The 223,356-nt window shown below is 35.8% G+C and overlaps 2 protein-coding genes and 1 long non-coding RNA gene across 6 annotated transcripts; 1 reads left to right on the top strand and 2 right to left on the bottom strand.

The window, feature by feature from the left end:
* The first annotated feature begins 73,720 nt into the window (after positions 1-73,720).
* IL7 (interleukin 7) lies at positions 73,721-133,012 on the top strand. 2 transcript variants are annotated; one of them, XM_045454817.1, is made up of 5 exons: positions 73,721-74,014; positions 79,988-80,121; positions 119,090-119,170; positions 120,260-120,391; positions 131,051-133,012. In XM_045454817.1, exons 1-5 carry the CDS (start codon positions 74,005-74,007, stop codon positions 131,168-131,170), a joined length of 477 nt encoding a protein of 158 aa, XP_045310773.1. In that variant the 5' UTR covers positions 73,721-74,004; the 3' UTR covers positions 131,171-133,012. The 2 variants fall into 2 exon arrangements, with proteins under 2 accessions (XP_045310773.1, XP_045310775.1); XM_045454819.1 differs by lacking the exon at positions 119,090-119,170.
* On the bottom strand, positions 113,707-136,303 carry LOC123586015. 2 transcript variants are annotated; one of them, XR_006706538.1, is made up of 3 exons: positions 134,399-136,303; positions 130,199-130,244; positions 113,707-114,022 (listed from the first exon to the last, which is right to left on the bottom strand). It is a non-coding gene; the product is annotated as an uncharacterized LOC123586015 (long non-coding RNA). The 2 variants fall into 2 exon arrangements; XR_006706539.1 differs by lacking the exon at positions 134,399-136,303 and adding an exon at positions 132,715-132,884.
* Positions 136,304-138,691: 2,388 nt separating this feature from the next.
* Positions 138,692-189,306, bottom strand: ZC2HC1A (zinc finger C2HC-type containing 1A). 2 transcript variants are annotated; one of them, XM_045454822.1, is made up of 10 exons: positions 189,052-189,306; positions 178,633-178,706; positions 176,393-176,509; positions 168,911-169,052; positions 166,949-167,097; positions 159,772-159,871; positions 159,035-159,134; positions 149,582-149,698; positions 145,579-145,686; positions 138,692-140,680 (listed from the first exon to the last, which is right to left on the bottom strand). In XM_045454822.1, exons 1-10 carry the CDS (start codon positions 189,194-189,196, stop codon positions 140,515-140,517), a joined length of 1,218 nt encoding a protein of 405 aa, XP_045310778.1. In that variant the 5' UTR covers positions 189,197-189,306; the 3' UTR covers positions 138,692-140,514. The 2 variants fall into 2 exon arrangements, with proteins under 2 accessions (XP_045310778.1, XP_045310776.1); XM_045454820.1 differs by lacking the exon at positions 149,582-149,698.
* Between the last annotated feature and the right edge of the window lie 34,050 nt (positions 189,307-223,356).

Genomic DNA, 223,356 nt, shown 5'->3' on the forward strand with positions numbered 1-223,356 from the left:
CTGGGACGGGCTGGCAGCTGGCTGCAGTCTTGGGGCACCGGCAGCAGCAGGGTCCAGCAAGTGTTCCTTGGTACAGCTGGCATTCAGTCATTGCTCGGTGAGACCCTCCCGCAGAGAGTCAGAACAGGTCAAAGCTGCAGTCCTTCAGAAGTAAGGGGCCAGGGAAAATAGCCGCGTCTGAGACAAAACTCGGGAGAGAGGTACTGCCTGGGGCTTGGTCACGGACAGTGAAAAATCAGGGAGTGGACGAAAGCGGAAGACGGAGGAGGGGTGCCTAATTGCTGATCGGGGAGAACAGAATTCTGATACTAGAGACTGGATAGCTGAGTGGCGCCATTTTCACCACTCCTGCGTATGCACATACGCACCTACAAGCAACAATGTTCCACCCCATTAGGCTAGCAGCGCCATCTAGTGGAGAGCAGAGCCATTATACAGAGTCCCATCCAACAGGGCCAACCTCGCTCTTCAAGAGCACAAGTCTCACTGCCTGCTTAGTTTATGGACTATAAAGTGCTTCATAGTCTGACTTCTAGGAAAAACAAAGTTTTTCTAGGGAAAATTTTTATTAAAGATATATTTCTTTAATTTTTTTACTATATTTTTTATTTTTGTGTAAATATTTTCAAATTCTATTTTACTTTCATCATTTTATTTTAGTCTACTACAGTGTATTCACTTTTTCAATTTTCAAACAATTTCCTTTTTTCTCTTTTTTTTTCTTTTCTTTTTCTTGAGTACAGAAAGAAAAAAATCATTTTTATTTTCAATTTTTACTAAAAATATTTTTATTTTTTTCTACCATATTATTTACTTTTGTATAAATTTTTTCAAATTATATTTTATTCCCATCATCTCATTTTAGTCTACTACAGTGTATCCGTTTTTTCAAATTCTCAAACGATTTCCTTTTCTCCCCCACTTTTTTCTCTAATCTGCCAAACCACTTTCACCACCTAGACCAAAACACACCTAGGATCTAGCATCATTTATGCAATTTTGTGTGTGTGTGTGTAAGTTTTTATTTTTAATATTTTTTAATTTAATTTGTTTTACTTTTAATTCTTCTACCTCATTAATTCCTTTTCTCCCTTTGACAAAATGAAAGAATTCACCCCAAAAGACCACAAAGAAATGACAGCCAGGGATTTAACCAACACAGATACAAGCAAGATATCCGAACCAGAATTTAGAATCACGATAATAAGAATACTTGCTGGAGTTGAAAATAGATTAGAATCCCTTTCTGCAGAGATAAAAGAAGTAAAAAGTAGAATGAAATTAAAAATGCTATAACTGAGCTGCAATCGCAGATGGATGCAGCGGCGACAAGGATGGATGAGGCAGAACAGAGAATCAGCAATACAGAGGACAAACTTATAGAGAATAATGAAGCAGAAAAAAAGAGGGATATGAAGGCAAAAGGGCACGATTTAAGAATTAGAGAAATCAGTGACTCATTAAAAAAGAACAACATCAGATCATAGGGGTCCCAGAAGAGGAAGAGAGAGAAATGGCGGTAGAAAGGTTATGGGAGCCAATCATAGCGGAAAACTTTCCTAACCTGGGGAAAGACACACACATCAAAATCCAGGAAGCACAGAGGACCCCCATTAGATTCAACAAAACTGACCATCAACAAGGCATATCATAGTCAAATTCACAAAATACTCAGGCAAGGAGAGAATCATAAAGCAGCAAGGGGAAAAAAAAAAAGTCCCTAACCTATAAGGGAAGACAGATCCGGTTTTCAACAGACCTATCCACAGAAACTTGGCAGGCCAGAAAGGAGTGGCAGGATATATTCAATGTGCTGAATCAGATAAATATGCAGCTAAGAATTCTTTATCCAGCAAGGCTGTCATTGAAAATAAAAGGAGAGATAAAAAGTTTCCCAGACAAACAAAAATTAAAGGAGTTTGTGACCACTAAACCAGCCCTGCAAGAAATTTTAAGGGGGACTCTTTGAGGGGAGAAAAGATGAAAAAATACATACATACATACATACACAGCAAAAGCAACAAAGATTAGAAAGGACTGGAGAACACCACCAGAAACTCCAACGCTACAAGCATCATAATGGCAATAAATTCATATCTTTCAGTACTCACTCTAAATGTCAATGGACTACATGCTCCCATCAAAAGACATAGGGTAACAGAATGGATAAGAAACAAGACCCATCTATATGCTGTTTACAAGAGACCCACTTTAGACCTAAAGACACTTTCAGATTGAAAATTAAGGGGATGGAGAACCATCTTTCATGCTAATAGTCAACAAAAGAAAGCTGGAGTAGCCATACTTATATCAGACAATCTAGACTTTAAAATAAAGACTGTATCAAGAGATACAGAAGGGCATTATATCATAATGAAAGGGTCTATCTACCAAGAAGACCTAACAATTGTAAATACTTATGCTCCAAATGTGAGAACACCCAAATATATAAATCAGTTAATCACAAACATAAAGAAACTCATCAATAGTAATACCATAATAGTGGGAGCCTTCAACACCCCACTCACAGCAATGGACAGATCATCTAATCAAAAAATCAAGAAGGAAACAATGGCTTTGAAAGACATACTGGACCAGATGGACTTAACAGATATATTCACAACATTTCATCCTAAAGCAGCAGAATATATATTCTTCTCCAGTGCACATGGAATGTTCTCCAGAATAGACCATATACTGGGACACAAATGAGCCCTAAGTACGTACAAAACAATCGAGATCATAGTGTGCATATTTTCAGACCACAATGCTATGAAACTCAAAATCAACCACATGAAAAAATTTGGGAAGGTAACAAATACTTGGAAACTGAAGAACATCCTACTAAAGAATGAATGGGCCAACCAAGAAGTTAAAGAGGATAATAAAAAGTATATGGAAGTCAATGAAAATGATAACACCACAACCCAAAACCTCTGGGACACAGCAAAGGCGGTCATAAGAGGAAAGTCTATAGCAATCCAGGCCTTCCTAAAGAAGGAAAAAAGATCTCAGATACACAACCTAACCTTATGCCTTAAGGACCTGGAAAAAGAATAGCAAATAAAACCCAAAACCAGCAGGAAACAGGAAATAATAAAGATTAGAGCAGAAATTAATGCTATCGAAACCAAAACAAAACAAAACAAAACAAACAAAACAAAAAAAACCACAGTAGAACAGATCAATGAAACCAGAAGCTGGTTCTCTGAAAGAATTAACAAAACTGCTAAACCACTAGCCAGTCTGATCAAAAAGAAAAAGGAAAGGACCCAAATAAATAAAATCAAGAATGAAAGTGGAGAGATCACAACCAACACGGCAGAAATAAAAACAATCAGAAGAGAATATTATGAACAATTATATGCCAATAAAATGGGATATCTGGAAGAAATGGACAATTCCTAGAAACATACACACTACCAAAACTGAAACAGGAAGATATACGAAATTTGAACAGACCCATAACCAGTAAGGAAATCGAATTAGTAATCAAAAATCTGCCAAAGAACAAGAGCCCAGGGCCAGATGGCTTTCCAGGGGAATTCTACCAAACATTTAAGGAAGAGTTAACACCTATTCTCTTGAAGGTGTTCCAAAAAATAGATATGGAAGGAAAACTTTCAAACTGTTTCTATGAAGCCAGCATTACCTTGATTCCAAAACCAGAGACCCCACTAAAAAGGAGAACTATAGTTCTCAGTCAGTTAAGCGGCCGACTTCGGCTCAGGTCATGATCTCGCAGTCCGTGAGTTTGAGCCCCGCATCGGGCTCTGTGCTGACAGCTCAGAGCCTAGAGCCTGTTTTGGATTCTGTGTCTCCCTCTCTCTGACCCTCCCCTGTTCGTGCTCTGTCTCTCCCTGTCTCAAAAATAAATAAAAAACGTTAAAAAAATTTTTTTAAATAAAAAGGAGAACTATAGACCAATTTCCCTGATGAACATGGATGCAAAAATCCTCAACAAGATATTAGCCAACCGGATCCAACAACACATTAAAAAAATTATTCACCACGACCAAGTAGGATTTATACCTGTGATGCAGGGCTGGTTCAATATCCGCAAAACAATTACCATGATTCATCACATCAATAAAAGAAAGGACAAGAACCATATGATACTCTTAATAGATGCAGTGAAACATTTGATAAAATACAGCACCTTTTCTTGATAAAACCCTCAAGAAAGTAGGCATAGAAGGATCATACCTTGAAATCATAAAAGCCATATATGAAAGACCCAACGCTAATATCATCCTCAATGGGGAAAAACTGAGATCTTTCCCCCTAAGGTCAGGAACAAGACAGGCATGTCCACTCTTGCCACTGTTATTCAACAGAATATTGGAAGTCTTAGCCTCTGCAATCAGACAACACAAAGAAATAAAAGGCATCCAAATCAGCCAGGAGGAGGTCAAACTTTCACTCTTCACAGATGACATGATACTTTATATGGAAAACCCAAAAGATTCCACCAAAAAACTGCTAGAATTGATTCATGAATTCAGCAAAGTTGTAGGATATAAAATCAACGCACAGAAATGGGTTGCGTTCCTATACACCAACAATGAAGCGACAAAAAGAGAAATCAAGGAATCAATCCCATTTACAGTTGCACAAAAAAACCGTAAAATACCTAGGAATAAATCTAACCACAAAGGTGAAAAATCTATACACTGAAAACTATAGAAAGCTTATGAAAGAAATTGAAGAAACAAAAAAAATGGAAAAAAGATTCCAAGCTCCTGAATAGGAAGAACAAATATTGTTAAAATGTTGATACTACCCAAGGCAATCTACATATTCAATGCAATCCCTATCAAAATAACACCAGCATTCTTCACAGAGCTGGAACAAATAATCCTAAAATTTGTATGGAAGCAGAAAAGACCCCGAATTGCCAAAGCAATTTTGAATAAGAAAACCAAAGCAGGAGGCATCACAATCCCAGACTTCAAGCTATACTACAAAGCTGTAATCATCAAGACAGTATGGTACTGGCACAAGAACAGGCACTAGATCAATGGAACAGAATAGAGAACCTAGAAATGGACCCACAAACGTTTGGCCAACTAATCTTTGACAAAGCAGGAAAGAATATCCAATGGAATAAAGACAGTCTCTTCAGCAAGTGGTGCTGGGAAAACTGGACAGCGACATGCAGAAGAATGAACCTGGACCACTACATAAAAATAAACTCAAAATGGATGAAAGACCTCAATGTAAGACAGGAAGCCATCAAAATCCTCGAGGAGAAAGCAGGCAAAATCCTCTTTGATCTTGGCTGCAGCAACTGCTTACGCCACACGTCTCTGGAGGCAAGGGAAACAAAAACAAAAATGAACTACTGGGACCTCATCAAAATAAAAAGCTTCTGCACAGTGAAGGAAACAATCAGCCAAACCAAAAGGCAACCGACAGAATGGGAGAAGATATTTGCAAATGACATATCAGATAAAGGGTTAGTATCCAAAATCCATAAAGAACTTATCAAACTCAACACCCAAAAAACAAATAACCCAGTGAAGAAATGGGCAGAAAACATGAATAGACACTTCTCTAAAGAAGACATCTGGATGGCCAACAACACATGAAAAGATGCTCAACGTCGCTCCTCATCAGGGAAATACAAATCAAAACCACACTCAGATATCACCTCATACCAGTCAGAGTGGCCAAAATGAACAAATCAGGAGACTATAGATGCTGGAGAGGATGTGGAGAAACGGGAACCCTCTTGCACTGTTGGTGGGAATGCAAATTGGTGCAGCCACTCTGGAAAACAGTGTGGAGGTTCCTCAAAAAATTAAAAATAGACCTACCCTATGACCCAGCAGTAGCACTGCTAGGAATTTACCCAAGGGATACAGGAGTACTGATGCATAGGGGCACTTGTACCCCAATATTTATAGCAGCACTCTCAACAATAGCCAAATTATGGAAAGAGCCTAAATGTCCATCAACTGATGAATGGATAAAGAAATTGTGGTTTATATACACAATGGAGTACTACGTGGCAATAAGAAAGAATGAAATATGGCCCTTTGTAGCAACATGGATGGAACTGAAGAGTGTGATGCTAAGTGAAATAAGCCATACAGAGAAAGACAGATACCATATGTTTTCACTCTTAGGTGGATCCTGAGAAACTTAACAGAAACCCATGGGGGAGGGGAAGGAAAAAAAAAAAAAAGAGGTTAGAGTGGGAGAGAGCCAAAGCATAAGAGACTCTTAAAAACTGAGAACAAACTGAGGGTTGATGGGGGTGGGAGGGAGGAGAGGGTGGGTGATGGGTATTGAGGAGGGCACCTTTTGGGATGAGTACTGGGTGTTGTATGAAAACCAATTTGACAATAAACTTCATATATTGAAAAAAAAAGAATGTGCCTGTCTATGTGTTTGTATACTAAAGGTAATTGTATAAAGTAAATAAAATTTCATTCCAAAATTATAGACTTAATCATCCTCAATTAATTCCTTTCCTGTTATATGATGTCCTGGGTTAAGAAAAGTACCTAGATTGCATTGATATCTACTGAAAATTTATTAAAATAAGTAACTTTTTTTTTTAGAAAAAACTCATTGCAAGCTGCATTTATGCCTCTGTATGCCATGTCCTATATTTGCAGATGGCTTCAATTTGACATCATGGATTTTCTTTCTTCCCTTCTTATTCAATATAATTTATTATGCCCCTGCTATTTAGTCAATCCTCTAGGAATACAGCAGAAAAGAATGATGACAATCATAATATGATTATTGTCATTACATTATATAATATTGATAGTATTTGTTTATCATAACAAGAGTCAACACTTATACAGTGCCTATTATGAACCAGATACTGTTCTAAGAGTTTTAGATACAATACTTCATTTAATTATTACAACAACCTTAAAAAGAAATAGAATAGATTCACATAAAAAAGTACTGGAAGGTTAAGCATCTTGCCCAAGATCACTTAGGATCAACTTCAAGGGCAAGCAACTAGTATAGTTGCCTTGAAGGACCCTGTATTTAGAAAGGCTCACACTTGTTTTAATGCTCTACTGTGGCTGTCTCAAAATTCTTAACACATTTTTAGTAAGGTGCCCTGCATTTTAATTTTGTGTTAGGTTCCACAAGTTATGTAGCTGATTCTGCTTGGATATGAAAATGGGTTGTTGATTTATGGCAACCTTGCAATTAATCACCATGCTGTACTACTTTTTTCTTCATGCAGAAAGGGAACTGTTCACACTTATTTACTCAACAAATATCACGTGCACGTCTTCTATGTTCCAGACACTATTCTAAACATTGGGAATACAGTGAGGAGCAAGATAGGCGATGTCCTCCTAATAATGAAGCTTATTTTAGTGGACATACAGATAATAAACAAATGAATAACAAAAAATCCCACATAGGATTGTGGTAAATTCTATGAGGTGAATTAAATTAGAATCATAAGATCAAAAATAACTGGGGGCTGCTATAGATTGATCAAGAAAGGATGACATGCAAAACAAGAAATAACTAACAAGACACCACCCAGGAGAAGGTCTGAAGAATGTTTCACTTAGTTTCATGTTTGCTCTTTATTTGTTCACCTTCAGAAATAGACTTGACCAAACCTAAGAGCAATTTATTTTCCTCATTTCACATGCTTTTATTTGTTTTATTTATAATTCTTAGCGAATTCATTTTTCAAAATGGAAATTACATCAAAAGATCTGTTGAGAAAGCTTAGTATCTCTTATATTGAAATGCCAAAGGACTTTGTCAGTGATTTATGTGTCTATAAATTAAAGTCGGTATGCTTAGGAAAATCTGGCCATGATGCTAATTAATTGCAATGAGAACAAGATGGAACTGATTAAAATATTGACTCATCAAATCCAGGCTGCTGTGTGCTCTCCATGGGGAGTGCCACCTGAAGTTGTGTGGTGTCACATCACTGATGAGGAGTTGGCTTATAGCATGCACTTTCCAAAACCAGTAGAATATAAAACATTATATTTTACACCTTTTATTTCACGGATGGGGAATCTAAGGCACAGTAAGTTCATTTAGGTGGTCAGAGGAAGTTCAGGCCTCCCGATTCATGCCCTCCTGATTCCTGTTATTTATCTTTAATTAAGGATGGAACATCATGGCATATTTGTATTGCAAATAAGGGCCCTAAAGCAAGTCAGGATGATCTGCAGATGATTACTTCTTCTGAAACGCTTATTATGCCCCACTTAATATACCTTCCCCTGTACTACATTCAGACCCCAAGTCCACTTCCACACACAACCCCACATGCACATTTCATTCAGGAAGAAAAGGATCCTTATTCAACATAGATATTTGATACTTTAGAATTAAAACAAGACCCTGTTAATGAGATTATGTCATTCTTCATTCTTCTTTATATGCTTGCATGTCTTAAGTATTTCAGTATAGCCTACACTAAATTGCTCTTCACAAAAATAAGGTAAAGATATTAATAATTACATACCTTGCCCAATTAATATGTTTCTTCCACATATTAAAAAAAATGTTCCCCTCCTAACAGTGATCAATTATTTGTAATTAGAATCTACTCTCCTTCATTTATCAAATTCTGCATTGCTGAAAATGACAAATAGCCCCTGGACATTTGAGAAAACAAGGAGTACAGTCAGAAATATGAAAATATTGTCTCTTAAGGAGTGTGGAGGAAATTACGCTCTTGGATTTCTAAGTACAGCTCACCTCAAGGCATGTTCTCATCTATTTGGAAACTCATTGGCTTTCTCTGACTTCTTTTTAGGGAGACAGAGCATGCGTGCAACCAGGGGGTAGGGACAGAGGGAGGAGAGAGAGAATCTTAAGTAGATTGCATGCCCAGCACAGAGCCCATTCCGGGCTTGATCCTATGATCCATGATGTCTCAGCCACATATAATTTGCTTGTGAGGTTTTGAGAATGAATTAAGACACTGCATTAGAGAGTTCTCTATAGAATGTGAAGCAATCTGACTAGAATTCTTTTTTCTTCCGTGAAAAAGTAGACAATGTTGCATCTGCTTCTAGCAATCTAATACGACTATATTCATCAGAATATGGAGTCATTTTAAGCATTATTGCTTTCACAATTATACGTTAAAAAGGTGGAAGATAATAGGATATCTTCAATCATCGTCGCAAGACAACCTGAGTTCATATTACCATTTGTTTTAAAGTTTTGTCATTTTCTTCAGCTCTATTATTATTTCACAGCCTTTCCACCTTACCTGGTGAGAGCTGAATAATCCAGTGGTTTATAAGAATCTTTTTAACATTTTGGAGCGCCTGGGTGGCTCAGTCAGTTAAGCATCTGACTTTGGCTCAGGTCATGATCTTGCGGTTCATGGGTCAGAGCCCTGTGTTGGGCTCTGTGCTGACAGCCCAGAGCCTGGAGCCTGCTTCAGATTCTGTGTCTCCCTCTTTCTCTCCCCTCCCCTGCTAATGCTCGCTCGCTCTCTCTCTTTCTCTCTCAAAAATAAATAATTTTTTTTAAAAAAAGAATCTTTTTAACGTTAAAAAAACCCGAGTGTATATATCCTGTTACCTTACCTTGTATCAAAATACATTATAATACCTTCGAGACAGAAACATCACTCCACATTTATTGCAGCTTGGAGCTATTTGTGATAACACTGTGAACACTACGTTTGGGTTTCAGCTTCATAAAGCTGGTGTATGTATACATGCTTGTGCTCTTGCAGGTCATGTACTTGATCTCATTTAACTGCCCTTACTAACCAGTGACATGTTTTTATTGGTGTAATACTGGATCAGAAGCCATCTCATTTCTGTGTTAAATAGACTCCATTACAGAGTCTGTTGCATTTGACATTATGGAACTAGCCTGAGAGATTTTTGTGGGCAACTGTTTTGTGGCAACTCCCTTGAAATCCATGGTGAAGCTTGATCTTGGAAGGTTGGCTTTCTACTATTACATCTTTGCAGAGCCTCAGACAAATAAAATGCAGGAAGTTAACTTGAATTTAGATTGAGCTGTTTAGTAAATTGAACTCAACAAGTTTCCAAGTAGTGTAAAAATCATAAGTGGTCACTGTGCTCTGTTAATTAATTAAAGAGATAAACTGAATTTAATTTTTTATTTAATTTAAAAACAAGCTACATATCTAACACATATCCTTAGAATGATCAAATTAGGGGTACCTACGTGGCTCAGTCAGTTAAGCGGCCGACCTTGATTTTGGCTCAGGTCATCATCTCACAGTTTGTGAGTTTGAGCCCCCACATCGGGCTCTGTGTTCAGAGTGTGGAGCCTGCTTCAGATCCTCTGTCTCCCTCTCTCTCTCTGCCTCTCTCCCTCTCTCTCTCTCTAAAAAAAAAAAAAAAAAAAAAAAACCTTAAAAGAAAAGAATGATCAAACTACGTCAAGTTCTTTGTAAATCTAAATCCATTCAGTATAGATGAAGTTCACTATATTTAAAATATATCCAGCACTATAAAAATAGTTCTTTTGTATTTTCTCCGTATTCTTCTTCTCTGTTACAGAATCTGATGGACTTGACAAAGCAGTTGTTCTGTCATACCTTTCTTCCTACTGTTAGGTCCTCTCCACAGCCATGACACTGGACAATGTGTTATAAAGTCAACCCTTTGTGTTTGCTTACATTAATAGGTAATTTGACTTCCTATATACACTTCATATTCTTAAGTTTCCCAATATTTTATATAAAATTTAAAACATAGATTCACTTGTAGTTTATACATTGCATAGAGTGCAAAATTCATGCATTCCCTGTGTATCGTTTCTAATAGTCATTTAACCAATCTTGGCATATGAGAACTTCATACTTGGATTCAACTATTTCTGAAATTATGACATTTTGCTCTTCATTCCACATATAAGGAAGCTCAGAGTCATGTTAATTTCTCCCCCCTTTTTTTCATCTCCTTTCTATTCGAATCAATTTATAATTCCTTTTTGCTTTACTTTTGAAAAGTGTTGGTTCTTCCTGTTCTCGGTGCCTTTCCATAGTAAGATCACCAGGGTTAGTACAATACTGCCTAATGGGTACATGGTACCTCTAGACTCATCTTGTCATCTACCTCTCCGATGAGTTTCAATTTTATCTCTATGCAACTCTACTGAAGTTGTTTTCCTGGAATGAAAATACGATTGATTATCCCATTCCCCTGCTGGTGAACATTTCAGTTATTCTAATTTTCAATGTCACAAACTATATTGCAAATAACAATAGCATATATACCTATATATGCATGTATGAGTAATTTTGAAAACTAACAACCTAAAAGTGAAATTAATAGGTATGGGGATACATACTCTGTTAATTTTGATACATACTGCAAAAAAAATCATTTTAAAGATGATATTCATTTATGTACCAACCCATAATATCTTTTTCTCCTCATACTTACTTTCAGAGGATATTATCAATCTTTGTAATTTTTTCAATCTTAGGGAGAAAAGTCCTAACTTCTTGTTTTTTTCCAAATTATTAGTGAGTCTAAGCATCTTTTCATATGTCTTTATTATTCTATTGTGTTTCTTTTTCTGTAGTTTGCCTATTTATATGTTTTGCTTAGCTTAAATGTCAAAAACATGTTTCACAGTCAAACAAAATGTCCAGATGTAATTATTCTTTTTTAACAGCCACATAATGTTTTATTTTTTATTTTTTAAGTTTATTTCTTTATTTTGAGAGAGAGAGAGAGAGAGAGAGAGAGAGAGAGAAAATCCCAAGCAGGCTCTTCCCTGTCAGCGATCATGACCTGAGCCAAAACCAAGAGTCAGACACTTAACTGACTGATTGAGCCACACAGGCACCCCCTTCCTACATAATATTTTAAAACAAGTATATTTCATAATTTATTCAGTAGTTGCCATGTTAATAGATATTCAGAATGGTTCTAGTGTTTTGCTATTACTACTAATCCTATATTATACATTTTTACCAAGAGATGTTTATAGTGCATTATAGAAATTTCTAAATGTGGTATTGCTGGGTTAAAACACTGACATATTTGCATACTTTTTTTTATTTTAATAAATACTGATAGCTAACTTTTCTTTTGAAAATATTTGTATTTATATGTACAATCAGATTGAGAACATGCTTGTGTATTTGTATGACTACTGTATTTGGTAGTCTTTCCCACTAGATTGTAAGAACATTGAGAACAAGGAATGTTGTCTTTTGTTCACTCTGTATCCTCTTTGTGTAGTGCACTGCATGGCACATTATAGACACTTAAAAACATGTTTTATGAGTAAACAATAATTGAATGCATATACAAGTTCCTAAATTCTAAATGTGATACCAAACATTAAAATCGTGATACCACTGACATTTCATTCCTTCAGATGGAAAAGATAATTGGCAAAATAGTTTTATGGAGTTATTTGATTGTCATACATTTTAGTGTGTGTTTACTGATACTGATACCGTATGTATCACATGACTGTGCATGTGCATATGACTGATGAAAATGACAGCAACTTTATAATCAATACAGAAACTATAATTCTGTGTCCAGAAAATTCTTCTCCCCCAAAGATTCAAGATTTAGAGCTTCTAAAATCCCTTCCTTTAGTTCCCAAACATTCTCTATTTTCTACAGATTCTTTTTTTAAAAAGTTTTTATTAATATATCTTGAGAGAGAGCACATGCATGCATGAGTTGGGGTGGGGCAGAGAGAGAATCTCAATCAAGCTCTGCACTGCCAGTGGGGATCCCAACACAGGGCTCAAACTCACAAACCGTGAGATCATGACCTGAGCCAAAATCAAGACTGGGACGCTTGACTGACTGAGCAACCCAGGCACCCCTGTCTACAGATTCTATGACAAACCTTTCCTTGTAAAAAGAGAGATTAGCTGTTTTTAGACCATCAACACCCAACTGCTTTTTCTCTTTGATAATTGGAAGAACTCTAACTGTATTGAAAAAACAGAGGACTCTGGACAGAAAGTAGTTACATATAGGAAGCATTTTCCTTGGGGATAGATGCTAACACCATTTGTCTAGTCTAAAGTTTTCTGGGGGTCCCACTTTCTAGGAAGGACAAACGTTATCCGTGTATTTTTCTAATCATATATCTTTGGTCTTTAAAAAAAAAACCCTATAACCATTTTATTATGTTAAGGGATTCTGTGCACCAAAAATTGGGAAAGAGATCAGTGGGAATGCCTTGTCTCTGTTCCATATGGGGAGCCTCAGCTAGGAAGTCTTGTAGCCTGGAGGTAAGTTGATGACTAAAGGTTGGCATCACTTGAGGTCTTGTTCACTCATGTCTAGTGGTTGATCTGGCTTTCAGCTGAAACCTTAGCTGGGACTCTATGGTACATGAAGTCTCTCCAAATAATGATTGGGCTTCTTTACAGCAGTGTGACAGCATGGATAGAAAGAGCAAGTATCCCCAGTCCACAAGGCAGAAATGCCTGCACTTTTACAATCTAGCTTCGGAAGACATATAAAGTCACTTCTACTGTACTCTGTTGGTTGAGACAGTCACAAAGTTCCACCCAGGTTCATGGTGAAGGGGCACAGACCCAACACTAAATGAAAGAAATGATAAGGGCACATTATAAGAATATGTGGGATGAGAGATATTATCGTAGCCATTCCTGGAATATACAATCTGCAGTATTACTACTCAGAATTTGGTATTTGATATTTCTATGTATTTTTTTAAGTTTAGTATATATGCATGTAAAAATGAAAATACATTTTTATGCTTTAAAACTTTATACATATTTTTCACAAGCTATCTGTGTTTTTTTTTTCCTCAATGTTTCTTTTTTTGTTCTGTTTTCTTTTGTTTTGAGAGAGAGAGAGAGAGAGAGTGTGTGCACAAGCAGGGGACAGGGGCAGAGGGAAAGAGAGAATCCCAAGCAGGCTCCACGCTCAACACAGAGCCAATGTGGGCCCAATCCCATGACCCTGGGATCAAGACCTAAGACAAAATCAAGAGTCCAATGCTCAACTGACTGAGCCACCCAGATGCCCTTCCTCAATGTTGTTTTAGGACTGATGTAGATTGTGGGGCACCCGGGTGGCTCAGTTGGTTAAGCATCCAGTTCTTGATCTCAGCTCAGGTCATGATCTCGCAGGTCCTGAGCTTGAGCCCCAAGTCCACCTCTGTGCTGACCACTTGGAGCCTGCTTGGGATTCTCTCTCTCTGCTCCTCCCCTGCACTCTCTCTCTTTCTCTCAAAATAAATAAATAAACTTTAAAAAAAGGATTGATGAAGACTGATACATATATCTAGTTCTTTCCTTTTAACTTCAGTAGAATATCCTTTTGTGTAAGAATACCATAACTTATTTGTTCCTACTCCTGCTCCTCTGGTCTTAAAGTCCCAGCAAAAGTGAATTGTCAGCACTCTTTAACACTCTACCTGCAATGACAGCATGGTCCTCAATGTGTTCATTATAAGTTGCCACATTATGTTAACAGGAAAATAAAATTGAAATAGCTTGAGCCTCAAAATCTAGGTGAATGTTTAACTTATATACTCATTCCAAAAGTGTTTTTTTTTCTAAAATTTTAATAGGTAATACTTGTAATATCATTATCAAATAACAATATGTTAAATGAATGAATCAATCAACCAGTCTCCTGATGATTAGCCAAGCAGTAAATGAATTCATGGCCCTCCATTTTCTGGAGACATACTTTCCAACTTGGCTTATCATACTTCTTCCTCTGCTGACATTGGTGCCTCCCCTTGGAATGCCTTCCATTCGAATTTCTGTCAGTTACAAACCTTTCCATCCTTCGAGCTGCCTCTGAAAGTCAGTCTGGCAGGCACAAAAGCTCAGGCTCAAGATTCAGACAAATCTAGATTTAAATACCTGTTCAGCCACTTTCAAACTCTATGAATTTGAGAATATTTTCTAGACTTTTTTGTTATCAATAAACTACAGATAATAATAACATCAACCTGGCAGACTTATTTTAAAAATTAAAATATTTGTATCTTTTATATGAAAAATGCTTATCATGTGGTACATTTTCAATAGATATTAATTGGATGGCATTTTCTTCATGACACCTCTGACCACCAATCCCAGTAACATAGTGACGTAGTTCCATCAATTTTTTTTGTTTATTAGAATCATATGGAGGATCTTTAAAATTCCAAATCCCAGGTTACACCTCAGAACAATTAACCAAGTCAAAATCTCTGGGGGTTGAACAGAAGAATTTGTAATTTTTTTTTGAAATTCACTAGGTGATTCCAATGGGAAAACAAACTTGAGAACTATGGCAATAGTATCCCTCCAATCTTCCTGATCACAAAAGAAGCATCTGGAATATTTACTAAATAATTAAAAGAGCCTCCTCAAACCTAAGAATCTGATTCTCCAAGGCAGAGACATAGTAATCTGTATTGTTAAAAAGTGCCCTAGGTGGGGCACCTGGATGGCTCAGTTGGTTAAGCGTCAGACTTCGGCTCAGGTCATGATCTCAAAGTTGGTGAGTTTGGGTCCCAAGTCAGGCTCTATGCTGACAGCTCAGAGCCTGGAGCCTACTTCAGATTCTCTCTCTCTCTCTCTCTCTCTCTCTCTCTCTCTCTGCCCCTCTCCCGCTTGTGCTCTCTCTCTCAAAAAATAAACATTAAAAATAAATATTAAAAAAAACATAAAAAGTGCCCTAGGTAAATCTCACCAACAGGAAGGTATGGAAACAAGCTATTGGTATATTGGATGTACTTCTATATTAGAGTCTCTGAATAATTTCTAAGCTCATTTTCAATGTGGGAGAGTTCCTCTTTCAATTTTGTGTTTCCTAAATAGTGCTTACATATGTTGGGTATTCAATAAATGTCTTTAGTTGAACTGAATTAAGAAACACAAAAGTAGAGTAATTATTATAAGTCCATTTGCTAATTAAAACGTTTCCAATTTGTATTAAAAAATGAAGGTGAAACACTAGTATCCAAAGTACAAACACTTGTACATAATCTGTCATCTGAAAAATGCTGGCATTAGCCTCAGCTTTGCCACCATCAAGCTTCAGGATCTTGGAAAGCCACTTAGCTTCTCTGAGCCTCAGTTTCCTCATACGCATAATGCTGTAAATACACACACAGATTAGGCAGACTGTCTACAGTTTATTCACTGTAAATGCCAAACAAGTCCAAATTGTATTAGGTATGCATGAGGAGAAACTGAAGCAAATTTCTCTATTTTAGGTTGCCTCTCTTAATTTTTCTTCCTGGAAACAATTGCATCACTTTTCTACAGCCAAACATTCTTTCCCATTTTATGCGGCTCTTTAGTATCTGCAGATGAAATGTGCTCAAAGCCTCAACGCCACTGCCCTTCCCACAGGGGCGACAGCCTCCAGGACTGCACTCTGCCACTGCTACATATGTCTGTGCTTATTTTTATTCTGAGACTTCTCTCTCGCTGTCTGGTTTGTGAATTATGTGTCTGCTTTCTGTTTCCTGCCAGAATGTTCTCTCCTCAGCAGTCGGTCATTTTTCATCAGCAGACATACACAATCATCACCCTCATTGGTAATCCTCTCACTGTACCAAATGAAAAACATATTTATTTTTGTTGCTGTATTTTAACCCCATCTTTTCTCACTTTTCAATGAGTTTGGTTTTAAGATTAAGATGATCAGAATAAAAGAACAGATATAAGATGGTTTGTCTCTGGTCTTCCTACTCAAAGATTATAACAGAATCACCCTCAGAAAGGAGAGAATAGTCAGTAATTAACTGCCAGTTTATTTTTCACTAATTATGTGGAAGAAAAGACAGTGATATTGAAAAACTATTGATCTCAACTGACTTGAATGACTGCAATACAAACAAACAAGGAGTGATATCTGCGCTAATAGGTACAATTTTTATAGTCAATTTCTATAACTGAAATTATAACTCTTTCTTTCCATCATTTTCTGTAAGAATTCATACACTTAAAGATGATTGAATGTTTTTAAATTTAGGACAAAATAGATATTAGAGGAAGTAAAATGAAAAAATATAAATAACATCTGATATCAAAATACTTTTAAAAGAAAATAATATTGGATTAGAACCATGGTGCATGTCTCTTGAATAAGAATATGCTTTTTTTCAGTGCTGCCTTTTGCAAAATGTGATTGAAAATGTTATCCAAAAAAGGAGGTAAAATGTTATAACTAAATCTAACCTGGCCTTGGGACCAACACCTGTTTCATTTCTTCAATTGATGGTTTAAGTGTTAGGTAAAGGCCAAATGTCCATGATCATTCTGTAGGTCATTCAACTACCTGCAGTCACAATGAGTCATATAGCATAACAGAACAGACGAGAATATTTTATGGTGGTTCTGTTTCTGTATCTGGATGAAACTAGCAGAGAGATTTTTCAGCAAGACATCTACACTAATTGTCCCAAACTTGAATGAATCAACAAATCTCTGTTCAGTGCCAGTAAACACCTTAGGAGATAAAGTAAAAGAGGAAGAAGAAAGAACAACTGCCACTTCAGGTTTTAAGCTGCATATCGAGGACTGATCATACAGGGGTGGCTGTTGAAGACGTAGAGATAACTGGCACATGATTCTGAGACAGATGGTTTTAATAAACCCAGGAGCTATAATCTGATGGAGTTCCATTCTTACATCCATTGAGCGTTGTTCCTCAAGATAATCACTCTGAGCAGATATACAATATTCTCCGTAATTGTCAGTGCTCAAAACAATTTTGAAATACCTCTTTTGGTAGAAATAATGCATTTTTCAAATGACAATGTGACTTGTTTGTAATTGGTCCTAATTTTTTAATTGTCTTTGGAAATATATTTTTATACATGTGCATGCATAGAAAAGTGTTTAAGAACATGGAATCTGGATCAAAAATACCTGGGCTTAAATTCCACCTCTACCAATTCCTACCTGTAAGAACTTGAACAAGTTACTTAACCCATCTGTGCGTAGATTTCTTTCTCTATATCTCTGTACCTAATTCACAGAAAGGTTGTAAGGATCAAATGATTATACATATATGTGCAGATACATGTGTATACTATAAACGTACATATATAAAACGCTAAATGAGAATTTACTGTTATTGTTATTATTGAATAATTAGAGATCATCTTTCTTTTCATATTTTTCTTGGTGACGAGTTTCCTCTGAAGTTATTTTATTTTTCCCTTTGTAAATTAATATCTTTAACCATGCTAAGTATATTTTCAAAATGTTATAAATTTTACTAGAAGTAAAATTAATATAATAATCTTTATAGGGGCCCCAGGGTAGCTCAGTTGTTTAAGTATTTGACTCTTGATTTTGGCTCAGGTCATGATCTCATGGTTGTGAAATTGAGTCCCACGTTGGGCTCCACGCTTGGTGTGGAGCCTGCTTAAGATTCTCTTCCTGTCTCTCCCTCTGCCCCTCTCCCCTTAGCTCACCCTCTCTCTCTCTCAAAAAAAAAAAAATTAAAAATAGTAATTTTAATATAAATTGACATGATGATCTCAAAATGGTGAATAGTAATTATTACATGTTAATTATTCTATATGGTTGTAGAATAACTTTAAATTTTTACATTTAGGAAATATACGAAAATAATATTTATATGATATTTAATATTTCCACAAAAGCACGTAGCCTATCTCTCCCTTTTCATGTTTTAATGTTGCTCACCAACAGTTTATAATTTAATTCATATTGTTATTTATATGTATTTTGCATTTTTAAATAGCTTTTCTTTTTTTTAATGTTTACTTATTTATTTATTTATGAGAGAGAGAGAACACAAGTTGGGGAGGGACAGAGAGAGAGGGAGACACAGAATCCGAAGCAGGCTCCAGGCTCTGAGCTATCAGCCCAGAGTTGGATGCTCAACTGACTGAGCCGCCCACGTGCCCAATATGTACTTTAAATTTTTCTGTGATTTATTATGAATGGAATTTTTTCCCATTGTATTTTGTAACAGGTCATTGCTGATATCTTAGGTTGGTTTCCCAAAAGCAGATGTGGAGACAAATATTCATATGCAAGTAATTTATTAAGAAAGTATTCCCATGGAAATGTATTCCCAAGAGAGTGGGGTTAAGGAGGACAGAGAAGAGGTAAAATCTCAGCAAAGATACAGTCTCAGACCAAGTCTTGCCTAAAGTACCTTCAACTTGATCCTATGGGGAACTATGACACATAAGCTAAGACTCATGTCAAGGAACTCGAGCTTTCATATGCCCATGAATGTCAGTCAATGGTTAATGGACAGACCCAGGAAATATAAATTCCCAGAGACTTCTAGATATTCATTGAGACAATGTAAACACTAGTAACCTGAATGCAGTTATGCAACAAACAAGTGCCACAAATCCACCTACTGGAAATCAAAGATACTAAAGCCATGGCACATAAAAACAGTAAAAAGAGGACCTGATGCTCATCATCACTAATCATCAATGAAATAAAAGAAAAGCAAATCAAACCACAATGAGATATCACCATATATCTGTCAGAATAGCTAAAATAAAAAAGACAAGAAATAACAAGTGTTGGTGAGGATGCGGATACAAAGGAATCCGTATACGCTGCTGATGGGAATGTAAGTTGGTACAGTCATTGTGGAAACAGTATGATAGTTCCTTAAAAATTAAAAAAATAGAAATACCATATGGCCCAATAATTCCGCTACTGGATATTTACCCAAAGGAAACAAAAACACTAATTTGAAAAGATCTAGCACCCTGATATTTATTGCAGCACTATTTACAATACCCAAGTTATGGAAGTAACCTAAGAGTCTATTGGTAGATGAAAAGACAAAGAAGATTGGTATATATCTACAAAGGAATATTACACAGCCATAAAAAGGATGAGATCACGCCATTTGCAACAATATGGGTGGACCTAGAAAGTATTATGTTAAGTGTAATAAGTCAGACTGAGAGAGACTAATACTTTATGATGTCACTCATATGTGGAATCTACGAAATAAATAAATAAACAAACAAGAAGCAGAATCATACCTGTAAATACAGAGAACAACTGATGGTTGCCAAAAGGGAGGAGAGTTGGTGGTGGGCCAAATGAGTGAAGGGAAATGGGAGATAAGTGATTCCAGTTATGTAATGAATAAGTCACAAGAATAAAAGTCACAATGTAGGGAATAGCATCAATATCATAATAGTGTTGTATGGTGACAGGTGCAAACTTCATCTGGAGTGAACATAGCATAATGTATGAACTTGTCCAATCACTCTATGTACACCTGAAAGTAATGTAACATTGTGTGTCAGCTATACTCAAAAAATAAATAAATAAAAAGAGAAAGAGGGAGAGAGAGACAGACAAACAGAGATTGAGAAGGAGTAAAGGTAACAGGAGACTTTTGCATAAGATTCCTGCACAGAATCTGTCAGCTTCACTTACAAAAATCATAGAAAATACAATTTTCTATAGAGGTGCTATTCACTTAATAAAATAGATGTTTTCCTGAAAAAAATAAATAAAAGAGGATCTGAGAAGATCATGACAGGGCATCTATATTGTCCCCTTTGGGACAAGCCTTGCTTGTCTCACACCCATTCCCATCTTATATTGAGTTCACTCCATCCTGTAACAGATTCTTCAAAATGATGGTTGGTCACAGTTTCTTAGAAAAAAATAGTTCGTATCTGGAACAGTAGCTGGAATTGGAGTTGCTACCTGATAAAGTTTAAAATAATGCAATCATTTTCAAAGACGCACCACATTCTGCACAGGCTAATAAGAAGAGATAAATGGGAATGTGAACAGCATCACTACCCTTCACCTTCTGAGCCTTTCATAGTGGCACACACTTCAGCAATTCCCAGCATAAGTAAAGTGTACTTTCAATTCAACATCCTGAAGACAGGAGAAGTTCAAAGGCTTCCATGCACCCTTCCTACCATAATGACCATCACTTCCTGGATCATAGGGCCACGGGAGGGATTCTTCCAGATGCCAAGTATGCTCATTCCAAGTATACATTCAGGGGCTGAAGAAATAAACACAGGATGGATCCACTGGGCACTTGATGATTCAAACTTGGGACATAGCTCCATTTATTACTTGATTATTATAAACCTCACATTGATATTTTGAGTCCCTAAGAATTGGTGCTAATCTCCAAGAGTTTAGATTTCTCATTTTCTCCAATGTACAATTACTGTAGCAATTTACCTCAGATTTCTTTTAACAGGGCTGGAGGAAGAAAAATTGTTGATGCCCATGGCAGTGTTGAATGCGGGCCCAAACTCTTCCTTCAATAAAGAGGCTCTTGGTCTGTGAACTGACTTAGGTTTGGAATTAGGGGAGATGACATGATTCTCCATTGTGTTGACTCAAATAATTAATTTAGGCCACTACCTGGAATTTTTCTTGTTCTAGATCAGGTAATGTTTTTGCTATACTGTACATTTACTTTGTTTTAAGGACGTGAGATTGATTAGCTATTTCTAAAGATTTCTGTGGGTCAAAACTTCTAATGTACTTACACTAATATTCTCACTTAGTCCCAGGCCATTAAATGTTGCATTATCTTCATGAGTAGCCCAGCTCAATGATGGCATATCCTAACATTAAACCTATTGAAGACATTCCCATATTTTAAAGATATGTATGTTCCTCTCACCTATGTAATTTCCCAATGACTGAGTGAAGGGAGTGTCCTTTAGGCTTTCACAGAAAAAGCAATGTGGGGAGGACTGGTTGCACATGATAAATCCATTCCAATTTGCCTATTTCCCTAAGTCCTTGAATTCTTTCCTCTATATTATACCAAGGAAGTTCTGGTATCTCAAACTTATTATTGAGTTACTGGAAACAAATTTTTACTCAACAAACCAGGTAAAATGTTAGAGGCTCTTCCACCTGTCACAATGAATACATTACATTCAGACCCTTTGATAGGTACACCCATATCAATAAATTTGGCCTTATCTATTCGTACACATTTTGCAATTGATTTTGGAGTATAAGCTATTTCCTCCAGGTCACTTTGAGCATATCCCTTGGAGCATGCTGAGAATTGACACCAGTTATAAGATGGTTGGGATGAATCTTGAGAAGAAGGGGCATTACTTGTATGACAACTAAATCAGGAAAGGTTATTACAGTATCTTTAGTAAGAGAAAGCTAACCTCACAACAGGAGGGAGGGCTATTTCCATTAGCAAAGAAAGTTCAGAGTGTTCAAATGTTCAACATTCTTAACATATCTAAGTCTTCCCAATTATCCTATTCCAAGTCTCAGGGTCCACACATTCTCCATCAATGTCCTGACCTTCACATTAAGAGATTTGATGAGGCTGTGAATTCACCTTTTGTAATCCATACAATGAAATTTTGTTTCTGATTTTTCAGGGAGATTATCATAGAACTTCAGGAAATAAAGATGATGGTTAGGTTCACCGTTGAAGTTCTCTGGCTCCCTGATTGTGACTTGACTGAGATTCACATCACTTGAAAGTTTAAAGATTTGAAGTACCATTTTCTTTCTCCAGCACTTCAATGCACTGGGGAGCAGCCATCGCCCTCCACAGTGTTTTTGATCATCATTGGAGCCACGACAGTGAAACACATCAGTCACTTCAATTCTCCAACCATTTGTTTCACTGGATACTTTACCACACAATCAACTGGAGATGATAAATGTGTTTATCATGACATCACTGAATGCCATGACTTATCTGGATCCCATTTCATTTTCGCAAGAATGGTAGCACTGCATTCAAGTTTAGTTCAGAGAGAAATTGAACCAATCCCTAAAGACAACCCAAATATTTGCAAAGACAAACACACCTTGGGACAAAATACTTGCAATGCATTTAGCTACAAATGATTAATATCCAAAACATAAAAAAGAATTTCTACAGCTAGTAAGAGAAAAACTAATACCACAAGAAAAAATAGACAAAGACATATGAACTACCAACTGCACAAAGGACATGACCAATAAAAAGCATGGTATAATCTGATTAATTGAGTACTTAATCTGTAGGTAGTGGTCCTTTTTATTTCTAATTCTTTTGTCTTAAGAAATAATTTTTTGATATTAATAAATAATAAGAGTTTCTTCTGTTAATATCTTCTGGGTAACTTTTCTTTTTGCTATCTTTCTGCATCTTCAGTTGTCGGCTGTAAACTGCATAGAGCTGATTTTTAAAAATATATCCTATTTATTCTCGCGGCTAAAAATGATCTTTTTACATTTATTGCAGTTATTGCTATATTTGGAGCTGTTTCCACTCTGATCATTTCCATCTCATCTTTGGTGCTATCGTTGTGCCATATTTTATATGTCTGTTGATTTATTCTAATGTGTAGACACTATTGTTATATATATTCAATGATTGTTTATATTTACTCAGTGTTTAACATGTTAATTTTGGGGGCACCTGGGTAGCTCAGTCATTTAAGGGTCTGACTCTTGATTTCAGCTCAGGTCACGATCTCACAGTTCTTGAGTTCGAGCCCCACATTAGGCTCTGTGCTGACAGTGTAGAGCCTGCTTGGGATTCTGTGTCCCTCTCTCTCTTTTCCCCTCCCTCTCTCTCAAAAATAAATAAACACTTTTTTAATGTTAATTTTTTTGCTCATTTAATGTATCTCACACTCTTTCTAGGATAATTTTCCTTTTATCCAAAGTACATCCTTTTCAAGTTCTTTTAGTGAGTATAAGAATAAACTCAGTATTTATTTGTCCTAATTTGAAAAAAATTAATGAATGAAAAACTCTTATTCTTGAAAAAGAGTAAATATTCTAGATTATTTTTTTCCCATAACTTTGAAAAAACCCTTCCGTTCTTTTCTGGCTTTCACTGTCATGAAATCTGCTGTCAATTTTATTCACATTAAGTTCATTTTTCTATGGCTTTTTAAAGATCTCTTTACCTTTGGAGGTCAGTTAGGAAACTGTAATGCATTTAGGAATTGATCTTATCTTCCTTTTATCTGCTTAAGATTCATTTAAGCTTCTGTAATTCAGTAATTCATGTCTTTAATCAATTATGAAAAGTCTTAGACTTTATCTATTAAATAGATTCTTTCCTTCATTGATTCCATACTCTTCTAAAAGTCCTATCGGTTTGATTAAAACTTTCATGGTAAATATGTTTGAATATATTTTTTATTACAGATTCTTTTTGTGTCCTTGTATACTTGTTCTTCTTAATATATGTGCATCTTTCTCATATTTTCTATGTTGCAGTTGTTCCCAGTGTTTTAGTTTTAACTGTGATTTCTATTCAGTGGACTTTTTCTGGGGAATTTTCACCTGTCCTGGGATGCATCCTTCTTCAGAGGATATATATTTTTCTGACCACATATGTGAAGCATCTTTTTTCACGCTGTTTATTTTGTTCTTTCTTTCTGTTCCATTTTGCTTTTCTTTTATTACGTGTTATATTTTATTTGCTTTCGGATCAACTTAAATTCATGTTTCTGCGTGTGGTTCCCAAAACCACAAGAGACCAAGGCGATTACACATTCTCAATGTAAACTTTTTGCTCATTGTTTGACCACTGAAAGTAGTAGCCAAACCAGATAATTTTCTTTGTCTTCTTTCTTTACAATAAAAATTTTTTGGTTGTTATTTTTGGTTTGTTTTATTTTTTTCATCTATTCTTTTACTAATATTTAACTCTTTTGATTCTCAACTCTGTTCAAGAACTTCACATCCAACCTCCTTCCCTTTGCCTAAAGACAGCCAAGGCCTGGTCTCCTGGGAAAGCTTCCTGGTTTTCTGGAATTCTTCTGCAGAAGAATTATAAATTTCAGTTTTATTTCCCAATCAGTTTTCTAACTCTTTGGTTTTTATCTCTGGAGATTCCCTTACCTTTTGATGAATGCATTAAAAATTGTTTGTTATATTTTATCCTCATAGAAATGTATGCAGTAGTGAAGTTTTTCTGAGTATGGATTCTGCATCATTGCCAGAAATACAAGTCCTGAAATTTTCACTTAAATTTCATCTTTTATTCAAGAGTTCCTTGAAGATAATATTTGATTTTCAAATAGTTGTTGAGTATTGCTGTTTGATTTTTGAGATTTATTGAAGGGTTATTCTAAAATATGACCTGTGTGTTTCCCCAATTGGGTAACTTATTGGGATTTCTTATGTGGCCTAGAATATCATCAATTTGGTCAACGTTTTAAGAAAAATGAAAAGGATTATGTATATATAGATATATAGATATATATGTATAGATACAGATATATACAAATATCTATATTTATATATATAGATATTTATATATATATAAGTTTATATATATATAAATACACACACACACATATATATGCATTTTTTTTTGAGAGAGAGAGAGAGAACAGGGGAGAGGAGCAGAGGGGCAGAAAGTGATGGGGGGAGAGAAAGAGAGCAAAAGAGAGAATCTCAAGCAGGCTCCATGCTCAGTGGGGAGCCAGATGTGGGGCTTGATCCCACAACCCTGAGATCAGGACTGAAATCAAGAGTTAGATGCTCAACCTACTGAGTCACCCAGGTGCCCCAAGGATGAGATATTTTTAAGGGAAGAAATGTCAATTATCAATCTACTAGAATTTACTATTAAATCTATTAGGATGTTCTATGTTCTTATTTATTTTATAATTTATCATTTGCCAAAAATTGAAAGTGGTAAGAACAACACGTTTCAAATTGTACTATTTTACTTACTTTTCTTTTCTCTAGTAGTTTCTGCTCTGTATACGTCAATGCCACGTTATTTGCTGCTTAGATTTTGGTTCTATTATATGCTCAGTGCAGACAGTAATGTTCATCTTTCTTCCATTTACTGGTTTTGTTTGTGAATTATATTTCAGGGGACATTTGTAGTCACACTCCTAATAAATAATAGTTATTGTTTGCTGAATATACCTTTGTTCATCCTTTTGTTGTTTACTTTTTTCTGCTATACTGTTTTGTGTATGGTACATATTTACATATTTGGGGTGACCAAATGCTAATCTTTTTTTAAATTCCAATATAGTTAACATACAATGTCAAATTAGTTTTGGGTGTACAATAGAGTAATTCAACAATTCCATACATCATTCACTGCTCATTTTGAGACCTTCAGCTATTTCTCCCATCCCCTCCCCCATGGTAACCATCAGTTTGTTCTCTATTAATCTTTATGCTTTATAAGAGAGTTAAACTTCTTTTTCCTTTGCATTTATGGTTGTGTATGAGATATTCAGTCATATGAACATCCCTGTGTTTCAGGCTCTGTTTATTTTGTGCCTCCTTTCTGGTTCCTTTTACTTGTCCTTCTCTATCTAGATATTTTGTTTAATTTCTGTAGTGATTTAAAAGTCACGTTGTTTTTATGTTTCTACTGATCACTTACAAATTAACATTTAAAAAATGCAGTGGAAAATATCTATATTTAAATTTTTCTACATCAGTGCAGAAGTGCTATCCGTTGACTTCCTCCTATGAGAGACGAGAAACGTAGTGTGCTCTACTTCCTCTCCTCCTGCCACCAACCCCACCCACTGCTTAGTTTTAATAAAAAATAATCTGGATTCTTAGGTCCATTTTGGTATTAATACATGGTATGTATCTGAAAGAATTGTCCTTGTATGCTAACATTAATTGTTACAGCTGTTTTTATAGCTCCTAGGTATCAAATAAAACAATCTTCAAATAGTTTCAATGCTTACTGACTGTCATTTTATACCATAACTTCCCCATTTTTGTGATCTCTATTTTAATTAATCTCTTTTTCAACTGCTAAATTTTTTTTCAGAAGTGAATGTGGGCAGTGTATTTTCTTAGAGTTTGCATGCAAGAAAAGAACTTTCTGTTGCCAAAACACATGACCAATAATCTGTCTGTGTTACAGGATGTTTCACTGGAAGCATTTTCCCTCGAAAAAGAAAAAAAAAAGGAAAGAAAAAAAAAACTATGCCCCAATTTTTCCCCCTAAGGCACTTAATAATGCAGGGATAATTTTATTGCCTGATTTTTTTTCCTTTGGATCATTTAAAAAATATCTCAGGTCAGAGATCGAGTTGTCATCAGGGAAATAGGTTAGCATATCCCCACATAATTCAAGTAGGGCCTTTGCCTCTCTACCAATTCTTCCCTGTTGTCCTTGTCTACAAGAGAAGCAAGTGTCTACAGGACATGGTTTACCATTTGCCTAGCTGCCTAGACCAGAGAGGAGACATGGAAGCACTGGGGACCACCACGTCAGGAGTCACTCTCCATGCTGTCAACTCTCTGCTTGGTGGAGCCTGAAACATAGTTACATGTTTCAAAAAGAGAGAAGCAATCCAAGTGCAGCACCCGTCATAGGCTACAAGTCTCATTTGCCTCCTTCATTCACCTCTTGATGTAGATATAAATATTATTTTTCACCCCCATCTTTCAATATTCATGTAAACTCATGAATCTGACTTTAGCTCTTTCATAAGAAGAAATGTATGGCTCAGCCTTTTAAGTCTTGGTACCACCAGCACAAAACAAAAACTTCTTGGCATGAAGACAGATCACATGTATCTGTGGAATATACACTGAATGACTCTGTTTTGACTTTTCTTTTATGAAACTGAACTTGGTTTTCTATGCCATCTGCCTTTGTGAAGGATATTAAATGAAATCATCCTATGAAATTCATAAACATACTCACTGTCAGATATTGATGAGATAGTGTTAATTACTTTGCTCAGTAAGGCTGTCACCTGTAGATTCAGCCTTAACCTAGGTTTGAAAACATATCTTGTCCCAAAGTAGAGAAAACTTTAATTTTGTTCTGTCGATATATCCTAATCTCTAAAATTAGGTTATTCTCTTGTGACTTAGTTTCAGTAAGTGAATTCTGTTCTAGTAAGGCTATTTCTTCCCAGAAGGTCTTTGTTCTGCCTTGTCCTCATCAGTCTTCCTAAGTATTAGGAAGCTGTCTCTAAATTCCTGTTCTTATGATAGAATGATGGCTATCTGGATGAGACGGATTGGCCTCACATAGCTCTTCACACTTACTGGTTCTCAGCCTACTGTTCTCCATGCATCTCTTGGCCATTGACTGTATCTCTCTTCAGAGCCTTCTCATTTCTTTCCCACTTCAGAGGCTTTCCAAAATACTCCGCCATACCTCAGTGGGCCTATGCAACACTATGAACCTGCATTCCTAAATCCAATCTATCCTACCATCCACCAAGCCCTTAGTTCTAACACAATATAGTTATTTTTCACCAGAACTAAGGCAATTCTCAAGACTTTATCTGAAATTGCTTCTGAGTGACTAAAGTCTTTGGTGAAGGCAATAATATTTGCAGTGACTTAAGGAATGTGCCATAATGTATGAGGGGAGCTTTTGAGGGCATATTTCCAGTCATCTGAAACTGAAATTTAGTTCATTCAAATTAAGATGATACCTCCTTCACACCACATAATTTTACCTCTTTTTTGCATGTAAATAATTCAAGTGTTTCTAGGCATGTTTTGCATTTTTTCTCTAATCATCTTCACAAAGGAAACCATGAATGGTTATTCCTCCACCACTGAGTAGTACAAAGAAAGAAATATACAAGTATCTTCATTTGTTTTGCATGCTTCTAAGTAAACTTTAACAGTATTTCTACATATATTTTCCAACAAGTAGAAATTCATTATTAAAATACTGGCAACTTAGGGGTGCCTGGGTGGCCCAGTCAGGTAAGCATCCGACTTTGGCTTAGGTCATGATCTTATGGTTTGTCAGTTTGAGCCCCATGTCAGGCTGTGTGCTGGCAGCTCAGAGTCTGGAGCCTGCTTCAGATTCTCTCTCTCTCTCTCTCTCTCTCTCTCTCTCTCTCTCTGCCCCTCCCCTGCTTGCACTCTGTGTGTCTCTCTCTCAAAAAGAAATAACAATTAAAAATTTTTTAATATAAATAAATAAATAAATAAATAATAAAATACTGGCAACTTTTATTCTGCTTAAATCAAGAAATGGCTATTTTATCCCAAAAGGGATGAAAATTTTCAGAAATTCTGTTGGGATAATCCCTGTTGAAGTACGGATTGAAAATTTCTAATTTGAATCCAATTAATAAAAGAACAAAACAATCTAAACCTCTTAACAATTGTTTTTTTTTTCTGAGATAACCATTTTATCTTCTTGAATCTCTGCATGACTTGAGTTTCTATGATGACTTTGCACATAGTTATTTCTATTTATCAGTGAGCATTTATTGAGTGCCCATTATCAATCAGACCCTTTTCTAAGCATTTCATGTGTGCTACCTTGCTCCATTTCACATCAGACCTCTAATGCAAGGCCATCACCTTTCCATTGATGAGAAAACTGAGACCCAGACAGCTCCCCATTGCATCCCAGTATCAAAGAACTTCTATCCAAACATTCTGGAGGGATAGGAGAAAAGAGAGCTAATTGTTAATATAAAAATGTTACCTAGAGCATAGTGATTCTATAAAAAAAATGTTTATTATATTTAAACAAATACCACTGTCAGGCACCATCTTTTTTTAAAATAAATACCCACAATTTACAAATATCAGCAACATGATGACATAAGTACTATTCTTTTTTTTTTTTTAATGATTATTTATTTTTGAGAGAGAAAGACAGAGAGACAGAGTGAGAGTAGGGGCAGGGCAGAGAGAGAGAGAGAGAGAGACAACAATCTAAAGGAGGCTCCAGGTCTGGGAGCTGGTCTGACAGACAGCTCCAGGTCTGAGCTGTCAGCACAGAGCCCAATGTGGGGCCTGAACCCACAAACTGGAAGATCATGACCTGAGCCAAAGTCCAAGATCAGTACTATTCTTATCTCTGTTTTGCAAATGAGAAAACTGAGGCACGGAGAAATTATAATTGAGATACCTCAGTAAGTGGTGAATCAAAATTTTAGATCCTGGCAGGCAGGTTTCAGTGTCCATGTTCATAGTCATGACCATCATGCTAAAAAGCAAAATTAAAGGGTGCCTGGGTGGCTCAGTTGGTTGAGCATCTGACTTCAGCTCAGGTCATGTTCTTGCAGTTGGTGAGTTCAAGGTACCCCCAACCCATCACCTCTTACCTTTCCCACCTTCACCCCCTGCTGAGCCCCACATTGTCCGGCTCTGTGCTGACAACTCAGAGCCTGGAGCCTACTTTGGTTTCTCTGTGTCCCTCTCGCTGCCCCTCTCCCACTCATACTCTGTTTCTCTCTCCTTCTCAAAAATAAATAAACATTAAAAAAAATTGAGAAAAAAAAAGTTAAAACAGCATAGGCAATCTGTACAGAGCAATAACCGGTAGTGATATTTCCTTATAATGTTTTCCTTTCCACAGATTTGAGATTTTTGAATTTTGCATGCAACTCATCTCATTGAGAATAACAATGCTTTATGTGCCTTTGCTCTGGGTTTTAGACAGTATAGTAAAGAATGAAAATCAGTGACTGACAAGGAAAGTCAAAATGAATGTTCAAGGTCTTTCTCCTTTGGGAAGGATCATTCCTAGGAATTTGTTATTTATTTGGGGGATTATAATATTTGAGTGAAATATATTCATAGAATTATTAAATGTGAAATGCAAACAAAAAAGAACTTTGAAATGTAAAAAAATTTAAAAAGGCACTATCCAGAAGTATTTTTCCGCAGAATAATTTTAAATCACCTTAGCTTTAAACCTTCAGTTTATACAACTCAAGCGTTAAGGAAGAGCTGTTTATTTTTCAGTAAGTGAAATAAACTCCATCTCAAGTGATGTGCTACTAAAGGTGGCACGAGAAAACACATTTTAAAAAGTATTCTTTTCTTTTTACATTTTTGCAGCTCTCTGCTTGTCCTTGGGAATTTGTTTCTTCAAACACTTTACCAGTCGGCGTCTGCCCCCTGTGGTAAGCTGAGGAGGCAGCAATAGCATGTACATGTTAGTGTATATTACAGAGTGTGTGTGACGAGGGCCCTGCACTTTGTACAAATTCAGCCCTATGGCCTTTTAAGGAGGTGTGACAGGGTCACTGGAGGACTAAGAGAAGGGAAAATAGCACTCTGGATGCCCTGCGCTTCTAGGGGAGCTAGAATGTTGCAGGATCTGTTTTATTTCCTTGGTGCCTATGACGGCAGCTGTGAAATCCTGGCCCAGGGAATAATCCCAGTGGAGTACCCGGCTCCTTGTTTCCCCAGGCATCTGGGAGACAGGATGATGGCTCAGGCCTCTTGGATTCAAAGAGAAGTGATCTCGGTTAGCCTGAAGACCCCAATCAATCAATTTGCTAAATACCAATTTGTTAAAGAAAGGCTGTGCTCTGTGGAAAAATGTAAATCAAATTGGAGACTTTATGTATTTAATGTTCTACTTTATTTACAAATAGTTTTAAAATTATCCACAGAGAGGTGCCTGGGTGGCTCAGTCCATTAAGCATTTCATTCCTAAGTTTGTCCAGGTCATGATCTTGGGGTTTGTGAGTTGGAGCCCTACATTGGGCTCTGTGCTGACAGCTCAGAGCCTAGAGCCTGCTTCTGATTCTGTGTCTCCCTCTCTCTGCCCCTCCCCCACTTGCACTCTCTCAAAAATAAATAAACATTAAAAAATTAATAAAAGATAAAATAAAATAAAATAAAATAAAATAAAATAATCCACAGAGAGATATATACCTAGGTAAGGAGCAAAATTACGCTAACATCAACTAGAATTTTTCTGTCCAAAATGGTAATATTCAGGCAGGGGAGGGGCAGAGAGAGGCAGAGAGAATCCCATCCTGTCAGCACAGAGCCAGATGCAGGGCTTGAACTCATGAACTGTGAAATCATGACCTGAGCCAAAAACAAGAGTCAGATGCTTTACCAACTGAGCCATCCAGGTGCCCCACACGCTGAATACATTTGTAAGCAGCCTGGAGAGAATGAGGGGAAAAGAGGTGAAGAAGGAAGACTATATCAATGTGGACTCTCAGTGAATGGATGACACTACTATTCAGATGTTTATAATTTATTTTTTTATTGAGACAACATTCTAGGTATGGTGCTGCAATACCATTGACTTGAACTCAGAAATGAGAATACCTGATTCTAGGGGAGACTGGGTGGCTAGTCGGTTAAGCATCAGACTCTTGATTTCGGCTCAGGTCATGATCTCACAGTTTCTTGAGTTCAAAACCTGTGCCAGGCTCTGCACTGATAGTACAGAGTGTGCTTGGGATTCTCTCTCTCTCTCTCTCCCTTCCTTTCTATCTGCCCCTCCCCTGCTCACACTGTCTCTGTCTGTCCCAAAATAAATAAATAAACTTAAAAAATTTTTTTTAAGTTAAAATACCTCATTCTAATTAAGTGTAGTGGAAAGAAACAGGCCAGCTTGCAGCTTTGTGAAGCAATGGAAGGTAGTATACCAGCCAATGCAGTTAAGAGTCCTGGAAGCACTCCCAGGTCTCCCACTCATCTGCTCCATGGCTTTGGTAATTTGCTTAACCTCTGTGAACAACAATTTCCATACCCACAAAATAGGGTTGATTGAGTTACTATGTTAGAAAACTTTGAGAATCTTTAGCATCAGGTAGAGAGGCAATAAACACCAGAATGCTCCCAGGCACTGCCCTTCCCAAGAATTGTCCTACTGAAAGATACCTGGCAAGCAACAGGGAAATGTGACTTGGAGTCTTGTTTATAAGATGCCTGACATTTGAAATAAAAATTGACATTTCTGGGAGATCCAGGACCCTTCATTACTGGAGAGAACCAGCCTGGTAGGGGCCTCTGCTCTGCCTGTGAGGAACAGTTGGATAATTTCCTTTCCCATTCTACACCCACAGAATACTGATGGGGAGAAAAAAAAAACTAGAACACTTGATTCTTCTAGGGAAAAAAAAAACCATAGACTATTATTTAAAGGCCATTAAAATCTTAAGAGCTATTCATATTTTAAGAGCAAAGTGGAGTTTGAGAACCATCCCTGAGATGGCAAATTTTAAGAAAGCAGCCACGAGTAGCAAGGTCCTACCCTACAAATGCTAATTTCATCCTTTCTCTCAGCCTATACCTAGAGTGTTAAATAGGTTGTCATAGGGCACTTGCAGAGCAATGTTCCTAGGGAGAAAAAAATATAAGATCAGCTGTGTTTGGGGAATGTTTCAATATTATATTATTGGGGATGACAAAGATGAAAAAGACAAAAAAAACATGTGTATGTATATATTTACTGAATCTAAAAAAAGGGGAGAGAGGTGCGTGAGTGGCTCAGTGGGTTAAGGATGGAACTTTTGGTATCAGCTTAGGTCATGATCTTGGCTTAGTGGATTCAAGCCCCTCATCAGGATCTCTGTTATCAGTGCAGAGCCTGCTTAAGATCCTCTGTCTTCCTCTCTCTCTCTGCCCCTCCTACCCCCTCTCAAAAATAAATAAATAAACATTTTTTAAAAAAAGGGAATAGAGAACATGAAAAGAGAGAAAAAGAGACTTGGGGCTGAGAGAATTCCTGAACATTCCATTTCCAATGTATGAATGTGGGTGAAGTGTTCTCCACCCTACTCTGCTGAATCCTGCAACCCATTACCATGACCACAGTGGGAAAACAAGGTGTTCCCCCACTGTCAACAGCAGCCTATAAATGTTCCATGAATTAGCAATCCACAGAGCATAATTTGGAAAAGCTTCACAGTGTAAGTCATATAAATATAGCAACTAAGTGAACAATGAATAAGAAGATATAGGTATATAAACAAGTACTACTATCCAAGTTCTTCTGACAAATTTTCTTTTTTTTAAATTTTTTTTTTTTTTCAACGTTTATTTATTTTTGGGACAGAGAGAGACAGAGCATGAACGGGGGAGGGGCAGAGAGAGAGGGAGACACAGAATCGGAAACAGGCTCCAGGCTCTGAGCCATCAGCCCAGAGCCTGACGCGGGGCTCGAACTCACGGACCGCGAGATCGTGACCTGGCTGAAGTCGGACGCTTAACCGACTGCGCCACCCAGGCGCTCCCTTCTGACAAATTTTCAATTCTTACATACCTTTATATTGGCCTATTGATAGAAGTCACCAGATCTTAATCCTGGCTGTACATAAAATAACCCAAGGAGCTTTAAGAAAACAAAAACAATATCTGGATCTCACACCCAGTGGCTGATAATAATGTTCTAGGATGAGGCCCAAATGCTTATATAGTTAGAAGTACCCAGATAGTCAAGTGGAAAACTCAAGATGAGTAGTCAAAAAATACCTCCTTCCCTCTTGGTTATAGCTCTTTGGTGTTCTTTCCATCCTCTTTCCTCTTCTTGCCCGATATTGCTGTTGACAAAATGTCACCATTTTCCTCCTTCACTAAGAACTGAATCAAATGAGCAAGAGTAATGGTGGCAACAGAAGCAGAAATAAGGAGAGATAGGAGGGACCTAACTGCTCTTATGAACTAATCTCCACCTGAGGGTGGAGGGTTCCAAGCCCTCAGGCAACTCCTCCCATGATTCCCACATGCAACTTCAGAGTCTTGGTCAGTCCTGAGATTATTCAGGTGATGTATTTCTTAACCCTGAAATCTCCTGGAGAGAGTCTAACGTACACTTGTAGGGCCAGTGTCCATCAACTTGACCAACACTTGTCTCCTACACTCTCTTGTATAGGGTCCTACCATGACTGCTGGACTCAGGGATTGCAAACTCGAACAAGGATGCCAGAAAGAATTTACCAGAGCCTAGCCCTGGTAGTTGATCCCCCTAAGCATAAGACCAATTATCTCCCAAAATGCTGATTCCCACTCCCAGTCTTTCCTGTTCCTCTGCTTAATATTCTTGGTTTCCCTTTAGGACTTGAAGCATTTTCTGGACTCTAGGTAATGTGTCTAAATCCTGGGACTGTAGGTAATTTTTGTCAGGCCCTTCCTTTGTGTGTACCTTGTGATGTTGGACCTGAGTCAAGGCTTGGCTTTCTAGGGAAGACACATGCCAACCACCTGGGCTTCAACTTTCCAAATACAACATGAATCACACCTATCATGCCCCACCCATAGGACTGTTAGCTTGGTATGCACACCTCCAGAGTTAGGAATGAGATAGATTCATCACCATCTGATTGCCCTCCACTGAGCCAGCCTCAATAGCAAGATCAGTGTCCTCCAACCTGGTTCTGGCTCAGATTGCAGTTTCCAACAAGACCTTAGGAGGCTTAATGACTATTAGGACACCTGCATCAAAGCGTATAACTCTAAACTCTATCACAAAAACATCCAGAGCAGGTGTGAGAAAAGCATTCTATAAACTGTAATACTAAGCATATTATATATTAACAGCAATTAGCATAGAAGTTTATTTAATGTTTAATTTTTAAATGTTTATTTATTTTGAGAGAGAGAGAGAGAGATTGAGAGCGAGTGAGCCATGTTCACAGGAAGGGCAGAGAGAGAGGAAAACAAAGAATTCCAAGCAGGCTCCCTGCTGTCAGCATAGAGCCTGACAAGGGACTTGAACTCACCCAACTGTGAGATCATGACCTGAGCAGAAATCAAGAGTCGATGCTTAATCAACCGAGCCACCCAGGCGCCCCAACAGCAATTAGCTTTGAATTTCCCTTAATAGAGTAGTCATGTCAGGTATATTATATATATTAAATAGGATCTATTGGTCTTCCTGAGATACTGATTACCATGACTGAGATTAGTTCTATGAATAAAATGCATTGAATTCTAAAGCATCTATTGGCATGCTTGACTCCCCAAATAGCTCATTAAACTATAAAACCAGTGACACTTGGTAGACGTAGGTAAAAGGTGCTTTTTTTGGCAACACGTTTTCCAAAAGATAGCTTAAAAAACAAGATTTGTCATCTTTTTTGTATTTTTTACTGTATCTAAAAGAATATATGCCAATCGAGATGAAAAGGGATAATTCAGTGTGGAGAATTGACTCAAAAAAGCCTTTATGGCTTTGTGTTTCTGGTGCTGTTTGCAAGAGACACAGCCCTAATGAAATCTGCCCAGAAGGGGCTCTGCCATGTCACAGTTGTATATATTAGAGCACCAATACACAGTGAGGTTAGAAAAGCAGAGCAAGTCTGTCCTTAGTTATAAAATCTGCTGCACTGCAACTAAGTAGAAAATCAGTGTGTCCTTTTCCCTTTAAATGCTGGGGTTGACTTCTCCTTACTGGATATATGTGTTCCATATATTTTCCAGTAAGTTCTAATTTCCTCTGCACTGACCATTAGTTCCAATCAGCTTATAACTCTTCCCTTATATGAAATTCTTTAGCCCAAAAGGAAAACTCTAGGGTGCCAAAGTGATTGATGGTTTCTGTTAACATCATCTTAGGCAAATAAAAATTCTCTTTAAATGTTCACATTTCACTTGTAGTGGCCAAACTTGTGCCTTCATCCCATATTGTTCACAAGAATATTTGCATAAGCTTTGGACTTTCTCCCAAATCATATTTCTGTTTTTTTTTTTTAATTTTTTTTTTTTCTCAACATTTATTTATTTTTGGGACAGAGAGAGACAGAGCATGAACGGGGGAGGGGCAGAGAGAGAGGGAGATACAGAATCGGAAGCAGGCTCCAGGCTCTGAGCCATCAGCCCAGAGTCTGACGCGGGGCTCGAACTCACGGACTGCGAGATCGTGACCTGGCTGAAGTCGGACGCTTAACCGACTGCGCCACCCAGGCGCCCCTATTTCTGGTTTTTAAAGCTAAAAGTGATGGGGATCAGTCTTCCATGTGAGCTCATGGGTGCAAGGGTCTGTTTCTCTGCCCTGTCTGCCCTCACAGCTCCCTGCCTCCTGCAGGCAGCCTCCCTCCACTTTTCAGACCCTCCTAACCTCTCAGCTCCAGCTTCTACTCCATGTTCAGTTTTGTGGACTTTGTTCTGGCAGTCATGGGCACGCTCTCTCCGAGCTCTCTCTGATTTGGATGTGGACACTATCTAGTTGAAAACACCAGACGGGTTGAAGGCTGGGTCCTCCTACCAAACTTGCTGCTTCCAATTGTGTTTCTGCCAAACTCCACCATCTTCCCAAACTCCCTGCTACCAATTGTGTTTCTGCCAAGGGACACTAAACTCAGTCACTACCAAGTGACTCATTCCCAACTACCCAGCCTCTCAGCACATGTGATTAAATTCCTATCTCAGCAATATTTCAAATCATTGCACTTTGGGGCCAGTGTTAATTCACCAAAATGATGAATGTTCACTATTCCAAGGTGCAGGGTCTCCTTCAGTTCAAAACATTTATGGGCTACACTCACATACCACATGCAATGACAGAGACAGTCCAACCCCAGAGCTATCCCCAATATCCAAAAGATGACCTAGAGTTTTTTCTCTTTCTTTTCCACTTAAGAAATCACATTACTTGGAATGCCCAGGTGGCTCAGTTGGTTGAACATCTGACTCTTGACTTTGGCTCAGGTCATGATCTTAGGACCATTAGGATTGAGCCCCACATTGGGCTCTGCACTGAATGTAGAACCTGATTTGGATTCTCTTTCTCTCTCCCTCTGTCCCTCTCCCCAGCTTGTTCTCTCTCTCTCTCTCTCTCTCTCTCTCTCTCTCTCTCTCCCTCCCTCAAATAAAAAAAAAGAATAATAAAAATTTTAAAAAAAGAAACTGTTATAAATCAAATTAGTGACTATGCTATTATAAGTCTAACATGGAACACAGTATGTTTTGTCTTTAAAAAGGAAACTATATGATATCACTGACTTGGAAATATTAAGGAACTTGCAACATACTTCACAATGAATCTCAACACATCAATGTGTTACAAGAGCACATTTGAAAAGTATTGGCCCATAGGTTTCATTGCAGGGCAACAGGATTATTATGGCACTTCATATACATTGCTTCATTCAGTTCTCACAATATTCCTGTAAAGTGGGAAATGCACAGATAACTTCCTTCATACTAAAAGCCCAGTAAGCAGTTCTGTGTTGCACAAGGGGACATTTAAGCATTTGCTGCATTGAATGGAGGGAAGGAAGGAGTAGAAAGGTGGGGTTGGAGGGATGCCTTTATGATTAACTTTGCAAGGCTCACATTCAAAAGAGTTTATTCTTAACTTCTTCACCTGCAATTAGGAAATCATGTTGTTATACCAGTATTTTAGAGTCTGTTCTACAAATTCATTTTTCCCTCGTAATGCTTTATAGAAAATAAAAAAGGTACTGAATTCAAATAAGTTCTAGGAAACACTGCATATTATGTCTGTTTTGTGGACTCACAATGCCCTTTTGTATAGTAAAGGTGCTGAAAATTCCTTCAGGAAAGAATCATGTTTAGTTTTGCTTCGCATGTATTATTATTATTTTTTTATTTTTTAACAGTTATTTATTTTTTGAGAGACAGAGTATGAGCGGTAGAGGGGCAGAGAGAGAGAGGGAGTCTCAGATTTGGAAGCAAGCTCCAGGCTCTAAGCTGTCAGCACCAAGCCCCATGCAGGGCTGGAACTCAGGAATGCGAGATCATGACCTGAGCCGAAGTTGGACGCTTAACCAACTGAGCTACCCAAGCACCCTGCTTCATATGTATTATTAACATTTATCTGACCATGACAAACTTTTCTCTTATACTTCCTTTTAACATGACATGTAATTCAGTTTTGAGAAACACATTTTGAGAATTGCTTTGTGAAGTGTTAACTGTCTCATGGTTCAAATAATAAAGTGCCTTCTGGATGCTTTTTACTCATTTTTATTTGATAGAAAAAAAATGGGCAATAATCTTATGAAAATCCCTTATAAAGGCCTCTTCTTGAAACTGACAGAACCAAAAGAAACAAAAATGAGAAAAAAATGTTTATCAGTTCTGAAACTAGTAAATACTGCCAAGGATGTATCACAAATCTTTGGCAGGAATGACTACCAAATACAGTAAATTTGAATCAGTGTGAAGAAAAACATCGAAGGTTGATGTGCAACTTCCCTTCCTGAAAATGTGCAGTTTTCAGAGAAGTAACTAAGGCAAATTCTGCCAATTCCCACTAATGGTGAATAAACGTAGAACAGGACTAGAAGCACAAGAGGCTTTGGGAGAAAGACTTCTGCCCTAATCTGTCCCTGCCCCCAGGCTAATGCGGGGGTGGTGGGTGGTGGAGGAAAGAATGAGCAGCTATTCTGGTATGGTTATTTGTTTAATGGTGCCATTTACTTAAAAGTAACATTATTTTCTCCAACCTGGCTGCTAGTAAGGGATCCTCGTAATCTGAAGACTCTAGAAGTAAGGGTGAGCAATTTTTACAGATACAAAGGTGCTTATGAAAGAAACAGGAAGTAAAAAAAACCAAAAAACCAAAAAACAAAAAACAAAAAACACTTGGTCTTACCAAACTACAGGGTCTTAGGCCCTATAGTTTTTCTCTAACCTGACTTCCCATCTTCTGTCTTAGCCTGCTTGGGCTACTTAAGAAATAGCATAGACTGAGTGGCTTAAACAAGACATTTATTTTTTTTCTCACACTCTTGAAAACAGAAGACCAAGTTCAGGGTGCCAGCATAGCAACATCTTGAAGGCTCTCTTGTTGGCTTGTAGAGGGCTTCCTTCTCACTGTGAGCTCACATGGCCTTACCTAAATGAATATACCTTCTCATCCTCTTCTTAAAAGGGCACTAATTCTATCATGAAAGTCCTACTCTTATGACCATATCTAAACTTAATCACCTCCCAAAGGCCCTACCTCAAAAACCATCACATTAGGGGATCAATATATGAATTTGGGGGACATAACTATTCAGTCTATAATACCTGCCTAGCTAAAGTAGGTAAATAATACAGAATCAAAGGGGTCCTCCTTTACACCCTCAATTCAGGACACATATACAACTCCCTACTTACCTCCTCAAATGTCTCATCTCCCCCACCCTGCCCACCTCTTCCACCGCACCCCTGCCTGTCCATACACACTGGAATTCACCCCACGCAGTAGAAGAGAAATCCCAGTGCATTTTCCCCAACACATACAGAGTAATGCATACAGAAATAAAGTTTCCCATGGTCACAGCTCTTTTACTACCTGTCTCAGGTGTAGCATAACTGAATTTGTCTTTAAATTTTAAAGATGAATTGAAATGGGAGTCAGTTGACCAGAGGGTGGGTGATGGGTATTGAGGAGGGCACCTTTTGGGATGAGCACTGGGTGTTTTATGGAAACCAATTCGGACAATAAATTTCATATATTATAAAAAATAAAAAAAAATAAAAAAAAATTCAAAAAAAAAAAAAAAAAAGAAATGGGAGTCAGATAAGCAGAAAGGGAAACCATGAAAAATCTACCTAAGCTCTTTTGGGAACAATAGCAGTCTTGCCTTTGTTACTTTACACGAAGATAAGTAAAAGCAAAAAATGTGTTTAAAAATATGATAGAATCATACGGCATTTTTTGTGACTGGCTTATTCTAGAGATCTGCTGTTCAACACTGTGCCTATGGATAACAATTCTGTACTGCACACTTAATGGGGGAGGGGAAGGAAAAAAAAGAGAGGGAGAGAGCCAAACTATAAGAGACTCTTTTTTTTTTTAATTTTTTTTTCAACATTTATTTATTTTTGGGACAGAGAGAGACAGAGCATGAACGGGGGAGGGGCAGAGAGAGAGGGAGACACAGAATCGGAAACAGGCTCCAGGCTCTGAGCCATCAGCCCAGAGCGTGACGCGGGGCTCGAACTCACAGACCGCGAGATCGTGACCTGGCTGAAGTCGGCCGCTTAACCGACTGCGCCACCCAGGCGCCTCTATAAGAGACTCTTAAAATCTGAGAACAAACTGAGGGTTTGATGGGGGGTGGGAGGGAAGGGAGGGTGGGTGAGAGGTATTGAGGAGCACTGGGTGTTGTATGGAAACCAATTTGACAATAAATTTCATATTTTAAAAAAAAGTCTATTAAGAGGGTAGATCTCGTGTTGTGCTCTTGACAAAATAATTTTTTAATTGGTTAAATAAAAGAAATGAATCAAGCATTTATCCTTACTTTCCTGTTATTTATACCACTGAGCAATCAAGTAGCTTAGGAAAAATATCTTGTAAAATTGTTCCAGTTATTGAATGAAAACAAAATGAGAGAATTTGAGTGTTAACATTTTAGAACTCCCGATGTTTTAATGGATGTAGGTGTTGAGCATCAGTGGATGCTAACATTAAAAAAGAAAAAAAAAAGTGAAAAGCCGACATTATGTACTTCCTAATGAAAGAATACATCCCAGCTACAATCAAAGCAGAATCTAATCAAGCATCTGGATCCAGTTACCAATTAATAGGAAATGCAGAAGAAAAAAAAAAAAAACTTACTAAACTGTAAAAAACTCTGTCACTACAATTCCCCTGGTTCTTCAAGATATTTATTAGAATGGAAAGAAAGAAAGGAGAAAGAGTGCATAGATTAAAAGACAATAGTAAAATAAAGTTTTTGAAAGTGGGCATGTACTCTTGGGTGATAAAATCATAAGGAAAAACAAAGAAGTAATTATGCTAAAAGTCAGGAGAGTGGGTACTCTTGGAGGGAGATGAGCCATGATTAAGATGAGAAAATAAGATAAGTAAATCCTAGGTATACAAAGCACAGCATGGTAACCATAGTTAATAATACTCCATTACATATTTGAAAGTTGCTAAAAGAGTAGATCTTAAAAGTTCTCATCACAAGAGAAAAAAAAAAATTGCAAGTATGTGTGGTGATGGATGTTAATTAAACTTATTATGATAATCATTTTGCAATTGCACATGTATCAGATCATTAAGTTGTACATACAAAACTGATGCAATATTATACGTCAGTTATATATCAATAAAAAAATAAATAAATAAATAAGTAAAATTCAACAAAAACTACAAAAAAGAGATGGAAAATGGAGGGGCTTATGGGATGACTGCTAAAGTTCTATTCTTGAGCTAAATGATGGTAATAAGATTATTCACTTTATTTCAGTTACATAAGATAAATAAGTTCTTGAGATATATATAGCAAGGTACCTACAATTAACAGGGCTGTATTGTATGCTCAAAACTTGCTAAGATGATAGATCTTATGTTAAGTATTCTAATCACAATAATAAATAAATTAATCACAATAATAAATAAATTAAATAAATAAGCTAATAACAATAATAAAGTGGTAAGAAGGGAACTTTGAGAGGCAATCGATGTGCTTACAGCCTTGGTGGCGATGGTCTCGTGGGCATATACTTATTCACAAACTGATTCAGTTGTACACATTAATTGTATACAGCTTTTTTACATGTCAATAATACATCAATAGCGTGGTTTTTAAAAAATTATTCACTTTATAGTAATTTAGTAATCTCAAACTCTTTTATTGTTTTAAAATAAAAAGTTAAAAAATACGGCAGAAAGCAAAGTATGCAAAATGTAGATTAAGCATATTGGTTGCAAAAAAAGGTATTTCAAGAAAGAAAATTTTAGATGATTTAAATGCCAAGATAATTATAACTATATAAAATAATATAAACTATTATCTACAGGTGATTCCCCTTCTTTTCAAGTTCCCAAGGAAGTTATTAAGTTTATGTAGCCAACTTTATGATTAGAAGTGTGAAAATATGTTTGAAAGACCTTTTTTCCTGGAAAAGCATAAATGAACTACAGCCCCTCAAAACATATCAATGGTAAAATAAAGCACTGACAAAGCTACTATGCAACAACAAAGTATGTATTACAGGATAATTCTTTCAATTTCAAGGAAGAATATTTCTATGCGCATGGACATGGAAGGAAAGCTTCAGTTTACACAAAGTTAATGTAATCCTGAAACAAAACCTAACCAAAACATCATACAAAAAAATGAAATCACAGACTCTTCCTTTATAAATTTAACAGCTAAAATTGCTGATACAATGTTAACATTTGTAATCTATTGACATACTGAAATTCTATTATATGACCAACTGATACTCATTTCCAGAATGTAAGAATAGTTTAATAATAGAAGTTTTGTTAGTATCATTTCTCTCAAAATTGGATGAAGGGAAAAATACTCTGTAATCATCATAGGTGCCAAAAGTCATCAAACATCTATTCTACATCTTATTTAACTTCTTAATAAATGACAACATGGCTAAAAAAAAAAAAAAGCCCTCAGTAATAGCCAGAAATTTTTACTCTCAGCCTACTATTCATACTGTTCTAGAAATGATATATTTTCCTAGACATATTGTTTCAGAAAATAACTAAGGAATTGTTTTAAAATAATTTCAAAAAATATGAAGTATTGGTAATTACAAAGATTCCTTATTTGATAGGCCTTAAAATTTTTATTTATTTATTTATTTAGAGAGCATGAGCAGGGGAGGGGCAGAGAGAGAGAGAGAGAGAGAGAGAGAGAGAGAGAATCTCAAGGAGGCTCCACACTGTCAGTGCACAGCCTTATGCAGAGCTCTAACTCATGAACCGTGAGATCATGACCTGAGCCCAATCAAGAGCCACCCAGGCACCCCAGGCTCAAAATTTATCAATTGCAGAAAAAATAGTTTTGTACATGAAGAAAACAAGAACATTGATTCAAAATAACTGAAAATAAGACAATTCCACAAAGGCATTCATTTTCAAAATTGATATTTTATCTTTCAGCAAATTACTTAAACATATTCCATTGACAATAGCAATTGTTAGGCAATAGTCTTACAGACATCAAAATATAAATAGTAAGAAATGGGAATACATGGACTTTTTCCAACTTTTTTTTTTTTTTTAGTTTTCTATACATCTCTATTTTTTTGTTTATTTATTTATTTGAGAGAGAAAAAGTGTGTGCATGCATGCACACAAAAAAGAGGGGCAGTGAGGGAGAGCACAGGGGAGGGGCAGAGAGAGAAGGAGAGAGGGCAGGGGAGGGGCAGAGAAAGAGAGAGAGAGAGAGGGAGAATCCCAGGTAGGCTCCACACTGTCAGCACAGAGCCTGCTGTGGGCTCCATTCCCGGAACCATGAGATCATGACCTGAGCCAAGATCAACAGTCAGAGGCTTAACTGACTTAGCCACCTAAGTGCTTCATCCTTTAAAAAGAACTGTCAATTTTATTGTCAACATCTAAAGACCTATTTCTTTAAAAATTGAAAAATAAAATCCATCAATAAATTTTATGATTATGTTTTAATAGATGATAGAATTTAAGACTCACCTCATGGAAATATTGCTTTAGTTATTTTCATTTTATTTATTATTACTATTTTATTTTTTTAGTACTAGGAGTCTTTAGAATATGTCTACCTCAAGCCCTCATTTTCAAATGGGAAATTAGAGCCTCCCTATAAAGGGTTTTTTTAAGATTTCTAGTCAATGACAAACCCAGGACTTCTGATTTTGAGTCCATATTACCTTTACTTTTACCTTGATTCCTCTTATCTACCTCACTCTCCATTATACCAAATGCCTAAGTTTTAGCCTTTCATGGTCTTTGTTTCATCTGACTTAGATTTAGAGTGTTAATAAAACACTTTTTTTGACTCTCTGTTCAACTCTGTCACTCATACTGAGAGCTTGGAGTAAAAATTTGTCAGTGGAGATTTGGGGATTCAGTCAAGCCTGACACTGAAAATTCCTGTGTGTATCTTCTCTCATCTGATACTGACTGTTCTGCCACAGCCACAACAATGCATATTTTCTGCTAAGATGATAAAACTAAAAATGGGCAAATATTCCTCTTTCCAGGGACTCCTTTGGCCCCTTCTTATCCATCTAAGAACAGAACGGATAAAGGGGACATATCCATTTACAAAAATACACGTCCTTCTTGCCCATTCCAGAAACTCTTTAAACAGAAGTAAAGGTTTTGTGGCCAGCTGTTAGATATTCCTTTATTCATCAAATGGTTATACTAGTTTATAATCATGTTTCCATGATCCCATTCCACCAACTTGACTCAAAAACAGTTCCTTCTTTTAAATCTAGTCATAAATCCTCGTTTAGCCAAACATAACCACCATGGTCAACTTTAATTATTGATACAACAGTGGAATAAATTAAAAGTACAAATAATTAGCCCCAGGACAGTAGGTAAAGCACAGAAGTGCAAGCAGTGAGTTTAGACAAGGAAAGGGAGAGTAGTTGGAGGTTTACTCTTCAAGAAGCAGAGGCAGAAGAGGAGGGAGGCTGAGGGTAGAACTCTAGCAATTTTGACTGACCTTAGAGCACTGAACTGCCCTGAGCTACCATGGTTAGGGTGCCCCCCACACATCCCCACATGCTTGTGCACTGTGATTATCTAAAAAAAGAAAAAAGAAGGGGTGCCTGGATGGCTCAGTTGGTTAAACGTCCATCTTCAGCTCAAGTCATAATCTCTCAGTTCATGAGTTCGAGTCCTGCTTTAGGCTCTGTGCTGACAGCTCAGAGCCTGGAGCCTGCTTTGGATTCTCTCTCTCTCTCTCTCTCTCTCTCTCTCTGCCTTGCCCCTCCATTGAACCACACTCAGACCAACATCTCCAATGACCTCCAGATTACTAAATCCAATTCTACCTAGTCTCAATTTTCATTTTATTTGATCCACTACAAAGAATCCTTTAAAATGGTTCTTTACATGGCCCTCAAGACATGTTCCAGATTTTCTTCCTCTGCACCCCTCCGGCCCCACTGGTTATTCCTCCTCCATTTTCTTTTCATCCCTTCCTCTCCTCCCAGACCCTTTAATGCCCAAACATCTGACACTGAGTCTTTTAGCCCCACTTCTAAGTACCTTAACTGCTTTGGTGGTTTTATCCTGATTCATGGTTTTCGATATCACCCTGTCATGGAGAACACTTTAATTTATATCTGCAGCTCACAATCTTCCTGAACTACATATTCATACATCAAGGGTCCTTATGTGACATTTACAATTTAGATTAACATATCCAAAACAGAGCTTTCTTCTTTCCCAAATGCTGCACCTTTTCCCCATCCCTGGTAATGCAATTACCATCCATTCAGGTGCTCTGATCAAAACCCTTGGACTTGCCTTGATTCCTCTTTTTCCGCATACCTTACATCTGTTCTCTTAACAAATTCTGATGACTCATTCTAAAAATTATATATAGGATCTAAACTCTCCCTAACACCCTCAATATCATCACCCTGAACTATGTTATTAGCTCCTCTCACCTGGATTATTACAACACCCTCCGAACTGGTTTTCTTGCTTTCACCCTTAACCCACTCCACCCTGTCAATAAGGCAGCCAGAGTGATCATTTAAAAATGTCACTCATAGCCAATTACTCTTCTGCTTAAAACCTGCCTGTAAAATAAATATGCATTTGAAACCCTGCATGTAGGGGCACCTGGGTGGCTCAGTTCGTTAAGCGTCCGACTTCAGCTCAGGTCATGATCTCACAGTTCATGGGTTCGAGCCCCACATCAGGCTCTGTGCTGACAGCTCAGAGCCTGGAGCCTGTTTCAGATTCTGTGTCTCCCTCTCTCTCTGCCCCTCCCCCACTTGTGCTCTGTCTCCCTCTGTCTCAAAAATAAATAAACATTAAAAAAATTAAAAAAAAAAAAGAAACCCTGCATGTAAAATAAGTAACTCCCACTTTAGAGCAAAAGCCAAATTCTTAAAATTGCCTACAAAATCCTACACATCTGGCCCCACCATTGCCTCTCTGACCTCCTGGTGTCCTGCTCTCCCCCCTTGATCCTTCTGCTTTTGCTACAATGGATCCACTAGTATTCCTAGAAGAAATGAGAAACTCTTTTGTCTCAGGGCCCTTGCACTGGCTATTCTCACAGCCTACATCCAACCTGTTAACAAATCCTGGTGGCTCTACCTTCAAATTAATTCTAGAATCTATCTCTTCTTAACAACAACAAAAAAATGTTCTCACATTTCCACCCCAAATATCTATAGGGCTCACTCTGCTCAGACATCACCTTGCCAATGAGGCCTACCCTCACTGCAACCCCTAACCCTCTGGGTATTTCCAAACTCCCTTATGTTGCTTTATTTTTTCTTGATTATACTTACAATCTTCTTACATACCTTGCAACTTAATTGTTTATTATGTTTTATTGTTTCTCTCTCTCTCTCTCTCTCTCTCTTTCCTTACCAGAATAGAAGTTCTGTAAGAGCAGGAATATTTTCTGTCTTGTTCACTGTTTTATTCCCACTATCTAAAAGTACATTAAAACATAATAAATCAATAAATCATTACATGAGTGAATGAATAAATGAATCTAATTGAGTAACTCATTACCACAATGGGATTTACAACAAGAATATTTTGCTTCCAGAGTAAGCTTGGTGTTACTATCAAAAACAATGACATCTTACATTTGCTTAGCACCTTACTCACTGTTACTCACCTTAACTCAGAGTTGCAAAATGATTTTCTAGAGAAACAGGTTTCCAATTTAAAGCTTAGATAATCAACAAGATATTTCCAAATAGTTGAATCTTTGTTAAAACTCAGCCTTGGTTTGTGATATCCCAGTATTTAAGCATGTGAATTTTCCACCTGCTTGCCTCATATCCTTAGATTATTAACTGACCCACTCTTTCCTTTTGCTTGTTACAGTATATTTTAAATTTATCTAATAAAACATGTAGCTCAAGATATAATTTAGTCTGTAAACCCATCTGTTCTGTGACCTCTTTCTTGTACAGATAACTTGTCTGGTAGTGCACTTGAAGCTCTAAGTATAAATAACACCAAGGTCATTTCCCACACAACATTGGAAGTATTTAGATCATCTTCTGACTGTATGTGGACATGTTGCAATTACATTTCAGTATTAATAACATATCAATTTGTGATAAAGGATGATAATGCTTTCTAATCTGTAGAGTATACAAATCTGCTTTTGAAGATATCAAATTGGAGAAATGAGACCAGATTATATAAAGAACGGGTCTGTGCTTTGAGAAATTTAGAAATGTGATCCTGTCAATTTTTAGATCACCTGTCTTTAACCACAAAACATCACTGATGCATGGGTGGGTTTTTCCCCTACCTCTTCTAGATGTTAAAATACAATGGATTTCAAAAAACAATAACTGATGAAATATTACCAATATTTTTTAAATTCTATCTAATATCAAACCAACAGATCAATTCTATGTAGATTTCCAACTGCAACTTCCTGGGAAACCATGATGGAAGCAGTATTTTAAGCTGACACAGTAGGACTTGATATTTCTACAAATGCAGAAAACTGGTAATGTGACTATTACCAGTACTCTGCATTGGTGGTACTAAGACTCGTCTTCCTTTTTTCCTAGAACCATTGTAGCCCAGGATCACCTAAAATTCTTTGCAAAGTGAGTCAGGCTAAGACAGGGTGAGAATGTGGTCCACTTCATGAAAGAAAAAGACCCACTGCTAACGCAGAAGACTGTAGACCATGTAAATAAACCTGCCTCTGGCCAGGCTGCATCTGGTTAGGCTCTCTCACTCTCTCTCTGTCCCTCTCAATCTCTCTCTCTCACTCTCAGTCTTTCTCATTGCCTTTATACCACCACCATCACTCAGACACATTTCTGATTGCGATTTGTAGAATTTCAGTTTTGTGGATTCTTATAGATCTTGTGTTTACCAGACCTTTGTGTTAAGGGAGCATCCACATGTACTTGGTTAGAGAACTGAGGATTATTACATCCTAATATAAATCTTAGAACATATGACATGTAACTGAAAAAAATAACAAGATAATTTTTCACTATCTATACCGTCTTTATCTCCAAGCATAGTGAAAGTCTCCATTACTGTAAATTACTACACTGTTTCACTTACAAAACTGAAAAAAAATTTTAAAAAAGCAAGAGTGTTTCCCATGAGCCTAGCAAAATGCTTCTCAGTCCTCTATCTATATTTTACTACCACATAAAAGACTGAAATATCACTAAGTGAAGAAATCAAGTGCTAACCAAAAAGCGACTGAGGAAGAGAGCTGTTTCCCGCTCTAGTTCCAAACTGCTTGCATCACAGAATCAGGCCATTTCCCCTTGCTGCTGGAAACGTCTCTGCTTCCTGCATGCCCTCCTGTGGTGGGCTCTGTGCCCCTGTAGTAGATAGACAGATCTTTAGCATAGTGCTAACTGGCCAAGGTGTCCCAAAGGCACTGAATGGATAATTAATGTCATGAGGATGTTGTTTAGGGAGGAATAATTCAAAAGCACACCACCAGCATGGTCTTTTTAATTTGGAAAGAGCCAAGTTTTAAGACAATGTTTTCACTACAAAGCTATATCCCTATCTGGCACACACATCAACATAAATCACAGCACAGATTACAGAATTTTATGTTTTGAAAAATAAGAAATAACAAAGAGAATTTACTAGAGAAATGGGTCAAAGTGTTCAGAATTTTACAAACTTTCAGTTATAAAATAAGTAAATCCTGGGGATACAACCACAGCATGGTGACTATAGTTAACACTATTGTATTGCATGTTTGAAAGTCACTAGAAGGGAGTAGTAGACTTTAAAAGTCCTCAATGAAGAAAAAGATTCTGTAACTATGTGTGCTGAGGGATGTTAACTACCTTATCGTGATAATCATTTAGCAATATTCACACATATCAAATCATTATATCACACACCTAAAACTTATACAATGATATGTCAATGACATTTCAATATTTAAAAAAGCTAGAGAAAAAAATCAAAATATCAAATTTCAAAAGACCTTTCTTATCCTAAAACAAGAATAATTTTAAATTTTTGTAGATTACTGTATATATTATTTTAAAATTTCTGAACATGAAAATACATTATAAAATCAAAAGGCAATTAATAAATTGGAAAAATTATGTCAGCATAGATGAGTAAAAGGGTTAATGTTACCTAATGTATAAAGATGTTTTATAAATCAATATGAATAACATGGTAGAAAAATAGGTAAAGGACATGAACAGGAATTTTACCAAAGAAGTACTAAAGACCATGAATAACACTTAAGTGTTCAATAAGCATATGAAAGCTCAAACTCATTAGTATTGTGAAGAATGAAAATTAAAACCAATGGTGCAATGGTTTTTTTTGATAGCCTAGGTTATGGTGTGGCACTATATTAATCCCCAAATCTCCATAATTTAGCAAAAGAAAGCTGGTTTCTCATTCATGCAACAAATTTGTCACAGATTAGAGGGGAGCTCTGTTTCATATAGTTACTTAGAGATCTACACTGAAGAAGGTCCCACTAACTCTTCAATCTGAAACCCGTGCCCTTCTTAGCCAATGAAGTATGAGAAGAGATATGAGAATCACACATAATCTTTTCTCTGGCTTAGCCTAGAAGTAACACATGCCGCTTCTGTTCACAATTTCCTTGGCTGATACTTATCACATGCCTTTCCAATTTTAGCATTGTTCTCTGCCAATCTTTCAAACTGGCAAAGATTTAAAAAAAAAAAAAAAAAGGATAGATGGATGGATGGACAGAAGGAAGGAAGGAAGGAAGGAAGGAAGGAAGGAAGGAAGGACCTGTGTTGATCAAGATATTTATAAAAAAAAAAAAAGCCATGCAAGTAAAGGAAAGAGACATGAAACTGTATGACACATTTGGAATTCTGCAAGGTATTTGCCTGGGAGAGAAATGAAGATAAGAAATAGATTGGGAGGCAAAGAACAGCCACCTGATAAAGGTCCTTAAAGGCTCCACTCTGGAGATAATGGGTATTACTGATAATTTTTAAGCAGAAGAATGGTATGATCAAATGTGCATTTTTTAAAATTGCTTTGGCTTCTATAAAAAAACGGAAGCAGAAAAACTGGGAACTGAGAGATCAAGGAAGGCACTGTTGCAGGTAGTAATAAAAGTATAAATTAAAAATTAAGAATATCTACCACCTAACAAATTTGGGTATGTCTATTATGTTAAATCAGGAGGGGGGATCATATTTCCATGTCAATTTCATACAAAAACTGAGCATTAAAAACCAACTTCATCAACCAAACTATAAGATTTAAAGTTAATATTGCAGCTGGTACAAGAAGTTGCAAAAACCCTTTTCCCGACTGTTCACAGCACTGGGATCTTATCCTTGTGTGTGACATTTTTTGGATACTGTGCCCTCCTTCCAGTTACTGTAATGAGATGGGTTCTAATAAGCTGCAGCCCCCAGTAAGCCATCTATCTTCAACAGCATGCCTCTCCCTTTCCAAAATCCATAGAGTACATGCAAACCTTTATTTGATTTCAGAAGGAAAGGAGGGTTCTTAGTGTCACCTTACTGTAATCCTCATTTTTTTTCTATATGGCTTGTTCTTTCTTTCTCTCTATAGAGTTATTGCAAAGCCTCTTTAATACCCTTTGACTTTCCTCCTCTATCATTCCACCAACTGATTTAATATCTCACTTGGAAGAGAGTAGATTGTAGCAGTTAAGAGCACAGACTGAACCAGACTGCTTGAATTCAAACACTAGTGCCACCATCTAATTACTCCATGACCTTCATCCACTTACTTAGCCTCTCCATATCTCAGCTTCTTCTAAAATGAGCATAATAATACCTATCTGTGGAAAAAGTTGCAAAAATGGCTCCAGTTCTTTACTGGATCCATACACTTGGCATTTGACTTCGCAACTGTTCTTATAAAGAAGCAGATTCTATTCCCCATCTCTTGAACTTGGACTAATATCTCGACCTACCTTGTCCATTTGAATATATAGGAAGTGATAGTGTGCAGTCTGAGCTTGGATTTCAAAAGTTCCACTTTTCTTTCTTGGAATCTTGCTGTAGCTGTGAGAATAAATCCTAGGCTGACCTTTTGAAAAATTGGGGACCACACAGAAAAGGACCAAGTTGTCATTTCTGAGACCTTCCTAGACCCCACAACTCAACCCAAGTAGGCAGCTGAGTGTAAACAAGTGAATGATCCAGGTCAAGGTCTTTTGGGCTTAGTCCAGATCACCAAACCAGTGACTTCTGAAAAATAATAAACAGCTATTGTTGTAAATTGTTTAACATTTTTAAGTTTTAGAGTGGTTTGTTATGCAGCTATTATGGCAATGGATAACTGATACACTATCTCATAGGGTTGAGGCTGAAATGAGTTAATATGTGTCAAGTACTTAAAAATGATTAGCATTTAGTGTTATTTAAATTGGTAGCTAGATTTATGGCAACCACCCAATTCTAAGAGATAGGAAGAACCTTCTCTGCTTTTAGCAAGAGACGCAGATAACAAAACAAAGAAAGGGGGTGGGAAAGACTCAAATAAGTGCAGATAATGTAGGTAAAAAATGGGATAATTAAATGTCTTTTTCTCTCTCTCAACATAAAAGAAAATATTGCAGCCACAAATCAATAAAAGCTTCTCTACAAAAAAGGGGGGGGGGGCGGGAATCAGAAAATAAGAGCTCAAAAGTTGGGGTTTAATTAATCACTCATTACTTTAAACTGAGACATCAAAAAGTTGTGCCCTCACAGTAGGAGCACTATGAGCAACACAAGCCTCATATACACCGATAGTCTGTTTTTTCATTATCTGGATGGTCCAAGAAACTTCAAACCTGGAACTCAGATTGACGGTCCCAAACTGGAAGTACATCTAGTCACCTGTCACAAGAACACAAAAGTTCTGTCTGGAGAAAGATGTCTATCATTTTAGACCTCCAGTCATTCCTACAAATAAGGTTTCTACAACAATGTCTAGCGCAAAATGATAGGACCATAACCAGCCACACAAAGAAACAAGACTTTACGAGAGAAAGCAAGCAAAAATAACAGATAAAAACATACCCACAAATACTTAGCATACTATCCTTACCATAAATAAGTGGAAGTATAAGAAAACTATAAAACACACGTGCTTACTTTATTCAATAAAAAATAAAATTTTTTAATGTTTTTTATTTATTTTTGAGAGAAAGAGAGACAGAGTGCCAGCGGGGGAGGGGCAGATAGAGGAGGAAGACACAGAATCCAAAGGAGGCTCCAGGCTCTGAGCTGTCAGCGCAGAGCCCGATGCAGGACTCCAACGCATAAACCATGAGATCATAACCTGAGCCAAAGTTGGACCCCCAACTGACTGAGCCACCCAGGCACCCCTATTCAATAAAAAATAAAAGACCAAGCTTAAATATTTCATCAGGGCACTATAAACTACCTGAGTAAGTTTTACAATGTATCATATCAAAAAGTAAATCTCTAAAGTAGAGTTAACACTTCCTGTGAGTTAGGCCATTCTTCTGTGTGACGGCCCTAAATGTTTAAAAACTACTTTCTTCTGCTAAGCCAATATCTCACAACTCTTGCGTATAATGGTGTGCTGGTAAATGACACATCTGTATCATTTTCTAGTTTCTGTGGCAGAAATACCGTGGCTGGCTTCAAGCAACCAATAGGATGTCACTAAATGCACAGCTGAGAAGAGATGCATACAATCAGCTCTCCTAGTCCAGTATGAACCAACACACTGTTGGATGTATTCCTGATCATGTCTTTTCTTGCCAACGTTAAATATCCCTAATTTTTTGTTATTTCCCCCATGCAGTTGATTATATGTGGAATATTTATTCATTCAATGGGTATTTATTAAAGGCCTACTATTTCCCAGTAACTGTTCCAGGAACTTAATATACATCAATGAACAAAAAATATCTTCATGGAGCTTATGTTAAAATGGAGAGGAAAAGATAATGAATAAACAAAAACAAGTAAACATACAATCTGTCAAATGTCAATAAATGATATGGAGAAAAATATATAGGGACAAGGTAGGGGGGATTTCTATTTTATATGGGGAGAAGGCCTCACTGATAAAAAACCATATGATATATTTAATCTTCACAGTTTGCCATAAAGCTTTTGATAAATTAGAGAGAAAAGCAGTTGGTGTGTAGAGAGTTGAACTTATAAAAACTTTAAGAAGCTTTCATACAATATAAGTACTATGAAGAGGTATTACTCCTAAGCAGAGATTGCAAATGAAGTGTTGAAAAGAACTGAACCACCATTTAAAAATTGGGAAGATCCAGTGAATATGCAAATTTTCAGTTTTGCCTATAAGACTGGAAAACCAGGCAATGCTGATCCTACATTCTGATTTCCTTTACAAAGGCCTGATCTCCCCAGGCAGTCACTGCAGTCCCTAAAAGGCTGTCTAGCTTTCAAATGGCCCCTGCAGCCATTTGAATTCCTGACCTTGCCAAAATTAATTAAAAATTATTTTTTTAAGGATTCCACTGGAGTGCCTGGGTGGCTCAGTCAGTTGAGTGTCCCACTTCAGCTCAGGTCGGGTTCTCAGGGTTTGTGAGTTCAAACCCCACACCGGGCTCTCTGCTGTCAGCCCAGAGACTGGCCCCCTCTCTTTCTCTGCCCCCTCTCTTTCTCTGTCCCCCCTCTGCCCCCTCTCTTTCTCTGCCCCTCCCCTGCTCATGCTCTCTCTCTAAAAATGAATAAACATTTAAGAAAAAGAATTCCATAATTCTTTTCGTTTCCAAATCAGTTTTTTCATTGTCTTTGAAAATCAAACCACATACTTTTAAAAAGTAATAAACTAATGAGGCTCTGTAACCTATTCTATAAGGTGTTTCTAAAATACATTTTGAAAAATGATGGCATGAACATAAAATTGATTTATAAATTCACAAGATAGCCACTTTAAAGGGAAAAAAATTAAGAAGTAAAAATTCCAGAATGTTAAAATAGTCATAGTACTTTTTATTAGTAATCAAGATATATAATATTATATAGATATTCATATTTTTCAATATGTGTCCATTTCAACATAAATTGTTAGTTTTGGAGCATAGTTTTTTCTTGTGATTGCCCTTACCCTATCAGCATTACTAAAATATAGTGACATACAAGTGGCATTTCATACTTTGAAAGTATTTAATATATATTAGACAATATGCAGGAGGTCTGACAAAATTAATTACAAATTAATGAAAATAACTTCATCAATGAATGAAGTGTAAAGGATATCAAATTACTGCCCATCCAATTCAGATAGAATATTTCTTTAATTCATAATTCCAGAATATAAATAAAATTCAAAACAAACAGCAAAACCAATACCTACACTAGTTTATAAAACAGATTTTCTGGACTCACTTTATGCAACATCACCTTCTATCTGCCAAGACACATACTTAAAAAATTTTATTTACAATGCTGCCTAGAAACCACTATTAGTCATCATAAATATTGCTATAACCAAATAATTCCCATAAACCAAATGTTGCGAATAAAAACAAGTGATTCTGGAATAATTTCTGGAACCAGTCTCCTTGATTTCAAATTGTTTGTTTGTGGGAAGGAATAGGAAGAGGATAAAATAACTAAAGTAGATCTTACAACTAAACCTATAATATTTTCAACTTAATAGTATATATGAATGGAAATGTTTGACAAAAGAAGCTATTTCATAATGAACTCAATTCTCTTCCCCATCACTTTACGATTTCCTTTTATGTATTTCTTAGTTACAGAACACATACAACACACACAAAGTTGTTTAATCTTTATAGTGTTATTTTATGTAGATTATGTGAGGTTTAAAGATATTGAATTTTCAGGACAGTAATTGTCTCTTATAGCACAATTTTTTTTTTTTGTTTGAAAGAGAGAAAGAGAGAGTGGAGGAGAAGGGCCAATGGGAGGGGGGAGAGAGGGAGAAAGAGACTGAGAAGCAGAGAGAGAGAGAGAGAGAGAGAGAGAGAGAAAATCTTAAGCAGGCTCCACACTGAGTGTGGAGCCCAACATGGGGCTTGATCCCACGAACCTGGGATCATGACCTGAGCTAAAATCAAGAGTCAGACACTCAACCAACTGAGTCACTGAGGCACCCCTCTTATACTACATTTTTAACATAGCCAAATATGTTAGTATGTTGATATCAGATATGCATGATGAAATCATAATACATTTGTTGTGCAAATATATAACTAAATTGAATGTGTCTAAAAGGTAGAGTCTGTCTGTATTTAGAATTTCTGAGTGAGACATTCCAATTAATCTAAACCCTAGTTATGAACTGATGTGTAAATAAACCAGCATGAATACATGCACCTACCTCTAAGATGATATTGGCTACATGCGTACTGAGTGCCTGTGATGTCCAGGGATTATGCTAAATATTGAGAATAGAAACAAAAATAAGATAGGTGCCTATCCTCAGGAAACTGTGAAAGTCTAATAGTGTAACATACAACAGTGGAAGTAGCCATCCATTCATTCAACACACATCAAATGCCTAAGGCAAGATAGCTTTGTGCTGGGCTCAAAAGATAGCATAAACAAAAAAGAAATCTGTAGCCTCAAAATTATCAAAACAATTGCAATATAGCTGCTAAGTGTTTGATAAAATAAAGACCTAGTTCATACAAGTGACACTAGATAGAACATCCCGTAGGAAATAAAAACTGAGCTTAACCTGAAGAATGTCAAGAGCACTCTAGACTGCAAGGACAGCAGGCGCAGAGCGAGGGAAGCCTGGGAATCTGAATGACTTGAGGATTCAGGATGCTGGTGGGATGTCTGTCTAAATGATCGGATGGCAGGAAGGTGGAGCTAAATCATGAAGAATCTTGTATTCCATGCAGAGTGTCTATTGACACAGCCCTTAAGAAACAGGAAGTCACTGAAAAACTTTAAGCAAGGAGTGACATAGCTAATCAATTTTTTTTCAAAAACATCTTTTAAGGAGGTTTTGTAGTGGAGGAAAGAGAGAGTGATTCCTATTGCTTAAACAAAGGCAATGGATGAGAAGATAGTAATAAGCAAATGGTATCACAAAGGGTTTAGTGGTTAATTTTATCATTCCTAGGTTTCTAGCCTAGTGGATAAAACGTACAATTAACTTATATATTCTGGAAGGATATAGAGTGGGAATAATGAGGTAGAAAATAAGTATATGATGGTATATGTTGAGTTTGAGATATGTTTAAGAAACTCAGGTAGATGCACCATAGCCTGTTGGATAACGGGATTGGAATTTAAGGTCAGGTAGGATTATCCCAGAAACAAAAAATGTAGGCAATGAGCAGAAAGTAATGGTTAAAACTGTCTGAATGAATGAAGTAACTCAGGAAGTGAGTGTAGCATGAGAAGAGATAGGTGAAAACAGAACCCTGAAAAATAGAAATGTTACAGGGGTGCCCAGGCGGCTCAGTTGGTTAAGTATCTGACTCTTGATTTCAGCTCAGGTCATGAGCTCACAGTTAAGGAATTGAGCCCTGTGTCCCGCTCAGTGCAGAGCACAGAGTTTCCTTGGGATTCTCTCTCTCTCCCTCTCTCTGCCCCTCCTTTGCTCATATACATGCATGCTCTCTCTCTCTCTCTCTCTCTCTCACTAAATAAATAAACTTGAAAAAAAAGAATAGAAATGTTACAACAAATAGGCAGAGGAAGAGAATCAAAGGAATGAGAAGGAAAGATTTTCAGTTTACAAAATGAGAATTAAGGATGGCCATGAAAACATAGGAAGGAAAAAATATTCCAAGAAGGAGTGATTAAGTGTCAATGTTTCCGAGACATCAAGTAAGCTAAGTAGTAAAATGGACACGAAGTGCTTTTACAAGACTGCATCCAAACCAAGTGGCCAGCAATAGATAATGTTTAAAAAATTATGAGCCATTTATATATAATGCAGCTACCACACACACACACACACACACAAAGTCTCTATGCTCTGGTTTAGAGAACATATTTACCTACTGAGGGAAGCAAAGAAGGGATAGAAGAGGAAAGAGGAGTAGAAGTTCTGCCACACAGAACTTCTGTAGTAGGCTTTTCTATGTATCTCAATTTAGAAAATACCATTGGAAACAACTGAACCTATCGTATATTAAATAAGCAAAATAGCCATAAATAAAAAAGATTGATTTTAAATTACCCTGTAATGCAACATTTTGATGTTATATATGTCCTTAGAGGGATGTGTTCAGGAACAGAAAGAAGTATGTAAACGGTTTAAAATTCCATTAGAAGGTATGTTGTTTAATATAATATTAGTATTAATATTTTGCAACTACTTTATGTCTGTTTTCAAAAAACAAGGAGTTAAATTAGGGATATCAAGAGTCAATATCCTTCAGTGAAAGAGAAAAGTGATAACATTCTAAATAAAGAAATTAAGTGAAAAAAAGCTGAACTATTAAAATGTAATTAGGAAGATCAACACTAACTCATAATTTTTCCCCGCTGTGGCTACTGAAAGGTCTAGAAGAAATGGGCACTTCTAGTGCCCAGAATGTGATCTCTAATACAATAACCTACTAAAATAACCCAAAGCTCTAGTGTAATAGAGGTTTGGGGTCAATTTTGGAAATTTGAATATCTAGATATTAGATATGAATTACTGAAATATAAAGGTAGAGACAGATAAATGAAAACAAAGCATGTTGCAGATCAATATGTATAGTATGATCTCACTTTGATTAAAAATATATATTAACAGCATGACCATCATAAATATGATGGCTAGATGGAGTGTTAATTTTTTAAAATCTGCTTGTCTCCATTTATTCAATGTTTACACTTTACATGTTCTGCTTTTATAATTTTAAGAAGTCAATTTAAGAAGTAACATCATCAAGAATTTACCAACTAGTTCCCTGAAGATCTGGAACATGGTAGACAGAAGCCAGAGTGCAGTGATGAATGAATAGGAGTGGAAACTGTAAGTGAAAACTATTCGGGAGCCCCATGCCGAAGAAGGGGAGGAAGAAGGAGAGCAATTAGAAGCAGGCAGCTCAAAGGCTCAAATGCCTGTGGGATGGCTGCAGGCTAAAGGCATTCTTTGCCCTAGAGTTTTGGTGCTGGATTTCCTCTCTCCAGAAGATGCTTCTTTGACATATCCATGTGACTCACTCAATTACCTCCTTTCAATCTTTGTTCAAGTGTCAGCTTCCTACTGAAGTCTGTTCAAAATCACAGCTCTCTCCCCGACCCTCTCTTCCACTTGCACAAAGCCCCTGCCCTGATGCTACTTTTTTTCCATCGATCTTGATAATTTTCTAAATTTTATATAATTTTTACCTTTTTCTTGCTTATCTCCTCCCCTGGAATGTAAAGTCAATTTAACAAAAATTATTTTGTCTTTTTTATACACTGATATATTCTAAGTACCTAGAACAGTGTATGCCACATAGTTTACTTGATAACTATGTTTTGAATTAAAAGAAGGGTTATTTAGGACTGGGAAAGACTTAAGCACATTTATGTGCTAATCTTAACTATTCCCAGGAAGAAAGGAAGAAAGGTAACCCCTGATCAATGAAGTTCACGACGGCAAAGCAATCTTTATGACATTTCCTTTGTATCTTCCTAGAGCATATATATCACATGTATAGCAGTAAACAGATAAAAACAGTTCAGGATGTCTTATATGCCATTGAAAGAGTGGAACTGATTACCATTTTGTGTACTTGCTATTTGGCTTTTATTTCTAATAACATAAAATGCACTGCCAGAACAGCTATACCAAATTTTGTTGGTGCTTTTTCAGTGGAAGATATTCATTGCTTTGGCAACCATGCATTTCAGAAACACTGGCTGTTTGAGTTGGTACTAACTACCATGGAAAAGCAAAGGCCCGGTTAATTCCATTTAACGGTATGATATATTGAATTAACTGCATGTACACAGAAGGAAAAGTACCAAAAGAGAACTGTCAAAAAGATCTGCTTACAAGAACAGGGGTGTCATAAGGTTTACTTCCTTTTACAGTTTAATATTCAATAAAGATTAAAAGGAGGGAAAAAAAGTAATTGTATTAAGTCAAAGTCAACAATACAAATATTTATTAAGAGAATCAAAAGACATAGAGGAAATTAAAGTCAGAAAGATAGTAGTCTCAATCAATATTAACACAAAGTAACTATAATAATATGTTGGAGGATGTGACTGCTGGTTGACCTTGAACTGGACCACCAAATCAGAGATTCCTCACCGCCCTCCTCCTCCCCCCATTCCTTGTAATGTAGGTTCCACTTGCATTCTCCCTTCCCAGTGGCTTCTTCAAAGATACAGCCTTGAAACAGTGATGTGGTGTTGAGACCATCTGGATGGTATACGTGATTGAACTCAGTTAAAACCTCTGTATAAACTTTTAAGATTTGGTGGGCAGGTGCAGAGATCTACTCATCTTACTTCTGCCCAGGACAAGCCCCTTGCCAATCTGGAGTGGCCTGCCTCTTTCTTCTGTCTCTCCCTGACCCCTGAGAACATGGACCAGTTTTAGGTTACACCTGGGAGGTTCCTAGGAGCTTGCTTGCAAACTGAAACAAGAACAGAAGTATGAATTTGCTCTACTCCGTATCTCCTGGCACTTTTCTGGATCACATCCTGAAATTTCCTTGGGCCTTTAATTTTTTTTTGCCTTTTGATAGTGTCTTGTGGCTCTTGAAAGTCTTCAGTTTTGTATTGTTCTGATTGTTTGGGGATCTTACTTTAAAGTCACTGATTTATATGTGGCTATGGAACGATGCTTGAAAAAACTTCTAGTCTCAAAGGATCATTCTTAAATGATCAATGCACCAGCACGTGCAGTATTTGTTTTTGTCGTCTTTTGGTTAGATCTCATTGGAAGCCACTTAGATCATGTATATAAAATGAAAATATATATTCTTAAAAGTTTAAAAGTAAATTTAAATCATTTAATACCTGAGGACATATTTGTACTTGGTAAACAGCTCTAATTTCATAAAGTTTAAGATAAAAAAAAAAAGTTCTGAGGGCTCCTGGGTGGCTCAGTCAGTTAAGCCTACGACTCTTGATTTTGGCCCAGGTCAGGATCTCATGTTTTGTGAGTTTGAGCCCTAAGTCGGGCTCTGCACTGACAGTGTGGAGCCTGCTTGGGATTCTCTGTCTCTCTCTCTGTCTCTTTCCCTCCCCCTCTTGTGTGTGTGCATGTGCTCTCTCTCTCTCTTTCAAAAAAAAAAAAGAAGTTCTAATACGGGTTAGTTTGGAATTAGAACCAAAAGATCCTCACTTTTCTAATATAAATAAAAGTTTAAAAGTCTCAGAGAATGAAAGTAACACAGAACATCATTTTGAAAGGAAAGAAATAATAAGAAATAGAATTATTGGTCACTGGGGGGAGAAGCCAAGATGGTGGGACAGCATGGAAGTTTTTTTTGCATCTTGCCTCTATGAAATACAGCCAGATCAACACTAAACCATCCTGCACACCTAGAAAACTGATTTGAGGATTAACACAACAATCTGCACAACCTGAACCACAGAACTCAGCAGGTACGTGGTGCAGACAGGTGAACAAGGGGAGGGAGAAACCCACAGAGGGCAGGGAACTGTTTTTGCTTGCAGGAAGATGACAGAGACAGGGTGAGGGGTGGGGGAGCTTGGGAAAAGCACCCTCCCCCCCAAAGCAGGTGGAGAGAAAGTGGAAAAGTGGAAATAGCCACAGGGACTGAACTGAAAAGGGAGAAAGGAGAAAAGAGCGGGTTTAAATGCCACTAAGACTCTATAAACAAGGGGAGCGGAGAGTCTGAAAACTCCGCAGCTCTATACCTGGTGGTGCTCTGATGAGAAGGGCGAATCCCCAGGAGCAGAGTGAAGTCCGGGCAGTTCTCGGGCGACATGGGGAAAAGCGGCTCCTTTGCTGGGAGGACATTTGGTAGAAGCTGTGCAGCTGACAAAGGTGCCAGCAGACCCCAGGGAACAAACACATTCTCTGGTGCTGGAACAAAGTCGCTAGGAGTGAAGCCTGGTGCCAGATGTGTGTTGTGATTTTCCATAATCCCCGAAATGCTGCTGCTACACAAGTGCATGAACATTTTCTGGGGTGGGCTGGCATCCAGCAGCAGTCTCTGGACACCAGCAGCAGCACAGTCCTGCAAACGTTCCAGGTTGTGGCCGGCACCCGGCCATTGCTCCGTGAGAACCTCCCCCAGAAAGTCAGAGCGGGATAAAGCCACAGTCCCCGGGAAGGGAGGGGTTGGGAAACACAGCCACATCTGAGATACAACTCAGGAGGGAGGTGCCGCCAGGCAATCTGACGGCTTGGTCACGGGCAGTGCAAACGCGGGGAGTGGACAGAAAACAGAAACAAAGGACAGGTGCGCGATTGCTGATCTGGAGAACAAAGGTCTGTAACTACAGACTCGGTAACTGGCTGACGCCATTTTCACCCCTCCCGCGCATGTGCATACACACCTACAAGCGCCACAACAATCCACTCCAGTAAGCTAAGCAGCACCATCTAGTGGAGAACAGAGCTGTTACACTAAGCCCCGCCCACCTGGGCCAACCTCCCTCTTCAGGAACACCACAAGTCTCTCCGCCTGCTTAGTATACGGACTATAAATTGCTTCATAGTTTGACTTCTAGGGGAAAATGATGTAATTTCAATAGTACTTTGGTCTCTTTGCTGGTCCATCTATTCAATTTTCTTTTCTTTCTCTCCTTTTCATTTGTTTTCTTTTTCTTGAATACAGAAAGAAAAAAAATATTTTTATTTTCAATTTTTATTAAAAATACTTTTCTTTATTTTTTACTATATTTTTTACTTTTTTGTAAATTTCTCAAATTCTATTTTACTTCCATAATTTCATATTATTCTATTTCATTGTATTCATTTTTTCAAATTTTCAAATGTTCTCCTATTTTTTTTCCTTCCTCTTTTTCTCTAATCTATCAAGCTCTATTCAACAACCAGACCAAAACACACCTAGGATCTAGCATCATTTATTTGATGTGTGTGTATATGTGTGTGTGTGTGTTGTTTTTAATTCTTTACTTTTAATTCTTTTTACCTTATTAATTCCTTTTCTCCTGTCAAAATGATGAAATGAAGGAATTCACCCCGAAAGAAAGAGCAGGAAGAAACAACTGCCAGGGACTTAATCAACAAAGATATAAGCAAGTTGTCTGAACCAGAATGTAGAATCACGATAATAAGAATATAGCTGGGGTTGAAAATAGATTAGAATCCCTCTCTGTGGAGATAAAAAAGTAAAAGCTAGTCAGGATGAAATAAAAAATGCTATAACTGAGCTGCAATCTCGAATGGATGCCAAGGTGGCAAGGATGGATGAGGTGGAGCAGGGAATCAGTGATATAGAGGACAAACTTATGGAGAATAATGAAGCAGAAAAAAAGAGAGAGACTAAGGTGAAAATACATAATTTAAGAATTAGAGACAAGAGTGACTCATTTAAAAGGAACAATATCAGATCATAGGGGTCCCAGAAGAGGAAGAGAGAAATGGGGGTAGAAAGGTTATGGGAGCAAATCATAGCAGAAAACTTTCCTAACCTGGGGAAAGACACACACATCAAAATCCAGGAAGCACAGAGGACTCCCATTAGATTCAACAAAAACTGACCATCAGCAAGGCATATCATAGTCAAATTCACAAAATACTCAGGCAAGGAAAGAATCATGAAAGCAGCAAGGGAAAAATGGTCCTTAACCTACAAGGGAAGACAGATCAGGTTTGCACCAGATCTATCCACAGAAACTTGGCAGGCCAGAAAGGAGTGGCAGGATATATTCAATGTGCTGAATCAGAAAAATATGCAGCCAATAATTCTTTATCCAGCATGGCTGTCATTCAAAATAGAAGGAGAAGTTAAAAGTTTCCCAGACAAACAAATATTAAAGGAGTTCATGACCATTAAACCAGCCCTCTTCTGCAAGAAAATTTAAGGGGGACTCTCTGAGAGGAGAAAAGAAGGAAAAAAAAAAAAAGACCAAAAGCAACGAAGACTAGAAAGAACCAGAGAACACGACCAGAAACTCCAACTCTACAAGAAGCATAATGGCAATAAATTCACATCTTTCAGTACTCACTCTAAATGTCAATGGACTGAATCCTCCAATCAAAAGACAGAGGGCAACAGAATGGATAAGAAAACAAGATCCATCTATATGCTGTGTACAAGAGACCACTTTGGACCTAAAGACACCTTCAGATTGAAAATAAGGGGATGGAGAACCATCTTTTGTTGAATGGTCGACAAAAGAAACCTGGAGTAGACATACTTATATCAGACAATCTAGACTTTAAAATAAAGACTCCAACAAGAGATGAAGAAGGGCATTATATCGTAATTAACGGGTCTATCCACCAAGAAGACCTAACAATTGTAAACATTTATCCTCCAAATGTGAGAGCACCCAAATATATAAACAATTAATCACAAATATAAAGAAACTCATCAATAGTAATACCATAATAGTACTGGACTTCAACACCTCACAGCAATGTACAGATCATCTGAACAGAAAAGCAACAAGGAAACAATGGCTTTGAATGACACATTGGACCAGAGGACTTAACAGGTATATTCAGAACATCTCATCCTAAAGCAGCAGAATATACATTCTTCTCCAGTGCACATGGAACATTCTCCAGAATAGACCATATACTAGGACACAAATGAGCCCTAAGTAAGTACAAAACAATCGAGATCATAGTGTGCATATTTTCAGACCACAATGCTATGAAACTCAAAATCAACCAAATACTTGGAGACTGAAGAACATCCTACTAAAGAATGAATGGACCAACCAAGAAGTTAAAGAGGATAATAAAAAGTATATGGAAGTCAATGAAAATGATAACACCACAACCCAAAACCTCTGGGACACAGCAAAAGCGGTCATAAGAGGAAAGTCTATAGCAATCCAGGCCTTCCTAAAGAAGGAAAAAAGATCTCAGATACACAACCTAACCTTATGCCTTAAGGACCTGGAAAAAGAACAGCAAATAAAACCCAAAACCAGCAGGAAACAGGAAATAATAAAGATTAGAGCAGAAATTAATGCTATCAAAACCAAAACAAAACAAAACAAAACAAACAAAACAAAAAAAACACAGTAGAACAGATCAATGAAACCAGAAGCTGGTTCTCTGAAAGAATTAACAAAACTGCTAAACCACTAGCCAGTCTGATCAAAAAGAAAAAGGAAAGGACCCAAATAAATAAAATCAAGAATGAAAGAGGAGAGATCACAACCAACACAGCAGAAATAAAAACAATAAGAAGAGAATAGTATGAGCAATTATATGCCAATAAAATGGGATATCTGGAAGAAATGGACAAATTCCTAGAAACATACACACTACCAAAACTGAAACAGGAAGAAATACGAAATTTGAACAGACCCATAACCAGTAAGGAAATCGAATTAGTAATCAAAAATCTGCCAAAGAACAAAAGCCCAGGGCCAGATGGCTTTCCAGGGGAATTCTACCAAACATTTAAGGAAGAGTTAACACCTATTCTCTTGAAGGTGTTCCAAAAAATAGAAATGGAAGGAAAACTTTCAAACTCTTTCTATGAAGCCAGCATTACCTTGATTCCAAAACCATACAGAGACCCCACTAAAAAGGAGAACTATAGACCAATTTCCCTGATGAACATGGATGCAAAAATCCTCAACATGATATTAGCCAACCGGATCCAACAACACATTAAAAAAATTATTCACCAGGACCAAGTAGGATTTATACCTGTGATGCAGGGCTGGTTCAATATCCGCAAAACAATTAACATGATTCATCACATCAATAAAAGAAAGGACAAGAACCATATGATCCTCTCAAAAGATGCAGAGAAAGTATTTGACAAAATATAGCACCCTTTCTTGATAAAAACCCTCAAGAAAGTAGGGATAGAAGGATCATACCTCAAGATCACAAAAGCCATATATGAAAGACCCAACACTAATATCATCCTCAATGGGGAAAAACTGAGATCTTTCCCCCTAAGGTCAGGAACAAGACAGGCATGTCCACTCTTGCCACTGTTATTCAACATAATATTGGAAGTCTTAGCCTCTGCAATCAGACAACACAAAGAAATAAAAGGCATCCAAATCAGCCAGGAGGAGGTCAAACTTTTACTCTTCGCAGGTGACATGATATGGAAAACCCTAAAGATTCCACCAAAAAACTGCTAGAACTGATCCATGAATTCAGGAAAGTGGCAGTATATAAAATCAATGCACAGAAATCGGTTGCATTCCTATACACCAGTAATGAAGCAACAGAAAGAGAAATCAAGGAAGCGATCCCATTTACAATTGCACCAAAACCATAAAATACCTAGGAATAAATCTAACCAAAGAGGTGAAAAATCTATACACTGAAAACTATAGCAAGCTTATGAAAGAAATTGAAGAAGGCACAAAAAAGTGGAAAAAGATTCCATGGTCCTGGATAGGAAGAACAAATATTGTTAAAATGTCGATATTACCCAAAACAATCTACATATTCAATGTAATCCCTATCAAAATAACACCAGCATTCTTCACAGAGCTAGAACAAACGATCCTAAAATTTGAATGGAGCTAGAAAAGACCCCCAAAGAACTCTTGAAAACGAAAACCAAAGCAGGAAGCATCATAATCCTGGATTTCAAGCTGTATTACAAAGCTGTAATCATCAAGATAGTATGGTACTCACACAAAAACAGACACTCAGATCAATGGAACAGAATAGAGAACCTGGAAATGGACCCACAAATGTATGGCCAACTAATCTTTGACAAAGCAGGAAATAATATCCAATGGAATAGAGTCTCTTCAGCAAGTGGTGCTGGGAAAACCGGACAGCGACATGCAGAAGAATGAACCTGGACCACTTTCTTACACTGTACATAAAAATAAACTCAAAATGGATGAAAGACCTCAATGTAAGATAGGAAGCCATCAAAATCCTCGAGGAGAAAGCAGGCAAAAACCTCTTTGACCTTGGCCGCAGCAACTTCTTATTCAACACGTCTCCAGAGGGAAGGGAAAAAGCAAAAATGAACTACTGGGACCTCATCAAAATAAAAAGTTTCTGCACAGTGAAGGAAACAATCAGCAAAACTAAAAGGCAACTGATGGAATGGGAGAAGATATTTGCAAATGACATATCAGATAAAGGGTTAGTATCCAAAATCCATAAAGAACTTATCAAACTCAACACCCAAAAAGCAAATAATCCAGTGAAGAAATGGGCAAAAGACATGAATAGACACTTCTCCAAAGAAGACATCCAGATGGCCAACCGACACATGAAAAAAAGCTCAACATCACTCATCATCAGGGAAATACAAATCAAAACCACAATGAGCTATCACCTTACACCTGTCAGAATGGCTCACATTAACAACTCAGGCAACAACAGATGTTGGCGAGGATGCAGAGAGAGAGGATCTCTTTTGCATTGCTGGTGGGAATATAAGGTGGTGCAGCCACTCTGGAAAACAGTATGGAAGTTCCTCAAAAAACTAAAAATAGAACTACCCTACGACCCACCAATTGCACTACTAGGCATTTATCCACGGCATACAGGTGTGCTGTTTTGAAGGGACACATGCACCCCCATGTTTATAGCAGCACTATCAACAATAGCCAAAGTATTAAAAGAGCCCAAATGTCCATTGATGGATGAATGGATAAAGAAGCTGTGGTATATATATACAATGGAGTATTACTCGGCAATCCAAAAGAATGAAATCTTGCCATCCACTACGTGGATGGAAGTAGAGGGTATTATGCTAAGTGAAATTAGTCAGAGAAACACAAATATCTTATGACTTCACTCATATAAGGACTTTAAGATACAAAACAGATGAACATAAGGGAAGAGAAGCAAAAATAGTATAATAATACAAAATAAATATAATATAAAAATAAAAAAGTAATATAAAAACAGGGAGGGGAACAAAACATAAGACAAAACTCTTAAATATAGAGAACAAACAGGGTTACTGGAGGGGTTTTAGGAGGGGGGATGGGCTAAATGGGTAAGGGGCATTAAGGAATCTACTCGTGAAATCACTGTTGCACTATATGATAACCAATTTGAATGTAAATTTAAAACAATAAATTAATTAAATTAAAAAAAAGAAATAGAAAATATTACATTTCACTGGTAAAAACAATGTCTTACCCAGGACAGACCAGGAACAAAAGTATTTGTCAGAGAAATAATGTAATGAGGAAGACATGATTAGAAAACTTGTTAGTTAAACATTAGGGAGAATTGCTAACATAGTAAAAGAAACAAGGAAATCAAAGCATATAACCGCCATTTCATAGGCCATATTACTCAAGAAACCAATGACACTCTGCTCCATTGTTTGAAGAAATCATTTCCTGAAACACCAAACTCAACAGTTCAGTGTTTTGATCTCTCAAAAACTTCCATTCTTGTGCTTTTCACATTGAAGTGTATATGTCACTACCAGCTAATATATTGAATTTTTAGGCAAGCATGTCAGTGGTAGTTCCAGGCTTTTGGGTTGCTAATTAATCGACACACTATTGGCATAGAGGAACAACTGATACCCTGGGAACTCAGGGACATATAAGATCTTTTTTAATTATTACTATTTATGGACTTAATTAGTGCTGCAATACACTTAATCATTCTATGTCATGTACAAGTTAATGGATATTCTAAGAGTCCAATCAGAATCCGACACAGTGACAATGTGCTGGAGCAACTTGGCTTGCCTGAAGGAGAAGCAGATTGAACTAACTTTGTAATTTAATAACAATAAAAGGATTTAAATAAGACACACAGTCCTCCATACTAGAAAAAGAAGTCTAAATTTAAATTAAATATAAGAATTTTGACATGCCTACCAGATCCCTAGACATATCGATGTCAATCAGTAGTTGTTACTATAACATTCTTGGATATTATCACAGGTTTGCCGAGAGCATTGGTTCTCTGTAAGAATAGCAAGTCAAGACCCGTGCAATTGGATATCTCCCTTTTCTACAAGTCATACTTGGAAAGAATCTGTAACTTGAATTCTATTGATTTCAGAGAATTCCAGGTTGAATAAGATACTGTCGCTATTGTCCATGGAGCTCACAAGAACAACTCAACATCTTCACATAGCAACTGGCTGATATTAAGGGACTCTGTCCAGGGATTTTAAAGCAATAAGGGGAAAATATTTTTCCACTTTCTTCAAATAATTTCCACGAGGAAAATTGTCATAAGTGTAATCTTCTTTAATTAGTCATCTATAAAGGCAATAGTTAAAAGCACAGTCCCTCCAAAATTTAGTACCTAAAAGAAACCCCTAATTGCCAACAACATATCCATTAGTGTAAAAAAGGACGGGATGATGCAAACTACATAAGCTACTGCTCCTCCCTCTGAAAGACAATTTGGGCAATATTTCATCCTTACCCTAGCCAATACTCAATCCAGAGTACACAGGTGAGGTCATAGAAGACATTGCAGTAAGAAACATGAAATTAGACACCAGATTTATAATGGATTCTGATTGTTTAGAATTACACAATTTAAGGACTAAAATGAAAGAGGAGAGAGAAATGAAGGGATCACATGAAGAAATCGTGTATCTTGGGTTTCTCAGTTCCATCCTTTCCTGCTTCTTCCAGAGAACCTAATTTCACTAATTATTATATAAATTTGCTTTAGTACCACTCATGCATGAAAACAGAAACTTCTATTATGCTTTACATGCCTTTCAAACCATAGCCTGATTTCTTTTATCTTACCAGAGATCTTTTAAAAGCTGTCTCTTCTCCTTGCATCTTCCCTGGCACCCCACAAATTGGAATATAGCTTTTCTCTTTACTGCTCTTCTCAAATCGTTGTCACAAGAACCACGGACAAACTCTGCTCTGCCAAATTAGTGGGCACACTTTACAATCTTCATTTTTCTCGATCTTTTTGTGACATTTGGAAATACTGACTACTTAACCTATTTTGAAATCATATCCTGGGACACTGACTTCTGCCTCTCCCACTCTGCTGTCCACTAGTTGTTAGTTTGTTGGTGGGCACCCATTTCTCCATCTACCCTAATGTTTTGTGTCTCACGGTCCCTCCTGGCATTAGTCCCCTCTCTTTCTTATCTCTTCTAAGTTGGATGATTTCATTAATTTTCAATGGCTCAAGCAATCATCGATATGCTGACATACACATTTCCAGTAGGGTTCTTGATATTCTGATTCAGCCTCAGAAGAATCTTTTTATTTTGACTCTTCTAATGCTTGAAATTGACAACCTCATCTGATCCCTGGGCTGTATCCCATGAAATTCAGTATGTTTTATTGTTGAACTCTAGTCAATCACCCAGAAACAAATAGTTCATATCATGATTAAACGTTTACAGATTTAGAAAACAATAGAATTCCCAAATTCCTTTGTGAAGCCAAGAAAATCTGATGAAATATCCCAAGTCTGGTTAAATATAATATGAAGAACAAACACATACCAATTATAAATATAACTGCAAAAGTCTAAGTTAAATATTAGCAACTTGAATTTAGCATTATGGTAAATTTGATTCAGGAATACAACAAGAAAAAAATATGACCATGTAAATAGACGCTCAGCAGTCATTTGATAAAATTCAAAATCCATCCTCAAGCTCAGGCTTGAAAATAAAATAGATATGATTTAGAATTATAGGTTGTCCACTTACACCTATTTTTCCATCAGACAGGTAGATTAACATTTTTTAGATTTTAGTTTCACTAATTTTTAAAATGGGTCTAGATTGCCTTAACCCTTATTTGAAATACATCTCATCCTTTCCTTTTCATAGCATTCTTTATCTTTGAAGTCATACATTTAACATACATTCCCCCCCTCCCCAGATTGAAACCACCTTGAAGACATGCATATATGTGTGTGCGTGACCAGTTACAGAATTTGCAGGGCCCAGCGCAAAGTGAAAATGAAAGTCCCCTTATCCAAAAATAATTAAGAATTTCAAGACAGTGACTGCAGAGTATTAAATTAAGCAGGGAGCCCTTCCATGCATAGGCCCCTGTGCAACTGCACAGTACATATAAGGCTTTATGTGTGTGTGGTGAGTCTGTGTGTGTGTCTGTGATTGACATATGTTGAGTATTATGCCTGGAAAATTAAGTCATAGATACCTCAAAAAATATCCATAGACAGGGGTGCCTGGGAAGCTCAATTGGTTAAGCATCTTAATTCAGCTGAGGTCATGATCTTGCAGTTCACGAGTTTGAGCTCCATGTCTGACTCTGTGCTGACAGCTCAGAGCCTGAAGCCTGCTTTGGATTCTGTATCTCCCTCTCCTCTCTGCCCCTCCCCCCCCCAAACTAAAATAAAAACATTAAAACAAATTTTTGAATCCATAGACAGAAAGATAGCTAGCATTCAGATCTCAGACTATAAACAATAGTCATATTAAGTTGGGTAAAAAGTAGTTCATATAATTAATAAAGAAAATGTTTTCAACTTTACCACAAACTAACTAACTTGACTGAAGATTGTAGAACAACTAAAAAGACATTGATTAACCTTTAACGATTCTCTCTTTAAGTAGACATTCATATCGTTTTATTTCAGTTCTTTCTATTATATTGTTTAAATCATTCTGAGATGATGTCTTCCCTCTTAATATTTATTGATTGTAATTTATAAACTGTGTACTATTTTGTTTCCATGGTGATTTTTCTGCGCGATTCATAGATTCTATGAGTGAACATTATAGTAACCACTCCATTTCTCTAGTTATAAAACGTGAGCATATAAAAAAACATAAAATGTTTAATCCTTGTCCATCTGTTTGATAAAAAATAATGTTCAGCTTATCAAAATATCAACCACTGATTTAAGACTTCATTTTGGAATTTTTTCCAAACAGTATTTATTCTCTTATACACAGAAAAATAATAACTTGATGTAGTCACAATGTATCCCTTTTCATATATCAATAGCAATTTCAAATTCTTTATGAATATTTTCTTCAGAGGGATTCTTTATATTTGGGGCCAAAATTTAGTGAGGAATTTACATGTCCTCTCCTGGAGCTCTACATAATTTCCCTTCATGATTCCCCAAAGTTCATTTATGCACAAGCCTTTATTCTGCCATGTTTTATGGTGACTGCATGAAAAAGGAAGACGGATTTCCTCTTGAGCAAGTTATTGATGAATGCTCTTTTATTTGTCCCTGAAAAGTTTTTTTTTTTTTTTTTTTTTAAAGGTGTAGGCTATGTGCAATTGCATACCTCAGTGGTGCTATCAGGGATTTTAAATTTATAAATGACCAATCTAGGCGTGTTCAGTTACAGAATTCATTTTTAAAAGTCACTCCAGCCTCCTGTTTCTCCACTCCCCACTTGCCACTCTAGGTTCCACTCAAATGGAAATACTTGGCTTTTTCCACCCCATTCTGTCTCCTGATCTCTATTGCTTCCCTCCGCTCTTCCTCTTTTCTTCTATTTCCCTCTGCCTTTATGTACGTCCTCTTCATGTGTGTTCTCATTCATGCATTTTCATACAATTGTTCTCTCTCATTCTGTCACTCACTTCCTGAATGCCTGTGTACTGGGTACTGTTCTTCTAAGTGGATGTAGGCTTGGCTGGGCACAGGAAAGAAAAAGCTTGGGGAGCGTTGTGAGATGTGCAGCAGGGAAGATCAGAGAAGGCAACAGTATCCAGATCACCCTGAACCTGGAGGGCTCGGTACACAGTGGGAAGTGGCCAGAGGGTGACCACAGAAGGTGGCATTGTGGAAATCAAATATCCTGCTGCTGTGAGGAGAGTGAAGGAGTCTTCAGCAAGGGTGAAAGCTGGATGATCCCCTAGACAGCAGGGTTTTAATGATCGGCCCATAGGCAATTCACATAATGGATAGATTGGTTCAGGGTTCATTTTAGAGGTAAAGTTGACAAGACATGCTTATGGATTGGATGTGAGAAGTGAGACTAAAAGAGGAATCAGAGATCCAACTGTCAGGCTTGAGCAACTCTGTCTCACTCTCTATTTCACAGTTATTCTCTATTTCTTTCTCCCTTCTTTCTTTTCCTCTTTGTTCACACTGTAATAGACTCTGGAAGGTTCACATCCCTACTTTAGTTCCTGCTTAAGTCTCCATTTAGAACTCAGAAACTCCAGAAAGCTTTCCTGAGGTCCCTACAGTGGGGAATAGACACACCCACATGATACCTGACCCTGCCTCCCTCTTGGCACCAATCTCTACACTATTCACAAGGATCACTAACACAGAGTTTGCAAGCATGAACTCTGAGTCAAAATACAGCAGGTTTGTGCCCAAGCTCTATTACTAACTAGCTAAGTGAACTCTAGCAAGTTACTTAAGGAAGTCTCTGTTCCCACATCTGTGAAGTGTAGATAAGAAAATTGTCTACTCAGAGAAAAGTTTGCATGAGAGGATATATATAAAATGCTTAGTACAATACTAGTACAAAGCAAATGCTAGATAGATGATAGCCATTATCATCATCATTATTGTCACTTTACAGTACCCATCTTCTTTTACGCAGGGTTCCTGCCGAATATCAGAAAACAAATTCAAACAGGAAATAGTAAAATAATTCAGGCTTAGAAAAACACACTAACTCTTCAGTAAAACACGGTAAAAATGGATAGTATGATTTATTGGCCAATTCTGACAAATGTATACGTGGAAGTCATAGTCGGGTTCAAACATACCACTTACCAGATTAGATGCACCCACAGGATTATTTTTCTTTGAGGTCTCACCTGGGCAGGTGCATCTACAAACCACAGGGCAGAAAGAGACTGATTACAGAGGTTGAGGGGCTGAGGGCGTGACCCTTTTAAACATTCTTTACTTCCTTCCCCCCCACCACCACCACACCCGCCCCCTCGCCCCAAGACGTTTTGGCATCACTACATCCGTGGCGACGCCTCCCTTGTGGCGTAGGCTTGCAATAGCCCAGCTTTCGCCCTACACATTTGCGGCTTCCGTGGACACATTAGCAACCAACGCTTTTAGATCCCAGTCGCCTATCTTTGCCAAGGCGGTCAGAGGTCATTTGGAGAGTGTTTTGCCTCGAATGGTTCTCATTCAGAAGGCCATCTCATTCCTTCTGTGGTGCTTTGGAAATTCGCGCCCTCCTCTGGTCCCGGTTCAGGTGCACAGAAACGTCTGGGGGAGGACGCAGGTGCTCAAGAGAGGTGGGGCGGTGAAGGCGCCCGAGTGGTGAACCCAAAGATCGAACCTGCAGACCCAGCGCAAAGTAGAAACTGAAAGTACATTGCCGGCTGATCCTACGGAAGTTATGGGAAAGGCAAAGCGCAGAGCCTGGCCGTGGTGTGTGCCGCCCCCCTTGGGATGGATGAAGCAGCAGGCGCGGCGTGGGTGAAAGGAACCAGCCGCAGAGACCGCCCTACCCCGCACGCGCTCCCAGCAACTCCGCGGAAGACCAGGGGCCTGGCAGCGACTATGGGCGGTGAGAGCTTGCTCCTGCTGCAGTTGCGGTCATCATGACCACGCCCGCCTCCCGCAGACCATGTTCCATGGTAAGGACTCCTATTCCAGGCGCACCGGTTCGCGCGCCCTGCACGCCCGGGGACTCCAGGACGCTTTGCCGGGCCCGGCGCCCAGGCGCGTCCGGGAACAGTCCAGCCTTGCACTTTGGACCTGCCGAGAGCACTGGCTCTCTCACAGGCAGGCGTCAGCCGCGCCTCAGTACCCTGGCCCACAGCCACTTGCACTTGGGACTGCTGCTCCTGGCCGGCTGCGAGAAGCCGTCCCAGACGCCGGCTTTCCGTCCCGAGCCCTAGAGCTGCAGCCTCGGCGCCGCTCAGCGGTGGCAACCAGGTCTCAGAGGTAGCCAGTGGCTCGCCGTCAGTCTTCCCGAGCCAGCGCTGTCCTCGGTCAACCCGGCTCCCAGCCCGCCCTTCCCGTGCTCCTGGCGGCGCCCAGTTACTCACAAGCGCCTGGAGAGGGGCGAGTACCTGGGCTCCTGTAGCTCCGTACTCTCTAGAGAAGTGAAAGCGAAGCTCCCACGGGACGCGCTTTTAAACCCTAAAGGGACAGGTCTCTGGAAAACCCCGTTTCGCCCCCTCAGTGAGGCTGGGAGTTTCCGACTGGGGCTGTACCTCGTGCCCTTTGCTGGGAAACCGAGTCCTTGAGCTGGCACCGAGAAAGGCGAGTTTCGGGTTTTTGCTTTTTCCTATATGGGTACTCCTTGGAGGAGGCAGGATTAAATAGGCAAAAGTTCAAATTCTAGACTTTTGCTAGGATCCGATATATTTTATTTGTGCGGACTACGGACAGAGAGTAAAAAGGACAAGAGCAGAGCTGAGTCGAGGGACCGGGATTCCGGTGGCAGCCATATGGCCAAAGAAAAGAGCCAGAAAGTTTACTGGAAGGGGAAAAAGGAGAAGACGAGATGTGAGGGGCGAAGATCTGTTGAGGGAAATTAGAATGCTTTATAGTGAATACTTCCTCAAGCAAAAAAAGACGGGTGGGGGAGGGTGCGGGAAGTAGGGAGCAGTTTGCTCTTCCGTTTGATGCCTGGTCTGTGCGCTTTCCAGGCTACACCGTTAGATCAAAGGAGCCTTTCCTTCCTCTCTCGTAGGTGTTAAAGAATCAAGAACTGGCATAGCGAAGAAGTACCAGATCAGTACCAAAATAAAGGGGGTTGTGGGGATAGAGTGTGGAGGACAATTATGGAAAAAGATTTGTAATGGGTGCCGTCCAGAAGTTCAGCATAGAATTAGAAATTAGGTATATCCCTGCCTTCCTTACAATGCCATGGATCGCCTGCAATTCTTTCTTTCTTATTGCTCTTGGTTCTAATCCCTGCATCACCTCTGATTTTAAGTGGAGAGGTTACAAAGAGAAAAGAAAAGAAATGGAAGCTAGGGTATGCATTATTAACAGGGAGATTTATTTCCTGAAGTGTATCTATATTGTTCATTTACCATAAGGTATTATTAGCAAACAATAGAATAGAAAACTGAACTTCTCATAATAATGTGTGGCTTTTGCATTTTGTTCCAAGAGATTTCACTAGAAGCTTAAGGACAGAGTTACTGTAAAGAGGGTTTTTGTTTTGTTTTGTTTTGTTTTGTTTGTTTTTTGTTTTTTTGCTATTTGTTTTGGGGGTTGAAGTCGTTGAGACCCTACTATGTGGTCCTCAACTGTGCTGTCTAGTTTAGGTAATGTAATCATATTTGAGGGGCAAAAGTGGAATAGTAATAAAGACAGGGAACCGAGAAAGATGAGAAAGCCTGAACAGGTACACGGGACAATCACACATGGTACCGCATTGATATTTCCATATCTGAAACAAAAATGAAAAGGCTATTTTATAGGACCAAGTTACATGTCATATTCACACTCATGCACTTGAGATTATTTTCTAGGATCTCACCTCTGACACATAACCTAGTGTAACAAGAACAAATATTTAGTGTCTGTTTTCTGAAATAAGAGTGTATTATGGTACGGTATTTCAGAGCTTGGCCAGGAAGCACCTTAGTGAGGTTCATGTGGGAAAAGATGGGTTTTTGTACATTCCCCCTAACTACACACACACACATTTTTTTTTTGTAGGAAGCAGTGTAGCTCGGTGGCTAAAAGCTGAGTTTCTAAATTCTTCACTCTTCACAAAGTTTCTTTGTTCCTCAGATTCTCTGTCTGCAAAACTGAGTAACTGGTAGTACTTACCTACAGAAGTGGTTATGAGATTAAATGAAATATTGTATGCAGTATCATAGGACAGCTGCAGAAATGTCTTTAAGGGTTTATTATGGGATTTGTGGATAGAGTTTACAGTGCAATCTTAATATTGGCTGTGGCAGATATTAGATTTCTTTAGCTGAAGCTAGTCAAACTTATGTTTGTAATCTTAATGAGATGATTTCCATACAGCAGATGGTTTTCTGTTTATTAATTTTTTGTTTGCTTTATTGCACCAATTTGCTTGCGCCAGTTGTTCATATTAAAGGCAAGTCTTATATATTCAGAGAATGTTTTCTGTTTCATCCTGAATGTCTTTTGAGTACTTTTTTTTAATTCCCAGTGAAAATGGGTCTATGAAATGTTATAATGGATATTAAATAAGCACTTATTGGTCTTAAAGACTGATGAAAGATTGGATTTGATACACAGTAGAAACTAATTTTTTCTAAGTTTATTTATTTATTTTGAGAGAGAGGGCCACAGAGAGAGAATCCCAAGCAAACTCCATGCTGTCTGCACAGAGCCCGACTCAGGGTTCAATCTCATGAACTCTGAGATCATGACCTAAGCAGAGATCCTGACCTGAGCCAAGATCAAGAGTCAGACGCTGAAACTACTGAGCCACCCAGGCTCCTCTGTAGAAACTAGTTTTTTTATGTTCACTTTGACCCCATAACTTATACAGCTGAGGATTGAATGTATTATTTGGCTTAAATTAAAAACCAACAAGAATTTTTTAGACAGTCATCATTCTGGTTTGACCAAATTCCCTACTGAAAACAAATTCTACAGTTTCAATCCCTTAGGAAATCTAAAGACAATTCCACAGGCCCAAGCTTGCCTTGCATTATTCCTTATGGTTTGTCTTTTCTGTAACCTGAAGAAAAGTTCAGGGTTGGGAAAAGGGTGCATATCTATGTATAACCTGAAACAAAACAGAATAAAAGCAGAGATTGTTTCCTGTTGTGACAGCGATGTCAAAAGCATGCTCACACGAGGCAATATTAATATGTTTACTCTCTATATGGTGTGGAGAAAAGACTTCAATTGCAGACCAAACTGCAAATTGTTAATTCGAGAGGTGGGAACCTGAGAGATGTGAGTCTGAAGCCCTGGGTGTATTTGCAGTATTGTCCAGAGGTGATGTCAAGTCTAAAGAAATGCCTTATTTGGATGGCCAGGGGGATTCTTAGAATTACGGTCCTTGAAAGTTGAATGAGACATTGAGAGATGATTTAGTCTAAAGATTTCCTTTTACAAGTCAGTTAAACGAGACTTAAAAGATGCTGTCATTCAATCAGTCTCACAACACGTTGTCATACAACCCCTTGTCAGAGCAAGACAAAACCCCCAAGTCTCCATACTCCAAACCCTCTGTGTTTTGTATTGCTCTAGTCCCTCTGGAGCTAAGCTGTTTAACAACAGCAACAAAAGACACTCTTTACAGACAAGGCAAATTATGTTTCAGAACTGAGAAGTTAGTTGTAGTACATAAAAAAGACTGAGGTTTCTACCAAGCCATCATTGAAAGCCCTGATAAAATGTCATTCAATGAATAACTGAATTGATACGAATTTGGGGAGCACTAATTACTGAAAGTTAGGGTGAAGAGGACACAACACATACTGCTCATAGAAGGTAAAACGGCCTCCTTTATTAAAACATGAAAGGTGGACGTTTGAAATAACATTCATGTTAAATAGTAAAAATGTCTCTTTTTTCACTAGTATTTAATTATTTTATTATATTCCCCCTAAATTGTATGCTGTATAGCTTCTCCTTATCATCTACTCTTTCCAAATACCTTTGGGACACCTGTAAAACGACAGAAAAAATGAAATTTGGCTGTATGCAATCTATACAAATCCAGTATATTTAGTGAATAAATAGCAATTGATTATTGTTTGAGAATCTTCAGGATGCAGGAACATTAGTACAAGAGAGAGGCAAAGCTGTGTAATATTACACAGAGATGGGTTTCATTCAGAGGACTAATGTAATTACATGTTATTAAAAGATTATGGCCATTTCTGATAAAATGCTGGTGAGGCAGTAAACTCAGATTAGAATCTGGACCTGGGACCTACAATCTGATTTTTACAAAAAAAAATTTGCAGGACTCTTTTGATCTTTACAGATAATGTATGTAAGGTAACAAAGTGCTTGGCACATGATAGGTACTCAAAAATAACTATCGTCATCATCATTATTCATCTCCTATGTGAATTTTGCCTGAACGCATATAGACACTTAGCGGCAGAGCTATGAATACATTACGTGTCTCATTTTCCTTCTCTTACCTTGTCAAGTGTCCATGATATATGAAGATGAGATATAGGATTCATATTTGTTGTTACACCTGCTATTTAGCCCAGTTCCACTATTTGTAAAAATCTGGGTCACTAATAGCATATAATTTATTGGGGAGTGCTATTGATTTTTATATGACAGATAATGATATAATAGATGATAATGTTATTGGGAACTTTATGATGTATTTAACAGTGTTTAGATTGTCATAATATTAGGTCCTTGGGTTCCAAGGAGTATTGTTTGTAGTACTACTCAGAAAAGGCACAGATGTGAAATGTCTTGCAGTCAACAAGTACAATTAAACTTCATTTGGAAATTCACAGGAAATATATTGTCAACTTAGGTCAAAAGTTTGCAGAAAGATGCAAACAAGACATTTTCACAGGCTTACGAAGAATAAGTCTGTATATGACCAGATTTTAATGTCTCTGGGAATAACTGGCTTTCCATCAGTGCATTATTACTGTCTGAAATGATAACCATTTTTAATTTCATTCCTTTTGTTTAGACGATTGTCTCTAACTGGGAAGGCTTACCCAAAACAGATATAAATCATTAGCTAACAGGGTGTGAATTTATTTATTGGGTTTTTTTTAACATGTCAAGAAGCTAGATAGAACTGTGTTTGAAGAAAATAGGAGTCTCTGGGCACTTAGAAACCGAAAAGGTAAAATGTCAAAATATAAATGCCAACTTTGTCACAGTTCTGGGAAGGGTAAACCCTTTAAGGTCCAGTATTAAAAAGAAAGAATGTAATTACAGTGCAGAACCTTCTGCACTGCTGCCTCCAGAAGCAGCTGGATACCTGGGCAACCATCAAGGTTTACATAAATATACATGCCACAAATCATAAAATTTCAAAAATTTTTAATTTTTTTTTTACCTATAGTTTACTTGTTTACCTGTAGATGCTTTTTTTTTTTTGTAGAAATGTTCAACATAAACTGAAATTGAATAAACTGATTTATACCCTAGAGTGTTTTTCAGAGGCAAAGAGGCTGCTTTCATCATGCCTGTTCGGCACTTTTCCAAAGAGAAATTTTTAAATAAAAAAGTAAAAGAAATCTGAACTCTAAAATGTAATCTTACTTTGGCTGTTACATAATATTGAATTTTAGGGTTCTTCCCACACTATCCAAAAGCCAAGATGCATTTTAAAAACTTACTAGAAATAAATGGTCAGTCTGGGGTGCCTGGGGGGTGCTGAGTTGGTTAAGCATCTGACCCTTAATTTTGGCTCAGGTCATGATCTCACAGTTCGTGGGATACGCCCCATGCGGAGTTCTAGCTGAGAGCTTGGAGTCTGCTTGGGATTTTCTCTCTCTCTCTCTCTCTCTCTCTGCCCCTCCCCGGCTTGTGCTTGCGCTCTCTCTCAAAATAAATTTAAAAAGAAAGATAGAAATGGTCAGGCCAATTGAAACAACACAATCAAACTATATAATATGACATATAACATTTAGCTTATTCTTACTCACTGTTCAATTTAGTTTCTTTTAGGTATATCTTTGGAATTCCTCCCCTGATCCTTGTTCTGTTGCCAGTAGCATCATCTGATTGTGATATTGAAGGTAAAGACGGAAGAGAATATCAGCACATTCTAATGATCAGCATCAATTACTTGGTATGTGCTTGTTTGTTTTTCTCACATTTTAACAGTTTTATATTCAAGTATCCATCTGTATTCCTTGGAAGAAAGTGGAATAACTAAAGAGCAAAATTTAATGAGCTACTAAGTACATATTTTTATAGTTGGCATCATTATATCCTTTTAAAATAATTCCTTAGCAGACCTTCAGATTCCCACCACTATCCATTTCAGCCCAGTTCCATTCACTACTAAATTTCTTATAAGCATAATTTAGCATAACTATCTGCATTTCCTCACTTCCTGATGACAGTTAGTCACTGTAGAACACTATAATAGAAAAGGGAAAATAACAGAATACAACATTAAAACATTATCATGAAAAGAGATATATAGTTATTTTATCTGACTGTGTGTACATGCATATGTATTATACAGATATTTTTATACCCATGTATATAAGTAACTTGCTGTGAATTAATTTTTTAATTTACTGTGGACTTTTTTTTACAATATATTTTATATTTTAGAGAAGTTTTAGGCTTGCAGAAAAGTTAAACAGAAAGTAGAGAATTCCCACGTACTCATTCTTCATCTGTACAATTTCCCTTATTATTAACATCTTACATTTGCGTGGTACATTTGTTAAATTGATGAACCAATATTGATACATTATTATTAATTAAGGTCCATAGTTGACATGAGGGTTTACCTTTTCTGTTGTCCGGTGCTTTGGGTTTTAACAAATGCAGTATCACGTATCCACCATTACAGTATCAGAAAATAGTTTCAGTGCCCTTAAAAATCCTTTGTGCTCCACTGATTCATCCCTCTCTCCTTCCCTCCACTTGAATCCATGGCAATCATCAATCTGCTTATGGTCTCTATAATTTTGCCTTTCTAGGATGTCATATAGTTGGAATCATGCAGAATGTAGCTTTTTTAGACTGGATTTTTTCACTTGGCAATGTATGTTTAAGGTTACTCCATGATTTTTTTGTGTGTAAGTGTTTGGCTTAATAGCTCGTTTCTTCTTTTGCTGAATAAAATTCCATTGAATGGATATACCACATTTGTTTCTCCATTCACTGATTGAAACACATGTCTTGGTTGCTTCCCATTTGGGGCAATTATGAATAAAGCTTCTATAAGCATTCATGTACAGGGTTCTGTGTGGACATATGTTTTCAATTCATTTGGATAAATATCTAGGAGAGTTATTGCTAGATCATATTGTAAGACTGTCTTTAGTTTTATATAAAACTGTCAAAGGGTCCTCCAAAATGACTATACCATTTTGCATTTTTACCAGCAATGGATGAGAGCTCCTGATGCCTCGTATTCTCACCAGCATTTGGTGTTGTCAGTGTTTTTAATTTTAGCCATTCTAATAGGTATGTGATGGCATCTCATTGTTGTTTTAATCAAGTTCCCTAATATCGTAACATGTTGAACATCTTTTCATACGTTTATTGCCATCTGTACATATTGATCGATGAAGTATCTGAACTCACATCTAAACTGACATCTTAAAAATATTAAATCCTATTGTGAAATATCTTTCCATTTATTTAGATCTTTCTTTGATTTCTTTCATCAGTTTGATATTTGTCCTCATATAGATCCTGCTTACATTTTCTCTGATCTGTATCTAAGTATTCCATATTTATGGTGTTATTGTAAATAGCGTTATGTTTTGAATTTCAAATTCCAATTGTTCATTGCAGATATGTAGGAAAGCAATTGACTTTTGTATATTATCCTTGTATCCTGAAACCTTACTGTAATCACTTTACTAGTTCCAGGAGGAAAAATCCTTTGGGATTTTTTACACAATTATGCCACCTACAAAAAATGAATTTTTTGACAATTTAAGAGCTATATCAACATAATCAGATGTGTTGATTTAACAGATAATCAGTTCTTGAAGCCCCAAATGGCAAAGGAGAACCCTCTCAAATGTTCATGAGTTGGGAGAAATTGTCTAATCTGCCCCCTCCTGCCATTCCTTATCATCCTCTCCACATGCTTATACTAAAGTAGCACGTGACACATAGAGAAAATCATTGTTCTACCTCTTAGAGGGATATGGGAAATTCAAGATAATATTGAACAGGGACCACAGAGGTCCCTGATTTTTCTCATTGACAAGGAAAAAAAAATGTACACTAAATGGTAATTATATCATTTTATATTTCATTCATTTTTGACACGACATTTTCTGCATTAATGCTACTAAATTAATGTTTTTGAGTCAAGATAATGTTTTTATTAAGTTTTATTATCTGGGCAAGGAATCAACTAGTATTGGTCCTACATTTATAAATAACTATTATGTGTGTAAAACTGCAAAAAAAGAAAAAAATGCTACTAGCAATCCAAAAGGAGAGTTTTATCTACCAGATTCATAGCACATTTTTCCTGGAAATTTAGAGGAGCTTATCTCATTAAACCACACAGCAGCAACAAGAACAACAGCAGCAGCAATGATGCTATTTAAACAAAGCAAAATATGGCTACTCTTCTTAAGAGATTAATTCACAAGACATGGAAGAATGTATGAACTAATCAATTCCAGTGAATAGTGCCATGATAATCTCGAGAAAGCTGTTTGTAAATGTGAGGTGATAAATCAGAAGGAAGGAGAAAGAATTCACAAAGAATTATTCATATCAACATGAAGACTATTCATTCACTCAGTGTGTACTAGACGCTTTGTGGACATTACTGGGTTTGAGTCTCAGGGACACCATAATAATACTAATATTTACGAAATGTTTGTTATGTTCCAGGTGCTAGCCAAATAAACAGTATGCCTATAAGAAAGGTGCTTTTATCACATTTATTTCACAGAGGAAGAACCTGAGGCTTGGGGCGCCCAGTTTGTGTCAGAACGCGGATATGAGCCTCTGCTGTTAACCAGCACACTCACCTGCCTCTTGATAGCAATATCTGTGTTAGTGTATTCATGAAGCAAACATCTATTTGGAGCCTGCTATTATGGAAAACCTTTCTGTAGGGTGAAGTGGTGGGGGCTTCAGGGTAGATATAATGATGGACTAGGTATGGACCCTTTTTTAAAGAAGCTTTCATTTGGTGATGGTTAAGTCTTGGTGTGAAGTATGCAACTTGCATACTTCATATGGAGCGACTGCCATACTGTCATTCAAAACAAACAGACTGGTTGCGAGCTAGATTTGGGAATCAGAAGATATAAGCTGGGTTCTCTGAGGAGGAGAATAGATTAGCGTGGCCCTAGGAGAGAGACCATGCTGTGGGATAGTGCACTGATCTCCAGACTTTAGACAGTACACTCGTTAGTAAAATTTTTGGAGCCTGCACTACAAATACACATTTAGCATTTATTTACATATTAGAGCATTTCATAGTATCTTTTTCATGCATTAAGAAAGATATATATATATATATATATGTATATATATATATATATATATGTGTATCAGAAGAAAATTTACAAAGGATGAGATAAAAACCACATGTAGATAGGATTTCTAAAATTTTCTTCCCACACAGCAGTGGAATCCCAAGCAGGCCCTGCACTGTCAGCACAAAGACTGATGTTGGGCTTGAACTCATCAACCTTGAGATCGTGATCTGAGTCGAAACCAAGTCTGACGCTTAACTGACCGAGCCACCCAAGGTGCCCTCACATACATTATCTTATTTGAGCTTCACAATACCCCTATGAGGTGATAATAATAATAATAGTAATAATAATAATAACTAATACAAATACAAGGTTTGCAATGTGCCAGTGCTGCTGTGAGCACTTTCTGTGTATCAACTTATATGATTCTTAAAACACCTCTAGTAATGGGGAAACTGAGACCTGGATCACATAGGTAGAAAGTGGCAACACTGGAAATCAAACCCCAGCAATCTGGTTCCAGAAAATATACTCATTATTGTGAGGAAAAACAGAAAATAGCTCTGCTATTGTTTTGGCTATTTCAGGTCCTTTGCAATTTCATATGAATTTTAGAGTCAGCTTTCAATTTTTAGGAAGAAGTCAGTCAAGAGTCTGATAGGGATTTTGTTGCACCTGCAGATAAATGTGAGGGCTTTGTCTTTTCAACAATGCATAACAGTGCTTCTGATTCATGAACACATGAACATGGGATGATTTTCATTTTATTTAGATCTTCAATTTCTTTTAACAAATATTTTGTATTTTTCAGACTGTAAGCTTTGAGCTTTTTTTGTTAAATGTATTCCTGGGTAATTTATGTGTCTTTGATGCACTTGATATTGTTAATGGGATTGTTTTCTTAATTTCATTTTAAAATTGTCTGTGGTTCTTAACCCAGTACTCCTTGTACACTTACCTAAGTTTATATCTTATTTCCCCATACTAGTCAGTAAGTATCTTAAGGACAGTTTATGCTTGATTTATCTTTGTATCCCATAGAATGTTTAACAGAGTGCCTTGCATATAGCAGTTTTTCATAAGTAACTATATGAATTATAATAATATATGATAATAGTAAATGAATTCAAAATCAGTACCATAAGTTAATGAGAACCCAGACCTTGTTTCAAATAGGCTAGAAGTCTCTTTACTTGAACATCTGTTTCTTTGGAAATTTTTTATGAATCAAATGTCAGGTACCTTCCTGATATTCAGTCTGAACTAGTTTGAGATGGTGAATACTGTTGTGTTTTTTCCATAAAAAAATATTTTGCCTAAACATGATTCATATGGTTGAGTTACATAACTCTTACTCACCAAAACAGAGGCTGATAAAAAATAAAAAGGCTGCTAGATATGGTCACATACTTTCTAGGAATGAGTCAGTCTGATTATAGGCACATGAAGGACTGTTCTTTATTGTAAGTTATTAAGTTATAAAATGTGAATAGGTGATAACTGGCTTTACAATTTCCAATGTCCTTAACTCCATCTCCATCTTTATTTGAGGGGCTTTCACGGATTCAACTTCCGTCTTTGCATACATAGATGGCCCTAAGGTTTACACCCCTTTCATAAGCTTTAGCACCATTTAATTTAAATATCAATTAGAAGTCTTTACTCAGATGTACTGTACTGGCACATCATGCATAATAGAAAACTAATTATCATCACTTTTCACCTGTTCCCGCTTCTACATTCTCTATCTTAGGTAACATCATTTGCATTTGCCCAGTCTATCAGTGTTGAAAGCCTGGAATTATCCCTGGCACCCTCACTCCTTCATTTCATCCATCACAGATTATTATACCTCCTTAACACCTGTTTAAGTCATTCATCTATTGACTTCCACTAGTATAATTTTAGATCAGGCAGTCCTCGAACATCATTGTGATGGCTTCCATAGCCATCAGGAGGTTCCCCGCTGTATGATCTCCCCGCCACCAGAGTGCATCTGTCCTCTTTGCTGGCACTTTGTTATCTTTCCATAATTCAAACCTGATACACTCTCTCTCCTTTTCAAAAAGCTCTTTAACATTTAAAAATCTCTCTCACCTGATACCTATTAGACTTTGATCTTGCATTTCATTTCATTGGTTTGCTGATAAAGGTAGCCAAGAAAATAAATGATCAAAGTCTTGTCAAACATTACCTTATAAACATGTCTAAATATGTTTAAAAACTGTTATTAACAGAAGAAAAAAGACTTAAAGGAGCTACAGTAAACCTTAAATTAGTTCTTTTTGTATCAGATTATGCTAGAAGATAAATTCTCTGTGTATATAATTTAGCAGTCTGACTGAATCAGTTGCAATTTAACAAGAGAAGTTAGCTTTTAAGAGGCCAGTCTTTTTGTTCTATTAATGCTTTATTTTAGTTATAAAAATAAAATCAAAATACACTAGTTCAAAGACAGATTTTCTGAGTGGATTTTAAAAAAAAAAAAAAGGAAAAAAAAAGGCCCAACTATATGTTGTGTACAAGAAACATACTTTAAGTATAAAGATATACATACACTAAGAGTAAAAAGATGGAAGATGATATGCCATGTTAACACTAAACAAAAGAAAGCTGAAGTAGCCATGTTCATTTCAGGCAAAGCATGCTGTAAGGAAGATTATCAGTAAGGCATTAAATAATAATAAAGAGGTAAATTCTTTAGGACAGCATAACAATATTTAACGTGTATGTGCCTAATAACAGCATCAACATTTGTGAAGCAAAAACTGGTAAACTGCAAGAAATAGATACATCTGTTATTATAATTGAAGACTTCAACACCCCTCTATCAGTAATTGACAGATTCAGCAGCTAGAAAATCAGTAACCATATAGTTGAACTGAAAAGCACTATAAAAAGTGGACCCAACTGACATTTATAAAATACTTCATCCAATAACAGCACAATACACATTTTGGGCAAGGTCACATGGAATATCATTGGAATATCAATATCCAGGTCTGAACATATTCTGGGTTTAAAACACATCCTAACAAACTTTTAGCATATAGAAATCATGTGAAGTATGCTCTCAAACTAAAACATAATTGTAATTAACCTGGAAATCAATAACAGAAAGATAGATGGAATATTTGGAGTTTAAACAACATTTTAGATAACATATAGGTCAAAGAAAAAGTCTCAAGAAAAATTTAAGAATATTTTGAACTAAAGAGAAAATATACATTACCAAATTTGTTGGACACAGTGAAAGCAGTACTTAGAGCATTGAATTCATATATTAGAAAAGAAGAAAGATGTAAGTCAGTCATTTAAGCTTCCATATTAGGAAAATAAAAAGAGAACAAATTAAAACTAAATTAATCAGAAGAAAAAAGATAATGAGAATGAAAAAAGTAATTCAAAACAAGAAATCAATAGAGAAAATCGGTGAAATCAGAATCTGGTTCTTTGAAAAGATCAATAAACTTGGTAAACTTTTCTCTAGCCAGGCTAACCAAGAAGATAAGAAAGACACAAATTACACATATTAGAAATAAAAGAAAGGACACCACTACTAATACCATGGATATCAAAAGGATAATAAAAGAATATTATTGTGATGGTTAATTTTATGTGTCAGTGTGGCTAGGCTATAATACACACCCATTTGGTCCAGTAGCAGCATAAATGTTGCTGTGAAGGTATTTTTTAGATGTCAACATGGAAATCCATAGACAATGAAGAAAATAGATTATCGTTCATGATGTGGGTGATACTCATTTGTTACTGACTGAATGTCTGTATTCTACAAAAATTCATATATTTAAGCCCTTAACCTCCAATGTGATGATCTTATTAGGAGGTGGGACTTTGGGAGGTAATTAGGTTCAGATGAGGTCATGAGGGTGGAGCCCCCATGATGGGATTAGGGCCCTTAGAAAAGCAGGAGAGATACCAGAGCTTTCTCTCTCCACCATATGAGGCCACAGTGAGATGATGGCTCTCTGCAAATGTGGAAGAAAGTTCTCACCAGGCACCAAATTGACTGGCACCTTTATTTTGGACTCTCCAGCCTCTAGAACTGTGAGAAATAAACATCTGTTGTTTAAGTCACCCAGTCTATGGTATTTTGCTATAGCAACCTGAGCAAACTAAGACATCATTCAATGTTCTGAAGGCTGTAAGAAAAGCACTGAATTCTCCCGAAGAAGAAAGAATTCTGCTTTCAGACTCAAGACTACAACATCAACCTCCCTGGGCTTCCAGCCTACTGGCCTATCCTGTAGATTTTGAGCTTGCCAGCCCCCAAGATCAAATCAGCCTATTCCTTAAAATACCACCCCCCATGCACACACACCTCTTTCTTCCCCTCCCTCCCTCACTCTCCCTCCCTGTCTCTCTCTCCTACTCCTTATCTATCTATCTATCTATCTGTCTGTCTATATCTCCTATTGGTGGTTCTGTTTCTTTGGAGAACCTTGACTAATACAATTATGAACAACTCTATGGACACAAGTTTGATAATTTTGATGAAGGCACCAGTTCCTTAAAAGACACACATGATAAAAACTCACACAAGAAGAAATAGATGACATGGATAAGACTGTATTTATTAAAGAAATTGAAAAATAATTGATAACTTTTCAGAATACAAAATGCCAGATCCAGATGGTTTCACTGGTGAATTCTACCAAACATTTAAGTAAGAAAGTATATCAGTATTCTACAAACTCTTTCAAAAACAGAAACAGAGGGAATACTCACCAACTTGTTCTATGAAGCCAGTATCACCCTAATACCAAAATCTGACAATGACACTGCATGACACGAAAGCTGAAGGTAAATATTTCCATGAACAGATGGGGAAAAAATACCTTAACAAAACATAAACAAATTAAGTCCAATGATGTATTAAAATAATTAAACATCATGACTATGTGGGATTATTCCAAGTATGCAAGTTTGGGTCAACATTTGAAAATCAAAGTAATTTATAATATCAACAGATTAAAAAAAATCATGATCAATAGATGCAGAAAAAGGATTTGACAAAATCCAACAGGGATTCATTACAAACGCTCTCAGAAAACCATGACTAGAAAATAATTTAAGCAAACTGATAGAATTCATTTGCAAAAATCCTACAGGTAACATCATATTTAATGGTGAGAAATCAGATACTTTCCCTTAAGATTCAGAACAAGTTAATGATGAAGGGTCTCCTGAGTGGCTCAGTCAGTTAAGCAGCTGACTCTGGTTTTGGCTCAGTGGTGAGTTTGAGACACATTAGGCTTTGCACTCACAGCACAGAGCCTGCTTTGGATCCTCTATCTCCCTCTCTCTGCCCCTCCCCCACTCGCACTCCTGCTCCCTCGCTCTCTCTCTCTCTCTCTCTCTCTCTCAAAAGTAAGATGTGGTATGTATATGCAATGGAATACTACTCGGTGATGAAAAATTAATTCTTGCCATTTTTAACAACATGGATGGAACTGGAGGGTATAATGCTAAGTAAAATAAGTCAGAAAAAGATATCGTGTTTTCACTCATATGTGGATCCTGAGAAACTTAACAGAAGTTCATAGGGAAAGGGAAGGAAAAATAAGTTACAAACAGAGAGGGAGGCAAACCATAAGAGATTCTTAAATACAGAGGGTTGATGGAGGTGCGGAGTTGGGGGGGGTGGGGAAAATGGGTGATGAATATTGAGGAGGGCACTTGGGATGAACACTGGGTGTTGTATGTAAGTGATGAATAGTGGGAATCTACTCCTGAAGCCAAGACTACACTGTATACACTGTATGTTAGCTAGCTTGACAATATATTATTTTAAAAAAGAAGAAAAAAAGGTTAAAAAATTTTAAAAGGACAAGTTAATGATATACCGTCTTATCACCCCTGTTCAGTATTATTCAAGAAGAACTAGTTAATACAATAAAATAAGAGAAAATAAAATATACTCAGGAGAATTAAAATGGTTTGTGTTTACTGGTGACATAATTATCTTCATAGAAAATTTAGAATAACCAAAAGAGCTCCCAGAATTAATAAGCAATTACAGCAAGGTTGCAGGTTACAAAAAGACAAAAGACAATTGCTTTTTTATATACCAATAAATGAACAATTGCATTTGAAATTACAACACTACTTACATAAGCATAAAAGAAATTAAATACTCATGGATATATCTAATAAAATATGTATAATATCTATATGAGAAAAGCTATAAAACCCTAATTATCAAAGAAATTGAAGAAGAACCAAATAAATGGAGATTTATTTCATGTTCATGGGTAGGAAGCCTTAATATTGTTAAGATGACAATTCTTCTAACTTGATCAAAGCATTTCAGTCAAAATATAACAAGTTATCCTGTGGATCTCTGATTCTAAATTCACATGGAATGTCAAAAGACCCAGAATTGTCAACACAATATTGAAAAGGAAAACACAGTGTCCTGACATTGTCCAAACTCAGGACTACTATAAACCTAGAGTAATAATAGCAGTGTGTTATTGGTGAAATAATAGACTAATCAGTAGAACAGAATAAACAGCCCCAAAGAAACCAACACTAATATAGAGAATTGATCTTTGACAGAGGATCAAAGCCGATTCAGTTGGAGAAAGGATAGTCTTTTCAACAAATAGACCTTGTAGCTTTGACAAAAATTGACTCAAAGTAGAAAGCAGTCCTAAATGTAAAACACAAAACTATATAACTCATAGAAAATAAAATAGGAAAAAAAATCTAGGTAAACTTGAATTTGGCGATAACTTTTTAGATACAATACTCAACAGTGCAACCCATGAAACAAACAAACAAACAAAAAACTGAGATTGGACTACATTAAAATTAAATCTCTGCTGTGAGAAAGACACTGTTAAGAGAACGAAAAAACAAGCCACAGACTGGGAGAAATATTTGCAAAACACATATCTGATAAATATCCAAAAAATCATTAAAACTCAACAATAACAACAACAACAACAACAAAAACAAAAACAACCTCATAAAAAAGAGGCAAATACTGGACTAGACACCTCACCAAAGAAGATAATACACATAGGAAATAAACATAGAAGAAGATGTTCAAGATCATGTCATTAGGGAATTGTGAACTAAAACAGTGAGATAGCACTACACACCTGGTGAATGACTAAAATCTGTCATGACTAAAATGACTAAAAACAGTCGCACATCAAATGCTGACAGAGATGCAGCGCAACGAGCGCTCTTATTCATTACCAATGGGAGTGCAAACTGATACAGCTATTTTGGAAGACAGTTTGGCAGTTTCTTACAGAGTTAAACATAGTCACACCATGTAATCATGATTCTAAGTAGTTACCCAAATAAGTTGAAAATGAATGTCCATGCTAAAACTGTCATGTTAATGTTTATAAAGGTTTTGTTTATTCATAATGGCCCAAAATGGAAGCAACTACATCATCCTTTAACAGGTGAATGGATAAACAAAGTGTGGTACGTAGATTCAGTGGCATATAATCAGTGATAAAAAGATACAAGCTATCAGGCCACAAAAGGACATGACGTTATCTTAAATGCATATTGTGTAAAAGAATTCAGTTAAAGGGCTACATACCTTATGATTCCAAGTATATGCCATTCTAGAAATGGCAAAACTATGGACAAAGTAAAAAGATCAGTGGTTGCCAGGGGCTGGGGAAGGAGGAAGGTAGAAATGAATGGGTGATGCACAGAGTAATTTTCGAGCAGTGAAACTATTCTATATGACACAGTAATGGTGGATACATGACATACATTTGTCAAAATAGACTTTATTCCATAAAGAGAGAACCCTAATGTAAACTGTGAACTTAAGTTGATAGGAATGTAACCATACTGATTCATGAACTCTAACAAAGATACCACACTAATGCAAGACATTATTAAAGGGGAAATGATGGATAGAAGGAGTGGATATATTTGAACTGTGTCCTTTTTTCCAAGTTTTTCTGCAAGCCTAAAACTGTTCTAGAAATAAAGTTTATTAAGGGGCGCCTGAGTGGCTCAGACGGTTAAGCATCCGACTTCGGCTCAGGTCGTGATCTCGCAGTCCGTGAGTTCGAGCCCCACGTCAGGCTCTGTGCTGGCAGCTCAGAGCCTGGAGCCTGCTTTGGATTCTGTGTCTCCCTCTCTCTCTGTTCCTCCCCTGCTTGTGCTCTATCTCTCTCTGGCTCTCAAAAATAAATAAATGTTTTAAAAATAAAAAATAAAGTCTATTAAAACAAAGCAAAATTCATTCATTCATTCATTCATTAAAAAATAAAAGAAGGCTAACAGTACTTATTTTATGGCTACAAACTTTCCAAATCCAACATCCTTTTGTATGTACAACTAGTTGCTGGGGAGGAAATAATTATATTTCCAAAGACAGTTTCCTGGGCAAAATGAGATTAAGAACTCAACCTCTTATATTTTGAGGCCCAATGAAAATAGGTTCTTTATGAAGGACTGAATTGTTCCTGGCTGATATCCACTGGCAGGAAGACTCATCATGAGAGAAAGGAGTCTTGACTGGTTACCTGTACTGAACACCAACAAGATACTTACTATTGTTCAAGATATTTGTTAGGAAAAGTTTACTCTGGAGAAGAGTGTAAGGATTGGCATCACTTTTAGATCTGAGTACCCCGCTATTGTAGATCTCTTTGGAGACAATGGTGGGCATACAAGAATGAATTAAATAATTGTGAACTTGGGACCTCAAGCCTGTGCACAGTTGGAGCATATACACATATATGGACCAGGAAGAACATCAGACTATGTTGCACTGATTTTCTGTGTTGATACCTTATATCCACAACAGAAATTAAAACAGAGAGAAAAAGCATAAGCAGAAAGCTATGGATGGATCACACAGTCCTGTTTTCTTTACATGGAATTTGGAAGGAAACTTAGTCTGTTTGCACTGAATAAACCCTCCACATTCTTGGCTAATTCAGAAAACTGAAAAGAGAGATTTATACAAGTCTAACAAGTGGAAATAGAGCTAGTTTAGTTGGAAAGTTTTTAAAGACGTGACATTCTGACTACTCTTAGTCTGCTGAAGCGTGTCATACCTGTTTTGAAAACTACTATGATCTCATTACATACAACAAAGAAATGACGTAACATATGTTCTAACCTTCATAGCGGGCTTTAACAGGTGATCACACAATAGAGTCTAAAAGTATATGTATCGTTGGTATTCATGATTTAAAATGTACTGCTGGGGTGAGATGACAGATAGAAGCACATTAAAATGAGCTAAAATTGGGTACCTAAAACGTTACAAAGTATAAAATAGAGAATCAAACTAAGGAAAAGACACTTTTTATGCAAAAAAGTCATTGAAAACTGTCAGCCCCCAAATGAGAAAGATCTTTCAGGAACCCTCACGACTTACAGCATGTCCTAAAACAACACCCCTCCAAAAATGGTAATATAAGTGGTGTAGTGGTTTGAATGGTGGCACCTCTATTACACCTGGGATGTATAAATGTGATCTTATTTGGAAAAAAGGTGTTTGCAGATATAATTAAGAATCTCAAGGGGCACCTGTGTGGCTCAGTCCGTTAAATGTCCAACTTCGGCTCAGGTCATGATCTCACCATTCGTGAGTTCGAGCAGCCCCACATCAGGCTCCATGCTGACAGTTCAAAGCCTGGAGCCTGCTTTGGATTCTGTGTCTCCCTCTCTCTCTCTGTCCCTCCCCCACTTGCGCTCTGTCTCTCTGTCTCTCTGTCTCAGAAATAAATAAACATTTAAAAAATTTAAAAAAAAATCTCAAAGTCAGATCAATCTGGATTAGGTGGGTTCCAAATCCAATGACAAGTGTCCTTAGAAGTAAAGAATATGAGAAGAGACAAAGAAAAAGCCAGGTAAAGAGAGACAGAGATTGGAGTTAAGAAGTTACAAGCTAAGGAATGCCAAGGATTGCTGGCTGCCTCCAAAAGCTAGGAGAGAGGCATGCAACTCTGCCAACCCTTGATTTTGGATTTAGGCCTCCAGAGAATACATTTTTGTTGTTTTAACCTACCCAGTTTGTGAACATTTGTTATGGCAGCTATAGGAAACTCATATAGATGGTGGCAAAAGCGTACATAATTCTGAAAAAGATCTCACTAATAACTCCATCTTGGAAAGAAGCAGTGGAAATATCTCCTGGGGAAAGGCAAGTGAAGCAGACAGAGGACTCCCTGAATATCAAAGTCTCTACCAAAAGCAAAACACCTCACTCTTAGTTGGAAGAGAACCTTGAAAGTGAAGTGACCACTCTCTTTCCAAGAAAGGCAGCTCACCAAACCCCCCACAATGGACTTGAAAAGATTGTTATGGAGTAGACAATACCATGACCTCATCTACAAGTACTGAGAAGAGACAGTGTTCTCTGATAGGTGAGAAGGGACATATGAGGTCAAATAAATATCAGCATAGAGTGGTTCCTTATAAACTTAAGATGAAAACCACATGGCTACCCTGCAGAAATATCACAGACAGTAATAAGTCAATTTACGAATAACTATCCCTGAAAACCCATCAAATGGGAGAGTAAAATAACCTATGATAGAGGAAAATTTCCCCCAAAATGGCTGAAAAAAATGGAATTAACAAATTAAAGGGGCATATCAGGTACTGTAAAAAATTGATATAACAGGATTGTCAGTGAGTTATATCTTGGTAACGTGATTGAACTTCAAGATAAAGGAAGAATAATTCAAGCATTTAGACAGAAATGGCAAATCAATTTTGGGAAAATCAGAGTGGCTTCAGATTTTTCACATCTAAATGCAAAAGATAATGAAATAATAGCCACAAAATTCTGAAGGAAATAAAATGTGACTCAAGAATTTTATACCTAGCCAAGTTATTGTTTATGCATAAAACGCAGAGACAGAAAACTATGCATCAATGCCAAACTGTAGGGGAACAGAGCACTCATAAGCCTTAAAGAAGAAGAGGAAAGGGGCACCTGGGTGGCTCAGTTGGTTAAGCGTCAGACTTCGGCTCAGGTCATGATCTCACAGTTCGTGGGTTCGAGCCCCGCATTGGGCTCTGTGCTGACAGCTCAGAGCCTGGAGCCTGTTTCAGATTCTGTGTCTCCCTCTCTCTCTGCCCTTCCCCTGTTCACGCTCTGTCTCTGTCTCAAGAATAAATAAACATTAAAAAAAAATTAAAAAAAAAAAAAAGAAGAAGAAAAAAACTACCAGCCACAGAATCCAGCTAGCCAAGAGAAAAAAAGGATACAGTAGCAAAAGGTTAATTGATGAGCATAAAATGTACTTTCTTTTAAAATTAGAGTGGTCTCTCCTCTCCCCAAAATATATTGTATTCTTTTATTTTTTTCATGGTTCTTACTAATATCTGAAATTTTCTTATCTGTGAGGCAGAGGCTTTCTTGTTAATCACTGTATCCCCAGAATCTACAATATTACCCAGCACAGAGTTGACCCCCTCAAAAATATTAATTGACTGACTGAGTGAACATACTTTACTATATTTACATAAAAATCTTAAATGTTAATTTCAAATTATAGTGTAAAGATGTTGATATGCATTAGTGAAACTGTAAAATTTATATGACTTACAGTTTTTACCATATTGACTGTACTCATGACTCCTCACCACTCTTAGTTTATCACTATTAGAACATGTAACCCACCTAATGTCTTGCTTACTGTTGGTGGGCCAGGCAGTGTTTACAGTTACGCTGCCAGAGTAAAGCACTCCCTTCTGATTCTGAATGATACTTTGTTCTACCATATTTGATTATATTGCTTTGCCTGACATTTTTCTTTAGTAAATCTTCATCTTTGTTCTACCTGTGACCACCCCACTTCAGCTCACTATAATCTCTAAATATAGTCAATCTAGAACTTGGTTCACTCATATTCTCTCATTAATAAAATTTGATGTGTCCTTAGGTTGAAAGAGATATATAAAGTTCAGGCAAGTAATAAGGCAGTTAGAAAATGATGATTTTCATCATTTAGCATCAGCACTGATGATTACAAATTCATATTTGGCACATTTTTAATTGCTGGTTGTTATACTTGTAAGATGTTATATAATCATTACTGCCTATTAACATTAACACTGGTGAGTGATTAAAATCTCCTAAAATGATTAATGTGCATACATTGGCAGGTTTGCAATTGGTTTTCCTGATATATGTAAAATAGCAACTTCTGTTCCTTAGTGGTTCAGTTAAACGTTCATTAAGCATCTCACAATTGCAATCTTCCAACTCAAAAATGGATCTTATTCTCTCTAAGAGCTCTAGTGACTGAATGGAAAATTACAATTTTAATAGGGTTTTGAAGAATGGTAGGTCTTAAGGAGGCAAATGAAAGAGAATAGAGGACTACTTGAATCAAGTTTGAAGTCCAAGGTTTTCAATGCAATTTTGTATGCACTTATGGAATGCCTGTTAGTGGTTGTATGCAAGCAGTTAGATATTGAACATAAGTATAAAAAAACCAGTCTGGCAGAATGGGTTCCAGTCCTGTGAAGTTCACAGTTTTGTCATTCTATGAGGCTAGCATTACCTTGATTCCAAAACCAGACAAAGACCCCACTAAAAAGGAGAATTACAGACTAACATTCCTGATGAATATGTATGCAAAAATTCTCAACAAGATACTAGCAGATTGGATCCAACAGTACATTAAAAGAATTATTCACCATGATCAAGTGGGATTTATTCCTGGGCTGCAAGGATGGTTCAATATCCTCAAATCAATCAACGTGATACATCGCATTGATAAAAGAAAGGATAAGAACCATATGATCCCCTCAATAGATGTAGAAAAACATTTGACAAAACACAGCATCCTTTCTCGATAAAAACCTTCCAGAAAGTAGGGATAGAAGGAACATAGCTCAACATCATAAAAGCCATATACGAAAGGCTCACAGCTAATATCATCCTCAATGGGGAGAAACTGAGAGCTTTTCCCCAAAGGTCAGGAACACAACAGGGATGCCCACTGTCACCACTGTTGTTCAACATTTTACTGGAAGTCCTAGCCTCAGCAATCAGAAAATAAAAACAAATAAAAGACATTGAGATCAGCAGGGAAGAAGTCAAACTTTGACACTTTGCAGGTGACATGATACTCTATGTAGAAACCCCAAAAGACTCCACCAAAAAGTTGCTAGAACTGATACACAAATGCAACAAAGTCGCAGGATAGAAAATCAATATACAGAAATCTGTTGCATTTCTGTACACCAGTAATGAAGCAGCAGAAAGACAAACCCAGGAATCGATCCCATTTACAATTACACCAAAACACAAGACACCTAGGATTAAACCTAACCAAAGAGGCAAAGATCTGTACTCTGAAAGCTATAAAATGCTTTTTAAAGCAAGATTCCAAAGGAGTAGGTGGGACTAAAATAGCCCCCAGGGGTTGGAAAAAGAAGAAGTGGGAGTGGATTAGTCCCAAAAATCATGTGACTGTTAAATAATGAAGAGGGGGAGGAATTGATAAGATATGGAAAGAAAACACAATAGGAGCATTTGGAGTTCCAACAGCCAAGAAAATGCTTGCTACACAAAAAGCTGTGATTCCTCTCCACGACTGGGTGGGAACATTGTGGTTGTCACTAGACAAACAGCTTTACCCAACAAAGTCGTGATTTCATGAATATCATCATTTCTAGAGGAAGATCTTGACAGAAAGTTGACGAGATCAAACAGAAGAATTGAGGAGTTATTACAGAGTAAACATTAGATAATACCATGAGGACTTCCAGAAATACCATGGCACTTTGAGAGGAGTTTATCTCAATCGGGTAGGAAGTTAAAGGTTTATATTATAATGATGTATGTATAAAAAAGAAGAGTGAATTTATGTTCTAATCATTAGATGGACACACATGTAAAGATCTCCTAAAAAGAAAAAGGAAAAGCAAAGACTTTATGTAACTATACACATTACTTTTCTACCCACTTATAAACACTGTCTTACAAACACTGGCACAAATAACTACCTATTCATCTGTGTATGTGTGAGTATACATATTTAAGAGAAGGCAATTGATACCAAAGACATAGTCCGGAGAGCTAATCTGTGAAAACAAGTGATTCTGAAGAAAAAAAAAAAAATGAAATAGAAGCAGAAATTCCAAAATTGAAGAAAGATCTATTTCTGTATTTGAAAATATGTATATAAAGTCTCTTGATTATGTCAACAGTAATAAGGAGAGACAAACACTAGGATATATCAAAGAGACATTTTTCAAGCAAGCATTCATCCTAGAAGAATAAAGAGGAAAGGTTTCTAATAAAAAAAATAAAATTTGGCTCCTCTCCATTTTTTCACTCATTTTTACCTCCAGTTGACCAGTCTCTACTGAGATTTATAATAACAAGAGCATGAATCCATAATCCTACACATAGGAAAATTTTAATTAATGTGCTAAGGGAAATAAAGATAAACAGAGCTCAGTTAGGATACAACTTTCTTATATTAACAACAACAACAACAACAACAAAAACCTGACTGCAGGATTGTCCAACAAAAGAAGGTATTAATATATTTCAATAGTGAAGAAATGATACTATAAAAATGACTACTATTAAAAACTGAACTGTTTGGTGATGTCTGGATGGTTATTATAAATATAGAAACAATAACATGTTTTGCCTAAAAACTAAAAATATTCAAAGCATGTGATTACACAGGGACTGAGAGGAAGTAAAAAAAATAAATAAACCCCTCTTCACATTTCAGAATAACCAAATATGTTTACCACTTATATTGAGAAAGAATATAATTTTAACAGTTTTTTGGAAAATACTTTTTTTTTTTAATTTTAAAAGAGAGACAGCATGCAAGCGGGGACGAAGGGCAGAGGGAAAGAGAGAGAGAATCCCAAGTAGGCTCCATGTTCAGCACGGAGCCTGACATGGGGCTTAATCCCGTAACCATGAGATCATGATCTGAACCAAAATCAAAAGTCCACTGCTCAACTGAATGAGCCACCCAGGCACCCCTAACTTTCTCTTTTGATTGTTTTATTGACCCATTGGTCATTTAGTATTATGTTGTTTAGTCTCCATGTGTTTGTGATTTTTCATTTTTTTCTGGTGATTTCTAGTTTCATGTCGTTGTGGCTGGAAAAGATCTTCTTAAATTTATTGAGGCTTGTTTTGTGACCTAACATGTGATACATTTTGGAGAATGTTCCATATGCACTTGAAAAGAACATGTATTCTGCTGTTTTGGGATGGAATATTCTATATATATCGGTTAAGTCCATCTGGTCCAATGTGTCATTCAAAGACACGGTTTCCATGTTAATTTTCTGGCTGGGTAATCCATTGATGTAAGTGGATTGTTAAAGTCCCCCACTATTATTGTATTACTATCAATTTCTCTCCTTATGTCCATTAATGTTTGCTTTATGTATTTATGTGTTTCTGTGTTGGGTGCATAGATATTTACAATTGTTACAGTCTATTTTAAAGTCTATTTGATTTAAGTATTGCTAACCCAGTTTTTTCTTTTTAAGATTTTAAAAAATGTTTTTTATTTATTTTGAGGGAGAGAGAGCATGAGTAGGGGAGGGACAGAGAGGGAGAGAGAGAATCCTAAGCATGCGCTGCTGTATGCTCAAACCAGCATACAGTCAGATCATGATCTGAGCCAAAATCCAGAGTCGGGCACTTAACCAACTGAGCTTCCCAGGCATCCTTAACCCAGCTTTTTTCCACCTCCATTTGCATGGTAAATGTTATTACAACCCTACACTTTTAATTTGTAAGTGTCTTTAGTTCTGAAGCAAACATCTTATAGGCAGCATACAGATGGATCTTGTTTTTTAATCCATCCTGCCACTTTATGTTTTTTGATCCAAGCATTTAGACCATTTACATTCAAAGTAATTATTTATTCGTATGTACTTATTACTATTTTGTGATTTGTTTTCTGGTAGTTTTTGTAGCTCCTCTCAATTCCTTTCCTCTTCTTTTCCTCTTTTTCATTGTGATTGATGAGTTTTTATAGTGTTATGTTTGGCTTTCTTTCTCTTTATTTTCTGTGTATTTGTCATAGGTTTTGGGTTTGTGGTTACCATGAGGTTTGTGTGTGTACACACACACACACACACACACACACACACACACACACACACATATATATAATCCTAAATAAACAGCAGTCTATATTAATTTGATGGTCATTTAAGTTCAAACACATTCTAAACAAACAAACAGAAAAAGAAAAAAACCTTTCTTTGTTTTTCTTTTTTCTTCTCCCCCATTTTTTTACTCCCTCCTCCATATTTTATGTATATGTGGTCATATTTTACTTTTTTATTCAATATTTTGTTATGTCTAATTATGACCATTTATTTTCCACTTAAAGAAATCTCTCCTCAGCATTTCTTGTAAGGCCAGTTTAGTTGTGATAAACTCCTTTCTCTTTTGTCTGGGAAACTCTATATCTCTTTCAAATCTAAATAATAATCTTGCTGGGTAGCATATTCTTGGTTATAAATTTTTTTACTTTAGGCATGAACAAATGCAATCTGAAGTTTAAAACACACCATTTACAGTAGCACCCACCAAAATGAAATACTTTGGTATAAATTTAACAAAATATGTACAAGATGTATATGAGGAAAACTATAAAACTGATGAAAGTTCAAAGGAAAACTAAGTAAATGGAGAGATATTCCATATTCATAGATAGAAAGACTCAATACTGTCAAGATGTTACTTCTCCCAATTTGATCTAAGATTTATCACAGTCTTAGTAAACCTCCAGCAAGTTATTTTGTGGATATCAACAAACTGGTTGTAAAGTTTATATGGAGAGGAAAAAAATCCAGAAAAGCTAAATCAATTTTGAAGAAGAAAATTAAGTCAGAGGAATGACACTACCCAACCCAAGACTTACGATAAAACTAGAGTAATCAAGACAGTGTGAAAGTGGCAACACACACACACACACACACACACACACACACATACACATATAGACTAATGAAACAGAATAGAGAGCCCAGAAATAAAGCCATATAAATATAGTTAGCTGATCTTTGACAAAGAAGCAAAAGTAATACGATGGGGCAAAGACAGTCCCTTCAACAAATGTGCTGGGACAACTGAACATCCATATGCAAAAAAACAAATCTATACACACACTTTACGTCTTTCACAAAGTATAACTCAAGATGTATCACAGTCCTAAATCTAAAACGCAAAACAATAAAGCTCCCGAAGGTAACAGGAGAAAACCTAGGAGACTTTGGGTATGGTGATGACTTTTTTTTAAAGTTTTTATTTAAATTCCAATTAGTTAACATACAGCGTAATATTAGTTTCATGTATACGATATAGTGATTCAACACTTCCGTACAACACACAGTGCTCATCACAATAAGTGCCTTCCTTCATCCTATCACCTACTTAACCAATCCCCCCACCCACCTCCCTTCTGGTAGCCATCAGTTCACCTGTATAGTTAAGAGTCTGTTTCTTGGTTTGTCTCTCTCTTCCTTTTTTTCCTCTTTGCTCATTTTTTTTTTTTGTTTCTTAAATTCCACATATGAGTGAAATCATATGGTATTTGTCTTTCTCTGACTTATTTTGCTTAGCATAATACTCTCTAGCCCCATCCATGTCATTGCAAATAGCAAGATTTCATTCTTTTTGATGGCTGAGTAATACTCCATTGTGCATATATATACCACATCTTCTTTATCTATTCATCAGTTGATGGACACTTGAGCTGTTTCCATAATTTGGCTATTGTAGACAATGCTGCTATAAACATTGGGATGCATGTATCCCTTTGAATTAGTATTTTTGTATCCTTTGGGTAACCTATCTAGTAATGCAATTGCTGGATTGTAGGGTAGTTCTATTTTGAGCTTTTTGAGGAAGCTGCATACTGTTTTCCAGAGTGGCTGCACCAGTTTGCATTCCTACCAACAGTGTAAGAGGGTTCCCCTTTCTCCACATCTTCACCAACACCTGTTGTTTCCTGAGTTGTTAATTTTAGCCATTCTGACAGTTGTGAGGTGATATCTCATTGTAGTTCTGATTGGTATTTCCCTGATGATCAAATGGTATTGGGAAAACTGGACAGTAACATGCAAAATAATGAAACTAGATCACTTTCTTACAACATACATAAAAATACATTCAAAATGGATTAAAGACTTAACTATAGGACATGAAACTATAAAAATCCTAGAGGAAAATACAGGCATAGCACAGCCATAGCAACTTCCTACCAGATATGTCTCCTGAGGCAAGGGAAACCAAAGGAAAAACTATTGGGACTTCATCAAAATGAAAAGCATCTGCACAATAAAGAAAACAATCAATAAAACTAAAAGACCTATGGAATGGGAGAAGATCTTTGGAAATATATACATATATATATATATATATATATGTATATATATATATATATATACATACACACACACACACACATATATTTATATATATAGGGTATGTGTGTGTGTGTATATATATATATATATATATATATATATATATATATATAAAGGGTTAGTATCCAAAATGTATAAAGAACTTATAAAACTCAATACCCAAAAAATTAATAATCCAATTAAAAAATGGGCAGAAAACATGAATAGACATTTTTCCAAAGAGGACATGCACTTGGCCACCAGACACATAAAATGATGTTCAGCATCACTGGTAATGACTTTTTTTTTTTTTTTTTTTTCAACGTTTATTTATTTTTGGGACAGAGAGAGACAGAGCATGAACGGGGGAGGGGCAGAGAGAGAGGGAGACACAGAATCAGAAACAGGCTCCAGGCTCTGAGCCATCAGCCCAGAGCCCGACGCGGGGCTCGAACTCACGGACCGCAAGATCGTGACCCGGCTGAAGTCGGACGCTTAACCGACTGCGCCACCCAGGCGCCCCGGTAATGACTTTTTAAATAAAATTCCAAAGGAATGGTTAATGAAAGTAAATGATAATCTGGAGTTTATTAAAATCAAAACTTTCAGGGGTGCCTGGGTGGCTCTGGCCCAGGGTTGGTTAAGCGACTGACTTCAGCTCAGGTCCTGATCTCACAGCTTGTGAGTTCAAGCCCCGCATAGGGCTCTGTGCTGACAGCTCAGAGCCTGGAGCCTGCTTTGGTTTCTATGCCTCCCTCTCTCTCTGCCCCTCCCCTGCTCACGCTCTGTCTTTCTCTGTCTCAAAAATAAATAAACAAAAAAAATTAAAAAAAAAAAAAAAAAAAAACTTCGGGGCGCCTGGGTGGCTCAGTCGGTTAAGCGTCCGACTTCGGCTCAGGTCATGATCTCACAGTTCGTGAGTTTGAGCCCTGTGTCGGGCTCTGTGCTGACAGCTCAGAGCCTGGAGCCTGCTTCAGATTCTGTGTCTCCCTCTCTCTCTGCCCCTTCCCTGCTCATGCTCTGTCTCTCTCTGTCTCAAAAATAAATAAACATTAAAAAAAAATTTTTAAAGAAATAAAATCAAAACCCATTCATATGTATATATACATATATATGTATATATACAAATATATGTGTATACATATTACATATATGTACATATGTACATACATATATACATATATGTATAATATATATGTATATATACATACATGTATATATACATATATATGTTTCCCCTGATTCTAGTAATTATACTAGCACTATTCATATTTATATATGTATGTAATGTAATTTATGATATATGTAACATATGACATATGTTATAGTAGCACTGTGTACATATAGTTACATATTTATTATATTCACACACACATACACCTATGTCTTTGAAAACAAAGTTTGCAAAATAAATGTTTTTAGGGACTTGTTTACGAAGGTTCTTCACATAGATAAGGAGGGAATCAACAGAAGATAAACATGCTATCATCTAAATGACTACACCTGTGATTAGCCTTGCAGCCACAGTAAATAATTTCTTAAGAATCTAAGTGTCTTTAAATGATGCCATTCCACCCAGAGGTGATTTTTCCCTAGACCAGATGAATACCAATGTAGAATTATAACATTTTTTTTACCACATAAGGTTGTACAAAGTGACTTAGCATACATTCAAACCATAGATTCCTGCATTACCTGTATCGGCCTCCTAGACATTTTTTTTTTAGTTAAGATATAATTGGCATGCAACATTAGTTTCAGGCATCCAAAAGTGATTCACTATTTGTGTATATTGCAAAATGGTCACCACAATAAGTCTAGTTAACATCCATCACCACGCAGTTACAATTTTTTTCTTGTGATGCGAAGTTAGAAGATTTACTCTATTAGCAACTTTCAAATATACTGTATAGCACTATTAATTATGGTCACCATGCTTTACATTACATTCCCCAGACTTAGTAATTTTATAATGGGAATTTTGTACCTTTTGAGTACTTTCACCCATTTCGCCCCCTGCATCCAACATTTTTAGAGCATATTTGGCTCTATGTCAGGCCCTAGCACACAAACACGCTGGAGATAGGATTGTTGTATTTGAAAGGAAACAGCTTGTAGACTGGAGGAGGTAGAAACAATTTCAGTTGGACTGAGGTAACATTAAAGTTTATGGAAAAAGTGGAGAAAACAGGAAAATAAAGAGGGGTATCTTAGTAATAATGATAATATAATTGAATTTTTAAACTTAACAGATATTTACTAAACAACTTAAAGATTCAGGTGTGGTTCTAGGGACTGAAGATCCACAGATGAAAAGGTACTCTTATGATACTTTCATTCACAGTTTTCAATGTGTGTTTCTGTAAAAGACACAAAGTTTAACTACATATCTCTCCTACTCTCACAAAGATCTTTTGAGTTCAGTACTGTTATTATTCCTTTACCACACTGGGATATAATATACTGTTTCTTTCATAGGAAAAACTGAGGCATAATGAAATAAAGTAATTTGCCCAGAGTCACAGCTAGTGGATGCTAGAATATAAAATTATGCCCAGACCATCTAAATCCAGAGCCCTTTTCATAACTGTATTGCTGTAACTGCTTTCTTTTGGAACAGTTATATGACATATTTGTTATGGAATGGGATTTTTTAGTAGAAAAGCCAGTGTTTCAAGAAAAAGAATAAACAACTAATTATATCCAAATTGAGTCTGAGCATATAAAATTTCAAGAGCATTTTCTCCAAGACAGACGGGAATGAGAAGATTGGCATATTTCTAAGAGAGGATTGTCTTATTTTGATTCACTTATTTTGAGAGACAGAGAGAGACAGAGAGAGAGAGAGACAGAGAGAGAGAGAGAGAGGCAAACCAAAAAACAGATCCTTAACTATAGAGAACAAACTGAGGCTTACTGGAGGAGAGGTGGTTGGGTGGGGGCATGTTAAACTGGTAATGAGTATTAAAGAGGGCACTTGTGATAAGCACCGGGCATTGTATGTAAGTTATGAGTCACTAAATTCTACACCTGAAACTAATATTGCTCTATCGGTTAACTAGCTGGAATTTAAATAAAAACTTGGAAAAGAAAAAAAAAGAAAATATTCTTCTTTGTTCTCTGTGATAATACTTTTGAAGTTTATTTTTTTCACGGGGTGACCACATACCCCAGTTTTCTGGGACCATTCTGGATTGTACCAGAATGGCAGCCTATTTGGTTAGTTTCCTCTTGCATTCTTAAAAGTGTTCTAGTTTGTGCAATAAATTTTTTGCTCACACTATTTGTACTATGCTACTTTAATTTTTGGTTTGCATGGTACAGAGCTTTCCTATATTTGTATTTTTTACTTACTTTGAACATAAAAATATTTTTAATGTCAAATATGTTACTTGTTTGCCATTATTCAAACAGTAAGTACTGAGATGTATGAAACCTTTTTAATTTCTCTCCACTGTCCCCACCAGAATCATGCACCTGAAATAATTAATATTAGCAGTTTGATGAAAATATCCTTCTTGCTCAAGAAAAGCTATGCATATATGTAATGTGCATATAAACATACAAAATTCGCACACATATCTGCATATATAGGACATATGAAGGTATTTTCCTTTACAATTTTTAATAGAGGGTTCATAATATATTCATGGCTCTTCTATTTGTTATGCATTATTTTCACTTTATATCATGACTATCATTCTAGGCCAAATATATCTAGAACAGTTTTTTCATAAATGCATTATGTTCCACATTTAGTGTATTCTACAGTTCTTCCAACAGTTTTCTTATTGGTGATTAGTCAATATTTAATCCTACAATGTTACAACAGACATCTTTGTATGTATATACATATATATATTTGTATGTGTATATTATCTCCTTTGAGTTAATCCTTGAATTTCTTTTTTTCAAAGTTTATTTATTTTGAGAGAGAAAGAGCACTAGCAGGGGAGAGGCAGAAAGAGGGAGGGAGAGAATCCCAAACAGGCTCAACGTTGTCAGTGCAGAGCTGGATGTGGTGCTCAAAACATGACCTGACCTGAGCTGCAACAAAGAGACAGACGCTCAGCCAACTTAACCACCCAGTTACTCCTTATCCTTAAATTTCTGTAAAATTGGTTCCCCTAATTGAGATTTGCTGAAGAAAATGGTATATTCATTTGAAAAATGATTCACACTTTGACCAGCAAATAAGGGAGCACATTTTGTCACATCCTTGCCAGTAACAGATGTCATTAGCCTTTAACATTTTTACCAATCTTGGTAAGTGAAAATCTGTGCCTAATTATAGGCTAAATTTGCATTTCTATTGCTACTATACAATGGCCATCATTTCATGTTGACAGTGTGCATTTCCTTTTATATTAATCAAGCCTATTCTTACCCATTTTTAGGTTGTTTGTCTTTTAATAATCAATTTGTACATTTTATATAAGAAATATTTTTAAAATTTGTTTTATTTCCATTGTATATCTCATATAATCCATTTTTTTGTGCAGTTAGTCTCAATTTCAGAGTTTAAAGTGATTCATACTTATTGTCAGATACTATTCTTTCTTTATGCTTCTTTTCATATGTTTTATAATTTTGGTATATGAATTTTGGTATTTAAGATAATTCTTAAAAAGAATTTTCCAGGGGTGCCTGGGTGGCTCAGTCACTTGAGCATTTGACTCTTGATTTTAGCTCAGGTCATGATCTCACAGTCAAGGGATCAAGCCCCACATCAGGGTCCACGTGTAAGCCTACTTAAGATTCTCACTCTCTTTCCCTCTGTCCCTGCTCACACGCTCTCTCTCTCTCAAATAAAAAAAGAGAGAGAGAAATTTTTTAAAATGGAGAAAAGTGAAAATGAAAACACAATGGTCCAAAATCTTCAGGACCCAGTGAAAACAGTTCTAAGAGGGAAATATATAGTGATACAGGCCTACCGCAAGAATAAAGAAAAATCTCAAATAAACAACCTAATGTTACACCTAAAAGAACTAGAAAAAGAGAACAAACAAAACACAAGGTGAGTAGAATAAAGAAAATATAAAGAAATAGGTGAGATAGAGACACACACAAAAAAGGAATAAAGGGAAAAAAATTAATGAAACCAAGAGCTAGTTCTTTGAAAAGATAAACAAAATTGATAAACCCTTAGGCAGACTTATCAAGAAAAAAAGAGACAGGACCCAAATAAATAAAATCAGAAATGAGAGGAAAATTAACAAGGGACACCACAGAAATACAAACGATTGTAAGAGAATACTATGAAAAATTATATGCCAACAAATTGGACAACCTAGAAGAAATGGATAAATTCCTAGAAACATACAATCTTCCAAAACTGAACCAAGAAGAAATGGAAAATCTAAACAGACCAATTACAAGTAACTGAACTGAATTTGCAATTTAAAATAAAAGGTAGCAAAAAATAAAAGTCTGGGACCAGATGGATTCACAGGTGAATTATGCCAAACATTTAAAGAAGAATTAATACCTATTCTCAAACTATTCCAAAAAAATAGAAGAGGAAGGAAAGCTTCCAAATTCATTCTATGAGGCCAGCATTACCCTGATATCAAAACCAGACAAAGATACCACAGACAAACAAACAAACAAACAAAAACACTACAGGCCAGTATTCTTGATGAACACAGATGCAAAAATTCTCAACAAAATATTAGAAAGCCACATACAATACATTAAAAAGATTTTTCACCATGATCAAGTGGGATTTATTCTTGGAGATACGTGGAGGGTTCAATATTTGCAAATCAACAACATGATATACCACATCAACAAAATGGAGGCTAAAAAACTTATGATCATCTCAAGAGATGCAGGAAAAACATTTGACAAAATTCAATATCTATTCATGATAAAAAAAAAAACTCTCAATAGAGTGGGGTTAGAGGAACATACCTCAACATAATAAGACTATATATGAAAAATGTCAAATCTGCCAAAATTTACCCAGAAATAGACAACCTGAATAGGCCTATCAGTATTAAAGCAATTCAGTTAAGTACCAATAACCTTTCAAAACAGAAATACCAGGCCCAGATAGATTCACTGATGAATTCTATCAAACACATAAGAAATTATATATAGCAGATTATGTCTTTCAAAAAAATGGTCCATTTTATCTATGTTATCAATTTGGAGATATAGAGTTATTAATAGAATTCTCTTAATTGTCCTTGTAATGGTCATGGAATCTGTAGCGATGTCCTCTTTTTCATTTCTGATATTAGTAATTTGTGTGGTTTTTCTTCTTAGTTAAACTGGTTAAAGGTTATTGATCTTATTAAACTCTTCAAAGAAGCCACTTTGGGTGTTACTGATTTTCTCTGTTGATTTCTTATTTTCAATTTAATTGATTTCTGCTCTTTTATCATTCTTCTCTTTTGCTTACTTTGAATTTAATTTTCTCTTCTTTTTATAGTTTCCTAAGGTGGAAGCTTAGATTACTGATTTTCTTAGATTTTTACTTAGATTTCAATATATATATATTCAAAATCAATACTTTTTCCTTTTTTTTTCCAGATACTTTTTCCTTTTTAACACAAATTTAAAGCATTCACTACTTTAAATTTTCCACTAAGGATTGCTTTCACTGCATCTCAGATTTTGATAAATTATATTTTCATTTTTATTTATTTCAAATATTTTAAAATTTCTCTTTAAATTTCTTCTTTGATCCATATATTACCTCAAAGTATGTTGTTTAATCTCCAAATATGTTGTGATTTTCTAGCTGTCTTTCTAGCTTAATTCCATTGTGATCTAACAGCAGACATTGTATGATTTCTATTCTTTTAAATTTGTTAAGGTTTACTTTATGGCCCAGAATGTGGTCTGTCTTGGATAATATTCCATGTGTGCTTGAGAAGAATATGTAATCTGCTGTTGGATTAAATGGTCTATGGATATCAATTATATACAGTTAACTGACGGTGCTCTTATGTTCAACTTGTGTTCAAATGTCCTTACTGATTTTCTGCTTGCTAGATCTGTCCATTTCTGAGAGAGGGATGTTATTGCTTCCAATTATAATAGTGGATTCATTTATTTCTCTGCATCCTATTTTGCCTCATTTATTTTGTCTCTGTTATTAGGCACATACACACTAAGAATAGAATTGACTCCTTTGCCATTATGTATTGCCCATTTTTTTCCCTGATAACTTTCCTTGCTCTGAAGTCATCTCTGTCTGAAATTAATACTGTTACCCCTCCTTTCATTAGTGTTGGCATGGTATATATGTCTCCCATCACTTTACTCTTAATCTACATGTCTCTTTATATTTAAAGTGCATTCAGGGGGATGAGGTGCCTGGGTGTCTCAGTCGGTTAAGCTCCGACTTTGGGTCGGGTCATGATCTCACGGTTCATGAGTTCAAGCTCCATGTCTCATAGTTCGTGGGTTCAAGTCCCATGTCTGACAGCTCAGAGCCTGGAGCCTGCTTCAGATTCTCTGTCTCCTTCTTTTTCTGCTTCTCTCCCACTCATGCTCTGTCTCTCAAAAAAAAAATACATTAAAATTTTTTTTTTAATAAATTTTTTAAAAAGTGCATTTCTTGTAGACAATATATACTTGAGTTATGTCCTTTTGATCCATCTGACAATGTTTTTTAATTGATGTATTTAGACTATTGACATTTAAAGTGGTTATTAATACAGTTGGATTAATGCCTACTATATATTTTTTTACTATTTTCTATTTGTTCCTATATTCTCTTTGTTCCTATTTTTGTTTTCCATCCTTTTTTTCTGCCTTTTGTGATTTGAAATTTTATATAATTCCATTTTCTCTCCTTTGTTAGTATAGAAATTATACACTTTTTACTTTTTTGTAGCTACCCTAGAGTTTTCCATATGTATTTACAACTAATCCAAGTTCTTTTCCAAATAATGCTATACCACTTCACAGGTGGTACAAGTACCTTAAAATAACAGCATATTCTCAATCCTTTTCTTCCTTCCTCCTGTCACTTGTATCATTGCTTTCATTCATTTCAGCTATAAGCAAACATTATACATACACACACACACATTTATAATCAAGTTATATATATATGTGTGTGTGTGTGTGTGTGTGTGTGTGTGTGTATTCAAATGCATCATTGCTAATATTATTTTAAACGAACTGTTAGGGAATAAGAAAATAAAAGTTGTTATTTTATCTTTACTTATTTTCTGATGCTCTTCCCTTTGTGTGTGTGTGTGTGTGTGTGTGTGTGTGTGTGTGTGTATCTGAATTTCTGACCTATATAATCTTCCTCCCCTCTGAAGTACTTTTTTTTTTTTAACATTGCTTTCAAGGCAGGTCTATTGACAACAAATTACCTTAGCTTTTATTTGTCTGAGAAAGTCTTTGTTTCTTTCCTCTTTCAAGTATAATTTCTCAGGGCACAGAATTTCAGGTTGGTGGTTTTTTCTCTCAACACTTTAAATATTTCACTTTACTCTCTTCTTGCTTCAGTGATTTCTGAGAATTTGGATGTAATTCTTATCTTTGCTTCTTTTATAGGTAAGATTTTTGCCCAACCATCTCCCCACCCATGGCTTCTTTCAAGATTTTTTTTTTATCTTTGATCTTCTAAAGTTTTAATACAATATGCCTAGATATAGGATTGGGGTGCTTATTCTGTTTAGTGTTCTCTGAGCTTCCTGAATCTGTGGTTTGGTGTCTGGCATTAATTTGGGGGGAAATTCTCAGTCATTATTGCTTTAAATATTGTTTGAGTTCCTTTTCATCTCTTCTTTTGATATTCCCACTGTATGTTTGTTACCCATTTTGTAGTTGTCCAGGATTCTTAGAGACTCTGTTCTAGATTTTTTTCTAGTATTTTTCCTTTTTGCTTGTAAGTTTTAGATGTTTCTATTGTCATATTCTCAAGCTCAGAGACTCTTTCCTCAGTCATGTCTACCCTAATAAAGATCATTATTCTATCATAAGAGTTTTGATCTCTAGAATTTATTTTTATATCCTTTCTTAGAATTTCTCTCTGTTACATTATCCATTTTTCTTGCATGTTGTCTGCTTCTCCCAATAAAGCCCTTACTGTAAAATTCCCAGTCTGATAATTCCAACATCTCTGCCCTATCTGATTCTGGTTCTGATGCTTGCTCTGTCTCTTCAAATTGTGCCTTTTGCCTTTTAGTATGCCTTGTAATTTTTTTATTGAAGGATGGACATGATGTATTGAACAGGCATCTGTGGCAAATAGGCTTTGAGTAATGAAGTGATAAGACGTGGGGAGAAAGGGAACATTTTATATCACTATGATTAGGTCTCAGTCTTTTGATGAGTCTGTGCCCCTGGACTGTAAACTTTCCCCATGCTTCTCAGTATCTCCCCATGTTAGGTGAGACAAGATGGCTAGAGGGGATGGAGTTGGATATTTCCCTTACCCCAGATAGGTTGGGCTCTGATAAAACCCATCAGGTTAGGTTCTGTTTAACTAGTTTCTCCTGAGGTAGGCCTTGTTAAGAACAACATAATGCTCTGACATATTTGAAAATCATTTTGTTTCCTTCCCTCTGCCAGAAGCACATGGGGATTTTTCTTAGATATTCACTGTGACGAACTCATAGAACTTCTATAGGAAAAACTCAGAAGAGTGTGCCTCGCCCCGCCCCACTACACACACACTGATGATAAGATACCCTTGGAGTTTTAACTCTCAAACTTGTCCACTCAGCATTCAGCAAATTATAAATTATGGATTAGGTTTTTCTGTCTAGCTGGCTCCCATGGAGATTTATGCCGCTATAAATTGTGATTATTTGTATCTATCTCTCCAATATTTGGGGCAGCAGTTTTCCCTGTAAACTCCCTTTTCTGACAGATATAAAGAGTTGTTGATTCTTCAGTTGGTTCAGCTTTTTACTTGTTATTATGACAGAGTGGCAGCATCTAAGTTCCTTACATGCCAGGCTATAACTCAGTGTTAAGGAATTGACTTAGTAAATGTGCAACTCAAGTCATAAGAGCAAAAATGTATGAGTATGTCAGGAACTAGACTACTAGTTTGGGGTGTTCAGTGTGCTGTGGCATTGGCCAATATGTTTTTACAGAAAATATAGAGATTGTACAGAAAATCTGTACAGATTGTACAGAAAATACAGAGTATTGACCAAACTAGAAAGTTAGTTTAATGTTGATCAGTTAAGAGAGCCTCTCCTATATATGTTCATATGTGTGCATATGTACATACATTTGAATATATGCTTTATGTAATATTTTTTTCTTTTGATGTTTTATTATAAGCATATTCCTTTGTTCACACACATTACCTCAAAAGAAATATAATATCTGCTTAATATTTTATGTTCCATCATTAGTATTACCATTTATTAGCAGTTTTTTTCTACTTTAGTTTGCTCCTTTTATGTGGATACATTTCATACAGAACTTAGCTAACTTGACCTTTAAAATTTTTTTTTAATGTTTATTTATTTTTGAAAGAGAGAGACACAGAGCATGCGTGTGGGAGGGGCAGAAAGAGAGGGAGACACAGAATCTGAAGCAAGCTCCAGGCTCGGAGCTGTCAGCACAGAGCCTGAGACAGGCCTCAAACCCACGAACCGCGAGATCATGACCTGAGATGAAGTCAGACGTTTAACCAACTGAGCCGCCCAGGTGCCCCACTTACTTGACTTTTTAGTTGGCATTTTAGATAATGGAACTTCACCTCTTTAAAACAATCTATTATTCTGGTTTTGTTTACAGTTCTCTGACTTTTCTATGTATGTGTCTATTTGACATCTGTTCTTAGATCTCTGAACATCAGTTCAAACTTCATCTGTTTAAAATCACACACATGACTTATTTACTCCACCTTTTCTACTATTCCCTTCCTCAGTAAATTGCAACACAGTACCAGAAAAACCATCAATCATCCTTGGTATGTCAATCTCCATTAACTTTAATTTTTAAATCATGTTAAATTGGCTTCCTAAAGATTCACCTATCTCTACATTCTCTCTCACCACCAGGTCCAATAAACCGTGATCTCAAGCACAGACAATGCAATAGCTTCCTAAAGATTCATGCATATACCTTCTTGAGTTCTTCTGTTCATCAGACTGCTATTAAAATAATCTCTGAAAAAGGTATTTAGCCATTAACTATTGCTTTTAGGATCAAGACAATGCTCTTTAACATGTTCTTAAGCCCCTGCATAATTTTGTCTCTTCCAGCCCTTCTGTTTTCATGCAGAACCAGTGATTTCTTTTGCTTTCTCAGCTATACACCTGCTTTCCCTTACTCTTTTTTTCCAGAAGCATATCTGTCATTGTCCCCCCCCCCATTTAAATGTAGCCACACATGCAGTTTCCTACATCACAAATCCTCCTCTATTTTCTCTTTCTTTAGTTCACGCATGGTTCAGATCTCAGTTAAAGTATTTCTTTCTCAGGAAAGTCTTCACTGAGGTTCTTAAGTAACATCTTGTATAGGTTCTTGTATAGGTTTTCATGGCTGCATATGCCCTTTATTCTTAACAGTTATCAAGTTTGGATTTGATTGTGATTATTACTGGATTAATGTCTGTCTTTGCTACCAGACAGTAAAATTCCTGAAGTTTGCAACCATTTATGATTTTGATCACAGTTCTGTCTCTACTACTGTAAAGTACATGGTAGATGCTCAACAAGTATTTGATTGAAGAATAAACGAATGGCATTTTATTTACACTAAGAATCAACTACCAATTCATACTACAGTCTGCTAAGCTACCTGACAAATGGTAAAATCTGTACCAATTAAAATAGGATTCCAAGAGCAATATACACCTTTTCAAATTTCAGATGTAGTACAGATTTCACCAAAAATAAGTCTCACTTTGAAAAGGCCCTCCAAATGAATCTTTATATGGGACAAGGCTTTGGACCATGGATAGGTTGTGATAGTGATGATCAGAAATTAAGACTATTTCTGTAGGCAACAAGTTCATTTTCAGAGAATGGCAAGGTATGAGTCTGAATCTTTATCTTCTGCGTCAAAACTCCAATCCTTAGAATCAGCCTTGTTCTACAAAATGAATAGGAAGATAGAAAAGAAATAGCATGTAGCTGATGACCAGAATCATTTATCAGCAATAGACATTAGTTCATTTAGACACATGTAACCATGAAGATTCCATGTAGGCCAGACTGACCTTCTCTCCTAAAGGAAAAAAAAAAAAGGAAAAAGAAAAATTAAGAAGAGAACTATCTCTTTATGATGCTAATTGAGTAAGAATGTTCTAAGACAATATATGCGAACTGAAGGTACTAGCTGCCCCAGGCCATTACCCTTGCCCCTTCCACCTTATTTTTGGCCATTAATTGATCCAAGAAGCAATAGTTTTCTGTGAGTCAGCTTTTACTTCATAACAAACAGCACTAAGACATACAACAGTATGCATTTATTTCCAAATCACAGGTATGCAACTTGGTTGGGCTCGATCACCTCTACATGCTACATTGTGGGTCACAGGACCCAGAAGGAACAGCTATGTGGTAGTTTTAAAATATGTTTACAAATTCTTTGATGCTCCTTTGAAGAGATGGAGCTTAATTCTCTGCTTCTTGAGTATGGACTGTAATTAGTGACTCACTGGCAACCGATAGAATAAGATGGAAGTGGCAGTGTGTGACTTTTGACCAGGTCATAAAAGACATTTTTGTAGCCTCCTCCTTGCTCTGTGTTGAACTGCATGCTTGTGAGGAAGCCAACCACCATCTTGGTAAGGATACTTACACCTATGGAGAGGCCCATGTGGTGAGAAATTGGGGCCTCCTACTAGTAGCTATGTGAAAAAGATCTCTTGAAAGTGGATCCTTTAGACCTAGTCAAGCCTCACTTGACTACAGATAAGGCCAACATCTTGACCGTAGCTCCATGGAAGATGCAGAGTCAGAAGCACTCAGTTAAGCTCCTCCAACATTTCTGGGCCCCAGAAACTATACGGTAATAAATGTTTCTTGTTTTAAGCTACTAAGTTTTGTGATAATTTAGTAGACAGTATTAGCTAATGAACAAGCTGCTACCAGAGGCTTATTCTCCTCATGTTGAAAGACATTGGTGTAAGTAGCCCAACTCAGTTGTGCAAATACATTTCAAGCCTCTGCTCTTGTCCCATCTGCAAATGTCCACTATCCAAAAGCACAGTATTTTGGTCAAACTCAACATCAATGGGCAGGGAAGTACTTCTCTACAGGAGGCTATGGTCACTTGATGACATCAGGTTCAAATCTTTAGAAATTTATAAGGAAGAAGAGTCTTTGCAGATGTGATTACGAATTTTGACATAATGAAACTATCTTGGATTTAGACCCAGTTGGGCCTAAATGCCATCACAGGTGGCATTCTCTTTATAAGAGAAAGGTGGGGGTGCCAATGCAAACTGGTACAGCCAATCTGGAAAACAGTATGGAGCTTCCTCAAAAAGTTGAAAATAGAACTGCCCTACAATTCAGCAATTGCACTACTAGTTATTTACCCAAAGAATACAAAAATACTAATTCAAAGGGACACATGAACCCTGACGTTTATTGCAGCACTATCAACAGTAGCCAAGAGCCAAATTATGGAAAGAGCCCAGATGTCATCGACTGATGAATGGATAAATAAGAAATAGTATATATATATATATATATATATATATATATATATATATATACACACACACACACACTAGAATATTTCTTAGCTATCAAAAAGAATGAAATCTTGCCATTTGCAATAACATGGATGGAGCTAGAGAGTAGTATGCTAAGCAAAATAAATCAGGCAGAGAAAGACAAATACCATATGATTTCACTCATATGTGGAATTTAAGAAACCAAACAAATGAACATTGTCGGGGAAAAGAGAGGCAAACCAAGAAACAGACACATAACTATAGAAAACAAATTGATGGTTACCAGAGGGGAGGTGGATGGGGAGATGGTTAAATAGGTGATGGGGATTAAGGAGTGCACTTGTTGTGATGAGCAACAGGTATTGTATTTAAGTGCTAAATCACTAAATTCTACACCTGAAACGAATATTACACTGTATGTTAACTAACTGGAATTTAAATAAAAACTTGGAAGAAAAAGAAGAGAGAGAAACACAGGGGGAGATCTAACAAACACATAGAAAAGAAGCTGATGAAGTTGCAGGCAGAGGCTAGAGCCATGTGGCCACAAGCCACGGAACGCCAAAGCATGCTGGTAGCCAACAGAAGAAAGAAGAGGCAAACAATGGATTCTCTCCTAGAATCTCTGATACCTTCCTTTTGGACTTCTGACCTCCAGAATTGTGACAGAATAAATTTCTGGTTTTTTTGAGCCACCAAGTTTTTGGTAATTTTCTACAATAGCCCTAGGAAACTAATACGTCCTCTGATAAGGTGGAGGGAAGAGTTGTATACTGGCTGAAAAATCATCTAATTTACTTTAGCATCACTTCAAAAGATAACCAGACAATAAAAAGACTATGTATTGATACTACCAAAATAAATGAACAAATAAACACATAAATAAGCAAATGAATACATAGATAAGAAAAATGAATTCATATCAAAGATGAATTATCCATGAAAGCAGTAGAAAATGTCAAAATTTTTCTTCTCAACACTTTCTAAGAAACCAAAGTAAAAAGATCTAAAAATAATACAATGTAAGAGAAGAGAAAATGGAGAAAATTAAGGTGAGCTCTTTTTATTTAGGGGGAAAATGGAGGATAGATGGAACAAGGAATAAGAGCTGTGTTAGAACAGGCATACGGAAGATATGGGGGAAAAACACAAAAAATGAGATTTTTAAAAATCAAAGATAAATATATAAAAGAAAAGATGAAATCCATTTTACATACAATTAGTGTTTCTGCAGAAGCTACTGTTACAAACATAATAGGAAAAATTCCCAAGAAGAAAATTATACTGAAAGACATGTCAGTTTATAATTGAAAGGACATTATGTATTTTTAGAACAATTTATATAACATGTTTCATACTGGAAAATATTGCAGTTCAAAGTCAATGTGATCTTGGCTTTTCTTTTTTGATTTTACCTATTCATAATAAATATGAAGAAATCTTCAAATATGTCATGATGCCTATAAGAAATTATTATTGATAAATCAAGTAAAGTAACTCAAGAGATGGATATCTAAGGTTCTCTTCAACTCCGTGATTCCATTGACCTTAGTCTGAGCCATCCTTCTCATCAAGTTTGCATAAAAACAATTTCAGAAGCCAACTGTAATTGGCACTCATGTGCACCTGTTAATGTATTCATAAAATGCACTGGAGTCAATAATTGTTACCTCTATAGAAGTCAACCTTTTAAGTGTATTGTCACTTCTTTATATACTATAACAAGCATTTGGCAAACAAATCAACTGGCATAACATTACCTTTCTGTATGTTATACATACATACATACAACATATGACTACATATCAATGAGTTGTTTTTTTCAATACTGGGAGCAATGGCTTCACCAAATGGCTTTTCAGATATTCATGTGCCATGCAATTTGTTAAAATGATCCAATAAATGTACTAATTATGTACTAATTGTGTGTATTTTGTATATTTTTGGTAAATTGGAAAACATTACAGATTAGCCGCACATTTGTCTATCTTCTTTTTTTCTTTTTTTTTTTTTTTTAATGCTTCAAGTTCTTTTTTAAATTCCAGTTAGTTAACATATAGTGTACTTTTAGTTTCAGGAGTAGAATTTAGTGATTCGTCACTTACATATAACACCCAGTGCTCATCACAAGTGCCCTCCTTAATACCCATCACCGATTTAGCCCATCCCCCCACCAACTCCCCTCTAGCAACCTGTTAGTTCTCTATAGAGTCTCTTCTATAGCTTTTTAAAAATAATGTCATGACAAAAAAAATGCTCTGTGTTTTATCAAAGAGAAATATATGTATGACTTATTGGGTTTTTTGGAATTAAATGGATATCCATAGGAAAATGATTTAATAGGCAAATGTCAATTCTTCACTACTTCTTCTAGAATGTGTATAATGGCGACATGAGTTATAGAAAATATACCCATTTTCACTTGAGACATTTTCAGTATAATGGGGGTGGTTTACACTAACAAATTTTCTGTTTACAAAAGCATACTTTTCCAAAGGTAAAAAGTGATGCAAAAGTGTCCGAGGGATGCAGCACCTGCCCTTTGTATCAAATGGCACAAGAAACTGGGACTGTGTTTTCTTAGTCTCTTTTTCTCATAGGGCTGGGCAGGGACCTTGCACTTTGGCTGATAGTAAGTGTTGAGTGGTTAAATGAATGTTCAGACACTAATTCCTGAAGGTAAAGCAGATAGTATATACTACTATTAAGGCCAAAATATACCCAGATACCATTTATGCTTTTCACGGGTAACTAGAGTAATGCACACTTTTCTGAGAGAAGACCATGACTAAAGTTTGCCATTACTCCATTTCTCCTGTTTCTTTGGTGACAACCTATAGGCTAAGATTACTTGAAGTCTTTCTAGAAGCTCTCATAGCATGGAATTGCTGGTTTGCTTGACAGAATAGTCCAATCCTGTGCATAAGAGAATCTGAATCCTTAGGAAGTTCTTCCCAATACCTCAACTAAATTCTTGATTCAAGTAGTCCCCACATTTTAATACTACATTCCTTAGAAATGAAAAATGAACATGTACTATCTGCCTCCGTACTCCTACATTACAACACACACACATTCAATCCCATTGTTTCTAGCAAAGTTCTATCTCAAGCATCCCAGACAAATTGGATTATTAAAAAAAGCTGTGTAGAATAAATACAATTTCACTGTGTCAAGAGGTTTTCTCTTATTCTAATGTAAGTTTCTTTTGTTGCTGTTTTGTAGTGGCAGGAAACCGGACTGGAAAACCTCTTAAATGCATCTCAACTTCATGATTTCAAATTTTATAGTATTTTGTCTACATAACATAACTTCTGAAATAGGTACTTACTTTTATTTCCCCAAATGAACCAGATTCTCTCAGTGACTTCTGGGATTAAATTATGGAGTCTGGGGGAAGCTCTAAAGATGTGAGGGGTTGTATATATATTTGTTTATTCTTCAACTACAGAAAACTATTCTTTATGCCTAGTCAGCTGAACCAGGCTAAAGTGATTTTCCTTAAAATGCATATATTAAGACAAAGTTTTATAACGTTGTTTTAAAAATTGCTACATATTAGAAAAGTCCCCAATTTAACCATACTGTTATATAATTACTTTCTACAGGACACCATGATAAAAAATCGTACCAATTGCCCGAATAATGAACCTAACGTTTTTAAAAAACATGCATGTGATGATAATAAGGTAATAATAATTACTTGGAATTTATGTCATTCAAATTTGACTTTATAGAAGCTTATATTATTTGTATGTCTGTTAGAGATAATTATATTGCTTATATTCATATCATATTCTTTTGTTTCTCACCAGACAGTTCCCATTGACCTATTAAGTTATACTGTGGTCTTCTTTTATAATTATTTTACAAAGATCCCTATGCTTATTTGGTAAATAATTTTTTTCTATTTTAGCATTTCTATTTTCACTTTGAAAATGTTAGAAGAGCTGCTGAATTCAAAGACATACATATCCCTTATTTCTGAAATTCTTCTGCAGCAAAATATTTGTTAGAGTGATTGCTTGCATATTCACAAACATGTCATGACGATAATTTACTTCTAGGACTTTGAAATTTTTTCTTTCAATATTTGTTTATCTTCAAACAACTACTACCCTGGTTGGTGGAATATTACAACTTACAAACCTTACAACAAAAGTCTGTGTCATTTCCTTCTACAGAAAATAGTATGTGTTATTTCCATCTACAGAAACCAGTATGATATTCAAGTCTTTTTTAATTTCACAGTAACCAAGTTAACCTCATAGTATCTCATAGTGTATTCATAAATTCTTTTAATTTTAATTTCTTTAAATATTTGAAAGACTTGTTTGAAGTGAATATGGACCTTTATTTTCTTATTGCCAGCTATTCATCCATAGCTCAAAAGGTACAAAAATAATAAGAGAAACCACATACCTTTCATTACTGTTGCCTCCAGAAGCCCTCTCCTTTGGTTATCTCATTTAAAATTGAATAATCTTATTATATGCTCACTCATAAGTGATGAGATCATAAATGTATATTATAAAGAAAGGAGACTTTAAAAAGTCAAATAATCATTAAACCAAATTCTAGGGACTTCAGACTGTCACTTAGGAGCTACACAGTTTTAGTCTAGTTATTTGTCAGTCATGTGATTAACTGGAATGGAAATCTGGGGTGGAGTTGAGGCATTATTTGGCAGCACAGCTCTGGCTTTAGGCTCCTTACGAAAGCTTATTTCTTCATATTTTATTTGAACCACAACCCTTCTGATTTTTTTTCTATAATAGGAAGCTGTGTTTTTATATCGTGCTGCTCACAAGTTGAAGCACTTTGTCAAAGTGAATAACAGTGAGGAATTCAATCTCCACTTATCAAGAGTTTCACAGGGCATGTTACAGTTGTTGAACTGTACCCCCAAGGTAAGTTGTTTACTTTGAACAGAAATACAAACTAGTCCTCTGATAGGATGCTATAATTCTCTTATGGATGTATCTATTATCTTAGAATTCTAAGTGCTTATTATTACCTGAGGTTTAAGTACATTTACTCAACTCTAGTAGAGGAAAATCTTACCAATTCTTAGCTGGGCAAATAGTTTATGAAAGAAGAGTAAAAATAAATGACTGCATACTTCATTGCTATAATAACTTTCCAAGAGGCTAATGTGATAAATTTTTACCTCTAAAACACATTAATAATTTTAATCTGTATATGTACACATTTATAAGAACTCATAGCCAATAAAAGAGATCATCTAATGTATTTAACAAATATCTTTATGTGTTAAAACTGGACATATATATATGTCCAAAAATTTTTTTTATTTTTTAAAATAATTTTGGTAAGTATATAGGGCTAATTTTCCCCTACCTGTCTGCTAGTGGTTATGAAATATAAACAGTAAAACAAAATTTGGAAGACACTATCTTGACACTAGGCAACTGTTTCTTCATGTGCAAAATGGAGAAAAAAATAGTATCTGTTATAGGAGGTTGAAAGGATTAAATGGCATAATTCATGTAAAGTGCTTAGTACTAAAAAAAGTTTCAACAAAACATATATTATTACCATTGCCCCCCCTTGAGGAATTTTACCAGCTGTGAGAGAAAGCCAAAAAGTTTCTTATGCTTTTTTAAAAAGAAATTTTTAACATTTTCATGATAGGGAAAGGGTCATGTGTGTTTCTATTTTTTAATACCAGTAGTTGCCCACAGAAGGTGAAATGGTAAAATTATCTTTGAGCCCTATTGACAGTGATGAAAATAAAAACAATGGAATTTGAACTTCATTTATCATTACATTATCTACCTGATGCAAGCCAGTCTCCTCTTGGTGTCCTGGATTTACCAAGCTTATTTCCAATTTTTTCCCCTTACTTATGTTAGTCTTTTATGTGGAATTTCTACTGTCCTTTTTTCTATAACTTTGGACTATCCTGTTCTATGCATCCATCAAGGCCAAGCTTGCATCTTGTGAAGGCATATACTCCAGGCGACTGCCTTTTAATCCTTATTTAGAGTGATTTCAAAGCACTGTCTAATGGAGGAATGGCAGATAGGCTTCTTATTGCTTATACATCCAGTTGCTTAATAGTGACTGTTGTTGGAAAAGTTATGTTGAACATAAAGTCTCAAATCAGGGCTGAACTGAGAAGTCTGCAGACAAAACTGGTGATATCAACTCTTGGCTTAGGAAGCAGTAAGGGTTAGAGGTATGCTATATATTTTCAATTCCTTCTCTCATGTGTTGAAAGTTGCATGGAATACCATGTTCCAAAATCAACTAATTGTAGAAGAAAATACACAAATAATTTCTATCTTGAAATTAAATTAAATTCTTACAAAGTTAACTAACCTGATACAGCCCACCTTTTTCTTGAAATTATAAGGCAAAATGTTAAATTTTGAATTTAGCTACAGTGAATTTCCTTCATGAGTCAAGCATGTTATAAGCTTTTATTGTTATTTAATTCATTTTGCTTCCGATGGATAAAGCTTATTAAAATTTATGGTCAGGATTTAATAAATTAATGCTAACTTTATTTTCATGTTGATTAAAATTCTACTTTTGTCCCGGTTAGTATACCCTTCTATATTAGTTTTTCATATCTCACAGGCATTAACATAGTGCTGGACATGGGAATGTCATGGGAATTCAACTTTTAAAGTGGATCCCCTGAGTGATTGCGATGGAGTTAAGAGACATTTCAAAATAGCTACCAAGGGTGGGGAGGTCTTGGAAAGGAGACACAAATAGCACTGAAATAATCAGTTCTGTGGTTCATGGTGGCAGAGCTTGATTGGGGTCAGCAAAGATGGGGCTTGGAAGTAGGATTCTTATTTGTCCTTTATTCTGACACAAATTTCCAGATATGTTATTTTTAACAACCCTTATTTAGTGCTAAGAGAGTACCAGGCACTGCTCTAGGTATTATATATATATTACCTCAGACTTTACAAAAATCCTTCAAGTATGTACCATTAAGAAACTACAACACAGAAAAAGTTAGAAACATTCCCAAGGTCACAGATTGGTATGAGGTACATCTGGGGTTCAATTTAGATGGTGTGGTTTGACGCTATGATCTCTCACGCCACCACACTGCCTCAACTGTAGCCCGATTTTACGGCCAAATTCTGTGAATGAATTGGGAAATAGACACAGAAGGCAGATATGAATTAAAAGTGGGGCTTTATTGCCAGAGAAGCTGGATTGAAGAACATGGCTTAGACCTGAAGTCAAAGTGAGGACTCTGAACACTTCCCCAGGAGTCTAGCCCTGTATGCAGCAGGAGTCCAAAAGGCTCCCCAGTTGGAGAGAGAACCTGAACTGACAAGTGCAAAGAGAAAGCTCAGCCCAGACTGTGCATTGTGGCATTATTTCCTAGAACTTACCCCTCAATAAAACACACCCCATCCTTTGCTAGGTGTGATGCCTTCAGAATTGATATTCCTAGTAAGTCAAGTAGGAGTACTATCATTTATTAAGCACTATGTATCTAGCCCTCTCTATAACCCTAGGAGAGGTGGTCGTATTGCCATTATAGAGATGAGGACACTGAGCTTCAAAATATTTAATTTCCCCAGGGATATACAGCTAGTAAAAGAACAAATTGGAATTCAAACCCCTATCTGTCTGAATGTCTTGCTCTGATCCACACCTAAAGAACCTCTTTGCCTTTTTCAGAATCCCATTTTGAGGGGCAATGTAGTGATTGAGTTCAGATTATATTCAACATTAAATTAGAAAGAGAATGCATTCTGGATAGACTGAAAAGGACATTTGTCATTCAGACTGAATATGTCCAGAAGGGGAAGGGAAGTAGGTATGGGGGAGGAAATATCTTACCCTTGAGATTGCTGCATACTCTAAACACGAGGCATGCTCTCCAGACAAACCTCTTTCAGCTGGCTCAATGGTAACCAATGCAGGAAGTGATTACTGCCTTGTCTAGCTGCTGATTCAAGTGTAGTTTCTATCTCCCTTCTATACCAGTAGTGAAGCCTCTGGAGTCAGACTCTGGATTCAAATCTCAACTGTACTATTGACTGATGGCATGAGCTTTAAAAAGTTACTTCTTTGAATCCCTGTTTCCTCAGTTCTGCATTAAGACTAATAGAAGTAGCTACCTCTGTTATATGAGAATTAAATATGATTATATAATATGCTTTAAAAAGTGTTTGCCACATAACAAGCTTCAGTGAGCAATACAGCACCACCAGTGGAGGCTGGAGCCACTTACACCAAACCCTGCCCCCCTGTATCCTGCAGGGGCATCTTTATTAGGACAGGTCTGTGAGCAAGCACAGCGGGTCTCTTCCTCAGATGACCAACACAGACACCCCGCATGTAGCAGGTCTACTGATCACAGAGTGCTCCAAAGTTTCTGCTTCGGTTCTGGTGGAAATAGGACTGGGCTTTTTTTTTTTTTAATTAGGCTTATAATTTTTGTTTGTTTGTTTGGGTTTTTTTCCTTTTCCTATTTTTGGATCAGGTCTTTCTTTCTTTCTTTCTCATTGGAATCAGGCATAAAGTTTTTTGGTTGCTTGTTTGTTTTTGTTCCTTTTCTTTTTCTCTTTTTTTGGAGTAGGATTTTTTTTTTTTTAAATCAGGCTTATTTTAACAAACAAATCAAATACACCTATTTATAAAGGCCCAAACACTCCCCATTGCAAACGAGGGGGAACTCCGCAGAGGACTGACCTGGGGAAAGAGCAGGCAAATCACAAAAGTAGAGACTACACACAGCATACACCAGAAACACTTTCTAAAGCACCAGGTCCTGGACAATGTATGATCCCTTCTTAATATAGCACTACTCTCAGGAGCCGGAAACAACAAGCTTTCATAACATGGAAAAGACAGAAACTTAGACAAATGACAAGATGGAGGAATTCTCCCCAAAAGAAAGATCAAGATGTAACCACAGCCAGGGATTTGCTCAAAACAGATATAAGCAATATATCTGAACAAGAATATTGAACAACAGTCATAAGAATACTAACTGGGCATGAAAAAAGCATAGAAGACACCAGAGAAACGCTTGCTGCCGAGATAAAAGACCTAAAAACTAGTTAGGCTGCAATAAAAAATGTTTTAACTGAAAGGCAAAACCAACTGAATGTAATCACAATGGGGATAGAAGAATCAAAGGAATGAATAGGTGATATAGAAGATAAAATTATGGAAAATAATAAAGCTGAAAAGAAGAGGAAAAACTATTAGGTCACAAATAAAGACTTAGGAAACTCAGTGATTCCATAAAGTGCAATAATATCCATATCATAGGAGTCCAAGAAGAAGAGCAGAGAAAAAGGGGCAGAAGGTTTATATGAACAAATTATAGCTGAGAACTTCCATAATCTGGGGAAGGAAACAGGCATTCAAGTTCAAGAGGCACAGAGAACTCTCATCAAAATCAACAAAAGCAGGTCAACACCATGATATATAATAGTGAAACTTGCAAAATACAAAGGTAAAGAGAAAATTCTGAAAGTAGCTAGGGACAAAAGGTCCTGAACCTACAAAGGTAGACACATAAGGTTAGCAGCAGACATATCGACAGAAACTTGGCAGGCCAGAAGGAAGTGGCATGATATATTCAACATACTAAATGGGAAAACTATGCAGCCAAGAACCTTTATCTGGCAAGACTGTCACTCAGAAAAGGAGAAATAGAGTTTCCAAGACAGGCAAAAAAACTAAAGGAGTTGGTAAACACTAAACCATCTCTGTGAGGATTTTTAAAGAGGGCCCTACGAGCAGGAAAGAGATACCAAACGCAACAAAAACTAGAAAGGAAAAGAGACAATCTACAGGAAGAGTGACTTTACAGGTAATACAATGGCACTAAATTCATATCTATCAATAATTACTCTAAATGGAAATGGACTAAACGCTCCAATCAAAAGACATAGGGTATCAGAATGGGCAAAAAAACCCAAAAAAAACTCCTTGATATGCTGCTTACAAAAGACTGATTTTAGCCCAAGACACCTCAACATGGAGAATGAGGATATGGAGAACCATTTATCATGCTAATGGGCATCAAAAGAAAGCTGGAGTAGCCATACTTATCTCAGACAAACTAGACTTTATTATTTTATTTTATTTTATTTTATTATTTTATTTTATTTTATTTTATTTATTTCATTTTATTTTTTAAATAGTTTATTTATAAATAAATAAAGACAGTGTGAGTGAGGAGGGGCAGAGGGAGGGAGACAGAGAATCCCAAGCAGGCTCCATACTGTCAGCACAGAGTCCCATGAAGGGCTTAAACTCATGAAACCACGAGATCATGACCTGAACTGAAATTAAGAGGTGGACACTTAACTGACTGAGTCACCCAGGCACCCCCAGAAAAACTAGATTTTAAACCAAAGGCTGAAATAAGAGATGAAGAAGGGCACTCTATCATAATAAAGGCATCTATCCATCAAAAAGATCTAACAATTGTAAATACTTATGCCCCCAGTGTGGAGCCACCTAAATATATAAATCAGTTAATAATAAACTTAAAGAACTTAAAGTGAATAGACACTTCTCCAAAGAAGACATCCAGATGGCCAACTGACACATGAAAAAGTGCTCAATATCATTCAATATCAGGGAAATACAAATCAAAACCACAATGAGATACCACCTCATACCTGTCAGAATGGCTAACATTAACAACTCAGGCAACAACAGATGTTGGCAAAGATGTGGAGAAAGAGGATCTCTTTTGCATTGTTGGTGGGAATGGAAGCTGGTGCAACCACTCTGGAAAACAGTATGGAGGTTCATCAAAAAAAAACCCTAAAAATAGAACTACCCTATGGCCCAGCAATTACACTACTAGGTATTTATCCAAGGGATACAGGGATGCTGTTTCAAAGGGATACATGCACCCCAATATTTATAGCAGCACTATCAACAATAGCCAAAGTATGGAAAGAGCCCAAATGTCCATCGATGGATGAATGGATAAAGAAGGTGTGGTATATACATACAATGGAGTATTACTCGGCAATCAAAAAGAATGAAATCTTGCCATTTGCAACTATGTGGATGGAACTGGAGGGTATTATGCTAAGCGAAATTAGTCAGTCAGAGAAAGACAAGTATCATATGACTTCACTCATATGAGGACTTTAAGACACAGAACAGATGACCATAAGGGAAGGGAAGCAAAAATAATATAAAAACAGGGAGGGGGACAAAACATAAGAGACTCAAATATGGAGAACAAACAGAGGGTTACTTGAGGGGTTGTGGGAGGGAGGATGGGCTAAATGGGTAAGGGGCAATAAGGAATCTACTCCTGAAATCATTGTGGCACTACATGCTAACTAATTTGGATGTAAATGAAAAAAATAAAATTAGTAATAAAAAGAAAAACAATAGTAACAAACTTACAGAACTCATTGATAATAATACAATAATAGTAGGAAACTTTAACACCCCACTTACAACAATGGACAAATCATCTAAGCAGATCAGCAAGGAAACAATGGCTTTGAATGATACACTGGACCAGATAGACTTAACAGATATATTCAGAGCATTGCATCCACAAGCAGCAGAATACACATTCTTTCTGAGTGCACATGGAAAATTCTCCAGAAGAGATCACATACTGGGTCACAAATCAGGCCTCAGGCAGTACAAAAAGATTGAGATCATACCACACATATTTTAAGACCACAACACCATGAAACTTGAAGTCAATCACAAGAAAAAATTTGGAAAGACGAGGTTACAGTACATCCTACTGAAGAATGAATGGGTTAACCAGGAAATTAAAGAAGAAATTAAAAAAAAATACATGGAAGCAAATGAAAATGAAAACACAACGGCCCAAAACCTTTGGGATGCAGCAAAGGCAGTTTAAGAATGAAGTATGTAACAATACAGGTCTCCTTAAGATGCAAGAAAAGTCTCAAATACACAACCTAACCTTACACCTAAAGGAGCTGGATAAAGAACAGCAATTAAAACCCAAACCTAGCAGAAGAAGGGAAATAAAATAAAATTAAAAAAATAAAATAAAATAAAATAATTAGTACAGAAATAAATGATACAGAAATTTAAAAAAAGAATAGATCAACGAAACCCAGAACTGGTTCTTTTAAAGAGTGAACAAAATTGATAACCCCCTAGTTGGACTTAACAAAAGAAAAGAGAAAGGACCCAAATAAACAAAATAATGAATTGAAGAGGTGAGATCACAACCAACACTGCAGAAATACAGAGAATTGTAAGAGAATAATATAAGCAATTATATGCCAACAAACTGAGCAATCTGGAAGAAATGGACAAATTCCTAGAAACATATAAACTACCAAAACTGAATCAGGACGAAATAGGAAATTTTAACAGACCCATAACCAGTGAAGAAATTCAATCAGTAATCAAAAATCTCCCAACTACAAGGATCCAGGTCCAGATGGCTTCCCAGGCGAATTCTACCAAACATTTAAAGAAGAGTTAATACTCATTCTTCTGAGAGTGTTCCAAAAAATAGGAATAGAAGGAAAACTTTCAAACTAATTCTATTAAGCCAGCATTACTTTGATTCCAAAACAAGACAAAGACCCAACTAAATAGAATTTCAGACCAATATCCTTGATGCACATGGATGCAAAAATTATCAAAAAGACACTAGAAAATCAAATCCAACAGTATCATAAAAGAATGATTCACCATAATCAAGTGGGATTTATTCCTGGGCTGCAGGGGTGGTTCAATATCCACAAATCAATCAACATGATACACTACGTTAATAAAAGAAAGGATAAAAATCATATTACCCTCTCAGTAGATGCAGAAAAAAGCATTTGACAAAATATAGCATCCTTTCTTGATAAAAACCCTCCAGAAAGTAGGGATAGAAGAAACATACCTCAGCAGGCTAAAGGCCATATATGAAAGCCCCACAGCTAATATCATCTTCAGTGGGGAAAAACTGAAAGCCTTTCGTATAAGGTGAGGAACACGGCGAAGATTTCCACCCTCACCACTGTTGTTCAGTATAGTACTGGAAGTCCTAGCCTCAGCAGTCAGACAACAAAAAGAAATAAAAGGCATTGAAATTGACAAGGAAGAAGTCAAACATTCGGTCTTCGCAGATGACATGATAACTCTATGTAGAAAGCCCAAAGGACTCCACCCCAAAATTTCTAGAACTGATACACAAATTCAACAAAGTTGCAAGATATAAGACCAACATACAGAACTGTTGCATTTCTATACACCAATAACAAAGCAGCAGATGGAGAAATCAAGAAATCGAACCCATTTACAATTGCACCAAACTGTAAGATACCTAGGAATAAGCCTAACCAAAGAGGCAAAAGATCTGTACTCTGAAAACTATAGAACACTTTTGAAAGAAATTGAAGAAGACACAAAGAAATGAAAAAAAAATATTTCATGCTCGTGGATTGGAAGAGCAAATATTGTTAAAATGTCAATACTACCCAAAGCAATCTACACATTGAATGCAATCCCTATCAAAATGCCACCAGCATTTTTCACAGAGCTAGAACAAACAATTCTAAAATTTGTATGGAACCAGAAGAGACCCTGAAGAGCCAAAGCAATCTTGAAAAAGAAAACCAAAGCAGAGACATCACAGTTCCAAACTTCAAGCTGTATTACAAAGCTGTAATCATCAAAGACAGTATGGTACTGGCACAAAAACAGACACAGAGATCAATGGAACAGAATAGAAAGCCCAGAAATGGACCCACAATTATATGGTCAACGAATCTTCAACAAAGCAGGAAAGAATTTAAGAAACAAAACAAATGTGCATCAGGGAAAAAAAGAGAGAGAGAGAGAGAGAGAGAGAGGCAAACCAAGAAACACTCTTAACTATAGAGAAGAAACATGGTTACCAGAGGGGAGACGGGTGTGAGGATGAGTTAAATAGGTGATGGAGATTAAGGAGTGCACTTGTGATGAGCACATAGTGATGTGTGGAAGTGTCGAATTACTATATCGTACATCTGAAACTAATTTAACACTGTATATTAACTATACTAGAATTTAAGTAAAAGCTTAATACAAAACTTAAAAATGATGTAAATATTAACTAGAGTGGGACATGGAAAACGAAGACAGTTGATTCATAGCAATGATGGGTAATTTCCGTTATTTCACATTTCTGTTACTATTATAATGTTATTCCACCAATAGATATATGGGAGCATGGAAATCCCTTATTTCTCTTAAAGAAGGAGGGGGAGTTGCATGCTCTGGGACTCAGGAAATCATAGGAATTCCAGCTGAACTGGAAGAGTGGAAATGAACACGAGCAATATAAATACATTGAGGGATTCTGGCTAAGAAAATTTGGAAACAAAGCTTAGAGAAGGGAGATAACATCTGTGTTCCCAGGATTACAGAGGTAAAATCATGTTTTTTTGCATTTGTCTTTTTAATGAATGCTCAATCTTGGTGTCCCAGGAAATGTCACTTAAATTTTCACATCTATGCATTTCAACACTGCTTAGTCCTATGAATTTCAGTTTGTATTTTGTGAAGATGTCCTAGACCCTCAATAAAATGAATATGAGAAATTCTCCTTCATATTTTTCTTTGAAATCTATTTAATCTTTTAAGTGTATTATTTAAAGACTATGTGTTAGTGTTACTAAATATATAACAAAGAGAGATCCCAATTTGTGGCTAAACTAATAATAGGACAGATGATCTTAAACCACAGGTATTATACTTACATGGCTATGGTAGCTTATTTATCCTCTTGCAGCTCAGTTCCCTCATCTGTGAATGGAGGCAAAATCATCAACTTCATAAAGTCATTAAGTAGATAAAATGAAATAATGTATGTAAAGCATGGAACGCAATATGTGACCTAGAAAACACTCAATAATTGGTTGTTATCCAAAAGATGAATTACGCTACCCTCCATGAATCCCCCTTCCAGGGGTTTACTGGAATGTGATCAAGTGTATACAGAGCTGCTCCCTTATGTATCTATTCCGTGTGAAGTATTTCTTTCTCCACTCTCTGTAGGTTGTACAGGTAGCCTTTTGTAAGATTTTCATCAGGGCCTGAAAACTAGTTTTGAGGCACGTGTCTTCTATACTCTAGTGAAAACCAACCAGATTGTCAGGGTGGACCTTAGGGCACAAGCTCAATCAGGTAGATCATCATCAATCAACTTTGCCAAAATACCCTGAATGTTTTCAGTGTTAATTCTTCCTTCCACAAAAAAATACACTTTTTTCTATATTAAACAAGACAATTGAGTAATCTACAAATATCTTTTCCATGTAAATTTCAGCAGAATTTCAATAGCATGTACACTGTTGCAGTGGTGAAAATGGCAGCCACCTGATGTAGCTCTTTAATCCTAAATCTTAAACCACAACAATCTTGAATTTCCTCCACATCAATTATCACAAGTATAGTTAGAAATCATAGTTCAAAAAATATCATTCAAGATCCTCCCTTTTCAATTACACCAAACTTTCAGCACAACCTAATAGGATGGAAATTAATAATTGAATATTTTAAAAGGTGTTTTTTTAATGTAAATTTGAAACTTTTTAAATTTATTTTTCTAGGAAGACAGCAAATCTTTAAAGGAACAGAGAAAACAGAAGAGCTTGTGTTTCCTAGGGATACTACTACAAAAGATAAAAACTTGTTGGAATAAAATTTTGAGGGGCTCTAAAGAACATTGAAAAATATGGAGTGGCAATATAAAGACATATGACTTTAGTTGTATCTTCCAAGAATCTATTTGCTCACACAGTTTTTGGGGGTAGAATACCCTAGAAGTGACAGAATGCCTCCTGGTAAAAGTGGATTACAGCAGCTGAGAAATTCATACAATAGAACTAGAACTAGATGGACGCAGACAGTGGAAACCAAATGCTGCAATCAACAAACTATTTTATATGTTTTTGGACATAATCAATCAGTATTAATTCTGTGATTTTTGTAAGATAATCCATGTAAACTACTAGTTGCAATAATACTTTTTAAACCTGTTTTACAATTTCAGAAGAAGAGATAAAATCTGTGAAGTATATAAAGGTTGCAAGGATTAAAAAATAACATTGCTTTATGATCAAATTAATTTTATGCATCAGCATACTACAATGAGAGTGGAAATTGGTGTCTCTGTGCTGAAAATGTTTCAGAATTAACAGTGAGATGTGGGTAACGTCCATGAGAGGAGGAGTCATATACCTTAAAGCAGCAGCAGTATGAAGGAGTACAAGAGATTTAAGAGAGAGATTAAGACATGTAATCATACATGAATGTATAACACAGTGCCTTCACTAGATGGTATAGCAAATGTTTTAAGATGACCATAAAGAATAGTTTCACAAAATAGAAACTCGCCTGTTCTAAGGATGCTAAACCATAATACTGAGTTATTTTGGTCATTTATATGTAATGAAATTTGTCTAAATGAGTTTGCAATTTGGGAAGTATATTTTTAACAGAATAATATATGTTGACCTTTTAATTAATGAAATGTGTATATTTAATTTTGACACTGTATCTGTATTATATACAAATATTTTCATACAATATTACAAACATTGCTTAGTTTGGATAACATTCCTCCTTTGATAATAAATGGCCTATGTAATAACACTGTCAGATTCACTTAATGCCTTTTAAAACAAGATTTTAATACTGTACCACTATTTGATCTCTCACTGTCATTGAATATGTGACTTTTAATACCTTATTACTCAGAATGTGCATGAAACCAGGACCCAAAACTATATAAGAACAGGAACTTTGCTTTTCTATGTTAAATTTTAGTCTTTTAAAAGAAGCTTTTGTATATACCACATCCAGTTTAGAAAAGTCTGCCAATAGTCTTTGCTTACTTATAAAGGGAAATGAAAAACCTATTCTAGCCAGGCCAGAGTCCTTCAACAGCCACCACTTTGCTTAACTCACAGCCTTACTGCTCTTTTACACTTTCATTACCACCTGGTAAAGTGCTGACCGGCTTTGAGCTTCAGATGAGGCTCTGGTGCCAGTGTGTGGTGGTAAGACTTTCCTCTCGGTTCAGGTTTGTGTCCCTGCCTCTCTTTCTCCCTCTCCCTAAATCCTATGGCGTTTCACCCTCACTGGTGCAGGTAGCTGTGTAGAATTGTACAGACAGTTGTACAGAATTCACTGACTGCTCCATTAATAGGGCTTTGAAACAAGTATGTTTTTTGTTTGGTTTTCATTATTAACTCTAGAAAAGGGAGCTCACACTCAGGAGCAAATGATTCTTCACCAAGCTCTTTCTTCAGATGGACTTTTCCAAGTAAGCTATGCTTCCTTCCACCATAAAACATGGTCAACTGTGTGGTACACCTTCACTCTGATGAACTGGTATTGTTGGTAAACCATCAGCTGTAGAAATGAGGGAATTTTAAGTTTCTAAGGCAAGCTCTTCAAACTGTCCTTGAAAATGTTCCTTGAAGCCTGTCTCAAACATCCCTAACAAGTGTTGAAAATGATTCTGAGATTATGGCAAAATAAAGAACAATATTTTTAAATGCTTGCAATAAGTTATTAAAATTTTCTTCCTTGATTTTCATTTGTTTATGATATGTTTGAATTTTAGAGAAAATTCACACTCAAAACAGTATTCAGCCTATACTGTGTACCAAATGCTTGAAAAAAAAAATACCCAGGTATTTATGGTTGTATTTACCTTCGTTGTTTCCTACCCACTAGGAAGGTAAGTGGAGACAAGGCAGGCTAGTTAATAACGAACTTGGATATTATATTTTTATATTTTTACTCTCCAATTAGAGACTTGTTTTATCCCAATGAACATTTTCTTTCCAGTATGTACATTTACAATGCTTTAAAGCAGTATTTTCTAGGGGCGCCTGGGTGGCGCAGTCGGTTAAGCGTCCGACTTCAGCCAGGTCACGATCTCGCCGTCCGTGAGTTCGAGCCCCGCGTCGGGCTCTGGGCTGATGGCTCAGAGCCTGGAGCCTGTTTCCGATTCTGTGTCTCCCTCTCTCTCTGCCCCTCCCCCGTTCATGCTCTGTCTCTCTCTGTTCCAAAAATAAATAAACGTTGAAAAAAAAAATAAAAAAAAAAATAAAGCAGTATTTTCTAAAGTTTGTCCCAAGTAATCCTAATCCTCATCAATATTACAGAAAAAGATGATGACGGCACAGAAGATGAAGAAAGATGAGGAGGAGGAGGAGGAGGAGGAGGAGGAGGGGGAGAAATATAAAAAGAAAAATAAAAAGAGGGAGGATTCTGAGTTCTGGAGTCAGATAAATTTTCTTTCAGAGATTTACAATTTATACAAGTATATTAAAGGATGTATAAACACATACGGCTTTAAAAAAAAAGCTTAACACTAAAAATCATTTCCAAAATTTGACTAGAGAGCACTACTTTTATGTAAAATCCATTACCTAAATGCACTTTGGGGAATATTGCATTATATAAAGGGTCTCAATTAAAAGTCTTTTAGAATAGGCTCCCAAGGAATCCGTTGAAGGAAATACTCCTTCCAGGATTAAGACAGTTCTCTTAAAACTACAGATCCTGCTCAAACTTCAAGGGGCATCTCAATTCCTTTCTCCTCAATTGCTATGGCTTCCATGATGATTCTAGATAATGTTAATATTTCTTCCTTTCGTTGCCCAGCACTTAATTTCCGGTATCAGGCATTATTATTTGATCAGATTCATCTTAATATTTTATCTTAAATACAACTTATTATTTACATAATTTGTTTTCTATCCACATTTGTTTAAAATGTTTTCTCCTGAAAAAGCATATGATCTTTTGCGTTCCTTTGAGCTTCTAATGGGAAAAGCTAGGTATATGGTGGTTAATACATACAGACAAATCACATTAAACCAGTGTATCAATAAAAATCTAATTATCAAAAAAATACTTTACTGCAATAAAATACAACTTACTTAAAGGTAGATATGATAGGAGCATAGAACATAATTAATTTGAACCAATAGGACTCCACAGCTTTGTGTTCTCAACATCTCCATGGAATTTTCATTTCTAAACTTTGTTGTGAAACAGCTTTCAGTCTTGATTCTGACCAAATAATAGAATCTGTGGAGATATTATAGGACAAGAAAAATACAATAGGTAGGTACATTGATAATCACCAATTCCAACAGTTTTTTATGTCTCAGTACCTAAATATATGTATGCACCTAGATTCACCAAGTATTTAGTATTTGAGAAAGATGCAAAATGGTTACTTTGGTTTGGAATAACCCGGGGTTTATTTTCACTTATTTGTTTTACATCCTCTTCATACGCAACAGTAAGAAAAAACTGCGGTTTTCTGTAGAAAACAAGTTTTCTAAGTAGGGGGTAGGTTAGATACACTTTAAGATCTTATTATCAAAGTGAATCAATTTTCTATCTGTATCTTACATGGGGAATATTGTGGAAACATTTACAATTTAGGGCTCACTGCTCCTGTTTTTCTTTCTTTAAAACACAGACTAAGGGTCCCATCCTTTCCATACTTCCCGGGTGGGATTGATGATTTTTTCATTTGTGCCACCACTAAGGTCAACAAATAACTCAATAATGTACCAGGTGCTACCATGTGAGAGATGGGCATGTGCTTGCCAATTTCTACCTTTGATGCTTATCACAAATTTTATGTTTGAAAATAATCTGAATCAAATGGGAACATTTTACCCAAGAATTTAATTGGACAGGAACTCTTATAAATTGTTCTGGAAATGGTCCAAATCCTATCAAATGAAAGGCGGTTGGTTTGAAGAACATCTCATCAGGTGAAGTAAAAGCTTTCTAGGAGAAATCAGAAAGATCTGACAGGAAAGTATAAAATCACAGATATCTACCTTATCATCTCCTTACCCAGCATTCCCAGCAGAAAGGAAAGGATTTGTCTTTAGCTGTGAAAAAGTTTAAATATGTAGACAAATACATCTTTATACTTAAGAAAGAGGAGTTACTTTCATCAAGGTTAAGTTAAATACTATGGTTGGGACTTCAATCTTCACAGCCCAGTGGGTTTAAAGAAGCCCCATCCTTTGAATACCGCTTAACAGGAAGATGCAACACAGATACAGATAATTCACTCAACAAATATTTATTAAGTATCCATCTCTAATGTGACAGTTCTGGACCTAGAGGTACAAGAAAGCCCCTGCCTTCAGGGAGCATATATTCCAAAAAAAGGCAACACTCAACAAATGAACAAAATTATTACAGAAAACAAGTTCTCTGGAAAACAAAGAAAGAAAAAACAAGATTGATCCACAGAGGAGGTATTTTAGGTAAGATGATTAAAGACCCCTTTGAAGACATTTGAAAGTATGTTATTGGTCTCAAAAATGTCAACATATATCACTGGCAATATAAATTTCATTGATTCAAGTAATTTGCAAAAAATCAAAACAATACTTCAGCTATAGTACATAGTACACTGTAATAGAAATAAATTATGAAAATATCGATTGTTTGACTCTGAAGCTGTATGTTGCCCTTAAGTATAAGCTTTATTTATATATTTTGAAATAGTTTCAGATATATAGGAGTTGCAAAGATAGTACAGTGTTCCTGTATACCTTTTACCAAGTTTCCTCTAACGCTAACATCTTACATAAGCATGGTACATTTATCCAAACCAAGAAATTAGCATTCTTTTTTGTGGGGGTGGGTGTGTGGTTCATGGTTGAATGATTGGCAGCATCCCTGGTCACTACCAGAGAAATTGAGGTTACGAGAGGGGAGGGATGGGGGAAATGGGTAAAATAGGTGATGGGGATTAAGGAGTGCACTTGTCAGGGATGAGCACTGTGTGATGTATGTATGGATGGATTGTTGAATCACTATATTGTACACCTGAAACTAATATAAAAGGGTATGTTAACTAACTGGAATTAAAAACTTAGGAGCGCTTGGGTGGCTCAGTTGGTTAAGCATCTGACTCTTGATTTCAGCTTAGGTCATGATCTTGTGGTCTGTGAGATCAAGCCCTGTGTTGGCTGCATGCTGAGGGTATAGAGCCTGCTTGGGGTTCTCTTCCTCTCTCCCTTTCTGCCCCTCTCCACTCTTTCTCTCTCTCTCCCTCTCAAAATAAACATTTAAAAAGAAAAAACAAAATAAAAAATAAAATAAGCAGATGTCACTCACCTATATTAAATATCGTTAAGTTAGGCTAGATGATTAAAAAAAATTCTTATCTTAAAAAAGATTGTAGCTCTTGTACAACTAAAATGAAATATTAAAGTAATAGCATAAAGAGTATCTGGTAATGTTTGAGTAATACGTTTGAGATGCATAAATTGTTAACAAAATGTGAGGGTTAAATATTAAACATTCCTATTAATTACTACCACAATGGTGCCTAAAATGAGCTAGATTAAGGTTCTTAAAAATCAGCATATGGGGGCGCCTGGGTGGCTCAGTGGGTTGGGTGGCCGACTACAGCTCAGGTCATGATCTCACGGTCTCTGAGTTCAAGCCCCGCATGGGGCTTTGTGCTGACAGCTCAGAGCCTGGAGCCTGCTTCCGATTCTGTGTCTCCCTCTCTCTCTGCCCCTTCCCTGCTTGCTGTCTCTCGCTCTCTCAAAAATAATAAACATTAAAAAAAAAACAGCTTACGAATTATTAAAGTCACAACAAAATGAAGAATAAAAACTATCTTTTATAAATCTCCATAATGTCATGAGATAGATATAGATATATCTATGTTGCGGAGAGGCCTTTAAAATAAAATTGGAAGCTGGTAATATTAAATTATCTAAAAGCACCCTCTAGTGGCAAAAAAAAGCAATCCACGTATAAGCCAAGCAAACTTCCATATGAGTATCCTGATAGTAGTAATTAACTAAAAAACTTCTGAACTTCTGAAAATAAGTGTGGCTATCATTAACTTGGTTTTAATGATTTTCTACTGCTCAATTCAGTAACACAGTTGGAAAAATTATCTTAGTACTAAAAATATATCCACCACATAAAGTACATATACCGACAATGCAAATATATTGCATTGAGTACAAATCAAACATGTTTAATTTAATTATATTAAAAAATTTTTTTATGTTTATTCATTTCCTGAGAGAGAGACAGAGTGCAAGCAGAGGAGGGACAGAGAGAGGGAGATAATCCAAAGCAGACTCCAGGCTCTGAGCTGTCAGCACAGAGCCCAATGCAGGGCTTAAACTCACAAACCACCAGATCATGCCTGAGTGGAAGTGGGATGCTTAATCGACTGAACCACCCGGGTGCCCCTAATTTGATTATATTTTTACTAGAGACAGCTCCTGTTTAAAATTTTAAATATGATAGTCTAAAATTACTAAGTATTGATGACAAACCAATACTTTTTGCCATTAACTGTAACATTACCTAATTCGAAATATACACGCAATGTTTTCTATCCATCTTAAGTTCACTAATGTTTTCAACTGCTATATTTTACCGGCCATGAAGAGAATTTACTATGCATTAGAAATCTTGTAATGAAACATATAGAATACTTTGAAGTCAGAAAACACTGCAATTCAGTAAAGTAATAGCAATTTTTTTAAAAGCTGATGGCACAAAAAAATGGCCAATTAAAAGCTACTTTCTGTCATTTAAAAAAAAATTTGTATTTAGACTTTGAATATTTTCTTCATATTTCAGTGTGCTCTTATCTTTCTACCTATGTCTGGGTAAAAGCTAAGACATTAATAAAGACCGACTGAATTTTTTTTGTTTTTTTTGCTTCATCTTTATTGAATAGGTTCAAAAATGAAGACAATATTTATAATAAAAAACTGTGAACAAGAGACAACAGCAACCATAATAATTTTACTTTTTCAAGCTAATGACTTTCAGAATAATATATAAGCAATTTTTACATTTTAAATTTAAGCTTATAATCATTTTTTATTCTACCACACTGGCAAATACTTGTGAAAATAAATAAAAATAAACTAAATGATCTAGGAAAATTTCTCATAAACTGAACTATTGCACAACAAATCAATGTGAGAATAATATATGTAAGTAATATAAAAATGCATTTAAACACATTGTCACAACATGTTTCATAATTCATAAGTATACTTCACCAACTTACTATTTATAATAATCTCTGGGTTCTAGAATTGGATGATTTTTTTTTTACCAACTTATTTTCCATGTAGTACATTGTAACATTTACTTGCTACTGCAAAATTCTGTGAGAAACAAACACGTGCCACTTCTGTTTAAGTTCATTTTATCTACCCTTCCCCTTGGGCAAAAATTATGTGGTCTTAAAAAAAAAATAGTGCTCAGTTCCAGGTAAAACAAAGTTTAAAGTTCTTCCTATGATTTATAACAATTAAGACAGAATAACATATTATAGAAATGAAAATCTAATACGTACATTATTCTCCTAAATTAATTACAGCTTATTCTAATAAATGGACTTTTTTTAAAGACTAATTTGACTGAATGAAGACAACCAGAAAAAAAAAGTTAATAAAAAGTCAGGAAAGAAATCATAAGGAAAATAAAATAACAATTCCCATTATCTCAAGTTTACATACCCTGCCCGAATGAAAAACAAAAACAGAAACAAAAAACAAAACCCCAAAAACTAATGAATACAATTACAAAGTATAAGCATAAATAAATTTCAGAAAAATTCTAAGCCACAAATTTCTACATTAACCCTTACAGTTGATCACAGTCATAAACGAGAAGCTATAAACTGCCTATAAAAGATTTGCTTATAACTTTATAAGATCAAAGCTCTTTCCATTCAACAGCAATTACTAATAAATTACAGAATATGGCTGCATAGGCAATCAAAGAAATCTGCTAAATACTGTTACATTGAAAGTGACAATGATTAAAAGCTACATTTTAGCCAAAATTAAAGTATAATTAAATTTTTGTGAATGTTTAATTACATAAGTCAGCTAATGCATTAAAGCAATGCATTTTCAGTGGGGTTTTTACTGTGATGTGAATGGTGTTTTGGCATTAAACACTAAAAAGAAAATATAAGTAGGAAAATTAGATATTCTCTTGACCTACTCATAACTACATCTAACTATACTTCAAGGGAAATTAAAATTTAAAAATTGCTAATGATTAACTATCCAAATTATTAGGTGAGGTGGTTTGTTTAAAATCTATTAAAAATAATTTTTTCTAATTACACAGAAATAAATGTGTGGAATTTTGTAAGGAAATTTATGCATTTTATATTATTTTCAAACTTTGCAAATAAAAAAAGTAGTAAAATAAAACTCTTTAGACATGAGGTTATGAAAAAAATGAAATATGGAGATACAATTAGAAATAGAATATACATTCAACTAACAAAGAAGTAAAAAAAAATCATTCAGTTATGACTGGAATAAGACACATTTGTATTTTTCAGTGTTGTGTTTCTAAAAAGGAAACTGCATAATTACATTTTAAAGAATGAGTAAAGACCTTTAAATTATAAAATTAGTGACATACCGAGTAAAGGACAACCTAGACCCGTGGGGCTTTTTTCCTTTCTTTTTTAATATTTATAAAATTAATTGTTGGCAAGCTCTACAGAAATGATCTCACATAACTAGTTGTAACTAAAAATATTCTCTTCATTTCCAAAATTTCAAGCATCCCATCCTATGATACTATCTGAAAATAGGCACCGATAATAAATATGTTTGTTCTGATTTTTTGCTCAAGGTAATGATCATCCCTAAAGCTTGAAGGACTGAGCACTAGTGTTTGATTTTGTGGAGGTATGCTTCATGTGCTTTAACAACAATAACAGAAAAGTAACACCTAAGTTAATGATTCCACTTGAAATTATTTTGACAGATGAGTGAATATTTCCTTGAATGGCACAGTTTGGGGCATCAGGTATTTATTATACACAGTATATGTACACAAATATATACACACACACATTACACAGCCAAAGATTATGCTTCAAAAATTGCTGAAAAAAGTATTTTGAATAATTTTAGCATAAATTCACTAGAGGAAGTGCTTAGCTGTCCAAGCAGCAACAGTCATAAAATTTTAGACTTAGCTTTTTTTTGGACTCTGTTCACAGAACCATTCTTCGAATGCCACATTCACAGCAGAACTTTGCCCATTCTACAGGGTATTTAGTCCCACACTCGTGGCAGAATTTTGGTAAGTGTCCTGTTGAATTTCCTTCCATGCCTTTAATGTTTCCGCCATTAAGTGAAGATACACAGTCTCCATCTGGCCTGAAGAAGCATAGGAAAAAAGTGGAAACACAAAGTTCTTGTCAGTAGTTTTCATAACCCTTAGAAAACACAACATAAAAATATTAAGTACAACTAAAACATTGTTTAACCTCATTTTTAATATTCTTCTAGTTTAGATTAAAAAAAAAAGAATCCCTTTTAGTTAATAATGAAATTCTAAATGTTTTCTTTGGCATTTTATTTGTCCCTGTTATGAGAATCTTTCAGGAACAAATGCCACCATACTTTGCATCTCCTCAATATACTACGTATTTACTACAATGGGAGCATGATGGAAATTTAGGTGTCCCTTCTGCAAAACCATCTCTACAGAGAAAACTGGAACTCTGCCCTGAGGAAAGGTGGAGGTCTTTCCTCCAAATATACATCGTAATAAATATGTACATATAACATATATTATAAAACTAAATACATAATTTCTCCCAATCTATTATGCTATTTTCACTGTATCCATAGTATCTTTTAAAATTCTCATCATTCTCATTAGGTTCTTTGCTCTAATTTAGTTACACTAACACACTCAAATTCTTTCATCCTTTATCCCCTGTACTGCAACCCTCATGGCTCTGGACACTCTCACTGTCACCTTGAACTCTGTGTCCCCCTTTGCTTTAACTGTTGTCCATCTGACATGCAGTATATGTTATTTATGTTATGTCTTCTCCATAAGATTGTAAGCTCCCTGAGTGCAGGGATTTTTATCTGTTTTATTATTGCTCTAGGCTAGGATCAAGAGAAGTACTGGACATAAACTCATCTCTCAGTAAATATTTTTTTAACGAGTAAGTGAATGAGTAATACATGACAAGGATAAAGAAAGCAAAATATTTGGTCTGTTTAAAATGCCAAAGAAAACTTCTCTCAAGATTGATCAACAAAAAAGGAACAAACAATATTCAGAATAAAAGGGGGATGTAACTACAGATATAACAGAGATTTAAAATTATAAGAACAATTCTATGCTAGCAATTTGAAACTCAGATGAAATGAAAAATTTGCTAGAAAAATGTACTTATGAAAACTGATTTCAAATACACTAGCACTAAACAAACATAATCATTAAATTATGAATGAAATAGTAATTAACAGACTACCCCTCCTTATCATGTAGGTACACACACACATAATGGACTCAGGACAGTTTTACATGGTAAATTCTACTAAACTTTTCCAAAAGAGGGAGGTGAAAAACAATATTCTGCAATTTCTTTTCAAAGGTTGTTTGAAACTCAAACTAATAAGATAATATAAAATTAAAATACATTTTACCTGTTAACTTGGAAATACATGTAAATATCTTCAAGAATTTCAGCAAATGCAATTTACAAACATGCAATTCAGGACACTTTAGATTTATTTCAGAACATAGGACTGATTTAACATTAGGAAATATATTAATACAATTTATCATATAAACAGACTAAAGGATTTAAAAATATTAGTTATATGTACATATATGATATTCAATAACACTCACCACTTATTCTTGATTAAAAAAAACACTTAGAAAATTAGGAATAAAAGGGAATGTCATTATATCAATAAAATGTATTTATTAAAAAAAATTTTTTTTTCAACGTTTATTTATTTTTGGGACAGAGAGAGACAGAGCATGAACAGGGGAGGGGCAGAGAGAGAGGGAGACACAGAATCGGAAACAGGCTCCAGGCTCTGAGCCATCAGCCCAGAGCCTGACGCGGGGCTCGAACTCACGGACCGCGAGATCGTGACCTGGCTGAAGTCGGATGCTTAACCGACTGCGCCACCCAGGCGCCCCTCAATAAAATGTATTTAACAGAATTCTGTATCAGTCTCCCTCTTTAATGGTAACATGTAAGAATTTTCTTTAAAAACAGAAATGCCACAAGAATGTCAGCTATAATCATTTCTATTTTAATATAACCTATAATGTAGCCTAAGGTGAACTCCTTGTTTCTGTGGACACATCTGACACTGGGATAGCTTCCCAGCTTTCTTTAATGAAAACCTTTAAAAAGGTGGAATGCCAGCTGTGCTTCCAGGCCATAGAGCTTATACGCTGTCCACTGAAACCAGACATCCCTTGGGACAAACTGAAAGCTATGTCCATGGACTGTTACATGAGAAACTCGTTCCCTTTGGGGGACACAATTTCCAATTAAACTGATCCTACACACACTTATAAGATCTTGTTCTTTCACACCCAAGCTGTCACTTGGACGGTCAAAGACCAGCTCCAGGATGGGGGCAAGGATTTCCAGGAAAGAGACACACCTGACACTTCTTGCTATCATGCCCTATTTCCTGTCAGTAATCCCAATGCCAAATGTCATATATTACCATGTGACTACATCTAGCTGTGCCTCTGGATGAGCATTTCAAGAGTCCTGGCTTAGAGAAGAGGCATGAAGAGAGGGGAAGGCAAAGTCAAGTTTCTAAAGCTCCACTTTGTACAAGTCCAACAAACCAACTCCTTTCTCCCACAATGACATTAAAACCCAAGCCTTTCAACAGGAAGATCAGTAAAGCCTCAAATGTAAGTGCAGTGTCAGGGTTAATTTACCCATTTGACCTCTAGTTTCCTTTGTTTATTTACCTGTGGAGGTTTCCTTTGTTTATTTACCTGTGGAGGTTTCCTTTACTTTTCTGAGAGCTAAGCTATACATTCAAAAGGATATTTGTTCCATTTTGTGTAGTTATTTCTAGGTATTTTGGGTGGAAGAACCATCCAGAAAATGTAGTCTCTCAAACTTGCAGGAAAAGATATCTATGAGATTTCTTCATCTATTGTGGTTGTAATTACTCCATCTGGGTAGGGTAGTAAGTCAAGTGAACAAGGTTCAGGGTTTCCTATCACATATCAACCATTTAAAAAGAAAGAAAAGAAAACCAAAAAAAGAACCCAACTCATTTTTAATGGATTTTTACCCCTGATTGTTGACACTTCTTTTGTCTACCTCTTTAGAAAGATTAAGTGATCTTTTTATTCAAGTGCATGTATTTACTAAGCTTTCTACTTTATAAGAGAATGTTAATTCTACACTCAGAATGGCCCTATACTTACACAACAACATAGTACAGCCACATGTCAGGAATCCAAGAAACATTAAGTTCACTTCTTTAATACTTAACATGCATCAAAACCTCAGCTGAGACAAACAATGCTTATTAAAGAATGTAGCTGGAAAGGTAGTAATTCACCTATTCATCTATTGCTCTCATTCCATGTTATGCCTAAACATCACTCTTAAAACTTTAAAAATCCAAACCAAAGAATTCAAACTCTCTGGGAGGGATGTGGACCTGTTCATTTTCAGAAAGTTCCACAGGTGCTTTGTTCTGAAGGGTCACAACCAAGATTGACAGCTAGGATTTAGATACTTGAAAATCTAACCCTGCATTAAATCTAAATAATGGATAACTGTGTATGTTATATACTTACAACAAAAGCGGACAACATATATACCTATACATAACAAATATATATCACAACAATTTTTGGTGAATTCATGTTATAGGCCTGCATTGAGGGCATCTTAAAACACCCTATGAAATTCGTTACCGTATTTACAGTGGAGATGTTAATTAAGAAGTTATCCATTGGATGGGGAGGATAAATTAGAGAAAGGTGGTCAAAAGGTATAAACTTCTAGTTGTAAGATAAATAGGTACTAGGGATGTAATGTACAACATGATGACTACAGCAAACAGTGTGACGGATAGGAACGTTTCTAAGCGAGTAAATCCTAAAAGTTCTCAACACAAGGTGAAATCTTTTTTTTTTTTTTTTTGCTTTTTTCCTTCTATCTGTGTTAAGAAGATGGATGTTAACCGAACATATGGTAATTGTTTCAGAATATATGTAAAACAAAACCATCATGCTGTCTGCCTTAAACTTATCCAGTGATGTATGGCAATTACTTCTCAATAAAGCTGGAAAAAAAAGTTATCCATTAAATTATTCAGTTCCTCTTTTATAAGAATTCACAGGCAGATTTCTGAGGCCTTGAGACTAGTGCTTTCAAAGAGAAATAATTTTTGATTTTTAAATATAACATCAATCATGTAACTACTCTTCTCTTCTCCTGTACTCTGGCTGCTACAAAGTTTGGACCCAATTTATGGCCAAGGGCTAGGCTGTGGACTAACTTCATTCCTTTTTTTGCTTTATCTTTTAATTCTCATTTTTCCTTTTCCTATTCTTTCATTTTTATACAATACTGTATCTCAACGTGTATCTCTGTATATTGCCTTAAAGCTTTCTGGAATAGTTGGAATACACACACACACACACACACACACACATTTTTATATAATATTGTATCTCAATATGTATCTCTGTATATTGCCTTAAAGCTTTCTGGAATAGTTGTGATTGATACACACACACACACACACACACACACATACTAGCTGTAACTGGAAGGATTTCATTATATGCTTAAACACGGAGTGAATGTCAAAGTTGTACAAATATTGTGACAGATAAGAAAGGGAAGTACATGGATATTCACAACCTCAGTAGGGGAATTTAAATGTATTAAAATGCTGCTGAAAATTACAATACCAGTGGTATAAAGGGTCTATGACTCAATTTGTTGAGGTAAAAAGAACTACGTTGCACTTAAAATTAAGATATAAAATACCAATGAATCCAGTGAAACTGAACAGATTACTTTGAGCATTTACAACATTAATAACTACAAGGTATAGGAAACTATTATTTATGCCCAAATTATTTCTTTAGTGTACAGCTTAAAAACCAAGCTAAATCATTAACAGTAAAGGAAAATTAGATTTTCTATTAACAGTCTGATACATATTTTTGTATATGGTCCTTAAAAAACTACATATATTCATTTTTATTTTAGTTCTTACAATCTCAGAGCTAAACATACCTGGCTATGTAGCTCTCAGTATATGTTTTTCTTTTGTTTGTAAGCACACCTGAAGCAGGATTTCGTGCCAAACTAGGTGGTGTGGAATTTCGAGGTTTGATGTTAGTTCTAAGAGAGAAAGAGATGACATAATGAAAACATAAAAAATAGTAAGCATTTATTTCTCATATTGCTTATTTGCATGATTAGAAAAATAATTTGAAGCTGTAGAGAGGTGAATTCAAAAGATTAAAATACAAGTAATTATTTTAAATCTGAAAACAATAGTTAAAGCTGAGGATAATCCAAAGCACTTTGCATTTACTAACAGTATCCTGATGGCATATAAAATCAACTATATATATACATGTTACGTGAAATTGAAAGTTAATAATTCTGAAAGGCTTCAGGATTTTAAAAGTTTAAATCTATAGTTCCTTCAAAATAGAGGTATTTGTTAAATGCCTATGAATACCTGTTAAATAATATGTTACACATTATGAGATGTGGTTAAAAACACAACAAGAAAGAGGGCGCCTGGGTGGCTTAGTCGGTTAAGCATCTGACTTCGGCTCAGGTCATGATCTCACGGTTTGTGAGTTCAAGCTCCGCATCAGGCTCTGTGCTGACAGCTCAGAGCCTGGAGCCTGCTTCAGATTCTGTGTCTCTCTCGCTCTCTGCCCCTCCCCTACTCATGCTCTGTCTCTGTCTCAAAAATAAATAAACATTAAAAAAAAAATATTAGCCAGTATTAGCCAAATATTAGCCAAGAAATATTTAATAATTTTCAATAAATGAAAGCCTACTCTTGGAAATAGCAACTAAAATAAATGGGTTAATATAATTTCCCCCTTTTAAGATTTAATCTAGTCAACTACACAGCCTGGACTATCTGGTACCAGTAGACGAGTTCTGGTTGGATCATCACTGAATTCCCTTTATGAAATTTCAGGAATCAAAGAAAGCTTAGAGAGTTGAATAACAATACAGTGGTAAAAGTACAAGATTTGGGATTCAGATGAACCGGGATTCAAACCCAAATTGCTACTGACTAATGTGGCAGTAGCAGGCAACGTGAGTCTAAGTTCCCCATTTCTAAAATTAACTATCATCAGTTTTCTTATAGAAGTTATGATATGCCAGCTGCAATTTATATAAACATTCAGAATAGTTGACGATGATGATAATACTATTTTATTACTACTATGGCTATTGTTACTACTACTACTAGTTAACATTTACAGAATGGTGCTTACCACATTTGGTATAGTTATATTTCTAATTGCCTTCATATATAAGCTTACTTAATCCTCATAATAATCCAATGAAGTAAACAGTATTAATAACTCTACTTTAGAAATGAGGCAACTAAGGCAAAGAGTGGTTAAGTAACTTCACCAAGGTGACACATTCAAATGTGTTGCCAAACAGATGTTAAAGAGCTAGTTCCTTCTCCCTCTTTAGAGATTTAGTCAACTCTTTTCAGAGATATCCAATGTTGTGTCACATGAACAAGCAGAATACATTTAAAAATTCCTTTAGATGGTAAGTTCTTAAACAATGGCTGAAATTCTTCCTCCTTAGCGAGCAAAGTTGGAGACAGTCTCTGAAATAGCTACCTCCAAAATAGACATAGGTAATAACAACATCTGCTGTTTTTCAAATGCCAAATATGATGCCAGGTACTACACATACTTTACTTTGTTTAATCTTCACAGAAATCTCAGAAGATATTATTATTCCCATCTTAAAGTTGAATAAACTCATACTCAGAGAAATTAAGTAAGCTGCAAAGCTATAACATGGCCACAGCATTTGAACTTGAATTTAGATGGGTTGTTACATTTCTTATATCAATATGCAATGCTGTCATTCAAAAAGAGGCTGCTTTCAGTAGTTACTTTAAGTTATTTCTAAACTTTTGGACGCCTGGGTGGTTCAGTCAGTTAAGTGTCTATCTCTCAGTTTCAGCTCAGGTCATGATCTCACAGTTCGTGAGTTAGAGCCCCGCATCAACTCTGCGCTGCCAGTGTGGAGCCTGCTTGGGATTCTCTCTCTCTGCCCCTACCCTGCTCTCACTCACTCTCTCTCAAAATAAGTAAACTATAAAAAAAATAAATAATTTCTAAACTTTGACAAGAATCACCTTGGTGTATGAATGGGTTACCCTGGACCCTTCAAATGGCGACTGATAGTCTAGCGATGAGGTATATACACTCTTATATAGCCAGCCCCTGCAGGGATGTTGCAGAACTGCTACAGTACCTTTTCGGGAATTCAATCTCTAAAAACTAATTGCCAAACAATGGCAATTCCTCCAGTGAGAGTCAAAAGAGAAATAGGAAGGACACTTTTTTTTTTTTTGGCTCTAAAACAAAGTCTTGCTAGAAATCCTATCACCTTCTTATATTATGTACATGAGATGCACAGATAATACAAACACACCTATAGATATACACATATAACCTCACCATATCAATGAAGTTATTCAAATAATTAGAAAATTGTTTTAAAATGAGAGAAAAATTGGGGCGCCTGGGTGGCGCAGTCGGTTAAGCGTCCGACTTCAGCCAGGTCACGATCTCGCGGTCCGTGAGTTCGAGCCCCGCGTCGGGCTCTGGGCTGATGGCTCAGAGCCTGGAGCCTGTTTCCGATTCTGTGTCTCCCTCTCTCTCTGCCCCTCCCCCGTTCATGCTCTGTCTCTCTCTGTCCCAAAAATAAATAAACGTTGAAAAAAAAAAATTTAAAATGAGAGAAAAATTAGATTATCAACAAGAATCATCATTATGAAATATCAATCATGTACTTTTAGTAACATCTTCTAAGAGGTGGAATCTGAGTATCAAGAACCATTCTTAGGAGATTGGGAAAAACAGTCTTGATCAGTACTTAAAACATGCTGCCCCAGTCCCACATGGTCAGCACACTTTTGCTCCTGGCCAGAGTTTGAAAAGTGCTACCCTTATTCTGTATCTGTAATCTGCTTGACCTAGGTCACACAATAATAAAGAAAGTTTAATTTTGGAATTATACTTACTCTACCTTGCCACCAGTCACTGTTTCTTTGAGATACACTTCAGAGCAAATAGAGAGCAACAGGAGTACTAAGAAAATGGCTCAGGGCACAAATTCTTCCTTCTAGGATTGATCACTAACTACTTAAAAAGAACACATGGTTGCTGCTAATATCTCAAAGACTTCTCCCGTCTTTATTTTACTTTATTTTACATTTAGTTAAATTTATTCTTACTTTTCATACATGGTAAGAGAATGCTGTAGCAGGCATCGGTTTAAAAGTTAAGTAAGTGAATTCTGATGAATAATACACATTTCAACTTTAATAAGTAATTTATCAGATTCTAATTTCATCATTTTAAAATGAGAGGGCTAGACTTGGGAGTTGGAGCCCAAACTAGAAAACCCTGAAGACTTATGTGGAAGAGTTCCAAGATGACTGCCATCAGCACTTGCCACTCTTCTCCGCTTTCTAGGCCAGTAGAGAGAGGGGAGTGTACCTGGCAGTGTCTTATCCTTTCCCAGTTTCATGTGTTATTTGTAACCACGTAACCAAAAGGATGAGAATTCCTGGACCAAATGTTTTCTAAAATCTTTTTTCTGCCTTTTTATAATAATTCATTACCTAACTAAAAAATAATACAGGAATATTACACATTATGTAGGGCATAATATCCCCTATTCTCTTCTTTTTAAAAATATTGCTCCTAAAAGAAAGCTTCATAAAAATAACAATTATTGAAGGTGGCTATTTCAATCCTCTAAAAGTTAAAATTTAATGTAAACAAATGTATGCTAAAACCAGCTTTACGTAGAACAACAGAAATGCTCATCTAACATCAGTGTTTTAAATCCTAGAAGATTATTTAGCATAGCACTTCTAGGCTTACAAATGATTAAAGAAAGATTTTTTAAGTATAGGAATGTATAAGTTTATAATATTCAATTACATAAAGCCTTTAAGGAAATATCTGAGAAAGATTAACCAAACTGAGTTACAAATACTTACTTGTAAATGGGTAATAACTCATGTCTTTTGATGGCACTGTCTGATTTTGTATCACTGTCATACAACCTTTGCACATGTCTTCCAGTTCGAAGTGGAGGGCCTAACTTGTCCATCTTACTATTAAAATATATAAAGGTGTACCCATAAGGAGATTGCTACTGTTTGTTTCTTTATATTAAGAAAATATTTTTAACATTATTCTTATTCATCAGAAATCTACCCACCAAGCTCTAAATTATCAGACTGCCAGGGGAAGGACTATCAAAAAGAATCCTCAGTTCATACAAAGTCTACTATTAGATAGGAAATTCTGATGAGGCAGACCACCCTGCCAATTTTGAGGAACATCCAAAAAATGCCACATTTTTATATAGCAGGGCAATAGAATCAATAAAGCAAGAAGGACAATGGCCATTTCAAATAAAACTTGTAGAGCTAAAAAAGTTATTATTCTGGTAAATAAGACTGATTCGATGTTTGTTCTTATGGAGTTCACAAATAATCTAATTTCCACGTTTCCTGATTTCATAGTAAATTGTTTTTTCTTCTTTATTATTTTATAATTTCCTCTGCATTTTAAAATTCCAAAATATAAAGGAATCAAATAAATTATATATATCTTTACCCCTGACTTTCTAACAAAGAATGATTATTTCTAAAATTTATACAGAGAGGGGCGCCTGGGTGGCGCAGTCGGTTAAGCGTCCGACTTCAGCCAGGTCACGATCTCGCGGTCCGTGAGTTCGAGCCCCGCGTCGGGCTCTGGGCTGATGGCTCAGAGCCTGGAGCCTGTTTCCGATTCTGTGTCTCCCTCTCTCTCTGCCCCTCCCCCGTTCATGCTCTGTCTCTCTCTGTCCCAAAAATAAATAAACGTTGAAAAAAAAAAAAAAAAAAAAGTTAAAATTTATACAGAGAAAGGTAAAGCATAATATAGTGGGGAAAAAAAATGGATGGCGATTCTGAAATATCACATGTAGAAATGTTAAGTGGCCATGTCATCTGAAGTTTCCTATTTTTGTTTAACCAAAAGTATAAAGGAGCTCCATCTGGAGGAAAATATGGAAGACTGCAGGTTTGTTGAAATGTCATTGTTTTACATCAACCAAATAATTAAATCCTACATACTATCACCAACCAATATCCATTCATGGTAGGGACCAGGAAAAATTAAAATAGGAAAGTGACTACTGAATAATACATCAATGCTCATTAACTTAAAAAGGATACTCATTTTAAGAGATGCTTGTTTACTCCACTTAATCTTCCATTTACTCACTGACTCTACAAATCCTGAGCACCTACTATGTATCAGGCACTATGCTACATTCTGGGGATATCCTGGTAAATGAAACAAAACTGATCTTGTTTGTACAGAATTTAGTGTCTAAAAGAATCTGTTCATTGCTCTTGATTATAAGGGTCTCTATAGAGGGACACATTTTATACATTTTAATGTTTTTTCAGTATCCTATACATAGCAGATATTTCGCTGTGAAAGTTGGTATTAATGCTTTGCAGGTAGTGGTGCTTATATTAGGTGTTTACATCACAATATTTAAAACACTCTAAAGTTTTTTAAAAAATGCCTTCAAAAAGATGTGGGGTACACACACACACACACACACACACACACACACACACACACGTGCACATAGGAATATTACCTAGCCATATAAAGGATAAGCCTGCACCATTTGAGACAACACAGATGTACCTAGAGTGCATTATGCTAAATGAAGTAAGTCACACTAAGAAAGACAAATACCATATGATTTTACTCATATGTGGAATCTAAAAATCAAATGAATAAACACACAAAGAGCAGAATCAAATCTATAAATACAGAGAAGAACTGATGGTTGCCAGGGGGGTTGGAGGTGGGAAAAAGGGCAAATGGGTGAAGGGGAGCGGGAGATACAGGCTTCCAGTTATGGAATGAATAAGTCACAAGAATAAAAGGCACAGCTTCAGGAATATAGTCAATATTGTGTTGAATGGTGACAGATGGTAGCTACATCTGTGGTGAGCACAGCATAACATATAGAGAAGTTGAATCGCTATGTTGTACACCTGAAACTAATGTGACACTATGTGTCAACTATACTCAAAAAACTTCTTAAAAAATACCTTCATTAAATATATATATTTTACATAATTTCTAAAATGTTTGAGATTAAAATTAGGTTTCATCTGTAAAAGACTATTAATTTTACTATTTAGTAAATGTCAGTAAAAACTTAGTAAAAATCAGATTTTTCTTTGAATTGCTTAACAATTATCAAAACTTTAGTGTTACAAATAGTGGCTATTTTACAAAAGATATCTGTGTCTTCGGAATAAAGAATGAAAGATCTTATTTTCTTTCTCAGAAATTACTGAAATTAAGATTTAGAAAATTTTAAACTACATTTTTAAAACAAATTTTTCTAATAGGGTAAGAACTATTCAAATCTGACATATGACACAACAAAGTTCAATTTGATAAAGGAGATGTATAAAATCTAATAAAATCTAAAGGTAATTATCTAATGTGAGTATTATAAATTTTTCATATATGAGAATTAACCAGTATTTTCAGATTTTGAAAATCTAATTGAATGTCAGTTTCCATTAAGGATTTGTTTCGTGGCCCATATACCTGCGTCATAAATTTTAACTCAGTTGACCTATCTACCTATGTATATGTTTATGTATATACATATACACACACAGACACAATTCAAATATTACTTCAGCTGAATGTCAGTAAATGCAATTCTTATTTTTAAGTTTATTTATTTACTTTGGGAGAGAGAGAGAGAAAGAAAGAGAACACAGGGGAGAAGCAGAGAGAGAGGGAGGGAGAAAATCCCAAGCACACTCTGCACTGTCAGTGCAAAGCCTGACACGGGGCTTAATCCTATGAACTGTCAGATTCAAGAGTTGAATCTGTCAAAATCAAGAGTTAGACACTTATCCAACTGAGTCACCCAGGTGCCCCAGCAAATGTTATTCCTAAACTCAGTTCACTTAAACTTATACTCTTGTATAACTTGCTATTGTTATGCTATGTTATCAAGGTATAAGCAAACAAAAACAAAATTTATAAATCCCCATAATGTAATCAAGATTATATATATACCACACATAAAAATTTATATATAATGTACTTACTTTATAAACTATAGTATTTTTATAAATTTATTTATATGTAAACTTTATATATTAAATATATTTTTATATATAAAATCTCGATTACATATATTTTTTGGCCATGCAATAATAATCAACACTGGGGGGCACCTGGGTCGCTCAGTTGGTTAAGCATCTGACTCTTGAGTTTGGTTCAGGTCATGATCTCATGGTTCATGAGTTAAGGCCAGTGCCAGGCTCTGTGCTGACAACATCAAGCCTGCTTGGGATTCTCTCTCTCCCTCTCACTAAATATAAATAAACCTTTAAAAAAAATCGACATTGAGGCTATTATGTAAATTTAAAAATTATTAGTTTATGAAAGAAGACCTTTCAAATAGTTAAATCTTTCCCTAAACTAACCCAGATCATAAGATATAACAGATGATTTCTCGTGTACCATCTGCGTATTTATTTTACTGAGCATGAACACTTCTCTACTCACATTTCTTTTTATATCAAATCCCTTCATTCTGTTTTTCAACCTCCAACAGCACTAAAGATAAGTCAAAGCAGCAACAAGATGAAGGGATATTTGGAAATAAATTAAAATCTTTGCAAAAGTAGTAACATGTTTTCAAAAGGAATTTAAAGGGTTCACCCCAGCAGATTGCTCATTGGTTGAAGTTTCTTCTCTTTATCTTTCTTGGTTGTGCAAATCATCAGCAACTGACTTAAGGAAGCAAATAAAATGAGTTTAGGAACCTGGAAGCCTGTGTCTATTTAATGTTTTGTTCTGACCTCAGGGGCATTAGATGTTCAAAGCTATGAAAAAAATTCACCTTTATTGATGTTAACACTGAATTTATACACCCGGGGTTACTTTGAGAATAAATCTGGGGAAAGTAAATTATCTATTAGGTATTTTTAGATTATTCACAAAGTTTGAGCAATATAATTTCAATCTGATACTAATCCATTATGGAACTATCAGTATCAATGTTTTTAGAGTGCTTCTATGCTATTTTTCTTTTAAAGGTTCCAACTGGTGATGTCAATTATATACCCAAGGGCTAAAAGAAATTAAGGTAGAAATAAACTAATCCATTCAGCAGTAGAAATAGTCTTGCTACTGCTAAGGAAAACAGAAGATGATATTTTGAAGTCAACTAAGCGCACACACATAGCATACATCTAGTGCAGACTAAGCAACCTGATACACATAACATACGGTTTCAATCCCACATGAAATTCAAGGATATGCCATTAAATTGGCACTTAGATTTCATCAGAGTCAACATGAAAGTATATTTTCAATTTCTCACTGTTCTTTCAATACAAGCACACAAATGTGCTGGGTTAGTAAAAGTTAAAAAATCCTTTGGTTCCATGGACCTCTAATCAATGGTCAAAGTTTCCAGATATTCCACATGACCGAAAAAAAAAAAAAAGTTCTAACTTTGGGAATAAAGAATCCTTAAAATCCATACTTTCAAATTATAAATGTCTAATCACTATGATAATTTACTTATTCTAAAATACAGAATGGCAAACTTTTCCTATGAAGGGCCAACCAGTAAGTATTCTAGGCCTTATGGGCCATGCTATCTTTGTCACAAATACTATCTGCACTACTGTAGCATGAAAGTAGCCACAGACAATACAATACATAATACATGGTGTGGCCATGTTCCAATAAAACAGTTGTGGGCAAGATTTGGCTCTCAGGCCATAGTTCAAGAAGACTACCTGATCTAAAATATAAAAACTCCATATATGAGAGGATGCCAGTATTTTAAGATTTTGAAAATGTAAATGAAAAGCAGATCTCAGTGATGATTTTTAAAGTTTTACCATATATGAAAGGGTTACGATGGGTATCACTACATTACTTATAATCCCAGGCAAGTATACATTACTTTTTGCCAAGCTAATGATACACTTCTATAGATACTAAACTGTAATTTTGACCAGGACTTTTTAATTTAAAATTACTATCTGTAGTTGCATACAACTGCCACAATATAAGGAGTGTACCTAAAAAGGAATAATACTTTCGCAATTTTTCATAATATTCATAGCTGAGTATGAATTCCCATCTTAAGAAATATTTGGCAATGATATCAACCTACTGAAATAGGTTTTAATTTGAAATAAATATTAACCTTTAGAAGGTCCTTGTTTATTGTTGATACCATGAGAGCAAATTACTCAGGAAATATGTAAATCACTCAGTCTTTTAACACTATAGCAAGCAGAGTAGGTATAATAAAAAGGTGACTTCTTAAAGAATATTGGGAAAAATTACCGGTTTGTATTTTGTGTCTGTGTAGACTCCCAAAATTATGATGTTCTGAGGCACTCCAAGTTTTTAAGCATGTTATACTTCTATTTTTGACCCTAAACTCATCAAATCCTATACATAGGGCAAAGTTAGTTTCCCTAAACCAATAGCCTCAATCACTGTTGTCCATATAAGAAGCCGAACTCTGCAATTCTGGTTTTTTAAGGCATTTCTAGATCAGTAATAAATGACAATGAAATTCATAAAAATTTACAGTGTTCCACACAAAATCAATTCACACATATCAAAAGTTTGGCTTATGAGAAAGGCCTATTTCCACTTCTACAAAAATGTACTTAAAATTTAGATATCGGTTTCTTACTTTTATCAATATAATTAAAGTAAAGGAAACCAAATTCAATTTATTAAAAAATGCTCCTTACATGCATTCCATTGCTCTAGTTTCACTACATGTATAACAGCCTATCTCCAAAGTAAATGTCTATTTTTCATAGTAACTGAAAAGAAGTTAAGTCTTTGATATTTGGTATTTTACCTATTGAAAATTATCGGCTAAAATATCCACTTAAGCTGGTAATTAGCCATTATGAAAGCACAAACCTCAAGGCATGACTGTACATTCTGTGACACAATTCAAATGTGGCAGCATTTATTTAAAAGCTTTGCATTTCATCATACTTCTAAAATTTCCTGGGATTAAAGATAATCATCTTTTACAATAAAGGAACATTTTTCCATTGAGAATAGTTTTTGCTTTAAAAAAAATCTGATAAAATCAGCTGACCCACAGATTATCTAGAAGTTAATTACCAAATATATGAGAATTTTTCCAAGATAAAATTTTTCTGTAGTATGAGTCCAATATCCACTAAATATTACACATCACTGTTATACATGATTAAAGCTGGTAGCAATCAAGATTATATAACAAGGCATTATTTAAACAATCCCAAGCTACGGAAATGATTGTTTCATTAACCTCAGAAGGTGCTCAATTTCTTGAACATCGTAGCTAACCAAATATCTTAATTCTACCTTTACTCAATCCTGAATCATCTTTGCCAATGGAAATAATGATTGCCATACAAACTTCAAGTAATATCCTACCACTATCAGGACCATGGTTCTATGCTGTGCCAATAGGTTAACAAATAAGGGATTTAATTTATTATTTCATTTTTTGTTTCATTCATTCACCAAAAATTTATTATCTGTCTCTATGCCAGGCATTAAACTACATTTTATAGCTACATTTGTAAGCAAAACAGACAGACACATGAGCTTTGGCCAGAGAGCTTACGATCTAGCAAAGGAAAAGTATAAATCAATATAATCAATAAATAACAATACACTCAATAATTAAAAAAAAAAATGAACTCTGACACTAAATAGGTAGCAATGAATGGTTCTACTTAATATAGTAATATAGTAACATTCCAGTTAATATGGTAACATACTGGCCACAAGCAAACACCAAAGCTCTCTGGCAGTAGTTGGAAACATTCTTCTAACATGTAAGGACTATATATAAAATGGACAATTGACATTGATACAGTTATGTTTGACAGTTTAATACCATGTGAGACAACCAGAAATTTTAAATCTTCATGGCATTGTAAGCAGTGCATAATTTATAAAATTACTGTGCTCAAAGTCTTTGCTAATTGTTAGTAAAAACAAATTTTCTCCTCAGGATTATATAAATGTTGATCAGAGTTTCTTAGATCATTGAGTGAGACAGAGGAGATATGCACAAAGTTATATGGCTATTCAGTGGCAAAGTAGGATCTAGAAGCCTAACTTTCTAATCCAAACTCAGTGCCCCTTTTCATTACACCTGCCAGTTTAACATGCCCTATTAAGAATACAGGGTAGGTTGTCAGGACAACTTAATATTGCCAACAGATAAAATTACTAGTAGGAGAGGAAAGGCACTAAAAAAATATGAGCTTTGGGGCGCCTGGGTGGCGCAGTCGGTTAAGCGTCCGACTTCAGCCAGGTCACGATCTCGCGGTCCGGGAGTTCGAGCCCCGCGTCAGGCTCTGGGCTGATGGCTCAGAGCCTGGAGCCTGTTTCCGATTCTGTGTCTCCCTCTCTCTCTGCCCCTCCCCCGTTCATGCTCTGTCTCTCTCTGTACCAAAAATAAATAAACGTTGAAAAAAAAAAATTAAAAAAAAAAAATATGAGCTTTTAATTCATGAACAACTGTAAATGAAACTATAACACAACATGGAAGGCAGTTCTGTGATATGGTAAAAAAAGCTTTGTAAAAGTTAAAATGCATATATTACTGTCTACACCTTAATTAAAAATTATCTGAGTCAATTCAATAGAGAAACAAAAAAATATCATAAAATTTTTTTTTACAACCAAACTTCCTACTTTTTAACCACCTGTTCTACTGATAACCTGTCTCTTTCTTAAGGATAGCCTGTGTCTTCTTTATGGAAGCACAATAAAAAGAAAAAACATGTAACTAATCAGATCTTGTTAGCTGACTTTTTCTTTTTCTACAATGATACTTACATTAACTTAATTTAGATTTTGTGCTTTCTATGTAGTCCAAATTAGGGAGTTGGAGGGAGATAGTTACTTAGTTACTCTTACTTTATAGATAACTCTCTATATATTTCCTACATTAAAAACAAAAATGATAACCCATATCTGAAAATATGTGTGTTATATTTCCTAAATCAACTTTATTAGTATCTGTATAGACATAAGCTCTCATTCTTATTTTTTTTGAAATTTTTTAATGTTTATTTATTTTTGAGAGAGAGAGGGGGAAACAGAATGTGAGCGAGGTAGGCAGGGGCAGAGAGAAAGACACAGAATCTGAAGCAGGCTCCAGGCTCTGAGCTGTCAGCACAGAGCTCAACGTGGGGATCGAACTCACGAACTGTGAGATCATGACCTGAGCCAAAGTCAGAGAATTCACGAACTGAGCCACCCAGCTGCCCCATAAGCTCTCATTCTAATGATGATGTGGTAACCCTTAATTTTCTGATTTATCAAAATGAGAGAGAAAAAGAGTTTCTACTAAGATAGGAGGATGTTTAAAATCTGTGGTGTTACAAACAAAACTTTCCCACATTAACATAAAATAATTGTGGAAAGCTTAATTATACTACTTTCTTAAAACCCATGTATATAAGACTGTAGAAAGGTAAAAAGTATTTAACAAGTCTACTAAATAGAAATAATCATCCACTGTTAATATTTCAGCATATTTTGTCTACATGCATTTTTATAGCTTCTATCACAGTATACATGGAGTTTATATCCTACATTCCTCTCCTATAAAAATAGAATCATTTCCTTAAAATTTATATACAGTTTATGGTGGTATAATATCCCTGTGTAGATTTTCATAATTTTCTATATAAACAAAAGCTAGAAACTTAGGTGGTTTGATTTTATTTTTTTACGTTGTAATAAAACCATATGAAAAGAAACTAATGTTTACAGCCAAAGAGACTCCAATTGGTATCCTGCTTCCAACTCTTAATAGCTGTGTGGCTTCAAGCAAATTACTTTGCTTCTCCGATCCCCTCATCCTATGATGGTGGGGTGGTTTTAATAAACATATGTGAAAAATGTCTAGCACAGTGCCTGATACATAATTTTTAATAAAAAATGGTTATTACAAAAATCTTCTGTATTTCAAATGATTTCCTTAGACTAGATTCCCAGAAGTAAAATTATTCAACTGAATATATGAAATGTGTTTTGGGCTCTTGATACATGCTACTAGATTTTTTTGCAAAATGATAATCCTAATTTAGACACTGAACAGTAGTGTATGTGCCCCTGAACAGCAATATATTAAAAGACAAATGAAATTTAGAAAGAAAATCAAGGTTAATAAAAAGGCCAATTATCTAAACATAAAACTTTGGCATCACTTACATACATACATACATACATACACACACACGTACACATATACATACACATATGTATACATGTATATATATATATATATCCACATACACACACACACATATCACTAATCAATTAAATTCAAACTGACTTACCCTACATGAGGAGCTGCTATCCCTTTATGGGAGGGAGATAAGGTCTGAAGTTTGCTTCCCAAAGAGCTGCTAACTGAGGACGCTTTACCTGAAGGCACACCTTATAATAAAAAAGGTATTAGTTTTAACAACAGACTGAAAGAGAAAAATCACATAAAACAGAGAATCTGACAAGGAAAACGATGCTTTAGTCACGATGAATTTTTGTGGCAATAAATCAAAACAAGTTATCAACTAAGAAAATGTTTTTTTTTTAATGAAATTTCCAGAGAACAACATATAACATCCTTCGTTTAAAATTTCCATATTCCTTTATTACAATTTATGTATAAATAAAGGTACACTTCAGTTAATCAATATCTTCTTCAAACCATTAAACGTGTCTATTAGGACAACTGTCAAGTTTAGAGCAGTACATATAGAAATGAGTGGAAAATGCTGTGGTTAAAGAATCAAGAAAAGAACTTGGTTGATCAGACAGGTTGACTCTGACAGGTTATGTATCAGTAAAAATATCAAGGACAGACATTTAAGGTGGGGAAAAAAAGTACTATAAAAATATCCTAAGTAGAAGTTATTGAAAATTACTTTATTTTTACCCACAAAGAATTACTTATCCTCCGCATCTCTTCCAAATTATAAATCTATTTTAATAATCCAAAACAGAACACTCTCTTAATTTCCATCTCTACCCCCCCCCCCCAAAAAAAGTCAAATTATTTTATGGAGCTCATTACCTACAACAGTTTTGCTAGTGCCACTTGGTTGTGGTAATCGTGAAGATCCTGATGGTGCAGTTCCAGGAGAATTTGACTTTTTAAGTGCAGGCGGCTTATACTAAAATAATGAAAAAATATTTTATCAACATCACTTTTTGATTATGGATTGTAAACTAGCATTTCAAAAGCTCCCATACCCTGAAATGAGCAATTTTTTATTAGGTACTGAATTACTCAAATTGAGAGAGTATAGATTAAAATACATCATCTCAGAGAGAGGTTTCCCAAAATACGTTCGCTCTCAAAACTAGTATACTAAAAGTTTGGCTCAGATATTGCACTGCTAAAATAAACTAAGAACAGCTTTACTCAGTTCACAGGGGAAAAAAAGGTCAAATGGAAAAAATTTCTTCAATGTTAAGATTTTAAATGCCAAACAAATATTAATAGAAAAAGAAACACCCAATGATGCTCACTTAGTAGTGCAGATTTAAAAGTCAAAATTTTTACATATTCCTGAGCATGGTTTTATATTTCACATACATAATCCAGCCATATTTTCTACTGATAATAATTCATAAGATTACAAATAAGTTTGGATAAGTTTTAACAATAGCTGCCTTATGGATTTCCTGAATGCAAAGAGAAAGAGCTAATTTTGGCTTCACTATCCTCACCAGATGTTAGATGAATAGAATATAGGTTGAGAAAAGATAGAGTATTTATTTTTTCTCCACTCTCTAGAGAGATATCATTAATTTTAGGCCGTGGAGCCTGCTTTGGATTCTGTGTCTCCCTCTCTCTCTCTGCCCCTTCCCTGCTCTCTCTCTCTCTCTCTCTCTCTCGGAAAATGAATAAAACATTAAAAAAAATTTAAAAATAAAATAAAATAAAAATAAAAATAAAGTATCTTATTGATCACCTGCTCCAATATAATGAAATGAACTTTCCCACAGTAACACTCCAACATAATCACAGAACAGGAATTAAGACTCATGCCATTCAGTTCTAGCCCTTCAACTATAAAGTGCTTACTATACTTGAGATTTAGCCCAACTCATATTTAGACTGCTTAGGACTTCATGTGAAACTGGTTTTAAACCTAATTTTCAAAAATCAAATCATATTTTATAACCAATAATCAGTATGAAAGTTAAGAAGCACTACTACTAAAAATTGCTAGCTAAACATAAATTTTAAAGTCAAACATTACACCCATCAAAATTTAGTATGTGACCTTTTAATGAAAATAAATCTTGATAAAAGGGTCTCTCTCCCCCCTCCCCCCACACACACATTCCATGCACATCTGGCACTACTATGCAAGAGATTAAACTTTTTTAAGCACTTGACACCTAGAAAACCTTCAATAACTTTCAAATGAACAAATGACTAGGATCCTTTGGAGATAAGCCATATAAAGATACGGTTTCTCTCAAAACCCAAGAGGTGTTTCCAGTATTTAAAAGGGCATCTTATTAGTATTGGTCTCTCCCACTAAAATACCAATGAAGGCATTAGGAAAGATTTTAAAGCTAACAACAATATGGAAAACAAGCCCTAACAAAGACCTGTTAAAATATGAGGCATGTCTACTAAAAATAGGCTCAGTAAAACTGGATTAAGAAACAGGACTGGTGAGCCACTCATATTCTGTGAGCTACCAAAAAAAATAACAAAACAATTAGCATAGACAAAGGGAACTGGTACAGCGTATTACATACAGAGAAGTCAAATCTTTAGGCTGGGCACGGGTGGGAAGAACTCTGGTACCATTACATACTGAGGAGTAAATATTTTTATGCACATATTAGAAATTAACTTAATGGTGTACAACTAGAAAATAAATTTATTTCAAAAGGTGCTGTTTTTCCCCTCTCTATATTAGGCCTCCTATTGTTTTACCCAATTTTTTTGTCAAGGTTTCCTGAGATATCCAGAACGTAAACTAATCTCATCTATCTCCTATAATATTTCCTTTTACTTTTGACCAGAACTAGTCAGGTTTGTTTCTTTACTGAATCCTCATACTACTCTGAATGCATGTTTAAACCATATTCGCCTGCCTCTCAGTAACTTGCTGTTCCCCTGACCTAGATAATCTGACTCCTTCCTTACTGAGCTGTATTTCCTTTGTTCTACAGCTAGCTGAAATTCTACTGGTATAATAAAGGTTTTCGGGATGACTCTAGCTATCAACCATTTTATACAAATCCATTTCAGTCATCAGAAAAACAAAACAAAAAAAAACAAAATCACATTATTTTTATAGTTATATTTAATACATATTTTTCTCATTCATTAAATATGCATTTGTTAGTTTACTATTTCATGTGTTTTTATATGGTCACAAATCTAATAAATTTCCTTAGTGAAATATTTATGTTTACAAAGACTTTTTCTTGAAATTGGAAAGAGCTTAAAGAACATAGAGGGCATTCATTTTTAATAACATAGTAGAAGGCACTATTTGGATTGACCTTTCAACTAAAAAGTAAAAATGCTCAGGAAAGTATAACAAAAACACTTTCTAAGCACAGAATGACAGAAAGAAAAAAATAAAGTGGTAGGCCAACACCATTTGAGATTATAACAAGTCTGGCCATCACATGGATTTGCTGTATAAATCTGCATTACTAGGTGGTCAGGCAAACTAAAGCCAATAATTTAAAAGTGCCTTCACAGTGGCAGTACTCTTAGATATCTGGAAGAAACAAATAAAAAGGCTCTTCACATGAATAATTCTCATGAATAATTTTTTAAGGGCAATAAGCACCAAATGATCAATAATAATTATGTACATAATGATATAAGAAATCATAAATGAAAAAAAGCAAGAACATATCCATAAAAATCAAATGATATCACAATTATATACATAATAGAAAACAATTATGTTTATTACACTTAAATAAAAGACAACTCTGAAATACAGAGAGGGAATTGGAAATAATCAAAATAACATAGGAAATTAGAAAAATAATCAAATACAAATCAAACAATCAAATTAAAAATATAATAACAGATTACAAACTCAATGGTGGGGGCATAAAACATATGTTTAACTCTCCTATAGATAATAATTTTTTAAAAAGTATCTTAAAAAAAATAAGATGCTAAGAAACTGGAAACCATCCAAAAGTAATTCTAGAAAACTGGTAACTGTGTATTCTAGGTTTAACTGCAGGAAAGGGAAAGGAACAGGGAAGGGAAAGGGGACGGCAATGAAAGAAAAGGGAAAAGGAAAGAGAAAAGCACGACCCATATTTATTTGGCAAAAACAGTCAACAAAAATGGACCTAAATGGGCACAGGTGTATTAGATTTAGAAGTTAAAAAGACCTTCAAAACATTTACTTACAAATACGTTCAAAAAGTAAAGGAATACATACACAAGAATTAAAGGAAAATATGGTAATAGTGAATGAACGCACAGAGAATCTCAACAAAGAGATGAAGGCAAAATCGGGCATTTTTTCAGATATCCAAAACCAGAAAATTCCCTTCTAGTATATCTGCACTCTTGGAAGGCTCAAGAAGCTTCTTCAGGTTGAAAGAAAATGACATTATATGGTGACTGAGATTACAAGAAGAAATCTGAAAATGATAATATATGAGTAAGTAGTATGTAAGTTAAATACAATATGTATATGAGGTGGCAGCAGAAGAAAAAAAAGTATATGCATGTGTGCATAAATATTCATGTGTGTATACGTATATAAATGACTATATATTTACTTTATTCTCCTAATTTCTTTAAAAGACAGATGACTTTTAAAGGTGTAAGTAGAACACTGTAATACAGCACATATCAGGAATATCGACCGGTTTATAAGGCTATAGAGTTACACATATATATAACAATAAATTAAGACTGGTAAGAGATATATGGAAATATCCACAGATACGGATAAGTTAAAGATGCATTTTGTTATTCCCAGAGTAACCATTTTAAAAAAATATTATGATTTATAGCTTAAAAACCAATAGGGAAAATAAAATGTCTTTCACTAAGACAAAAGAGGCAAGGAAGAAGTACCAGAAAAATTTAATAAAGGCGGGGGGGGGGGGGCACCTGGGTGGCTCCGTGGGTTAAGCATCTGACTCGGTTTTGGCTCAGGTAATGATCTCACACTTTGTGGGTCTGAGCCTTGCACCGGGCTTTGAACTGACAGCATAGAGCCTGCTTGGGATTCTCTCTCCCCCTGCTCTCTTTCTGTCCCTCCCCTGCCGGCACTCTGTCTCTCTCTTGCCAAATAAATAAATAAACTTTAAAAAATATTTTTAAAAAGACAAAAATAGAAAACAGACAGCAACATGGACTACTTCACCACAAACATCAATAATTATATTGAGTGTAAATGCCTAAATACTTCAACCGACAGTTTGAAGCTGCCAGATTCGAAATACTTGAACCAAAAACTGGCAAATTAGTAATACTGAAAAAGTCACAATCACAGTTGAAGACTGTAGAAACATTCACCAAAAAGACCATATGCTAGGCAATAAAACAAATCTCAATAAGATGAAAATCTTACCAAGTATGTTCTCAGACCATAAAAGAATTAAGTAAAACAACAACAACAACAACAACAACAACAACAACAAACTAGCAATAAACATCTAGAGGAACACCAAAATCTGGAAGTAAATGACTCCCATTTGGATAAACTATGAGTAAAAGAAGAAATTACACCTATAGGCATTATTGCATTGAATGCTCTTGATAACTGTTATGAGGTAGGTACATATTATCCCCATTTTATAGATGCAAATGTGAGGGAAACCAATCTACCCAAATCAGGGTAGATTTTACAGCATGTAGGGAACTAAGTCGGTTGAGATGGATGGAAGGTTTGGATTATGGAGGGTGGGAAAGACCAGGCACAGTGCCTGATCAGGCACCTAGGTGGCTCAGTCAGTTAAGCATCTCATGGTTTGTGAGTTAGAGCCCCGCATCAGGTTCTGTGCTGACAGCTCAGTCTGGAGTCTGCTTCGGATTCTGAGTCTCCCTCTCTCTCTCTCTCTGCTCCCTCCCCTCCCCTGCTCACACTCTGCCTCTCTCTCAAAAATAAACATTATAAATACATAAATAAATAAGTAAAATGTCATGAATTTGCTAGAATTTGCTAAAATTCCTAATGAAGAAGAATGATGGAAAATTAAACGAGAAAGATTGTTTTTCCCTATCAGAAATAGATCTTCACTGTATTTTTATCATTATTTTGATCAGAGCTGGATCAAAAAGTGGGCTGTAATTGGGCCAGATTATAGTTACTAAATATGATAGGGATTCATTTTAAGCATCTTTAGGAAAAGTATTCTATTTAGTTTACTAATGTAGACCAGGTACTTGGTAAAGTGTCTAATTCAGAGAGGGTACTCAATAAAAATTTCTTGAATAAATAAAGATGAGAAAATATGGACTTACACTGAAATGACTATATAGGACTGGGCATAGAATCAGAATTGATACACTTTAAGTGAGAACTATCAGCTACCTGGATTTTACACTTATAATCATTGCCTCCAAGTTGTTGGAACACACACATTCTATTCTATTTCCTTTACTGATTATTATGACTAAAGAAAAAAAATCATATTAATGATCTTAACTGTCTTAAGTCAAAGATAAATGTTGTTTGACATCTGTTTTGGAAATTCTTCAAAATGAGTTTTCTTCACTGTTCTTTCCCCACAATGATGATAATAATAATGAAATGTTCTATTCTCAATAATATTAACAGAACTTCAATATGGATTTTTCTCAAGAAGGTTCCCCATTGTAATGGCATCCTTTAATCCCATATTTTATTCCTAAGTAACAAACAAAATGAATTTCATGATTATTTACTGCCTATTAGATTTACAGTACCAGCAGGGAGAAGATAAAAGTGAAAATAAAAGATCTGTTTTCTAGGCTGTAGATCGGAAATGCATAGGAAAAACTGTGAGGGTAGCAGATGGAAGGAGAAATTTGAAAGGGAAAAGAAGGGCAAGAAAATAGACTGATATTTTACATACATATTAGAGGAGAGCTACCTATGTTCACATATAAACTAGGAAGACAAATGTGATATTCTGAAAAGAAAACAAATAATTATTAGAAATTATAGTACATTTTGAGAGAATCTTGTATTTATTTTCCCTCAAGTAGGCTCTATGCCCAGAGCAGAGCCCAACATGGAGCTTGAACTCATGACCCTAAGACCAAGACTCAAGCCATGATCAAGAGTCGAATGCCCAACCAAATGAGCCACCCAGGTGCCCCGAGAGAAATCTTAGAGGAAGATTTAAATAAATGTAGGAGTAGTTTATATATTTAAATAGAAGCAGCATTTGGATAGGGTATAAAAAGGGTTACTGATATTTTTGTGATTATTAATAGCTGATGTGCTTTCTACTTTCTTGCCAGTGATACTGAGAAAAATAAGTGAAATGATTCAAAATTAATTAATAGACTTTTCAGTTCCAAACTAAATGCTCATGTTTTTAGGCATAAAGATATAGTAAAAAATAAATAAACTGTATATGAAAGCTTTGTGAAAAATGAAGTTTGCTTAAAAGTATGACATTATCAAAGTTTTTGTGTCATAATATGCTTAATGAAAAACAACAGTGCTGTACAAATTTCATATAACAAAATCCTTTCATGGTTTATGGCTCTAGAGGTGCTTTCACATACACCATTTCATTTGCTTCTCACAAAAAACGGGTAGATTACTTCACAGACGAAGAAAAAAAGGCTCTTATGTACTTGCCTGAAAGTTCAGGAATAGAAGTTGGTCTTGACCCCAGGATTTCACTCTCTCATGTGTATGGTCACATATAACATGGAAACATTCAGTACTTACATAATTTTCAAATGTGTATTTTTACTGCCATTTTCTCACTCTTCTAACCCCACTAGGTTCCTCTGAATCTCCTTCACCTACCTTTTAACCAGTTTTCTTACTTTTCCTAATACCTTTATCAACCTGTGTATTTTCAAATCTCTATAAGCTCAAGTCCATTTAAAATTAATAATTTTAATTACTTGTTATCAATTAAACACTCAAATTTCTTACTAAGTCCCTGAACAGTAATAAAAAATTTTAGCAGGTGAGAAAATTACAGTCAAATGTTCTGTAAAGCATATGCAAAAAACTGTAAAACTGAGTCATTTTCTCATTTGTAGAAATAATTGAACATTTCACCTGTGTCCGAGAAGTCGCCTTTCCTTTGGTATCAGTAGAAAATTTGCCTTTGTTACTAATACGTGCTGCCTGTTCTTTACAGAAATTAATATGTCTATCAGCTGCATTTTCATTAAACCTCCTTTGGCAATATGGACACTGAATATAATCTAAAACAGAAAAAAGAAACAAAATAACATAATTCTTAAAGTGAAACATAAGGAACTATAAGTTTTTTGTGGACAGTAATTCAATATGTGTAACAAAAGCAATAATATTTGATACACAAAACTTGTTATTTCCTTATCACCACCCAACCTGACCACTAAACTTGGTAAAGACATTTAAGAAAAAAGTCTGCTAGCATATGGTAAATTCTGATGTTCTCCCAGCTTAGAATCTTATTTGAGGGGAACAAAACCCAAAACATAAATCCTTAGTACAAAAGAATGAATAAGTAGAGGAAAAACAGGATTTCTTCTTTGTCTTTATAATATATCATATGTTTCCACAATATATACATATTTTTATACTGGAGACTAAGTTATTAAGCAGTAATAACATATTACATTAAAAATAAATTTTAAAATTTGAGCTCATCTGTTAAAATTTTTCATTTTAATTAGAGTAAAACTGTTGGGCGCCTGGGTAGCTCAGTTGGTTGAGTGTCTAACTCTTGATTTTGGCTCAGGTCATCCCAAGGTCGTGGGATTGAGCTCCACATTGGGCTCCATGCTAAGCATGGAGCCTGCTTGAGATTCTCTCTCTCTCCCCACCTCTGCCCTTCTTCCTTGTTAGCACTCTCTCTCACTAAAAATAATAATAATAATAAACAATGATAATAATAGGATAAAACTGTCAAGAAATAGTTTGACTTTATACAGTTTTATTTTCTCTTCGAAGTTCCAACAGATAAGATAAAAATATACCTCATTACGATACGATCTGGCCCTTTATAGAAATAGTTTGTTAACCTCTTCACTACAATAAAATGTTAAAAACGATCATATCTAGGTTTTCTACAGGACTCCTTTTAAAAAATATATATATATATATTATTGAAGTATAGCTGACATACAATGTTACATTAGTTTCAGGTGTACAACACAGTGATTCCACAATTCTGTACATTACTCAATTCACACCACAGTAAGTGTAATTACTATCTGTCAGCATACAATGTAATTACAATATTATTGACTCTATTTCCCTATGCTGCACTTTTCATCTCCCCGACTTATTTTATAAGACTTTTCTTTACTGAGAAATAAATCTCAATCACAATACTAACACAATCTAATGCAGCTAACTTGTTATATTAAAATAACTACCTCTTCAGACTACTCTAATAGTCAATGTCCAAGTGTCAATTGTGGTATTTTAAATCTTTCAATATCGCAGTATCTTATATAAGGTTGCCAGCATCTTACCTTGCTTTTGGTAACAACAAATAAGCAACTTTTATCTACCTAAGAAAGTATAATAATACATGAAATTAAGGCATAATTTAGGTAAATGAATTTTTATGGTGGTTTCCCTACATGAACATGTACCTCTTAGAAACAACAGTATGTTTTTTTTCCTTCCCAGATAAGAAGATACCAAAGGCATCAGGCAACAAAACAATCTGAATCTTACCAAATGACTACATTTCAATTGATAGTGAGCATCTTCAAATATTTCCTGGTATATTAACATTTGAAAGTGACTATAATAATGTTTCAAATGATATTATAATGCTTTATGTTTAAATAACAGTATTGAAATAAAAAGATAATGAATTTCTATGTTCAACACTGATGTGTCTTTATAAGCCTAAATGTCTGAAAAAAATCAGCATTATTTTATAGTTAAACTTTTAAAGATTATGCTTCATCAAGTTCCATAATTATAAATTAATTTTCATAACAACTTAAAATTTATAAAAATTCGATCAGTATTTTCTCTCCATATGAACATTTCTGTCAACAATATTCCACATACCAGGATCATAAGAAGGTGGAGGAGGAGGAGGAAGTTTTCCACCCTCTTTAAGTGCCTGATCAAGGCCTTTAGCTGCTCTTATGGTGGCAATGAATTCTTCATGTTTTCTTCTCCAATTAGATGGTTTCTTTGGTGGTTCAGGCTATAGACAAATAAAGAAAAACCCATTTCAAAACATTTTTTTAATTAGTTGAGGGGCACCTGGATGGGTCAGTTGGTTAAGCATTAATTTTGATTTTGACTCCAGTCATGATCTCAGGGTAGTGAGATGTAGCCCTGCATTGGGCTATGTGCTGAGCATGGGGCCACTTTGGAATTCTCTCTCCCTCTCTCCCTGTCCCTTCCCAACTCGCATTCACACACACACTCTCTCTCTTAAAATAAATAAACATTAAAAAAAATAATAAAAAATAAAAAATAACTGAAATAAAACTTGAGGAAATGCTATGTTATTTTAAATGTTCTCTTATTAGAAGTCCTTAAGTGACTTTCTCCCCAAATTTATAATTTTAAAAATAAACTTCATGTAATTGTATTATATGCGATTTTTAAAATGCAATTGTAATTGTTAAAAACACTGCTAAATTGACTTCTGTAGGTGTTACATCCATTTAAGCTCCACTAACAGGGTAATTTCCCTATTTTCCTATGCTTTCTCCAACAGAGTATGTTATTAAACTTCTATTTTTTTTAACTCACTGGAGAGGTGAAAAATACTTCTCTTTGGTTTTAGCTGGCTTTTCTCTTATCAAAAGTGAGTTGAGCATCTTTTCGTATCATTAAGAATCATTTGCACTGCCTTCTTTGTGAACAATTTATGTGCCTAGTCAAATTACCTGTTGGGTCACTGGTCTTATTTTTAACAATTTCTAGTTAACTCTTTATAGGAGACTAGCTTCAGCCCTCCCCTACAATATGGCTATCTTATGAGCTTGTCTAAGGCTGTTCTGATATTAGTAATTATTTTTAAAATATAGTTTATTTGTTTCTTTTATGAGTTCCAGATTTGTAGTCATTGTTAGCAAGACCCAACCTCACACTAAGGTAAATGGAATTTTCCCATGTTTCCCCGCCCCCCCCCCCGAATTTTCATGGTTTTACTTAAAATTTTTAAATCTTTCATTCATTTGGAATTTATCATGAGTTATGGTGTGATGTATGGATTCAACTTTATTTCTTGTTTTTAACATGGCTATGCAGCTGTCTGTCTCAGTATCCTTTATTGACTTTTCTCACCATTGAACTGATAACACTTTTATCATATTCTCTTTTGTATTTGGGTATTTCTGAACTTTCTCTTCTGTTCCACTGTTCTGATTATCCTTGTGTTAGTATTAGTGTTTTCAATGTTAAGACTTTATAATATAATACTAGTTTAATATCTGATAGGATAACCCTACTTTAGGCTGCTTCTTTTTCAATCTTTTCTGGTTATTCTTGTTATGTACATTTTCCCATATGAACTTTAGAATCAGCTTGTCTAACTTTTTTAAACTATATTTTAACTGAAAAAATTAAACATTGCATTCATAAACAACTTAAGGAACTTAATACTTAATACCTTTATTTTTTTGAACCTGCCTATCCAAAAACATGAGATATTTCCATTTAAAGAAGTGTTTGTGTTTTTCAGTTTTTTTAAAGTATCCTTTGTGGAAGTCTCATACCTTATAAGGCATAATGTATACCTTATACCTATATAATTCCTAGATATTTTTTATTTTCTGTTATTTTTTTATTGAGAGTCTTTTCTTTTTTTATGTTTCAAGGGAACATATGAGACTCAGTAATTTCTGTATATCTCAGAATTCTGTATAATGAGCATTATATCTCATTACTTCACTGGTTTCTCTTACTGTTTATAATCATTTAACAGTTGATTCTCTGGAGTTTTCCAGGCATATCATCTAATAATGCTACTTTTACTTTCTCTTTTCTAATCTCTATGCATCTAACATCTAACTGTGTCTGTTATAGCAATTACTATATTGGTTAGAGTTTAATCTTGTTCCTATCTTTAAAGGCCACCTCTAAGTATCTTTCCATATGCATAATGCTGGCACCTGTGCTACAATAGGTTTAGTTGTGTCATATTATTGAAACACCCAACTATCTCTATTATGTCTTTATTTTTTAAGTCAAGAATATACATTCAATTAGCAAAGTCAAAAGATGGTTCTTTAAAAAGAGTAATAAGCAGGACTAGTAAGGAGAAAAAGAAAACACAAAATACCAAGGAATGGAAAATAGTACATGATAGAGTTCTTATAAACATGAGGAAAAATGAAGATATGTGCTATAATGTACCTTATGCTAATAAATTCGACCACATTATATGAACACTATCCTTGACAAACACCACAAAAGGGATGCCAGAAGAAACAGGAAATCACAACAATCTTACATTAATTTTTTTTAATGAATCTTTTATTTAAAAACCTCAAGACAACTTCTGGCCCAGATGCCTTTACTGTTGAATTCTTACAGACATTTAAGAAAGAAATAGCATTAGGTGCCTGGGTGGCTCAGCTGGTTGAGTGGCCGGCTCTTGATTTCAGCTCAGGTCATGATCTCACAGTTCATAAGATTGAGCCGAGCTCTGTGCTGTCAGGTTCTCTCTCTCCCTCTCTCTCTATCCCTCCCTGCTCATGCTGTCTCTATGTCTCTCAAAATAAATAAATGATATTAAAAATAATTAAACAAAAAAGAAAAATAAATAGCATCAATCTTTTAAAACTCTTTCAAAAAATAAAAAAAACTAAGAGAACAATTTTCCAATTAGGTTTACAAAAGCAACAAAAATTTGATAGAAAGAAAAATGACAAACTCACCTCTCTCGTGAAGATAGATGCAAAACCTTAACTAAATACAAGCAAATTTAGATACTGGAGATAACTGACCTTTTAAAGTTTCTTATTTAATAGTGAAAGGTCTGAATACAACATTCATCTGCTCCATGAGTATAACTCATCTACTGGTAAGTTTTGGTGCTCTCCTCTACCTTTTTTCTCATAGCATCCTTGTGTGGTTTATTATTATTCATCATTGAATGAATTAGGTTTTCCTGGTACAGCTATTTACAACAGGTTCTGCAGAGAAGGAGAGGTCCACAGTCCCTTTCCAGGCTACACAAACCAACAGCTCTCTTCTCCTTTGTAGATACAGATGTAAATAAGGCCTCTCCATGATTACAAGACACACCTCTCATTCTGCTCTAAAACAAGATGGGTCCAGGAAGGCTACTGCTGCCAGCCATGCTTCCCTCAATAACCATACTAACCACTTCAAAAAAAAATAGGACCTAGCTCTTTAGAGTGGGCCCCTTACCTTCAGAAAGGGTATTTTATTTTCATTAGTGCTTTTGGAGATCTTCTGACATTGGGCTTCTTCAACTCTGTGCCTCTTCTCCCTACTTCCTCCTTTCTGGCTTTTGTTCAAATTAAGCGAGGCTCATTCCACTTCCTGGCCATCCAGGGTCCTGTACTCACCCCAGTTCCTGCTTTGGCTATAGTAAACAAGGGATATATACTTCCTGATTAGACTTCTCTCACATAAGGAGTCACCTTTAAGGTGAGGAGACCCTTCACCTTTGAGGTGGCAGGTTCCCATTCTGGGCCATGGGTCCCTCAGCAACTTCCTACACTTCCTCTGTGGGTAGGTTCTCCTGGCATTCAGTTGCTTTGGGCAGCCCTTACAAATATTTTGTAGTCTGTGGATTAGTTTCTCCCAAAATGGAGTTTGTATCTGCTTTACTCCACTCTGCTTATGATTTTGTAGGATTTCCTTGATACAGAAGGAGAACTACACTATGATGTTTAAATCTTCTAATACACAGATTTTCAAGGGGGAGGAGTTAAGATGGTGGGACAGCATAGAGACCCTCAGCTTGCCTCGTCACTGAAACACAGCTAGGTCAGCACCAAACCATTTTGAACACCTAGGAAACTGATCTGAGGATTAACACAACAATCTGGGTACTTGAGCCACAGAACTCGGCAGGAATGCAGTACAGAGAGGTGAACTGGGGGAGAGAAAAGCCATGGAGGGTTGGGAGCTGTTTTTGCAGAGAACAGAGAAAGAGTAAGGGGGGAGAGTGCAGTGCATCGGGATCATGTAAGAAAAGCATTCCTGCAAAAGTAGCTGGAGAGAAAGAGTGAAAACACTCACAGGAGACTGAACAAGAAATTTGTTCTCCATAACCGCTAATGTGAAGAAAGGAGAGGGTTTCAATACCACCAAGATTCCATAAACAGTGGAGTACAGAGTCTGAAGTTCTGGGACTCAGTGCCTGGCAGAGCTTGGGAGGAAGTAGGGCGAATCCCCAGGAGCAGGAAATGGGGTCTGAGGGATTCATGTGCCACATGGGGAGAAATGGTTCCCCCGCTTGGAGTGCATTTGGTAGAGGCCATATGGCTTTCTCACAGGCAAAGGTCCCAGTGGAATAGCCATGTTTCCTGATATTGGGACAAAGACATCAGAGTGTGGTGAAACCTGGCACTGGCTATGCATTGTGATTTGCCATAATCTCTGAACCTCTGCTGCTGTGCGATCACATGAATGTTTTCTGGGGGCAAGCCGGCACCCAGCCATTGTTCAGCAAGACTCTCTGCCAGAGAGTTGGTGCAAGTCCAAGCAGAGGTCTTTAAAGTGTGGGGTTTTGAAACAAACCCTATCTGAGATAAAACTCCAAAGGGAGGTGCTGCCTGCCGAGTGGACAACTTGGAAACGGACAGGGCAGAGGCAAGGAGTGGATGGAGGCCTGAAACAAAGAAGGGGTGCTTGATTGCTGGTTGGTGAAGAGTGCCAAGTTCCTGTGTCAGAGACTAGGGAGCTGGGTGAAGCCATTTCCACTTCTCATGCACACAGGCATCACACTGATCTACCCCAGTAAGCCAAGCAGCACAACCTAGTGGAGAACAGAGCTGTTATACCAAGCCCCTCCCAACTGCACCCCCCCCAAGCACATCCCCTAGAAGACCAGGACAAGTCCCTCCACTTGCTTAGTGTACAGACTATAGAGGGCTTCATAGTTTCAGTTCTAGGGGAAATGGGATGTAACTTCATTCAGGTTTCATTCTGTTTGCTGGTTCATTTATTCATTTTGTTTCTGTTTTTGCTTAAATTGACTTTTTTTCTTTTTTTTTTTCCTTCCTCTTTCTTGGGTACAGAAAGGGAAAAATTTATTTTTATTTTTTTATTTTATTTATTTTTTAAAATATTTTATTCTATTTCATTTTATTCTACTTTATTATATAGTTTTTAAAAATTTTTTCTTACTTTTTTTTTTTTCTTTTCTTTCCCTTTTTTTCTCTATCCTGTCAAGCTTTTTTCAACAAACAGAACAAAACACACCTAGGATCTAGCTCCCTTTATTTGATTTTTTTGTTTTATTTTTAATTTTTATTTTTATTTTATTAATTTTTTTTTTCTATCCTCCAAAATGACAAAACAAAGTAATTCACCCCAAAAGAAAGGACAGGAAGAAATGACAGCCAGGGCTTAATCAACATAGATATAAGCAAGATGTCTGAACTAGTCTGAACTAGAATTCAGAACCACAATAATAGGAATACTAGCTGCAGTTGCAAAAAGCATAGAATCCCTTTCTGCAGAGATAAGAGAATAAAGTTTACTCAGGACTAAATTAAAAATGCTATAACCGAGAAACAATCTCTAATGGATGCCACAACATCAAGAATGGATGAAGCAGAGCTGCAAATCAGCGATATAAAAGATAAAATTATGGAAAATAAGAAAGCAGGGAAAAAGAAGGAAGCAAAGGTAAAAGATCATGATATAAGACTTAGAGAACTCAGTGACTTATTAAAAGGAATAACATCCAAATCATAGGACTCCCAGAAGATGAAGAGAGAAAAAGGGGCAGAAGGTTTATATGAGCAAATTATAGCAGAAAACTTTCCTAATCTGGGGAAGGACACAGACATCAAAATCCAAGAATCACAGAGAACTCCCATTAGATTCAACAAAAACCCACCATCACCAAGGCATATCAAAGTCAAATTCACAAAATACACAGACAAGGAAAGAATTATGAAAACATCAAGGGAAAAAAAGTCAATATACTGATTTTCAAACTTTAACATGAATATGTCTCCCCAAGGATTTTGTTAAAATGCAGATTCTAATTCAGTATGTCTGGGTGGGACCTGAGATTCTGCATTTCTAACATGTTCCCAAATAGTGCTGACATTATTGTTCTATAAACCACAATTTTAAGTACCAAGAAATTAATGCAAAGCAATGGTTTTTACCTTGCTTTTATCTGAGGCTTAATTTTTCACTATTGGAACCCTTCTCCTTTAAAAAGAAATAGGATAGCTAACATTTATTGAGACATCATCATGGGTAAACTCTATGTAATCCTCATAAGAACCCCACAAAATAGATACTACCATTTCAATCACTTTACAGATAAAGAAAAGTAGAGATTAAGTAACCTGTCCAACACAATATGGTAAGTAACAGAGTAAGGGTTAAATCCAGGCAGGCTGCTCTTGAGCCAGCTTTCATTTTTATACCCACTATATTAGATTGCCTCCAAAACTTTCAATAAACAATAGATAGTTTAACTATCTTAGCTAATTAAAGCCAATATAATCATATATCTGGAAGACATACTAAGAAAAAATTCAAATAATGGTTTATGTACATTATTCAAATTTCACTATTCTTGACTTAAACAGTCACAGACTGAAAAACAAAGATGGACATTAGATTTTTCTATTGTCAAATAATTTTATTGTAAGATTAATTGCCCCACTGGGAAATGTTTTCCTGTAGCACAAGGAGAAGTCATTATCACTGAAGTAGAACCCATACAATGAGGTAATCAAATTTTTACTATTTCACTGAACTATTCAAAACTATGCCCAACAAAGTATGTATGTGATTTATTGTTAGCAATATAACATATCACAGGTAGCATTAAGGAGAGATTATGAAAGGAGATTCACTGCTTTCAAAGAAAATAAGCTGACAATGGCTATACATGGACAGATGAGTAACTGATCAAACTTCCCCAGAAAGCATAAGATCACAATTACTGACAATCGAAATAATCAGTCTCTATTATACTAAGGTATCTATAAATTATAGCTTTACTTTTGCATATAGGGATTATACTACTGATATGACACTTAAACTTATACACAGTACCTAACTTATGTTTGAAGTAATTAACAATGACTTAAAAAGAGTATGTGAAAACTTTTAAATTATTTCCAGCCTACAATTAAGCAATTGGCTTTCCAATGCTATAAAAACCTCAGTGTAATAGGTTTTTAGACAGTAGTTGGTTTCTTCTTTGCAGAAGTTTAAAATAAACAATTTTCTGATCATTTATAAACTGAAAACATGAAACAATTCTCCTTAATTTTCAATCTTAGCACAACAGATAATTACAATTTTTTTTCAATATATATAGCAGGAAAGTCCATACTATTCAAAAAGCTATGTAATTACCCTAGGTTTAAGAGGCTTTACTGTTGGAATATCAGTTCCTTCAGCTCTTTGTCTGCTTGAATCAAAAGTCTTCCGTTTTTTAGTGGCAGTTTTCTGGCAAATAGGTCCATGTTTTTTCTGTCAAGATGAATAAATGCAATGTATCATTTTCTTTTCTATAGAAGGGAATTCTAAAAAACTTTAAATTGCCATTTGAGACCAATTTAAAAACTGGAAGATGAAATAAAAATAAAACATAAATTAAATAAATAAATAAAACATAAATAAGACATATTTTGCTTTAACTAAAATTGTTAAAAGGTATATATGATGCATGCTGTAAGTTATCTTCTCAAGAAAGTACAGTTACTATATACAACAAGAGAGTATAGAAAAATACTCTTCCAAAATTTTATTAAGTTATTGAATATTCTAGTTTTTATACTGCTGAGAATAAGGAAATGTAATGTAACCAAATTGAAGCTATTGAGTGAAAAAAAAATTTCCCTTCATCACTAAATACATGAAAATAGATACTAGAAAAAGAATGTAAACAGAGACTGGATTAGCGTGAGGATCACAAAAAATTAACAGAATAATAGTAGACTGGGCTACTAAAATTATTAACAAAACAGTAGTATGTTAATGTAAAGTTAACACAAAATGATAGGACACAGTGGTCCGATTTCCTTCACAATCATCTATTTCTTCCAAGTTCATCTAGAACTTGGAAATCAAGTTCTCTGTCTTTCTTTACCAAGGATTTTTCTTGAGCTGTCTAGCCTTCCACTTCTATAGTTTTGTTTTTTTTTTTTTTAAATACAGCTGGCAGCTCATTCATTTAATCTTTCATGCATTCATTTCAATGGAAGCTCTCATAACTGATTCCAGTTAACCTAATGGATAATTATTTCCCCTCCCCTAAATAAAACACGTTAACAAATGACATCAGTGCACTATATGCACTTTTTTTACTTCTGTATTTTGATAAACACTGAACAAGCAAGAACTGTTGAACTTTATCTGAGAAAAGAGGAAACCTCAGAACTGGTTGGTTTGGTATCATGGAGCCTCTTATATTTTCAATACACAATCAGAAATCAATTGTTCTATATACGTGTTTTCAGTTTTCATTTTCAACAAGCACTGCAATTATAGCTATTAGAATAAAAATCTCTTACATATGAAAAAAACTAAAAGTGTGGCTAACAGGCAACTTCCTAATAGATGTCTATTCTCACATTGAGTTGTATGTGCCAAAAGTATGTAGCGCTTATTCCCAAATAGTGATCACATTATTTAATTAAATAAATAAATGAGGGCAAAAAGGGCAACTTTTTTCCTACGTAAACTGAGCTGAATGCTTGAAAATAGTTTGAAAAACAGTGAATTGATAATAGAAACAAGAAAAAAAATCACTAAGTGTGGGCTAGATGTTTTTAAAGGACAAAGGAAAAAAAAAAATTATTATTTATAAGAAGTCCATAGTCTGATGGACATTTTGGATCATTAAATCCTCACTTTGCTTTAAAGAAACAAACTGGAAATAGTAATAGACATTCTGGATTGTGGCAGAACTCTAGCCAGCAGATCCATATTCAAAGAAAACTCTTTATTCTACATCAAAATATTAATAAATGTATATTTTATATTTAAAAGTAAAAATCAAGTATTTTATTAGTACATAGGCATTTTTTCCCTTATTCTCTAGTTGGCTATTTTTAAATTAAAATAAATTAAAAGTGCTTATGTTTGTGTACATCATATATCTAAAAGTATCTAAAGAATGCATAATATATTTTAGGTATACTTTTACTTGAAAACAATTTTTCTTCAGAATATTTCAAATATATTTAAAAATTAAGAGAACAGTGTCATGAACTCCTATTTCCTCATCTACAATTACCAACGATTCAGCAATCTTGTCATCTATACTAGCTTTTTTTCCTTAAGTACTTTAAAGCAAATCCCAGACATCATATCATTCTGTCTTTAAATACATTATTATGCATTTCTCAGAGTTTTTGTTTAGTTTTGCTAATATTCCCAGAGAGGAACACTTTAACACAGTAGTTCTGAAGACAAACTCTAAAAAAAAGAGAACATTCTGGAAGAAAGATCTAGATGAAAGTGATATCTTTAACAAAGAACACTGGCCAGTATATCTTTTAATTATTCCACAGAAGTTCTTTCTGTAATGTCTATCCTGAAGTATCAAACAATTACAGATCTGCCATAACCCAAAGGAAAAAGGTACTCACTAATGCCACTGGAAAGAATGTTCTTCCACAAATCTTGCATGGTAACAATTCTCCAACTTGGACACTTCCATTTTCTGAAACAGAAAAGAATTTTTTTTAATGTTTATTTTTAAGAGAGAGATAGAGTGAGAGTGGAGGAGAGGCAGAGAGAGAGAGAGAAACAGAATCAGAAACAGGCTCCAGGCTCTGAGCTGTCAGCACAGAGCTCCATGCGGGGCTCGAACCCATGAACCGTGAGATCATGACCTGAGCTAAAGTCAGACACTTAACTGACTGAGTAGCCATCTAGGCGCCCTTAGAAAAGAATTCAATCAGTAAATTCTTTGCTCAAATTGTGAAAGTTTCAAATTTCAATGTCTTCCCTTGGTTTCATATGCAAGTTGTGAATTCTTGTGGAAAATGACTTGTTTCATTTTGGAATAAACAATATTATTGATTAAAATGGGCACAAGATAACCACAAGTTATCAGTGGTCAAAAAGGCCATGCCAAATACTGAAGTCATGATTTAAGGATAACCACACACATATTGCTGGAAATATGTAGTTTTCTTTAATTTTAACCAAACCAATTTGTTATATTCTCTGAACTTATAGGCTATCTCTCCTGTAAATTACCAAACGCTAAAAACCAAGTTTATCTTGGGGTGCCTGGGTGGCTCAGCTGGTTAAGTGTCTGATTCTTGATTTTGGCTCAGGTCATGATCTCAGGGTTTTGTGAGTTCGAGTTCTGTATGCTGGCCGCACAAAGCCGGCTTGGGATTCTCCCTCTCTCTCTGCCCCTCCTCTGCTCGCACTCTCTGTCTCTCTCAAAATAAGTAAATAAACCTTAAAAAAAAGTTTACCTTAAGGTTAATAATACATATTATTAATCCTCAAAGCATTAAGATATAACATTGGTGATCAGTGAGGTGGCTTCCTGAGACGATCTAAGGAGTCTAAGATAAAAAGAATCTTGTTCTGTTTAACACCAGACAACAGGAAGTATAATGCTTTAAAGAAAAAATCATCTAGTTACTATGCTGCCCTCATTATATGAATTGTTCATTATTTTATACATACAATATTATATTAGGATTCAATGGAGATATTACAATTGAGATATTCGGACAATTCATTAAATAAGGAACAAGTAGCTGAGACTTTTACTCAATCAAAACTTAATACATCTATCGCACATTTTCATACAACACAATTTGTTCCTAAGTTGATTTTAAAAAAAAAACAACTACATTCTTTGGAATTCTACATAGCTGAGTCAATTTGTCATTTTATTTTCTAGCCAATCATCAAACCTAAATTTATTTCCATATCTGTAATTTTCTAAAAATGATACTTGAACCTGTATCTTAAACATATTTTCTGATGAATATTTTACTGATTGTTTTATCACATGAAAGACAAATAGAAGCCACTTTGTTTTAGAAGTAACCTAAATAAGTTCATGAAAAAAGTACAATTAGGACTTCATATAATTTATTCCAAACATTTAGTGAGTTCACAGAAAACTAATAGAAGAATCAAAATAGAAATTTTTGAGAATACAATCAAACAGTACCAGAAAAACTGCTGTGTTCTCTCATTCTCTTAACACTCCACTACCTTATTTTAATTGTAAACAGTGACTATTTGTCATCTCAGATGGAGGCAATGTCTCTATGGTGGCAGTTAAACAGTGGGCACTACAAAGGCAAAGCTAAGATTTGCATGATTTGTCCTTCTCCAATACCACATGTTAGGTTATTTAGGGAGAGCAACCTCATTTATAGGGACTTAATTCCACTATCTAAAAAGTTGAGGCAGTTGCTAGATAGAATCCATTACATACATTAAGATAAGCATGTCTTCATAATGATGGTCAAAGTGATATCACATGATGCATAATCTATTAAGCTGCTTATTTATAGTTTTCATATACTCTTAAATTCTATGCAATGATTTAAAAATTCATTAATACAAAATGTTAAAAAGAATCACATATTTTATTTGCTTAAAAGTATATTTCAGTATCTCCTTGTTAAAAAGATGACAAAGCAAAATTTTATAAAAATTAACTATTGAGAAAAATAAATTCAACCCATGGAAATAATGTGAGTGCCTGTGTGAGCACCCACAACTTGCCAAGCACATATCAAGCCATAGTGACACAGCATGAAATAACAAAATCACTGTTCTATAAAGCTAACAGTCTACATGATTTACTTCTTCACTATATCTAAGAACCAAATCATCTCCCATTTTTTAATGTAACAGCAACTACAATACTAACATATAATAAAATCCAACTCCTGGGATTAATTACAAGTTATCAAATATGTTCAAATTGTCTTTAAAGGAAAAATCTTTATCTCTAAAAGGTATAAAAAAGAGGAAACCGCATTAAAGAGAAAGGATTTAAATTTTTTTTTCAACGTTTATTTATTTTTGGGACAGAGAGAGACAGAGCATGAACGGGGGAGGGGCAGAGAGAGAGGGAGACACAGAATCAGAAACAGGCTCCAGGCTCTGAGCCATCAGCCCAGAGCCTGACGCGGGGCTCGAACTCCCGGACCGCGAGATCGTGACCTGGCTGAAGTCGGACGCTTAACCGACTGCGCCACCCAGGCGCCCCTAAAGAGAAAGGATTTAAAAACAATTATCCTGAAGAAAAAAAAAATAAGTCATTACTTCATTCAAAATAAATAAAAATGTAAAGTTATAATTTCTTCCCTCTTATATTAGCTGGTCATGGAGGATTGCCCTATAATTCACAAAATATAACACATGTATGTATGTTAGTGTCAACACCGCCTTCTTCCAGCAAGTCATGATAAGCAGCTTAGATTCAGTCACAAAGCCAAATTTTGTTGTAACGGTATTCATTAAAAGATATGACAGCTTAGCAGAAAAAGTACTGGTCCCAGCTCTATCACATAGAACTGTGACTCCCTGGGCACCTAAGATTAAGCTTCCTCTTGTATAAAATGAGAAAGTTAGGTTAAATGGCCTACATGGCCCCTTCTATCTCTAATATATCATAATAAATATACTATATTCATCTAATAAAATCTATCTTAAGACCACATTAGGAAGAAAAGTACATGGATGACAACATATCTCTCTTACCGGTATTAAATTAAAAAAAAAATGGTTATATGTAAGGATGATTAAACCAACTGACCATTGCAGATGGTGGAATGAATGCTTCAGGTAGCATGTAGAATGTTGAGAAAATCACTTCCATTTGTCTACATACAGAACTGAGAATCTACAAGGAACTATTGCCAAGAACATGATGTCTCTCTCCTTGTTGGAAATGTCTTCAAGAAGAAAATGTATGACTAATCATATAAATAGCTTCAGTTTAAAATTTGTTAAATGAGGATATTATCTGTTCAATCTACCTTATAATTTAAGGGATCATCTAAGATGGCTTCACAATCAATGAAATAAAAAAATACTACTCTGCAGTGCATGCGGGCAAACTCCACTAATCTGTCCTGAGTGGCAAAAGCTAGCAAATTGTGAGGCTTATAAAAATATAGTAGAGATGATATGCAGAGGGTTGACTATTGTAGCAGAGAGCAAGCATTGTTGAAAGAAGCATTCAAACTAAGGACAAAAGCAAGTAAATAAAGTAATATTCTAAAACTCTCAAGAAGGTAACCTCTTATAAAAGTTATCACAAACACAATGTTGATTCTGTTATGCATTACCATATTTAGCAATTTCAAACGTACACCATAAAGCTTGAAACTGTATCTTCATATAATGCTGTTACATATATATACGTGTGTGTGTGTGTGTGTACACACACACACACGTATATATATGTAACTACACACACACATATATATCATATAAAGGTGATATATATGTATAAGTATGATATACATATTATATATCATATGATAAATATATAGATACATAGAGATGTGAAATAATATATTGTTACATAAGACAGTTATGACATTCTAAAATGTACATATTTAAGAAATAGGAAAGAATATTTTCAAAAGAAAAGAAGTCTTGAAATTCAGAACAGTTCTGGCCTCTGTGTAGCATGTCTATTTCCTCACCTCTGGTCACTGTTCATCTGAATGCAATCTTTAAAATAAAACCTTCCTTTTGCAGCACATGGCATCTGTTACACACCAACTTCTTCCAACAATTCTTTTCAAACTTTAATTACTTCCAGGTCAATAATCTCTAGTATCTCCAAGATTTTTCCCATTGAGCCCATCCTAGATTTCAACATTTCAACATTCACACTTAACCTACTCACCACATAACCTTCACCCTCCACTCCTCTTTAGTCCATCCCTCCAGTTCAGCAAAAACAACCACTGTTGAAACAATTTAGTAAAGGTCCACATTTGACTCTCAAAATGCCCACGCACCTTCTCTAACCACACATTTCTACCTTCTACCTCTCTCTAAAGCACTTTCTTGATCTCAGAGTGATTTGAATTTTCTTGATAACCCATCTCTGGTTGCACTTCCCTTCCTACTCAATCTGAACCTGACTAGTCATTTCCATTTTGACCAATCACCCTCAAATCCCTTGCTCCAGGGTCACATGTTTGGAAAATGCCACATTAAATAAATGGGTATTCTTAGGGCAGAACTTCCTCAGTCTTAAAAAAGAGATTAGTATATTATTATTTCCTCAACGGAAATCCTTTCTCATCAAGGAGGTATTTTAGGACCAACGTCCTGAGTAGCACATTTTTTTTTGAAACACTGGCTTACATTTACTGACTAGCTCCTCTCTACTTCCCTTTCTCTCCCTATCTGAATTGCAGGCAAATTTTATCAGGCCTAAACACTATATTAAAATAGATCAATTTGTTGATCCACAAGTATTTGTTGAGCACCTAGCGTGACACAGGAACTGTTCTATAAGGTAAGCAAACACAGATGAACTTACAGAGCTTCTACTCTTCTAACAGGGAAAAAATAAAAGCAATGAAATATATAAAATGTCAGGTGGTGATAAGCACAATGTAGAAAAACAGCAGAGTAAGGAGAGAGAAGACAGTCACAGTGCTATGTGTGTTTGAAAGTGGGCAGGATCAGGGAGAGCTTCTTTAATGAGGAGATTTTAGAGTACTGACTTGAAGACACAGGGAACTAGGGGCGCCTGAATGGCTCAGTAGGTTAAGCGACCTACTGCTGGTCTTGGCTCAGGTCAGGATTGTACGGTTTGTGAGTCTGAGCCCCACGTCGGGCTCTACGTTGTCTTTCTCTGGCCTCCCTCACTTGTACTTTCTCTCTCTCTCAAAATAAATAAATAAACTTAAAAAAATAAAAAGAAATAAACAAGGAATTAAACCACCCATGAATCTAACTGCCATATTCAGAGGCATCTGGCTGGCTTAAGTGGTAGAGCATACGACTCATGATCTCATGATCTCAGCATCATGAGTTCAAGCTGCATGTTGAGCATGGAGTCTAGTTTAAAGTAATAATAATAATAATAATAATAATAATAATAACAACAACAACAATAATAATTGTCAAATCCAAAGCCCTCTCTTCAGTCCTCATTCTACTGAATCTTTCTATAGCATGAAGCACTGTTGATCAATCCCTTCTACCTTTTTTTTTTTTTTTTTTTTTTAATTTTTTTTTTCAACGTTTATTTATTTTTGGGACAGAGAGAGACAGAGCATGAACGGGGGAGGGGCAGAGAGAGAGGGAGACACAGAATCGGAAACAGGCTCCAGGCTCTGAGCCATCAGCCCAGAGCCCGACGCAGGGCTCGAACTCACGGACCGCGAGATCGTGACCTGGCTGAAGTCGGACGCTTAACCGACTGCGCCACCCAGGCGCCCCAATCCCTTCTACCTTTAAAGTCCTTTCTCTCTTGGCTTAAATGATATTTCTCCCTCCTATGCCCAAGTTTTCAGATCTCAGAAGCTAAGTAGGGTTTGACCTGGTTAGTACTAAGACCTCCAGGAATTTCTGGTGCTATAGGCTTTTTTCTGGCACACATTCACTATTCAATAAATATTAGTTTCTTACCACTTTCCCTTCTTGATAATTTTTAAATCTCTTTACAGACTTCTTCCTACTCCAATTTCCTTTCCTGTTCAACCCTAAAGCATCAATTCCTCCCCAAGCTTCTTTCCACATTTTGTTACATACAGCTTTCCTGAGTGAGTACATCCACTTGCTGTCACTTATATGTCATGGCTACTAAGCTAAAAATTCCAAGTAAACATTTCCAAGTAGCCATGAGACATTTCCACTAGATAGTCTCCAAGTACTGTACTAAAATTTATAAAGCCAAACTCATTACCTCTTCTCCCACTCCACTTGGTCTTCTTGGTTAAAGATACTAACATTATCTCTTAGTTCAAGCTAGATAGACTTTTATATTTGATTCCTTTTCCCTCTCACATCCACCAGTCATATCTCACCTCTCTATCTCAGAAATATCTTCTAAATCTATCCTCCTTTTTCAAAAAAAAATGTTTATTTATTTATTTTGAGAAAGAGAGAGAAAGCGGGGGGTGGGGGCAGAGAAAGAGGGACAGAAAGAATCCCAAGCAGGCTCCACACTGTCAGTACAGGGCTCAACATGGGGCTAGAACTCACGAACTGAGAGATCATGACCTGGGCTGTCAGACGATTAACCAACTGAGTCATCCAGGTGCCCCTATCTTCCCTTTTTAATTCCTACTACTTGTGCCTTAGTTCAAATCCTCATCACATATATGTATTTCCAGTTTCTTCTTTCTCCAGTCTATCTATCCTGCTGCCATAGGCATCTAATGAGACTGCCCACAACACCTTCCAAGCACGCAGCTTTACCTGTACCGAATCACTCCTAAGCTCCTAACACACTTCTTATGAGTTTACCCATCCAATAAACAAGTACTGAGGGGGCTTCCTATGTACTAGGCACTTCGCTGAAAGCTTTATATATGTGACATCATTTAATCTTAATATAGTCAGGTAGGTCAGTATTTAATAGCCCCACTTATTATAGCTGAGGAAACTGAAGTTCCAATTAACCAAATCATAGAGCTAAAAAGAAACAAAGCAATGATCCAAACACAGGCCTCTCGAACACACTGGCTATTAAAATAATAATAATTTTCCAACTCAGCACAAAAAATAAATAAATAAATAAATAAATAAATAAATAAATAAAGGCAAGATAAATTTAAAAAGATGAAGAATTGTTCAGTAAACTAGTATGTGTTTGGACTAGGGAAAAACAAAACAAAAAGGAAACTCTAATGGGTCAGGAATGCTTGTGTTAACTAAATCAGAGGCTACATTAGAGAAGAAGAATTAGACTTCTAATGAGATTTCAGAAGATAGTACACTAAGATCTACTAAGTTAGTAACCCACAAAAGGAATGGGCAGCCTGATCTCTGTTAAAACTATTAGTAACCACTTATCAAGATGTTATGAAAGAAATGACAATACTGTATTGATTAAATCTGCTTAAAGTTTATCATTTCTACATTTTAAGGATGTAAAGCTTGGGAGAGATTGGAACTCTCCCAAGTCTAGAACTACTTCTACTGGTCTCGAGTATACCTATTGAGCACAAGACTTAGGTGAAAAGGAATTAAAGGCTTTGCTCTAACTAGACAGAGAACACAGAAGTGCTCAGATATAGATTACACAAAATCATGAGCAATAATTTATATTTAGTTTTGAAATACAGTGTTCGGACTAATACCTCATCTCGTTAACAACCAGAAAACATGAAAGTCCCAGAAGACCAAAAATAATATAAGTTGTACATGTTTTATATAAAAATAATTTTTAAAAGAGTACAATAATCTTCAATAGAATTTTTTAGGAGCCCATATGTTTTCTGGTTTTATAATCAAGCTTAGTCCAGTTACTGGTTTCAACTAGAAACATGGGTATAATGCCAAACAGTACAATATTTGCTCAATTACTATGATGTTGAGCAAATTCCTGAAGATTTTCTACTGGACACTTCAATATAATGTTTATTAGACACTTAGTGCTAGATTTTAACTTCCAATAAGGGGAAAACTTTATCTTACTTATCACTGTAGCAATGTTTATTAAATGAAGACATGGATAAATGAATTAATGAATGGTAACCTTAAGATTCAAACTTATGATCTTTGCAAAATGTGACCTCATAGGGATTGATTTTAAAAAAGAAGGAAAGAAAGAAAGGCACTGTTCTAACTTCAACAAAACTTCTCAGAGCTTTTGTTGTATTAGTTTAAACCACTTTTGAAATTACTAATATTCAATTACTTTTCTGTACAGAAAACCAATTTAATATACTTTAACCTAATTCATTAGAACTAAACACATTACAGTTAATGATAATAACTAATTTTGTTTAAAACTCAAAACAAAACAAAAACAAAAGTAAAGGGCAAGTTACTATTTACCATGATACATCACAAGCTGGGCCCACAAAACGTGCCCCTCGTAACACACTATATTAACATCAGAATACATGTATTTCTCCACCCATGTAATTGAGTACTATAATAGGTTTTCATTATATTCTAAAAGCATTCTTATTAAGATTTCAATTGTAATGTCTTAGTACTGCAAAAATGTAAGGTTTACTTAATGAGAGCAGAGCTTTGACTTTATATTTTTTGCTACGTCTCCAGGGCCTAGAATGATGCCCACCATAGACAAAGTCATTAATCTAACAACAAATATTTATTAAGTACCTACTCTGTGTCAGACACTGTTTTAGGTGCTTAACATACATAAGTGAAAAAGCAGAGGAAGATCTTTGCCTTAATTACAAATGTTGAATAAAATAATAAAAATCTGCAGAAAAACTGTTTTAAAGCATTTTAAGTATGTTTTGATAACTTCATGAAAATTCCAGAACCCATTATGCTATAAGACCAACACATATTACAAAATACATTAAAAAATATAAGACGCCGGGTCACTTGGGTGGCTCAGTTGGTTAAGCCTCCTACTTCAGCTCAGGTCATGATCTCACAGTTCTCGAGTTCGAACCCCACATTGGGCTCTGTACCGACAGCTCAGAGCCTGGAGCCTGCTTCAGATTCTGTGCCGCCTTCTTTCTCTGCCCCTCCCCCGCTCACGCTCTCTCTCTCTTTCTCTCAAAAATAAATAAATGTAAAAAAATTTTTAAAAATAAGATGCCTCCAGGAGTCCTCTAAAAAAAATATTGAAAGTAAGGAATGCTATCATTACAATTCCTATCTCATGGAAGCTTAATGATCCCCCTAAAATAAATTAAATGATCAAAGACTAAGACCTTCATTTGCAACAGTATACTGCAGCTGCCCACAAATGGAAAATTATCAGAATTCTTATCTACCATTCTCAAGCTGTTTACTATGAGAGCAAAAGCATGAAACACTATCATACTCATCATTACACTTGTTTTTTGGTGAGCTTAGGTAACTGCAAAAAGTTACCAGTTATTACTTTTCATAACATAACCTGAAATAATTTGCTCTCTGGCATGCAACAATACAGGGCTCAATGTTTCTGTTTATTTTTAATTCCACCTGAATCTACGTAAACTAGGAGGGGGGAAAAAGAGCTAAATCAAGGCAACATGATTTTTCAATTCTGCAGGCTTCTTCTTCATGGAAAGGATTAACCACAATTTGAAAAATAATCTTGAAACTGTTGTTGCCAATGTTAGTTGGGTTTTTTTTTTCCTTTGTTGTTTTTAGGCAAACGCTATACTACACAGGATTAAATGGATAAAAATAATAGAGAAGTGAAAGAATTGGGAAAAAAGCAAAATCTGGAGTCATGGTTACAGCACAAGGATAAACTCAAAAGATAAGGAATCAATGCCGGCTCTTACAGAATCGTAATGAGTAAGTCTTAAATCCTTCTGTTAATCTATTGTCCCGGCTCTAAAGCTGGCCAGTGACTCTTCCTTGGGAGATGCTCTTGGCATCCCTCCAACAGAAGATGCGGTACAAATAGAAAAACGGTTACCTAGGGAAACTGGCCAAGGAAAGTGTCAGAAGCTAGAGGCTGGAAACAGCCTAGAGGTGGAAATACACCCCGAGGCCCCCCAGGAAAGGCTAGTGGTAGGGAGCCCATGGACAATAATAAAGAATCTACTTTGCAAGAAAAATAAAATCTGTCCGGAGTCTATGATTACCAAAAGGACACTCAGGAATCAGGCAAGACCAGAAGATGTTAGGAAGAGACCTGCAGGCAGATGCCAAAGGCAGTATCAAGCTCGAGGTGGAGAACCCCAGCTGAAGACCGTCTGAAGCGGGGCAGCCAGAGGATCATTAGCTCCACCGTGTCGGGGGCTGTAGAGCTACCGCCTGCGAGGGCCTCGGGAGGAGCGGCGGGGTCCACCACTCCGGACCCGCCCTCGCTTCCCCGGTACCGCTGTCCTGGGCACCCCTGGCTGCTCCGCGTCCTCTCTAACCGCCCGGCCCGTATTCCTTCACCTCCTCACCTTCCAGTCCCTCCATTGCGCCACCACCTCTGATTCCGCGAGATTCCTCCGGCAGCGCCCGCAGCAGCTGCCACCGCCGCTGCCGCCGCCGCCACCGCCCAGCTCCGGCTGTAGCAACCCGGCCGCACCTCCCACCCGCTAACATCCCGGGCTCCCATTGGCCCGACGCTGGCGGGGCGGGGCTCCTGGAGGGCGGGGCCTCATGAGGAGGCGCGCCTCTAGCAGCCCCTGCGCGGCTGCCTCCTGGCTGTGAGCTTTCCCGGCCGTCCTCCCTCCCGGTAAGCCTAAACCACTTCAGGTTGCGTACTGCCGCCCAATGACGCCTTTGTTCCTCTGACTGCAGACTTGTTTCCCTCACAGCTTATCCTTCTATTTAGAATGTCTCAGCACCTCACGGGCAGCCCTTCACCAGTCCCTCAGTCGGTTAATGCAGGTGTGTCTACTATTCTATCTCTCTCAGAGGACTTTAAGCAAACAAGCAAGCCAAACACATGTCCTACACTCGACTGTGCAGCGCACTCTCCATTTTCCGCTTGTTGGTCACATGACACTACCTGAGTGTGTTTCCTTATGCTAGAAATTCACACACAGATTTAGGGGTTAAGGCACTTTTTTCCCCCTTTTTTAGAGAAATCATACTTTGTGCCTGGCGTGTAGAACTGAGATTGCTCTAAATACTTGGAAATCATTTCCTCAGCATGAAAGTTTGGGCGGAAAATTAGAAGGGAAAGCCAGCCCTGCCTTCATCTTCATCTACTCTGGGCTTACCGAGGCCCTTTTAACTAAAATAGTCTGCTGGCCTCCTAATTTATGAAGTAATATCAAAACTGTGATCAGGGAGTTTAAGGGCGGAATGAGGGAATGACTTAGGGAGTGAGGGCTATTTCTGTCAGAGTCCAACCCTTTTGGGGATGAAGGTAATTTCGAAACCAGCTAAAACGTTTGCTTAACAGTCTAATACATTTCACCAGAACTAAATTTCTTTGAAAATTTGATTTAATAGTGAGAAACCATGTGGTGTGTTAACTCTAGTATATCCACTGGCAAGTTATAAGTATTAATGTAATTTCTGAACAAATCTTATATTAATTTTCTTATTTATCTGTCCAGTTGCCGAGTTTTCACATCATATCTAACTTTGTCTATTGTTAAAAGGATGTTTCTTACAAAGCAGTAGCGTTTAGGAAACAATGGTCCTCCTACTCCCCGCTCAAAGGTATTACAGTCAACCCTTGAATAATACTGGATTAAGGGTGCTGACACCTGCACAGTCAAAAGTCCACGAATAACTTTTGACTCCCCCAAAACTTAATTAATAGACTTGTTGACTGGAAGCCTAGCAAGAGTATAAACAGTTAACACATATTTTGTGTGTTACATGTATTATATATTGTATTCTTACAATAATGTAAGCTAGAGAAAAGAAAATGTTATTGAGAAAATCAAAAGGAAGAGAAAATACATTTACAGTACTGTATTTATAAAAAAATAAAAATAAAACTCCATGTGTAAGTGGATTCCCGCAGTTCAAACCTGTAGTTTTCAAGGGTCAACGATTATAAACTAGAAACAAACACTAGGGGGGGATATCACCTCTTATTAGGAAGGTTATCCAAGTATAGTTAAAAGCCATATGGTCCATCTCTTACAGAGTCATGTAAAGGAAAACTTCAACCATTCCTGTCTCTATTCATGCCCTTCCCGTGGTTCTGCTTTGACTTTTCTGTTCCTCTAACATCTGAGATCCTGCGCCTAATTGGCCAGGCTACAGCCACCTGCCACTTAGCCTCCTTGGCCTGAGTGGATAAGTCCTTTTTCCTTGGTGCTGCTAAGACAAAGCTAGAAGTGTGTGTGTGTGTGTGTGTGTGTGTGTGTGTGTGTGGAGGGCACTTTAAAAAAATTTTTTTTAACGTTTATTTATTTTTGAGACAGAGAGAGACAGAGCACGAGCAGGGGAGGGGTAGAGAGAGAGGGAGGCACAGAATCTGAAGCAGGCTCCAGGCCCTGAGCTGTCAGCACAGAGCCCGACGCGGGGCTCAAACTCACAGACCACGAGATCATGACATGAGCCTAAGTGGGACTCTCAACCAACTGAGCCACCCAGGCGCCCCTGGAGGGCACTTTTAAAAGAGCACTAAGAAAAAAAAAAATAATAATAAATAAATAAAAGAGCACTAAGGAGGAAAAAAACACACTTGGAAGAAAACCCCCAAAAATGAAGGAATTTGCTTTACAAATTGCAAATTCTTGATCTCAAGTCAAGCCAAAGATGGAGTTGGCTGATACATACTCTGTTAGGCATAATAGCTGTAGTAACAACAAAAATATTAATACAATAGTAATGATAACAATAACAATTTTTTTAAAAAATCATATTAGGCATATTTTAGGTCCTTTTCATATGTTTACTTACTTCATCTTCAAAACAGTTCTTCAGAGTAGATACTATAGTGTTCATTTTTCAGAATTAGTGTCTTTGTTTTCTAGATATCTCAGATTAATTTTTTGCCATTATTTGTACTACTAGTGAATGGTAACTTGGATTTAAACTCTGGTCTGTCTGATTTTACCTATGGCAATTTCATGGGACACATCACTTCCCTTTCTCACCTTACCTTCTAGTTGCCTCAAATATAATTCTAAATGTTCAGACATGTTATTGAAGGTATACTTGGGTAGGCATTATTACTCTGAATCTTAATTTTCTAACACATGCCTGCTAATCTCCTGGACAGATAACGGTCTCTCAGCACTTTTATGCTACTGCAGCTTTTCCTGGCTCCTGCAGCTTTTCCCTGGTCCTGATCTCTGGGCAAAGAGGATAGTTTCTTCTCTGCCTTTCTAAATTCCATCCTCTGCCTCCTACATGCCTGGCCTGAGAGTCTCTTGAGTCTTGGTGCTCTCTTCTGACTTTACTTCCTCTTGATCTATTCCATTCTTCTGATTCATCCTTTCAACAAATATTTGTTAAGTACCTACCTTGTTTCAGGCCCATTTCATTACTACAAAAATGAATGAAACTCAATTTCTTCTCTTATGTTCCTTATCTGTTCATATCTTTTTTAGCTGTCAACTGATCTTTTTAGCTCATGATAACATTCATAGATGAATACAAATTAAAGATTTTCTCACCTCTTTATCATACAAAAAAGAAAGCAGTGGTTCAGAGATGTTTACTGACTCCATCCAGGTGACAAAACTAGTAAGTAGCCGAAATAGATAGTGCACCCTTATCACATTGTATCCCTGCTTCTTTATGCTTTGCATTACTTTCCCTTCAACCATCATTTCCTGGAGCGAACCTACATGTCTTTTGCACCTTCCAAAGTACTGAGCAAGCTATGTGTATCTTCTTGTTTCAAAGCTCCAACCTCCCTTTGGATCTTACACAAAGATCAGTTTGCCTCTCTGAGACAACATTTGGCTGCCATTCAAATCATTTGCAGAACACAGGTAAATGAGATTCTGAATCTCGGTGAGAATCCAACTCAGTTTATCAACTCCCATTACGTAGGGCATTTCTTCCTCCCATAGCCTCCAGAAGAATGACCCACGGCACTTTAGGAATTTATGCATTTAGTAACCTTAACAAAATGATAATTTTCACCAAAAACAAAAGAAGCATATTTCCCTTAAAGGGGAGAAGGAGCTGTTGAACAGTTTTCTAGATTGAGGAAGCACATCCTGAGTTGGCTCTTATTAGTTTTATTTTGTAGATTGAAGTAAAAACAAAATTCTTTTAGTGTTCAGGGATAAAATAGTATAGTTTTAAGCAAGAAAACACTGAGAAAAGAGAAGAACTTAAAGCAAACTTCATGTCCTTCATTGACTGGAGGGCTATTCAATTCACAGTGTGATAGTGATTATTCTACTCTTTCTCCTCTAGTTCCAAAAGGAACTCCAATCCCAAAAGGAACATGCATTCTCCCCACTTTCAAAACTAATTCTCAGCAGCAAAAGGATAAATTTTTTTCAACCTTCAGTTATGATCCCATCTATCCATCCTTTGCCACCACAATCCAAAATCTTAACTGGAAATCTATTAATTGAGATACTTATTGAGATACTCCCACATAAAGATCTCTGTTCTTGGCAGAACAGGAGTCTCCAAAGAAGTCTCTCTGCTTTCTATGCAATTAACATCTGGTAGAGGAAGCCCTGGGAAAGACATAATACAGAGTGATAGAGGACAATATATTCAATATATTATTTAAGTCTTAGGTGTTGTGGCACAGCTTATAAAAGTGATTGGTTTCAGGAAGACATTTACATAAATGGAACAATTTAAAAGGCCTTATGGAGAATAAGAACTTAAATTGTATTTTCAAGGGTGTCATTGGATAGGTAAAGATCACTGAGGATGAGGGGGCAATGGCTTACTTAAGTCTTAAGAAAATAATGCAAGCCTGGCATGTTCTGGGATAGTCAGTAAATGAGAGTATTTATATATATATTTGTTCCTGTAATATTTTTTCTTAAGTTACAAGTACAGCATTATATAACTTATATATTTTTAAATCTCAGGTGGAGGGTGTTAAGTTAATGATAAATGGGTGAGGGGCATTAAAGAGGGCATTTGTTGTGAGGAGCCCTGGGTGTTGTAGGTAAGTGATGAATCACTAAATTCTACACCTGAAACCAATTTTACCATATATGTTAACTAACTAGAATTTAAGTTAAGTAAAACTTGAAAAATGTATAGCACATATGCCATGTGTCTACACAAAGGCATCTCCCCACCCCGCATTTTATTATTTAGACTTTCATTCATCATTTTAACTCTGTTTGCCAACCTCCTCATAATAGAGCATCATTATATTGCATTTGAGCTCAAAGCTCACAGTTACCTTTGGGTATATATACTTCCTTGAAACATATGTGGTACTTATATGTACATCTGTTTTTAATTTATATACATGACATTATACTGTAGCCTTCACTCCGTTTGTAATTTTTAAATAAATATTAATTTAGAGATTTACCCATGCTGCTGTATGTAACACTAGTTTATTGCTTCTAAATTCCTGATAGTATTTTGCTGTATGTATACACCATGCTTTGTTTACCCATTTCTCCAGTGATGTACCCCCAGTTGCCTCTAATCCTCTACTGCGATGAACATCTTTGTGCCTGTCCCCTTGTGAACCTGGACTCCAGTTTCTCTGGGATGCATCCCTGGAATGGATTACGGGATCATATTCACTTCTAGTAAGTATGGCCAAATTGTTCTCTACAGTGGCTGTACCACTGTACACTGCCATCAGCCACGTGCAAGAGTCTCATTTCCCTATGTTTCATCAATACATGGTTTACCTCTAATTTTCACCAATCTGTTGAAAATCAAGACATTGGCATCTCTTTACATATTTGCTAATTCAGATTTGATTTTCAATGAATTGCCTAATTTTATCCATATTTTGTGTCAGGATTCTCATTTTTTCTTAACGATTTATAAATTCCTCATGTATTTTAGATGTTTACTTATTGCTAATTTTGATTATTTAAAAAAAAAATCTTTTTCCAGTGTGCCAAATATCTGATAAGTTAGTCTATAACACCTTTCATAGAACAGAAATTGGTCAGGTCGTCAATATATTGTTCTTATGACTTGTGCATTTGACTTTTTATTGAAGTTCTCTTCACCCATAGATTATAACAGTACTTGCTTACACATTTTTCCATTAGTTAACCAAATCTAATCCTAAGAAAACAGAAACGATTTAGATACTGACTGGGGAGGACAGCAAAAACGTTTTGTATGTGTGTGTCTTATATGTTATAGGGTAACTAAAAATTCAAATAAGAACCAATGCCTGGAACTTTTTGGAGACGTTGTGAACTTCAGCTTTATGCCTATTGTCTTCAGGATAGCCATATGTTTTCAGGTGCTCCTTTTCTCACCTGGAGGAAGAGAAACAGAAAAAAAGAAAAAAAATATCCTAAGTCCTTTCCCCCTTGTCTTATTATTAATTATAGCAGCTTCCTGGGTCCTTCAAAAGCATTTTCTTAAAAATGCTCTAATGTATTGCAAATAAATATTATATAATACTAATCATGAAGTGGGTGTTTATACTAAGGACAAAAAAAAGGGAAAAGTCTCCCATTATAAATCACATAAGTGAATATCTTGGCATTTGTTAATGATTTTAACACCCTAATGAGTATGTTTCTTAAAACAATTATTAGATACTGTAGTTTCTCCAGCTACTTTTAAATGGAAACCGCTATATGAGAATTAACCCCATGAATACATGTAATTACTAATATAATTGATTACTTGATTTTAAGAACAAACAGGTAAAAGTGAAAAACTAAAGCTCTAATTTTCAGTGTAGTTGTGCCTTCATTAGAACTATCTGCCATTAATATACAAATGCCCACATTTGCAAACCTATCATTCTAATAGAAAAGTTACTTATTTACAGTTTTACATTGAAAGTATACTATTCTATTTACTTACTTCTTACTTAGAATGTACTTCTTACTTAGAATAGATTTGGTATATTGTCTAATTTTATAATATGAATCCAACAATTGTTTGCTTACTGTTTCTAAGAAACAGAATTGCTTAAGCCTTGAGTACATTTATGTTTCTTAGCAGCTAACAGATAATCAAAAAAACAAACGAGGATTTCATCTGGCTCTGTTTTCAAAACAAAATAAAGTTTATGTTTTCATAAGAAAGAGAAATTTCAGATAATAAAATAATGGTGTTCATAGGAACTTAATTTACATGCAATTCAAGGAATGACCAGTTTTCAAAGAATTTGAGTACCATAATATACTACAGTGAATGTCAGGGTTTTGTTTTGTTTTGTTTTGTTGTGTTTTGAGAATTCAGAGCTCTTAATACCTTTACAGTGCCTCTGTTATTGTGAACATCGGTGACCTTTTGTAATGGAGGATGTTGTTGACAGTTTCAGATCCCCTCACTGGGAGGTGCATCCAGCCTAGCTGTTGAGAATGTTAGCTGATAACCCATAGCTACTTCCTTCTCTAAAGAATTGCCCTTCTGGGGCGCCTGGGTGGCGCAGTCGGTTGGGCGTCCGACTTCAGCCAGGTCACGATCTCGCGGTCCGTGAGTTCGAGCCCCGCGTCGGGCTCTGGGCTGATGGCTCAGAGCCTGGGGCCTGTTTCCGATTCTGTGTCTCCCTCTCTCTCTGCCCCTCCCCCGTTCATGCTCTGTCTCTCTCTGTCCCAAAGATGAATAAACGTCGAAAAAAAAATTTAAAAAAAAAAAAAAAAAAAAAAAGAATTGCCCTTCTGATGAATAGTACTGCCATATCTAAGAGGTTATGGCCCTCACCATCAGGAGGGCATCCCGCAGCCAATGGCTGACTCTTGGATACAACAAGCTAACCTTTGACTGAAGGTGAGCTAAAGCCAGTGTCCATGTCAGACTATATCCTTGCTTACCTATCTTCTTTCCTACTACCCTAACCTGTTTCCCTTAGTCATGGAGTCATCTGTAACAAATCACTTACACAAGAATCCCCCTCTCGGTCCCTGCTTCTAGGGAACCGTCCTTTTATAGATATATAGTAGTGCCAATTTAATGACCTACTACTATTACTAAAAGTTATTCTATCTCATGCCCAGCTGTACTTGAGTTGATAATAACAACACAGAATATTAACCATTCAGTGCTTTTGATAATTCTCTACATTTTCATAGGGCATTTCATTTTTGAGAAGCTTAGTATAATACTTCAGTCAATGGTATTATTTGCTAAATGACTGAATAGATATGAGTGAATGGTGTGTTTTTCAAAACAGTTCTTTTGGGTAGGCAGAGAGATTTTATGTATTTATTTTTTAAAGTTTATTTATTTTGAGAGAGAGACAGTGTGAGTGGAGAAGAGGCAGAGAAAGAGAGAGAATCCCAAGCAGGCTCTGCACTGCTAGGGCAGATCCCAATGTGGAGCTTGAACTCACAAACCATGAGATTATGACCTGAGCCTAAAACCAAGAGTGGGATGCTCAACCAAGTGAGCCACCCAAGGGCCCCTAGAGAGGTTTTATTTAATGTTTAGGGTTAATATGTTACTATGCATACCATTTTCTATATACCTTCATGTTGTTCTCAGAACCTACCTGTGATGTTATTCTTCCCATTTTAATGTTGAAGACAGTGAAATTCAATAAGAGTAAGTGACTTTTTCGAAGTTACAGTGAATAGGTAGTGGAATTGGAATATATAAATAGATTATCTGACTTGAGATTCATATACTGTAGCATAACTACTTTTTCTTAATAAGAATAGTGACCCTGTTGAGAATCACAGAAGAGAAGGCATTGGATTTCTGTTCTCTCAAGTTTCAGATCAGGAAACAGAGAGGACTGATAAACTGTTCATGGAATGAAATAAAGGCAAACCATCTGAGTTACTCTTTATTTCCATAAGGACAGAATCAATGTGTGATGGTTAATTTTATGTGTCAACTTGGCTAGGCCACAGCTTCTAGACTAGATTTGGTGAAAAATTATTGTGGATGTTTCTGTGAAGGTCTTTTCTGAATGACATTAACATTTAAATTGGTGATCTTTGGGGCACCTGGGTGGCTCAGTTGGTTAAGCATCGGACTTGATTTCCCCCTGCTTGGGATTCTCTCTCTCTCCTTCTCTCTCTTTCTCTCTGTTTCTTCCCTGCTCTCTCGCTCTCTCTCTCTCTCTCAAAATAAATAAACTAAAAAAAATTTTTTTAATAAATCAAAAAAAAAATAAATTGGTGATCTTCGAGTAAGGTAGATTGTCCTCCATAATGTAGTGGGCCTCATCCAATCAGTTGAAGGCCTTAATAGAACAAAGACTGTCTTTCCCTGAGTAAGAAGGGATTTGGCCTTTGGAGTCAAACTATAACTCTACTCTGGATTTCTAACTTATGACATAATCCTGAAGATTTTGTACTTGAAAGCTTTCACAGTCATGTGAGCCAGTTGCTTAACATAAATCTCTTTTTCCATATGTATGGACTCCATATAGACATGTGTATATGTATGTATGTATGTAAGTATATGTGTGTACATGTATGTGTACATCATGTATACACCTTTTGGTTCTGCTTCTCTGGAGAACCCTGATTGATACATCATGTTTACCCACAGAGGTAGGTAACCAAAAAATAAAAATCAACAAAGTAACACCAAGAATATTCTCTGGAAGAATTCAGAATCTTTATGTAATCTTTGCCATATTAAAATACCCCATTGGCTGCTTTCAGTTGTTAGGGGTCTCCTTTGTTTCTCTCCTGTTTTTAGAGAGATATGTATTTCACCTCTTTGTGTATCAATTTGGACACTGTAGAAGAGGAAAACTATGGACCAATTTCAAAAAATAAATTTTTGAAGATCTTAAAAATCTTCTTGCATTACAACTTTATTCTAGAAAGGCCAAGAAAAATTTACTAAAAGACTGTCCAGCATGGATGGTTGGTTAGCTAAACCAAGGACTAGAACTCAGGTCTTCTGTCTTCTGGCATTTTGCCTTCCAGGCTATAATTTTGTGTCTCATTATATACACAAATGTTTACATAGTTCAGCTCTAGACATTATAAAAAAATGATGTGACCTCAAGGAACTTAAAATATAGTTAATAAAGCAAGAATATGTGAAGAATATAATAACACATGACAAACAGCAAATAAATAGCATATCGGATATAATTAATGGCCAAATGAAAGATATAGGAAATACATATTAAATATTCAAAGTAGAGAGATTATCAGGGGCTGGGTTTCCAGAGAAGGATTGATGAAGAAGGCTGGATATTGAGAATGAAGGCCTACAGATGTTTATAATCTAGATGAGATGATTAGATATAAAAAATGCTACAAATACAAGCTCACACACCCAATGCTACGCTGCTAGAATGAAAAGTTTAAGTCAAAAGAGGCAAAGGATCTATAGGGAAAAATGTCAACATGGTTTGGAATTGGGAAAGTTTCTTTTGTATTTATTCTTAGCAGATGTAGAGGATTATGGCAGGTATTTTGGGTAATGGGTTGATCGCAGGATAAACAGAGGGGAAAAAGTAGCAATGATAATTGTCCAGGTCAAAAGACAGTGAGAACATGTTGAAAATGGAAAATTAGTTAAATAAGTAGTTACTGAGAGCAATTGTATGTGGGAAATTTATATTAGGCCCATATCACAGAGGATTATGAGTGTGAGGCTTTCAAACTAAAATTTATTTCATAAACAGTGAAACATCTTCAGCTTTGATGATTTTTGTACAGGGTAAAACATTTTTTAAAAAGTATAATTAAGATGAATATTTCTGGTAGAGACAGTGAACAAGGTAATCATTTGGAAGGACCCAAACCTAACAGGATGATGGTCTGGCCCATTGTTGGTAACAGAATTGGTAGATTCAAGGGTATGGTTTATAATATTTAATATTACTATTGTCCAGGGCACAAGTGTACAAATCTTCCCTTCCTAATTATGTCAACCACCAAAGGGTGGCTTAAGCAAATCACCCACAAAAAATACTAGTAAAATGTGAAACAAAATGCTATTTTTTTTATTATTGGTTGGGAAAATGTCTAATACTTCCATTGTTAGAATTATAATAAAGCTTAGTTGGACTATATAGCATAAGCATTATATTAGTCAGCTTGGGCTACCATAACAAAATACTGTAGATTGTGTTTAAACAACAGGGTCTTATTTTCTCACAATTCTGGAGACTGAAGTCTGAGATCAGGAGGCCGGCAAGATGAGGTTCTGGTGAGGCTATCTTCATGGAGTATAAAGAACCAACTTCTTGCTGTTTCTTCCATGGTAGAAAGAGAAAGATCTCTCTCTGTCTTCCTCTTCTTATAAGGCCACCAATCCTATTAAAGTAGGACTCTCACCCTTATAACTTCATTTAGCCATTATTGCCTTCTAAAAGTAATAACTATATCCACGTATAGTAACTTTGGGGGATTGGGCTTCAACATATGAATCTGGGGGGGGGACACAATTCAGTCCATGGCAGCATTTATGTAGACATAGTATTGGAAAATTAAAAAGTGACATACAATGTGTATGGCAGTGTAATTTACAATGACTTCTCTTATTGTTAAATGTCACCTAAAAACAGTGTGTATGCAAAAGATGACAAAATAAAGCAAAGTGTGTCTTAATATAAGTATGGAAATTTAAGGGTACAATAGATATTTCAGGGGAAGGAGTCAACATGGCAGAGAAGTAGGGGGACCCGAAGTTCCCTCGTCCCTCCAACACAGCAGTATCGAGGCCAGAAGACTTGTAATTCCAGGAAACCAGGCTACAGAGTGACAGAAACATCTCCCGGGACCCACGAGGACAACTTGGAGGGCCATAGGTGCATGATTATGGAATTGGGAGAGATAAAATGGGTGATGTAGGCACAGAGGGGAGGGATACCTTAATGTGGAGAGACAAAAGGAAGAGAAAGAGAGGCTATGGAAGTGTAGGATTGTATTTGGATAAGAGAAAAACCATGGACCAAGGAACTGAAAAAATGGAGAAAGAACCAGTTTCTAACTTGATCCAGTGTTGTGGCGCTTTCTCCAGATTGAAGCCTGCTGCACTGTACACGCACCTTGTGCTATGCTCATGGATCCGAAGAACAAATATTGTTAAAATGTCAATACTACCCAAAGCAATCTACACATTCAATGCAATCCCAATCAAAATTGCACCAGCATTCTTCTCAGAGCTAAAACAAACAAACAAACAAAAATGTATGGAACCGCAAAAGACCCCAAATAGCCAAAGTAATGTTGAAAAAAAAAAACAAAAAAAAAAAACAAAGTGGGAGGCATCATAATCCTGGACTTTAGCCTCTACTACAAAGCTGTAATAATTAAGACAATGGTTTTGGCACAAAAACAGACACATAGACCAATGAAATAGAATAGAGAACCCAGAATTGGACCCACAAATGTATGGCCACTAATCTTTGACAAAACAGGAAAGAATATTCAATGGAAAAAAGACAGTCTCTTTAGCAACTGGTTCTGGGAGAAATGGATAGCAACATGCAGAAGAATGAAACTGGACCACTTTCTTACACCATACAAAAAGATGAACTCAAAATGGTTGAAAGACCTAAATGTGAGACAGGAAACCATCAAAACCCTGAGGAGAAACCAGGTAACAACCTCTCTGACATCAGCTGCAGCAACTTCTTTCTCACTATGTCTCTGAAGGCAAGGGAAATAAAAGCAAAAATGAACTATTGGGACCTCATCAAGATAAAAACTTCTGCACTGCAAAGGAAACAATCAACAAAACTAAAAGGCAACCAACGGAATGAGAGAAGATATTTGCAAATGACATATCAGATATAGGGTTAGTATCCAAATCTATAACGAATTTACCAAACTCAACACCTAAAAAAGCAAATAATCCAATGAAGAAATGGGCAGAAGACATGAATAGACACTTTTCCAAAGAAGACATCCAGATGGCCAATAGACAAATGAAAAGATACTCAACAGCACTCATCATCAGAGAAATGTAAATCAAAACCACATTGAGATACCACCTCACATCAGTCACTGTGTCTAAAATTAACAATTCAGGAAACAACAGATGTTGACGAGGATGTGGAGAAACGAAAACCCTCTTCGCTGTTGGTGGGAATGGAAGAGCACACTGCATACACTGTATGTTAGCTAACTTGACAATAAATTATATTTACAAAAATTGATATTTCAAAGAAAGAATTCACAGACCTCATCGATGGGTCAGATGCATTTTTTTTTCATGTCATTTGTGTGCAATTCTCTACTTCTTGAAGTATGAAAGCAACTTCTAGTAACATCGTTAAAATATAATTTAACCATTAAGAATCTGTGATTAAGAATCACAGATATAGAAATAAAATTATAATAAACACCAGATTTAACATATATACACACACACACACACACACACACACACATATATATATATACTTAATATGTGCTCAATAGGTATTTGTTGAAAAGAATTTATCTGTCAATTTTACCCAAACTAAGATAAAATGGCTATTATAATTAAGGATTAACCATAATTCCAAGACTTTCTGGCAGTTAAGGTTACCCAAATTGAGAAGGAACAAACTGAGTCACAGATCTTTTTATCAGATATTAGGAAATATTTTGATTCTTCAGGAAATTTTCCTCTAAAACTGAATTATAAAAGCAATTTATGGTGAGAGAATAGAATCAAAGGCAAATTAGAAAATGAAGACTAGTCTGGATGATTAAAAGAATGTAAATACTAGTGGGAGAAATAGGGAGATTGGCAAAGAAATTCATCTGAAACAAAAATATAGATTTGGTATTTTATAATAATGGGAAACTTTACAAAAAGTAAAGTTAAATGTGGTATTTTCAATAATGCATGAAGTATATTTGTCAAAGAGAGATTTGTGTTGCTTTTTTAGAAATGAATTTTTAGTCATTTTGTTTTTAGTAGATATTTCTGTAGCAAGATATGAAGAACTAAAATTTGGGGGGCTTACTAACAAGTGAAATCATTTGTATATGGGAAATTACAGAATGAAGAAAATGAGGTCTTACTGAGTTAACTGTCACAAGATCAGTGGGTAGATTTAATCATCATTTACAACATAAGATTCAACGTTAAGTGAACAAACACACATTTCCAAACCAAATGTGGTTTCCTATAACAAACTCTCATTGCCTCCAAGTTATAAGTAAAAATTCTTTAAAACTCTAAACAGTATTTTCACCATTGTATGAAAGCATTTTGGCTCTCTTAGCAAGTAAACATAAAAATTAAATGGTAAGTTGAAAAAACAACTTATGATAAAAAAACGATTAAAATAAATATAACATAAATTTTTTGGTATGGAATTATATAAATATCTGTAAACTTTTCCTTATCTATCTAGCACAATATAATGGCCCCTCCTTTTTTAATTCAAAAACAAATATGACGATAGTTTATATTCAGTCAAGATTTATCATTAGGGGCGCCTGTGTGGCTCAGTCAGTTAAGCATCTGCAGGTCATGATCTCACGGTTCGGTTCGTGAGCTTGAGCCCCACATCAGGCTCTGTACTGACAACTTGGAGCCTGAAGCCTGCTTCAGATTCTGTGTCTCCCTCCCTCTTTGACCCTCCCCTGCTCACACTCTCTCTGCTCAAAAATAAATAAACATTAAAAAAATTAAAAAAAAAAAGATTTATTATTAAATTTTCAACTGAGACTTGTAGGTTCTGGCTTCAGATATATTTTTGCAGTCTGAGTTGAAATAATTAATATAGGGCTTATACTTTCTATTTCCACATAGTAAAAAAAGTAAACATGATTGGTTCAGTATTGAGGTATGTGGCATATAAATAAGTCTAAATATTTGAGGTTTCAAATGCTTTTTTTTTTACTATTTTTATTTCCAAAGATCTCCTAGTAGTACCAATGTGGCCAAGAAATTTAAAGTAAACTTTATTTTGAAGTTAAAAATGAGGCTTAAATTATTTATCCTTTACAAATAGACCTTAGAAATGCAAAAATGCAAAAGAAGTTTCTGTGCTGGAATTTTCAGTTGTTTTACATAGTGAAGCATATTTATAACAAACACATTATAGTTCTTCCTAAAAGACAACAACAAAGAGAGATTAGAAAATTACTCCTTGTGTTCCAGCTGATGAACATTTTGCACAATAATTCTGTGATGTGTTGCTAAAAATTGCAGCAGCAGAACAGTGTTAACACAACTCTAGAACAGAATTGACCTATTTGAAGTCAGTGTGTCCGGGGGCGCCTGGGTGGCGCAGTCGGTTAAGCGTCTGACTTCAGCCAGGTCACGATCTCGCGGTCCGTGAGTTCCAGCCCCGCGTCAGGCTCTGGGCTGATGGCTCAGAGCCTCGAGCCTGTTTCCGATTCTGTGTCTCCCTCTCTCTCTGCCCCTTCCCCGTTCATGCTCTGTCTCTCTCTGTCCCAAAAATAAATAAACGTTGAAGTCAGTGTGTCCTTCAGAAGTTTGTTTAAATTGAACACTCTTCTTTTTTTCCCAAGAATTTTGCCAATTTATAAATTTTATATTCTCTTGGTGATGTCTGATTCCAAGGACATAGTTTTGTTGGATTATCAACCTTACCCCTGGTGCTCGGTCCTCATTCCCCATGCTCCATGATGATTCCAATGTGGAAGCCAGACCCATTTCTTTTTTGTTCCCTCAATACCATTCTCAGAAACATCTGCACGTATAGTAGATTTGTGAAAACTTAATATTAAGAATAATACACTGAAACCACAGTTTTATGGGACTTAGAAACTAATATATTAAAGATATAGTTAAAGTCTCATATTAGCTTCTCCAGTTTGCATGCAACACAGCTATTAAATTTTGGTTTTGAAACAATTATTTTATTTAAATCTTTATTTTTATTATTATTTTTTATTTTAGAAATAGTGTGAGCACACTCAGCATAGAGCCTACTTGGGCTCATGACCTAGCCAGAAACCAAGTGTTGGATGCTCAACTGACTGAGCCATCTAGGTGCCCCTTAAATGACAATTTTTAACAAACTTATGACACAGGTGAACTTACCACTAGGTGAAATTAAAACAGATATCTGTGCCACATCATTAATTAATCACAATTTTTTAATCATTGCAAGTTTCCATTTTAAGTTAAATCACTTCTTCAAATTTTAGAAAATAGGAGATAAATATCTCCTTTTTATTATTTTATTTTTTAAATGTTTATGTATTGTAAATGTTATATAAAGAGACGGAGTGCATGTGCAAGTGTGGAATGGGCAGAGAGAGAGGGAGAGAGAGGATCCCAAGCAAGCTCCACGCTGTCAGTGACCCAGGGCTTGATCTCACACTGAACCATGAGATACTGACCTGAACCTATATTAAGACAATGATGCTTCACTGACTGAGCCACCTAGACACCCCTCCTTTTTATTATTTTAGATGTATTTCCAGATAGAACTTTCATAATACCCAAATGATGTTTCACATTTTTTCACATCTCAGCCCAATATTTCACTCTTAAGCAGAAATATCTTCTAAGAAATTTCCCCTAATTTATACTAATACAGGATATAAAATTGAATGAAATTTAATATTATGTCTTCCAAGTACAAAGGTGAACATGAAGAAGACAGACTAATGTGTTAAAATTTAATATATTTTGTGAATCCCAGGATACTAAAAATTTATAAATTGATAGAATTAGATATGAATGCCATTTGAAAATAATAGAATTTAGAAAAACTTACAATAGGATTAAGTCAAATAATGTTTCATGCTATTTTTCTCTAGGGAAAGGAATGTTGAATTCACTTTTTTTCCTCTTCTATAAATTATTTTTATCATTTCTTAATCCTTCAATTCCCTTTGCCATTTCTCAATTTCTCAAGTCAGAAATTCTATTTGACTGCTTGCTCAACAGCAGCTTCCAATGTAATTTGCATTGATGTTAAGAACCATTGCCTGAAATCTCAGAAGGTAGCAGTGTTGGTGACCATTCTTGCATAATATTTTCTGGCTGGTTGTGTTTTTCTGCAGAGGTATTTGACTGGAAATTCATCTCATTCACTAAATTATAGGAATTGTTGGGGGGCGCCTGGGTGGCGCAGTCGGTTGAGTGTCCGACTTCAGCCAGGTCACGATCTCGCGGTCTGTGAGTTCGAGCCCCGCGTCAGGCTCTGGGCTGATGGCTCAGAGCCTGGAGCCTGTTTCCGATTCTGTGTCTCCCTCTCTCTCTGCCCCTCCCCCGTTCATGCTCTGTCTCTCTCTGTCCCAAAAATAGATAAACGTTGAAAAAAAAAAAAAAAAAAAAAAAAAAAAAAAAAAAAAAAAAAAAAAAAAATAAATTATAGGAATTGTTTAACAAAAAATAATGAAAAACAACAGCAAAATAATGGCCAAAATCTCAAATTAAAAACCCATTTTGGAGGCACCTGGCTGGGTCAATGGGTTAAGCATCCTACGATTGATCTGGGCTTGGGTCATGATCTCTTGTTTGTGAATTCAAGCCCCATGTCTGGCTTTGCATCACACTGACAGCACAGAGCCTGCTTGGAATTCTCTCTCTCTCTCTCTCTCTCTTTGCCCCTCCCCTGTTCTCTCTCTCTCTTTCTCTTTCAAAATAAATAAACTTTAAAAAAATTAAAAATCTATTCTGATTTTAAGAAGTATGCTTATTTCTAATAACATAATGTAATTACAACTGATTTTAGGTTTTTTTGTACAGGAAAATAAGGTCAAACTCAGAGAGCTAGGTGGTAGAAAGATGATTATGTGGGAAAAAGAAATAGTGCAGAATAGTGATTAGACCTTTGGCCTCTAGAGCAGGACTGGCAAACTACAGTCCATGGATCAGTTGCCTGTTTTTATAAATAAAGTTTTATTAGAATATAGCCATCCACATTTATTTACAAATGACTGGTTTTTCCACACTACTGGCAGAGTTAAGTATTTACAACAGAGATTGTGTGGCCTACAAAGCCTAAAATATTTACTATCTAGCTGTTTAAGAAAAAGTTTGCCCATCTACCCCTACATAACAAACCTGAATTTGTACCCTTCCTTTTCTTGAAAATGGATTGAGCTTCTGTGCGCCACCCATTCTACACTTGTAAGATGTAGATAATAGTAGCTTCTTACAAGGTTCCTATGAAGATTAAATGTGGAAGTTCAGGTGAAGCACTTAGTACACAGTAAGGTGTTAACAAATGTTAGCTGGAATTATGAGCTTGTGTTAGGCCACATCTTGTTTTGTATTATCTCACAGATATATGTATAAATGCTGCAATTATTAGCCAACAAAATTCATGATGTTTACTAATGTTATAATGGATAAATGGTTAGCCTAAGTAGAATATTTTCAAATCCCCAAAATATGCCATATTTATTCATAAAATTTAATATATAATACATAATTATGTTTCTTTTAAAAAATTTTTTTAAGTTTATTTATTTTGAGAGAAAGAGAGGGAACAATGGTGGAGGGGCAGAGAAAGAGGGAGACAGAGGATACGAAGCAGGCTCTGTGCTGACAGCAGAGAGCCTGATGTGGAGCTTGAACTCAAGAACTGTGAGATCATGACCTCAGCTGAAGTTGGACACTTACCTGACTGAGCCACCCAGGCACCCCTATAATACATAATTATGTTTCTTAATGCAGGTAGTTTTATTCTGATTTAAAATATCGTGAAGAACCTCCAGTACTGGTTAAGGACTTTCTACACTGTCTCTCCCACCTAATACAACTAAAAATCCCTGTCCAGAGGTATGAATCAGCTGTATGAAGACTCTGAAAAATATATGGTAGCAGTGAAATTGGGGAAGAAAGGCACTACTCAGAGAATGAACAATTTGGCAATGATTTTCCTATTATTGTTTTTGTTAACCTCCCAGCCTGAACTCAAAGGCAGTGCAAATCTCAGAACTGTACACCAGCATGGACAAGAAAGAACTTCAATAGAAGCACTATCTTTCTGGTTTGAGGAGTGAGAAAGGGAGTGTCCATGGAAAAGAGAGAGTAGGGGAGTCTGTTGGATGTTTTCCCTTCTGGCCCTACCATCAGGCAAGCTCCAGTCCTAAAGCTACAGTCTCATGGTGGCAGAGCTATTGCAGAGGCCCAGAGAGCCCTAAATCTCTGAAAGAGGTCATTCTGACTAGAGTGACTATGGTTGGAAGACTATGGACAGATCCCCATTGCTTTTGTTTTTTCTCTCTATCCTCTTGCCACAATCACAGGATGAATGTGGTAGAGTAGGGAGACTAAAGACAAGATTACTCAACATAAACACACACACACACACACACACACACACACACACACACACACTCACACACACACACAAGGAAATCTCAAAAAACTTCAAGGGCAAAGTCTAACAGACAGATTCTGAGATGACCTAGATATTGAAAATAATCAAAGACTTTTAAGCAACTACTATGACCATGCTCCAAGAAATAAGGAAAATTACCAATGAATAGAAAGATAGAAAGTCTCAGTAGAGATAGAGAAGCTATAGAAAAGAATGAACTAGACATTTTAATTTTTTTTAACGTTTATTTATTTTTGAGACAGAGAGAGACAGAGCATGAATGGAGGAGGGTGAGAGAGAGGGAGACACAGAATCCGAAACAGGCTCCAGGCTCTGAGCTGTCAGCACAGAGCCCGACGCGGGGCTCGAACTCACGGACCACGAGATCATGACCTGAGCCGAAGTCAGCCGCTTAACTGACTGAGCCACCCAGGCGCCCCATGAACTAGACATTTTAGAAGGGAAAACAGAAGTCACAATGAAACTGCTGAAAATCAAGCAAAATAAGAATCTTTAAAACAGCCAGAGAAAAAGATTAACTACATGTGGGGGAATAATGATTTGAATAACTGAATTTTTCATCAGAAACCATGGAGGTCCTAAATCGGTAGAAAAACAGTTTTAAAGTGCTGAAAGAAATGACCTGTGTTGGTTTGAAATTCTCTAGGAACTTCCTAGGTATAATCTGAAAGTGACCCCCATATGTGGAGCGCATAGCAAGACCAGAAGACACAGGCCACTCTAGGTTGTTAGGTGGCAGTTTTAATAAGCAAAGAAAACTTACATATGAGGCTTATCTTGGGTGGCAGTAAAATGAATGGATCCTCATACCTGCCCACCAAATCTTAAAAGTTTATAGAGAACCCTCAACTGGGTTCAGTCACATATGCTATGCAGGTGTTCTCAACAGCACATCACTATCTCAAGGCTAAGTCTTTGGAACAGACTCTGGGAGCAAGAAAGGCAAGTAGAATCTACACTCTGCGTTCTCAGGTCCAGCTCACAAGTCACTTGATGGTCACATCTTTTCGATGACATTCCTCAACAACCTGCCAACATAAAATTCCACATTCAGCAAAAAGATTATTCAGGAGCAAAAGGAAAATAAAAACATTCATATATGAAGGAAAACTTAAATAATTTGTTGCCAACAGAATTGCTCTAAAATAAATCCTAAAGGAAGTTTTTCAGGTGAAAGGAAAAGATATTAGAGGAAAAGTTGGAAGCTCGAAAGTGCAGGAAAAGCAACAGATCTGATAAATCACTGGGTAAATATAATAGTAGAGTAATTTTCTTCTCTTAAAGTCTTTAAAATACATATGATGATTAAGAACAAAAATGATCACAGAATTTTCTGTGTTTATAGGTGAAATACATACAACAATCACAATATAAGGGGGGAGTAAATGTATCTCCAAAGTGGTAAGATTTCTACATTCCACTTGAAAGTGGTAAAATATTTTAAGTATAATGTAATAAATGTAATAAGCAATTATATACATTATTATCCCTAGAACAACTATAAAATAGTTGTACAAATAGTTACAGTCAAACCCAAAAATAAATTAAAATGGATTACTGAAATGTGTTCAAATAATCCAAATGAGAACAGGAAATGGAAAACAGAATAATCAACATAGGAGACAAACACAAAATAAAACAGTAGGCATAAATCCATATTATAATTACATTAAATGCAAGTGGTTTCAATATACCACTTACAAGATAGACTTAGAATCAACAAAAAAGAACCATCTATATGCTACTTACAAGAAATCCATTTTAAATATGGTGGTTTAAAAGTAAAAGAATGATAAAAGATAAACCATACAAACACTAATCACAAGAAAGCTTGAGTGCTGTATTAACAACAGGCAAAGTATACTTCACAGCCAGAAAAATTAAAAGGAATTGAGTGACGTTATATAATTATTGAAAGTGTTAGCTCACGAACAAGACATAACACTTTGTGTAACTAACAACAGAGCTTCAAGATGCATGAATCAAATACTGATAGAACCAAAAGAAGAAACAGAAAATTCAAAGTTAAGAGTTAGAGATTCCAACTTTCTTCTATTAATTAATAGAACAAGTAGACAAAATAATCATCAAAAATTGTTTTAAAAAATTGAACAGCCAATTGATTCAGTCAGTTGGAACCATTTGACATTTGTAGACACTCCACTCAACAATAGCAGAAATGCAAATTCTTTTCAAGGCAGTTGGAGCATTCACCAAGATAAATGATAACATTAACAAATTTGTAAGAATTGTAATCATCAAACTATATCTTTGACCATAATGAAATTAAAGTAGAAATCAATAATATAATACATGGAAAATCCCCCCATAGTTGAAAATTAAACAATACATTTCTGAATAGCCCACGGGGCAAATGCAAATAAAACTACAATGAGATACCACTACACAATATCGTAAATTTCTTAGCATGGCTAAAACAAAAACAAACAGAGGCTAGTATGGATACAAAGCAACTTGAAATCTCAAATTTTGTTGAGATTTGCAAAATGCTACAGCCACTCTGAAAAACAGTTTGACAGTCTCTTATAATGTTAAATATAGATTTAACCATTTGACCTAGCTACTCCTAAGTATTTATCCTAGATAAATGAAAACTTGTATTCACACAAAGCCTGCACATAAATTTTATAGCAATTTTATTCATAATTGCTAGAATTGGAAACAACTCAAAAGTCCTTTAGCAACTTAACAGATAAAGAAACTGGCATGTCCATACAATGGAATACTACTCAGCAATAAAAAAGAACAATGATTGATGCACTCAACAGTATGAATGAACCTCAAGGGCATTATACTGAGTAAAAGAAGCCAGTCTCAAAAGATTACATTCTATATTATTTTATGTATTTGACATAGGAAAGGTCAGTTTACAGGGACAGAGAATGGATTATTGGTTAGTAGGGAGTAAGGGTGGAAGGAGGAGAGTATGTTACTGTAATGGAATGGCACAAGAGAGTGTTTTGTGGTGATAAAAATATTCTGTATCCTGATTGCTATAGTGGTCACATAAATCTGTACATCTGTGAAAGCCCAGAGAACTACACCAAACAAACAATTTGCATATAAGTTTTTAAAAATTGTGACTGTAAACCAAAATACCAGTTTGTGATTTTTTTCATTTACTTCATTCATTAGAATAGAAATAACTAGGAAGCAGACAGAGATTAGGTCAACGATGAATTTATTGTTTCTTCAAGTAGATTAACACACCTAGTTGGCTGACCCTTTGACAACATGTTGGAATTAAAAATGTGCTTTTTAAATTGTTGTAATGGATCTGAAGATGAAAAACAAACGTTATAAATAACTTCTTGATAAAATTTTTGTCTTTAGTGGTCATATTTGGGATTTCTTGGTACGTATGCTATTCCACTGTAATTCAAATATTATTTTATAATAGTTTTAGTAAAAAGTTATTTTAAATGTGAGGTTCCTTTCATAGTACATTAGACATAACTGTTAAAAAGTGTATGCCAAGAGGCTTGACATTAGTGATCTCGTTCCTTTTGAGTTCTTGTACTTCTAGCCCACATTCTATCACTAACTAGCCAGGCAGTCCTCGAGCAAATCAATCAACATCTTTGTCTTCAGTTTCTTCTTTTATGAAACAAGGATTTTATACTAACTCCAGGACCCATTCCATCTTAAAACATCAACATTTTGTGATTCTAGTAGTATTCTGTAGCCATTTATGAAAGGAATAGCTCTTGGGTAGGTTTTCCTTCAACCAAAAATATCTTGTTAAAAGCCTATCTTTGCATTGCTTGAAGTATTGCTACATTAGGCAGTAGAAAGTCAATTTTAAGAATTATTAGCAATATCTTGACTCTGAGTCAAACTGTTATGGTAGGGCAGATTATCTACTTCAAAAGGCTTTTTTGATTAATTGCCAAGTCTTTAGACAAGGACAGATCTGTTAGAATCATAATCCTATCTCCTATCTCCAGTGACTTTTGACAACTTCATTGATTTTGTTTCTCCATTTGTAAGCAAAGGTAGTAATAGCTCTTCAAAAGGTTGCTGTGAAGACTAAGTCAAATAATACATGAACACACCTAACAGAATGTCTGACACATAAGCATTTACTATCATTAGGCTCATGTAAACTCCAATTTCTATTTTTTCTTGAAATTAAGTAATTGAAAACTCAGAACAATACTCTGTGTTTTCACTACTCAAGAGTGATGAGCATGTCACTAATCAGGATTCATCAGTAAACAATGTACTACTGCCTCTATATTTATGGAGGAGGAGGCCAGGCGAATGTGTCTATTAGAAATGCAATAGAACAGTGAGAAAAACCAGGTGAACAAATCAGTCCTTTAAAAGGGAAACTTTACTCACCTTTTCTGTAGCACCAACAGTGGACAGAAATATAAAAATCCAGGAGTACTTTGGAAAACTCAACTGTCACTAACACTAGGCCATCTCTATCCAACTGCAAAATTTTGCATTACTCAGAACACACATTTCTTGTATATAGCTTTCAGTTTCCTAGCCATAATTATTTATGTATTCTTTATTAATAACTGTGATGATTTGAAAAGAGGCTCATCTGTATTAATTTCCTAGAGCTGCTGTAAAAAATTACCACAAACTGGGTGGCTTAAAACAACAGAAACTTAATTTTCTCCCCTACATCCTCTATCTTCCCCTCCCTTCCATTCCCATTAACTATACTAGCTCATTCTTATCTTTGAGGGTAGAGATCATGTTTTTATATTTTATTTCAATCCCTCATTAAATCCAGCACCATGCCAGACCCTAAGCATGAATTTATAATCATTATAATTCTATTTTATAGTTCCAACAAATTTCATTGAGTTGAATTAAGCATCAAAAATCTTTGAAATGGGATATTTTGAGGAACCTGTGAGGGAGAATTTGAAAGCTAAGAGAGGGGAATAGTATATAATGATAACTAATCTGTCCATGAGACAATGGCAGGAGTATTGTGAAGATGATGCATTTTGTCCAACTCATACATCAAGATGCAGAGCTTCCCATATAATAGTAATTGTCCATTTTTGAGTGGGAGCTTTGTGCCAGGCATGCTACTTAATACATTACATATAGCATTTCAGCTAATCCACCAAGCAATCCCATGAGAGAGGAACTATTTATTTCTCAACTGTGGCTTAAGAGAGTTTTCTCAAAGTCACACAATTAACAAATGACAGGGCTTGATTTCAAAGCTCAGTAGTTGACTCCAGCAACACATTTTGTCTAGAAAATAAGAGGATAATATTGACTTGCTTATTTATAGTAGCCTGCTTCCTGGTCCAAAAGCTGGGAGAATTGAGAGGTAAGTACTTTGTTTAACTGCTTCTCTTTCTGTTGTCATTGATTTAAATAAAGATTCATTCCATTTTTGTAGATAAAAGACTTCTTTATAGTTGCTCATCATTTCAGAAATGTCAGTAGGTAATTAAATTGGTATTTTCCAAAATTTCTTATTAAGCTTCAGACTTTTGAGAGTTAAAACTATGAAAATATTTCTTTTTAAGTAAAGACTACTGTAATTTTTCTATTTGTGATTACTAATTTGTATTTTATTAAAGCTTATCAAGGTAAACTTCAGGAAAAAATAGAATAAAACAAATTTAGCCATGTGCAAACCAATTGATTACTTCTCTCAAAAACAGACTTACCATTTATTATAGTTCGTTATCTTTATGTTAGCGTATAATTTTTCAAATGTTAGGAAAGGCTGTCAAGAATCATTTTCAGATTGTGTACTAGATTTTCAAGCTTTTGGTTAATTTATATAATTCATAATCTCAGAGGGAACACAAAATTCACTTCTGGTAGAGTAAACAATTCATCGTTTACATTTGACCTTTATATTTTAAGAGTATTTCAATTCCTTAAATCCTTTAAGACTGAATAACATGGGGTATTTAGAAGTACTTAAACTTCTTGTGAATAATTATTGTTGAATTCAGTTTTGTTTAAACATTTCTAGTAACTTGGAAAATCTTGAGGAATACCAATTAATTAATTGATTGTAAAACATTTATAGAGTGTTAATATTATGCAAATAGTATTAATAACCAGAGCCAGAGAAGAAAATGAAATGATGTTTGGTCACCCCCTAGTGGTTTTTCATTGGGAATTAGTATTGTTTAGCCTATGCCCAGAAAGAATTATAAAAGATTACATATAAAGTGCTGCTATGATTTAGAGTTTCCATGGTCTATACAAATACTCTGTTGTTTCAAAATCTGAGAACTGTCTGTGAAATGGAAAGAATAGTAGATATATAATCTTTGCCAATATTTATATAAAAGAAGGAAGGTAAGGAAGTTATTTAAATGGTACACTTGGATTATTATTCTATTTATTACTCATTACTTTAGAGCAAGAAAATTGGAGCATGGAGTTAACGAGAATATAGATAAATCTTAGAAGAATATTTCTGTACTATATTTTTAGTATAGAAATCCTCTGGTGGCACAACAGGTATTTAAGAAACACATGCTCAGTTCTCATGGTTATATGAAGAGTAATCATAGTGCTAACACAGTTGTTAACAAAGCTCTAGGCATTCCCATTTCTGATAACCTGTGAGATTTTTTTCTCTTAAATATCATGTCATGATCCTAAACAAAATATGTAGTACTTAAAATTAAATCTATTAACATCCCCCCTGAATTCTTTCTCCCTTCAGAGCTTCCCCAGTTTCTGTCAGTGATTAGTACCATCCTTCAAGGCTAGAGGCCATGATTAACTTCAATTTTTTTTTTTTTTTTGCCTTATGGTAAAATTATTTTGAAAATAAGATTTCATATCTATGAAGAGTTTTGACTATGTATTTTAAAAATCTTACATGACATAAACTTGGATCTATATAACAAAGGGGCTTTCAAACACATTACTTTCTTCTTTAATTTTCTTTAATTCAGAAAGCATATGTAGCTGATACTATATCAGATGGTTATTAGGGATAATTCAAGTTTCTAGGTAAATCAGTTTGAAGTACTAAGAAACACTGTAACTACCACTAAATTCATACCAGGAAAGGAAAATTGCTTTTTATACATGGATAGTCAATGTTATGTGTTAAAATAAAAAAATTAAAATATAATTATGTTTCCATTATCCCTCTCTCCTAATACATGGATGAAAACCAGAAAGCAGAATCTTTTAGAATAATATGGCAGACTTAGAGCTTTTCCTCCATACTGAAGTTTTCTCCCTCATAATCATACATACCATAAGCATGGCTTTGAGAATAGTTTCAGGAACTTTAATTCAAAAACATATCAGAAAAATTGAGTAGATCTGGGAAGGTTCAGTACGGAAGTCGAAGCAAGGAAAGAAACAAAAAAAGCAAGGGCTATGTTGCTAAAAACTATCCAAAGGTAAAAGGGCACACACACAGTGTAACTTATAGGAGATTATGATAAGGAGGATAATGCTAAATTGTATTCGGTGTCTTTCTAAAAATATTTTGCTTTATCCTTAATATTTTTGGATAAAAATAGTTACTTTTTCTCCTCTGTTCTTTTTTTTTTTTTTTTGTCATTATGTACAAGATGTGAGGGCAAATCTGGTTCCTGTGGCTCCATCGTGGTCAAAAGTGAAGTCTATATTAACAATTTGGTTTAAAATATGTGTAACAAATTTTATAAACCAATGTGATAGAGATTTGTTGATCTAGATTTAGAATAATAGGTAGTAAAGAGACCCTTATTATTTGTTTAATGTACAGTCAGTGCACATGAATATTCTTTGCAGTCTCCAGACCCCATCTCTTCCTGTTCATGTTACAGAACCATCTTGTCATGTTTGCTGTGAAATGGTGCCATTCTTGGTTAATGGCATGTCTCGCACCACAATAATTGTTATGACAATGCCTTGGCTCTCTGAAAATTATATTGAAAATATAATAGATCTTTTTGCCTGTGCTTCCCAAATATAATTTTAAAACCATCATATCATTACTCATGATGCTGCTGCATCACTCATCTTGCTAGTGTGAATGAATATGTGCTTCTACTCTCTCTCAAAGTTTTTTGCTATGCTTCATTGATAATGCTACAAATTCAAAGCTTAATCAGAATATACAGGAAAATGCAAACTATATACATTTCTTGTACATGTTCAATTTAACATATTTTTAATTTTATAACATATACTAAGCACCATATCTTCCAACCACGTCTCCTCTTGAACTCTTTACACAGAAATCAGTGCATTCCTAGAATACAGCCTCTTCTGATGTTGACTATACCTCTGCCTTCTACACATCACTCCCAGTGGTAAATACGTTCAGATTTAGAAGATTTGTTCATTTGGACAAAACAAAGGTTCATTCTTTCTCTGTCAGCATGATGTCACACATTGGTCAGAGACAAGAGAAGACACAAATTAGTAGAAAGTTTTCAGGGTGTATGTTACAGTCAAGCAAGTATGTAGAAAGCTGAAAATCAGAACTTTTGAAGAAATAGAAATTGAAACACTAAATCCCACTAGCTTTTTAAAAGAAAGCTACTCTTAAAGCCTTACTGAATAAAATTAGATCAGTAAACATTAAAAAAGTGTCCCTTGGCTGGCTTAGTTGGAAGAACGTGTGACTCTTGATTTCAGGGTTGTAAGTTCAAGCCCCACATTGGGTATAGAGATTACTTAAAAATCAAATCCTTAAGGAAAAAAAAAAGCGTCGTGTATGTGTGTGTGTGTGTGCACGCACACGTAAAACAGTATGTTAGACATGGGTTTTTTTTCCAGAAGAAATTAGATATTACAGTCACTTTCCTCAAAGAAACTTACAAGTTGGAAGATATATGTGTACACAAATACACAAAGAAACAAACACATGCCAGCAGTGGGAAGGGAGGGAAGAGAGGAGGATTTGGGTAGGCTGTCTTTTTCCTAATATGCTTTAGACTGTCAAAGCAAGATATACTTACAACAAAAATCTGAATAGTTTATGAATAAGAAATAGATCATAAACTGGATGTCATGTTAGTTTCCTATTGCCAAAATTATCGCTCTACTATGGCATGTTTAAGTGTTCTCCCTGGAGCTGTTGTTATAGGTCCTTTTATGGAGACTCAGTGGGGGAACTGAGTTTGAAGAAACAATGGTAAAAGTTACTGGTAAATATAAATCTGATACTTATGCGAGCCATTATACCAAGGGTAGGGGTAGCTGTTTAATTCCTTTCTGTGGGACATGTACAAGAATATTTCTAACAGAATGAACTGAATTTGAACATGCAATCCACCATTCATAGTTGATAGCTTTGGAAAAAAGAGCTAATTCTATGCATCTTAATCTCCTAGATGAAAGGGGATCAGAGCATTCAACACTTAAAGACCAGGTGCAGAGACCTTTAATCCACATTGGTCCCCCCTCTGCTTTCTGACTGTAAATTATCCATTTGTAACACATTTATTCTCTTCAAGTTGTTCTTGATAATTCATTTTATTCTGTTTCTATCTGTATCATTTTAGGGGCTAAGAAGAACATACCTCATAATTTTTCTAGCAACACTCACTGGATGGCTCTTTTTATACTCAAATTTTATAGTTCACAAAGCTTGCACAATATTTAATCTGTGACAGTTCCAGAGCAATGTGACAGGGTATGTTCAACCACAATTGGAGTCAAAATAATTGCTTCAGACCTTTAATATTATTTTATCCCGTATCCTCAGGATAGTAAATCTTTTGAGGCAACTGTAGATACGAGTTTATTTCCTGGGGGAAATATTTTCTGTGTATTTGTAACAGAAGCTCTGTTACTAAACTCTTACGTTATTCTCAATAGGATAATTTTTTTTATAAAATAACCAAAATTAGAAAAGAATAATAATTCTGTTATTCTTTAAATTAGGCTGTTTTCTAAACAAGTAGCCTATCCTAATAGGCAAACTGGGACATAAAGAGGCCATTTGGTGGTTTGTTTAACAGACAAAGGCAACTGCAGGACAGCCAGGAGACACATTTAAATTCTGTTAAAAATAGCAGGAAGTATTTTGGTTCTCAGCAGTATACACCACTTGTGGTTTCCTTGAGCACACAAGACAAGTCAGCTCAAGCCTGTGAATTTTTTGGGTGAATGGAAACAACTCCCTTCTGTCCTTGTTTTTTACTGGAATGCTGACATGTGCAATGCTTGAAAATTCAGACATTTACTGTAATCAGCCAGAGTTTACCCTGGCACTTGAAAAGGAGAAACTATTTCAATAGTACAGCACCGTCCATTTTCCTGATAGCAGAAAACGTATATAAAAATGTTTAGAAATGTGAGATTTGATGGTTGTGTTACCTTTTGGGTGATACAAGTACAGTATGGTAGGTGAAGAGATGAGAAATCTTGGTTAGCTGTTACATTTCTTAAACTTGGCAGAAATGGTGGACAAGAGCAATCATTGAAATACCATCCCTTATACTAAAATTCTAGAATATAAAGAACTTATGTATCTTAGATTAAAATTCTTCATACGTTTCACTAGTACTCCACAAATTTAAACCTTTCCAAGTCTGACTATGGATGTGGTTTGGTTTTTCAAGTGCTTATGGGTTTTATTTGTGTTGGCTACCATGAACACAAATGCTACCCAATAAAAAAATCAAGTGGAAAATGGAGGTATATGATTGGCAGTTAAAATAAGAATAAAAATTTATTGAGAACCATGGATGGGTTTATATTCAGTCAAGTTAGTGTTAGGGTCAATGGTGGTTACTAAGTAGAATTGTATATCCTTTAATCAAAGCCACTCCCAAAGATAGCCAAAAGAAAGAACCTGTTTGTCCCAGGCAGGCAGAAAGCCAAACCCAGTTATGCAAATGAGAAAAAAAGAGAAGACAATAGCTATCTCTGGCAGTGAAAGGATCAATAATCAGTGGGTCTGGATTTGGAAAGGAAGGGGCAACATGAAATTTTATTTTCCTCTTTCAAGTGGACACTACAGACAGATGTAGCAAAGCTGATTCTGGTGAGAATTTTTGCCCTCTGCTGGTTTTGGTATTTACCAGAATTTCCCCTTGGCTATTTAAGGGAATAACATAGCAGTTTATCAGAAAATCCCTCATTTTGATAGCTCTGAGAGGGACCCATATGGGGGCCCTCCTTTGGAGGTAGATAGGGGATGTCTTTAGGTCCATTAACTTGACAGACTTTGGTTTATGCTTTAGTCTTTTTGGAGTAAAAAAACAATTTAGACAGGGAATGAGTACTTAATGGAGGGAAAAGGAGGAACAGTAAGAGTTACATTAATCTTGCTGTCTTGTTTTAGGTATCTCTTACTTTTTTTTTTTAACGTTTATTCATTCTTGAGAGATGGAGAGAGACAGAACACTAGTGGGGGAGGGGCAGAGAGAGAGGGAGACACAGAATGTGAAGCAGGCTCCAGACTCTGAGCCGTCAACACAACCTGATGCGGGGCTAGAACCCACGAACCGTGAGATCATGACCTAAGCCAAAGTCAGACGCCTAACCAACTGAGCCGCCCAGGCACCCCAGGTATCTCTTACATTTTTAATTTTTCATTAGCTTTTTGTAATGAATCTTCTAATGAAAACTATTTTGAAATTTGGAAAAACTTTTGGAGATTTCTGCTTGCCAATTAAAACAGGTATCCCATTCTGTTTAATTTGGGAACTGCTGTTTTTAAGTGCACTCCTTAAATGATTTTATCTAATTGGAACGTTTTCCATAATGGCCATTATATTTCTAGGCTGTAATTCCCCTAAGGACTGGCAATAGTTTAGTAGGATCCCGGCTGCAAATGGAGTTAGCTCATATTTTTGTCCAGCCATATCTAGATGCAAACAGAGTGCAATTCACATTTCTGTCTGGCCTTATTTTAGGACTTCCAACCTGACAGTTACTAAGCCAAGTTCCTCAAAACATGAAACAAGTTTAGTAAGATTTTGCTGTTTTTGCTAGATATCTGCAACTCCCTGAACATAAAATAAGCAGATGTGCTGGCAGGTGGCATACTTGGCTCTTTAGAATTTAAGGATCCCGTTAGCTAAGCCTTTGGGCTTTTCAGAGCTGAAATAACACCTAAAAGGGACATGCTGCCAGGTTGGGAGTTGTGTGTGTTTTACAGTGTACCTCATTGCATGGAAGTTTCCTTGAGGTTGGTGGCTGACCTAGTGTTAATCTAACCTGTTCTGAGACTAACTTATACTATCGTGGGAAACTTCTTGAGGTGGTGAGTGCTCTAACAGCCTTTAAATACTCTATCCGTGCCCACCAATTTTTGAGACTTTTTGGCCTCCAAGATCCCCCACTAGCAATAGCCTTTATTTACATAAAATAAAACAAACGTGCATTTTAATGTGTCGGCAGTAACCAAGAAATGTTACTGAGTGCTGGCCATGAGAAGGCCCTGTGTGCACCAGCACCATTTCCTGTGGAACATTGCTGAGGTTTTCTACCTGGGGAATTGTGGTCTGAAAGGCTAGGAGCTTAGCTCTGGGCATATCCTTCTGCCAGTTCAGTCAGGCTCCAGGCAAAACTGCCAGCTCAGTTGGCTCCAGGCAAATAGGCCAGCTCAGTTTTCTCTGGGCAACCAGCTGAAGTTGGTCTGCCTTGCAAAGGAAAGCCAATTATATAGGGAGCTCAAATACACACAAAGTAGAACTCAGAACCAGAGAAGTTTACCCACAGCCCTCAGAAGTGGCAAGACAGTGAATTCAGGATTCTGGGGTGCCTGTGTTTTCTTTTTGTCCCCAAATGCTGCTGAAAGTTCACTTCCAATCCCATCACTGCCACTAAATCTGTTAAATAACAAAAATTCAACTGAATACATTTAAAAGATTTAATTGGCTTTATTAATCGAATCAAGCAGCATCTCATCTAGCAAATAGCTCCAAAGGGCTACAGAAAAAGAAAAGTTTTTAAAAGTAGAGAGGAAGTACAAAAAAGGAAATTATTAGCAAAGAATCCATTGTTTTAGGCAAGGTTGCCCTTCCATGGGGAATGGAGATGGTCTATCAGTAAATTTCCTAGTGCTGACCACAAAATTCTCATGTTGACTAGTTACAGTTTACATTCCTGGGGAGTTGAAACTACCCACCGTTTAGGTATTAAGTCTTGGTTTACTGACTTGGGGTCTTAAGCTAAGTGATGCCATTTTGGGCCTGTGGTTTTCTTTTTAACAAGTCGTCATCTCATTAAAAAAACAAACAAGGGGCGCCTGGGTGGCTCAGTCAGTTGAGCATCTGACTTTAGCTCAGATCATGATCTCATGGTTCATGAGTTCGAGCCCCACGTCGGGCTCTGTGCTGACAGCTCGGAGCCTGGAGCCTGCTTAGGATTCTGTGTCTCCCTCTCTCTCTGCCCCTTCCCTGCTCATGCTCTATCTCTCAAAAATAAATAAACATTAAAAAAAATAAAAAATAAATAAGTACAAAATAAGAAACAAAAGTGTCACGGAAGTATAGCAATTAATTCAGTATGTAACAGTAGCCTTTGTACATATAAACATAAATTTAACAGAAGAAAAGATTCTATACACTATAATAAAAATGAAAATCAGCCAACCATTCCCCACCAAAAAACCTCAAAACCTGGAGTGCACTTGAAAAGAAATGTCCAGGGTCGCCTGGGTGGCGCAGTCGGTTAAGCGTCCGACTTCAGCCAGGTCACGATCTCGCAGCCCGTGAGTTCGAGCCCCGCGTCGGGCTCTGGGCTGATGGCTCAGAGCCTGGAGCCTGTTTCCGATTCTGTGTCTCCCTCTCTCTCTGCCCCTCCCCCGTTCATGCTCTGTCTCTCTCTGTCCCAAAAATAAATAAACGTTGAAAAAAAAAAATTAAAAAAAAAAAAAAAAGAAATGTCCAAACCTATTTGGGAAAAACTATAAACTGCTCTTATAAGATGCAAAAGAAGGATTAAATAAATGGAAAACAGATTACGTTCTTGAAAACAGTATCAAAATGATGTCAACGAGTTAACATACACATTTTACATGATTCCAATGAAATATCATCAGAATTTTTTTCTGGAGCTTAAATTTTTATTATAAAGTTAACTTGGAAGAACAAATAAGCAACAAGTAGTGAGGGGAAAAAATGGGGGAATGGGTGCAAGAGTGTATATGATAGACTAATGGCCTTGGCAGATGTTAAAGCATAGTGTAAGATCACTATAATTAAAAGGGTATATGCTTCTCCACTGTGTAGACATACAAAAAATAGAAGAGAAAACAAACTTCAGAAATAAACTAAGTTGTATATGAATATTTAATATATGGTAATGGTGGCATTCCAAATGTATGCATATTATCTTCATAGTATTTTTAAAAAAGGCTTTTTAATAAGTGGTGTTGGGATACCTGGGAAGCCAGATCCTATCATGATACATTCTACATGTGGTAGATATTTAAATATATTATTATATTTATATACATATAAATATATTAATATATTAAATATTTTAAAAAGTGAAATCACAAAAGAACCAGAGAAGGCATTAATTCATCTATAAATTGGGAATAGGAAAAACTCTCCTATGACTCAAAATCCAGAAGTAATAGTGGAAAGGTTTGATACATTTTACTACATCAAGTGAAAATATTTTTACGTGGTAAAAACACCAAAATAAAAAATTTTTAAATGACATTGTGAAAAATATTATACATTAAATATGTTAATGTTTTGTTTGTGACTTAGATCAGAAACAAAATATTGACATATCTAATATATAAAGAGATTTTCAAAAAAATAAAGTAAAAGACCAACAATACTATAGAAAAATGGGCAAGTAATCTATATATTTCTAAGAAGAAGACATACAAATGGCACACACACTTAATGAAACAAATTAAAGCTGTACTATGATACCATTTCTCATCTAAAATACTCTGTTGGCAGTCTGTGGGAAAATAGGCACTCATACATTCCTGGTGGAAATGCAGAATGGTTCACTCCTATTGAGGCAAATTTGTCACTATCAGACAACATTATATATGCATTTACACTCAGATCCAGAAATCCTATTTATAGGAATCTATTCCTAAGATGCACTGAAAAAAAAATACAAAAAGATGTGTCCACAATATTTGTTGCTGTACTATTTGTAAGAGCAAAATATAGCAAACTCTGCAGATGCCCATCAATGGAGGGCTGTTTGGTAAATTGGATGATATACCCAAATCAAAGGAACTCTGCACATATAAAAAACAATGTAGACTGTTTTTATATTCTATATGAAGTAATATTCAGCAAGTATTGTCAAGTGGAAAGAGCAACGTGGAAACAAAAAAAGTGTGTATCTTAAGTGACCAAATACAAACACACATTTATTTAGAGGAAAATTTTAATAATACTAAAAACAAAAAAAACAAAAAAAACAAAAACAAAAAACAAAAAAAAAAACCATCTAAAGGTATAGGTTACCTATTGGAAAAATAGAAAATTGTATGAAGGGCACAAAGATAGAGGCTTGATTTCTTTGAACGAATTTTGTTTTAGAAACATATATACAAAATTAAATCAATGTGAAATTAAAATTAAAACAATGTAAATAA

The sequence above is a fragment of the Leopardus geoffroyi genome, chromosome C3, assembly GCF_018350155.1.
Source record: "Leopardus geoffroyi isolate Oge1 chromosome C3, O.geoffroyi_Oge1_pat1.0, whole genome shotgun sequence".
NCBI classification, from domain to species: Eukaryota; Metazoa; Chordata; class Mammalia; order Carnivora; family Felidae; genus Leopardus; species Leopardus geoffroyi.

Bases quoted from the DNA above. Each gene is read 5' to 3' on its own strand.
- IL7 (XM_045454817.1), top strand. The intron at 80,122-119,089 runs GTATGTGCTTGT...TACTTTCTACAG, and splicing joins TGATCAGCATCAATTACTTG to GACACCATGATAAAAAATCG. The intron at 120,392-131,050 runs GTAAGTTGTTTA...TTATTTTTCTAG, and splicing joins TGTTGAACTGTACCCCCAAG to GAAGACAGCAAATCTTTAAA.
- ZC2HC1A (XM_045454822.1), bottom strand. From the start codon at position 189,196: ATGTTAGCGGGTGGGAGGTGCGGCCGGGTTGCTACAGCCGGAGCTGGG. The intron at 169,053-176,392 runs GTAATTACATAG...ATTTGTCTATAG, and splicing joins TAAAGCCTCTTAAACCTAGG to CCTGAACCACCAAAGAAACC. The intron at 159,135-159,771 runs GTAATGAGCTCC...TTTTATTATAAG, and splicing joins CACTAGCAAAACTGTTGTAG to GTGTGCCTTCAGGTAAAGCG.